General features: G+C 39.6%; 6 protein-coding genes and 1 pseudogene across 6 annotated transcripts in view; 6 read left to right on the top strand and 1 right to left on the bottom strand.

The window, feature by feature from the left end:
• Nucleotides 1-50,194: 50,194 nt before the first annotated feature.
• On the top strand, nt 50,195-128,832 carry LOC139736374 (uncharacterized; annotated as a pseudogene).
• Nucleotides 128,833-143,097: 14,265 nt separating this feature from the next.
• Nucleotides 143,098-189,643, bottom strand: LOC139736375 (uncharacterized). The gene is made up of 10 exons (XM_071647130.1): nt 189,234-189,643; nt 170,306-170,454; nt 167,447-167,536; nt 166,626-166,775; nt 164,275-164,487; nt 162,010-162,141; nt 158,227-158,322; nt 145,322-145,520; nt 144,624-144,797; nt 143,098-143,164 (listed from the first exon to the last, which is right to left on the bottom strand). Exons 1-10 carry the CDS (start codon nt 189,527-189,529, stop codon nt 143,098-143,100), a joined length of 1,566 nt encoding a protein of 521 aa, XP_071503231.1. The 5' UTR covers nt 189,530-189,643.
• A 31,833-nt stretch (nt 189,644-221,476) lies between these two features.
• LOC139736379 (lengsin-like) lies at nt 221,477-222,826 on the top strand. The gene has a single exon (XM_071647134.1). The coding sequence runs from the start codon at nt 221,477-221,479 to the stop codon at nt 222,824-222,826; it is 1,350 nt and encodes a 449-aa protein (XP_071503235.1).
• A 10,105-nt stretch (nt 222,827-232,931) lies between these two features.
• Nucleotides 232,932-244,851, top strand: LOC139736380 (uncharacterized). Its single transcript, XM_071647135.1, has 2 exons — nt 232,932-233,353; nt 243,397-244,851. The coding sequence occupies exons 1-2, from the start codon at nt 233,067-233,069 to the stop codon at nt 244,061-244,063; spliced, it is 954 nt and encodes a 317-aa protein (XP_071503236.1). The 5' UTR covers nt 232,932-233,066; the 3' UTR covers nt 244,064-244,851.
• A 2,597-nt stretch (nt 244,852-247,448) lies between these two features.
• LOC139736376 (uncharacterized) lies at nt 247,449-250,890 on the top strand. The gene is made up of 2 exons (XM_071647131.1): nt 247,449-247,735; nt 249,956-250,890. The coding sequence occupies exons 1-2, from the start codon at nt 247,449-247,451 to the stop codon at nt 250,620-250,622; spliced, it is 954 nt and encodes a 317-aa protein (XP_071503232.1). The 3' UTR covers nt 250,623-250,890.
• A 7,037-nt stretch (nt 250,891-257,927) lies between these two features.
• LOC139736377 (uncharacterized) lies at nt 257,928-260,287 on the top strand. The gene is made up of 2 exons (XM_071647132.1): nt 257,928-258,214; nt 259,621-260,287. The coding sequence occupies exons 1-2, from the start codon at nt 257,928-257,930 to the stop codon at nt 260,285-260,287; spliced, it is 954 nt and encodes a 317-aa protein (XP_071503233.1).
• Nucleotides 260,288-283,196: 22,909 nt separating this feature from the next.
• LOC139736382 (uncharacterized) overlaps nt 283,197-288,358 on the top strand; it is a 12,385-nt gene continuing 7,223 nt past the window's right edge. The window contains exon 1 of the mRNA XM_071647136.1: nt 283,197-283,274. Within this exon, the coding sequence (XP_071503237.1) occupies nt 283,197-283,274 (78 nt within the window). The remainder of the gene's footprint in view (nt 283,275-288,358) is intronic.

The following is a 288,358-nucleotide window of genomic DNA, read 5'->3' on the forward strand; positions in this document are numbered from 1 at the left end:
TTCTGCTCATGCAGTGACTCAAGTGACAGTCCGTGGCATTGCCAATTTGCAGACATGGTTTTTAGCCGCAGGCATGGATGTAGGAATTATCTCAATTGCTTTGTGCTATGACTCATCCAGTATTCAAACTGTGCACGGGTCTGGTCTACATTTCTTCTGCTTCCCCCCCCCCCCCCCCCCCCCCCCCCCTTAAAAAACAAACTTTTCTTTCATGCTTCATATTTTTTTTTTTTACCTGTACTGAATGTTTGTTTTCTTTCCTCTTTGCTTTAATAAGCTCCACTTTATAGAATCTTCATCATTACTTGCCCCCATCTTAATCACATTTCTACACTTTTAAGGGTCTTGTTTTGTTTTTTTTTTGGTGGTAATTCCAATTATCATTCCACATAACAACAAAAAGTATACTTCTATCTTTTCGTGATAGAAGACCAGTATTGCTCTGTGCTATTTCCATCTGTCATCGCAATTTTCACAATTTATTGTTAGTGTTTTGTAAAGCACAATAAACAATTCTCTTTTGTTTGAGTCTTTGTTGTTCATAAAGGTGTTTATTTCAGTTGTAGAATTTTCAAGAGCTCTACAAATTGCTTAATTCATGACTTTTTTTTTTCAAATTGGCAAATTTTCTCAAATTAGTCTGTGATGTTGTGCAGACGTAATGAATTCGTCTTTTTCCAACTAATTCTTCTTCAATGTACAGTCTGTAGGATACAAAGTCAGAACTGGTTATCGAATGAGGACAAGCTGATAATTTCTGCAGTGATGTTTCCTTATCTATTCCTCTTGCCTCCCCTTCAACTCTGCCCTATACCATCTTCTGTTTTTCTCAGCATCTGTCTCATTTTCCTTCAGGGTTGAGCCAAAATCCTCCCATGATGACACCTCTTATTTCGTATTCCACATTTGTTTCCACCTCTCATCTGAGAATGAGCATCTCTTCTGCATAAGTGTTCTGTCCTCTACATCCTCCACATGAACACTTTGTCTCTCTGATAACTCGGCTCCATGCTGTCTTCTTGGGCTCTGAATGATATTCTTTGAAAACCAGAAACTTCCTTTCTCCCGCTGAATTGACCTCGTTCATATCTCTACTTTGTGTATAATCATTCTTTTCCTCTTGATATTCTCGCATCAATCTCCTGAGCCTTCACTCACCAGCGGCCCTCATGGAGCGCATCCCTTAATCTCTGTCTCCCAATCCAGTGTCGCTATGGCGATGCTTGCATCTCATTCCAGCATCACATCATCCCTCCTCTTATCTCTCCCCTCTCTTCCCACATCCTACTCTCTCTTTTCTCCCCCTCTTCGCCCTCTTTAAACATCCAAAGTGTACCTCAAGAGGACAGACTCCCTGCAATGTGTACCAAGGATGACTGTATAGCCGTAGTCTATGCACACACACGTGCACACACACACACACATGCATACAGTAGTTCTAGTGATGTCAGCCTCACACGCATCCTCCATCCTGAGCTATCTTCTCTCCCTCACTCCTATGCACCTCATGCGATGTGGTTAGTGGGTGGGCCTGAAAAAAGAAAACCACTTGTTCAAAGTCTGTGTCACGAGATGCAGAGCTCGCCAGCATCGCCTCCCTAGATATGATGTGTTAATTGCTGCTAAGTACAGAATCCAGCTTGTCTCGTCGGTGGCACTAATTGCCAGACGGAGGAAAATATATCGGTCGGCATCATCGTCATCTTCATCATCATCATCATCATCATCATCACTCTCACTCTTTCTTCCTCCTGCTCCATGCTATGTGTCATCCGGTCGGCTTCACGGCTCTCCCCTTCATGTTCACGCCTCATCGAGTGTGTGCATCTCTTCATTAGTTTAAATCCACTCCAGCATGTGTGGAGCGTATGTGCCGCCAAGTGCTGCGCTCTAAATCAGAAAGCATCTGGTGGGCGTGAGCCGCTTAACAACAGGTAGGTAGATTTATTTGATGATATCCTCGCTATTTTCCGTTGGCTCTGCTCTCGTGCTCGGCAGGCCACTCACTGCCACTTGTCTATGGATAGATCCATTCACTTTTAATGTCTGTGGAAAGCGTGTCCACAGTTGGTAACAGGCCTGTCTCTGACAAGTGGTATAGGATTGCTCTAGAAATTCAACAGGTTTGTGCTGTCGTCAATTATCTTGCAGGTAGGTGTCCATTCATTATCCATGGCTTTCCCTGCCAAGCATGGTCCGTTCACCTGTTCTCTCTCTCTAACACACACACACATGTGGTGCCTGCTGCTACACAAGCTATATACAGTGCCGTGACTTGCACATGGTTAGCTTTTAATAAGGGCCTCACACAACATATGCTCAAGTTTCCAACCTAATATGGTATGTGCATCCTAACCAACTGTTCTTATTTAATAGGAATTTTCCTATTTTTTGTGATCATCCATTGATAATGAAGCATGGGGGATTGATGAAAATTCCTGTCATTTGCAAATTTTACTCCACTGTGTTGCTATTTGTTCATAGCATCATGATTGGCAAATGCAGTGTGACTCTGTGTTAGTGTGTTTTAATGTGTTGATGAATATTGAATTTGTCATGTGATGCAACTCTGCCTTTTAATGTACATCATTATCACCATTAGATTTGTTTATAATAAATCCTTGTCTCACAGTTTTGTGTGTGTTTTTTTCACATGTCCGGTTCCAAATCTTACATCTGTACATACATGTGTATTCACATCCAATTTTGTAGTTTGATCACATGAAATCTGTTTAAGTGGTGATGATAATGACAAAAAAAAATCAATCAAGAAATAATTCCGTTTTGAATAGCTAGATGTACATATTTTTGCACAAGACACATATATGGTGACTTCAAGATAGACAATATTTCCTCTAACATACAAACTGTAAAACTAATCTCACATGTTATGTGCTTGTCAGGGCAAACCAGGAGTTTTCTTTTATCAAGATCTCTGTACATGTGACTTAAGATAACCAAGCCACTTTCTCACTTTCTCACAACCCTAATTATCCACTGTGTACTCTACACTGTCTGTGTACTGTCTTACAGGAGACATATTGTATTCCCTGGGTGGTACCAGACAAGTCCCACTTTTCATTACCGCTAATGCATGCACGTGGTGGCAGGAATACAGAGACCATGCTCTTTATTGTGGAGCTTTTATCTACAGGAATGCATATTTCCGAACCAGAAAAGTGGAAAGCCTGAATAAAATGCACTCTGCTGCATACAGCGTGGCATGTGAAGCAGCCCATATTGTATCATACGACAAAGAGTGCAACAACATCTGTGGAAGAATTCGTCTGTGAAAGGAAAATTGTATCAGAGTGTGCCATTTTTGTTTTGTCTTGTTTTGTTTTTGTTTGTTTCTTTTTTTATTGGTGACAGAGTGCGCTGTTCAATGCTTTCATACAGGAGGGGGAAATCTGGAATGTTACATTAGGTAGCTGTGATGGATGAGTGTTATGCTGTGGTACGCAGTCGTATTACTTAAAATTTGTTTGGATTTACTCACAATGGCAAGAAACAATACCATATCAACAAGTCCTCTATCCATCTATCCATATACCCCTCTATATATTTATCTACACTGTATACACATACCTGTACACCTGTGTACATACTGTTTGTGTGCATACACATGTACTGGTACATATGTATGTGCATGCACAGACACACACATATGTACATGCATGTACGTATTATATGCAACTTATGTTCTATTTTGCCAAGTACAGTATTCATCGCATAATCGGGACAGGTTGGGAGTAGCAAACACGGCCCCTTTAAGCGAGGTGCCCGATTTCGCGATGAGTACTCACCATACACTAACGGCATACGACATGTACATGTAGTGCACATACACACACACACACACACACATGCATACTGACGTACTGTACATGTTCATGAATACACAACACGCTACCCCTCGGCGCGACCCTCCAGCTCTCCCTGCATTCTCCCAATGATGTAGAGTAATCGCAACCGGGTTCGATTCAAACACGCGTGTACACGTAATCAATGTCAACTCATAGTCTAGATTCATAAAACGTTACGTATTCGCACATACATTGAACCCTTCTCATCTTTCACGCTCTCCCTCCCACTCTCTCCCCCATTTCACTGAATACGTAACTGTTCATAGCCCATTTCAATCACGTAACTTTTGCCCAGTCACAACTGAGGAAGATTGTGACGTACACACAGATCACAGTGTACAGCTGTATTGAAAGTTGAAACCAAAGACAGTAGATAACAAGATACGAAGGCGCGCGATAACAATGGACTTTGCCCTCAGAGTGTATGACTGAGATTAAACAACGCACACAGCCTGGGCTGTATGAGCGAGGCATGTTTTTTATTGGATGTGAGTCGAGTAGGAATTGCAAGTGAGCACATGGCTTTGCTTATGTAGGGGAGAAGAATGTTCGCGAAGGCATGTGCTTTGCAATGGCATGGATACTTTAATACACGGCGCTTTCGTGGCTATGCATGTACATGTACTGGATGGACGGAGGTCAAAACACACCAATCCGAAGCTTGCTTTGTAAGTTTGTTGTAAACGACAACTGATACGGAATCTTTGAAATATTGTTGTGGTATTTTGGTAGATTTTTTGTGTAAAATATTAACAAAATCAAAGATCGCTTGAAGGAAAATTGTCCCGTTTATCAGAGGTCCCCGCCCGATTATCCAGTGAAAATAACGTGCGTTGGAAATGTTTCTGGGAAGCGTATATCATTTAAGCGAGGATCCCGATTATCAGATGCCCGATTATGCGATGAATACTGTACTAAGGGTGTTGGCTTGCATAATTATTTTCCCTTATCTGTTACTAATCAAATATGGTACATTTCTTTCTATATGCTCAAATGCTAAAGTCGATGCAAAATAGATAAAACTTTATTTTTACTTTGTCTGTATGGGTATAAACTTGTCTATGTCTCATTATGGTCATAATTTTGCACTTTGTTATTTATGTTGTTTTACAGCTGTATAGAAAAAAAATTAAATGCATATTCTGAGATCATCAGTATGCAATTTGCTCATTTCCAGAGTCTTTGTATTAGCTGGTACTAAGTCCCATGCAGTCATTATTTTGTTGTTGTAGGGAAGGAAGAAAAAAGGATTAGGATAATCTTGGCAAACCTTTAGGAAGCCTGATTGACTCAGACTTGGGTGTGAAATTTGCTTTTCCAACTTGCCGAATATATTTATTTGGGATTTGTGAGCAATGTCCATGGTGGTTTTTACAGATTATCCATTGTCTATAGAACTTTAGTTTAGGGAAAAAAAAGGTTAAAAAAAGACCTTTGTGGAGTCCTTGGAGTGATACCAGCTGTGGTTTTTCTTATTACCGTGTGGTGACGAAAGTGTTGTTCACAAAACTTTTGGGCATAGATTCAATTTCCTGCAGAGTTCCTGTGTCGTAAATATGTTTTCACAAGCATTATTTGTCTCTCGACCCATCCAAGCAATGAAAAATTACTTGTGCAAAAGTTGAGTAATTTATCATCTTCTTTCCACGGTATTGCTACTGAAAGAGGGCACATGATAAATTAATGAAGGTGTCTTATACCTTTCTCTAAAGACAACCAAACAAACACATTCTCTTGCTGTGAAATTTAGAAATATGCCCATTTGCAAAGAGCATTCAGGATGGACAGATGCGTAAGATTATTAAAAAAAGAAATCATGGGCAACTTCATTTTTTTCTTCTTTTGCTAATCTTGTCTTGAATATTATTATAGTCTTAGGATAGTAGAATAGTGATATGACGGAAGATGGGTATTAATCTATTAACACAAATTATCATCATTTAGATATTCAGATAGACAGTATAGTCTTATGCATATATGTGTAGTAAGACATGCGTCCATGTCTATCTTGATATGGATATGTTACATAAATAACAATATAAACTATGCACAGTTGAAGCTAGTCAAGTCTAAAGAGTAGGCAGGTATTATAATTTTCAACAGTGAATGCTTATATATTAACATTGTCATAGCTTATTCTGTTTAAAAAAAAATGCCATGAGATTTGATGCTGCACTCCAGTCTGAGGAGACTGGATTGTAGAAATCAACTTTGACATGAGAAAAAGCATCAAATCTTGGTCACAAACTTCATTTCACAGGGGAAAAAAAAAACCTCTCAGGAAGCAAAATGATGGGCCATTATATAACATCCAGGATTAAATTTGTAATGGAGCATATCATATTGTGACATTGTATCTCCTGGGGTAATATTGTGGACTGCACAGTACGGATGTAGCTGTTAAAGGGTAATTTGATAGTTTATTGAACGTGAACACTGTTCATTTCAGTATTTGTGCAAACTCAGAAGCAAGATGTCTGACAAGCAAAGGTGGGAGACACTTGGTTTCTTGCTCATTATATCATCATTATATGGGTTTTTACTCGCCCTCTCTTCTCTTCCTCCCTCTCTTTCTCTTCCAAGTTACCAGAGCCTTGTAATTAAATGTTCATTCGGGCTTCAATACGAGGCTAGGGCAAATATTTGAGCAGCTGTCCATTTTTTTTCTCTCTCTTTCTTTTTCCAATTGGGAGAGCTGTGCACTGACATAGCCCTGCTGTACAAGATCAAATTCTGGTAGTCTATAGAACATCAGTGTTACTATGTGTCCCTAAAAGTAATTGTACACTTGTACACTTTCCAATGCTGGTATGGGTTCTCATCATCTGAGGCACATTTTGAGCACTAGCTGGCTGTGTGGAGTGGATGCATAGCACCGCTGGGGTCAAGTTTCGAGCAGACGTCACTGGATTTCTCAGAATTAGTTTTTTTTTTTTTTTTTCTGAGGCTTCCAGTGATTTGGATGTAAACATACCATCTGGGCGTTGAACATAATTCATCTCGTAGGGGAAAGAGTTGCTCCCTGCATTACTCAAGTAAGAGAGAAAGAGAGAGAGATACTACATCACTCTCATAAATTCTAATTCATACTCTTCAGTTTTGTTTACTAGAAAGCTGTGTGGCAGGTAGATAGACATAAAGACGAGAGTAAAATGATTAGAGCAATACTTTGTAAGCACCAGAATGAATTAATCACATACGTATAGAAATATACATATCACTGTGTCATTTCATGCCGCTACCTGGCATAGATCTGTGCGCCTGATGGACTTCACTTTCAGCATTTTATCACACTTTAGCAGTATTTTTTAGTGTAATGTTATTAGGTCCAGATGGAAGGCTTGAGCCCCCTCTCCCATCCGAAATATCTTTCTTTCTTTTTCTTTTTCTTTTCTTTTATTTGGGGGGGGGGGTAGCATGGAGGTCTGGAGCAAAAATAAGTTTATGATGCATGACTTCTTTTTGACATGTACAACATGTACCACATTTGCTACATTAGTGCTTCTTAATCTGTAAAAGTGTCTTGAAACCCTGAGAGTTGTTTCATATCTTCAGAAGAAGAGCTTCAACAGTGTACAGCTCTCTTTGTCTCTTTACATCTTTTTAATGTATGTATCTAATATGTGTGCACACTTGAATATTATACTTGAATATGTGGGGTGTGCATATATATTTATAAATATATATTTAGAGAGGGGAGAGAGAGAGAGAGAAGAGGAAATAGAGTGAACAATTTTGAGTTATAGACAAATGGTGCAAGAAACATCTTTAAAGGTATCACTTCAATGTAATGTTTTTTTATGTCACTTCACTCTTGTGAATGATGGATCCCTGAATCTGACAGCAATGTGCAGATAATTAGTTCTTTATTGTCTTGTTTCTAATAATTCAACAACTGCCTATATTCTGTGAATATAGGCCTATATTCTGTGAATATCTTAAGCTTAATACCGGTAATGACCTGCAATTTTTAGCATCATGGAACATTATTATTCAGATCCTATCACTTCCAAAGGCAAGGGCGGCAACATACAAGGAGTCAATGTTTTCATCTAATAAGATGACCTGTTCACACTCGTGTTTACCCTCATGGAGCCAGACAGAGACCAGTGTCTGGGAGCCATGACATCCCCCGAGACACTGAAATGCGAGGAGCGATCAAATTTCACATGTCATCTTGATTAGCTCACTGAGAAGACCAAGTTTGTTTGTACCCATCCTCAGAGTATGAGAAGGGGGTTTCAGACTGCAAAAAAAGTCATGTAGTTTGTAATCACAAATCTGGAATGCATATGAAACCATGATATTTAGAGTGATATAAAGTGTTCAGACGCAGGATCTATGCTTCTTTCTGCAGACCACTCATTCCATGCAGCAACTGTGTTACAAATTTACTCCGCAATCGTGCATGTTTCACAATTGTGAATACCCTCGAGTGCACTATACGCCTTCACTAACGCACTCTATCCTGTGCATCATTTGTATAACATCTTGATAGAAGTTCATACAATGTCACGCTGAGGTCCTCCTCAATTGCGCGCCTTAGACATCAAACTGTGACTATTGCAAATGCACGCCCAGAATCAAGTGAAATCAATTGGAAAATTTGTGGACTGCAATTTGAATAATGTGATTTAGAGGAGGAACGTGATTTGAATTTGCCCTAAATCTGACTCTCTTTGCTTTTAAAATCTGGCTGAGGGAAATGGCTAAATAGGCAAGACATTTATAGCATAACGTGTGTACAAACGAGCTGGTGCGCAAGTTTGAAACCTCTCTATGACAAGAATGGGAGTGAAAGTCTAGCCTGTCAGGAGTGTGTTACAGCTGCCGGGTGGATATTAAAAATGGCTTCCTATACCTTTTGTTGTTGTTGTTGTTGCTCTCTTTTCTCTCACTCAAGATTTCGAACCCTAAGATTGGTGCAGAAGAGATCAGAATAACGCCGCGCTGACAACTTGACAAATTGGAATTCCTGGCACTCCGTATTTACTTTGGAGTCGTTGAACTGCCTGCTCTGTAAGGCTATGTCATCTCGTATGCCGGGGGAAGTGTGAAAGCAGAATAAATCGGGTTTTGTTTTTCACACAGCGCTTCCAGACATGCACAGGTTGACTCCTTGCTTTGATCTTCCTTTATCTACCTCTTCTGTCTTGTTATTTCTCTCTCTCAGTAGACTCTCTCCGCTCTTCTTTTTCTTGTTTGTTCTCTGTGCATACTTTTTTTCAGTATTTTTTTCAAGACTCTGTATTTTTTCTCCTCATATTTTCACTTTCTCTTCCTCCCTATATATCATGGCTTGCAGTAGGTTTTTCTTTCACATCACTTTAGCCAAGATCTCTTAAAAGAACCAGTAGCATGGGAAGATGAAGTTGGCCCGATTGAATCGATCTCCATTTGCTGCCCACAGTGATACTTTCAAATACCTTCAAAAACCACGACGAAGGAAGGCCTGCTAGAATTCCCCATTAGTGAATATGTGCACTGAAGTTTACACTTATCAGTAAACATTAGACTTCAGTCAAGATTTTTCGGTTGTAAGTTTACTTGCATAGAGATCATGGTAAAGCTGTGCACAATTCATCATGAGGATTCTACAATATATCCAAGTCGGGCCAGCCTTCCCATTGCATGGTATTCCCACGCTACCGGGTCTTTGACTAGTAATACTGTATAAGCTGTTATTTACGCGAATTTCGCGAATAACTGTTGGACCGCAAATTTAACAACATGTGAAAATGTCACCATGCGCTAGGCTAATAGTGCACTTACAATAGCCTCAGTGGCAATTCGCGAAAGCAGCATCTCACGAAAATGTCTGTGGCCTGCTCATTCACGAAAATATGTGTGCACAAAGATAACAGCTTATATACGGTATGATGTTGTTATAAATGCCCTTTATTAGTGTTGTTCTACTTCTGTGGGAGATGCTTTACACATTATTGACTCGCTGTCATACTTGTGTAAGAAAGAAGAAAATCTCAGTGATATTGTAGCAACATTAACCAAGCAATCTGTGTATAAGCTGTTTACAGGGGAAAGATTAGATATGAGGACTTTTAACCAGTGGAATTTGTGTCTATTTTGCCATGTTCAATGGACAATGGCATAGAGAGGGAGTGGTTGTGAATTTTTCTCTAATATTATGTAGGATGATGTGCTGCAGTATCTACTTTATTCCTTCATGTAGGCAAGCTTAGCTCAGCGTAGATGAGAAACGCTTCTTTTAAACAGCGGCAGATGTGTGTCGGTAATGAATCAATTTTGTGACTAATTTTTGTGGTGCATTTACTCACCTGCAGGCACCTGTGTTGTGGACAGTGTGCCAAACCTGTTTAATGCACCGAGCCTTATCACTTCTGACGTCTCTTCACCAAAGTTGGTCAGCGCTTGTTTTGAAAGGACTCTGCCTCATTTTTTTTTCTGTCGCCACAGTGAGAAACAGTTTGTTTTTTTGTGTGAGCAAGTCCCAAGGAGTTTATTCTTGCAGAAATGGATTTTCATGCCAGAATACAGACACTAATATTGAACCCGTTGAGGACGAGTCCCGAGTATGCTCGGGCAAGCGTCTATGGGAAATGCGCGTTGTAGCAAAATCAACCCATCCTCGATGGGTTAAGGACTTCTTGCTTGAACTATTAGCCCTCATGACATGTATATCTGAGTGTTTTCAACATATTATCTTAATAAAAAAATGTTTCATTTCCATATCTGAATAATGTTCATAAGCTCTTAACGAATAGTCATTGTCAGTATGCCTGTGGAACAATCAACCATGTGCCCAGTTTGCAAACACTTGTAATAATCACACTTTTCAAAGATAGCAATTGCTTGTAACAACAAGTAAATGGTAGCCGACTGATCGGCTGCTGTCAGATCACGACAACAGTGTCTGCAATGATTAGATGTTGCAATTACCAGTATTGCAGTATTGCAGACTGTGTTATGCATTTGGTCCCAGTACCTCGTTGTGGGTGAGCTGTGTAGTAATCTGTTGCATTGGCTGTTTCAGTATGCGAGCATGTTATTCATTAGTGCTTGTTGTGATTCATACACTCACTTTTGTGGCTATCATGCAATGAGTGTATGTAAGGTTTGCAGACCTATCGTAACAATTGCACCTTAGTGAAAAAATGAAATATCACCTGTGTACATCAAATTTGGAGACTTACAAAAAGATTGTAAATGAACCCATCTATTCCAGGGAATTCTGAATTCTATTCTGTTGTTTCTATGAAAATATTGAACTATATAAAGAAAAGTATATTTTCACTGGAGCAGCCTGCATGAGGTGCTGTGAAATTGTCATACACTGATGCTTCTTTCACTCTAGTAATGCACGAAGTGATTACGTCGATTTCTTTGTGACCACTGCATAACCTCATGTAATCAATACATTGGTTTAGTCCCAATTACAGTGGGCCTCACTAGTGATTTAGATATAATGCTTTAGGTGGGACACGTACGTGTGGATGGGATTAACACGAATGGAAGGACGACACAGGACACGGAGCAGTGGTCGCAGACAGTAATCTCTCATTCTCGTTCACATCGATCGTGTCGTTCTTAAAAGGATAAAGGAAATAGTAATGTGATCGAGCAGCAATATAGTTTTGAGCGATATATTACCACAGCATGTTCTGTGCCTGATGTGAACCTCAATGGATAAGCGTTACGTGAAGTGCATATATATGCAATCTATCTTGTCTGACACCGTTAGAATGATCCATTTCTGAAGGAGTGGATTTAAAGAGTGGTGATTGAGCTTATCCTGTGAGAGACTGTGGCACGCTGTGCAATAAATGATGAATATGGATGAGAAGGTCCTTGTGGGGAAAATATCATAAATTGTGTTACCCATCTATGCAAACTCTTTATCGAGTCAACCATCCCCTCTACATCATATCAATAGGATTGAGGGATTAAAGGGGCATAGTCCCGGTAGTGTAGAGGGCGCTGTTGATGATACTGCTGATCACCGTTAGCATTGATACGAAGATTACCGAAGTTGAGCTGTCATCAAGAGTAAAGTGCGCAGGTGTTGCTAAGTAACGTTGCCTTCGTTGTCTTCTCTGCATATATGCTTGTTATTATGACATCACAAAAGATGTTTGCTAAAGCTGTCATCCCCCTCAGCCGAATCATGAGCTGAACTGTGATCGGACCACTGACTCCAGTGAATCGGACTTCTTCGCACTCGGGGAAGTGGGCCAAAGCGTAAGCGCCAAAGAGGAGTCGATAGCGTAGGTCTCTATAGGAAACTTGCGCCGTGCGCCCGCGTACGCATTTGACTAAAACACCGGGACCATGCACCTTTAAGGAAGCAGTGAGTGAATGGAGACAAAGATGAACTCGATTTTCTCATGCTCAGGCATTTTTAGTGCAATTCCATACCATGTTTGAATTGACTTTTTTAGACGGAGTAAAATAAGAAGACCAGAATAGTTGAGAGTTCATCAAATTGGGACTTAAATTCAAAAAGTTTGTGTAATTCTAAAGTTTCACCCTTTTTTTTAAAGATAGTGATATCAGTCCATACTGTGACTGGGTCCTTCAAAACATTATTTTAGCAAAGAACCTGACAATGAGTTACCAATACAGGACATGATGTAATGTCAAGAAATATTACAGTTCAATGACTCGAGTGTCAACACACCCCCAGTGTCGTGATGATATTGTTCTTTAATACTGGCATCAAGTTGCCCATAATCCTCGCATCATCTGATCCCCAAGCCCTCAAAGCGCATGATGGTTCCCTCCAACGTATGTTATGACAAAACTACGCCCAAAGGGGAAGCTGCCAAAGTCTTCTGAACCTAATATATCAAAAATGTTATTTTTCTTCGACTGTTGCCCGGCGGTCTGGAACCGCATTGCTGCAAGCTTGTCGTTACCATATGGGTTCAAACATGGTCACTCATTCACTCAGTCAGTGGCAACAGTATCTGTATTTCATTCAGGACTTACTTTCCCCTATATCCACAAGAGGCACGACATCATCAGGCGCATGAGCTAGACTCATCTTTTTCTTTTTGTTTTGATAGCAGGTAATGACCAGTATGTGAGTTGTCTATGCAGAATCAGAAACCCTGTCTCTTTTTTCAAAAAAAAAAACAAACCCAACAACAGCAACAACAATGACCCATCGTTTTGTCTTATTTCAGTAAGGAAACTGAATGGCCCGAATTCACGAAGGTGGTACAAATGAAACCATGGTTTAAACCATGGACAAAAACCATGGAACGCCAAGTGACGCACAGAATATTTAATTACGAAATTGGTCATTTTGTCGACAAAATGACCCTTTTGTTAACAAACTTATCATTCCGTGGATGAAATGTTAATTTAGTTACAAAATTTTGTCATTTCGTTACAAAATAATCATTTCATCGATGAAATGACTGATTTCGTTACGAAATATTCCGTGCGACACTTGGCGCTCCATGCTTTTTGTCCATGGTTTAAACCATGGTTTCATTTGTACCACCTTCGTGAATTCGGACCAATGTATTAAAAGTTCGTGAAGAGTGTCACCTTGATTCTGTTGGAGGCTCCTTAGAAAAACAAAACAAAACAAGCAAACTAGAAATAAGATGTCTTTTTTGTAAGTCCAGATAAGTAAATTTAAAAGCATTCTTGATTTAGAAATTATTTCACTCTTTGAAATGCATGTAACTCATTAGTGTCAGTAATGTACATTATTCCTGATTGTACTGTGGAATCTTGCTGATTCAGGTAAACATGCCTGCTTGAGTGTGTGTCAGTGTGTGTGCATATGTGTCAGTGTGTGTTTGTGTGTGTCTGTTTCTGTGTTTGTGTGTGTTTAGACATCTAATTGGCATCCCACCTGTTAGTCTGGAATACTTTGGTAATAAGACTGCAAGTTTCACACCAACAACTGTTTTATGCTTGATATATGGCTGATACAGAGCTTGAGGCAAAAATCAGCATCTGAATCCCCACCATGTTGTAGGGGATGAAGCTATAAATATTCTTTGAAGGAAAAAAAAAGAACTTGAGTAAACTTCTTTTCCATTGTTGTGTTTTAGGGGAAGTTGCCTGGGTTGAACAAATGCAGATTTTTGTCATAGTATATTTACAGAAGGATCACAGTGGGAGAGTAAGACGGGAATAGAGATTTATTGTGGCATTGCAAAAGAGACATTCTTATGAAGAGGCAAAAACAATGATAACATGCAGCCATTCCTTCTATTGTGAAGTATAGAAATGTTTGGTAACTTTAAAAGCAAAAGTAATATAAAAAGAAATCAATCTCCCAAGGGAGCTGAATCCCAATGCGTGCCTCACACCCCCTCAAGTGCGACTGAAGAAACAATATGTGCAATGTCTTGCCTGCGTGGCTTTGTGTGGCTTTCCTGAACATTTTGGGCTCCACTCCAGGCACATAGTCGCTATTTGCTCCACGAATGCTTGGTTCAACGAACCAGCGAACAAATTTTTGCTGATTTAAGTTGCTCCGACCCACATCTTGGCATTCTCATCATGGATTATGTGGCGGAGTGAGCCGACAACCGATCGTGTAGTTTGTGAGAGGAAAGGAAAAGAAGAGAGGGTGGTGGGTGGGATGGGGTGGAGCCATATTACAGATTTCATTGCATCTCGGGGAGTGGTGTTTTTTTTTTTTTAGCCATAGCTGACTACAAAGCACAGACATCGCATGTCTCAGCCCCAATGGGAAATTAACTTAGAATAAATCTCAGCTCATGTGTGAAGGAGTGAGGAAACAGAAGCTTGATGCTCACCGTAATCTGATTTTGTTCTGTCTGTTCCTTTTGTCTTCTTTTGCTTTCTTACCGCATTTTCTGTTCTTACTGCTGAGAGAATTGATTAAGGTGGCTGAGAGTGGTCCTGAAAGCAAGCCCACACACAACACACAAAAAGTGATTCTCAAAATTGAATTGTTTTCAAGTCTCAAGGTGGTTTTATTATCAGCTACCAAACTTCAGCTGCTTGGTTTGCCATCAACCCCCCCCCCCCCTCCTTAAACTACTCCTTTCCTATCCTGAACAGCCCAGCTCCCTCTTTCTTAAACCTCCTCCCCTCCCCCATGCCCAAAAAAGAAAGTTTAATATAGACAATATTCACTCAGTCATGCACTACGCACCTCTCCCACATATCAACATTAAAGGGACTGTACAGTTCTGGTTGAGGTGAGGATTTAGCTTGTAACGTTTTGTGAGATATACAGAAACCACTCTATGATATGTCAAAGAGCATGTAATTCTAAGGGGTATCAAAAGTTTATTTGATGAAAATCGGTTTTGAAATGGCCGAGATATCCAAAAACAAGGTGAAACAAAGAGATCCTAATAAAAGGCGTGGTCTGTCACCTTTTATTATTATCACTTTTTTGGATATCTCAGCCATCTGAAAACCAATTTTCATCAAATAAACATTGAATCCTTCTTAAAATTACATGCTCTTTCATATTTCATAAAAGGTTTCTCATTATCTCACTGAGGAATGTTATGAACCTGAATCCCCACCTCACCCAGTACTGTACAGTCCCTTGAAGCTGTAATTTCTGTTCTGATAAGGCTCAACACTTGAGGTGCCAAGTTTCTCTAGAGGTGTGCAAAAATTGTCCAACAACTTTCAGACTCTGGGTGCGTTCGAGCGCTCTAAAGCGAACCAAAGCATACCATACCGAACTGTGCCAGATTTGGAGCGTTCGAGTGCCCTGTGGAGAAAGCGTACCTCACGAGTTATTTTTAGAAAAGGTCACGCTTGTTTGTAGCAAGAATGTCATCCACCTGGCGCTTGAACTACTTACAGCTGTCCCGAACAAAGAGAATGATGTCTTTGCATTGTGACGTATGCGCTTGATACGCGCGTGCTTTACAACAAACTTCTGGTACGCTTTTGGAGCACATCGGGAAGTGGTCCACTTTTGGCTCGTTACAGTACGGTACGGTACACTTTAGGAGCGTTCGGAGCGCTCCTCTGGCGCGGATATGGTACGGTACAGTTCGCTTTAGGAGAGCGCTCGAATGCACCCTTTGTTCTACCTGGGTGTGGTTGTCTTGGAGGATTGTAGATATGAAGTAGAGTAAACAAATCATAACGAGATATGAAAACTCGTCACACTGAGGACGAGTTAGGTGATACGCTTGGGGTCATCAGATGTCGGTCATCTGTGATCGACGAAGAAAAGAATGTGATATGATAGGCACCTTGAAGTTATATTGAACCTGCATGCGAAACCGTTTCTCTAACCACTCGGGCACGGGACATCCACGAAAATGTTAAGACAAAAAAAAAAACAATGTATAGATATAACAGGGGAAGAGTCAATTACCACTCAATAAACATGGCCGCGTGAACATGTATTGCATTGCTAGATGGAAATGCGGCCTTGTAACGGTTGATGTCGCTAGGCCATTTCTGGCAACTCGGGAAAAATACGTCCCGCAGACATACAGCCTATAATCGGCTGGTTTTGATAACTTGCCTTTAATCACAATTTTCAGTGTGATGACGTCATCAAAGTACAAAACAATGACATGGACTTGAAAGACAATTGTTCAAAGTACAACACCTTCGTCGTCGTCATTACATACTAGGATCGGTTTGAAAAACCCAGCCTGCAGAATTTTGCAGCAGTCTAAGCAATGTGGTCTCCAACACAAAACAGAGTGATTGTGTGTGCGGGTGTGTGGCTGTGTATAGGTGCGTTTATATACGAACGTGATTTCTACATGGACGAATGTGTAATACACCATTGAAGAAAAAAAGTAAAATAGGTAAGTATTTTGTTTCGTGCTCTTATGGGGTTCGAACCCGTGCGTGTGCAACCTTACGTCTCTGAGACGTCGCCTTTAACCTCTCAGTCATACGTCTCGACGAGAAAATATGAGGAACGTAAGCTTATAATATGTGAAAGATGACTCAGGAATCGTTTCGTCCACCTTCCATTCTCATTTTCAGTTTTATACTGCAAAATTCTCAACCTGGTGAGAAGATTAAAAAAAATAATAAAATGTATGATTACTGCAGCTTATTGTCTCAGCTACAACATACTTAAGAGTCTGAGGAAATGAAGCAAAATCAAGTGAGGTAAAGGTGCCCGAGCGTCATCGAGTCAATGCATGGTTAAAAAGCAAAAAACCCCTCCCATAGATATAACGTATAATCTTCGCTGATTTCGGTATCTTGCCTTTAATCACAACTTCTAGCATGATGATGTCATCACATTAGCAAACATCGATATGGACTTGAAAGACAGTTGTTAAATGTATAACATATTCATCATATATTGTCAGTTTGCCATTGACATGACAATCAATCAAACCAATATGAGGCAGTTATTAGTACCTGTATGAAATTATTATAGGCATGGTTATCAAATTCCCCTAAAATTTCCTTATAATTGCTTTATTTTTACACACAGTTAAGCTATCCCTTTAAACTCGTCACAGTTTAATTAGAATCATTAACATCATACATTAGTACCATATTCAGTTCCATAGCTGATCACGTTTGCTAATTAATTAAGATTAATTGTCTAGAATGTGTCATATGGCCAACCTGTATACACACGTACACACACACACACAATGCTAAATGTATGTATCAAACCTCTGTAACACAACTTTGAACTAACTGTAGGAATTATCGCTGTACTTATCATCTATACTTTTTATCACTATCTGAAACTCCACAAAAACCACTAATTGACAAATAATCATCAATACAGAAGACTGACTTAAAGGAACAATTCAAATACGTTTTTTACAATGTATAGCTTGTTACATGTATAAATCAGCACAAAGTAACCACGACTACATTGTATTACTGAATTGATATGAACAAATTTCATTACATTACAATATACAAGATCAGTTTGAAAAGCCCAGCATGCAAAATTTTGCAGCAGCCGAAGTAATGCAGTCTCCAACGCAAAACAAAGGAATACTATGTCAGTGTGGGCGCATAGGTGTGTTTACATGCGAACGTGATTTCTACATGGATGAAGGTGTAGTACTCCATTAAAGAAAAAAAGTTTTAAAAAAATAATTACTTTCTTTCGTGCTCTTGTGAGGTTCGAACCCGTACGTGTGCAACCTCACGTTTCTGAGACGACGCCTCTAACCACTCGGCCATACGTCTCGATGAGAAAATTAGAGGAACGTTGATTTATGTACGTGAAAGATGAATCAGGAATCGTTTCGTCCACATTCCATTCTCATTTTCAGTTTTAAATTGCAAAATTGTCAACCTGATGAGGAGATTTCAAAGAATAAAATGCATGATTACTGCAGCTTATTGTCACAGCTACAACATACTTAAGTTTCAGAGGAAATGAAGCAAGATCAGCTGAGATAAAGGTGCTTAAACGTTGTCAAGTCAATGCATGGTTTTAAAAAAAATCACCTCCCATAGACATAACACGTAAACTTGTCCGATTTTGCGTGTTTACCTTTCATCACAATTTAAAGTATGATGACGTCATCAAATTTCAAAACCATGACATGGACCTGAAAGGCAAATGTTCAAAGTACAACATATCTGAATTTGGGATAATATTGAGCTTAAACAACAGAGATACGAGCAAATGAATGTCAAAAACAGTACCTCAAAAAAATTAATTCCACTTTTTTGATTTCAGATGATGATATGATGATGTCATAATGTATTCATGGCAATATTAATACTTGAAACGTTATTTCCAATTCATATGTTTTTGTAATATGCAATAAAAACATAGGGTAACCAGACGTTTTAAAGAGCTATGGCGAAATAAACAAAGACATGTTTTTCGCTATATTTGCACATAGACGCGCACACGAAATTTCAACTTTGACGCCAACGCATTCCTTTTTTATAGGTCAAAATTGATCGGAAATCAATGGATATTGTTACTTAATGTATCAGGAATCCAAATCTGTCAAAAAATGTGCATTTTCATTTTGCTTACGCGCACTACGCGCGTAAATGTGCGGACGGACGTGAACGCGCGAAATGCTTAAAATTGTCTGAAACTTCGAGATTTCCCATTGGTAAGTTGTTTTGAGCCTTTTAAAAGTTTGACGCGCGCGTACGCGCGCGTAATAATGTCCTAGGTAATTAGCATTAAAATGTAAGATAGAGCGTGACCTGAACTTAATGTCCACCGAAAATGATACAGAAATGACCTTTAGTTATGAAGTTATGATCGATCATGTAACATGGTCCGAAAATCACAAAATGGCGCCTAGATGACGTCATAGATATGTTACTGTCATGAAAACCTTATTGTGGCTAGATATTGTCATGAGACATGTTCCCTGAAAATGTCATGTTATTCCGTAATGTCATTCTTGAGATATTGATGACACAAAATTGTCCAGAAAGAAAGAAGAATAAAAAGAAATAAAGAGAGATTTTGACAATCACAATAGGTGATACGCTATCGTAATTATATATATTTGTGTCCATACCATCCATTCTAAATATGATTGAAATTCACAAAATATCACAGAGTTATGCTGGACTGAATGAAACCTATACCTGCAAAAATCAAAGTTATATTCTGAGTTGAAAGTTTGTGAAGTTAAAAAAAAAATTGTTTCCCAACTGTAATAAGACTGAATGCATTTGTAGTTATTGGGCCTGTAGGAAATATACTTTTTCTTTTTCTTTTTTCATGCTTTTTCTACAACTTATATGTTGAGTAAATTTAACCACAAGACACCGTTCCTGAAGATGGATACAAGCAAACTGTATACTTACTGCTACTTCAGAATCCCATTACATTTTTAGTGTAACTAACCCCTACCAGCAAATTATTGCAACATAAAAATTGTTCTCTTGAGATGTCCTTCATTTGAGCAATCCCTAGCAGTCATTGTGTAAACTGAAGTCCTGGTTGATAGAAGCATATTTCTAATGTTTTATTTTTTACCCAATATTTGGCCCCATTCCACATCCATCAGTAGTGACACCTACGGTATTTCCGTTTCCCATATCACTGATTGTTTTGATCCACATGTGTCATGGCTGCACTGTGAATGTCGCTTACAACCTGTAAGTGCATTGTAAGCATAATGTGTCGGCCTTGTGCAGTGCATATGAAAAGATTGCTATCTGACATTGGGCAGACATATCGTGTGGCTTTCATGTTCGATGCGGATGTCATCATGGATGATGATTTCTCGAATGTTTGATGTACCAAGCCATCTACATTTAAACCATGGCTCTATAATTATCACGTAAAGGTTTGCTTATCAATGCTCTTTTCTTTTTCCCCCTTGTATTTCCCGTTCCTTTTCCTCGGACGCCATCTTGGAATCTCCATCTCGGCTCTCCGCGTCTTCATCTCTGCCCATCCGTGGCGGCCATTGGGGGACTGGATGCGCCTCTTCCGTCGTCATGTAGGTGAGTACACCATGAGTGGAGTGAGTTGCTGGGATGTGGGTCTGTTTACGTCAAAGGGGAAGAGAGTGGGAAAGATGCGAGAGAGGGGAAGAGAGAGCGAGAGAGAGATGCTAGCGTCCCAATCATTTTTAATTGCGGCATTAACTCCGGGGGCCATTGGTAAGGTGCAAAGCCTTCCAGCGCAATCTGAGTCAGAATGCATCTGTAATACCTTCTCGAAACATTCATGAAAATAGAGGTTTTCCGTTTGCATTTTTCATATCTATTCATTCTTTCTTCTCTATCTTTTTTTTATGGCATGGTGCAGGGGAATGATGGTAGAGAAGAGCACTGAACTTGCTATCAGTTTTTGAGCAAACAGAAAGAGCAGCCATCATTTGTGTTTTTAGAAATCATGTATTTGTGTATTGAAGGACAGCTGTGCTGATGGCATAGGGTTATGTGCTTTGATATTTTCAGTGTCCACCCACGCTGACAGTGTCTTGAAAGAGCTTGTTCTATTTCCTTGCATTTTCCACATTCCTCAAGGTGTAGGCTTTTAATGCCCAAGTATGGAAGCCTGACACTTTAGCTGCCTTACATATCAATTGTAGGGAGAAAAAGGATGCTTTTAATGCTTAAGACGTTCTATTGGCCTTCAGCCCATTTCTTTGTAGGTAAGTAGTATACGGGCGCTTACTTGAATGACTGCTATTTCTGTTTAAAGTGATGTCAGGTAACTATATCAAATGTCATCGTTTCAATCATTCCTGAATGCAGCCTTAAGAAGCCTTGCAGGAGCCCTCGTGTTTCACCAGGAGGAAAAGAACAAACATGACTTCCAGCCAAAGCTCATTCCTCTGAATACTTCGGCCGTAACAGGAAACTTAAATAACTCTTTCCCGTAGCTCCATTTCTTACTTCTGGTACATTTCACGAGGACGAATGCTAACTCGCTCGAGAGCTTGCCTCCCCACCTCCGTGGCTTTTAGACTTCGTCATTACCAGTAAGATGGTTGATGCATTTTGCTTGAGAAGCGTCATAGGGCATGGGGGCTTGTTCAGAGACGTACTGCAGAGAGAACTGCTGTAAGGTTTACTCACAGACTCGCACAACTCTCAGCGATGAAAATTCCTCATTTCGGATACAATCATTGATTGATTGTTTGCTCCTCGCCCCTTCGGAGGAGCCCACTTAGGCCCTCCATCATCCGATTTGTGCAATTCCGCCGCCGCCACACAGCCGCCCAGATAACGCCCGTGCCAAAGAGTATCAGAATTTGCGCCCCGCGAAGGTTCATGTTATGGAATGCTTTCATAGCACACTTCTAAGCTCTTTATGAGTGGGAATAACAGTCGGTGGCATTTCGGAATGTATATTTGCCAGGAGATCAGTAACCTGGGAGGGAGGGGGAGGGGGGGGGGCTAGAGATGTCTTCTTTGATTGATCATCTGAATGTCATGTTTTGAACTCTCTGCAATGAAATGTACGAATGAGATTTATCTGAATCTAGGACTCTAAAAATTATTACTGGTTTCTACTGTGCTCGACTTTTGCTTTGCGAGCAGGTGTTTGATCATTACATTAAAATGAAATCGCTTTTGGATGCTGATGTGTATGTTGCTTGTCTGCGTGCATATGTGCGTCCGTGTGTGTGCGTATTAGTGCATACTTGTCAAAAGCCTGCTGAAAGTGCTGGACAATGACTTTACGGTACCAGTACTCATACAATTTTACAAGTCTTCTAGACTCATAAATGTCCTATGATTACAACAGAAACAGTATGAATGATGGCCATCAGGTAGACACAGTTTTTTGTTGTTTTTTTATGGGAAATTCTGCTGCAGTCAAATGTTCCTGACATTTTGCATTTAAGCACCATAATGCCATTTAAATTTAATTTGTATCAAAAAAGAATGTAACTTCTCCTCTTTTCTTTGCTTCAGACATTACCTTGTCTAACTTTTTCCTGGATTTTATGGGCTTCAACTTTGTCCACTTTATTTGATGTCAGATTGCATTGTATAAAATGCATGTATGTATGCTATGTATTAGGTTGTATTATACACACACACCAAAATTGACGAAAGTGTTGGCTGGACAAGTCCCATCTCAGAAGTGCTCTAACCTGGTAGTGTGAGGAAACATGGATGGTCTGGTGTAATTGATCTTCATTCGCTACCAACCGGGGTATAATTAATAATTATGTGCATTGAAGAATACGCTCATTGGTAACAGTTGAATCTTGTAGAGATTGTTCGGCTGTGTGTGTACTTAAACACAGAGATCAGTTATAAAGCTCTACACATTTTGTTATGGGGATTCTTGAATATATGCGAGCCGAGCTAGCCTTTCCATTCCATGGTTTCTCCACCCTACGAAACACCCAGAAGCAACTTTGTGCTGAATTTAATGCCCCACCTCCTTCTTTTTCTCTTTTTCTTGCCTACATGAGCACATTTTGCCTTTCTGTAGGTGTGCTTCTGTCTTTGTTCGTGGTTTTTAGATGTCAGTGGTTGTGAAAGTTGTATCCTGCTTCAGGGACATTTCAATTTCTGAACCTGTTATCATTGGTTATCAAATACCTATCAAGTTTCTCTCTGCAGAATCAGACCATTAATGATCAGCAGTATTGGAGGAGTGAAAATGACTAGTAATGTCATCACCTTGATTCATTATTTCATCCAAACAGAAAGTGAAACCATGATACAAATCAAGAATTCTCTGTCACATTAGCAGACCAGACAGTCTTAAGTTATTTGTGAGGGGGTTATCATAAACATTGTGCATTTCAATGCCTGGAAACAATTTGAGCAAAATTGCTACTTCAGTGTCTTTTCATCTACAAATTTTATTGCAGATACATACACGGATAACACATGAGAGGTTGAGGTGATAAGAAAGTTTCTCCTCAGGGAAAGTGAGATACAATCATAACTTCTGTGGAAGTTTATTACATACAGATCTTTCTTTGATCTTTCTAGTGATTGCTTTTTTTTTTGTGCTCTTCAGAACGTTTGCAATTTTGCCTTGTTATTTATTTATTTTTTGGGTGTTTTTTGCCCGGTAAAGTCGATGCCCTCAAGGTTGTTTCATACAGGTAGGATGTGGTGTGGTGCTCATGTGGTTTTATGTTTACCGGAGGGAAATTTGCTACATATGTGCGATGGTTTCTGGCGAATCCTGGCCAATTGTTCAATCACTGATTAGCAGGTCGATGCCACTTCACATTGCTGACAACCTGTTAGAGTGCACCATCAGATTTGTATCAACATTAACAAATACAGGCTATATGATGAGGTGTGTCTTGTGCATCATTTTGCTTGTTTAGTTTAGATATTTTTCAAAGTAGCCTGTCTTCTCTTTGTCCATGTCTTCTTTTTTTTTTATTTCATTCAACTGTTCAAAGCAAACTGCTCATTGGATGAGAACACACAGTCTAGCTGGAACTTTTACATTCCAGATATCTTTGTCAGATATTAATTCATTTATTTCCATTTCAAGGCTTAAGAACAACATTTACAAATTTCATACATACATTCATCATTCTCCATCATGATATCATGAACATGTAATCATATTGTTTTGAGAAAATGCTCATAGCATTATAAATGTGGAAAAAGATACCAAACAAATATGCCAATTGATGTAAGTTTTAAATTTCTGTTTTCCCTCTTCTTTCATCTTAAACTCCACTCCATGTTGAAACTAATATACAATTAGACTAGAGGCAAAGTAACATCAAGCAAACAAATAGAAGTCACATTAAAATCAAACATTTACCAATTGCAATGAAATTGCGGAATTTCGAAGTCTTATGTAATTTGTACGATTTGCTTCAATCTTGACTGATATCACTGTTATAAATGTGATTGCATGTGAAACCTTGAAATTCCTTTACTGTCTTATTTCTATTTATACATTCAACTGTAATGAAATTGTTACTATTATGCTCTGTTTAAAGGGGAAGGCTAGTAACTGATCAGTGGGAATCAATGGAAATGCTGGGAAATGATTGTTCCAATCCTTATGGGATTCATTCAAGAGTTCATTGTATATCTATTGTTGTGTGAAAATGATTTGCTTCAGAACGGTCTCATATTCAAGTAATGTGCAGATTAATGCTCCGTCACTGACCAGGGACGCTAACCTGGAAGCATTAAACTGCACATTACTTGAATATGAGACCATTCTGAAGCAAATCATTTTCACATAACAATAGATATACAATGAACTCTTGAATGAATCCCATAAGGATTGGAACAATCATTTCCCAGCATTTCCATTGATTCCCACTGATCAGTTACTAGCCTTCCCCTTTAATTTAACCCGACTACAGTCAGTTTGAATTGGAATCATATAAATTCACATTAAATGAGCGCAGTGTATTCTTTACCACTTTACCAAGAGTGAAAGCTGTGTGCCCTCCAAACTGGACCCATGATTTGGGAAATTTGGAAGTGGAGAATTACATCTCTGCATGCAATGTAAATAAAAACAAAACATGAAGGAATAAAGGTGGAATAGGAGACTTTGAATGCATCTGATGAATATGGGGCACAGATTTAAAATGTATGCTAGATGTTGACTGCATCTGCATTTTTTAATGTCAGCTGTACATTTGTAGTAACCCTCTTACTACTGGTAGCAGCTTATTTATGTACAGTATTCATGATAGTTTGAGGTGATGAACCGAAGAAGGGTTAATGGACAATCTACATTGACTTGACATCCCAATTTCCTGTGCAGATATTAGATTTTCCTTTACTTTTCTTTTTTTTTTCTTGGGGGAGGGGGGAGAGGAGGGATTGGAAACGAAGATTGGACAGTCTGTTAATTAAATGGTTTAATATTGGAAGCACAGTTTTCATGTGTTTTCAATACAATTGTTATTCCAATGGAGAACTGGGTTAATCAAACTGCTTTTTAATAATGAGCTTAGTTTAGTATTCAGCACAGCCAGTTCAAAATTGCATGTATATACTGGAACATGTGAAAATTTGGGATAGAGAAATCAAGTCAACAGTGCTCTGAATATGAATGTATTTATAGTTACTACTTCTGTCTCTTTTTTTTTTGTCTTTTTTTTTGTGGAGTGTGATTTGAATTCTCTCTCTGCAGGGTTGTGATGTGGAGGAAAAAAAGGGGGTGAATGTATCGTTGAAGCAGGAAAAAGGAACTGCTTTGATATCAGTTGATGAATATATGAGAGCAAGTGATTCCCGTCCACTCCCGCAGATATGGTGTAGAGAAGCATGTCAGAGATCAAAGTTGGCACGGGAGATGTGAAAGACAGGATTCAGTGATTGCTTCGTCCTTAGCAACAATTTGTTGTGATAGAATGCGTCCTTGGCGATCAGATCCATGGCTTTTTTTTTTTGGGGGGGGGGGGGGGGGGGGAGAGGGGGGCATATTCCTGAAGCAGATGTATTTGTACATTGTAGGCGTACCACCCCCGGGATAGAAAATGTCCCCCAAACATTCTGGCAGAGATCAATATTGTGGAAATTAAAGTATAGTCCCACCCATATCATAACAAAGCCATTACTGGAAGTTTTGGTGACCTCCCCAAAATGGTACAAGTAATTGATGAAATCAATTACACCTCCCCCCCCCCCCCAAACTGATAAAATGAAAACATTGACAAAATAAAGTAAGTATCATTCAGTGGTGTTTGGACTGATACATCGTCATACAATTCATCCATGTGATGATTGATAGTGCATGTATCAAGTGCCAAGAATACTAATCGTTGGCGGGATACTCCATTAGAAAGCGGTGTCTATAAGTGCTTCTGACATGAGACAGTCATGTTTATTATGCTGTAAACATAGTTGAATGATTCTTTAGAGTTCACAATAAATTCATATTTGTTTTTAACAAATCTTGAGAATATTTGACAGAATCGTAGACATACCCTTTAGTTAAATCCAACCTTTATATCAACTAAAAACCAGAAGGGCACTATCTCTTCTAAGATTTGAGCATAAATAGAAATGAAACAACCAATTTTCATGAAATAAAATGTTTATTTAATCAGAAGTGGGTAGATTTTTAAGCATCATTCCAAGTATTGGGTAAAACAGCGCCCTCATGGAGTAATATTTTTCTAAAAATAAAAATAATTTAAAATTGACTCTATAACGTAGAGGAGATCAAGCTGTACATCATGATACCAATAACTTAAGGACGTTCCTCAGTTGAAATTGTGCGCATCCTAGCTGCGCAGGTGTCAGTGACGTAACAAAGAGCGTAGAAGCGCACGCACGAGTGATGAGCTGAGCTAGCTGAGCTGAGCAGCTGCTAGTAGATCGAGCTAGAGTGTGGTATGTGTACGTACGGATACCCGACAGCTCCCCACCGCGGCCGCGCCGGGCAGCCGCGCTGGGCGGCCTCGCTCGGCTCGCGTGCCGACTGTACGCGTTACAATCTGTACATACCACGCAAAGTTCAGCGGTCCGAGCCGCATATACATTGTCATTGTAGCACAACACTGATTGACAGAATCGCGAAGCTTGGAAGTGGAACAGAGCTGTTTCCATTTTCAATCCATAGATCTGTTTTGTGACATGAAGTTCATTATATCCGGTCATCAACATGGTAAAGTCGAGTGCTAAGGTACCAAGGGCCTATAGGCCCTATTCGGGGTCTAAGGCTCACTAGTCTATTGGACTAGGTGTTAAAACAACAACAACAACAACAACAACAACAACAATAACAACAACAACAACAAAACAAGCATATGACACACATTTCATCTTTAGGTCTAGCAGCTAAAACAATCTGAGTGTCTCTGTTAAAATCTAAATTAGATCTAAACTTGTCATTACTATAAATATTAATACAAAATATTGTTTTTTTTTTATTTTTGGTTACAAAATACAAGGTCACGAAAGTGTTATCAAACAAGACTATTCATCACTTTCACCATTCATATATTATTTTTTTATTACCAAATCTGGTGTAACAAAAGGAGAATCATTTTTTTTTTTTTTGGGGGGGGGGGGGGGGGGGGGGGGCAAGGTACATCTCCATAGCTTACAACACGCACTTTACCAACCACTGCAACAACCAACACATGCAATCTACAATCAACGTCATTGTATTATGATTTGTTTTTCATTTGGAGGACCGTCAGACTAATGCCAAAACTCCCATTTCCTTATGTTTATTCTTCTTCCTCCATTATCACTTTTTGTACATGGTTACAGCAAGTGGGTAAAACAAACAAACAAGCGTGCATATCAATAATATGGAGTTTTCCACGCTTGCATCCACATAATATCATTATGGCTGTGGAAGGGGAATGATAACAAAAATGCACGTGGACCTTTCTTTCTGAATATTTTTCACCATATCACTGCAATTGTGACATGTTTTGTTGTTTGTTTGTGTGGTTTTTTTTTTAAAAGAAAATGGGGTTTCGAGTGAACCGCATGAGATTCATGCATCCTAGCAGGGTATATCCCTGCATTGGTTCCTGACCAGATTTGGGGGTCTTACGATGATTTCTGTCGCAAGGAGGCTCTGCTAGCACTAAAACGAGCACAGAACCCCCCCCCCCCCCCCCCATTTTTACAATTCTTCTGCATTAAGTAACCCTTCTTCTACAATTTGATAAAGTTTCGTAAAAATGACATGGGTTTTGAATGTACAGCATGACATTCACGAACCCCACCTATACTCAGGACACCCACGAGAGGTTTATAACCAGATTTTGGGGTCCGGTGAGGTGATTTCTATCATCTGGGGATGCTGCCAGCACAAAAATTAGGACATGAACCCCCACTTTTTATTGTTTTTCTGGAATTAGTAAGCCTTCTTCTATAATTTGGCAAAGTTTCGTTAAAATGACATGGGTTTTGAATGAACAGCTAGCATAAGTTTTATGAACCCACTTGTCAGGGTATCCCTGCATAGGTTCTTGACCAGATTTTGGGGACTTAAGATGATATATGTCGCATGGGGGCGCTGCTAGCTCAAAAACGAGCACATGAACCCCAACTTTCAATTATTTTTCTGGAATTAGTAAGCCTTCGTCTACAATTTGGTCAAGTTTGGTGAAATTGACATGGGTTTTGAATGAACAGCATAAGCCTAATGAACTCATCTTGTCAGGGCATCCCTGCATAGGTTCCTGACCAGATTTTGGGGACTTACGATGTACATGTCGCATGAGGGCGCTGCTAGCACAAAAACGAGCACATGAACCCCCACTTTTAATTATTTTTCTGGAATAAGTAAGCCTTCTTCTATGATTTGGCCAAGTTTTGTGAAAATGACATGGGTTTGGAATGTACAGCATGAGATTTATGAACCCACCCTGTCAGGGCGTCCATGCGTAGGCTCCTGACCAGATTTTGGGGTCGTACTATAGTATATGTCGCATGGGGGCGCTGCTAGCATAAAAACGAGCACATGAACCCCCACTTTTGATTGTTTTTCTGGTATTAGTGAGCCTTTTTCTATAATTTGGTCAATTTTCATGAATTTGACATGGGTTTTGCATGTACAGCATATAAGTTTTATGAACCCACCCTGTCAGGGCATCCCTGCGTAGGTTCCTGACCAGATTTTGGGGACTTACGATGATATATGTCGCATGGGGGCGCTGCTAGCACAAAAACGAGCACATGAACCCCCACTTTCGATTGTTTTTCTGGAATAAGTAAGCCTCTGTCTACAATTTGGTAAAGTTTCGTGAAATTGACATGGGTTTTGAATGTACAGCATAAGTTTTATGAACGTTGTCCTTTTGCTCACCCCTAACAGAAAACGTCGATGAGAAGGATTTGAGAGATTTCGGTGTTTTCTGCTGCGTGAGGGCGCTGCTTGCTGAAGAATGAGAGTGTAAACCCTAACTTTAAAACCTTTTCCTCGTTTTGGGTACCCTTTTCTGCAATTCTTGCAAATTTGGAGAAAATAACGTGGATTTTGAAAGAATTATAGGGATTTACGTTTGTCATTGCAGATTTTGTTGCCAATCATGTTCTTGATCATAACGCTATCATTTTGGTACAGGACGGCAGATTAGTCATATTCTTCAAAGTCCCGTAGAAGAAAAACAAGCAAATGAACCTACGGTTTTATTTACATATTTGGGCTTCGGATGGGTCAAAGTTACGGTATGGAAAGTTTCAAGAAAATGACATGGATTTCACTTTAACTGAGGAACGTCCTTAAAGGGACTGTACAGTACTGGTTGAGGTGGGGATTCATGTTTTTTACATTCCTAAGTGAGATAATGAGAAACCTCTTATGAAATATGAAAGAGCATGCAATATTAAGAAGGATTCAACGTTTATTTGATGAAAATTGGTTTTCAAATGGCTGAGATATCAAAAAAAGTGATAACGATAAAAGACTGCAGGCCACGTCTTTTATTAGGATCTCGTTGTTCCACCATGTTTTTGGATATCTCAGCCATTTCAAAACCGATTTTCATCAAATAAACTTTTGATACCCCTTAGAATCGCATGATCTTTTAATTTGACATCTCATAGAGTGGTTTCTGAATATCTCACAAAACGTTAAAAGCTAAATCCTCACCTCGACCAGAACTGTACACACCCTTTAATAACATCCCCCCCCCCTCCGAAATTGTGATAAAGCCCTTCTGTTTCTCAGCTGACAATATGTATGGTTGGATTCAAAGAGAAAGAAGAGGTACATCCAGGAGGGACATGAAGAGGGGGACAAGCGTTCGATCAGATTGATTGCTTGATTGATTGATTGATTTATTTCAACACGGTAAAAAGCCTGCTATCAGCTTTGAAGCTGCTTTTCAGCAAGGCTGTGCATAAAAATTTACAAAACTGAATCAAAAACAGAGGAACAGGTACAAGAATAATAACAAAAAACTGACAAAAACACAACATAAATAGCATACAGTGAACAGAGCTAAAGATGGAACAAATATGAATACAGGTATAACATGACTTAGAGTACATTTCGATAACAACAAAATCAAACTGTGATGAAAAAGATATGCGTAATTTAAAACTAACAAAAATTAAACAAAGATTTGTTACAAATGAGTGACAAGAAAAAAATTGATGTAATATCTGGGCAATTTACTTTCTGTATTGCTTGTGTAAAAGAGCTTAAATTACCAATATTTCGAATGCCAGCACTTGGGAAATTTTATTGTATTCACTCTCCTCATTCTTTGAACATCTTATTATCTGTTGTCATGGGTATCATCAAGTGTCTTTAATACACTCATTTGTTGTTGGCACACTACTCGTCTGCAATGGCCTTGTTGCCTTATTCAAAGGGGTCACAACCTCCGTTGAACAAACTCAATTTCCATACAAAATTAACTAGTAGGTGTCATTGGGCATTAGTGTAGACTTTAGTGACATTAATGCTGTAAATGGCTGGCCTTCCAGTAAATAGACATGGAAGCCAATAGTGCTTGCTGTTTCAGGTTGCATAATGTCCTTCATCTCTATAGAGTGCCAACTACGATAATCATTTCCTTTATCTCCTAGAAGTGCTAATTATCATGAGGAATATACCCCAGAGATTTTATGTTTTTCTCCTCTTTGAATGCTGACATGGGGCTTTGTTATTAACTCCTGTCCCCACCAGATTCATCAATATTTGTAAGCTTTACTCTCTAAAAAAAAATTGAGTGAAAATATTCACTCTTAAAGGAGTGAATTAAAAAAAGAGTGAATTTAGAGTGAAATCGGAGTGAATTTTGAGTGAAAATGTTAATTTTCACTCATTTTGGAGTGACCTCAAGGATCACTCGAAGATTTTGAAGTGATCCCTGAGGTCACTCTAAAACGAGTGAAAATGAACATTTTCACTTTACATTCACTCCGATTTCACTCTAAATTCACTCTTTTTTGTATTCACTCCTTTAAGAGTGAATATTTTCACTTGATTTTTTTTTAGAGAGTACACAGTACCAACTAGGTTTCAGTAGGCAATGGGGTAGGTACTAGGTGTTTCAAAAAACATTTCCCACTTTTGATTCTTAATAATTCAAAAACTATATATCAAATAACACTGTCATTGATATGAGTGATAGCTGAATAGTGTACAATTTGGTTGAAGGTAGTTTAAATATGAAAGCATAAATAAGTTTCATGAAATCCATGATTAATTTCAAAGTTAGGTTCCAGATTTTGCTCTATTTTCAACCCTCTGTACAAAATTTCACTTTGCACAGGGGTCAATGGGTGTGTATGGGAGTGTGTGGTTAACACTCTGACAATGGTCCTGAACAATGGCCAGGGTTTGAATGCTTCATTATTCATTCATGAGAAATTCCACTATCACAGCTAGTCTTTATTCAGCCTCTGGCAGTATCTGTGTAAAGTCAAACGCCTGTCGATACTGTCGTTGAGTCGCGTCAGTGCTCTCCCTACTTCTGAAAAACAAAATTACGATGAATACCTTCTGTTCTATCGTAAACGTGGTGACAGGAAGTAAAGAAAATCAATTAGAGTATAATACACTTGTGTATATGGAGCCTTAAATAAATCTACTCTGAAACAAATCGCCCCAATGATAAATGCTGCTGAACTCTTTACCAAAAATGATCTCTTTTTATCGAAAAAGCGAAAAATTTGTCAGACTATTTAATTAGTAGACAGTTGTATTAAAATGAGGAACTTTAGATCATTCATGCTTATTTATATCCCAAATTTAGTGATATGTCAGAAGCAAAATTTGAAAATGATTGCCAGCTGGAATGAAATGTGGTGTTTGCAAGCACTTTACCGTGCATGAATTCAGACTAGCAGTGCCCAGGGCAATCCACATGAATTATTGATTAAGCATTCATGTGCCAGGGAGCGCCAGACTGACGCCTAGTCAACAGGTGGTTCAGGCATGTCCATTGTTCAGGGCCATTGTTAGCACACACTCACATACACATCATTGGTTCCTGTGTGAAGTTCAATTTTTGTACAGAGGGTTAAAATTTGACCAAAATCTGAAACCTTACTTCAAAATCAATCTTAGATTTAATGAAACTGATTTATGCTTTCACGTGCAAATTACCTGCAACCAAATTGTACACTATCCAGCTATTACTCATATTAATGACAGTTTTATCGAATGAATAGTTTTTGAAATATTTATGATCAAAAGTGGGAAATGTTTTTTGAAACACCTAGTAGATAGTTTTATACATTACATTCTTGCTTGACAGATTTTGGTGATGTAGGGACCAATAAAGCAATCAACTTTCTTACCTCCAGGATTTCTGTGCCCTGTAAAGTCTTTAATTTTTTTTTTTTTTACTCATGATGTATCTTAACCTTTTGAAGATGAGCTGATTCTGCTATAACACGCATTTCCCATAGACACCTGCCTGAGTGTACTTGGGACTCGTCTTCAACAGGTTAAAATGTATTCCTCTTGATGTATAAGATATGCTCCTCTTGATGTAAGAGATCTGATGCTCCTGTTTAAGAAAGAAGAGTTTTGGTTTTGTTGTTTTGATATTTGTTAGGCCAGCATAATAATGTTCAGTACCTCATAGATGAAGAAGTCTAGCTACTCCTCTTTGGTCTACAGATCCGTATTTAAAACGTGTGCATATGAGATGAATTTACAGCCTCCAACGACCCACCTGTGGATTTGCCGAGGACAGCTCACACGTAAAAGGGCAGCGAACAGATGCTGCGTGATAGAGGAATGAAGAAGACCGACCAATCACATGAACAGACCGAGATGAGGTATGAAGAGGATAGAGTGAAGAATTAATGAAGGACAATAAAGGGAAGGAGATTATGCCATTAGAACCAGAAGAGGGAGACAAGGCGCATCAAAGCTATGAGGCGGAGAATGCTAATGAACGACAGTGAAAACCTCGATCGGAAAGACAATGGAAATAAAGTGTCCGATTTTTCCAATTCAGGCTTCATTAGGCTGCGGGACTCCCCGACTACATTTTAATTGCTCTCGACCATCACATGCCTTGAAAATGTGACAGGCTTAATGTAGTGAAATCACATTGTGCATAGACTTTGCTCGATCACGTAAGAGGGCACTAGTGCAAGCTTTCATGGGAAAGGTGAGTATAGTAATTGGGTTATTAGTATGATTAGCTCCGCAGACAAGGCAACAAGTGCGATTAAGACGCGCCAGTAAATTTTCCCGTCAAGGACAATTAGAGGAACTTTTCCTCTCATCCTGGAAGACAAAGCAAGTCTGTGTGTTACTCTGCAATGCAGTGCATGCGACGCAGGAACTTGCGAAAAGCAATTATCTAATCGTTTTAAGATAAGATTCTGCGCATCTTAGTAGAAACTTGGTTCTTGTGCTGTAGTGCAAGTGTTGGAAGTGTGATTCACAATACTTTGTGTGACAGTTGTGCTATACAATGCCAACCCACTTCATGTTTGTTTGTTTGCTTTTGTCTTTATTGGGTGAAGACTCGGCTACAGGGTCCTCTGCAAATGTATATTGTAAGAAAATCAACAGGTTAGGGAATATTTGCATACATGTACATCAGTTTGCATCAAGAAGAAAAGAAACTGAAATGAAGGCATCATTACTCATCAGATCAGAGGAGAAGCTCTGCATGTTATGAGTATCCATCATACTCCAGTGAGATGAATGAATTAAATCTGTCTCAGTTCTTGATTGATATCTCTTCATGCTCTAGATGTTGCATCATGATGACTGATTTTTTTTTTTCAGTCATTAGAATTAAAAAGAGAATTGGTTGCCATCCAGAGGCAGATTTGAAAGAATGACCTGTGTAATCTAGAAAATCTGGGTCAAACCACGTAGATTTTAGATTTTAGAGCGATGGGAATGTGTGCACGGAGATCCCAAGAGACCGAAGGTAATATTGGATTTGACATCAATATACGGCCCGACAGATGAAAGGCCTACGGACATCTCAACACTGCCACCATTATAACATCTATAGATATTGATGTCAGGTCTGGTGTTGTCTGTGGGTGCTGGTGGCTATGATATCTAAACTGGAGCATGGTCGATAAAGAGACGTATCGAGATTGATGCGCGGATTGGCGTCGAGACTGAATGGCAAGCCCACATTTTTTCGCAGAGGTAGTTCATTGACTGAAGCGGAGAGATTCCCTTGCTTCACGATTCAATATTAGGATCGTAGACGATGGGATTTGGATTGGTCGTTGGGAATGGAATAGACGAGAGCTGATATATTGGCAATATATCACGTGGAGGTCAGGAAATACTGGTTGATAGTAAATGATTAGAGATAAATCTGATAATGGGAAAAGTTTTGAAATGTTGTGTAATAAATCAGCTTGAGATCAAAATGTGGTAGGAAGAAAACACTGAGAAATTTCTCAAAGGGGGATAACAGTGCTGTATCAAGGATGAATGTTCCTTTTATCATGAAGGAAGGAATTTGAAGCTAGCTGACTGACTGAGCATGGATCAGCCATTATACATACACGCAGACTGCCTTAGGAGCTATAAATATTAGGCCTAATACATAGCTTTTCAGTGAAAAATAGTGATATTGTGTAAATGCCATCGACCTATCCTGCAAATTTAGAGTTTGTTGCATGACTTTCAAGACAACGCACAACAACAATCCACCACAATCCACTCTCCTGTTTTAAGACAATCCCAACAATCCACTCTTCTGTTTTAAGACAATCTGAGGGATTTCACAAAAGTCTCCTCGTCTGAACGAGCAGACTTGGTGATATTTTAGGGCAGTACATTATGATGGTGACAAGAGGCAATCAAGACTAGGAGAGCCATCTCAGTTGTTTGATCCCCATCAAGTCACTCACAGTCTGCAGTCAAACCATTGGATACAAGCAATGCAACAACAGAAACAAAAAATATGAAAAACTTGGCTTTCTCAATAGTTGTATTCTTGCATTATTGGAAAGATGCAATAAGGGATTTGGCTTTTGCTTATGTAAGACTGGTTCATTCATAAACAAGAACAAAAAAAAAAGATTGGACAAAATCAATGAACTGCTTATGTCGAGAGGAAAGTTTATTTGAATGAAATATCAGCTGAGAAATGGCGGAAGTATATTAGTTTAATCAAAGTTAAAACTGTGCTATGGGACTAAAGTAGTATAACCTATTATTTTCATACATAGATCTGCCATTTTGACTACAGTAGAAAATGATCCCATTTTGTCTTTTTCAAAAAACAGTCGAAATATCAGTTCTGTTAGAGAGAAAAATCTCTGACTATTTTTGAATCTGGGAACCCAAGTAATCTAAATGTGCAGCAATAAATTGAAAAAAAGTCACTAAATGGCAAAATCTGGGATACCAAATAATTTCAAAACACACGCAGGTTAGATATTGTAAGGAATGCAAGCGGCAGCTGTGGATGTCGAAAGTGATTTCAGACCAAAAACCACTGCCGAATGCTGCGAGAGAAAAGAGAGAACAGTGAGAGCAGTAAAATGCTCCTCATAAATGTGCCATTACCTTGCACATCCTCTAGAGGGCGCTTTCCATAGAGTTGAAGCCCAGGTATCAATACTCTTGGGGGAAAGAGAACCAGGTCAAAAGCTAGCTCCCTAAGATTTGCGTAAGAGAATGACATCTCCCCCCCCCCCCCCCCCCCCCATTGCAAGGAGAAAAAATGAAACACACTTAGTGTGGTGTGCATGATAGCAGGCACCCATCCTGGTGCCAAAATCATAAATAATTCACTGGGAAAAATATCACAGATGTCACATTGATATGCAATGCCGGCAGAATTCATGACTTGCATGGCCCCTGTTGGTTACTGGATGCTTTTTACCTTACGGGAAATAGTGCGCACAGTATTGTCACCTACTGAGCTAATCCTGGTGATGTGAATTCTTTTTCACTTGACCTTTCAAATAATAACAATAAAAGGATATAACCTTGCATTACACAAACCAACACTCACACTTGATATTAAGCTCAATAACCATTCCCTGAGGAAAATCTATGGAAGGAATTCATCAAAGATGTCCCTGTGTGTTTAATACTGCTTCCCCCCCCCCCCCCCCATGTCAATAAATCAAAGCAAAATGGAGAAACTGAATTACACAAGGCCAGGGATGCATTGAATCAGTGTCGATTGGATGCCTTGGATTAAACTAGCGACCCACTAAAGAGAAGAGGATTCTGCTTTATCTTCTCATTTTGGCAGTATCATTCCATACCTCGACAGCTCAAGTAAGCAAGCAGCCTGTTATCGACCACAGCTTCTTTTTTTTTTCCTCTGTCTTTTTGTACAATACATCTAATTCACTTCAGGAAAGTGCCCATCTGCGCAGAGCTGCCGGGCATTCACCAGGCACTCTGGTTTGTTTGGTCAGACGGTGCTGACTGCCCCCTTGGAAATCAATGAAAGCACAAAGTCAGTGGTCTCCCACAAAGTGAAATTCTTTTTATGTCGCTCTCTCATATCTTTCAGTCTCCCCCCACCCCCCCCCCCTTCTCTCTTTGTGTGCCCCTGCCATATACAAATGACATTATCAGTGGGTGGTGAGTTTTTTTTTTATTTTGTGAGGAAAATCACCTGCACTCATATAATAAATTAAATCTTAAACTCGCGTGTATTAAATATCTATATCTTTGTCAATGCAGACACCATTGAGGAGCCGTTGATTGTCTCCTATCGATTTTGAGAAGGAGAGAATCTCTTATGTCAATCTTGCGCTCTCTCTCACAACAATTTAATTTGTGGGATGTAAAAGATCTCACATGGTTTGAAATGTGATAAGATGTTATTCTTCGGGGGATATTTTTCTGCACTTTGATGAAATTAGAAGTGGCATCATTAATTGGCTGGTGTTTTGAAATTTATTGTAGTATTGTGATGTCTATGAATTCAGCTTAATTTGTTATTGATATCTTCAGATTGTAATCATGTTTTTGAAAATATATGCACACACACACATATATATTTATATCTATATACTCTCTAAAAAAAAATAGAGTGAAAATATTCACTCTTGAAGGAGTGAATAACAGAAAAGAGTGAAATTGGAGTTAATTTTGAGTGAAAATGTTCATTTTCACTAATTTTGGAGTGACCTCAGGGATCACTCGAACATTTTGGAGTGATCCCTGAGGTCACTCCAAAATGAATGAAAATAAATATTTTCACGCAAAATTCACTCCAATTTCACTCTAAACTCACTCTTTTCTGTTATTCACTCCTTCAAGAGCGAATATTTTCACTCTATTTTTTAAGAGAGTATTATAGATAGATAGATAGATAGATAGATAGATAGATAGGTACAATGTAGATAGAAAGATAGGTAGAAAAATAGATAGATAGATAGTCAGACAGATAGATAGATAGATAGATTGATTGATAGATAGATAGATAGATAGATAGATTGATCGATGGATAGATAGATGGATAGATAGATAGAAAGATAGATAGATAGATAGATAGATAGATTGATTGATTGATAGATAGATAGATAGATAGATAGACAGACAGACAGACAGACAGATAGTTATCTCACTCTGATGTGAAAGTAGGATCAATTAATTTCCTCCTTTGTGTGATGTCCATTTGGTTAACATTTCCTGCAACTTAAATTGTGGAAGAATGATATATATTATCTAAATGAGACATTATACCTTCATCTCTGTTATCATTACATCAATGGTGTCGCCTGATGCCTTTGTTTGTCTGTTTGTTTGTTGTTGTTGTTCTTGTTGTTTTTGTAAAGGCAGAAGGACCAACCTCAAACTATGAGGAGAGGATTTGATCACCCTTTTCAATGCCAGTACTTTCTTGCTTCTTGTCTAATAATAGAGCACCTCTTGATAGTGTTTTGACTGTAGTTACAAAGAAATTTCTCCAGCACATCATCTCAACAGTTGGTTATTTTTAGTAAATATGTAACAGTGGGTACTATGACCCTGATAACGTATCTTTTTTTTAAAAGCCTGTCTGCTCACATCACAATATATCTTTGTCACCTGCCTGACAGAAGGGCCCTAGCATGAAATTTTATCCCACAGTCTAATTTTTGTTTGTGACATAATTCAACAGCACATTTAAAGCTCGTCCATCTGATGCAAAAATCAACTCTCTTTTTTTTTTCATTATAAGTTTGCGCCCGCAAGCCTTAGGGCCCTTCTGCCAGGAAGGCGATGTGATATGATGATCTGATGAAGCTTAAAGGTAGGGAATCCCATTTGCATGCCTTAAATGAAGAGTTGTATAAATACAGTGTTATGTTGAAGAGAGTATCATTTTAGAAACTCCCATAAAGTATTGAAAGTGGAAGGTAACATTTAGTACACTTTTTTGACCGTTAGATTTTGAATTGAATTTTTTTCGGGGCTCACCGTAAATTCCAGTACATTACTAGGCTATTTTTGCAGACCCATGCATTGCATGTGTGTCCATCATGTATATTTTGTGAAGAAAGTTCATCAAAACTTACAAACATTTCTATATACATTCTTGCCACACACTCTATATGTTATTACATCAGCTCTTATACTTTTAGATTTGTGTTTATAGATACAAAATACAGAAGACTGCAACAAAAAGGCTTAAGTGTGGCTGACACACAGAACTACTGAGTAGTTGAGTTTTGTGCATTATTCAAATTGTAGATAACTGTTGACTTCCAAATTTCTCAGCAGTGGCCTAAACAAGTCCCCTGAGGTTCATATTTAATGTTTTGCTGCATTTTGGGAGGTCTGTAAAAGGTATCCCCTACCTTTAACTGTGCGTAGGAGTCAAGACTGAGGGTAGTATTCATTATAAACACAAGTAGACGATGACAGGAAGATGGGGAGTAGGCTGGCTAATTTTGAATTCAAGGACACAGTGCTCAGTGGTGTTCTCAATGTGTGAGAATTTCTCAGTCATCTGAGATGGCCTTGAAAGTACACTCTGTCCTTGATCCGCCTGAAATCATATAGTCCCTGAACTGGGTGATAGCCCAACATTTCTCCCTGGCCCAACATTCCCTTCATTTGCCAAGCCTCAAATTTCTCTTCCCTGATCAGGAGAAAGTTGAGAATGAAGGGAGCGAAAGAGAGTGAGAGATGAGTTGGAGAAGGAAGAAAATGAGAGAGTGAGTGTGTGATTGTGTGTTATGTTCACATGTACATGCATGTAAAAAGAGCTGTAATACTGTAAAACGAGGAATGTTCGCATGCATTTTAATTTCGCGAATTTCGCGAGCACCGAGATTCGCGAAATTAAAATGCACGCGAAATTTCTTGTCTACACTATATGCATTGAACGCCAGTGGCAAATCGCGAAAATTTCATGCCACGAAAAAGGCCGTCAGCTCCAATTCGCGAAAATTTCGTGCCGCGAATATATCATGTTTTACAGTACGCTTAGAGCACATGAAAAGTGCAAATATACTTTGCAGGTGAGTTTCAAAAGACACTCGATACTTAATATTTGACTTATTTTAGATTAATTAGGCCTACTTTATCATGAAATGTAAATATGAACCACGAAGGAGAACATATTATGTGCAGCAAATTTATAGAAGATATATAGCTGTTCTCAAATGCTTCAAATTAGATTGTAATTTACTTTCATTTAGATTGTCTGTGATACCCCATAGCACAGTAATAAAAAATCTGTTTCTTGTGCTTGATAACGAGAGAGATTTAGGTGATTATCAATGGTCATTACAAGATTGAGATTTATTTTTGTTTCACCTGGGCCCTCTAATCCTGTTGAACTTTGAGCTGTTGAGTGACGGCAGGAGTTCACGAGGTCGAGTGATGATTTATCTCCCCGAGCTGCTGGCATGTCACCTTATATCTCTTCTCCCCCTCATTCTTTCGCTGAGCCTTTAGGCAGCTCACAGGTAGGTGTTATCACAGCACGTACCCTGAATGCGAGGGGGATCAGGTGACACTAGGACGACCTCCCGTTGCCGTCATAATTCGGTTGGGCCGAGCTGTGTGACGAGGTGAAACGATACGACATGGCCACGGTGTGTGCAAGGGCAAGAAATTGTGTGGGCGATAGGGAAGATTTTCCAGAGGATTCATTGGTGAAGTGGGAGGGTATGTTTGGTGGATGAAAGATTAGGAAAGCTATGCAGAAAAATTGCATGCATGGAGTAGAGTTGACCCTGCACATTTTTTTTTTATAGCCAATATGACACTAAATTTGTCAAAGTCTCAAACATGAAAATTCCAGGACTTTTCTTTTGGAATTGTCTCTGTTTCTATTAATATTTTTGACCGTGAATAACTTTATTTGGTGATATTTCTGGGAGAAGTGAAAAGGTTGATCAATTCATGTCACCCTACAAGATGATTCATCTCCTTTTTTTACAAAGAATTTGGGGCTGTTCCATGTAGAATGGTAAATTCAGTTTAAGCTCTTGAAGTGATGATTCAGGCACCAAATGTGCAGGTTTTTTTAAACATTGTCAATATACAACTTTACTACTCAACACTGCTGTGGAGTGATGGAGAGATCCACCAACTACCATGAAAGCAAGTTACCAGTACATCTCTCTCATACCTACAAGCTTAGTCGCAGTTTTACATTTAGATGTAGTGAATACTTTGTATTCTGCTGTTTGTAAAGGTGCAAGGATAAACTGTAGTAAGGCTTGCAAACTCAGGTTACCACCTTAGAGGCCTTCTGGCGCTAAAGTTTTGTCCAACCCCTCCTCCCCTACCCCCACCCTGTGCCTGTCGGATGTAAAATCTCTGGTTACACCTGATAGCGTACAATGGGCTTGGCATTACCAGGCCAGCAAGACCAGGGGCCTGATGTGATGATATGGGACACTGGTACAGGTCTGATGATGAGAGGAGAGAGAATTTGGGGGGGGGGGGGGGGAGGAGGGATGGAGAGGTCTTCACTCACGTTGGATTTATCACATGACTAAGAAACCATCCCATAATGATTGCATCTTTGCAATGTCTTCATGTTCTCAGAGCTTTCAGATGATACCATCTGTCCTCTATAGGCATCAAAACAAAGGGAGATAAATGCATCCCATAGGAAGAAATATGGAGATTTTTTATCAATAGATGAATAAAAAGGGGAATAGATAGATGGGTTGCTGAATGAGCATATGGGTGGATGAATGGGTAGATAGCTGGATGAATCGATGGACGGATGAATGTAGAAATGGATGAATGCCAGTAAATGGAAGTTCGGATAGATAGAGTTATGAATAAAAAGGGGTGGATGAATTTATGGAATGATGAATGGATGGATCAGTCAATAGAGGGTCCAGTTTCTCAATTAGCGGCTTCAGGAAGACTGGACGTATCACACATAATGTGTATTAACCCATTTTCCTCTGGATTCAATAATCTCCAAAGACACTACCAGGGATCCAACAGGTTCCCATTGTCGGTTGGCTTACACTGAATCATCCTTTCATCACTGGATACGGGAGAAGACTGTGTTCTCTTTGCATCATGATCAATCAGCTACTCTGCAAGATCACTTTTACACAGTTTCCAACACTTGCTACTGGTTACTAGGAAGATGATAATAAGTATGAGTTGTCTATCATTAGGGGTGTGTTTGATCTGAAGATATTGAGATCATCAGTCCAATTCTCAGATTATACTTTGTCTGATTTCTCTCACTTGTCACAAATTTGCTTATCGAAGTTGACATAACTGGATTGATCATTATCATTTCTACAATAGACAGTTAAGTGTGGTGTGTCTGATTAGACTTGACATCTTTTGTATGGCACTGCTAGCTGCCCTCTCTAGAGAGTACATAGGAACTTCAATGAAAGAGTCCTGTTTTGAAATGACTCATAACATATTAGATGGGAGTGAGAGTTTCTGGAGGATCAAATCATCTTCCTCTCACGTTGAGTTCCAAGAGGCAGTGTGATGATGGCCGCAAAAGAGAAAGGGGCGACCAAAGTTCCCTCCCCCTACCCTCAGCCAGCCCCCAGAGGGGGAATACCTGCACAATCATAACTCTTTCAGTCTACTATGACCTCACTTTATATAACTTAGAAGAAACAGAGTGGCAGTTGTCATCATTTGCATCCCTTCATATAAAACTCTATGCGCTGCTTCAGAACTGATGTATTGCTGTTGGTGGCATGACATTTGCTCCTGCGACAGTTGCTCCAGTCTTACATTTCTCCAAGGAGTTAGGGTTAGGGTTGTGATAGGGTTTTAGGTTTAGTTTGATGTGAGGATTAGGATTAGGGTTAGGGTTATGTTTGTGGGTAGAATTTATGTTCGGCTTAGCGTGCAGATATTTCATGGGAGCAATTGTCACAGGAGTAAATGTCATGGAACCATCACTGTTATTTAGCAAGTGAGAATAAGCACAGGTCTGACACTTATTGGTGTCACAACCTGTCTTAGAGACCACTGACAGCACACATACTGTACATCAAAACAAACTCTAAATCTAATCAATATTGAATCAAATCAAGTCAAGTTAATGAGGGAAAGAGGAGAGAGAGAGAGAGAGAGAGAGATAGAGAAGCAATTCATGTTTTAGGAGGGAGGAGGGGAATGAGTAAACAAGTAAATAGGTGCGTGAAAAATATTGGGGATATTGGTTTGGTGCGATGGATGGATGGATCAATGGAGGGAGGGATCGATGGATGGATCAATGGAGGGAGGGAGGGATGGATGGATGGATGGATCAATGGAGGGAGGGATGGATCAATGGAGGGAGGGAGGGATGGATGGATGGATGGATCAATGGAGGGATGGATGGATGGATGGATCAATGGAGGGAGGGAGGGATGGATGGATGGATGGATCAATGGAGGGAGGGAGGGATGGATGGATCAATGGAGGGAGGGAGAGATGGATGGATGGATGGATCCATGGAGGGAGGGAGGGATGGATGGATGGAGGGAGGGAGGGATGAATGGATAGATAGATGGATGATAGATGGATAGTTGGATGAGTGGATGGATAGATGGGCTTGGATACTCAGATGATGATATCCTTATAAACAAGCTGCTTGAATCTGGCTACTGGGTGTGATGATACATCACTTATCCGGAAATTCATCCAGGTGAGCAAGGGGTTAAGAAATGTCATGGCGGCTGAGAACCAGGAAATTGCCTCAGTGATATCACTACCGGGGAAACAAGATCATCAAGGTCTGTGAGTATTGGTCATCAGCTGGAGGTAACAAGACATTCTCTGCAGGGGCCAGTAACTCAGGGGTGTAAGTAACAGGCCTCCAGAGCTTCCCTCAAGACACCCACCCCCTCTCCCTCCCCTCCGTGTACACAGATCTTTATCAACACTATTCATCCCAAGACAGCAGCCTTATTACCTTGACTTTGCTTGAATTAGGGGGTTACCCCCTCCCCTCCGGATCCCCTCACCACCAGACACCCTCAGTGGATTGTGCTATTAGCAGTGACAATTCATTGGATGAACAGAGTATAAGGGTTAAAAGGAGGATGAGGTGACTGCACTAGGGTAGATGTGGTTACATCAGGGAAGTGGCAGGGAGACCCAGGCCAGCTCACAAATTCTTTTTCTGATGGAATTTTTCTGTCTGAACAATTTTGTGTCTGTGCCTGTGCGTGAGAGAGAAAGAGATTTCCTGTGTATTCAATTACCGGTATATGTTTTGTGTCATCTTTCCTCCTTCCTGACTCAGTCTCTTTACTATCTCACGGTGCTGGTTAATACCTTCAATTTCAGTTCAGTTTCATTCAAATCATATTTTATTTCCAATATCACATAGAGTCTCTTGAACACACAAATGAGACAGTACCTTGACTGGAGAAAATGTAGAGGGAGTCAATGTTTACTCCCAATCAGTGAAAAGCAATGGTACAATCAGGGAGAGGTGGTCCCACCTCCTTAGTACAATGTACAAAACACACATTTCTTCAGGGGACAATGTTGAGCTAAGGTTTGCCCCTCCCCCTACCCATATCATCAGGTGATTAGCTATGTCATATAATGCTATCTGAACATTTGCTGGGGTGGGTGGAATGGGGCAACAATCAGACTTTCATCACTAGAGGGAGACACACAGAAACTCTTGGATAAAGATGGGAGAGTGCAAGCTGTCTGTTCTTAGGCAACATAATTATTGCCGGCCTTCTCTGGCAGTTAGCATCCGCCACATATAGATATTAGATAAGACCTTCACATAGTTAGGTAACGGTGGTGGAAATCATCACATTTTGCTGCAGAAATGATTTTTCTGAGATATAAACATGATTGGTATAGGCCTATCTCTATGAATATCTGAAAAGTTCATGTTTATCCCTTTGAGTGTAGTAATAGGAAATGTCATTAAATGCATGTGGAATAACTCTATAATCTTTTTTCCTTGAATATTTTTGACCCATTGCTTCTGAAATGTTATATATATGCAAATTAAAATGGTTTTTGATTGACAACATTAAGGATTGCGCTGATACATCATGTGACGACGGTTTTGTGGTACCGATAGGTATGATCTTTGTTGCTACATGATAGGCAGTGGTGGTGCACCTGTTGGGACAACCTTCATGGAGGCAGGGCCTCAATCTCTTGCCTTGGTGAAGCTGTCATTTTGTTTCCTCTCTGGAATAGTCCTTTGAGGTACTCGCAACGAGAGACAAAAATCTCTGCGATCAAATGCTCTCGTCAATGTAGGGGGATTAACGGATCAATGTCCAAAGTGAACAAGTCCCTGAAAAGCTCTGTGGAATGATTCATATGAATATGTCACTGCAGGTAATGGAGTGACATGGACAAGACTGCACTCTTAGTCTCGTTGCAGAATCTTTTTCGCATAATTGAAAACATTTTATAGAAATGTGTGATATATGGGTGAAGACACTTTCCAGAATAGGAAATGTTTAAATTAGAAAGTTTCATTTTCAATATCAGAATAATGGATGTGAATACATGATGTAGATCAAATTTAAGACGTAGATTTTGCATTCAAATACTGTAAAACATGATATATTCGCGGCACGAAATTTTCACGAATTGGAGCCGACGGCCTTTTTCGTGGCAAGAAATTTTCGCAAATTGCCACCTGCATTCAATGCATATAGTGTAGATAAGAAATTTCGCATGCATTTTAATTTCGCAAATCTTGGCACTCGCAAAATTCGCGAAATTAAAATGCACGTGAACATTCCTCGTTTTACAGTATTGCTTCTTTCTGTTTTGTGCCCCCCCCCCCCAAAAAAAAGAGTCCTTTATCAAGTCCCATGTGCACTTATTCAGTGGGTAGTTTGCCTTTTCTTAGAAACTGGTGACTGCAATTTGTGCTAACTGTTAAATATCAAACTTCCCAAGTCCATGTCATCAAACTGTGTATCAGAAGGTCTTTTGATATAAAAATAGTTGATTATAGAGAGTAACAGAACGATATATAGCAGACAAGCTTAAAAAGCATCTTAATGTGATTCACAAATTGTAGGGCATCTGCTGAAATGCATTACCTGTCTCTTTGAGTTGCGTGCTTGTAGGGGATTAGGGTTGGAAAGTGTGACACTGACATTGTGGAAGGTCTTTCTAGCACTGAAGACTTGTTGCACTTGTGTTCCCTTCAAGGATGAGTTCAGAGGCTTGTGAATTTGCAGTGAGAACAGACGAGGTCCTTTTGGTTCGTCATCAGAGGCTGAGCCTTCACATCCAAATACATTTAAAGACGATACCCAAATTTCACATCATATCGGGATTCATTGTCTTGTATTTGATTGCTCGCAAGTGCTATAGATATCAATGTGTGAAGTGCAAACTCTTCACAAGTCATTAATATTCCTTCCTTTTCCCCCTTTTTTTTTTGGATGAATATATCTATCTCAACTGCTGCATTGTGCCAAGGCAGCATACTCAGAAGATATCAATGAAAAATTAAAGTAGGTCATGTAAGACTATGGTATTCATCTCAATCTAATAAGTCATTCATGCTTGAATATTAACGGAAATTGGAATTTTGTTATTAACTCTGCGTGAATGTATAGACACCGTAACTAAATCATGAAAGTATAGCTGTCAGCGAACGTTATCAATGTTCATCATGAGTCGGGCCATCATTTCCTTTAATTTAGTGGATCTCTCACAGTTGTCAGAGGTAGTTTTGTGGAGGAGGAAATGCATGGAAGAGTGTAAATGGCTTACATAACTAAGCAATTAATCATATCCCATTCATTTCTGTAGTGAAAGGCATCTTTTCAAGGCAAAAATGTCAATAACAATTCAAAGCAATTGGAAAACAGATTGATTCTGTCTCTCTCCCCATTTTCCGCCCTATCAGCCAGCTTTATATATTAGTGTGGGTACATTTTGGAGATGTGGATGTCGTACAGTTTCCCCTCGGTTGTATCCAGGAAACCTAAATTCCCTTCATCAGAGATTGCCTACTGGGCCGGTAATGCGGCACATATGGGTCTGGCGACAGACAGTCCCCTCCAGGGCGGTCAACTCGTAATTACGTGGTACTGCTAATCATCGGAGCCAATAAATTCCTGCTTTGATTAAAGCCCCTGTTGGTCCGTGCAGACATCCTGCAGTTGTATCATCTCAATCTGCATCTAAAAAGGAAGAAGACAGAGGGAGTATGTGATTGATAATAGTGATATTTCAATTTCCAGCTTTGTCAAGCAGTCTTGTTTGTGTGCTCAGGTATTGCAGCTTTGAATGTATTCTTCCTATCAGTTTTCGTATCTTGGGACGCACTGCAGATTAAATGTGTGATACAACTCCAGCTGTGAGCTGAGACCAAGTTCATGCCTTTTTATTACAAATAAACAGTGGCAATTCAAGATACTTGGTCAAAGCATGTCTGCGACAGGCTGTAAATCTACATCAAGCCACATGTGTGTTACGATACAGGCGACAGTAACCTCCTGCTGGCTGCAAGTCTTCTGTCCTGTATCCTCAAACCGCACCCCCTAGCAACCAACTACAGCTGCCTCCCCTTAGCAACCACTCTTCCACCAACTACCCATCATGTGGGGGGGGGGGGGGGGGCATCACTATACTGTGTTAGTCTGTGAATACAGACACATTGCTCTCATGGAAGAAGGTTTCTAAAGGCAAGGCTTGTGATAATTTGCTGAAATTGACAGTAAAAGTGGTATTTATGGGGAGAGCATTTCACTGAAGTTTTATTAGTATTCCCAACAACAAAGATAACAAGTCATCTCCATTGAGCAAGACTGCAAATTTTCTTACAATGTTAAGATTTCTACTTGAAACCTATCCTGCTGTGTGTATTCTGTGTGATTTAAAGACACATCCCAATTTATAGTCTCTTGCAGTCAGACCCTGCTCAAATTATGATGCTTCTTTTCATGGCATGCAGAAAAGTACATAAGGGTCTCGTGTACTTTCTGAAATTTCAATTTGCCATCAGCACTGCCTCCAAAGCTAGATAATAGCACTGCTCTGCAATATTTCAGAGGTGTTGCTTGGATAACTTCGATGACGGGCTTTCTGATACGAGCCTAAGTGGTTAAATGGTGTGCATTCCAAGACTTTGTAGTAGGACGACACATTAGGCATATTGGGAGTATCCAACTTGGGTCATGCCATTGCATTAATTTGTGCAGAGTGATAGAGGCTGGAAGCTCTGAAAAAAATAATGTATCAAGGGAAGATCTGTGGTACACATTTCAAATCCCAGACTTCCAGAGAGTTCATGAGATTGAAACAGAAAGTGTAAGCACTTTTCCGAGTGCCGACTGCACTGTGTAAACACCCTTGGTCCGTCTGGAAGTTGACATCGCAAATTTCTCTGTTGTCTGTGGGAATGCTGCATTTGCGAGGAAGAGATGGAAGGACCTCTTGATAGGATCTGAAAGTTCAGCAGACAGTTGTCATGGTGATGACACAGGGATGTTGAGGGGAGGAGGTGATGGCTCCATCACTGCATTCCAGAGGAGAGAAATCACCCTTTTTGTTTATTCTGTTTTTTAACAGACACTCTACCAGATTTTTATTCTATCTCCTCCCTGTTACATTTTGATCATCATCCTTGGCGGTGCTTTCATGATTGCTAGTCATCGGGATAGAAAGGGGCAAGAAGGGAAATTGACCCCGCAGCATCAACATGCCAACATGCTCTCCGTTGGCCAATGGTGGCTTAAACTCTTCGCCGCCAGCTAGCCAGGCTGAAGGGGGCCAGAGAAAACAGAGAGACTCCGGGATGGATCCCTGAGAGAAACTGTTCCAATAGCCGACTGGAATACCCCAGCACCACAGCCTTGGGAGGGATCGCGTCAAACAAGCCATCTTTAATAACAAGGAGGAAAAGAATGAAAATTAGTGGACAGAGATGCGATGCAGAGGAAGTTAAGAAATAATGGAGATGCATGGAAAGGGAAAGACCAATCTTTCAGGTCTGCAGATTTTTCAATTTATCTCTGAGATACGATCAGACAACTGTCACCGGGCATCCTCAGCTGAAGATAGCAGCTTTACGCTGTTGGGATAAAGGGCCAGCTTGGATGGGGACGTGGTCTGCAGCGGTGCAAGAAGCATCCGACGCATGCGGAGGACACATACCAACACTTCCAACCAGCCATTTGCTCTTCTTCAGTTGTTCTCCCGTAAATATCTCATTAGCAGGGAATTTGGATTTATCGTGTGGGACGATGGCTTCAGCTGTCTTGCCGCGTCTGTTTGGTTGGCAGAAACTTCTCCCGATGAAGTGGTGTTCATTCTAGGACCGGCATCAGCTCCGTGAAGGGCAGTTGTTTCAGTACGCCCCTGGCAGTGCAGTCGTTCATTCATGCTGCCGTGAACCCCCCGTGACCCCTGTACTGGGAAGTGCTGCGACACAGTGGTTATCGTTATGCATCGTGCCATTATTGCATCAGCATGTTAGTGCCATAAATGTGAAAGGAATACGGGTGTACAACTCTGCATGAAGTTTTCGGAAACTGACCAGAAAGTACATAAGTCATCTAGGTCATTGAACTTGAACCATGCCTGCTTGGCAACTGATTGATGCGATCACTGTCAGAGGAGGAGAAAATATAGCCAGCAGGGATGAAGTAACTGATGTTGAGGGAGGTTATAAGTTCTACTAGCTGAGCGGAAGGGAGCTCCAAGAAAATTCCAGGCCTGCAGTTTCGCTGCTACAGCGTGATGAAATGAAATCTCATTCTAACACCGCTTCCATCTCGCAGGTTATGTCATGTGCCAGAAGCATGCTGATAAATATGTGCCAGGAAATAAACATACACTCTTGTTTCCCCAGTGGGAGTAAACAAAGTTCATGAGCCTTGTTTTGTTGGTTTTTCCCCTTTTTCTACAACATGAGAGTGCCGACATTAAGGTGTGGAATGAGAACTTGGCAGATATTTTATTGGACAGAATGCGTAGCCAAGGCTTCATGCTCCCACAGAGAAAATAATCATTCTTACCTGTGGAATATTTTCCTCTTCAGGACATGATATCTTAATACTTCAAGCTTGACTGGTTCGCCGTGCATTATACAGCAGAAGTATAAAAACAGAAGAGCAGACAGTGTACAGGAGACAAGAGAAACCTAAAGGCCAGTCTGGACAAATATAATTTTTTTTTTCATTGCTTGTAGCAGAAATAATTTTGGCCATCATCAGCTACTGCGCCCCCTCTGGCCCCGAAGCAAAACTTGCAGGCAACCCGGTGCTACAAAATGCAGGTTGTTTAATCAGTCAAGGGCATTCAAGTTAACCCACCAGCCATGCACACACGTGATGAAATGAGAATATGGATTGATGCACTTTTAATGAGCGAGTGAAGCTACGGGTTGTTGTGTTTTCAGCGATTTCCATGCCAGTATTATTGTGTGGTCGTTGTTTTCGCCTGGGCATTAGCCGAGGAGACTCCGGGCTGTGGTATGAGCACATCGCTTTCTGCAGAACCTTTGTCATAATTGCATTTTGGATACATGGATCTTGAGGATAGTGTGAAATTAGAATGCATATTTCTTGTAATCTGCAGAGTGTGTGCATTTTTTTCTTCCTGCAAGGAGATGCCAACTGTTAATTTGATAGCCAAGATGAAATATTGAACGTGGAGTCGGATGTCAGCGAAAGTAAAGTAGTACAAAGGATGGCCAAATGTTTTCTTTTGGTTCGTTGGATTTTTCCTGCCTCTTCTCCATGCTTGGCGTCGCAATATGCGAGACACAAGGAAAATGAGCTGAAGTCTGGCACTTGTTTTGATTTCAGGAGCATCTTCAAGAGCTGACATCTCTTCATATTTTTTCACCAGGGCAATCATGCTGTGGGTACCTGGTATCTGGTAACTCGCTAGACTGGAGACGGTGTATAGAACAACTGTTTAGTGTCACAAACCGCAGTGGAGTAAAGTGATGTTGTTTGTGTGTGGAGCCCAATCTTTGGGTGCAATGACCTCTTGGATCATGTAAGGGGAATTTCACCATCTATCTTGCTTCCCCACTCGCCCTCGGTTGGACTTTGCCTCCACTGGCACAACTGGGATAGCTCCCTCCAGTCCCTTCTGTCGCCGTGCCAACGCTCATCCCTATAGGCTGAGATGTCTGACATACCTCTCACCGCTGTTGGTCTCATTGGACTCCGCAGCGAGGCTACCCCTGGCACGATGGAGGTAATCGATCCGCATTGCCCTTTTGTTTTTGTTTTCTCATCGTTGGCTACTAGGGCTTTACGAATTTAATGTCAAGAGGTAAAAGAGTTCGCGTGCTTGCATGGGGGGGGGGGGGGGGTACGAACCATAGCTAAGTCAAAGGTAGTTGCATGACAAGGTTATTGAATTAGTGCTTAAAGTCTGGTTAGCAGCATATATCACATTAGCATAATGTAGCACTGGTTTGCAAACCAAGTTATAGCAGCTTGACACAACTGCACTGTGCTTCCAAGTTCGACAAATAAGCAGGGTAAATGTTTGGAATACTTCTGCGTCAGAGGTGTACCTCACGATGACTTAACCCCCCATGCGCTATCCAGTATACATGGCACATATTTACGCAATAGGTAGCTTGGAGCTGTGCAGTGCTTTTAACCGCATAGTAAGCATTGCACAGGAGGCCCCCTTGGTTCTATTCCAACATTTAATATGCCTCCTAATGTTTGTCACGAAGCATGCACTTCGGAGCTACAAACATTTGCTGTCAGAGTCACTTCTCTGCTTTGGCAATATGGCCGCCCCTTCCTGGTTGTATGGCCTGTGTCTTGTTGCGTGTGGCTAGGAGTCTCTTCTCTATCTCTCGAGCATTATTTCACAGCAGTGGTAGGCCCACACCATAATCGGATATAAATCAGGGCAAAATGGATGAGTTAGGGTGACTGGGAGGTGATGAGGTTCTCTTTGAGGTACGTATCCGATTCCCTTTAACCCTGTGAAGACGATTTTATTTTATTGCCAAATTCATGATGTGCCTTGAACTTGAGGTGATGTTTGACTAGGATTGATGCTGAAGAGGTTAAACCTTGACTGAGTGCCCCTGTGGTGAGATGGTTTTGTTTGTACCGAGTGGATGGTGGTGTTTTATCCTTTCCCAACCTGGAACCAAAGGCTGTGAGAGTTTCTACAGCAAACCTGACATACCAAAATGAATGATTTTGAGTGGTTAAAGTGGACTAGTGCTTATAGTAGCAGAAATGAGAAAGGGAATTATAAACGGAGAAAGTGAACATGTTGCATGTGAGCATTATTTGACATTATTTCATACTGCTTTTCAGTGCCTTGGTCTTTCCTGCTCTGTATGTGTGTGTGTGTGTGTGTTTTATTATGTGTTTTTGTTATGTGAAACTAAAGAAATCAAATAAAGATTACTGAAAAACAAAAAGTGTGTGTTTGTGTGTGTACTGTTCAACAAGAAAAACGAAGGTTGGTCGAGTATCATATATGAACATTATGTCAGTCAAGAAGCTACTTGCATATGATCCAGTGTAACCACTCTCACTTGTGGTTTCCATCATGGTTGGCAGATTGTCACATGGATAGAGTGTTGTCATCGTTTTTGGCCTGTATCTGATTTTTTAGTCTGGAGTTTGGCTCCTTTCATGGAAAATGTAAAGATATTTGATACGACAGAACAACTAATGAGCATTCTTCAGCACTATCATGAATTGAATATCATCATGCAGCATCTATCCTTGCTCTATGTGTCCACACTAGATATGTGACAGAAATGTATTATGTATGTATGTATGTATGTATGTTGTATGTATAGGGAGGTGGAAGAAAGAACCTCCCTGGTGGTATGTATGTATACACTCTAGGAAAGGTGCTTAATTTCATCTTGACTTCACATAGTTTGTTTTAATTCAGGAAAAGGACACAGTTTATCGATTCACAAAAGAAAATATGTTTTATATAGAAAAGAAGATTATTATGATTGTCATTATCATATAATTTTTTAAAATCACATTCAAATTGACATAACTATAAATGTGTTAGCATGCACTTATCAATATCTGCTGATATATTTCGTTTCAATATCATTGATTTGATACAGAAAAGCTTCATCAGTACAGTACAATTCCACTTGAAGACACATCTGTGATAGCATTGACATTTCAAACAGAAAATAAAAGCTATATTAGCAACTTTTGCTGTTTGTTAAATCTAAATGACAACCCATGTGTGCATGCACAGTTCTCTTCTGTAGTAATAGCTTATGAAGACAGTATTCTCTTCATGCATTCATACACATACTGTTCCTATTGCAGAAATGACAAAAGGGGAGGGGGGACAGACTCCATGCCAACTGTTTGCAAATGACTGTCAGAGATACACACAAAAAAACTCCAGTGTGGGACTGCAATGTCCACATCTCTGTGAATCATCTCCCACACTTGTTGCTGTGTGCATGTGGCAGCAACAGTTGGTGTCCCCCTGACCTAGTTCGATGCGTAACAGGTTCCAGTTGGTCTTTGAGATCATGTGTCCCCACAGCACGGCAATCTGTCATCTGTCATAACCTCTCAGACGTGATTGTGTGGGAATAAACGCCAATTGATGAAAGCCTCAATTTTGTATCGATTTCCCTTTATACAAATAGAACAGTAGGAATGAGGGGGAAAAAAAGACAGCTGTACAATCTGTATGCTTCATAGCATGTACACACAATCATATAAGAAAATCACTGTGCAGATATGTTAAGAGGTACTCCGTATATCCACAATCCTGTTTGGGAGTAATGTTTTGTGTGATATGACATTTAATATGGATGGATGCAGCTTGTTATCCTGGCTGACACATTAGATTCAGATAGAAAGATGTTGAATGCCCGGATGTCATCATGACGAGAGAAATGTGTGACAGCAGCTCACATATGGCAGACAGGCCTCCTGGTGAGCCGATGTAAGTAATATTATTTCATTGCTTGTGGACAGCAATCATGATTTTTTTTCTTATCCAATTGTGCGTAGAACCGTGGAGAAATTGAAAGACCGAAAAAGAAAGCTGTGATAATGTGAACGTTTCATAATATAAAGCCTTGTTTGGAGGCTGGGGTAAAAAGAAGTCGCGTGGTCCATTGACCAAAACTAGCTCTTATGATCCCATAGGATGACAGTTTTGATGACAAACTGACATTCGTAATGATCCTAACTTTTTTTTTTACATGTCCAGTTTTGCCCTGATCTGATGGTTCACATGAAAAGGAACCTCCATAAGGTATATTTTGGTAGTTTCCTTTTTACTTTACTTTTTTTTTTTCATTTTGGTCTTGGTCTCCTCTGTGTTTTGACTATGTTAGATTCAACTCCTGAAGGTAAAATAGCAAGTGAAGGTATGACTTCAGTTGTATGAAGACTGATGTTTTTTCAGGTACCTCACAACAATCAGCATTCTGTCTGCTCTGGCAATGTTACAAAATTTGTTCCAATTTGATTTTTATCTTTTCTGAAATTTTGATGAGAGACACCTGTTTCATTGAATTGAATTGAATTATGATTTGCTTTATGCAGCTGCTCTTTGGAAGCAACCACAGGACTGGAGGCATGGCTGTAAGTCCCCTCCAAAGTGATATTTTGCTGGAGTGATTAAAAAAGCAGGTCAATTTTTCTCCAAAAGAAATAAATAAATGAGATGATACCAAGTGCCCCACATAATTTCCATGTCAGATAGTACCGTACATCGTCATCAATGTATGTATTATTCCTCCATCTCAGCTTGAGATGGGATCTCGTTTGCTGTCCAAGCAGGTCCAGCCTCAGTCCAGAAATAACAGCTGCAATTTCCTGCTACTGCTCAAAAAAAAGAAAAAAAAATAAATGGAAGAAAAAAAGATACGGCCGTCGTCAGCGTTCCATAAAGTAGTTGGCCTGTGGCAATACTGACAAGACTACCACACTTTGTAAAGTTCTAATCGAGATTGTAACAGGTGTGTTTTTAACACCATAATCACTCATTCGTCACTGAGCTGCCACATTATGTAATTTGCTGAAATATTGTATGAGAGGATTTTTTTTTTAAAATGGAGAAACAGTGCTGTATTGACCGATTCGGGTTCGTTGAGGGCAGCAGACATTTCATGGCACTGGGCGCAGCCATAGTGGGTGTCTGAGCCGACCTCCCTGCTCTCCCCCACCCCGGGCAACATGTTTATCACGCACTTGTAACAAAGGTTCGCGCACTAAGCAAGCATTCGCACACTCAGTACGAGACGCCCATTGGCTAAAGCAGTTTTTCATTCTGCGCGTGTGCTAATGTAGGGAGAGGGGTGGGGAATGGGAAGGGGGGGTCGGCTAAGACACCCACTATGGCTGCGCCCATGCCAAAAATACACATAGCACGTCACAGAATCGGTCAATAGTCTTTCATCAGGTAGCACTAATAATATTACATCTATAACATCTATAACCTATCTTTCCATCTATCAATCTATGTATCGTGTATGTACACCGTACTTACACTCATGGATACATACATACAAACAAACAAACATGCATACACATGTGTCCATTATTAGACGGCTTTGCCTCTGGCGTATGTTCCAACTCTTATGAAACAAACCATCACACCCTGTATGCCTGCCTCTATCAAGAATGGTAAGAATATAGATAATTGCCAAATTACTGATTCGTAATATGACAGCCAAATTAGTCAAAATAAACCCACAGCTGTCAATGCACCGAGTGAGTTATGCATCATGACATGTATTGCTATTGTGACGCCCTTAGCAAATAAAGTCTTCTTCGTAGAATTTGATGAACTCTAAATATAACTGGTAATGAAAGAATCACCATATCACATTTGTATCCTCTGGAGAACAGTGGCAAATTACTGTGGCATGTATGCTTTGGACTGATTTACCAGAATATCAGATTCACACACAGAGACTCCACCTTCTGGTCAGGAGATTCTCCCACCTGAAACCCCTAACAAACGGGAGACTCCAACCTGATGTGCTCGAAGAGCACACACAAGAGCGAAGTCCCTTGCGGTCTATGGTTCTAAATGCTCTCTCTTGCTATCTAAGGCTTATTTTTATGCCTCCGCCAACGAAGTGGCCGGAGGCATTATTCAACATACAATGAAATTAAGTAAGAAATCATTTCAAGCGGGAGAATGGGAGATTCTGCAAAAATGGGCTTTCGGCGGGAGATCTCCCGTCTAAAATGGGAGAGTTGGAGTCTCTGACACATCGATGGGATTGCATTTCTACTCAGTCTTTTACTTTCATGCCAAGTTACACACGTAGATCAATGCTAACATTTGTTACAAAGTGCAAGAGATCTGGGCCCAGTTTTATTAAAAGATATAATCGATTATAAATTTCCTTACCACACAGGCTGCCATAGACTTACAATCGAAATCAACTATGTAATTAATTATAACTCTTCATAAGACAGGGCCCAGATGGGTATACCTTTGATTCTTCTGTGCAGTTCCAGATACATATCACTGTGCAAGAAAACTACAACTGTAACTCTAGACTAGATCTAAACTGACATGGGGACACGGAAAGGTGACCAAGCGTATAATGTGGGAGTGTTTGCAACAATAGGGAAAATGACAAATATTTCTGTGGTTCTGTCTCGCCACATTCCTCGCATACAAAATTAATCCATTGTTGCAGGGTGAAGTTGTTTACAATGTTTGTTGAACAATGGATGTGGGATCTTTTTTTTTTTAACTTGGTGCAAGGTGAAGTTGTGTATGATATTTGTCAAACTGTGACTCTGAGATTTATTTGTATTTGTGTTCATAATTTTCAAGGATAACATTGAGATATTATATATTTTTTTCAAATCTAATGTGACAGCTGTTATTCAAGAGTATGTGCATAATGTACAAGATTATCTTTGCCCAGTTTTCGGTGTGATTAGTATTGCCAGGCAGTGAATTGATTTCTTAATGGGTTCATAACCTCCTTGTACCATAGAGCCGACTTTCATTGTAAAAAGATTGACACATGAGCGCACTACATTGCACACAGAAAAAAAGAAGAAGAGCATCTTCATATAAAGCAGAGATATTAGATCATGACATCTGAATAAATACTATACCAAACCCAGCTTGGACATTATGTGCTGTGTATAGTTAGTATTGCCTAGTTCTATTCATTTGTGTGGTACCATGGCAACGTGCATGTACATGCCAGCCCGCCTCCAACACAGTGTGTATAGCTGAATTAACTAATCTGAGGAGAAGGCAATTTAGGAATTCAATGGTCACCATGGTAATGGAATCGACAACGGACAAGTGATGCAAGGTCTACCAATTAACACTCCCCATTTTTCTGTGTCTCTGCCCAATATTCATTCAATGCTATGTTGGTCTCTACCTTTCTCTGCTAGTCTGTATGTCATTTTCTTTCTGAGCTTTATTTTGCACCCTGTTGAAAAATTGTTTAGATGTTATAATTGATGTTCCACCTTTTCTTTGATAGGGGAATTTAGTCTGTGGGATGAAAGTGTAGCAACTCATTGTGCAGTGGTATTAGACATCACATTCAGCATTCATTGTGTGTGCTCCACAAAATTTGACATCCATTCGTATGTTTTGTTTTTATTCCTCGATGGAAGGGGCTGATTAGTCATTCCATCGCTGGTCAAAGACTGAAGCTTTGTGAAGCGCACAAAAAGAAAATGATGGTCTGTGCTGTCATTTTATGCAGAGTGAGTTTTGATGAGTGAGGGCTGACATGGAGACTAGCTATAATGCAATCAATAATACATGAACCAAGTGACTACCATGCTCTTTCTGTAACTGACCTTTTCATAAAATCAATATACACCTGATATCAAGCCAGAGGCATTGTATACAGTTTTATATTCCTATATTGTGTGGTTTGTTGTTGAGTTGTGTGGGTTTTTTTTTTTTTTTATCGTTAAGCTGGCTTTGAATGTTTCATAATCGTATCCAATGCACATTTTCTGGGAACTCAAGTATCGTAGAGGATAAGATGACACACACAAAATAAAAGAATTAATCACGGATATCCTTATTCATTTATCAAGTTTTTGTGGCTTCTAGACTGCTGAAATGTAGATGTGTGGTTTTGTGGTGATTCTTTGAAATACTGAAAGGAAATGTTTCGTAGAAGAAATTCATCATCATATCATAGGTTGTATCTGTATGCTTTCAGCAAACATATTTGAACTTTGATCCCTATTGTGGAAGATATGGGATGCGTGATATATTTGTTTGTATACTTTCTGGTGCTCGAAACATAGCTACGAAGACAAGCCTAATGAAGGGGTTGATTGAAAGAGTCCATCATCATCCCAATTATGCAGGCATTATATGAAAATCTTCAGAGTTACACAGGCAAACCTTGTGGGCAGGAGGAATGTACACCCAGTGACCGTATTTGTCCAGTTCACATAAACATTTTTGTGGTAGGAATGTGAAATATGCAGGGTGCCTGTGGTTCGTGGAACCCCTCAGAACCCCTCAGCATCCGGCCTTAAAATCCTTTGGGTAGTGATAAATCCCTTGAGTATTCTTCCTTATCTATAAAGGGTTCAGAGAATAAAATGTCACTAAACTCAGGCCATTTTCCTCACAGTGCAAAGGGAAGGTTCACAGAGAGGCTGAGGGAATACCTATCACTGTTGGAAGAAGGCTGATTGTTGAGAATGAAGAGAATGAATGGGATTGGGATAGCAGTGATACCAAACAGACTTCGTCATCTTTGCCAGAATCTTATCAATACACCAGTCGCAAAGATTCTATTGGGGGTGGGAGTCAGGAAGCCAACTGGATTCCTTTCCTTTGTGCACCATTTTACTCTTTACAAAGACACTATTGTGTCATGCCTGAATGAACTACAATTCTCATATAGTGTCTGGAACAACAACAATAACAACAGCCCATTGGGAGGTTTTTACTAGTTGGGCATGCTTATTTTCGCTGTGTGCACGTGTGCATACAATATACACACACAGGCACAGACAATAGCTATTGCCGTCACACACACACACACAGATACACACACAGAGCACAGAGGAGTGAAGGTTGCAAGACCGACACTGCGGTGCAAAGTTTATCAAAAAGCTGAAATGCTTTACCCTCTACCAGTTCATGCAAGAGCCTGGCCCTGAAACCAGTCAGATTATATGGTCTCTCTCTGGGCTCTGTAAAGGAAATTTCTTGCCTGTGGAATTCTATAACGTGGATCTTGTCAGTGTGTGTGAGACAGGAATTTGTGAATTTGTAATATCTAGTTGTCCATGGAAAGCAAGGAATAAAGACTTGATATTGGACAGTCTTTTTAAAGGATTCCTCCGTGCTGATAAAGCTCCGCCTGCCTTCTTTGAGGATTTAACTTTTGAGGATTATCTGCCAAAGAGGTGCCGGCATTTTCAGAGGAGTTTGTGCCTGTTCTTTCTCAGCTGGAGTCACCCCCGCCCGCCTGGGGTGCGGAGTGTGGGCATGATGGTGAGTTTGCCTAGTTACGACACACACACACACACACACACCAATCCTATTTTGACACTGTTTGTACATATGTTTTAACTTCACTTCATTTTCAAAGGTGTGTCAAACTTTGGACAAGATTTGATATTGGTCTTTTTCATGTCTGCTACATACCTGTCCCCCTGAAGTTAGAAGGGAGTTATAATATCTTCTTGTTCAATGTTGATGATACGGTGCCTTATACCGAAAGGTCCTGCACTGTATTACATCCAGATCCAGATCCAGATACATACCAGTTTACAATCATCCATTCAGCCACCTACCCTGTGGTGGAACTTGTTTCATATTATGCTACATTTGAAAAAAATGAAAATATAGGAAAATTCTGAAGGTGCAATATGGGAATTTACCAAAAATATAGGCCTAAACATATGATAGTATACTTTTGTATTTAAAGGGATTGTACAGTTTTGGTTGAGACCTGATTTCAGGTTTCTAACATTTTTTGGTGAGACAATGAGAAACCTCTTATAAAATGTGAAAGAGCATGTAATTCTATGAGGAATTCAACGTTTATTTGATAAAAATTGGTTTTGAAATGACTGAGATATAAAAAAAAAGCGATTCTAATAAGGTGTGGGACCCACACTTTATTACGATCGCTTTGTTTTACTTTGTTTTTTGATGTTTCAGTCATTCCAAACCCGATCTTCGTCAAATAAACTTTGAATTCCTCTTAAAATGGTATGTTCTGTACTATATCATAAGTGTTTTCTTGGTATCTCGCAAAAAGGTAAAAACCCAATTCTCATCTCCACCAAAACTGTACTATCCCTTTAAATGACATGTGCATAATCTTGCACACAATCTCATTAAATACTTGATACAATGCTTCATGCCTTGCAACTTACTGGTTCTGTCAATCAAATCTATACAATGTATATCAATCAAACACAACACTGATTCTAAGCAAATTAAACAAGCTTACAATAACATATCTTCAAAGCATTAGGTTGCAGTGTTAAACTGTGCAACAAGACAACAGTTTATAAAACTATGACATCATATAACATGATATTGTCTTTTATTGTTGTACAAATCCATTTTGTGTGCGCAAACACTTTTGGTTCAACATGAGAGACAGCCCTGCTTATAGAAAAAAGAGAGAGAGAGAAGAAAAAAGCAGCTGTTATATATGCATAAATGGCTGGATAAATTTGTCCAGCCCAGACAGCTGTTGTTTAGTGGATTTAGCCTGTAAATGCCATGTCAACATACCGACCCTTAACTTAGTGATGCTTTGTCGCTGCGGACTAGTGTAAATGTACACACAAATGAAGGGTACGCCTGATTTTGTCACCTGTAGATCGACGCCCTATTGTGAGATACACTGAACAGTTGTTGGAGAATTTGACTGCTAAGTGTAACTTTGGCGAAAAAAAAAAAAAAGTCTGCCAATGCAAGAAGGCACTTTTAAAGGGAGTGTAATGTACAAATTGTATGTTTCTGTTATTTAGTCGTGCAAAGTACAACTAGATTTGTGGTGTACCAATATTTATATCAGCTACCATTTGTGTACACCCGCCAAAGACATACAGTCCTGTACATTGCAATGACATCATTTGATGATGACAGTTATACTTCACCCCCACATGAATGTATCGGTGGTAAATTCTGTGATGTGTTTTGTGGCCATTCTTTTTGTCATGCCTTGCACAAGTAACAGAAATAATGGTCGATACCAGAGGGCATGTTACTCCCTTCCTTTTTGCCTTGGGGGTTATTTTGTTTTGCTATGTTTCAATTTTTGTTTTGATTGATTTTATATCTTCTTCTTTTTGAGGGGGAAAAAAACAGGTGTACGTGAATGTTGCATTTGTTTTGAAACCACACAATCACCTCTCTGATCTCTCTGATGATGCATTTCTGTAAACTGCTCATCCCTGGTATCATCTGACGTGGGTTTCTGCATGATTGATAGCAAACTCTCAAGAGATGGCTGTAGCATATGTTCAGATTTGCTTTCTGGAAAGAGTAACATAGTTTTGTCATGCAGAGCATCCAATATTTCCTTAAATCAGAAAAAAAAAAATGTGATTCAAAACGTTTATCCTTCCTGGTATTCTACCTTCATCCTATATCCTGATCGAGGCGGATTTCCCATCTTGCTTTCCATGCAGTTTTTTTTTTTCATTTCCGCACAACATTCTGCATTGGATAGACAATCATGAAACTACATTGTAAGACCTTTTTTTTGACAGGAAATCACATCAGTCACGGTAGGGCACTTGTATTATCATTATGAAGTAATGGTGCTGGTAAAGGATGCTAACTTTTGTGTAATATTGCAACCAATTTGTTAATGTAGGTTTTGTCATAGATCTTGTTTGAACTCTTTAGGGAAAAACAGTTATGTATATCATATCAATAAAAAAGGCAAATTCTATTAAATGATAGAAGCTACATACTACAACAGTGCTATATACATGCACTTCTATGTAATGTATTCACAAGAATATGCGTGAAAAGAATTAGGAAGTAGGAAATGACTGTGATTGATACTACAGCTATGGAATTCTATGCTAATGTGTCACCTTGTGCCAATACATTGTGTGTCGGATAAGCCAAAAAAGTGCACAAGGTAATGGGACTTCCCGTAACTTACATGATGTAATATACATATGCCATACTTTTTGCCCCCTTTGGCGATTCCCTTCCCTCCCCCCCCCCCCCCCCACCCACCCCATGCATGACTGAGAACCAACACAATAGACGCCTTGTAGCCACGATTGTATGTTCAGTCAACATCATATGAGTCATTCACACACACGTGTACCAGTACAATGTGTTATGATGTTTTAGATCAATGCAGTGGCATTTCATATGGAAGTGGGAAGTCATGCGAAGAAGAATCTTCGAGGTTGTCGCCGGTCAGAAAAAAAAAATTATCAGCCAGAGCATTGAAATAGTATTAAAATCTTCAATGATAATACACACAGGTGTCTAAATCCAAGGGATAGACATTTGGTCTTTTGGAATACACATTCCGGGAGTGCTCATGCATGGTTCTGTGATTTAGATTCTTTTATGAATCCTTTGTGCATCAAAGGGTGCTTTGGCATTATTATTTCAAAGGGAAATCCTGCTAAGCATTTTTGCAGAATTCTGATGCACAGAAATCATTTGTACTTTTGTATAGTTTGTATTCCTTAGACCGTGGCCCATGCTTAGACTTTAATCTAATTAAAATGGCTTTGTTATAGCTTTATTCCTACCAGAGATTCTGATATGGCTTCAGCCCTTTGGTCAAATATTCAAGTTACATTTTGTATTCTGGTCAGCCACCCCAAAAAACAAGAACAAACAAACAACGAACAAAAAATTGACTCCCTTTTTCTTCCCTAGTCTTGAGCAGCCTTTGGAGTGTACAGTAAGTGTTTTTGAATGTTTTCAACTGTTTTGATTTGATCTGTCCACAGTAAGAGATACATGTATATGTGTGGTAACTTACTATTCATGTAGGTTCAAACTAAAATGAAGATACCAACACAATGTCAACAGGTGCAATGAATGTCCTTCTTCCAACAACAACATACACAGTGTACTCTGTCTCCTCATTATGTTTATATTCTTCTATACAATGTAGGTCCTTGTAAATTCCCTTATACAGGTGCGGTACATTGATTTTGAAAGGATAAAAACAAAGTTAAACACACAGCTTGCCACACATAAAGAATGATAGGGGAAAAAAATTGCATATTACGTAGGTCTACCTGTAGATACAGCAAAGTTTAGCACTAAATGCAGACATGCTATGCCTCTGTATTCAGTTCCAGAGTTTGTTCCTCTCTATGATAACTTCATCATATTCTGGTACAGGGGATTTATAATCAAGCTTAGCTGGCCCATTTTTCCAGCATTTGTCCAAGGTATATCAAAACTATTCATATTGATATGGAGGTTATACTGTTGTTTAGTTTTCTTCTTTTTTTCTTCTTTTTTTCTACAATAGATGTACAGTGTATTCGAGGAAACCATTGTGAACATTGTGCTTTCAGTAATGACCACAAACAAATGCACAGTACATGTGCCTGTTCAGTTTTCCCTTTAAATTGATTTTTTTTTTAAAATATATTTATATTTTTGCCTGGCATATTCATTTAGATTTGATGTTCAAATAAAGAGAGAACAGAATCAGGACTTGCCTTTTTACCTTCACACACATCAATCAGTGTTCCAGTCACATATTTTACACTCATTGTCAATGATAACACACCCTCAGGAAAATACTTTACCATCCAACAGGAATTGCAGGAACGGATACCGGACGGATGCCGAAATGCACCTCTTCATTTAACAAATTCATTAATCCATAATTACAAGTCAATTAAAGCATGTGAAATGCTTACCTCTATTGAATGCAGGAGATTCTAAGGATGTTGTATTTTGCATTTCTCACACAACCATGTGTGTAAAAGCTAAACAAAAAACATTCACTTTTTTATCGAGAGTGTGGCTTGTGTAATTATTTAAGGAAACTACTGTAGATATCATTAAACTAAAGTACCGTAGCGAAAATTATATTAAAGTACCATGTACAACTCAAAGTGGAAAAGTCAATAGAACTCTACTGTTTTATCAGTTTTATGAGTTTGTTTGTTTTGAATGTGACCTTTAAAATTGCTTTGTTTGTCAGGAAAGGAAATGATCGCTGTACACGTATACATGTGTATCTTTCCACTACCATATTGAGGGTGAGGTCATGAATAGACCAAGGATGGCCTATATATGACAGGCAACCATAGTGATATGTTGATGTTTGAAGGATGGGCATGACAACAAGCGAAAAATGATTGTCATGTCGTGTCAAACAGATTTGTGTGGTTTTGTGTGTGTGTGTGTGTGTGTTCTTTTTCTTGTTAGGTTTTAAAGTTTAGTGAATCATCCCTTGATATCAACTTTGGCATTGAATGTGCGTGTCTTCATGGATGTCATGACAGTCCGATGCATCAGTGCATGTTGTACTGGAGGGCCGGGACTCACATGACGTGTGTTGTGGTCAGCCAGCATGGCCTTGTCTGGGACGAGGGTTGTTTGTTTCCAGACAAAGTAAGCTATGTTGTTGTTTCTCCTGTTTCCGTGTGATGTTCAGAGTTTGACGGAGAGTCGTGCTACATGTTCATAGTAATCCCTTTATAGAGAGAGCAGACATTTAAGACCTAGTGGTGTTAGGAAACATGGGTGGTGGTTCGATTGAATCAATCGTCGGTCGCTGCCCACTGGGTAACATTCGAAAACCATGAATAGCAGGACCAACATTTGTGTGACCATTTGGAGTTGTGATATGAGTCCACACTCCAGGTATAGCTGTATGTAAGGTTGTGCTCTGATTATGCCACGTTTGTCTTGAGGTGCTAAAAAAAAAAAAATTGACCTTTATGACAAGTAGAGAAAGAGTGCAGGGTCATAGTGCATTACATTCTGCCATGAAGTAATGCATGCATAGCAAATACATGCCGTGAGTTCTTCCAAACAAAATTCAGGCATTTGCTCTCCAAATTCACATTTTCATCACCTAAACTGTCGCGGTGCCTTGAGCCATCTCATTCACTCCACGATGCCGCCTTCCTCGCCACCTGCCGAGCTGTCTTATTCGCGAGGGATGACGTGGAGAATGCCCCGCATCTGTCGCAAGGCTGATGAATGAGACGAGACCGAGACAGCAGTAGCTGCATGCGACTTGCCCACAGTTATTGCCCGGCTTTAATCGGTAGGAACCGTCACATTAATGGCTCGGCAGTTTCATACCTGGTGCTAATTGGCGCAGCAGTTATCATGGGTTCCTGCTTCCCCCTCTGGGGGAGAGACAATGTGTGCACCAGAGGATATTGGTGATGAGCATTCTTGCTCAAATGCTGTCGTGAGGCTCAGTAAATGTGGTTTTAGGGCTTGCTAGGAACATACTATTTGTAGTCATGTTTGCTCACCTTGAGTGCTGTGTTCAAGTTCAAGTTCGAATTTATTCGTTTTTCCACAATAAAATCATACAGACATAAATCTCACTTTCTTGAGTGACAGAAACAATGTATGTAAATTCGTACAAAGAAACCAACAATAATGAGAAAAACTAATAGTAATTAGTATCAATACATTGCAATTGTTGCAGAAGTAACGAAAATGAAAGAATTGTCAATATGCACTGTGTGAAAAAACGGAGGGACCCACTAAAAAGACAATGCTTGTAGAGTGTGGGCCCCTCTTGTGTTTCACGGCCTCTCCTCTTCTTTATTTTTCTGCTCAATCTTGGTTTTAGTCTAAAGCTACAGTAGTTGTACCTTATTATCTTGCAGAAATTGAGATGGGAATGTAAGATGGTATTGACTTTTCCTTCATAGTTTGGGGGTATTTTTCTCTGATACATTAAAAAAAAAAAACAATCAGTGCAGTGTTATCTTCTGTAGCTGGTTTGAGTAGAAATCCTGGTATGTAAATACCCCCCCCCCCACCTACCCCTGAGAAAATAAACAAAATGAAGTACATGGATAAAATACAAATATGACAGAAGCAACCTGGTGTTAACTGCATGATGAAGCATGAGATTTAAATGCACACATGTGCTGTAGTTATCGTTACCCTTCACTTTTGTAGATATTCCTGTCCAAACACCCTGAAGGACAAGTCATTTTACGTTTATTCACTACGAGGTTGTTTTTATAAAACACATAAGGCACATTTATGTTTCAGTTGGTTGCTGTACCGCCAGGTATTAGTTACATTTATATACCTCATTTCTAGAATCCTCTCATCTGATTGGTTAAAAGGGAAGTCATGAAAATAACTTTGCCCTATTTTTGAGTTACTGTGACCGGGGCCCGGGCACAGTTAGTAAATAGGTTTTAGAGACAGTCGCGACCCAGTACACGTAGATCGCTCATATGTACGCACCAATGATACGACCGCCGCGCATTCAATCAGCGTGCTGTAAAAGAGACTAGCGGACTGGTTTGGAGACAATCGCAACCCCGTAGTACACGTAACGTAGTGGTACACATCACTGTACGCACCAATGATACGACCGCCGCGCTGTCGATCAGCATTGATTACGAGTGCTGTAAAAGAGACTAGAATCTGTATTTTCGGTATCTATATTTCGGAATCTATATTTTCGGTATATAAAACAAATAATGACTGCTTGATATTCGGGGTACAGTTAAAATTATGTAGGCCCTCGGTGATGTGAAAACCGTAACCATGCCCTCAGCTTCGCTTCGGGCATAGTTACGGTTTTCACATCACCTTGGGCCCATAATTTTAACTGTGCCCCTCATAGCAGTCATTATTTGTATAATAGTTAAATATGAGAGGGCAGGTCACATTGAATACACGTGCACTGTGTAAATTGATAACTTAATGAGGGTGACACTCCCGGTGGGAAACTGGCCGTAGCCACTTGATAGATTCGGAAAGGATTCCTACCAGTGTACACTAGATACAGACATGCTGGTACAGGTACCTCTCTTTTACTTTTTATCTTTATCTATTTTTTTTTTTCAGTGACAATACTGACATATGTAGCAGGTTAACTGGACAGGTGACCAGGCACTTTTTCCTCAGTGGAAGATGAAACAAAATAAAAACTGATAATCTGAAAATCCATGGGCCACTGCCCCGCCCTGGCTTGATCAGAATTTTCTGTACATGAAGTGACGTACACTGTACAATGTAGTAGTAGTACAGCTGTATGGAACAAGCTGTAGTTATGATACTCATTATAATATAAGCCTACTACATGTACTTATTATGATGATAATATTGATAGTAATGATAATGATGAGGGAAAGTGATTATTATGATAGTAATTATACGAATAATGGAGATAATTGTAGTATCAATAGTGATGTTAGATGTTATAGTGATAATAATAATAATAATTATAGTAATGATAATGAAATAGAAATGAAATACATGAATATATCTGTTCAGATACACACTGCATAGTGTGTTTCCCAATCTACTGTAAGTGTCAAGAAAAAGTACACTGAATCGAAAGCCACTGCTATTAAAGGGAAGTAAGATTGTGTAGAAGCGAGATTGACTGTATACAGTACGTACTAGGCTGTAATATAACAAGAAGTGGGTGAAATAAAAGGGAAATGACTGGAGACTCTATGGAAATCACCTTCACCATCTTTTCCTGTCATAGAATTACATCATTGGTGTGGTGTATCCTGTCTTAGTTAAAGCCCACCACACCATCATTGGTGTGGTGTATCCTGTCCTAGTTAAAGGGTGTGTACTGTTCTGGTCGAGGTGAAGATTTAGCTTTTAACGTTTTGTGAGATGTTCAGAAACCACTCTATGAGATGTCAAAGAGCATGCAGTTCTAAGGGGTATCAAAAGTTTATTCGTTGAAAATCGGTTTTGAAATGGCTGAGATATCCAAAAACAAGGTGAAACAAAGAGATACTAATAAAGTTGGGGCATGTCGCCTTTTATTATTAGCACTTTTTTGGATATCTCAGCCATTTGAAAACCAATTTTCATCAAATAAACGTTGAATCCTTCTTAAAATTACATGCTCTTTCATATTTCATATGAGGCTATTCATTTTCTCACTTCGGAATGTTCAAAACATGAATCCCTACCTCAACCAGTACTGTACAGTCCCTTTAAAGCCCATTACAGTTTAGACAAGTGTCAGGTTTGCATTCTTCTCTGTTTTGAGTTGCTCTTGTTGTTGGGTTTTTTTGACGACAAATATGCACTTCTTTCATCACAACATAGTGAAAGGAGATGTCTAGTGATATGAACAAAATCAATGTTTAGACATGAAAATTGTTCTATTACCAGAAACTTGACGATTAAATCACTGATCGCTTTGATATTAATAAGTGATATTTTTTTTAAACTATTAAAACTAGAGCATAATTGTCCATCCCATACACTGTATACTAACCCCTCAAATGCCTGCATTACTGTGTACTGTTCAGGGTCTCCAGAAAGTAGCACTGAAATTTTACCAGTCAAAACAATGTATTTGCTTCGTGTATTCAGAAAAAAAAAGTAGCCATTTTCCCATAAAATTAATGTGCCATGCTGAAACCGTTTTCTTGCATTTGAACAGGGAAGTAGGCCTAACATATGTCTGTACTTATGTTATGTGAAATGGCTGTTACCGTTTGAATTGACATGCTTTGTTCTACAGAAAGACTAGATTGCAAACAGAAATCAAGCTTCAGCAATATGTTTACCACCAGTGTGAGCAAATGTTTACATCAATACTGTAAAACGAGAAATTTTTGTGTGCTTGAAGTTTCTGTGAATATTGCATGGAGCCTAAGATTTGCAAAAATAAAATGCACATAGATTATTTTTTCTGCACAATACATTGAATGCCAGGTGCAGTTCACGAAAGTTTCATGCTGCGAAAAAGGCTGCCGGCCCAAATTCATGAAAGTTTCGTGCTGCTTTGAAATATGTTTCTGGTTTCACAGTATGTCTATGGGAGGAGTTTCCTGTCTGTTTTAGTGATGGACAAGGCTTGCAAAATGTTCCCCTCAAAGTAACATTTAGTTTTCCACGCTGAATTTGACTTCTTATGAACTATACGATATCAAACAAGATGATAGTTGTAAGTCTTATTGTAATGATACCCAAAATAGGAAAGCCACCATAGCTTTTGATATTTGGAAAGAGAACATATAAAACTGTTTGATTTTTATTTATGTGCATGTATTTTTGGTTTTAGTGAACCATCTATCATTCTGTTTGTTTAATTTTTCTTTTATTTCTAAAACTTGAACATCGAGTGGAGTGTCGTTTTGATGTCAGACCCTTAGAATTCTCCCGTGCTTCAGGCTTCATCCATACGACGCCCCAAGGATATTTTATTGTGGAACACTTCAAAGTTCAGCGGACCTTGCACCGCAAATATGCTTGTCAAAACAAAGGAGCAACTTATCAAACAATACACATGGATTGATATATTGTCTCAGCACGCTCTCACACGCACCACTTGAGTTTGAGGCAAAGGAGACACCCCCACTTGCAGAATATTCCAGGGAAGCATATTTATGATATCATTTATGTTGCTATATGATTGCATTTAAATTGTGATGTGATAATTGGGGCCCTTATGTTTAAAATGCCTTTATCATTAAAAAATATCTGCCTCCACTTAACCCAGACACCCAAACCTGTAGATAAATTGATAACTGCTCACCTGTGTTTGGAGCCAGATACCGGTAGAGTAGCAGTGTGTACCAGCACAAATACATGTACATAGCTGGAGGGGGGTGGGGGCATGGTGAATTGTCAGAGTACACTAAGTAACCATGGCAACAGTGTGGTGACATTCATGGCTAGTTAAATTGGTGCCCTCAGTATCACAGTGTTTTACCATGCAGAGCACTTAGTTTGAGAAAGATAATCAGTTATTCATTCACTACCAATACTCCTTTACCTGCGCATCAGAAAAGAAGCCATGGAAGTTTGGGGGAGGGGGATGGAGCTTGGGGGCATAGGATGGGGGATGAGGGGGGGGGGGGGCTACAGGGAGGAGAATATGGAAATGTGGCTACATTGTGTACCCGCCCTTCGAGCACGAGTTCCGAGACCAAATTCGAGGGGCCTCGGGTCGCTCACACTTCAAGCGAAACGAGAGGACTAGACATACACTTTGTAAAGAGAACTCGCATGAGTCACAGGAAAGCTGAACGTCAGCTTTCCTTCACGATGTAAACACGGCAGCAGAAGAAGACTGAGAGATAACAGGAGTAAAACGATGTTGCTATTTCAAGCATCTTGGTCATAAAAGCTTCAGGTAGAGAATCTTATCATAATTCTCTCTCTCTCTCTCTTTCATTCTGTCTGAATGGATGTTTCAACAAAGTCACAGAGCTGAGAGTAGGGTTTTATGAAGAATAGCTTTATAAGATCCAAAAACTGAGGAATATACATTTAGTATTGTATTAAAACAGTCCAAAAAGGCTTTGCTTGCTGTGGTGATTGTATCCAAGAGGGTATCACTTACTTCAAACATTCGAAGTTAAAGGTTCAGGTAATTTGTCGGCAGCATTTGAACAAATGAAATAATTTAGAAAAGCTATGTATATCATAGTGGAAGAAAAAAAAATACATGAGCATTACAACTTTGTATTTATGTTGGCACTTTATATTAACGTTCTTACCTTTGCAAGAAAGAGTTTTCTTGTTCAATTCTGATCATGTGATCAGATATAATCATTGCGATAAAGTGTATTGGAATTTTAACCTTCAAATAAGAGCTTTGTATGTTTATGAGACAGTTTTCTGTCATAAAAATTTTGACATAAAAATTGTATTAAGGCTACAAAGAGTATTAGTGAAAAGGTTAGAATGTCAAAAGAAAAATGTTTACGTTTGAGGCAAGTGGTCACGGACCCTGTTCTGTCTGTATTCTTCAGATGTTAATTTAGAGAATAAAGAGGTAAAATGAGTTATATCAAAACATAGAAACAGTACCAAAGCAGTGAAAGAATTAATGTCATTTTATATCATGCATAGCAAGTTATGAAACACCACTTGTCAAATATTGGAAAAATGAAATCTGATCCTAAAATTTGGGTTAATGTCAGGAAGATGTTGCATCTGCTGTTCTAAATCATGAGATCCGAGATGGAAATGTAACCTCAATGACATTGTGACGTTAATGTGAGGAAATTATGCATAATGGAAGGCTAAGAGCCCCCACTGATGCCCAAGCTAATAGTAATGGCTGTGCGGCAAACCTAATTACCGCTTCTTTGCGACGTCGTCGCGTCAAGACCAGACTGTCATCGGGAGTGACGGAGGATGTCAGATGGTTTGCCTGACGTGTGCGTGTTTGCTTCCCCCGCCGCCAGCGACGTTTCATTGTGTCGCCGGTAATCAGGCGTAACGAAGGCCGCAAATTAGATCTGCTCCCGTTGCATGTTTTTGCACATGTTCGTTTCTCTGCCCGCGGCTATGTGCTGCCGTTCGGGGGGTAAACATTCATCACGAAAGCTGAGGGAAAAGAGTCAGCCTCAATGATGTCATATCAGCATCACCAAGAGTCTTTATTTTGCTATTTATTTTTTCTTCAATAATTGCGCATCAATTGTTATTTGGAAATAATTTGTGAGTTGAAGCTAAATCTAAGAATCTGAAGGGAATTACTATGTAAGATGTACAGTACGAGCTCCTTTTTTTCCCCCTGCATTTTCTCCTTATTTTCAAAAAAGTCAACATGAAATGCAATTTATATGAAGATGTAGCTATAGGATAATGAAATTTGCCAGATGTTAATTAGACATGATCCCTAAAAAAAAATAAATCATGCATACATGCATATGATTTGATAAATGTGCATTTTACAGGCAGATGAGTTGCGATTTCATGGCTGCTATGGTATATCATGTTCATTTGGTCACATATGAGGAGAACTAACTGTTAGCCTCTAGAATGTTGGAAATGAGTTGTACTTACTGTCAGTATTTGAGTCATTGACAGATAGATATAGAGTTAATCCTGATTTTTTTTTTGAGGGGGGGCGGGGATTTTGAGATGAAAATACAGTGCTTGCATTGTGCTGCTGAGGAATAGCTAAACTAGAAGTCATGGCAGGTCTTTGTCCGCACACGAGGACATTATTTCATTTGGTGCTAAATGTTGTCTGTGGATCCAGATGGGGCGGGCTTGACAGAGCCAGAGAATTTTGCCATGTCCAAAGTCATTAATGATACATGAAGGAGCCTTTGTGTTCTGTGCTGGAGGAAGGGGTGGGGGGGATGGGGAGATGGGAGTGCATCCAGTTTCATTTTCTACCCTCTCTTCTTCGTCCCTTGGTCTTTCCTCCAGTCCTCACTCTGTCTTTACAAGATGGTACTAACTCTAATCAATCCTAGTATGACTTTTATTCTCATCCTCTCTCATTCAAGATAAGTTTCAAGTTTGTGTGAATTTATCATGTCTGGCAACAAATTGTATTGCAGTGTAAATGTGTAATTGAAATTTTACTCCCCCCCCCCCCCCCCCCCCACCCCCGAGAAAAAAGACATAACAATGAATTTGGAGGATGGGAGACTAGTACTTGCTTCTTGTCTGGTACCAAAAATGGTTCATCCGATCCAATCCTGTCTCCCAGATGATATCTGAACCCTCTCCTTCCTTTGTTACCAGTCTCTTCCAGACTCACCCCATTCGGCTTCCTGTCTCAGTTTATTCAAAATCTCCATCTTATTTTCCTTCCTCCCTCTCCCCTCTCTGTTGTTTCCCCCATATCCATTTTCTCCCCTGTCTGTCTCGCCCTTCTCTGTATCAACTTCATCCCCTGTGCTCATTCTCCTGATTTCTGTCATTTTTTTTTGCAGGTATAGCTCCTCTTGTGGTAACAGTGGCTTAAATTGAACATCATCTTCATGTTTTAGCATTCTTCCCTCTCCCTAGCCTACACCTTTTTCTTTCTTACTTTCTTTTTTTCTTTCTTTCATTCGTTCTGTCAATTTTTTCTCTCAATCACAATCTCCTCCTCCTCTCAATTTCCCTTCTCCCTGTTCTGCTTTCTCTCTTCTGACTTATAGTGGAAGTCACTTCTCATGCCCATTTTTTTCCTCACCGTCTCTCTCAACAGTTTGTGTGGATACTGGTAGACCGTGTGGCTGACAGACTGAGTGAGATAATGGGAGAATGTTTAGTCACATTTCCTTATAAGTACATTTGTATCTGAGGATGAGTGAAGAATGTCAGGCATAACCAAAAACCTGAAATAAGAAATGGCAAGCCCTTTTCCATTCCAGTGAAGCCGAATGTCTCAATAATGTTTGCTACCTTATAGTATTCTTGAACTTGCACTACTTTTTCTTGTAAATGATGGAAAACTTCAGTCTCGTGTTGTGTCTCTTCAAACAGCACGATCTTGGGATGTTGAATGACATCATCTTGTGCCAAAACTAACAGCACATTTTCTTTTCCCTTATTGTTTTATGATAGTTGAAGAGATGAAAAGTGTGCATGATGTGTATGTTGCTGTAAAAAAAAACACAAACTTTTACGTATTTGGATGCCACACCCTCAAGTTATGCCAGATTGCTTTTTTATCGCAATGCTCTGAAATGCTCTGAAATGCTCTGAAAGTTTATCCTGCCTGTGATTTTCCTTTCAACACGTTTGATGTGATAGTGCTCTTTCTATGAATTGTGCTCACTACATTTGTATCAACAAATACAGCACATATAGCTATAGCAGCATGCTTCTCCCCCTCCTTCCTATAAGAGCTGTATCTGATACTCTTCTGATATACAACACATGCAGTGCATCTCCTAGTACAGTGTAAACCAAAATCTTACTCTCCGTATCATATTCTTCATTTTTGCCTTTGTGTCTTTTTTTTCGGGGGGGGGGGGGGGGGGCATAGTCTTTTTTCACCTAAAAGCCAGCTTCACAGAGGATGGCATATGCTGTGTTAGTGTTGTCAAGTACCTCCGCTTGCGGTATCATTAATGTGTATCCGCAAGGTTGACAGCCCCCAATTTAGCTACAAGTGAACTTAAAGCTCCTCTTGGGTGTTTATATAGTTTGCCTTCAATGTTCAAAGTAGCCATCCACCTCCCCCTTCCCCCCCCCCCCCCTTCCCATTTTCACCCCTTCTTTGAATCCCTGTCATGCCAAGACCAATCAACTTCAAAGAAAATTGTGGCCTCATCAAGTCGTAGTGAACCAAAACGTGATGGGAGACCGGCGCTGGCAGCCCAAACAAGTTTTGTTGCGCCGTGTAAGTAGAGGGCGACAGACAGTTGATTCCCCCAATTGTAGACTACTTGTGGAGAAAGTGATTTTATTTCCTGCTGTTTCTTGTTCCCCTGAAGAAGTAAGAGGGTCTTGTGTATCAGTATAGTTACACTTTATAGATGTTGAATAAGAGCATAAAATCTCCCCTACAACAACAAAGTTCTTTATTTTTGTAACCATGTTCAGTATACTCTTTAGTTGTAGTATGAAAAAATGTTGCCCCAAAATTTGATGTGTTTTCAATGTTAGCAAAAATTAGAATCGTGTTTCTATTTAGGATGAAAAATATGACACGATTTTTCCCATGACATTCATTATCATACCATACCATTTCAAATCTGTTATCTGCTTGTGCCGTACTGTTTGATGAATTGATAATCAGTTGTTAACCCATTCCATACTGAATTCTGAAATGCCCATAGACTTAATACGCAAGCTACCAGGTTCCAGTACGGAACGGGTTAATAGTACATATACACAAGTGTCTTCAAGTAATATCCATATTTCTCCCCCCCCCCCCCTTCTTACAGTATAGCCAGCTTTACCTCCCCCACCCCACCCACCGATCTAACCCCCAAAGAGCCGCAAGATATTACAGAAAGATACATTCCGGCCTTCACTCTGTAGGCGACCCATCAATTGTGATTACTTTCGATGCATGCTCACTCGTCTACCAGATCATCTTGATGGTGATCCAGCCCACATTCAATAGCTCACCGTTGCCATGGTGACCATTGACATCAGTTTGCTGCCCCCCTTGTTAAGTGCTCTAGGGAGCAATCCCTTTCAAACCAACCTCTCAACCACACACACACAGGTGCTCAAGCAATGCAATTACGTCCACTATATGGACAATGATACAGAGATAGCCTCGTAGAACACACAAGTTCAACCAGGCTTTCTCCACATACATCCATACACACTGGTCTATTGTACAGTGTGTATATGGAAGAGGGATTGTGAGAGACACACACATCAGTTTTCACACATCACTGCTGTATCTTCTCCCTCTCTCCGTGTCTTCATCCCGGTCTCGCATTTCCAGCCTCCATCCATATCTCATTTGCATACATACGAGGAAAAGAGGGGAGCAGGGAATGCATGGCGGAATATTGTTTCATCATTATCCGGAAAGCGTGTGTGTGTGTGCGTGCTCGGAGCATGCGCATGTGATGACCGCCGCGCGGCCTCACTGCGTAGTGGGAGAGAGAGAAGAGAGGAGAGTGAGCGAGCGAAGGAGGAAGTGGGGAAGAGCTCTGTGCATGCTACCACTGCGTACAAGTGCGTCGTAGCCCTAGCTCTGGAGTCTTCACGGATCTCGACAGTGATCTGTCGACAACATGTTTGCGCTGGAATGTTTGTGTCCATATGTGAGGACCGGTTCATGAGCCCTCGGCTGGGGTCAAACATACCCATCCACTCTCCTGGCTGTTCTCTCCCCCCTCGTGAAAGTGTGAATCGGCCATGGTAGATTTATTCTTTCATTCCGGGAGGTTTGGCGGAGTGGGATCGAAGGCACACGCCAGGGAACCCCGAATGCCACGACCATGACTTCGCCGTCGCCAAGCGAGGGATTAACCATTTTGGATTAAATCAAACGAGCACAGAGAGGCTTGGGCAAAAAATGGCTTTCTCATTTCTCATGTTTGCATACGACCCGTTCCTCCTGAGTCCAAAAGATGTGAGTATTTTACAAGATGCCTTTTTTTTAGCCTTGTAGTCATGTCCCCTTCAATCTCACGGGGGCCTCTTTTCTCTCTGCCCCTAAAAAGCTCATTTAAAGTGCACGTCGGAACGTGGAGGGCCATTAGCATGGATTATAGATGCAAGTCAAGCAGTAGTTATCATCCTGGCGACGATGAAGAACCGCGTTTGGGAGGGTATCGCTATTTCATCAGAGTCAACTTGCGTGCAACAGTGTCGTCTTAATGGCGTGTGTTTGAGGCGGATCCCCAATAGCAAAGAACTTGTGTGATTTATGGTTGTGTGTATGAGGCTCTTGGCCTGTGAATATGCTTTCTCTACTTGCCTGATATAAATCTTGGAAGTGGTGACATTTAGAGGAGCAGTATGACTGCTTGGGGCAGATTAACAGGTTTCATGAATAGCCCTTGTATTCTTTTATATACTATTTTTATATGTACCTACATACAAACCTTGTGCATGTGGGAAGTTTATTCAATAGGGAGAAACATAAAAGAGAGGCATGTGTTATGTGTATGACAGCACTAGAAAGGGTCTGTCTGTACATGTAGGCCTCTACTGTAACAAGTATTAATAACACACACTTTTGTTCATACAAATGTTTGACAGATGACAATGTTCCATTGTAGAAGTAATACTTCGTAGCTTGATGGAATGTTAAGAAAACAAAGGGTTTTGTACAGAGTACCATATTGCTGGTAGAATATCATTTGTGTTTGTGAGGAAATGTGGCAGTGTAAAAAATACACTGAAATTATAATACATTATGATCTACACTGTATGACCAATGCAGGACCTTGAAAGGAAAATTTGCCCTATTCAATGTGAAAGGAAATATTTATGTAAAACTACAGTCCTAGGGTAGAAAAAAAAAACACAGAAAAGAAAATTGTTGGCTTCTATAGAGTTAAGTTTGTTTCAGGTCTAATAAAATTCTCTGTTATAAAACAAACAAACAAAAAACAGCTGCACAAATGTACATACAGTATATTATGGCCATTGAAATAGAAGTTGCATATATTAGTTATGTAACACTGTGCTAAATTTAATTAAATGCATAATGCCCCAGCAACTAGCCAGGTTCGATGGCCAAAAGGGGAAAAATCAATATTTTAGTAGCTTGCAGTCTACAGCTAGAGGGTGCTAATTAGTCAGTTAACAGCAGGGCTAGTTTGTCACTGTACTGTGATTATGCAATGGTGGGAAGTGTGCTTCAGAACATTATTTTGTCATCGGAAGGACATTTCGTCATCGCTACACAGACATTATTAATATTGAATATAAGCATTTTACCGGTGATATCTCACAGCAGGTATGGATATGTTACTTGTAGAAATCAAAAGAAGAGAATGATTGTAGAGATGATGACTTTGCTGTAAACGAGAAATATTGGTGACATGAAACTTTGGTAAATTGCAGAACATGAAAAAATATAGTGTATAAAAGTGTAGTGGGCAAAGACGTAAATGTGCATTTTACTTTCGTGATTCTTTTTCTTCCTCGCAAAAGTTTCATGCCTGCAAAAATGTTTCTCTTTACAGTATTGTCAGATTAATCACTTTCAGGGATGTACTTCCAAATGATTTATGCAGTCCATGTGAAATGAAATACTATCCCATATTATGAGTATAAATCTAGACAGTGACAAATTGTGACCATATGTGTTGTAACGTAACACATATCCTCATTTAACACTTGTGTCAAACTCTTTCAAATTTAAATCCAAATTTGATCTTCAAAGTGGAATGCACACTCACTGTACCATAAGTGGTTTAGAGAGACCCTTTTCAAGCTTACCATGTTTCAGTACAAGTGTAGACTGTGACAGACTTGAAAGCAGAGAATCAAAAGTTCATTAAAAAAGGTTGTAATGTACATGTACCTATGATAACCACAAAAACAGAGTGGGAGATTCACAGAAGAGCGAAACCGTAGGTAGAATGACGGAAGATGTCTCCACCACAGCAGACCAGAAGTTTCACTTCTGCCTTCCTTGTTTGATGGAGGACTAGGATATATGTCGCCAATACTCAGTTTACATCCTGGTTCTGCAATCATGTGGATTTCATTGTTTGTATACATTGAAGCATACAATGACCCTACTTAACAAGATATACAATGTACACATATATTGTACTAAGTCATACTTGCATACATGTATATATATACCTTTAATGTGTATGTATATACATGCATATAATTATATGTTTATGCGTGTGGCCGGGGGCAATCCTCAATGAGGAAATAGTTGGTTTGATATTATCTTTCATCCTTTGTGTGGATACATGACAATTTCCTCAATAAGGCATCAGGATTGGATGCTGCAGGGCTCACAAGTGTAGTCCGCTCCGAGATCAATGTCAATGTCAGGATTTGAACTCTGGCCCTCAGTTTGAAAGAATCAAAAACGGTCTTATCGACAAAACCACAGTGCCCCAATAAATACAATGTACAGAAGAATAGCGATGAACTTTCTAGGTTTTGTCACTTTTTTTTGAATAAAAAAAGTTTATCATTCCTCGGGGGCAAAGCTGCTTGTGAAGTAAATAAGGAGCACAGGAAAAGATTTGCTACAAGCTGTCCATAGAATTCAATCATGAGCTCTACGAGACATCTCATTAGCTTACAAATTAAAATCTGGGGAGGGGGAGAATGTCGTACAAAGTTCTATGCTCGAGCTGTGTTCGTAGATGTACACGCGTAGTAGACATCGTATGTCCGCTGTCATCGTCGTCATTTTTTTTTTCACGCGCTATCCTGCCAGGCATGGTATGATGATGTGTGTAGGGGTGGGTTAGCGGGTATAGATATCCTTCCAGTGTTGGAATTTCGGCCCTCGAGATTCCAGAGGTGAAACGAACAGATGTCGTTCAGGAAGATCTCAAGAATCTCCTCCGCTGATGATTAGAGGGAAAGCCTTTGAAAGGTTCTGTTAGATTTAATATTCTTTCTCTTCTTTACTACAGGAGCAATAATGCTGGTGTTGGTTTCTTTGTTTCTGTTTTTTTTTTCTCTCTTTTCTGTGGGAGCAGTGCTGATATCAGCACAATGAAAATGGACATCTGTTACATGTTTTCTGTCAAATAAAGATATGATTTGGTGTAACACAGCACCTTCATTTTTTTAGTGTTCTTCAGCACAATCATCCTCACCATTATAGCCTGAAAATTTGTGCCTTATGAAGCAAACATAGAAATCAAATATGCTGGATTCTGTTGAATGGGAAGCTAGGGTATGCTCTGTCTTCAGCTGTAATTTGAACAGTATCTTTTGTGCCTCGGGGTGGATGTGAATTGCCAATACTGTAAAAGAATGATTTTTTGTGGCCTGGAAATTTATGTGCATTTCGCACAACCAGAAACTAGTGCGAAAATAAAAGCATGCAAATTTTTTGCTTGATATGTAATGCTCTTTAATGTTTTGGTTCTGCAGGAATTAGAAACAAAAAAATTCATCTCACCCCACCAAGCGTAAAAAAAAAGAAGAAAAATTACTCGTGCAAATATATCCAATTTCACAGTAGGCCTATTTATTAATTTTCTGTATTTACCAAATTGAGGAATTAATGGATCCTGGTATGTTTATCCTTTTTATCTATATTCTTGGGGATGATAGGAGATAACAGCAGGATTCAAGCATCATAATTTGTGTCGTGGCTTAACATGATCATGTTAGTTTTTATGACTTCATGGTGCTGTGCAATATTGTACCTTCACACTCGTCCTGGGAAGCATGAGGCCATAAGTTTCTGAAACCCATGATTGATTTGTGATACGTGTTAATGGTTTCTTATCTCATATTGTAGATTAGTGCAGGCAGGCACTTCAGAAAGCTAAACACACAAACTGCACATCAATACATCGCACAAACACACACTGGTCATGAGATAACTTCGCGTGGTATATTCAGTCATATATTCCCCATCAAGGCCATACTCTCATTCAGTACAGCAAAGTTCAATGTTTTATGACTCATTACACTACATAGATCGTACGATCAAAGCATTTCCAATCTGTAGAGGTTATCTTGAATTTGTGGTTTGTCCATTACAAGTATTTGCACATACTTTTACTCACTCAAGTACAGGGCATCACTTTACAAAAGGACATAAAACCCCCCACTGTACATCCTTATAGGCCTGTGTTGCTTGCGTTACCATGGCGAACAACCCGAAGATGGTCTGTACACATGTAGGAGTCTGTACTATACAAGTGGTTTGAACTCTCCTGTGTCTCATCTGCCAAAACACTTGTCTGTCTGCTATGGATAATTTGAAGTTCTGGTGCTTTGTTTTTTCCTCCCCCCCCCCCCCCCCTCCAAAAAAAGCTACTGTATACTGTATAACAACAAAAGTTTGGTCTGCCATAGATCGTTGCATATGTTGCATTTATGCAGAAACTGGAAAAATTATGAGAAGTTATCACTTGAATGAGCTAATAAGTTTAATTATATTAAGATAATTATGACGGCTTGCTGATTATCGTGAACTGGTATGTCCCTCTGTGCCCTTTACACTATAAGGAATAAGCCTTCCTCTTTATATGAGTATCCAAGACATTCTGTAATCTGGTATAATTTAAATGTTTGTTGTGAAGAACAAGTTTTAGACAGTCATGAAGAGATGAAGAAAACATCATTCATCTATGTGTAACCATGAAATAGTCATGTCATCTGAAGTTACTCTCCAAGTGTCTTTCTTTTAAAAGAGTTTCAGTCTGTCTAAAATTTCCATTTGTAAATTCAATCAATTATACACACTCACGCAAACACACACATATGTACACACACAGTGTACATATACTGTACATACATACATACATACATGCTTGACACAGAAGAGCAACAATTTACTTTGCAGAAGGAAATTCAGTATTTTCACTTTCTTTCACTGCCAGGGGGAGAAAGAAATTAGATTTATTGTGTGCAGAAACTATATTAATTCAGCGCATGAATGTAGAGTCAGCCGGAACATATTTCATTTCCTCCCCAACAGATGGGCAGCGACGCCGCACGGCAAATTGATAGAAAGTTGTTGACGAGCGAGCGCGTGTTCTCTCACTTCCCACACTCTTGTGGCCGATAATAATGCGTCACAGTACAACATCATGTATGTTAATTGTGCCATGGTCTCTCCTGTTTGCGCATCCTGACCAGACGTGTGAAGTGGGGCTGAATACTTAAACAGATTTAATGCAATTCGACACCTTTGTGATGATTAGAGATGAGGAGCGTGTGAAGACGGTGTAAAAGCTGCCGAGAAGCCGAGACTGGTGTGACAATGATGTTTGGAAAAGTTATTGCCCCCAATTTATCATGTATACATCACTGAGTGTTTTTGCTGTCTTCTCAATGTTGCTGTACCACTTGAGCCTCAAGTAGATTTTGCATAATTTAATGATTGATGGTACTATTGTTATAAGCCCATATTTCATTTAATTATAGTCTTCTGAGTCCTGAATGAGTGATGTGATAAATCCAGTGTGCTTTGTGGCCTATACACAATCAAGTGCAATATGATGTGTTCATACGAGACACCCGAGGATGAAAGCATTGGTTTCGGAGGTAGACACACCCAATCAGATGTAATTACTGTGAAAGACTCACATGAAAGTCCTCAACATACAATGGGGATTAATCAGAATGGATAATCCCTATCAATTAACAGTTGGACTCTGGACAATCAGCCAAGTAAAGTCCTTTTCTGTCCCCACATCTCTATACCTTGCCACTTGCTGTTTCTCCTCTTCCATCTCCCCCTCCCCCTCCTCCTCTTCCTCTTCCTCCTCTTCTTCCTTCTCCTCCCCCTCCTCCTTCTCCTCCTCCTCCTCCTCCTCCTCCTCCTCCTCCTCCTCCTCCTCCTCCTCCTTCTCTTCCTCTTCCTCCTCCTCTTCCTCTTCCTCCTCTACCTCTTCCTCTTCCTCTACCTCCTCCATGTCACCCCAGTTTTAGCCTCCGCCACTTTGGAGCTACATGTAGGATGTCGCTATGTACCCTTGTCCCAAAGGGTCACGAATATTGCATGGGGGATGGGGTTTTCCCATGCATGACGGCACTCGCGGACTACCGGTCATGCGTGCATGGAGAATGGGGAAGTGACATTTATTTGCTCCTATTTCCAGACTGTGGTGGAGAATTTCAGATGCTATGTATAATGTTAATGGCGAACCTGTATTAAACATTCTCTCACACCCCCCCCCCCCCACTGCATTTTAGTGACATAATTTAGTAGTTTTTCCATAGCTGAATATTGTAAAGCTTCATGGTTTGATACACAGAGCACTTTAAAATTGCCAAGAGTAGGATAATTATAATACAATGTAAAATGGCGATACAGAGTTGTGCAAGAACCATCCATCACTTAAATGACTTGAGTTTGATGAATTAGTAAATGGGCATTTCCAGAACAAGGGAATTGAACTATTGCTCATGACATAAGATATTGATTTTACTAGAACTACCAGTATTGAAAATCAGGAGTATTCTGTGCAAGTGACATCCACCTTTATCCCTGCCGAATGTTTTAACTTTGGGTTGCACCGCAAACGTATTGTACCTATGTCTGTTGTAGAGAACTTCACATGTTTTTGTTACTGGTAGATGGTTCTGCTGGGATGAGTGTGCACACGCTTACGCAACATATGTGCAGATAGATCATGCAAATTGCATTGTAGGTGTGATGCGAGAGTGAAGTGGGATGCCAAGCAACCAGCCTTGAAGCGAGGAGATGGTAACTTGTCAAGGGCAAACCATCGGAGCAAAGCTAATGCCTGAACCAGAATACCCGGCGAAGTTGACATTTTGTGTACTGCACCTTATCTTATACATGTACACAAGTACATTATAAATCATTTTAGTAATACAGTAGGATGTGACGAAAGCTGTTGTCTCATTTTCCGTTTTTCGTGTGTATTTTAAAAAAAAAAATTATGGATCAGAAAGTAGAAGATTTCACAAGCCATTTCAGTACAGAGTATATACCTGGAATGTAGCAATATGTTTTGGAATACACAAGGGGAAGGGGGGGAGAGGTAAGAAAACTGTTGCACTGGGGCTTCCCTTTTCCATTATGTCAATAATACTCTTTCACTCATCAACAGCTTTACCTAGAGCCAAATATTTAGATCCCAGCCAGCCAAGAAGACTGCCTAATGAATCAACCGCACGTGCCGAGCAGGCGAGAATGTAAGCCCCAAAGCCCCTGTATCAGAATAAGGGAATATGTAGGGAGAATACAAGGATTTGTACCGTCATTGAAGTCAGAACGAGTAGAAAAATTCAGTGCAGTGTTTAAACTAGTCAAGGGGCCCTCATGTTTCAGATTTTTCGCAAATAAGATGTACAATTTGTAAGATGGGTGTACTGTGCTGCAGCGAGGGATTTCCGCAAAAGTCAGAAGTATCTCTGCACGGTTTTAGCCGCTATTTCATGAGCAAATAGGTATGATGTACTTCCGTGAAAGGGTTGTCATGCGCTTGTTTTGCACGCATATTTATAACTGCATGATTATTAAATGTATTGGTGAAAAGCTTTTGTAATATTGCAGCTTGAGCAAGACTTACATATGCATTTTTTTTTTCAGTGAAGCAATATCTCTCACATTATCACTCAATTATGTCAAAAAAATTATCATTTATTTCCAGTGTCTGGCTATCAGTGCATCTGTAGTTGAAACTTACGTCGTTTTAATTCATTTCATTCTAAATAAAGAAAAAAAAGGTCTTTTATCAAAAACAGTGTTACACATCCTTTTCTGTAGGGAAAGCTACAATTGTATTTGAGAGGTAGAAAAAGTGAATTGTGTGTTTGTGCCTGCTGCATGTGTGTATATTTTCTTCTTCAGGAACGTCGCATTTGGAAGTAAAATTTCCAATTGCTTGAAGACGCTGAAATTTGTCACAATTTGTGCAAAAAAGGAAAATCTAATATTCCCCCAGAGCCCTTTCAGGTGTTGTCCACTTTTTTTTTTTTTGCCTCATGATTTTGGCAGATGTAATTAAGATGCTAAAATCCTATACGGCTTGTGCCACTTTTTTTGTGACATTTTCAATCATACAGAGCCTCGGTTTTCTCAGATTACTCTCCACTCAATTTTTTTGTTTCATTTGCCACCAAACAGATCCCAGTAGAGGACACGGTATACCCCGTAGAGGCATTGGAAAACACCTCTCCAAAAGCATTTCAATTTTCCTGTGGTATACACTGTATGTTTAGATATCTCAATCATCTAATATGGCCCTTGAGCGTATCAACTCCAAATCCCCTGAAAATAGATGAAAGAAAATTCAATTCTGCAGATGAGTGCAGTGTTGTGCTGCTCTTCTATTTTGTTTATACATTGTTAGATATAGATGTGTAGCAACAAAATGCCAAAATACACACAGTTGCAGATGTTATTCGTACTAATACCATTATTCCTTAAGTTTCGAACCAAATTGAAGAGAAAAAAAAGTGAATGAGAGATTTGACAAGATGCACAGTAGACTGCATGGTATCTACGACATTTTGCACCATGGCCCTGCGGTGCCAACCAATTTATTTATTATGTTCATTACATACTGTACACTGTAGTAATAATCAAACCTGAGTTCTAGTAATTGCATCCTGATGAGTTTTCACACATGTATGCTTCTTGTTTTTAAATTTGACTTTGGACAAAGTCACATTCAGTATTCATGCTAAACTCTTCATGTGACAAAGTTAAAGGCACAGATTGACCAAAATGTTTTTTTTAACTTTTTTTTTTGTTTTTGTTGTTTTTTTTTTTAATGTTGTGGTGTTGAGGGTAAATTGTAGATTTATATTGAACAAACATCTGGTAGAGTAACTATCCATAATCTCATTTAATGGTCTTGTGATATCAGTGAACAACAAATTTGAAGACTCTGCATGAAGAAGAAGACAAATATTGCATACTGCTACATGTAAGAGCTGTTTGTGTTATTCTCTTTTTGTTTGCTTGTTTCTTGCTTGCTTGGTGATCGGTGGCTTTTCACACAGATACTGATGATGGTCTCAAATAGGGCTCATGTTTTATAGCTCCATATAATCATAAGACACCCCCCCCCCCCATGATTTTTGTAAAGATGCTTTTGAGCCTGTCTAATGATGGTGAACCAGACAGTAATATCGTTCTTAGTCGTTTGAGGGAACCTCTCTTTTCCAGCTGAAACTAATCCTTGTTTCATGGATAAAACAAGTGTTGAGGCTTGTCTACTGTTATAACCACTCTGCCAACCCATCTCAATTATAGACCTATATATTAACTCTTTTTTTTTTCTTTCGTGTTAAGTGCACGGTAAATTGAATGCAGTTGGTTGTCTGTTTCATTTGAAAGATACATATTATGTGAGTCATTCTTTTCACATTCACTTGCAGCTGCCTTTACCTGATGTAACATGAAATTGGGGCTGTCTTGTTTGTCACGAGCCCACGGAGGCGTATTATAACCCCCTTACGACTGCTGCCTCTAGCTTCCATTTGCTATTGCAACATGATGCCTTGCCTTCAGGTGCGGCAGGGTTAATGGAGCCTTTGCTCTCAATGCGAGCTCGACACTGGCAGGCAAAGCAGTTAACCAAGAGAAAAAAAGAAAAGAAAAGAAAAAATGTGTTTGACTGGTCGTCTTCTGGCATTGGGAACAGCGACAATGGGTTGTTTTTGTGAGTTTCTGGGTCTCATCTCCTGCGATGTGTGATGCCATTCTTCCCTCTCTAGAGCTGTTCCAGTCAGTTACCAACTCATAACTGAGAATTGGACTGAAATGGAGGAGAAGAGAGAGAAATATATAAATATGTGTATATATGTGTAGAGAGAGAGAGAGAGAGAGAGAGATTTCAGTGGACAGATGGAGAAAGAGACAAAGCCAGATGTGAGAGATGCAGCGAAATTCAAAAGGACTCGATGGAGTCATTACACGATCAGGGCACAGGTTGATTAGACGTCGCATTCGAAGTCCAATTTGTGAGATGCCAGACGCCTCGCTGTGAATCAAAAGGTAGAGGGGATATTTGACGAGATGGCAAAATAGATAGGATTCTCTAAAAACGTTCAAATGATAACAGGCTTGTTATGAAAAGTGGGAAAAGAAGTTTATTTGAAAGTATAGATACAAAGAAATGGGAGAGCTACAGCATTGGCTGCTGGTGTGTATTCAAAGTGGAAGGAGATATAATTGGAAAGAATATTCCCACCCACCCAGTATTTGTGGAATGAATTTTAGTATTGCTGCTAGTAACGATTCTTGATGCTTTGTGTCATATTTCAAATTTCTTCTCCCCTCTCTTTCTCTCTCTCTTCCTCTTTCTTTCATCCTCTCTCTTTCTGCGATGAGATTCCAAAATGTCTTGCCTTTCATGTCTGTAGTGGGACATTTGTTGATATCCGGGCAGGATACTTCTCGCCAATATTTGTGTGTGTGTGTGTGTGTGTGTGTGTGTGTGAGAAGGAAATCCAAACGCTTTTGTCATCAAGCCGGGTCGGTCGCACTCATCTCCGGGAGACAGCTAAATATCCAGCTTGCATTTCCTGCGACTGACGGACAAGCTAGGCAAACACATTTGCGGGGATCTATTTCATCCCCGGCCAATCTAAACAAAAAGTATTTTCGTGCCTGCTCGGAGTAGAAGCGATAGCCAAATGCACAGAAGACACGTGCACGTTCCATTAGAAATTAAGTTGAGAAAAATAGAATCCACAAAATCAGAGAATTTTTTGTTTTTTGTTTTTTTGAAGAGAGAGAATGTGTGGAGACTGTTGCATGACAGAGGAGTCTTGTGGAAATTGTTGTTTATGAGATACCAGTAAATGAAAATTTTTGAAAGTGTATGTAGACTGTGTATTGGTATTTTGAGTATTCAAAATCTTTTGGTAAAATGGTATCTATGAGACTAGAGGAGTTTTTTAATCACACAAGTTGTGTATTATTAGTGCTTTCACATGTATATGAGGTGAAGAGAGTCTAAAAGAGGCCAATTTTTTTTTTTTTGAGCGTGCAGGCAACTTATACACACAAATGCACTTTGAAATGCATACACAGTATTGTAATTTTAGATAAATTTCTTTGTTTGTAGATTCTTTTACAAACAGGACATTATTTTGAAAGTAAAACGACTTGATGATGAGTTTCTTAGCGTAGATCAGCCTTTGAATTATGTGGGAGATAATGCATTCTTTGTGCCAATGCAATTGTCACTTCTGTTACGGAAGAGGAAGAATGCTTTTGAATCATTAAGTGAAGGTGTATTTTGTAAGGAATACAAGCAGGTATCCTTTACTACAGAACCAGTAAACATGTAAAACGACTATTGAATCCAATGCAGTTTCATCTAGAAATGAAAGGCCCGTACAGTGTGTAGCAGCTATTTGTTGATTTCTGTAGTGTGCTTCTCCCGGGGCAAGGACATGCTCTCATTTAATGCTATAAAAAGAAGAGAAATGTTACTCTCATGACATTTATCTCTTGATGATGTGATGTCCTTAACACTTCCCGTCACGTGCAGTTGGAGGAGCCTCCCGTTCTAGCTGTGAAATAGGTTGCCCAGGTAACCAGGCAACAGTCAGCATCAAATCTTGATATATACACTTATGCGATTGTTGAGTTTTGGGGGATTTTTTAAGATTAGCAATGACAAAAAGGAAGGGAAATGGGAACTTTTGCCCTCTCAAAGTATTTAATCTTCGTAGATTAAATCGGAGACTTCTGAATTTCGTCTTCAGTGAGATGATGAGGAGGATACGCAGTTTAGGCTTTCTCCTGCATAAATGTCAAGTTCTCGTCTTGCATCTATTTTTTGATGCTCTCATGTTATTCTTCTCAGGGATTTCCCCCCCCCCCCACTCCGTCCTCCACATGCTTGCTCCATTCCAGACCGAACGATAGACGGTTGAGGCAGCATCCAGCCATGCATGCCGACCAGTGAAGCCGATATCGCTGCCGTCCTCAAATAAAAGTTCACCGCTGTCTCCAATCCAGCTACCGCGCTGCCTGGCCATGCGATGCATCCTTGCGTGGGTGCGTGGGCGAGGCAGGCGGAGAATGAATTCTCCATGAGTTGACTCCTTTACCTTTGGGAGTGGGGGAGGGGGGGTGTAGATGATGCAGTTGCCATGGTAATCATGAGGGAGGACTACTTCCATTTGTATAGAAGTAAGAGCTACAGTGGAAGAGAAAAAGGAGGGTAGGAGGACGGAAGTTAATTTGAGCAATACAGTGTGGCAATGCAGGTAAATTGTACAATTTTTACAGCAGTTCGAAGGTGTAAAGCAGGGATTTGATCAATGAGCCGGATGAGCACATACTGTAAACACATTAATGATTAATGCCTAGTTACAATAGAGTATACCCCACTATGATGGTGCTGGCAAATCTTTTTCTTTTTTTTAAAAATAACCAATATATGAACCCTTGACCTTGTATTTCTTGAAATCTGGGGCACTCTTTGCTTCTCCATTTATACTGTGACTCAGCCAGAAAGTATCTTGCCAATGTTGGTATGTGCAGATTGCTGGACATGATCACATATCATGCCAGCTGTTTTCAGATCAGTTTCTATGGGGCGCATTCCAATCAGATACACTGTACTTGCACAAAACCATACACTCACACACACGCATACCAAGACACACACACACACACATACAATTTGTACATACATTTGTGCAGCATTACTTCAGAGGACAATCTCTACACCAGCTGTTTGCAAATCACTTTTAATGGAACACATTCCAATTAGATATTTGCATGAAACCATTTTCACATGCGCTCATGCACAGTGACACATACACACACACACTTTTTAAAAAAAAATAATATTCTTTTATTTGAGTTTCATTCAATGTGAAATCCATATTAACTATAAAATTAATATGTCCACCAACAAAAAAGAAAGCAGCTGTATTCTTCTTTCTTGTGCTGCTAAATCATTTTTCAAACATACAGTACGATATATTTGATTCTTTTTACCAAACCATACCCTGTTTTTATAAGAGAAATGACATAAAAATCTGCATAATTCTCAAAAAAAGCTATTTTGATCAGCCTAATCAAGCCAATCCGAATGTGCCTTATCACTCACACACCGACTAAGAAATGTGTGCTACTCAATCACTTTTTCACTTAACTTCCTTAACACACACACACACACACACACACACACACATACAGCAATACATACACATACAGCAATACACAGACACACACACACATGAAGCACACAAAATATACAATTGTACACATACTTTTTGGGCATTACTCCTGAGGGCAAATTTCTATACCTTCATGTTTGTTTGTTGTTGTTTTTTCCTTCAGCATGCAGCGATTATTACTTGACCAGTTGCCAAGTCATTTTAGCAATGATGCACTGCCCCTAGCATGAACTTTTTTTTTAATAGTTCAGGAGTTTTCTCTGTACTCTTTATGAATTTTCAGTTGGTACGAAGCTGTAAACACCTCATTACAAACACCCACCCACCCACACCCACATCCACACACTCTCACACACACACACATTCTTGCTTTAATACATTTACTTGTCATTTCTCTGTCTTATCAGATTGACAGATGTTTGTGTCTACGTATCTCTGAGCCCTGAGGTTGCCTTTTATCATGACTGACTGACTGCCTGTCATGTGTGACTGATATTATGTAGATAGCTTGTATATGATCAATCTATACCAAGGGGCACAATGCATGTTAAATATTAGCATTGCTTTCACTCTTTTCAAATATTCAGTTCATTGCTATTTCCTATCCTACTGGCACCAGCTTGAAGTGGAATGGTGCAATAGTGGGAATTGTATTATTTCATCCAGTTGAGAGCTGATCAATGGTTTAACAGAACTTTCAGAGTGATTGAATGCCAATGACTATTCATGTGACAATAACGTCTCGACTTTCGTAAAATCCTTGGTATGATGCATGACAGTTTTGGCAAAGGAGATACAAGATGCTCATAATATCTGAATTTGCTTACCTTGCTTTCTGTCATATATTACGATATCAATAAAGTGAACTAGTTGGTTTGTCATAAAATGGGATAAATGTCATAAATGTTCATTAGCCCTTCAGTACATCAACCCCCCCCCCAAAAAAAAAAAAAAAAATAATAATAATAATGATAATAATTATCCAATAATTTCCACTCGGGTAATGATACAGTGAACCAGCTGCGACTGTCCACTGTCAGTTGGGGATCAATCAAGTCCCCCTTTTCCGCCCTACCCCCAGTAAACCAGGATCCATCACATATCACAGAGCCTCTTAGGGGGAAAAAAAAAAATCAAAAACAAAATACATATCTCGGCTGATTTATTGGCATCCGGCTTGAGAAGATTTACACTCCAGTCAGTAATTTCCATAATTTTGATGGGACCTGCTCCAGTGATTCCCTCTACTGTGCCTCTGGCTTGGCTGACTGCTTGTTTGCTTGAGCTGGAGACAGACCAGATCTACAGATGTCTCAAGCTATTATTCAATAAATCTGCATTCATACTGCAAAGTAATACACTGTATGTTCCAGGCATTCAGATACAGCCCATACATCATATTTTTATGGAACTCCTGCAAATGTGGCCATCTCCATACAGCAATGTGAATATGAAGAATTTGGGTTGCATCCACATCTTTTATGACTCTCAAATATTGGTCATAAACGTGAATAATACATTTTAGAAAAGGTTGATGCAACCGATCATGTGAATTTCAATTTTCTAATGACTTTAAAGTTTCAGTCATAATACCATCTTTCCCTTATTCTTGAGAATAAATGCACTAACAGCCATTTGCATCACGAGGCAATGTTGATAAGCGTAATTGAATCTGACATGTGGGTGGGGGGGGGGGGACAGACATATAATACTGTTGAAATTCACAGATGATATTCCAAATTTGCCATCTGGAATCCCAAGCCACTCTATACTGATGATAGGCTGTGATCAGGGAGGTGGCCACCTCCCTGCTGTGTTAGCGAAAAGTAGCGAACTTGCATACGTACGTAAGAGTGTCATGTACTATAGGAAATTCGGTCACCCAATGTAATGTGAATCTTCGCAATTGCTCTGAATTCTGTTTCAACAAGAGGACATGTGGCTTTTCATGATGTAATACTCTCAAAAATTAGCAAAAATGCTGGCATCTACTTTTTGGTACACTCTCAGCCAAGTCATTTTCCTTTGATCCATCAAGTCACAGAAACCAAATTTATGAATATTTTTTTTCTTTCTTTCTTTCTTTCTCACAATGGCAAATTGTTGTTGATTTCTTTGTAATCATTTTCCAGCAAATTCCATCAGGACTTGACTGATTAAAGTTTAATCAGTGGTGTACATGTAACATGTGGACATTTTTAACCACATGCAGGCCTGGGGGTTTCTGACTAACTTATGAAAGGCCAATGTACATACATGTACATGTATATGCCCGTAAGTGATAACCCCATTTTAGTACATTGTTAGATGAGTGTATGTTTAAAGGTTAACTATTAAATCAACATGGAGTGCAAGCTACTTCTGTACATTTTTGTGCATGTTTACAAACATGACACTACAGCATCCCTGTGTACAGTTTGACAGTAATAGTCCATGGGCCAAGAGCCGAAAAATGGGTTGCTGGTATCACCCGAGGTGGCAAAACCTTTTTGGTGTCATTTTGTTTGTCGGACATAGATACGCTTATCAAGCTATGATAGCATTTCCAAATGAGTAGCTTAGTCATAATAAATGAATTTTTAACCAATTTGGTCTCGTTTTTATATCCCTGTACTTCTGAATCGAAACTAACCGCTATACAAAGACGAGCACTGCCTTCTGTATGTCCACAGGTGTTCTGTTGTAAAGGCGGTGCGCTTAGTCTTTATTCAGGGCAGCGAAGGGAATATCCAAAGGGTTATGATGTCCACAGCTGTCATGCGGTGCGCTTAGTCTTTATCTAGACCAATGTACCGTTATCATATCTAAAGTTCCTAATAAAAGGGATTATCTATACTGTTTTTATACCACCCTCTCAACAAATACATCAGTTTTAAACAAAAATCACGCTGTTCATTTCCAACATTATTAATTATAATGTATTGTAGTGTACCGGTACATTGTTTTTGCATAATCTTTCATTGTTGGATGTAAATAAAGCGACATTTGCGTGGTATTAGCGTTTTCACCGTAGCGTTTTCACCGGAAAATGATAAATAATTGAAAAATACGTTAAAATTCACGAGAAATTGCTTTTTTGTTGTTGTTGTTTTTAGATAAAAGGATATACACTGTATTATAAGCTTTGGATATTCCCTTCGCCGTCTTGAATATCAGACTAAGCGCTGTGGACATCATAACCCTTGGATATTCCCTTCGCTGCCTTGAATAAAGACTAAGCGCACCACGTTTACAACAGAACACCTGTGAACATACAGAAGACAGTGCTCTTCTTTGTATAGCGGTTGGTCTCGATTCAGAAGTACAGGGATATAACAACGAAACCAAATTGGTTTAAAATTCATTTACTATGACTAAGCTACTCATTTGGAAATGCTATCATAGCTTGATAAGCATATCTATGCCCGACAAACAAAATGACACCGAAAAGGTATTGCCACCTCAGATGGTACCAATACCTGGCCTGGCCCATGGACTATAAGTACAGATGACAAATCTCCCCCTCTTAGTGTCTGCGATATAAATTAAAGGCGTGTGATAGTCAAAAAGTTGTTGCTGGCACTAATGTACACTATGTGCACGTCAGTTGCATTTCAGGTTTGAAAAATGTGTGTAGTAGTGCATATCACTTTTTGACACTTTACCTATTGTGGGACTGCTGCACCTACTTCTTTGATAGTCATGTGCTAGGTTTTATCTAAATATGTTTAGGGGGGAAGAATTTCTCCTACTTTGCAGTCAAACATTGTATGATAATGACATTTGTAGTAGTTGGTCCAATACTGCACTTTGCAGGCATTTGGTTTATGCAAACCACAGTACACCACATGGGCCATGAAATGTGATACAACGAACTGAAATGCTCACCCAGAATTAACGAGAGATTCTAATTCATCATGGCAGTGGGTTGTGTCGTACTGAATTTCATACCCACCACTGCTCAGGAGCTCATCCCCCGTATCATGATTTAGTCTAATTAATCCTTCCTACGTTGGTTTTAATTGTAACTCCCAATATTTGGCTTAGCGATGCAAGTCAAACTGGGCACGCATTGTGCTCCCTGTGCCACGGTGTTTACCCTGCAGCAACTTCAGATCTGACTCGGTCAAACAAGAGAGGTGGGCTGGGGCGGAATTTTGATATGCCTATGATTAATCAGTTTGCTGGCTGATTTGATCAGTGCAGATTGTGGATGGTACTGTTGCCGACGATAATGAAATTGGAATACTCCATGTTTGCATCAAATTCTGATGACTAGTACTAGTTGCTTATGCTGGACAACCAATTTTCTGCCGTGCAAGGTAGAACTTTGTGAGGTGTGTTGTTGTTAGACGGCAGTTTCCTCTTGGCCTTGGTTTTTTTCCTTCTTTTTCTGTTTTTACTGACTGGGTTTTTTCCATGGCTGAGTGTAACACAATGTGGCAACATGTGTGTTGTTTTCTGCTGTGAACAGTCCATCGCATTGAATACTGGATATGAGGGCCACAGACGTATTAGAGATTCAACTGTAACAGGTGGTGAAAAATATTTCATTACCACTGTATGCTAAGTACTGCGTGTGGAAGTATTACTTTGCTACCTTATACTTTGTTTGCATACATATCTTGGTCTATATGATCACTTCGTTTCGCCCACTTTGCATGGATGTGCGTGTGGGGGGGGGGGGGGAATTGGAAACTGATAGCCATAAGTGCTGTACATAATTTTGAAAGATTTGTTGATTGTATTTGTGTGTGTGTATATGGGCTGATGTGTATCCGTATCTACATCAAAAGTATGAAATCATGAGTGTTACTTTGGTGATAACAGTTTTCATGTGTCCTAATGGTTGTCATATCATGCAGTCATATATCATACGAGTAGGTGTCTTTTTCTGTTAGGTAGGTTGCTTGTCATTTCAACAAAGCAGTGTATCGACTGATGATTATCTTTTTTAATTGACTTCACACCTACCCTTTAGATATTGAGGTAATACAAAACTTTATGAAAATACAAACTGCTTGCTGGAATTATATGAATTGATTAAGTTAATATCTTTTCTGATTTTGAACCCATTGTAAAGTGTCATTTTCTCTCTCTTCTTTTTACTTGCAGTCTACTCAGGTAGAGTCCAGGCTGCCTACTCTACAGCCCAGGAGGTCACTTTTACCAGCGCCCAAGGCGGTCCACCATCCGCTCCGCTCCACCGACGTCAAGCCACCTCACGTGTCGCCTTCCACTCCGAGTGTTCCCTTTCGGCATCTCATCGTTGGGCAGCGTGTGGAGACCACCGACGGTAGGACCGGCGTACTGCACTTCAAGGGCAAGACCCACTTTGCCCAAGGATGCATGTGTGGCATTGAGCTCGATGATCCCGTCGGAAAGCACAACGGGTCAGTCGACGGCATTCACTACTTTGACTGTCCGCAAAACTACGGTGTCTTTGTGCCAGCCCACAAGGTTCACACTCTACCTCCCCCGTCGCCTACCAGCCCCACATCAACTCTTTCACAAAATTCCAGTACTAGTATATGCAGTAGAGACAGTAGAGAGGTAAAGGTTGGCACTAGGATACCCACGTTAGGTCTGGGAGCAGGAAAAGTTCAGCGACCAAAGACGTTACCCGTGAGCAAGGATTCCACAGCAGCATCCAAACTGAAGCCGAATAAAAGAACTAGCAAGAACTTTGATTGCGGCAAGAGTGACACTTCTTCAGAAAAGTCCTCAGCATCAGGCAAGCTGTTTCAATCCAAGAAAATCAGCCCTGTTCACACTAACATTACCCATTCCGGTTGGACAGGGGACAACAAAACCAAAGGGACTAGCAAAAGAACTACAGAATCCCAGATAGACAAATTCAAACCCAATTCCAATACCACTTTTACTGTCTGTGAAAAGAAACGCCAATATGCGAGGGTGAACACAACTCAGGACAAACCCGGTCGGACAAACAGTGGGGAAGAAACTAGTAAGAGTCTTCTTCAGCGGAAACTTGCACGCAATAAAGATGTGAATGCCAAACTCAGCTCGCGCCCAAGTCTGAGTGACTTGACAAGAACGTTTGAGGAAGGGGGTGCAGATGATAGGCAGGGTAAACCTGATATTGTGGAAGGTTGTTACTCAAAATTGAATGAAACTTTTGAATTGGATAAGGAGGTGTCATCATTTTTCCAGCAGTCCTGTTCAGGAAGTCTCGGGTGGGACGATTCGCACTCTTTGAGTCCTCTTGAGGATAGTTCGTCGGGTCGCGAAAAGTCGGACTCCAGTTTAGCGTGGGACTTTGAGGTACCGCAGTCCTCCACACCAGTGCAAATACATTTACAAGTGAGCTCTGACATTAGGACTTCTATACCAGAAGAACCTCGAATCTATCCTCTTGGTATTGGTGCAACGGCTCCTGCTTTCCCAGTAGACAGTTTGTCGAGTTGTGACACCGAAAACACTGACGAGGAAGTGGAGTATAATGAATTCTTAGCAATTCCATCATTCCTGGACACGCCAACCGGTAGATGTAAGTTTGACCTGTTGACTCCGGAGGAACTAGAGCAAGCATTAAACGAGTACAACTTGTTGCCTGACGAGCTGCAGGACGCGGTAGACTTTGAGCCTCAGTTTTCTGACGTGAAACCGAGGATTTGGGAACCCATAACAACTGTGGAGGACGAGTTTTTGCGTGAATCAAGCAACACTCTGTTCACATTGACTGCTATGGATCAGGAGTTAAAAGAGAAATATGAGGGCATTGCAACTCCACCAGTGGGTAGCCAGGCAACAACTCCCATTGGAATAGCATCAAATGGAATGGAAATAGATGCCTATCCCATGGAAACATGTGGAACTGATGCCCAGGGCAACCCTCGTGAATATCCCAGTGTGCTTCAGACCCCAACATCTAATGGGTATGACAGTGTCAGCACTGGAAGTGGAACGGTTGTGGCGGAAGCAGATCAGAGTAAGTACGATGAGCGCGTCTTGTCACAAGGAGCCCTGAGCGATGCCAATGACACCACTCTTGTGGACAATCCCTCCAGCATGGATGATGGTGTGGATCTTTCAGAGGAGTTTGAAATGGAAGTTGACCCTCACAACACCACGTATGACATTGACATTGATCTGGTTGATCAGGAAGAGTCGGAACCACCCAATTCCACCTTTGTTATTGAGAAGTGCTCGGAGAAACGCCAGGAGGGTGATGGGCAGGAGGTCAAGGTTGATCTTCACTTTGAGAGCAACAATAACAGCCAGGTGCCTATGTCTCCTGTCGACCTCCTGGAAGGCACCCAGCACCTGAAAACCAGTGAAGTCATTCCTGAGACAGCTAAGTGTCATGGGGGTATTGTTGTCTCTCATGGGACTGATGTTGAGGTATCCCAGTCAAATGGGATGACCAGTGGAAGGATAGTCACTTCCACTTTAGCTCACACCCAAGATGGTTCTCATCTATGTTACTCAGTGACCAGCGAAGAAGCGGCTCCTGCAAAGCTCGAACGCATCATGATGGATACGGAGGAGGATCTGAAGTTTCAGCTGGATGAGATGTCGGTCACATCCACCATGGCATGCAGCATAGATGAGAATAAGAGCGTTGAGTCTGAGAGCAGCAGAACAGAGAGCGAGCGAGCCAATGACATTCCTGAAACTAGTTCCAGGACGCTGCAGGGGCACCCATCAGGAGAGCTGCAAGCCGTCATGGAGGTGGGAATGTGCCTGACATCTCAGAACGAGCACTCCCTGTCGAATGGCACCAAGAATGGCAACCGGGACAGAGGCCATCTATTGAAAGAAGATGAGAAGAAAGACGAGGAGAAGCCCAGTGGTCCCAACAAGCGGAAGTCGCTTCTACAGACACCGAAGAAGGTGTCCAAGAGCATCACGCACTCGAGTCACTTCCAGGTCACGCTTGCCAAGCCAAAAGCAGGAGCGTCTTCGACAACATCGAGCAACCGACAAGGGGCAGGACAGAACGCTGCCGAGAAGGACAACAAGAAGACCTACACACCCTCCTCCTGGCGGAATGACAAAAATGCCAGTGGATCCTCCAAGTCTAGTGTCATTCCCAGGAGGAGATCGGTGGAGAACAGGAACACAGGGAGGCTGGTGGACAAGAACCACCCAGGCCGCTACTCAGCAGACGCAGCACACATGGTCCAGAAGCTGCAACCCATACTGGATGTCAAGGTCAAAGCGGAGAGCACATCATCCATGGAGGTGGATCCAGGCAGTGTGTCCTCCTCCAATAGGAGCATGAGGTCAGAGGTCACAGCTAGCAGCAACGCATCCAAGGTTAGCTCCAGGAATGCTCAGAATGGTAAGTTTGTGATGTAATGAACTTCTCAGCTCAAGTATAGGCTCTTGGATGTCTTGTATCTTTATTTTTCACCTGAAGGTTTTGTAGTATTTGACATTTTGGCTCTTGTATGTCCTGTGTCTTTATTTTCCACTTAAAAGTTTGTAGTATTTGACATTTTGCACAAGGCAGATTTGCATAAGTCATGCATTATGATGTCATTAAAAGATGTTATCGTATACACTTACGAGTTTTTGTCAATGCAGTTTGATGGAACACCTTGGTATCGCTTTGGTCATATCATCTTTTGAAATCCGGCTTAAAGGAAGTTCAAAGTCCTTTCTGTGTGTTTTGATTAAAGGCCAGGGAAATGTGTACAGCAGCTGACTTCATTTTTAGAAAATTATGCATGTCTTTGCAAATGTTTGTATGCAATGTGATACATTTATGACCAATGTTGTGCTTGAGATATTCATGAACATACTGTCTTCCCAAACAAGTTGAAAATGTGAACAGTGACTGACAGAATCTCAATCCTTAAATGCTTATCAGGCAAGCCGCTGAACAAGGCTACCCTATCCTTGAGGCACTCATCTGACACAAGGAGGCACGAGCGTAAGCCGAGCTCCTCCAGTATGGCATCAGACCACTCCCAGCGGACTGACTCTAGGACGTCTGTGTCCTCTCGACCCTAGCTCCAGGAGCGAGGGATCCAGAGAAGGTGAGATGCTTGGGGATATCATCCCACCTGTTGCTGTCTCCTCCCTCATGTACAATAATTGTTTAACTTTCATCACTGTTTAATTGATAACCCCCTCCCCCCATGCCTTGTTCAAAGGATGCATTCCTGACAGCAGTTTGCCAATGATGGAGTGTTAACAACTTGCTGTTTGCATCAATGGTTGGAGTGGGGAAACGAGGATTGTAGGGAAAGTATCGATAAGACCTCCTTTTGATCTCAAAAAGATGCTTCCCTAGAGTCATTCACTCACAAGTACAAAGTGTTGGGTGAATATGGCGGTGCACAGATTCATGCTTGTTCTGCACTGGGGGGGGGGGGGGGGGGAGATTACAGACAAGCAGGGAAATGCTTAGTCAGAAACATGTAACAGAGACAGGGTGAAAATGATGATGCTATAAAGCTGTTTCTATCCCCTTTCCTGTTGAGTTTGTGAAGATTTGGGATTATTGTTGGATTTGTAACGGGCATCCTGACAGGGGCTATTTATAGCTAAAGTTGTTGTCACCGCTTGTTGCCTAGGATAGAGAGGAGCACTGCACAGATTTCTCTCTGATATAGCAGCTGGCTTGTCAGTACAGAAAGGAAGTATCAAAGCTATGATGTGAGAGGAGCACATCAAGTGAGAAAATTCTTATTCTTTTTCTTTCTTTAATGGAAAAAATAGTGTTCTATCTCATTCAGATGTGCATACTGGATTTCTGTTCAGGCAGACCATGGCAGTGATACTTTTTTTTGAATAAAGGATATATGCAGGGAATGCTAAGGGGTATGATATATAACATGGTTCTTTGTGAAGTTGTGTGATAACTAACTTTATGCAAAAAGGACTTATGATCTTTTTGAGGTTTGATTGGAAAGTGATTTTAGCAGAGTTGTTGATGCATTGTTTTCTGAATATTGAGCATTTTAAGAATGGGTTGTTATCAGCAATGCAAAATATTGATGTAGACAGTAGCATGGATACTGAGCATGTATTTTTTTATTTCAAAACCAAGAGTGACTTACAGTCTAATTGTTTTTTAATTACCTAAACAACTTATGTTTCAGTTGACAGCTTTTAGGTTCGATTTTAAAACTTTAGTAATGTGCTATTCAATGGCATAAAATACTGTGAATGCTACATAACAAGAAATATGATTTTATGCATTAACAGATTTCCATGTTTTCCAAATACTGCTTATTTTGCAAGATTGTCAAGCAAAGATTTCATGTGAAGTATTTGACAATGCCTACAGTAATATGTCTAATGAATATGAGATTTTTTTTTTCAATCATCTTATTTGCCTCACCGCATGGCAATGATGAATCATACAGAGCAGCGTCATGTATTGCATTACACAGGGTTGAACCAACCTGAATCCTGTACGTCAAGAATAGAAACAATTCCAATTCATTTTGGCAAGATAGATTGGTTGCTCACAGGGAGTACATCCAATCTAACTGGTAAAGGCTCAATTTGCTCAGTGGGAGAAAGAGGAGGAGAAAAGAGAACTGGCAGTCAACATGAACTTTAAAAAAGCAAAGGAAAGTAGGCCATATTTTCGTGAGATTGGCCAGGGTTTTGTGTACACAATGTAAATGTGTACACGGTGAAGGCAGAGATAGACCACGGCATCAGTGCAAATCATTTATTGGCTCTCGTCAGCGGCAGGTCGTTAATTGGTTGCTATTCTTGTCACCCCACTTTGCATATTGATGAGAGAAAGCCTGATGGGGGTGGGGGGCTGTGATCAAACCATTTTCTCATTTACCGCCACACTGTGTTGGCTACGCAGAGTCATTTAACGCCATACATTACTTCGTAGAAATTTGACTGCGCTTGAGATGGATTACAATTAGGCAAGCTTTGTGTGTATATATGTAATTATTTATAATGTTTCAATTTTGCAGTCCTGGAATTGGGTTATTTAATGACATATGTCATTACTCGTCTCCTCTAGAGATTTGATATGAAAATTTAATCTACCAAAGCATGTATTTTGTTCGCATTGTGATCAAAATGAGAGTAATTCGAATATCAGCATGACACAGGGCAGAAGAAACACAGGCCGTGATTGGAATGATGTGAACCGATTGCAGCTTGTCTGTCAGTCGGATCGACATTTCAGAAATATTCGGGTGTAATTTCATACGCCAAGCTGACAAGAAAAAAAAATAGAGTGATGGCAGGTTCATCATGACTACGTGAATAGAATACCCAGTGCAATGGAGCTATGGAGATTCGGTTACATTTCATAATGTGAAGTTTTGGAGGACTAACCAAAATGACTCCATTTTCTTTTTTCCCAAGCTTGTCAGACATTTTGTGGGAAATATCTTGGTCCCCTATCCCTCCCCTTCCTGACGTACACAGAGTGGAAGAAAAACATGGGATAGAATTTCATATGAGTAATCATTTTTGACGTAAGCTAGGAGTAGATATCAGAATAATGGTGGGGGGGGGGGGGAGGGTGAGTGTGCAACTGTCATTGTCATCATAACAAATAGTTATTGTCACAGATAAAGACACACAGCTGTAGCAAATTACATTCAGGGCGTAAGGGTGATCACAAGAATATATGACAACGTCGTCACTGAATGGCAGATAATGAGTTCCGGTGAAGCCTCGAGGGCAGAGGGTTTGACATTTATCATGCTTTTCTGGCATTCAGCGTTGGACACATGACTTCCCATTTCTGGACAACCCATGTGTGTGGTGCTGTTATTGATGGGCTTCACGATAGCAGACTATTGGGGGAAATTACAGAGAAGTGAAATGATGATGACAAAATACCGCTGTGGTAATTACAATCTCAGCGGCACAGCACTCTCTTTTAGCAGAGCTGGTGCCCTTGCACATTGTGAAAGCAGTGTAGCTGATGGCTAATTATTGATGAGGACTTTGCTGCAGTTTGTATGTGCAATGTATTTCACAGAAAATAAAATTAGATTTAAAAAAACAGCCCTGACCAACTAAGAACAGATTTTACCTTCTAGCCATTACTTCACCTTTCAGATTTAAACAAATTCTGCAGAAAAACTGTATTCCATTGTAGCTATAGATTAAAAATCATTTTTATTTTTGCATTACGGTGTATATCATTAAAATTAGCAAGTAAGTGGGTTGAATATTTGAGTTGGTGGCATGTATTTCTTTTTAAGCACATGTATACTCTTACACTAACAGCTAACAAAGTTTCCCATGGTTTTATTTGTTTCCTTTTTCATAATCATTGCATGACATCATCCATCATTTTCAACAACATTCCAACTGATGTTCAAACATCCAATTTTCCATCTTACTCCATTTCTTGATTTTTATCATTCTTACCCCCCCCCCCCCCATTGACACCTCCCCCATATTCCCCTATCATGAAATCTTTCTTGACTTCATTCTATTACATCCATTATTTATCACAAATTTTCTGTCATCCCAATGTCGTTATTACTCCTTAAATCCTTGAATCCTTAAATCTTTTACTCCTTGTTGCTAATGCTTATATCCTTCTTACTGTCCTTCCTTATTCTTTCCCTAACTTCATTCAATTCCTCTCAACTCATATTATATACACCCACCATAATCAACATCAACATCTTATTTGCATCTTTCTTTCCTTTCATTATTCATTCCTTTTTGTCACTGTCACCATCCACATCTATCTATCATTCCATCATTTTTTTTTTTTGTTTCCACTATTGGCATCACCCATGTAGTGAGAAATGCCAGGCGTAATCGGTCGGCAATCAAATCTACAACGTCGGGTAGAAGTGAGTATTTTGTTAGTGCACGAGTTGTACACCAACACTTGCCGTTGACTCATTAGCATGCTGTGTTAACTCTACCAGCCCCCTAACACCAGTCAACAATCACACATGTTTTTTTGGTCTGTGTTGGCCATGAGAGCATGGATGATAAAGACTTCATTCGTAGCAGGTGATTCACCCGTATTAGATACCTGTGGATTTGTGGTATTGCTTCTCTGGTTTTTGCGAATGAGCGTAACTAGCCTCATACATTCGATCATTAACTAAATGTTGCATAGCAAATCATTGTTACAACATGAATGAATTCAAATGAATGAATTCTTACATCATTTTTTTTTTTCAACTGATGGACATGGGAGTGAATAAGCACCATCTACATTCACAGGAATGAAATCTCACATATGCATTCATATAGCTTTAGTGCAGAGTTTGACAAAAAGCCAGCATGTGTTTACTGTAGTGGTAATGAACAGGGGGTCCAACTTGACTAGCTGATGTTTCCTTTTCTACTCAGCAAAACTGCTGTTATCTGCCTCAGTAGAATACTTTACACATATTGAAGATTGCACTTTCACTTTATACCTGCGAGAAAACTTCATTTTGTTTCTCTTTCACTCAAATCTGAGGGTTGTGTAGTGAGAATGAAAGTTTGTGCGTGGTACCATGACGCAAGATGTTTTCTTCCCTGGCAGAAAATTTAATACCCAAATCTCTGCTCCACCTTTCCATCCTTGGTATCTGGTACACTTCTCTCGCTCCTCCCTCTGGTATATTTCACACAAACTTTTTTCTTACCCCTCTTCCAGTATGGATATGAGCCTCCTTCCTTGACCCCTCTTTTCTCTTGGTCTTCTTGGCCTGCTGTCTTCCTGTCCATCCTCTCCCCCCCCCCCCTCCCCACCAAAAAAAAAAAGGACAAAACTAAATGAAACACCCCACAAGAACCTGGATAGCAGCTTTATGGTCTAAGTAAAAGAAACTTTCCTCCTACATGTAGCTTCATGAATCTTTCAAGTGTCTTGCAGAAGAACAGTTCCCTGACTGAAGTATGTGCCATGCTTAAGGAATGAAATAAAATCAGAACATCAAGCATGAAGATGAAGTCTTCCATTTTGTACATTTTATTTATTTTTTTTTATATCAAGAACTTCAATAGCTTACTGTAGCATCACAGCACTCTATATGTCATTGTTCAATGTTGTCACCCACGCATTAATGGTTTATTAATGGAACAGACCAGTGTGATGTCCCCTCATGTGCACACAGACTGTTAATGTATTTGGGTGCTTCAGACTTCCGTGTGAACCCCATCACACTTTCTGCCTCATCTACTACGTGCTGTGCTGTCCGTGTCTCTATCTTTAATCTCACCTTTCGTCAGTCGGGCATGACTCATTACATGGTGGTTGTGCTTAGCCTGACCTTCATTAATTCTGATAAAAGTGACCCTGAGTGTCATGATTATACCGGAATTTAAAGCATCATGAAGAGCCCCGGTGAGATATGAATATGGGGAAAGGTCTGGTACCGAAGAATGACCTAGATTCTTTTTCAACATTCTTGGGCATGTCTTTCTCACCTCCTTAAAAAAAAAAAACCAACAAACAAACAAAACATATTGCTCTATTGCCCTCCTCGAACTTAGAAAGATTTCTTTCATTCGTCTTAATTCGATCTTGTTTTCAGTCAACTGTCTGTGCTGTCTATCTGTGTATAACCCATACACTTTCCGTACTGTTAGTACCCACTCCTGACTGGGCTTGTAAACTCTGTGCACTTCTTCACTGAAGTGATATTCTGTGTCTTTTTCTACACTGGGGAAAGGCAGATGCGGAGCCTGCCCTCTTTGTTTAGTGTGAGATCATTTCATTTTCTGACTCAGAACTACTGGCGGTTGTCATTGTTCTCACTGTTGTTTTCCAAGTGTTGCACCAAGCATGTATTTTATGTGGTATACATCTTGTAGGAGACTTTTCATGCTGTATTTGGTCATCTACATGTATGTGTTGTGATGTGGTTTGGGGTTGTTGATGTGGTAACTGAACATTACCCATTTATGTTTTGAAAAAAGAAATGTACGTAATAAATCATGCAACATACATAAACAATGTAAAATATGATTTGAGTAACAAATGTGTTTGTACTAACCTTTTAATATTGAAATGTAACATTCAAATAATTAAAATATATACATTATCTAGCACTGCCAATTCAAGGCTACTTGGGAGTCTTTCAAACTATTCATTAAGGCATACAGTTGAAACACAGAAATCCATGTCATGCATATGATCAGTGGATTTGAATATAAATGGATGCTTTTGTTTTTTGCTTCACAGATGTTACGACCAGCAAGCCTCCATCATCAAACGGCACCTCCAAGAATCGGGTCACCGCCACATTGTCCACGGGCCGGGCAACACACTCAAAGTCTGGGGGCAAGACTAGCCCAGGGTCCAGCTCAACAAATGTGGATGCTGGTATGTGATACAATTATTGAGAGGGTATCATTGCTTTGTCATTGAAATTTATAGAATTATAGAATTTACAGCAATTTAATACAGGGTTTATACGCTACATGAATATCAGTTGTTGAAGAAGGGTTTTACTCTACTATAGTAAGGTATACTCTCTAAGATAAAGCTCATGAGTCTGATGATTTTGTGAACAAGTTCGTGCTTGTCTCTATGTTTAAAAGGGCAGATAAAATTAGTTGTTTTTTATAGCATATGAGGTAATTATCATTCTTTGGCATACTGTAAAGCAAGACATTATCACAGCATGGAATTTTCATGAATTTCCACTGGCAATCAATGCATGTAGCATAGACAGAACTTTTGTGTACATTTTAATTTTGTGAATCTTGGCTCTTGCAAAATTAAAATGTATGCCAACATTTCTTGTTTTACAGTATTCTTAGCCTATGAATTTGTTTTTGTTTTTGTTTCTTTTTGCTTTTCATGAAAAGTTGTAATAGACAAATAAACCCACCAGTATTTACTTTCCAGATATATATCTCCTTCTATAGAAAGATTGTTCTGATTTGTTAGTAGTGGCTTCATTGTTTCATAAGTTTGAAGCAGGTAGCCGGGGCTTGGACTGTGGTCTCAATTTTGTTATTTTATTTTATTTTTATGCCTCCGCCCGAAGGGTGCCGGAGGCATTATGTTTTCGGGTTGTCCGTCCATCCGTACTTCCATCCGCATTTTTTAACAAATATAATGATGATTGATGTACCGACTAACGTCATTGCCAGTATGAAGGGGGGCTTTATTGTGACAGTTTTAGAAGGTGATGAACAAACATCCGAATGAGCATGAGTCACTGAATTAAACTCGTATCATAGATCTATACTAATGTATACATTAAGTCATAATTTTCAGAATAGCATCTTGATCTAGATTAGACATGACATCAGCCTCAAAATGATAGGTATTCCTTGTTATCGAGGTACTCTGATCTCATCTTTGATGTTGTTATATCAATTTCTTCCTTCCTGTTGTCGCACCCTCATCACGTCAGCCCCGTCGAGGAAGATAGCCGTGCCCGCCTCCAAGAAATCGGCCGATCACCAGAACAAGAAGGGATCCTCTCAGAAAGGTACAGAACCCGAACCTTGATCCAACTCTGATCTTTGGTGACTCGTAACCCAAAATAGTGCATAATGTGTTGAAGAGTTGACTGGCCAATACTTCTCCGCGCCATAGCTCAAAGATCTCCTTTTCTAGATTTGGCAGGGATGTGACTGTTTGTAAGACTCTTCACATATATGGCAATCCTTGTAGGGAAATGATATCCATACAGATTTCTAATGTAGCAATATTAATGAGTACCAGTGCAGGGAGAAGATGGATGATCCTCATCTATGCAAATTAGGGGAGGATCAACCTTCTGTCGACTGAGATGGAATTTGAAAGCCAGTCTACAATCGGCAAAAATTACCCATGCATAGATGCAGTTATGATTTCCATTATTAGACTTGCGTACAGCTTGTATATGACCCCACCTGACGATGATGAAAAAAACAGGCAAGCAAACAAGCAACAAGTAAAGCGAAACAGAATGCAGGCTTGTTTGTCATAATTGTTGAGTGTAGCCAAACATTTCGCTTAGTCCTATTCTAGCCTGGCTTGACAGCCTAAGGCACTGTCTTTGTGCATTCTCATGTGCCATATTTGTGAAGTGCAAACTTGTGTCCTGGCTCAACCGATGACTTTCATCTGTGAATGACAAGCAGGAAGCACTTGTCAGGAGTGACCACTCAACGTTTCCACATTTTCCACGAGGAGTAAGGAGAAAAGAATCTTAGGGATATCGTTTGCATATATTTATATCACAGTGGTACACCTGTTTATCTGAGTCTTAGATTATCTTGCTTTTGGGGTCATACGGGACATTGGACTGAGCCAGTGACATGGTGCCTTTAGTCCCATCAATTACAGTCTGGGGGTGAGGCTGGTCCACTCATGCACCTGTACACCCCCCAAGAGTTTACCCCTCCCTCAACACCTACAAATTGTACACCTTTGGCTGTGCGGTAGAGCCTTCATGTCGCTTTCTGTACTCCCAGACTCTGAGACAACATCCCCCCTCTTCTTATCATCTTGAGAATATCAGGAGAATATACGGATGAAAAAAAAAAAGTAGCCAGTGAAGATGAGATTGGAAATATTATAGCATTTGAGAGAAAGTTCAATAGAAGTCAGGGGAATCACTGTAATTTGTGGGTAGGAGGGAAAGCTCCATCAGTGCGTAATGTTTGTCTTTATTTTTAATGAACTGGTATTATGTGTATGAGACGCAATGTTTCAGACTGGGGTTGATAAAAACAATGACAATGAGGACATCAACAGTAAATGTGGCTACTTTCTTTAGGCTTCTAGGTAATGTTAATCATGTGATGGCATTCTTTATTAGCGGTACTGTTAAATTTTTATCATCCCTTTATGTCGTTTCCAGATCCATAAGTCCTTTGTTGTCCATTTCCCTGCCTTTAAAAGAAGACATAACTTCTCATAGTAGATGGAGATCACCATCTGTAAACTAGGGGATCGGATGGCCCCATTTGGGGCCGTAAAAACTGTGATTTGTAAGGGCAATGGAGATGTTGGGGGTTAGCGCCCTCGTTGGGGACATTATGTACAGTTTACTGTAGAGGCATGGGCTCACAACATTCCATGTAATCACAGCTGTGATGGGAAAACGGGATCTCAACTCAGACGCAAATCATAACAAGAACACTAGAGGTTTAGCGAGTTTTATCTGAAGGCAAAAAGAGATGTGGATATGTTCAAGGAAAATAATACTTTACATTCCACTCTGATGTTCATAAACAGCCAAGCCTAGGAGTACTTTCGAGAGTGGTCATCTAATCTCCCACTTCTTATCAATTCCTTCCTCAAAAACGCTGGATGGATTTGCATAGTATGATAGGAAAGCGAAACTGCTGCCTTGTCATGAACAGGAAAAATGGCAAGTTGCCATGACACTGACAGCCTTCCTTTTCATATGCTGTACATAGACCTCTGTGCTGCACGAGTAATATTGGCAGTTACTTTTACAGAAATATAGTAATGAATTTTGAAAGTTTACAAAAGTGCACAGATCCATTTGCCATTATTAGATATGTGTTCAATGTAACCTCCCCCCCCCCCCCCCCATATTCCTCTGTTGGTAGATAGAGATATATTTTTTGTCTTCAGTGTAGAGTTCTTGGATACGTGTCAACGTGTCATCTGAATCATCAAAATAACAATGTCATCAAGTTGTGGTTGTTGGGCCCTGGGAAAAAAAAAATAATGGGTAAACATATCTCAGGTCCAGAAAAGAAAGCATTGTGAAAGTCACCCATTGTATGTAGGATTATGCTATTGTTAAAGTTATTTAGCATGGAAAAATAATGCTGGTACATGTAGGTAGATTTCCATGAAGTATCAGCTTGTGAAAATCTGGTACTGTATGTGCTTGAGCTTACATGTTTTACATAGAGTAATATGATTTTAAAAGTGAGCTGAACAGTTCAACCCAGATACATGGCAAATACTGTATAAATTCCCCTCCAACGTTAAAATAATATATCTTTCAGCTGCATGTAGCCCCCTTAAGAGTGGAAACACACTAATTGTCTTGCCGATGTGTCTAATAACCTCTCTCGTCAGTTACCATGGTTACAAGTCTATTGAGTCTTGCATCACCCTTGTTCATTGGTGTGTGAAGCATGATGAGGCCCTCCCGCTATCCAGACGTCATCGGTAGAGAGCGTCCTTGGAGCCTTGTCACTTCCCTTTTTTCAGCACAAGTTTGCAAGATTGCATGAGAAAAGGATTGTAGAGTGTGGATGCTGTTAGACAATACTCTCTGTAGAGTTGTTTGGGAGATATAACAGAGTGTGCATCTCTGAACAAAGAACGTGAGAAGCATTGCCTGACTTCATTAAATGATGTCATTAAACCGTTGAGGACGGACTTTAAATTTGCTATAACACGCATTTTCCATAGACACCTGCCTCAATATTCTTGGGACTCGTCCTAAATGAGCTAAACACATCGATGCAAAAACTGAATCTCTACAGCAACCTGCCTGAAGTGGACATCTGATCATGTAGCAGTAATTGGAATTTTCATTTATCAAAAGAAATGTTGAATAGTGGCAACCTTTCTGCAATGACCACCTACCAAATGTGGTCACTTTCATTCGTATTCTTTAGTAGCTCTTATTTTTTTTTTTTTTTTTACAAAGAGATCAGGCATGAGATGTGTTGTTTTTGATAGGCATCTTCAACAAATTTACTCATCCTCCAAATTGTATGCACTCTTTTTCCCCTGAAATTATGCAACCAAGGAGTAGATTTTTACTGCTGAAAGATGTTCAGCAATCATATTTAGAAACTTGCATGACTACTTTCATGAGAGTAAGTTGTCTATAGGAGTATTCCAGCCTTAATACAGTAGTTTTCCAGCATTTGGTTGTTAGTGGAGTGACAAAGATTAATTTTTCTATTGCTATCATTGTACTGTGCTGTGAAGCAAATGCGAAGTTCTTGGAAGAGTCTGAATTCATGAGGATGATATTCATACCATGTCACTGATTATAGTATTTTGATATGGGGGAGGGGGCAGCTCATCTGTAAGTACTTAAGTTCATCATTTTGCCTTGAGATCATACACCGTCTGGATTTTGAGTATTGCAGTTCATGTGAGATTGCAGACAGGGAGAGAGAATTTGAAATGTTGAGAGGAAATGGTAATGGGGATACTTGAGCAGGTGAGATTTTGCACACTCCTTGGAGCTAAACCCACTTCAGGAAGCTCGTGTCTGGGCGAACAGCGTCTCAGCGATCGGTGACTGATCGCAGGGCCCGTTCAAATGAGGACAGCAATATGTGGTGAATAAGCGAGAGTTGAAGGGTGGATGAAGGAAGGAAATGCAGATCTGCTGTCTGTCAGAAGTGTCTGACCTGCGCAGTTTTAGTGTGGGATCTCTGACACATTTTGTCTTATGTAGGAGGGGAAGGTGAATTCCTGCCTCTATGGACCAAGCCATCTCTTGACAAAAATCGGGAGAGGGGACAGTAAAAGATGGTCGTGGATGAGAGTGTTCAGCCTGCTGTGATTTTTAAACATTACCTGCCTAGTTTGTTAATGTTAGTCAATATCCTGTCAAATTGTAATCCCTGTACTGCCTCATTAGCTGGCTTGATTGTTAAGATATTGGTAAAAGGAGGGGGAGGGTGGGGAATAGAAGCAAGAAGGAGAGAGTTTGTTGATTTTCACCGTTGGAAGCGTGTTAGTGGCAGTGGCTTCATAATGACCCCTTCCTGGGACTCTATCCAGATATCTTTGCAGCTGCAGAGCACTAGTGACGTGATATCGTGCTGAGCTGCTCAGGCAGGAAGCCTCTCAAGGAAGGCATCACTAGAGAATATAGGGGGCCCTCGCACGAACAAGAGGGGGGAGGGAGAGATCGACGAGGGGGTAAACTTGCTTGACAGCTGACGCGCGCGTCACCCACTTTGCCGCGCGATTATCGGAGGTGCCACCCAGTGGCTGGGTTTAGGCATGGGCTTTTGTGCTCGGAAAAGAGACACCGTACGTTATCGGTTCGAATCGGGGTCTTGTTTTTCGTTTGTGAGAGTAGAGGAAAGATGAAGGCAGGGTGAGACAAGGGTAGTTCCAGTTCGTTACACCTCACACCATGTACGCAGGCAAGCACCTCACGCGCACCAATGGCGTTGAGGGGCGGCGATCAGCCTCTCCTATGAAGGTCATCTTGGGTCAACGTCTGGCCGTGCATGGCGTATTCACGAGGACGGACTGGTGTCAGAACCGGGCGCTGTTGAAGGGTAGCTATCGTGTTCGTATCTTCCTTTCACCATTTTGTCACAATGAACCTCAGACTGTTTAAGCCTGGGTGTCTTTTGCTCGTCCAGCTGAAGGCTAGGGCTCTGTTCAGCCTGGCATAGTCACATTTCATCTTCCAAATAGGTTTTCAATTCCATTCCCCAAATGACTTGGCTTGTTTGTAATTATGATGGCAGACAGTGTCCAGTGGCTCATTACCCTCATGGATATTTGGATGGCACATACCTGAAATGAGCTTTTGCAGAATGTTTTAATGTTTATAATCTTCTGAAGCTAACAATGTAATATTTTTCTCAAGCAATAGTCAAAAGTTGAAATGTGAAGCATTTTACAGCCACTGTAGTATTTTCAAGTAGATCTACAGCACATGTTTGTATCAACTTCTAACCATCTTTGTGTTTTAAAATCAGGCAATAGAGAGGTTTCTCTGCTGAGAGATAGAAACTATATAATGGATGATAAATGACAGAAACTGTACAAAGGGTGATTGGTGACTAATGCCTGTGCAACCAGCATGTAGAAGACATATTATCAAAGACAAGGCGTGATTTGAGAGCATTGTCCTTCATGAAGGGGAGGAAAGATGAGTCAGTTTCTTCTTTTGTCACATGTGACATGCACATGTATTCCAACATCTTGTTGAACTAGGGATACAGTGAGCCACCTTGCGTTCCTCACCAGCCTACTGTATGCTGGCAGTATAAGAAAGCAGCTTCCCAACACAGCAAAGAATTGGCCATATCAGTCAATGAATAAATTCATGCATAGATATAGAAAGTCATACAACTGGAAAAAAGGACAAAGAATAGATAGACAAATACAAAAATACAAATAGGTGACTTTGTGAATAAATAAATGAATACTTACATTGGTAAGTAAATCCACAGATTGATAAGAAATGATTGAATGAAATGTGAATTATTAGTCAATCAGTAGATTAATGAAAAGATAAAAAGTATCAATAAATAGTATTAAATTGATTAACTAATTAATAGATAAGGAAATAAGAGAATAGCAAATGGAGAAATCAATTGATTCAATAAGGCAACAACCAACCTTTCAAACTAAGGTTGATGTCCTGTTCTACAAGCTGTTCAATTTGAAGTCCCATGTCTTGGGAGAAGAGAATTGATGAAGAGGGGGGGGGGGGGGTAGAAGAAGTAGCCATGCACCTGTTACCCCTCAAATCGGAAGAGGAAGCCAAACCATTCTCGGTCCCTTTTCCCAATCCACAGCGATCTGATATTCTCATCTCAAACCGTAATTCCGCCAGATTTGGAGAGCCAAGCAATTATCGTTGCCATGGCAACTCTTCCTCCCCCTGCGAGAGAGTATATCCGTCCCCCATATCCCACGCAGTTGTGGGGAGCAGACTTGGAAATCTGCATGATTTTTATACGCACATGTGTGTGTGTGTGTATGCGTGTCTTCCATTTGAGGAAATTGAGATGGGCCTGCAGTTTGTATTTCAATTTTTCGTGTAACCACTTTCATAGATGGTTGTCTGTTAGCTGTGCGTTGTGTAAAAACTAAAAAATCCACGTTCAATCACGTTTTGTGCATCCTTGCATGAATTTTTTTTTTTACTTTTTCTTAACTTTAGCAATCTGAATCTTGTGCGTGCAACATATCAATAGTTACAGATGCTGCCCCCCCCCCCCCCAATCAACTTGGCCTGGGCCCTGTTTCATAAAGCTGTTCGCAAAGTTTTGAACAACTTTAAACGAGTGACTGGTGATCAGTTCTTGTGCTGAACTATTGAAATTCTGATAAGTACATTGTATAGCACATCAGAACTGATTATCAGTTACTCATCAGTGGTCCGTAACTTTACAAACAGCTTTATGAAACACCCCCAGGTAGTAGTATTCTCTATTCCTAAAGGAGCTTTGTGTGAGCTTTTAGCATGCAGATGAATGAAAATGTTTTCACTAAAAGTGTTTTTCTCATTCTGAAAAGAAATTTTTATGTAATGGGAGGGGGGGGGGAGACAGCTCTGGTATGATACATTCGAAATTCCAGCGTACAACTAGAAAGAACAAGTAAAACAGAAATGTATTCTATGCATTTAACTTTGACTAGGGCCATTAATATGTTATGTTTACTGCTTGCGGAGGCTGTCTTGTGTATCATGAAAGCCCTGTCATCATGCTGTGCCACTTCTAGGTTCATGCTAGAATTCACTGAGCAATCAGTACCAAGAAGCACAGTGGGAAATTTGTCTCTTCCCCCACAATCTGATCTTCAAAGGAGCTGCGTCTTTATTTAGCGTATGAAGCGGATGGAGCTTCCAGAAGCCGTGGGCTGCAGAATACTGGTTGAAAACACCCTCATCCACCCCCCTCCCACAAAAAAAAAAAAAGTGATAGATTGTTACACTGTAAAGACCTTTACCAGTGAACCAGGCTGGTTAGGCATTTACTTCATTGGGTGGCATTACCTAGAAATACACACTTTAAAGACTAAAAATAAAAAGCTGGTTGGAGCCTGTTGCTAAAATCACATGCTTTTTATTTTTGTATCAACGATCCTGACCTTCGAACAAAGTTCCTTATCGTTCAAACATAATGGAAGGATATACATGTCTTGTATGAAAGGCAACTGTTCACGATACATGGATTTGTAGATTATAGTGATATATTACAATCAGAAATGATGCGTTATTTTCTCCGTCAAGACGTCAGCCCAGCATCTGTCTCAATAAAATATACAAATCAAACAAATACTTTGTATTACTCTCTGTCAATGCAGCCAAACTATGCTTTCAGATTGCTGAAATGTAGACCTTCATGCTTGGTACTTATGAAGTATACACGATAAGGGAGCCGAATGCTACTTCGTCTGAATTGAATTATTTCCTTTGGGTGGTTGAGCTCATAAGAAATGTCAACAGCACGGCATGACCCGTGCTGACTGTGCAGGTGCATAGCAGGCAATGCATTGCTTTGAATAAGCTATTTAAGGTACACATCAAGCAATCATCACGGTCCATCAAGGTTTACATTTGTGTTTGTTGATATATCATTTGTAAAAGGTATTTTAATGGCCAATAAAGTGATGTTAAAGAGATTTTTGTTTTTGAAGTAGAGACTGATATTTCACAAAAAGTGTGTTGTTCAGACTTTTCTTTTAATCCTGCCGTTGACATACAAATAACTTTCTTTTTAAAGAAGCTCCTGATAAAAGGTAGACTGTAATTTACATGGATATTTATCAAATCTTTCTAGCAAATGATCATCCATGATATATATTGTAATACAGCAAACAAAAAGATTGTTACAACAGCAGCTCTGCAGTTTGTTGTTCTATGAATAAAAACTCTCTGTAAATGAATTTGGTAATGACTCACACATATTCATATTTTGCCTATATGACCCAATTAAACAGTGTATGATGATGAGAGCTTTTTTTGGAACAAGTATAGGCACACATACAATGTACGCTGGTTTATGATTCCTTCCCATAGGGATCAGGCATGTCAGAGAAGGGGGAAGTTTACACTCAACGATAAAAACTCTGTTGTGGTTACAAATTTGGCACGAGTAGCAGTGGTCGGAGATTTAGGCAACGCTTACTCAGCTCTGACGTGATTTAGATGGATCTAGATTTAGAATATGAGCCCCCCAAACATGTTCTATCCTTTCTGTCCCATGTGTCAGGAACTTCATCTTTTGTTTGTTATATATTTATTATATGCAAATTCTGTGTCATACTGTAAAACATGATACATTAGCGGCATGAAATTTTCGCGAATTGGAGCCGACGGCCTTTTTTGCGGCATTAAATTTTCGCGAACTGCCACTGGCATTCAATGCATATAGTGTAGACAAGAACTTTCACATGCATTTTAATTTTGCGAATCTTGGCGCTCGCGAAATTCGCGAAATTTAAATGCACGCGAACATTCCTCGTTTTACAGTATGTTTTGCCTTCCTCTTTGTATCTTGCCGTAGATCAATATCAAATGTTTGTTCACATGTCCTTTTTTGTTTCCAGTTTTGAGAAGTCAACCACCTGTTGGACGTATCTCATTTCTTTTATTTTGTTTATCAACCTCACTCCTAAATTGCTTAGAATGTTTTCCTTTCCCCGCATATATTGCAATTGCATACTAGCACAAATATACACACACAGACAAACACAGCCCTTTAGTAATTCACACAAATACAAGTACTCTGATTAACATCGAAAATCATTCATTGTACTTCAGTAAAACTATAAAATCGCGTTATTCTTGATACAGATTCGTTTTCATTCCCACCTTGCATTTTTCTCCTTCTTTCATAATCTTGCAATGTGCAATTTAGATCGGAACAAATGCGCTGTGTGCTTGATAAAAGCACATGTTCCTTGGTGTGTAGAAATAGAGAATGTAGAGATAAAGTGTCTTGGGCTGCATTCATCTTTTTTCCCTCATTTGATGCATTGTATTGTTCATTATAAAATGGGTTCAAGAATGTAGCCAATAGGAAGCGCTGAAATGAGTCACGTGTGCTTCCTTTATCTAGTCCCATTGCACTGCGTGTTAAATCCTATTGCCGATCGTCTGTGCGCGCGGCGGCTCCTTTGAATTGCATGCATACGCGCTGTCAATCCTGTAAACAACTTCTAGTTCGGGCTGCCAGCCGGCCGGCCTTTCTTCCCTTGTGCATAACATGTGTGGCGTACGTATACTCTACTATACGTACACTTTGTACAGTACAGTAGACCAAGTGTTGTGGGACCGGATGCGTACATGGAGTCACTTTGAAGGGCAAATCCAACGATTTAGCAGGTTAATTCTCACGTCGTTTTCAGAGTATGTTGTCTAGTAGGCCTGTATGAGGAGTCTATATCAAGTCTTTAAGGTAAAGGGTGCATATTCTAGGTAAAATAAGTAAGTTTTCATGCGGGAACTACGTGTCCGGAAACCCAACCCCCATTATACTTATACTGTATGTGCGGGATTTCCGAGTGCGACGTGCGTAAATGTTTGGGACGAACGTCTTCGGACGTCTTGACCCACAAAGGTACGTGAAAAACGCTGTTAGTTTTCGAATTTTCGACCCATTTTATAAAACAAATGATGCACAGGATTATTTCGTGGCGTTAGTGGAGGCGTAGCTCACTCTCGGGTATTTACAATGTACAAATGTAGTGCAACATGCACTTGGCTTCGCCTCGTGCGTGTTTCACAATTGTAAATACCCTCGAGTGCACTATACGCCTACACTAACGCACTCTATCCTGTGCATCATTTGTATAATATCCACTATCAAAATGTGTTTGCAAATGCCTTTCGGATCACATTTCTTGAGTTGTTGTGTTTATTAACTCTGTCGTGAGTCAGTTGGGAGGCCTTGTCACTGTGCAGCTCCATTGTGCAATATGACCCAAGGAGCAGAGATATGAAGTTGGCAGTGGAAGGCGTGGGCAAGTCCAAACTATAAACATGTTTCAAAACGACTTTGCGTTTATCAACTCTACAAAAACTCATTTCTGGCTCAAATGCATTTATTTGAAATCGCACATTTGGTTTTTTTTCAGCGTTGCAGAAATGCATTTCTATCCCCATAATCAAAGCAACTTTGCTTCTATCAACTGCCCAAAACTCCCTGAAAGTTGTTTGGAAACCTTGATTCTACACCAGAAGTGAGTTGATGAATGCACCCTTGGATTGGATGCATGTGTTTGTAGGGTCTGTATTTTTGTAGGTCAGGGGTATGTTCCTGATGCTTTGACCTTATTGGTCAGCTAGTGGTAGACAGTGAGTCATGATCGGGAATATGATCCTTGACTTCCTTTGACTGACTGCGACTAAGAGTGGACTCTTTGAAAAACGATCACGGTAAAGAGCGTGGGAGATTGCTAACTTGAAATGACATTTTGAGGTTTTGAGCAAAAGGTTAAGATAGCATTCTGCGGATGACTGTACTTTTATCTCCGAGGCCCTTTTTTTTAACATTTGTTTGTTTCATTGTAGGCCGGTGTTCTGTTGTCATGAAGATATTGAGGCCTTGTGCTTTGTTTTAGAGCAATGGATTTTCATTTGAAGGATTTGTGTGTGTGTGCACTTATGGGTTTTTTTTTTTCAATGGCCATATTTAGCATAGCTAAGTTGTACATTATGTGTATCCATAAATTTATGGCCATTGATTTTGAGGTTATGTCTTTGATGTAACCCAATCTATTACTTTTTATTTGTACTCTACAGTTAAATATCATTACATTTATATTATCCCTTTTTAATGCCCTCCGAATTGAGTTACTTGCAGTTGCGATTGTCCTTGATGTTGCACATTGCATTCAAGTTGACTTCAATAGAGAGCAAACATTCAAAACAAGCAAAATAGTGAAAGTTTTATGAAAATGAGGCAGAATTATAAATTGGTGAAATTTAGAGTTGACTTGTGGCTTCCCAGAGCAGTGACGTAGGTCCCACTTGCACATGATATGTGCAAATTACATTGTGTGATGTCATTGTTACACAATTTTTCCTTGCTCACAAATCTTCCTTAAGATTTCTCTGAATACAGCATTAAATTTATTGTGTGGGTTCATCTTACAATATGACAACAAGAGGGATGTGAACGTCTAATCTGCTGAGCAGTAGGCACCATTTTATATCCTCCCAAATGGCATTAAAGAGATTACAGTACAATGACTGATTTCACTATCAGATGAATAGTTCAATTGACTTGACATGAAATTGGAACACATCCTTTTCAAGTTCCATTAAAATCAGTGTACCAGGCTAGATCTAGTCAACTGGGAAAAATTTGTCATGAAATATTACCTTTTGGGTACAAAATAGTTTTCAATGAGGTAAGAGGTTTTTTGACCAAAAATTGGTTATCTAGATTGCAGATATTCAATCATTTGTACAAAAAGGAATCATTGAGATATAAAATGTAGTTCCAAATATGTGTGTGTCTAATCATACTAGTACTCTTCATTAAGCACAGGCATCACCAAGTTTATGTGAGAATTCCTCTTTTTCCCAAGTTTGCAAGTCTGCATCATAATTTTCATGTTGAATTGTTTTTAGCAAATGCCGGCCTGTTTCTTTAGGAAATGCACTATGTAGTGCTGAAACAAGTGTATGCCTTTAATGCCAAGGAATCCTTTTTTTTTTTTTTTTTTTTAGTACAGATGATAAACCAGGTTATTACCTGATCCCAAGGTGGAAGATATCCAAGTATTAAAGAGGATGTGCTTTGTAAATTCACAGCCTTGCATTTCCCATTCGCCATGTTTGAATCTGGTGGTATTGGATGGTGGACTTGACGCACCTATGAATCCCCCATAGGCAGGAAGTGGCCATGATTAATTGCCATCGAGCTCCTTGTATGTGGGAGCGTATCTCACTCTTTGCCATGAATAGTGCCGGCAGAGATAGGCAAGAGCAATCTATTGTTGTAACACAGCTCGGCAACTGTTCTTATCCCCACATCGTGAGTGAATTAGGCACTATAGGAACAATGATATAAAACATAATGTACAGTGTACATGTAGCTACTGGGCTGCACACTAACCCATTTTTTCTACTGGTCCGACCTACCTCTAGGACCAGTAGGTACCCAGTTTTTCTATTTTTTTACTGGTCCATTCCTGAAAAAGTTACTGGTCTGACAGTGATTTTCACTGATCAGGGACCGTTGGACCAGTGCCAGTGTGCAACGTTGTGTAGCAAAACATGCACTAGATATCACCATATGTATGAACTTTAACCATTTCACTTGGTTCCAAAGCATAGCTTGAATTTCTGGTCACCACTAAGAATGTGTGACGACTGCATTAAACGTTCATACTGTAGGTGTGATGATAATCTTGTGTGATGATAATCTCAAGAGATACAGATTTATTGTCACTTGTCAGCGGTGTTGTAAAGTTTTTTAATTTCCAATACAATTTTTTTTTTTTATAGAGAGAGGGTGAGAAAGACAGCTGTTGTCAAACCACAGGCAGTATGTGGGACTGAGTACTATTTTAGTCGTGAGTATGTGATACTCATCATCCGCAGAGTCGCCATAGATGTGTTCCTAGACCTGTGTGCTGTGTATCGTGAAAACTTGTTCAGTAATCGTTAAGGATATCTCAGATCCTTGTGGTTTTGCTTCAGTTGAGATTCCTAGTATTATAACCGTTCCTTTCCTCTCTGATACAAGTACTGGTAATCAACACAGCAGAGTCAAAATTTCATAGGCAGGAATCAACATGGAAGTGATTGCCTAGTGCTGTAGGAGTGGTATGGGCCAAAGCATAAAGGAAATGGACTTGTCAAGTGTTGACCTTTCTCAAATAAACAGGTTGTGACGTGTGCAAGAGTGGTTTTCCTGCATTAGCCATTTGTTCATTGATGTGATAACAATAAGCATGTATTTCTGTAACTTGTTTTCGTCGGTCCTAAGGGGTAAGTACGCTATCGCAATAACCGCTGCACACTGATTATAGTCATATGAAGTTTGTTTGTGTCGTATAATCCCTAGAGCCATGAAACGCTGCGCGTTCATTGATCAGTTACCTGCAGGCTTCTATGCTGTTGCTATGGTGATAACTATATTTACTTTGTTGTTGCATTGATTTTTTTCTGATGAAAAAGGGTCACATTTTTTTAGTGTTCTATGCATTTGTCTGTTTTTCCCCATAGTTTCACATCGTCCTCTATTGCTGCTACTTTAATATAGGGAACAGGTTTAGTCACTTACGTAAAAAGTTAAATCATCTTTCCTCATTGCCTGTAATGTCGGCAATATGTAATGCCTTTTCATATATGCAGTTTCTCCGTATACTTTTTTTTTCACTTAAGATATTTAGTGGATAGATCAGCATTTTTAATGATGTTATTTTGGCTATGGGGGGCAATCATAGGTCAAGATGTTTACAGGTATTGTATCAGTCAGTAAACTATAGTGAGTACACTTCGTGTTATTTTGAAAATATGACATTCAATGTATTGCCAGGCAAAATCAGCTTAAAAACATTTAAGTGTATCCTGTTTTGTTTAGCAAAATGGGAAACCATTTGACTTTGCACTCAACTCCACAGAGGAGAGATAGGCCTAATTGAGCAAAACGATGTCTGATCCATGCAGCTACTTTTCATCTTTCTCCCCACACCATACAGACCCGCACGCTGACGGTAAGCATGGGCAAAAAGGGAAGCCAGCGCCCCACCCGCTCCATGCCACGCCTCCCGACCTCGTGTACACGTCCCTGATGAACGGAGAGGCGTCGCTGGAGATCAAACGCCTAGAGTCTGTCTGCGAGACGAGGAACCGCGAACTCAGCCTAGCCAAAGATCAACTCCGCCAAGCCAGTGTAGGCTTCGACGCCATGTCCGTACTAGTGCAATATCTCACACATCAGGTGACTACATCTTTACATGTGTCGACACTGACTTGATTTCACGCTGCATGGGGATGCAGATCAATATTTTTCACTCAGTGCTTCATCTTGAAGTAGAGTGCATGTAGAAATGGTGTCTATATCAGAATGATTTTCTAAATCCTGTATTGAGCACAAATGCTCACTGGAAATCAAGTTAAACTCTGTGGTTTGGGTTTTGAATCTGCCAATGAGTACAGTACTGATTGCCAGATGGATTTGATTTGATTTGCAAAGACAAATCCACTGAGAAACCTGTTTACTATTGAAGAATGGCATGAAATCATCAGGATTTTTTTAGGGGGAGGGGGTGATGTTTTGCTTCAGAAAGAAGTTAATGATCACTTTGGTCCTACTTTAACAAGTGAACCCCAATGAAATTCTCTGGAGTGCATGACTACAATAAATTGCCAGCGATAAGCCTTCGGGGGAGGTTGCAGGTTTTTGCAACGTTCGTTGTTGTTTTCCATCAACAACCAAGCATCTGACAGTCATGCAATGTCTAGCTGTACAAAATCATTTATTTTACATTGTGCCTTGCAGTCATAATGAGTTACCCTCTTTGTGTGTTGTTTTATAAATTAGTCACTGTAGGAGGTGGTTCATATTGCTACATCACTCATTTGAAGATAGTGAGTCACTATGTTATTTGTGGTCATTCTCTGCAACTCATTGTAATCATTTGTGAAAACAAAAACACAGACTAGCCAACAGATAAACTCTGTTGAACTATTTTGTTGAACTCTTCATCGTCCGTGGATAAAGATGGCTCATATGTGAAATTGAACACTGCCCTCATGTTACCTTTCTTTTCTTGTTTTTGTTTTTGTTTTGTTTTTTGTGATCAAGGTGGAGGCTTTCTCTGTCCCGAGGTTAAAGGCCAGGTGCAGCGAGCTGGAGAAGCAGCTGGAAGCCACCACCACGAAACTGGGTGAGTCGGGATGGCATCCCAATGGTGAGGGGGGGGGGGGGGGAGGGAGGAGAGGGATGAGCAGAGCCATGGAAGCCACCACCTCGAAACTGGATGATTCGGGATCGCATCCCAATGGGGGGGCAGCCATGGAAGCTACCACTATAAAATTGGGTGAGTTTCGGGATGGCTTCCCCATGGTGGGGGGGGGGGGGGTGGGGGTGGGGTGGAGGAAGGATGAGCAGAGCTATGGAAGCCACCACCATGAAACTGGTTAAGTCGGGATCGCATCCCAATGGTGGGGTGGGGGGGGGGGGAGGTGGTGGAGGAGGAAGTAGCAGAGGTATGGAAGCCACCACCATGAAACTGGGTGAGTCGGGATCGCATCCCAATGGTGGGGGGGGGGGGGGGGGAGGTGGTGGAGGAGGAAGGAGCAGAGCTATGGAAGCCATCACTACGAAACTGGGTGAGTCTCAGGAATGCATCCTAATGGTTGGGGGGGGGGGAGGCATGAGGGATGAGCAGAGCCGTGGAAGCCACCACCATGAAACTGGGTGACATGGGATCGTATCCCAGTGGTGGGGGGGGGGGGGAGGAGGAGGGGGAGATGAGAGATGAGCGGAGTCATCTCTGTCTGGCTTGAGGAAGGAGATTGAGATGTAATCAGCTGTGAAATGGGCTGTTTGGGTGGAAGGAGGAGAAGAGGAAAAAGATAGCCACTAGAAGTAGGGCTTTGGATGCTGATTAACCTGGATTTCTGTCCAATCTCCCCCCGAGCGGAAATGGGAGTTTGTGACAGGAGAGCATGAGATGATGCCCAGAAAAGAATTGACACAGAATGGCAAACTGTATGCAGGGTTTGCAGGTGCAATAATAGAAGAGAGCAGGTATGGATGGGCATTGTAAATTTCTTCACAAGAACATGCTCGCCTCTGTTTAAAAAAAAAAGTGTTTGTAGAATATCTTCCCTGCAGTAATGATGTCGAATTGCAATCATTTACGTAATTAATTTCAGGGAAATGCTTAAAATGATGGAATGCAGTCTTGTATGAAGGAAGGTCCTTGAAAGGTCATTCATCAAGGTGATAATTTCGAGATAGTCTGATTCAATGTGGAACATGCTTCTCAGTGGAGAAAGGCATGTAATCCTTCAAGGGAGATTGCTCAAGGATATGTTACACTTTGGGAAATTGTTCTGTAATTGACAGTATACCTTGGGTATAATGTGCTGCCAGATGCAAAATTTATTAAGGAAGTGAAAATTTCCGCGGCTACCAACACTCTCACCCAACTCACCCGGAGGAACAAAGTGGTTGATGATTAACCAGAGCTAGGTCCTATTACAGTCAGGGGATTATGGTTGGAGACCTGTGTCGAGACAAAACTTGGATACAGGTGTGAAACTGATGGATAGCTTGCCACCTGCTGTATGACATTATGAAAGGTCAAGGTTGGGATTAAACCTCTCTTCTTTTCTTTCTCTTTCTTTCTATCTCTCTCTCTCACTTTGTTTCTTTCTGTATGAGTGGCTTCGAGGTTTACTGGGGCATGCAGGTGCTATGGAAGCATTCGAGAGATTCCCTGTAGTGGAATGAATAATGAAAGAGAAATATTTCAAGACTCCGAGTGGGAAAATTAAAGTCGAACTGCAGCAATTTGGGGGGGGGGGGTGGAGAGACTGAAATAACCGGATAGCTCTAGATATGTTGTGGTGATATTCTATCACATCCAACTCTTTGTGAGTGGGTGCCATTAAAAACAAAGTTGGAAATTTGCTATTTAAGGTGTTTCATCAAAACTGGAAGACACTTTGACATGCGTATTGGTATTTTACACTTTATAAAAGTCACCATCATCATATCATTTCCCCATGCATCATTATAGAAGGATTGATGGATGACAATGAAATGTTCAATGTACAATCAGTATTCACTCTCTGGCAAGCCTGAAGTATGGTGGATTTGCACACCAAGTGCAAAATAATGTATTGATGTAAATGATGATAAAGGAAGGGAGTGATATACTGCAAAACCAGAAATATTTGCATGATGAAACTTTTGCGAATTGGAGCAGACGGCCTTGTTTACGGCATGAAACTTTTGCAAATTGCCAACCATGAAGAAACTGTGAGTACTTGTATGGTAAGGTACAGCATTGTACTGGCAATTAATGCGTTGTGTGAACAAGAACTTTCATGAGCATTATACTTCCACATGCATCTTGGCGGCTCATGAAATTTGCAATAGTTTCATGCAGGCAAAAATTTCTGGATTTACAGTAGTGTGGCCTTGTGATGTCTTGCTTTAATACTGACCAAGTCATTCTTCTCTCCTGCCAGCGATCCAAGAGGCTGAGGTGTTTCGGTTGAAGGAGGAGCTAGACATGGAGACCCACTGTCACAAGGAGGAGACCAGGAGACTGGAGCTGCATCACCTAGATGAGATGGGTGCACTGGATGAGACTCTGAGGGCGAAACACTCCAAAGAGATCCAGACACGTAAGTTAATAGGTGGGACTGTGGCAGAGTGTCTGTCCATCCTTCCATCCATTCATTCAATAATTTACCTCTTTAGTACCCTTTTATAAAGTGGGTATACATTTTTGTTTGAGTGTTTAGAGCTGTGTAACCATGCTGTCATTAGAATATTCCAGCATTGCTTATTTTTTTTTAAAATCAAACTAAAGTGAGAAAGAGCTAGAGATGTCCAGCTGTAGCGTATTTGAATATTACACGACTTGCACATGCAATACATTGAAAGTCTTGAATTCATTGTGTCAGAAACTGTTCCTGCTGGCAACTACTCTCAAAATGACAGTGAATGAGAGCTTGATAATCATCCCCGAAATTACGAAAATGACTTCTGATATGACAGTGGTGAACTCAACATGCAAAGAGAGCCTTTTTTTTTGGTCTTGTTTTATTTGTGTGTGTGTTTTTGTTTTTTTTTTGGGGGGGGGGGGTTTGTTGGGGTTTTTTTGGGGGGGTTATGTTTTTAACGTAAGGCTGTAATGATTTTGTCATTGCTGTTTTATTTCAGTGGAGGCCAAGCACACGCAAGAGATCAGGAAACTCACAGACGATCACCAACAGGAGGTTAGTACCCAGAGGAAGACGTCTGCTGATGGGGGGATCTTTTTGTGATGTCATAGGAAGCTCATCCTGTGGCTGCTTGTGCCTGGGTGCAATCTGCGAAAAAAAAAGCAATAAAAAAAAAACATGATTGAGAAAAAGAATGGCACGAAATGAAATTCAGTGCAAACTTGACAGATGAAATCAAGCAGTGGCCTTTGATAATAAATGTTGTAGAATTCTCCCATTCCCAATAAGCAAATCAGACTTTAAAAATTGCCCATCAAATACAAGACATGTATCTGTGGTGGTGACGTCTTGAATGTGATAATGAAGTGGTGTTTTAATGATAAAGCATGGTTGCCTACCTAGTGGCACCTGTTATATGTAGCAATTCGTTTTAGGAAGAAAGTGAGAGTCCAGACATTTTAAACATTCATCAAACATCCCTTCAACCTTCAATGTGACGGCTGCAAAATATCCATTCATGCCTTACATCTATCCGCACACTAAAAGTATCTTTCTGTGAATCAGTGTTCATCCCTCCACATGTTTATCCATCTGTTTGGTCCTCTATCATTCACCAATCCTACCAACTACTCTTGATATTCTGACTTCTTTTCTTCTCTTGTTCTCTCTCTCAATATCTCTATCTATCTATGTATCTGTCTATCTATCTATCTCTATCTATCTATGTATCTGTCTATCTATCTATCTCTATCTATCTGGCTATCTATATCTCTATTTCTGTCTATCTATCCATCTGTCTGTCTATCTGTCTATCTATCTATCTGTCTATCTATCTGTCTATCTATCTCTCCATCCATCTATCTGTCTATATATCTGTCTATCTATCTATCTATCTCTCCATCCATCTATCTATCTATCTATCTATCTATCTATCCATCTATCTATCTATCCATCTATCTATCCATCTATCTATCCACCTATCTATCCTTCTGTTACCCTGAACTTTGTGCTCTCTCTCTCTCTCTTTCTCAATCTATCTCTCCATCCCTCCCTTTTCTAATCTCACTCCTCCTTTCTCACCATCTCACGTTCTCCATCTTCTCATCATTGTCTCTGTATCCCAGATGTGTGACATGACGGCGAGCCACCAGAGTCTGGTTCATGACATTGAGGAGCAGCATGCAGACCACGTGTCCCAGATCAACCAGTCCCACTTGGACCACCTGGAGGCCGTTATGGCTGAGAAGGATGAGGAGGTGAGGTCAGTCCAGGCGGACGCTGATCAGAGGACCAGGGAGCTGCAGGTGAGGGTGATGAATAGAGACAATGGAGATGGGGGAAGAATGTTATGTTTTTCCTTTACCTTTTTCTTTTTTTCTTCTTCTTTTGGTTCTTCTGCTTCTATCCTTCTTCTTCATCCCTTTCTTTCTTCATCTTCCTCTTCATCTCCATCTTTATCATCTGCTTCTCTTCTTCATCATGATTTTTTTTCTTCTTCATCTTTGTCATTGTCTTCTTCTTGTCCTCCTCCTCATTCTCTTTTTTTCCTCTTCATCTTCTTCCCCCCTTCCTCCTCCTTCTTCCTCTTCTTCTTTTTCTTCTTCTTCTTCATGTTCTTGTTTTAGTCTTGCTTTTGATGTTTGGTATATAATCCTCAGAATGCAAAGCCTTTTACCATTTTTAAAATAAGTTTTAGTATTTTATCTTGTTCTGTTTCTTTATTGAATGAAGACACTCAATTAATATTTTGCGGACAAGTGCCTCTAGAAAAGGAGATCAGTATAATATAGTTCTATTCTGATCTATTAATCCTGAATTTGACATTTCTGTAACGTTTTCTCTGTAGGATGAGGTGTTCAAGTGGAAGTATCAATGTGACAACCAGACTAAGAGGATCCAAGAGTTAGAGGAGGCCCTGAGGAAGGAGGATGATGCTAAAGTACAGGTCAGTCTATTTCACTGTGACACTTCATTATCGTCATTGCCATCATCACTATTATCATCAACATTATTTTCATCTCCACGTCCACATTGTTGAATGGGACACCAATTCTCTGGCTGCCTCTATCACCATTGGCAACCAAAGTACCATGTGATATGACCTTAATAATGGTCAATATCTTTTTGTAAGTAGTTATACATCTTAAGGTTTGTGATTAATTTAGAAACAAAGTGATGGCTCAGTGATGGTGGAGGGTAGGGGGAAGGGGGAAACCATAGGCTAATTATGGTTGTTCATATTTCTGGTCTTGTATCCATGATACAGACAGTTACACTTGAGCTGAAATCCATTTGTTTCCTCATGGAGTTTGTTTTCATTGAAATACAAGTATAGATTCGATGCTGTTTCAACGGCAGGAGTGTTCTTTTTTGGGTAACATATTTCCGTCCCAGACCTCACGTGATCTGGTGTCAAATAGAGTTACAGTCCCTCCACTTTTCCCCCCATTGTAAGCCCCTCCCTACAGCAAATTGGGTTGACTGCACTTCTAGGGAGAGAGCTAGGCAAAAGTGCGTGCATCTTTTTTTTTCTTTTTTTTTTTTTTGGTCATCCGAAGAGGAAAAGATAGGAATAGGGCCAAATCATGATGAGCTGCTGCCGCCATTCAAGGATAAAAAAAGGAAAAGGAAAGAAAGTACTCACACTGCTGTCGATGATAGGTGACCTTCGTACGAAGGAGTCCCATGATGCAGATTGCTGTTTATAGTCCATGCCATCATGGATGAGCTCAGACTGAGGATGAGTCCACAGTAGTGGTGGACTCACAGAAATAATATTTCATTACGCGTGTATTTGTAGTTCTCCTGGGCTCTGAAAAGGGCATATGTTGAACAAAGTTTGTAATGAAAAATATGCTGCTATCATTGGGAGAGGGGGAAAAAAAGACTGAAAAAAAAACCCTCAGTGGGAGGGTGAATTCAGTATTAAATGATTTATGATCTCTTTTTGTTGAAAAAATGAAATTAAAAAAAATGAAAATCTGAAATTGAACCTGTAGCTTTTGTCTTTTCATTCTTTAAAAAAGTGCATTCTCATTTTCCGATGGTTGGTGATTCAGGATGTAACAAGCTAGAAAATGAGCAAGTCATGAATGCAAACATATGGAACAATGAAAAGAGATTTCAGTGCGTTAATAGTATGTTGCTCATGTATCAGAGATTTGAAGAGAATAGCAAGAAAAAAAAATTTTTTTCAGATATCATTTGCTGATGCGGAGCGGCTGGCTGCTTCACTGTTTATTCCAATGGGCCCCAAGTCATTATTTTCTCTACGACGCCTCATTAATCCTTGTGATAGATTTGTGCACATCTCAGTAAACGATAACGATAGTACATTATTCACTGTCAGGTGGTAGAATCAACAACATCCCAAGGAATATCTCCCTTCGTAGAGGATATGAGGCTTAAAAAACATACAGGTTGCTATTCTCATCTATGTACTTCCTTGATAAGGTTTATTCTTTGTTTTCACTGCTATTTTTAGGTCACATTTGTCCTTATCCACTTCATCTCAATAAATATAGATCTTACATGTATGTCTATGTATACACTGTTTATCCAGAAGGCAGAGTCAGTGGTACTCTTAATACCAGCAACTTATTTATATTCCCTCTTTATGATCATATATTGTTGAATCATCTGCAAGTATGTATGTTTTTTTCTTCATTGTCTCCTTGGTTTTGGGAATTTTTTTACAACTACTACAGAAAATGAGAGTGCTCCTGATGATGATAGCAAATTTCATAGGGAAATTATTGTTAATGCTGCTGTAGGTGATGATAGTGATGATGATGATGATGATGATGATGTTGATGATGAAAACATGGAATATACTGTGGGAAGAAAAATTGAAATTTCATACATGATTCCACAATGAAACTATACATTTTACCCTATTGTCTTGTTAGCACAGGATTCCATATACATGTAACAAAGCTCCATTGATATGTCACAAATAGAGTCTGACCATTTCTTCTCATTTGTTTTTAACTTTTTTTTTTAAATTTAGTTAAGATTCACCACTGAAAAGTTTTGAAGAACTTTTATAACACTTTTGTCTTTAAACAATTCTCTTCATCCAGGAGGCCATAGCTAAGTACAAGCACCTACCAGATGAGGTGACCAGCATGAAAGCTGTCCTGGAAATCAAAAACCAAGAAATCCACGACCTCAGGGTCAGTAAGATGGCCCTGGAGAAGGAGGTAAGAGAGAGATTTAGAATCAGTTTAATTTGCCCAAGCAGGATGAACTTTGTGAATTTGTCCAAGGCTGTTATGTCAGTTGCAGTGTGATACTGTAAAGCAAGATATTTTTGTGGCATGAAATTTTCGTGAATTGTAGCCAACGGCCTTTTTCTTGGCAGTAGTTTCTTTTTTTCTATTTCTTTTGGCAGTAATTAGTTGTCTAGAGTGATGTGTGGCCCGAGTTTGAATATCAAAATTATTTTCACATGATTCAAGATTATACTAACAACCATCAAGTGAGCTGTGACTTTTTATCTGATGTTGATAACAACAGTGTCCTCTGTTAGGAAGTAAATACATTTTTGTGTTATATAAGGTCTCTTGATTTTCTTTGACCGTTCTTTAGATAATAAACTGTATGAGCTGTCATATTAGTGTACAGATATTTTTGTGAATGAGGAGGTCAAAGATATTTTCGCGAGATTTTATTTTCGCGAATTGACACCGACAGTATCATGAATGCACTGTTACCTTAGCGCAACGTGATATTTTTCACGTGTTGCTAAATTTGCGATCTGACTATGATTTGAGAAATTTGTGAAAATAACAGCTTATACAGTATTATCACTACCTCACTTTTCTTTCTTCACTGAGCAGCGTGAAGTGCGTACCTACGCTCCTCAAAGAAAGACATTATATCTCTTGTTCTTGTTGTTGTTTGCATCAGGTGGAAAGGATCCCTGACAAAGAGGAGAAGATAAACCTCCTGACAGCCAAAGTGGAGGACTTAAGTGCATTGATGGCCAAAAAGACTGAATATGAAAGGTTGGTGAAACATGTCGTCCATTAACCCTTGTCATACCAGAAGAAATAGAGAATTGGAAACAGAGAAAAATATGAGATACAGAAAAAAAAAATGCCCGCTGTGATGATAGCAAAAAGGATAATTCATGGTATCAGGATGCTACATGCCCAATATTCTGCGTGCCTTGGGCAACTAAATTAAGGCAAGTTGAATGAATGAGTGCTTGCTTCATTGTTCAAAAGTATGGGACCTTTGCTCAAATGTGGAAAAAGCGGGAAAAATATATTTTTGTGATGCACTTGTGATGGCAAATGAAATACTGCCCAAGAACATCCCACTGTGAATATATCTCTGTAAGCTTTGTTGTCTTAAAAAAGAAAGATGTAGAAATATTCTTGCATCCTAAAAATGTCAAGTCTTGATCATCGTGTGTTGGTGATGTTCCATTCCCTGCAGGCAATTGTCGACGGAACACGTCCACCTGCGAGAATCGTACCAGCGAGAGACAGACGTCAACAAGCGGCTCTCCATGGAGAACGAGGAGCTGATGTGGAAGCTGAACCAGGGAGGGGAGAGCCTGACGCCCCCGCCCCGCTTCAAACCCAGCCCATCCTTCTCCCCCTCCCCCTCCCCCTCCCCAACCAGCGCACGGATAGGCTTCTCGCGGTCCAGCTCCACGGAGAGTCACGAGAGTGGCGTCTTCTCGCCAAATCATCCTCACTAAGAGACGCAAACTGGGCAACCAGACACGGACGGTATTCACGAGGATGAAACTCCATCATGATGAACCACGCTTCAAACATGTCATCTTCTGATATCTGCTGTTGATTCGAGATGACTTGAACTGAGACAAAAGAATTTGAGATGAGAAGTATAAATCTTGGTATGACATCTGAGTGATGCGTCATGGACGACGACTCTTGATGCTTTCATCACTCAGAAAAGATACAACTCAACTCAATTTGCATATTGATTTGAGATAGACAGAGAGATACTGGAAGGATCCAACTGATTTGACACTTTTCTTATTGATACTAAACAAGCTTGATGTGACATAGATGTAAATTTACATCTTTGCCACATGTAGGCCATTTTAAAGATTGGTGGAAAAATTTTCTAGTTTTGCTTCAAATTTAAATGGCAATCCTATGGGAGTGCAGTACAGATCTTGCGACCATGTACAGTTTACATGCTCACATGGAATGAAAGCGGTGAGACTTTGAAATGTGAACGCAATAGAAACTACTATTTGTTATAAGCAGTCAGGATATGAATAAGATAATCATAGTGGTCACATTTTTTTCCAGTGGCTCATTTTGTGGAAAGAATGCATAGGAAAGAATTGCACATTGGTTGCTAAGGGAACAGTCACATGATCTTTTTCACAAGATTTGGGATGTGCTTTGATGTTCTTTTCAAAGACTAGTTTTAGATTAAACCACGTCAAGTGTGTGTGTGTGTTTGAGATCATTCATGAAAAAGAAGGAATCATGAAAACATCTTACCATTTTTCTTCTCTTTTACCCTGGAATTTTCTTATTCACGTTGCTTTCATGCCACATGCCTTCAACACTGAAAGAAAATAGGAGTAAAAGCTACTGTGACTACTCTTTATGAAAATATTGTGTGTATGCACATGTGTGTGTGCCTATGTGTGTGTGTCTGTGTCTGGGCATTGATGCTGAACATCTGACGACCACATCTCAAATATAAATTTCTTTCAATGCAAGAGACACGCTACGGTAAGTCCATGCATTTCTTGCTCAGCAATTAACTGCTCAATTGTTGGCTGCAGAAAATACCACTGAAATTTCAGGTAAACAAAAAATTTTGGTTGTGTGTTGTTATTTTAGTATCTTCTCAGAACCTGAATCTGTTTATACAGTGACTCCTTGCAAATACCCTGTGAAATGCCGTCAGAGAAATAACAGTCTTTTTGTTATTTACAATGCGACTACATTGAGAAACTGCATCACACGTAAAAACACATCAGTACCTCTTTCTCCACTCTTGATATGTTCTCATCGGAAACATAAATACTGGCTTGATTGCACACTAGAAAAATTCCAAGGTGCAGCTAGTGGCTTTTTCTGTAAATGTCAAAGGAAATTTTATAATCTGTGGTCATATGTATTCATTTTGTTACCACCTTCCTGACTATTAAAGTAGTGACATAAAGGCAGATGAATGTATAGAAACAGAGGTAGATACCAGATGTTATAATGTAGTGAATTCGTTTGACAAAGAGTTATGACTCTTTACTTTTGGTGTGGTACATATCTAGAAAAATGATTGCAGGGACTTAAAAGTCTTTGAATGCTGAAAACAAAACAAAAGAAAAAACTCCTGGCATAGCGTTGCATACATGTAGTTACTTTGCCATCCCCATCACGTATCGTTCTGTACTCAAGATTTTTATTTCTTCTGTGAGAACTTCACAGTGGGGATAGCTGCGAAGAAGAAACAAGAAAAGCATTGGAACTGAGATTGAATTAGTTTTTTGTGTCTTTGTGTGCATTATTCTTTTCACGTCTTGACTGTGCTAGTTTGAGTACATCTTGTCTTTGTAGAATTAGAGAAAAATGGGTATTTATGTCAAGTGCCAATCATTATTCGATTGCCAAAGCAACCTTCACAACTTAAGATGCTGGAAATATCTTCTCACTGATGAGGGATTGTAGACAGGGAACAAGAGATTAAAAAAAAAAAAAAGAAGTAAAAAAAATAGATAAATGTTGAGGAATTGTAAACGACATTGCTGAAATCACGATTTTCAGCCCACACAAAGAGGAATCGTGGTGGCACACAAAAACAGTTCACACGTGTCGATCTTTCTCCGTGGCAAGGTTTTTTTTTAGATTTCTCGGTCCGCAGCGTGATCACAGAGAGAGAAGATGGCAGACTTGATGCATAAAACAAGATGGCGGTATGCAGGCTGTTTGCTATCTAAATGTAGGTAATAATCGACATTCAAGGGTAGTCTCAATTTATAGTGATTGTGTGGTCTTTGGTTAACAAGTTTTAATGGGTTTTGTTCTTGTAGTTTGTCAATATTTCCAAGGTGTGTATCTGTAGGGGAAAAAATGGTGTATTTCTAAATGTAAATAACAATTTTAAAGTGTGTAATTTGTGTTCTGTTGATCGAGTTATTTTATTTTTCTTAATTTATATTTCAAAAGATATTGTAATTACCTCATGGAGAATTATGTATATGATGGTTAGAGTTATTAGTCATCCTTGTCTAAATTATTTGTGTAGATAATTTGATGTTACAAGACTGTGCACCCTAATTTCACTATTTCCTGTACCTTTCAAGTTATGAAGGTGGTCTTTGTGAAATAGGATTGTAAGGCTAGACATGTTTTTCACTGACTGAGACATATGTTCATGGCCAAATTTGCATTCAAACAAAAGAGAATCAAACAACAGTGGAGCCTGTTATATATCACAAATAAGGCTCAAAAGATTACATGATTCTGTATGATGCACCTGTTGCTCATATAGAGACACACACATAAAAATAAAGTCCAATGAGTTCTTCCTCTTAACTTTTCTTGAATGCCTGATTTACATTTCCCATTGTTTATTTGTCAAATTCCCTCAAACATGAATAATGTTTGAATAACATCAGGATACAATTTATTCATGATGACCCTCTATTTCTAGATTTGTCATTAATGTTGTAAGTACGCATGGAACATGCTTTTTAAAAATAGAAAAACGTTTTGCTTTGCGGCATATAATACTATCAAGGACTCGCAAAGTTCACTAATTTAGTCCATTCTCAGAATGAAATCTCAATTTTAATGAGAATTGCATTTCTCTCATAGTAGTTTCTGATCATGAAGGACTCTCTTTTTGAAAATCTGCTGCCCTTGTATGTCATTATTTGTTTTTTTCTAACATTCAGGACTTTGAAGAATGGTATCCCATCAGTCTGTTATGAATCCTGCGGGATGTTGGTGCTCTGTAGTCAAGGGATGTGTGAGATTAGGGTGCACAGTTGTGTAGATGGCAATGCTAGATTGCATTCTGTATTTCTCTTTCCGAGGGAGACTCGGGCGTGAAGTCAGGTCAGACGACAGACTGGTGCCCTATCCCATCTTACTGCTTTGAATGGTGCTACTCTATAGAGTGTTTGGGTAGTGGTGGATTAATTCCTTTCTTTCTCTATCTCGCTCCCTCTCTATCCATCTTTCTTTCTCTCTATGGTTGTTAACTATTTGTGATTGTGATTTTTGTGTCACCTCTCGTCTCCTATTAAAGCAAACACTGAGCACCACTTCAAAGATAGATCTAGAAATCTGTGTCAGAAATAGAGACTTAAATAGGAACATAGCTACAGTGAAGCTTAATCTTCCTCCATCGCGCATATCTAGTGTCAATTGATCATGACAGTATATTCAGATATCCAGAGTTTATCGTCGATATGAATTTATTTAGGCTTTTGTTTCTCCTTCTTCGTCTTCTCTCTATTGCAAATGCATGCCTCCACAGCACATATGGTACAAAGCAATGAGTGTTTGAATATGCTCCATTTTATTTTTGTAATGCTATAGATATATTGTATTGCCAACATATGCATATTTCTTTTTTTAGACAGTGAAACAGATTGGCATGTATCTGCGCATCTAGTTAGCAAGACGTAAAACTTTGATATTTATTATGGTCTTAGTCATTAGTATGTCAAGAGATATTGTCTCGTACACATATTTGTATCTGCCACCCTTTGTGCTGAATATAGATGGTTGGTACACCCACGCAGTTCATAAGACTCGACCTAAGGTATACATGTAATATGTGGCAGGTGAAATATGATACACATTTCATTTCATATGATTATGTCTGCAGGTGTTTAGAGTTAACTTTCCCTCGTGTAGAGAGCATAATAGTATATACTCATTGACATGTCAATTATAGGTCTGTACCTGAATTGGGCTGCATTTATCATCTTTGCCCTGTTTGAAACGGCTTTCAAAAGCCATTTCCAAAGCCCTTTTTAATAGAAACAGCTTCCAAAATTGTTTATCAACTCATCGCGAACACAAAGATTGGCCTTGTCATGTTTATCATCTCGTAAAAATTCCCTGAAAGCCGTTTGGAAAAGCTGTTTTTGCCGGGAAAAAGAGTTGATAAATGCACCGTTGGATTTTTTTGTTCTAATTTGCTACTTCTCCCCCTTTAACCTCTTATGTCAGAAATACATAAGGATACACCAACATGTATCAAATGAATAGCTTCTCTTGCAGAAGATGCAATGCATTAATCATTATCAATATCTCTGTATGTTTATGTCTAAAGAACCTTTATTCAGACTAAATCAAATCACACTTAAATTTGAATTATTCAGTAGGACACGTAAGTTTTGATCTCTCCTATAAACATGCATGAAAACTGACACAATAGCTGTAGATTCCAAATGCATAAAACTAATCTATTAGATTTGTATTTTTGTGTTTGATAAGCATGCCATATTTCTGCCCATTGGCATTTGCTGTATAGGATGTAGGATTTGGTGTTAACAAGGAGCTTTTTGATGTAAGTGTTGAAATGTGGGTTAGATGTAAAGGTGTGAAGTCAAAAAGTCAATGTGCTTTGTAAATGCCATAGAGGGCTTTCTTTACATTCCAAGAAAAAAGATATTGTAGGAATAGTGTGTGCATGAATACTGTAGAATTAGGTATGTTTTATTTGAAATGTAGCAGTGTAGCCAATTGCTAATTCAAAAACCAAAGGCTTGGCACTTCGTGCATTTGTGCTAATGATGAAGAGAGCATGGTAAATGTCTAGGTTAAGAACTAACTGTTTACTAAGGTATTATTGCAGATGTACAAGTTAGTGTATCACACATACTTTTCTGTTACTGAATATTGCCAATACAGCTTTGTTGTGATTTCTGTCTTCATTTCTCTTCGTTTAATCTCTCTCTCTCTCTCTCTCTTGGTTGGCATGTGATTGACATATTTCAGTTACTAGGTACACACTGTAATTCTCTCTTTTTTTTCAAGTTGTAGCAGCTATGCATGAATTTTAAATGTCAAAAGTTCTTTACTGATTTTTTTTTTTTTTGGTGAAGTACCACATAACCTGTACCAAATCCAGTTCTTGTACAAACACACACCCAAATAGAAAAAGTAAAATCTTAATTTAGAGATCCACAAAAGTGTTTGAGGCTTAGATTTATTGTTTATAACCAGGATTATGTGACTGTCACTTTCTGTGTACCGTATTGAAATAAGAACATTTTATAAAGGGAATGAAACTGTAACAATGTCAGTGTTTGTAAAACATGTCATTAAACTCCATGTGCAGAGAGTAACTATAGATACAACTGTACCTAATATTGCTGAGTATACTCACCAATATGGCAGAGCAGGGATGGGTGCAGGGGATATGATTTCATCCTCTCTGTGCTGTGGACTTTAAACAGTGAGTACAATACTATGGGATTTTCTGTGCCAGTCGGCACCCAGAGCATGCGAAGGGTAACATGATTCACATGGGGCTTCAGTTCTCCAAAGCTGGAATATGTTGTCAATTTGAGCGGAACTTTTAACTTCATTTCTATACAGAGATCTCTCTTCACATATACATTACATTTAGATTTTTGTCTATGAAAGAGACATTAAAGCAACTGAACAAACAACTTAACACCAAAGTACCGCTGGGGAGATGTGTATGATTATGTTTTCCCCCTGCTAATTTTCGCAATTGCCAAAGTTGATAACAGTTACCTTGTCTACACAAATAAGAAGCGAATCAGTAGATTTTCCAGCCATTGAATACTGACTACTTTCCCAGCAGTTTGTGTATCTTTCAAATGTATTCTGCATTATAGTGGGGAACAGTGCTAATCAGCAAAAATCATAGAGGAAAAAGGGAATCATCTCATCCCATCAAAGAAATCATACCCATATAAAGTATGAAGTTCTGTTACTATCCCCTTAGCCCTCGCTCTGCCATTTGAATGATTGGACTAAGATGTTGTGTGTTTTCATCAGCCGAATTTTCACAGTCTCTGCGCATAGTTTTGAAGTGTTTTGTTATGACCATTGTTCATTGTCTCTTTGTGTTTGTGGTGTGTGTGTGTTTAACATGGATGGGGTAGTTTCTGAAGGGTTATCTACAGGTCTGCACGGCAAAATTTCACAGCCGCCAGGAAGCAAGTTTCTGATCCTGTTCTGCTCATTAAGGATCATCAAAGTTCCGTGGTGACTTCTAAGTCGTAAAGGGTTTGTCTGTTAAAGATATCACATTATTTCTGATGGTTTGATTTAAGTGCAATATTTCCTTCACAAAAGCAAGAGGTTTGTTTTCTTTTTTGTTTCTGCAGTCAGGACCTACTTGGAAAAGGGAGAAAAAAAAGAATTTTAGGAAAATGAATTTGATAGTACATGATCTCAACGATTTTGATAATATGTTTGTAATGCTGCAGAACAAAAGTATGTAAACATAAATAAAGATAAATATACTCTCGACAGCGATATCACTTTCAAGCTGATGTCATTTGGTATGTTGGATAATATTGTCAATATTTCTGGTTTCCGGGAAGGGAAGGTAGTGGTTTAGGAAGTTGCTCCGTATTTGCTGATTATGAAAGTACTAGTACGAAATGTGCTTGTAAGAATGTGCCTCTCACAGAGTAAATCATGTCAAGTCTTGTAGTGTGGACAACATTTTTTTTTTTTTTTTTTTAATGAGGGTTGAGAAAGTTAAAGTAATGTAGGACACTCAGCACTGACTGGTGAACCAAGAGTTTGCTATGAAAGCTAAACAGCTTTTAATAGCACGGTTTGTGGTTTCCCAGTTAAATGGCAATTATGACAAAAGAAGGCCTTCATGCTAATAACTGTTTAATGTAATTAAGTAAAGCCTAGTGGATATCATGTCAGCATATCATGTTGATTGATTACTAATTTTATGGACTGGTATCATGTTTGTGGATTTACTACCTGTAGTTCATTGTAGCAGGTGTCATTGGAGCAGTCGTGGTAAATTTGGGATGCGCAGATTGCATCATAATCTTGAATCTACAAAAAAGCATCGTTTGTTGTGTGTGGTGTGTCTGTAAAAAATGTATGTAAATACAGTATCTGTGAGAACATATTTCAGTGTGAATGGTTTTAGCATTGTATACAAAGAAGAAAAAAGAGAAATCTTGTGTAATGATCAATTTGCAATATGTGTGCTCATCAAGTTCTAATGTTTAAATCGTGAGATTCGACAGTGTGAGCGATTGTTTGATTCTGTTCTAGTCAATTCATGATATAAAAGTAAAATGCACATTCTTTTATATGTACTGACGGAGAAGATATATTAATTTAGAGTTATTTTGCTTTCCATATTTACTCTGTAAACTATCTGTGTAGAAAGGGGAGGAAAAATTGTACAAATGCAGATCGAGCCACTATGTTATATAGATGTACAATAAAAGTGTTTTTCAGATTATTTATTGCCGCTTTGGAAGAAAAAGAGATTTGCTGGAAGTGATGATACAATAAGCTGTCCGTGAGATGTTCATCAAAAAAAAAAAAAAAAATGGTTGACGCGTTGTCTTCCTGGTTTTTGAAAAAAAAAAAATCAGGCCAAGTGGACGGAGTGAACAGAATGTGCTTGTTGAACAAACGTTGCAAATGCAATGTCCATTATTCGAATCTATGCGGAACACCAGTTATTCCTTGTGTATCTCTTCATGTACATCTTCAACATCTAAAAAAAAACTATTTGCATGATTTCTTTCAGGTGTATAATAAAAGTTGTTTTCTGTTTATATCAACATCTGTCTCGTGCTCTCAAACTATTAAGTGGTAATTATGTTATATAGTATAATGTAAATGTATGTATGTATGTATGTATGTATGTATGTATGTATGTATGTATGTATATTGAGTAGGTCGTCCACATGTTGGTGTTATAATATCATCAAAAATAAAACTGAAACCAAGTTCATGCTGTAATCACCAACAGTTTATTTTGGCACAAATTTTCGAGCGATTTGCTCTTTCTCAATTGTTATTGTTCTCTCAGAATCAAGAACACTTGAGAAAGAGCGAATCGCTCGAAAATTTGTGTGCCGAAATAAACTGTTAGTGATTACAGCATGAACTTGGGTTTCAGTTTTATTTTTGATGATGATATGTATGTATACACAAAATCTTAGCAATGTATCTCTGTATGCATGTGTGTATGTATTCATATATATAGTGTATATACATGATATATTTATATACACATATAAATATAAACACACACTTAACACACAGACATACTGCTACATTCATGCAAACATATAATGTACATACCTATACAATTGTATGTAGCCAATACACACAAACAACACAGATCAACTGACAACTTCATGTCAATGAAATCATTTTTATTTCATAATATACTGCTTTTCATATCTTCTGTATTGTCTCTCATACTTTCTCCCCTTTTTTTCAGACAAAAAATAAGAGAAAAAAATTGCAGTGGAAGTTGTCTTTTTCATTAAAGAGAACATTGACAAATACTTGAGAAACATGGCACAGTCAAGAAACGTTTCGATGCAAGAGACTAAATGCTCCTCAATAAGGAGAAGGTGTTAAAACAGATTTGATTGACACAGCAAGAATGCAGACAACACACAGAATGCTTTTCTTCACACATAGGTGGGATGGACTTGAGTGAAACTTTTAAGAACGTCTTTTCTTTAAGTTTTGTTTTCCTTCATTCCTGAATATTTTTAGACTGTCAAGGCCAGTTTGCAAGTCATTAGGATCTAAGTTTTCTATAGTGGACATGAATGGTGTTGCTTCTATAACCGGCAGGATTCAACCCCTTCAAGGAGAAAATTTTTCGAATAACACTGGAGTCAGTCCAATAGGAATAATCAATGCTCTGATCTGGCAGGGAACCTTTCGAATTCAGAAAGTCAGATTCCATACAAAGTCAAATTCATGTTGCCTGAAATGCTGGTATTGGTGTGGGGTGTTTTATTTTTTTTTTCTCCTGCTTTCTGTGCATTTATGTCTTCTGCATACATTGCTTAGTTCCTGTTTGTGAAAGAACAAAGTTTTCATGACAGATACTTACAGGATTTTGTCTTCCTTTGATAAAATTGAAATTAAAAGAAAAACAAACATTTAAGTCACACAGAATTTTAATGCTCTCATGGTCACCCAAATCACCACATTCTATTAATAAATACCATATATTCAGTTACAGGTAAGAGCTTAATACACATCACACGACTCCGGTGTTGACCATTTTTTGAATTAGTGACATATTTCATTTATACATGTACATTCAAACATACTTTATTTGACCATGCTGTTTGATCCCAAAGTTTCCATAGTTCATCACACACTCACTGAAAAGTAAAAAAGGAGAAAAAAAAGTTTTCTAAACTTTTGAAGAGAATAGCCAGTGACCTTAGTTACAAACATCTCATTGTCAATATCCATATCTTCATCAGAGAGAAATATGAAATGCCTTTTTCAGCACGAGACATGGTAGAGATTTGAGTTATGGTACTCGATGCGGAAAGGTATCACTCACACAGCCCAGTAAATGATCGTCATGACCTTCTTAACATACATCACATGATTGTTAGAAGGTTGAACATCTTCACAGATGAGCACCACAGTCAACTTTCATTTTACTCCCTCCTCTGTGTTCCCACGACCCACGTCCATTATTGTGACCTTAACATAAAATAGAATTTCCATATTTCTGTTTTCCTCATGAGAGAGTGATTTCCAAACAGAATCTTGAACACAGAACTAAGCTCATAGCAGCAGCAGTCTCGAGAAATACACTTTTTTGGTTTTGTTTTGTGTTTTTTTAACACAAAAATCTTTCTCTTATACACATTGAGCAAAAACAGCGAATATTTGAAGTGGAGAACATCAACAACATAACCAGCAGGCAGGTTTCAGACATAAAAAAAAAACAGACCTCAAAAGAAAAAGAAACACAAAAAACATAATGCTGGAATGTTTCTTGGCTTTTGCTTTTGCTTTTGCTTTTGCTTTTGCTTTTGCTTTGAGGAATCTGCTGCGGAACTATGCTAAGAATCATGCTCACTCTGAAAAATGACGCTAGACAGAGAACTGGCTCATGTTTATAACTAATCCCAACCACAGTGCAAATTGCATCCATCTGCTCACATGTCCATTGCATATATCCAATCCCATTCCTTGGGCATTGTTCCTATACTGCATCCTTTCACAGCAGTAGCTGAGACACGGTCTACTCTTTCCCGGTTCTCTGTTTACACCATTTCCAACAAGTGAGGGCAGCAGATAAGTAAACCACATTGTGACAGTTCTGCACCATGCGTTAATATTGTGGGGAATTTTTGTGGAAATACAGGACATCTGGCACTGGAGAGATGCCACTTGTCAATCCTAACTATCAAGACCGGCTAGAGGTACATGTATCAATCCTCAGGATTAGATGGAACATTTGTGCAGCGCTGCACACTGGCACTGGTCCAACAGTCCCTGGCCAGTAAACAATCACTGTCAGACCAGTAACTTTTTCAGGAATAGACCAGTCAAAAATATGGAAAAACTGGGTACCTACTGCTCCGACAGATGGGTCGGACCAGTAGAAAAAATGGGTTAGTGTGTAGCCCTGATTTGTGGATGGGTGTTCGTAAGATTCCCCCAACAATCAAAGACTCTTTCTTCATTGTGTGCTTGCAAGAAGGCTGTGCACACAATGTGATACTTGAATGACCCACGATCTCTGTTGAAACACACAGCTCAGAAAACTGACATCATACATAGACTTTTTCCTCCCTGTTCCACTGCAGTTTGAGCCGTAGACATGATTACATGAAGATGTTACTGATTTCAACCAGATAATAAATATCATCCCTGTAGGTATCTACTTCAATTGCACACATGATCCACACTTCTCTTCGCTCTCTTTCTTAATGATACACAGAAGCAGGAAAAGAAAAACTAGATTGAAACTCCCATAGTAACAAAAAACAATGCTACATGTACACACAGTATGTTATATTTTCTACTGGCAAATCTTAGAAGCTAGCTCTTCCAAACTAGACATCTCAACACGTAACAGCTTATTATCATTAATCTGGAGAGGTTGACATGTTTACGAACTCTACCGCAAAACACAAAATATGAGCAACACACAATTCGCTTACGTACTGTATATGCCGAATATTTCGCGACGCTTTTATTTTCGCGAATTTCGCGAGTCGGGTGCTATTCGCGAAATTAAAGACTCATGAAAATATTGACTCTGATCTCGATGTGAATGTGACGTACGCGTGTACACTTCTCTGTTCAGTATAGGACTCCACGATCGCGAATTTAACCACTCACGAAATTGGGAATTCCCGATTCGCGAAAATTTAGACTCGCGAAATATATGGCGTATACAGTATTTTATGTTCCATCAGCATCTCAAACATGTTATATAAGGCCATTAATACTTTTACTTACTCATATGTATAGTTACATAAACTGTCATTCTCTTAAATACAGTCAAACTACTATACTGCACTTTTAGAGGATATCTTAATTCCATCTTTATGAAGGTAGGTAATGGACAAATTGGGTGGGTTGATGGTAACAGGTTATTTCTATCACTCTAAAATTCTGTCATGTAGTACTTTCTCACCAAGATTTGAGGATTTGAAGTCTTCATGGGGTTCTTTACAATTTGTCTGTCAATTTGGAACAACAACAAAAAGTGTTTGTTACACAAACATATTGTCTAAGAGGCTTACTTCAGTTGACCTTTCGCACTTTCTAGACAAGGTACAATAAAGTTGCATTTCATGCACAAACCAAAGTGAATCGAAGAATTGGCGAAGTCACAGTGAAATGAAGTTTAACTGAAAGACACTATCTGTATCACATTAAAGAGATATTTCATAAAGATCCTGGAAAATGTGCATAAAATGCATCTTTTTAAAGCATTCTGTGTGTGAGAAATAAAAACAGTGCAGATTAAATAATATTGCTTTTGTAACTCCACAAGTGGAGAGTGATTTTTTTTTAAAGAATTTTTCAATCATATACTTTATGATTAACTTCACAGCAAATTTATTTGGTCAGAAGTTACAAAAAGAAGTCACACCCTGTTAACAAAACAAACTTTATTTTTTTCCAGGTTTATCAATAAAGTAGATACACCATTGCAAAGCTGAGCTATTATGAGGTACACAACAACACACAAATGAAACAAACTTGGATGCCCCTAAAACAAAGTCAGCAGCCAAAGTTACAAAATCCAACTCTTCAAATACACTGTAGTCTGATGAATTATGCAGTGCTTCAAACTAATGCGGAACATTTTCTTTTAAAGTCTCAATATTCTTTGTCAATTTCGGTATCTGACAACTTACTGCAATGAGTATGAGTGAGCATTAATCCATTCCAATGGTTTGAGATTGCAAACACATTATAGGCACATCAGAAATGTGCACAAGAAATTTCTTTGAGTATATACTTCAGCTGGATGAGTATCAAAGTCTTCCTAAACAAAGATTTTTCACCGAAATGAAATGACCATATTTCCTTCATACACACCTTTGTTTTTTGGATGTGTGCTTTCCTACGAATCATATACCAAAGTCTTTTTCACCTTACAGACGAACGAAAAAAAAAAATCATTCTGTAAGTAACATTAGTTTACTTTCATTTTATCTTATGCCCACAATGGAATGCTGATACGAATGTCTGCCTTATACACACCGTTTACACTATGGTATCATGTTATCACCTGGTAATCAAATAAACACACACTCACTCATTCTCTTGTCCAGCTGCCTCAAAACACTTTATAATGCTGACGGTTTAAAAAAAAATGCAATTCATAGCATAGCCAACCTTACATTCCTATAGCATGAAACGTGCGCAGAGCAATCATATGGACCCACAAAGTGGGAAAAAAAAAGAAATAAAATAAAAATGAAGACTGCATTGTATGTATGCCACCTATGCAAGCAATATCAATGCCTTGAGCAAAGTTGAATCACCGATCTCCTTACTGTTCTCCTTTGGTACTGTAAAACACTAGTTTATGTGTAAGATGTGTCAAATTAAAACCCACTGATTTGGCCATGAGTGTCCCTGCCTTTCAATACGCCTACTCCCACAAATAAAGAAGACCGACTACATGCGTTCGGTTCTTCTAGTTCAAGTCAGATATTCAAATCTGTATGTGATAAAATGTTCTTCATCTCTACATGTATATCTCAGCATATTCATTTCTTTAAGATCTCACACTACTGCATAAGCTGTTATTTTTGCGAGGGTTTAATTTTCGCAAATCATTTTTGGACTGCAAATTTAACAACACGCAAAAGTGTCACCATGCGCAAGGCTAATAGTACACTTACAATAGCCTCGGTGTCACTTCGCAAAAACAACATCTCGCGAAAATGTCCATGACCTGCTCATTTGCGAAAATATCTGTATGTAAAAATAACAGCTTATACAGTACTTTGAAATTCATTTATTTCAGTCTTACAGAACAAACTTTTTTTCTAATGACTTGGATGACCTTACACTACTAATGAATGCTTTTTTGGCCAATCAGAACTACTAGGACCAAACAGGCATGTCCATGCATTAGGAAATGCACTGCTGATCTGTCAAAGGCACCCCTTTGCAGCTAATGACACCTACATTTAATCCCGTAGTGTACTCACGCTGTTTTTCATACTGACGCTTCATGCTTAAACCAAATTATAATCGTTCAGATACATGTTGCGTTGCCTTGGCAACTAAGGTGTGACCAATGAGCACTGCACGATGAGATGATTTGTTTGTTTTTAAACCTAGTAATTTCTCCAAAGTATTCATCAAGAGCTTTTAGAACTGATGAACTCTTACAATCAGCCTACTGCATCTGTGGTGCTCCTCAGAATCAGCAGATATTCATCATCGAGACGAGTGCTCCACTGCTTGGAAGATCACTGCTGATGTCATGATCCATCTCAACCCAGAGCAAACAAATGAAGATCTCCTCTACATGTTTCATTTGCCTCATGTTGAAGGCGAGTTATTGACAACCTGCCTTCAAAGTCCTTGCATTATTGCAGCAAAGTTTAGACAACTTTCTTAAACGAGTAGTTCACCGACTTCCTTAATTTGGGGGAAAGTTTCATCTAGATCCTTGTCATGGCAATGATTCGACGCGCCTTGATGGAGTCAGCCGTGGTGGTCATACTGCCTCTAACCACCAGAGTGTAATGCAAGGACAAAGACATGATGCTGGCGGATCCTTACACGGGGACACTTTCCTCCAGGAGATGATGGTTGGTTGGTTGCTAAGAGAGGCCGTCGTCAATAGCAACCCTCCCTCCAACTATCATCTCTCATCTTGACGGAGCCGCGCGGGGATACTGCTGGCCTGAGAGGTGTGTGAAGAACAGAAAACCCCCCAAAAAGAAGTGAAGGAATAGACTTGCACGTATGATCATACATGTATGTGCAGAGTTGGTTCAAAGTATAAGGGATATATCAGAAACTCTTTGCCTCTTAACTACCAGTAATTTAATCCAAATAAAAGCGTCGTTCAGTGTCGTAATTTGTCACACCTACATTCATTTTGTGCCAAGGAAAAGAAAAATGAAATTGTGTACTCTAATCTGGAAGGATTCCTGTAAAAATAAAACACTAAAAATAAAAAGTATTGCAATCAACATCAGTAAAATATCTCAAATAGTAATCTGCAATGTAATGCTAGATGTTAAGACAGCTGTACTTGAACCTCATGATTGGTATCTACAATATATGTAGCATTCCTGTAAGATCATGACAACCTGCTAAAAATACCATTTAAAGTCACTTTCATGCACTCATCATTCAGAGCATTTGGTTACATCTTCTATTGTCTTCTTGTTCTTCTCTCTCTTCTCCTCCTTTTTTCCATCGTCTTCCTCCCCTACATCTTTGCCTTTTCCTTTGTCATCTTCCCATCTCTATCTTCATTTTCATCTTCTCTGCATTGTGCTCCCTCTTCCACCCCCTCCTCCTCCTCCCCCTCCTCCTCCCCCTCCCCCTCCCCCTCCCCCTCCCCCTCCCCCTCCCCCTCCTCCTCCTCCTCCTCCTCCTCCTCCTCCTCCCCCTCCTCCTCCCCCTCCTCCACCCCCTCCTCCTCCCTCTCCTCCATGCAAATTATTGGGCATTACTATAGGAACATTGTCAGTTTGATTGGAAGCTGCTCCAAAGTACAGTTGAACCTCTCGTATCCGGACAAGTAGGGACCGGGGCTCATCCGGATAAGGGATTTGGCCGGATACGGGAGACTCAGTGCTTTATACATGTACATATACATACACATGTACTGATGTAGCCCATTGTAGTACCACATGTAGTAATGTGTATACTGCAACCTTTTCATTATTACACTCAGTAACAGACCCAAAACTAGAGGTTCGTGTTTGCAAGAATGAAATCATTTTCTTTTATCAATTCTTGGGATGATTTACCTAAATAATTATTAAGAAATGTACCAAGTATATGTAATTCATGTGTGTTTGTGTAGGAGTTCTCAAGGAGTTGGGAATCCCCCTTTCCTCCCGTAATTATTAAAAAAAAAAAAAAATCACGGCGAGATTGCGTCCGTATAATAGAGAGATCCGGATAAAGGGAGGCCGGATAAGAGAGGTTCAACTGTACTCTAACTCACCCCTTGCTCGCCGGAGCTGGTATGCCACTCTTGGGGATGATGGCGGACCGAGGCCTTGGGATCTGGCTTCTCTCCACCTGGCTGGCTCGGACTGGAATGCCACTGCTCCGATGGGGCGACGCCCCTCTCAGCTTGGTGGGCGACGGCTGCTTCAACGTCCTGGGAGAGGGCGCTCTGTAAAATTGTCACACAATCCGCTAGCAATCATTTTTCGTCAGAGCAGTACAAGTGGAGTTGCAATCATTTTTTTGTGCACCAAAGTATCAGCACATACTCTACTAAAACTTACTCTCTCTTCTACCAAATAACATGCATAGATCATCAACCTCCTTTTAATACAATTAAATATAACTTGTCAAGAAATGATCAAGAATTACAAACATTTCCTCCACTTAAAGATAGAGCCACTTTAGAGGTTCCTTTGTGGTTTTACTGAAGTCTGCAGGTTATATTTAGGTTAGACATACATGTACCTCAACAATGGCTTGATTTTTCCTTGAATCTAAATCAGAATACAAAGTTGTCGAGGAAGACATAATTTGCATGTCTTGCAACTAAGCACTTGTAGTTTCATTGTAAATGCCAGATTCCACTCTCTGCAGCTAGCATTACTTCTGAAAGCCAAGTCTGAAAGTTAGAATTCTTTTGACGTCCAGGTGGTCACCTGTGTGTTTCAATAGGGGAGTGCCCCTCCTTACCTGTTGACCGGAATGCTGCTGGGCTGCTTGAGGCGGCTAGACTCCCCACCACTCTCCATGCCCTGATGCGGATGGTGGTTCTCGCTGCTGCTGGGGGTCTGGGGCGGGGTGCAGGGTGTAGGGGCCGGAGGTGGCGGCTGGACGACAAAGGTGCGATTCAGGTTGGGCATGCTGCCTCTGTGACCTGGCTGCTTCTCAGCTGGAAACCAAGTTTGGATGAAAGTTTAAAATGAATCTCAAAAAACTTTCACTTCTAAGGCAGTCTTCATAATCATAGTTCAATTCAACTGCTAGATTCCCCGGGTAAATATAATCTAATGATTACATATATGTAACTGTATGATTAAATATGTGAATCAACATTTCAAAGAAAGTTCTATATGAATTGCATTAATAGCACTATCTTGCACAAATTCACTATAATACGATTGCCCACAAAACACTTTTATCTCAAAATTGCAAAAGACTTGCGATTTACTAACTGATTTTAGTATAAGATCAGCCAGGAATAAGCTTTTGATACCAGTTTTAAATCAGTTTCAGCTCAGTACATCAATAAGGGGCCCTGATCCCATTTATGATATGCATGAATCAATATACATTGTATGTAAGCATCATTTGGCCTAATTACAGACTACATTCTGGCACAGATCCTTTGTTCTGTGCCCCGAGTAAGCCGTCACCGGCAGGTACGTGTACATTTCATTGTTATTGTCAGCCTTCTCAATTTGATCTGAAATATTTTCATACAGACACATTTCTTGACACAGGGAACAAAAGCACAAAAAAAAGAAAACCAATAACCATATGATTAGGAATAAAGAAGTAAAGCTTCTATATTTCTGGTATTTGCATGACAATTCTAGAGTGATTTAACCAGGATGTACTGTTATCAAAAATACCTAGTCCATATTTACCTTCCTCGAAAAATTCATTTCCCGGCAATACCTTTCAAATTTTAATATGTACTATTAGTTCCCCCCCCCCCAAAAAAAAAAAAAAAAAATCTTTAAAAAAAAAAACAAACAAACAAACAAACAAAACAAAATGCAGAAAGATTTCATGACCAAGTCTTACCTACTTCAATAAACACAATGAATACTAGCAGGATTATATCCATCACTTACGGGATTATTTGCAAATGACAATAAACATACATCGTACAATGCTTAATGCAAAATTTCATGTCTTGTAGAGAAAGTTGAACAGTGTCATGGGGGTTAGATCATATGCAATTCATGCTGAAGCTATGCTAATGGAGCAAAATGCAAACCGTGTGAGTAGTGGCAAATGGTGACAACATTAGTGTGAGACTATTAATTTTTCCGAGAAATTTCTGCACAAGTTCAAATGGCAAACATTAGCGGGAAAAGAATCATTTACATTTCATGAGCACATGACATTACTATATTCACTTCAAAGAGATTTATGAGGGAGAAGAAATGCATGTTATTATACCAGAACCATCTGTTGCACCAAAAGTAGGGGTACAAGGGGTAATGAATGAAGTTGAAAACCAATTAACCTGCATGTTAGGGTTAAATAAATATGGCAGGGCTAGTTAGAGCTTTCTTTTTTTTTATTTACAAATCTACTGCTTTGCAGTTGTGGGGTTATGTGAAAACGGCAATGTGTCATTCACCTCAACAACATAACGATTTGCAGTTAAGAGTTAGGCAAAAAACAAGTCGAGTTTGATTTACTGCACAAATTGCATAATTTGCATTCTTTTTTTTTAGGAAGAGAAAGAGCAGTGACCCGGTCCAAACCAGACGGGGTTAGACAGGGAAGGGGTACCGGAGTCATCAAAAGCACGGTGCTTGCCGTTCGTTGCCTTCCAACCGACTTACCCATGAAGTTAGTAGGCCTTTGTAGCTCCGACATGAAGTCAAGAGCCTCCTCCTCCTCATTCTCATCCTCCTCATTGCTAAGCATGCGATCGTAACCAAGTCTGGCACCCGGGCTATAACTATATCTACGCGGATCTCCTGCATTTCAAAGCATTTTTTCCCAATTTTTTTTTTTTTTTTCAAAAGGGGATTTTTTTTTTCAGTGAAGGAGTGGGTAGAATGGAGTGGAGGGTTAGATATAGAAGAAATAAGTGATGGAGAAGAGTCGTGAGGTGTGTCAGAGGTCATATGTCAAAGGTCATATATCAGATGTGACCAGAGGTGGTGGGGATGAGGTGAGAAAGGGGTGGCAAATGGACAATGGAACAATGGAGAACGTGAGATTAGTCAAATGAACATGTAAGCATGTGAGACATTTGATTAAGGGTCCTCTCTATAAAAAGGAATACATTGGGGGATCTATTCCTCTAGTACACTGAAATGCCAGCACTTGATGAGACATTGAAAATAGTACATTACTAGGGAGAATTTTTACACAGTACCCACACTCCATGCTGTGTTCAAACAATAATCAACTCTACTCCATAACCAACAGTTTGCTTGACAACTTATTTGAAATACAGGGCATACCACTCCCCCATATTCTCCCCTAATTTAGATAGAGCCTCTTTGGGGGGAACATTTATGAAATAATTTGTATCTGCTCACAGTGGAGAATGCTAAATAATATTCAAAATGAAAAAAACAACAACAGCCTGTCATCACTATTTTAGGAGTTTCCATTTCTCTTTCTATTCTTTCCAATGAACGTAAAATGTCATTGCTCCAACATTTTACATCTGCTGGCATAGATTTTCCCTGGACGCAAACTTCTCTTTACAGAGGTACAAATTGAGAGAGGGGAGAAAAAGAGAATGATGACTTTGATATTTTATTTTTTTGCATTGTCAGTTTTTTTTTCCATCATATCAAAAGCATGACGCATCTACATGTGTCCGAACTTTACAGGCTCCAAACTTCACGCCTGCATAAAACGGTTTGCCAAACGACAGAGAGTCTGTGTTTGGTGGAAACGTCTGATTAACCGACATAGGGAAGGCCCAGCACACTCTGTATGACTCTCCCTCCCTCTCTCCCTCTCTCTCTCCTCCCTACACCCCCCGGATGATAAAACTTTTATCATAACTACTATGATTGTGATTCATAAAAAAGACACTGGGCATGTTCGGAATCTTTCTCTGCGCTTGCAAGCCTCAGTATGTCGCCACACATCTCAGAGAAAGGGGAAAATCTCGCCCAATTTTTTGGTCATGCACAATTCACCGACATGTGCAAATTGCATTGACTTCACAGATGGCACTTCATTAACTCTTGTCTTTTCTGTTTGTTTACATTTCTTAACCTCTATCTGTTTCGTTCTTCTCTTCTTTTTTTTTTTTTGAGGATTTGTAACAATACATCCTCTTCCATCAATAGTATGTCTCCTAAACATATATCAGAAGAAATGATATGGATAATGGACCATTGAATTGAGTATGCATATAATACAAAATGACAAATTTCACAGATAAAAATTTTGTCTATGTGGCATATACAGTATATGACATGACTGCCTTCATGCGGTACATCAACACAGCCTGAAATCATGCACAGAACAAGCTAACGAGCACCTAGCGATTGGGCAATCAGGCAACTGGCATGCTGTACGGAGATGACAGGTAATTTATAGAGGGTGTGTGAGAAATGAGACAGGAAACACACAATGTTACATCAATAGATGTCTCAACAGAAGAACAGGACATCAAATCTGACACCTACAGTGTGAAGGAAAAATCATACTTGATAATTTGTTATTGTTTTATTTCATGTTAATAATTTTCTTTTCCTTTTCTTCCTATTATCTTTATTTTTAAATGTATGATTGCCAAAAGGATTTAATTAGAACTACCTGTATATCAATGTCATGTTTATCATTTGAACTGGAATGTCAGCGATCCAGAACCAGGCCAACTGAAGATTAGTTGAGTCACGCTTCACCATGCAAACTACAATGTAAGGCGTTTCTTTTGACTGGTTTCTCCAAAGAACTCAGAGGGTGTGGGTGGTGTGGGAGTGGGTGGCACAAACATGGAGCTGACGGCAGCGGAAGTCGTTCAAATGCTCAGACTTATCTTTTTATTTTTGCCGCTTGCTCTAATAAACTCCATTCAGTGGTTCTTTGTTTGAACAAGGAAAACATAAGAGGTGTATGAATGGTGATTAACATGTGTTCCCACGAAAGGTTTAATTTCATATCACCGGCGGTGAGTTCTTGAAGTCTGGTGATGAACTTTATAGCTTACACTGTGTGTAACCGCCTATGAGTAGTTCTGATAACCGCCAAAGTTCAGACATGCCAAACCCTTCTCGATCACACCAGTCCGCAAAAGTCTTTGTGTTTGACCTTGCACTAATTCATTGATAATAAGATCGCTGGTTTTTTACCCTCAGTGGTTTTTAACCTTCATCATACCACACTATCATCATGACACTGAAGTAGTCTTGTTCAAGTCGACGTGTGAGGGTCACACCTTTTACCTCAAAGGTCACTTGCAGCAGTAGGAGACGTATCAGGCAGTTGCATTAGACTGAATTAAGGTAGGGATTCCCACAACACATTCACATGATAGCCCTTCATCAGATAACACTTCACCCAACATTAATATCTATAGGTGGTACTATAAAAAAAAAATTAAAAAAATCAGCTTTCTACATACATAAATAAAGGTGCATTATAGTACGACTTCAAAGTGTTGTGCAGATCAGAAATACTGAGTCCTTCTAGTATTGTTTCAAATATTCTTTTGACACATTTCTGCCATATATGTTTTATATTCTATAATGAAGTATAATATGTATGCCGTTTTATTTCTGCGTCCATGGACTATACTTGGAATGTCAGCAATAAACTGACTCAAATATTATTGTGACCCAGTAATTTCTACCATCCGAATATCAAAATGCAACATACAGAGCTGCATCTCATAGGGCAGAATTCAGAAATAGATTTTTTTCTTTTTCAAATACTACCAGTATCAAAAACTTGGAAGTAATACAAGGATTGCACAATCCAATCTCCACATACAGTTGTACCTCTCCCATGTGGCAATTTTATCTAACCAGCACTACTCAACCCCATACCCAATCCAAACCCCTCCAAAACCCCAATCTCCTCCAAAATTAACAATATGACATTTAGAAACACATTAGTCATGTGAATAAGGAAATCATTCTTTGGGGGGAAAAAAAGAAAGAAAAAAAATGAGGTCATTGGTGTTGAGATTCTGCGGCTTCCTGCCCACCCATTACCAGCTAACCTCACAACCTGATCTGTCTGGAACTCTATGACTTTCAATTTGTCCTCCTGTGCTATACTTGCTCCCTTTGTTTCATAGCAGCATTACCTCAAGACAGCTGTGGGACAACCCTTTTACATCACATGCACAGTACTTCATTTGCAATGTTTCATGTCATTATTCATACTCGAGATTTATAATATTTCAAGGACTATACAGGAGAGCTTCTCTTTTTTTTTTTTTCTTCTCTTTCCTTCTTTTTTTTTTTGGGGGGGGGGGGAGGGGATAGGTAGGGAGGAAGTATATAATCATTTAATCAAACAGCATTCCTTTCTGTCATTTTATTAGGTTCTTTCAGTATCTACCAAAAGCACAAGCACAAGAAAAATACCAAAAAAAGATGTCACACCCCAAAAAATGCTACCATCTGTATACATAAAACACAATTTGGGTTCCCTCTTGTAGCGCATGACATTACTGTCTATGACAAATACATATGTTTCCATGTTTTACTGTTTCTCTACTGGCTTCCATAATATCAATTTTGCAATATTTGTCACTCAGTACAAGAGCCAGCTAGGGACCAATCACACACAAAAGCTCTTAAAAGCCTGAAGTTCTGTCAAAATGTATCTCTTAAATGTCTGCTTTTTGTTTACGTGCTGTTGTTGTTGGTTGTTTTTGTTTTTGTTTTGTTTTTGTTTTTTTTTGGGGGGGGGAGCTTTTCATCTTCTGCCACCTATTGTCCCTTCTTGACCACTGACAGCTGAGCATTTCCGGCTCACACACTGAGGGGGTGCTCACCTTGAACATAGGGTCGTCTTCTCCTGAATGAATAAGCATCCCAAACCACACAGGTGCAACACTTCCATATGCCCTAGTCTATCACTTCCAGACCAGATTAAGTTTGTTCATTGCAAAGTTCAGTTCTGCATGCAGCATTCATTTCAAAGCCAGATACGATTTTCAGAAGCCAAAATAAAAGGGCACTGGAGAGCTAAATTTCATTTTAAAACTGCCATGTATCAAAAGAAAATTCAGAGAAAAAATGATGTCCACGAGCTCTTGTTGTATGAGAAGAAACTCAGCTTGAATATTTGGTCTTACATTCATTATCATTTATATAATGTATTTTTCACATCAATCTTGTCACTGTCCTAAAAGTATCATAGTTCAATATGTATCATCATGTCCCCTACATCCAATTTTTCCTTCTGTACCCTCCAGCATGCCAAATACCGGTCTGCTTGTGATATGTATTCGTAGCCAATTACAGATGCCGGTTAATGAGCTGCACAATCTGCTTCCCTGTCATTGGATCTCTGAAATCCTCCCCACCCCCCCCCCCCCTCCCAGTTTAGCCATCTGAGTAAAGAGTTGCCAAGCAAAAGGCTAGAGTTTTCACACCCTACTGGGCAGCGGGGGGAAGCGGCAATCTGTCCGAGATAATGAATTACTTCTGGGATGTTCCTCCGTCCCGACCCAGTCGCCGTGGTTACCTTGCTAATGAACAGTGGCATGAGTGCGCCCACAGAGAATGGCCGGGTGCATCGCCGTGTCGGCGAGAGTGGGTGATCCCGCAACGGGCTGCGTGCGATGTTTAATCCCACCGATTCACGCAAAATCATTTCTTGACATTGCCACATCTGAAATCTTATATCCGCTCGCGGAGATAACAGCCCGCACTTGGCATGAGGAGTGAAAGAATAAACCTCTCATGCATCACACAGACATTAGAAAAGGTATTTAACTTTAGGTTGTTGGTTTTCCAATATACATCCCATGAGAAAATGTTCACATTTATTACTCTGCTTGAGTCGCTATTCCCTTGGAGGGCTCGTGTCAAAAATACAGATATCGCTTGTTAGATATTTTCTCTTCGAAGTCTTCCTTCCATAACATGTTGACAAATTTATATTTTATAGTATTTGTTCAAGGAATGAGTATGGAATTTCATTTCTATTTGTTATGACACTATAATCAGGATTCACGTATAAAAGTGAAGGCAACACTGTAGGAATACAAAATGGCTGACTTGGGGTCATGAGAATCAATTCAGTATCACCAAGGGAATCCCTGCATAAAGTTCCTATTATGTATAGACTGATTTCCACTCATATGATACGAAAATCGTTCAAAATAAAAACCCCGCCTCAGGGAGGTACATAATAATTCACTGAAAATTCCTTGAATAATACCCTAAATTTACAAATATGTTAACATTCATGATAAGTATCAAATGTATATTCAACCCCTTTGATGGCAAACAATTTTGATGACAAGAAGCACTAAATCAATATGCACATTGGGGAATCCAATGAGAAAGCTTGCATAAAAGCAGAGGGATTTGTGACAAATTTGCATGGACTCTAAAAATAAAATCAAGAAATATATCATTAATCCATTAGAGAAATAAAAATTTAAGTGAATAATTGCTCCTACCTACGGGCAAAATAACAAAAGCTTCCTCTTCGCATGACTAAGCTGAAAAGAAGGCATCTTTAGATATGAGTGGAAAAGGGGGAGGGGGAGGGGGAGGGGGAAATAGAGGGGGGGAAAATGGAAACATTCAAGGAGATGGATTTGAGAAAAGAGGCAATAGACCCCTGCATCCTCGGGACACTCAAGGGTGCCAAGGTGCTAATTAGGATGGCGAGATGGCGGTCATGTTTGCCGAGACGCTTGATAATCTCATTTCTCCTGGTGGAAGGAAGACCGTCGGGCTAATTATAGTCTCACAGAAAGCTGGATGTCCACTCGTGGGAGGAGGCATTTGTTAACTACCTCCATTTAATGCGATTCCCCCATTTTCTCTCGTGAAACATGTCTTAGCACAACTTTGCACCGTGAAACAATATTGCTGCCTCAAATGGGGGATGAAAAAAAAATCAAGGGCAAAAAAATGCACGATACAGTGAAATTCTACTTTACGGCAACAGCGAGGCAATTGGTTACCAGGCTTATAGTTTCATTTTCAGAGTATGAGCTAACAGGACGTTTTACAATGAAATGTCACTGATGCCAAAAGTGACTGATAAATAATGAAGGATGAATATAAATATGCATGATATGTTTTAGTTGTACTTTGTGGGAACAAATAAAAAGGTAAATATGTTGGCAATTTGAAGCTTGACATGGGGTATATGGCATGCAACTTGTTTAAAATATATGAGTGAAAATATGATGTGAAGAACATTTTCATTATGTGGCCTTATCTTCATAAATCTTCAAGAATATGAAAGACATATCCATGATTGCCATGAAATGACAAAATAATTGTATATAAAATCATTTAGTGGTAAAAAGTTGTGATTGCTCTTTATTTAAGAAATTGTCCAAACCGATACATTCTTGTCCTGGAGGGAATAAATGTTTCCATTCCCATATTACTTTACTTCTTTAGTTGCCTCCATAATACATGGCTTGCTAAATGTGAGTATTCATCTCCAACCCTGTTAGAGGGGAAGCATTCTTATCATCTATCAGTTCTTTGTTACGCTTGCAAAAAAAAAAAAAAATGTTTTAATGTCTCGGACGGGGGACAAGAGGTAAGCCTGCGTTACAAGATGGGTATGGATTGACGGTTCTGATGCGTGAAACTTAGGAAAAACTGGCAGATGAGGTGCTTGTTTTCGGGTGGGTTTTCTTCTTTTCTGTCTGACACCGCATGATGCATTGCAATAGCACATAACTTTAATTCCACGTTTGCAAAGAGCCAAGAAAGCCATTCTGCTTTTCGTTCTTGTTTTTTCACCATCTCAAAAATTCAAGTGATATGTAGCTTTTAAGATTTGTTTATAAGCCAAGTGATTTGGATGGTATTACTGCATGACTTGATTTTGATGAATTGGTGCATTATGGGTTCATTTCTTATGATTACATGGTTGCCTTTTTTTTTTTCTATTTTATTAGGGGTAAACTTGCGTGGTTTCTTGCATGGTTGACTTTTTTTTCTTTCTTTCTTTTTGTGAGTAAACTGGTAATAATTTACGGCATGGGTTTGTCAAGTTAGGATGAGTTTGCTTGGTATTGGGTATGAAGCAATTGAATAACTGACTGAAGAATACCTTGAACACGCTTCTTTGGACTACCACCATATCTTCCTAGCCGGCTAGGAGATCCTAAAATCACGAAAAAAATAACATGCAGTCCTCCTGTTTCACTTAGTTTTTATCATGTGACATACATAAAATTGACATATATTCTTCACCAGGTAGTACATTCATCATTTCTCCCCGACTTCTGATATTATAAAAGGATAAAACACAAACAACCATCATCATCACCTCTATAGAAGCAGGCAAATCAACAGTGTTAGCAATAGAAGTACATGTACTGTTAAAAACACAAATGGCGAGTCCCTTGCACAAATGAATATGCACCAGAGCGACCTATTCTTCTTATTCTCTGCATGCATGCACTTTACACAGCTTTATTTTTTTATTTATTCATTTATTTGTATCTTTTCTTTTTTTTCGGGGGGGGGGGTTCTTGAACATTACATCACCTTGCAAATCTTAGAGGATGGTTGAAGGTGACAAATGTGCAAGGACTTTAATAATACCTACATCCCACAAAGCAAGTTTGAATGAACAAACTGGACATGCAACTGGTATTTTCTCACCCCCTTATGTCACCTCACTCTTTGATGCAGAAACAACACCACCGACAGTACCTGAATGCATGCCCCACCCTCATTAGTAGATAATTACTCATTCAAAGAAAAGAGTGCTGTATGTCCTGTGCAGGAATTCCAGCCATTAGTGTCCCAATCACCAACCCCGAGGTTCCCATGATTGGGTATTACTAGAGAGCAGAGACAGTATTACGTGGGTGTTAGCATGTTAGGGGTTAAAGTGATACTTGTAATGTTAGTTCTGTGAGCTAGCTACCTGCGGACTGCGTTCTTTGAGGGGTGTCCAGAGAGGGACTGCGTCTGATCAGAGCCTTAGGGGGCGCTTTGTACTCCCCGTTTCGTGCCTCTGAATGTCTTCTATGCAGTCCATTAACTTTCAAGCCGTCTACTGTACATACACACACAAACACACGCGTACATATAGGTGCACACAACAGACAAACATATATACGCACATAATGGGAGAGGTTAGATGGAACAGCCATAAATACGAAATAAAATATCAAGCAAACACATAGATATTGTCGCATTCATACCAGTGCTTACGATTATTGCATGGGGTCATAACATTTTAAACACTGCAACATTACTGATTGGATTGGGATGAAGAATGGAAATAATATAGCATTGTTTTCTCGTGTGAGCACAACTAATGATGATAAAAGGTCAAACGTTGTTCTAAAACATAACTTTTTCAAACACTAATATTAGCAAAATAAATGTGACAGATAGTACTCAACCTGCAACAACATTAAATTTGATATTCATGTACATGCAGGATCAAAAACAAAAAAAAACAGCATCTAATACTATTAATAGCATATATGGCTATTATAATTGTATGTTATTGTTTCCATGGTTAGTAACAAAATGTGATACAGCAAAAGTGTATTTGATGAAAATATGAAATTATGATATCAAAACACTGCGATGTCACATAATTTCACATCAACGTTAATAGATTAGCTGCCAACCACAACATGTAAAAACTGTGAGTAGCATGTGCTCCCGGCTGTGTTCTGAAAACTGGGTTTTCATACTCCCAGTAAAATCATTAACATGTTTCAGACACTGCTGCCGAAGGAAATAAGGCAGACTCCATTCAGACAACACAGTCCCCATCATGTGTCATGGCGAGACCACACTTCATTTCACTGATTTCAAGGGGACACATAGTCTTCACTGATACAATATTGCCATCCAAAATAATGCCAAAAAGCGCTGTCAGTAACACCTGATTGCACAAAGCTCTGAATTTACATCTGATTTTTGTTGTTGCTTTTTTTTTTAAATAGTAATAACAAGTTATTATGAACTCACTATTTAAAGATTTATGCCTACAGTTGTATCACAATCTGTGGTTCTGCCAATCATGCCATCGGTCACCACATCTCACTTTAGTTGGCCATTATACAATGGGCATTAGAATCTCTGCAATTTGATTGGTCAATTCTCATACATTATCATTAATTTATTCTCCCAAACACATTTTATATTCTGAGGATATTCTACAGATGAAATAGTGGCAGAAGCTTGGGGCTTTTTGACTAACATTTGTTTAAAAAAAGAAAGAAAGGAAATTAGTGCAAAAATGTTGATAAATTGACCTTCTGAATCATCATCAACTGCCTATTCATTTCATAGAGGAAGTAGGCACTTTGCATTGTACATGAATTACAACGCTCACAACAACTTTGTCACTTTGTATTCAAGGGATAGGGTGGTGGTGGTGGTAGAAGGGGGGAATCAGTTGGGGGAAGAGACCACATATAGGGGGTGTGACAATTGTTTACCATGCTTTAAAATATGTGGAGTTTCATTTTTTTTTTTTTTGGTGGCAAGAATCAATTTTGCAATGGCGAGTTCGAGTGCACTTCCTGCGAAAGGTGGGACAATTTCCGGCAGAATAACTCATTCCCCTTCAATGGTGATGACACATCATTTGCTGGAGAACCTCAGATTGAGACATACTGTAAGGATACCAAACAGCAGTGGTGTACTACTTTATAGCCTGGCTTCCATGCTAAAGGCTGCATCATTATAACTTAAACGTACTCATTCAGTTGCACCAGAAATCAGTCTAGAGTCGAGACTACCCCTTCATGTAATTCACACAGGAGGGCACGTACACCACGAATCTTGGTAATGGTGAGATAGCCTTTCTCCAGGCTGGTTCATTTAATGCAAGCAGAAATGGTACAGATGTGAGAAAACAGCTCGAAGCCTGGAAGCCAGGCTAATTTGCAGGTTATTAAGGTGACTAAGAGCAACAAAACATTCTGATGGGTAGCTAATGTAAACCGCGTAGAAGGGGGGGGGGGGAGAAAACAGGGTGAAGTTGGCGAATTGGAAGTGACATGAAACAGGTAGAAAAGCATATACATAGGCATGGATGACCAACGAGGCACAATCAAGAGCACATTCACTGAAAACTAGACACACACATGGACACAAACACACAAAACATGAGAAAGCAGCATTAAAACTACCACCATCACTTATAGCAAGCATACTAGCTGTCAGGAGGCTTGCTGTTTGTTTTTTAGTGATTTTGCTATACTTTTCTTTCATTATTTCACTCAACCATATTCTGGAGATAACAGCCAGTATTCTCTCAAAATAGATATAATTTCTGTATCATGTCAAACACGTAGATTGCAAAAGATTCTTCATTGTGACAATTTGTTCCAGATAGAAATGAACACAGTCTTGGATCAATTATATGGAGCTTGTCAACAATAGTTCAACTTGAACAGTTGAATGCTCATCACACTCTGGTGTAACTTGCTGAAAGGTTCACATGGTACCAGGTACTGAAATCACAACTTGATTAAATGTGTATCTCCAATGTCCTGATACTCAATAATTACCTCAAGCCTTGAACAACAGCTAATATGCTTACTGTCATTTGATGCAGTCTACACTTCAAGACGAGAGAGAGAAAAAAAAAAATAGGTGTATTACACAGACACATATCACACAATCTACTACAGAGAGAAAACTGGACACGCATACTCTGTGATATGAGGAGCTCAAATGACATTATAGTGAGAAAAATGAACGAGTATGGGAGTTGTATTTCACCTTCGTAGCCTCTTATTCTTTGCATGCTGTTGGTTCTCGCGTCTCCGTTCCTACCATCTGCCGTGCCTCGCGGTGAAACATCTTTCCTCTCGTTTCCTGGAACAGCAGACGAGCCATTGCAAGTTGTCCCAAATCATGGAAGAAAGAAGAAAAGTAAAGAGTCAAATAACATTAAAATATATGCCACACTACTCTAAATGCCTTTTTTTTTTCATTCTACCTATGCATACTTCTGGAAAAGTTGCAAAGAGCAAAACATGCCAGCAATTTGTCTACATAATCAATTTTTCGAGAAAGAAAAAGATATTTCAAAGCTCAGTGATCATGCATTCTCAGGAAGAAATACGACTAGAAACACAACGACCAAATGAAAAGGCAAGTATGAAATAAACACAAGTATCTCTCCTGATATCTCACAAAGTATATGATTTAATTTCTGTTTCTTGATACAATGAGAAGTAGCATATTACCATACAAGTAATTTGGGGGAACAGAGAAAAAAAAATTGTGAGCAATTCTCTGTATGATACTGTAGGTGATAACAGAACAGCCCTAATTTAGATTTAGGAACATATTTCAATACACGCAAATTGCACATATTGCCTCTTTAAATGCTCATTACTTCCTCATGTGAAGTTGGAGGAGTGTAGCAACAAGTGACATTGTCTCCAGAGTCCCAACTTGAATACAGGTATGTGGGACTGAGGCAAGTACTGCATCCTACTGTACATGTAAGAAGGCAGTGTAGTTCAACTACAACACATTTTGTCCCGGTGGTTTTCAGTAGTCACTTGTCACTCTCTTCTCTGCACAGAATACGACCACTCTCATGTTAGACACAGGGAGGCTCCCTTTAACTCTTTTGATGTCGTGGACAATTATGATGAAATCAGGGCTGCCAACCTTGAGTAAGAGTTTGGCGTGAGACACTGCGAGGGAGCGGTAGTGACCCCCTGGCTATACTATAGCGCCTGGCAGCCTGCTGTGCGGCCGTACGTACGTACATACACAGTCAGTGTATGTAAAGCGATGTAAAGCACACGTCATAGCCATACATGTACTGTAATTTGCCAAAAGTACAAGCTACGCTCACGTGGTATAGGTAGAAACCAATCGTAATCCAATAGCTCGTCTTTGCGCGCAAACCGAAAACAATTATTATTGGTTAAGCTTTACACCCGCGTGGGAAAATCTCGAAATTTTTGGCTTGGGCATATCGATATTCGGAATATCAGAGAATTTAGAGATATATTTATTTTTGTAGTCATGTACATTCCATTTTGGGGGTTTAGCGTGAGATTTCGTTTATCAGAGTGAGACAGTCAAAATTGGTTGAATTGCGTGAGTCTCACGCTCAATGCATGAGAGTTGGCAGCCCTGTGATATACAGAGTCAATAGGGTGATACGGTTGTGGTCGTGCTGGGTATAAATCTTGGGAAGCTTGGTAAAAGGGCCACACACACTACTTTGTCCAAAACAAAATGTCTCCTCTGCCCTGGTTGCTAGGCTGAATATCAGGACAGGCAAACAAAATGTCTCCTCTACGCTGGTTGCTAGGCTAATTATCGGGACAGGAAAAGGTCTAAATGTATTAAAAGTACGCGGCTCACTTCACCTTCTGTTTGCACGCAAATTAGTCTTTAGATCTAGGCTTGATCTTTTACCGACACTTCCTTTCCTTGAATTGAATCAATCTCGAGGTAAATTGGTCTTGAATTTTCATGTATCAAGATCTCAGTACAATAAATGTGTACATGTACTCGCATGATATATTGTTGGACCACAAGAAATCTGACATAACTATAAGAAATTGGTGTAGGATATTGGAAAGATGGTGCTCCAACCACCGACTATTTTCAGGCAATTATGCGCCGATGACAATAACCGCCAAGGTTAAGCAGGATTCATAATCAAGTTATCCACTCATGAAAAACTCTCCGTGAATCACGCTCGTGAGCATGAATGTTTTTTTGGAACGAGAGAGTAAAAAAACGTGATCAGGATGTTTGCCCTGGCATGATTCAAGACTTTTCCTGTCAAGAAGTTTATAGAAAGAGAAAAGACACTGAGATAACAGGGCACCTGTACGAAGACCACAACGATGAAGATATATAGTTAAAAAGTCCACAGCAGCATGACACACAGAGCCACTGCTGGAAACAAAACCACCCCGTATGTACAGTAACAGAATGAGCTAGTTCCCAGTTATAACCTCAGAATGCATAAGATAAAGGTCATTGTAGATATTGTCTCGAAATTGACTCGTAACTTAGGTATTTTTTTTAAATGGATCGGTCTTCATCATAGATGTAAACTACGGTTTAAAATATTCATCAATGAACTGGGTTCATAACAGAATGTGTAGGTTAATGTGTATTCTTTTCAACCAAATCAACAAAAGTGCAGTCCTTCCATGTAAATTGCCACTTTCTGCTTGGCTGTTTTCAACTGCTCTTCTAAATGAAAGATCAATCCATATTTTGAAAAGTTTCTGGTTCAGAGGTACAATTTTTTTAATTGCAGACCACTGCTAATTGTGAACGGGCTTATCCTTTAAGAAACGTTTCATGTTCAGTGCTTGCCAAATTGTTGGGGTCTTTTTCCAGTTGTTCTTATTTTTCTTCTCCCACCCCCCCCCCCTTTCAAATACAGTATTGCACAATTACACATTAATATAGGGAATATAACTAGAGGGCATCTTCAGAGTGAAGAACACTCCTTACCTGTACTGAAAACAGTATAGTGCCTTTAAAAATCTTCAGTTGAATCCCACTTTACATTCAGTCTTAATGCTGAACATCAAAGACGAGTACACAAGTACTGCTAATAAGTGATAAGAGAAGACACTGCACAACACAACACATCACATCCTTACACAACATAAAATCGCTGCACTACACAATACTACACAACACTACACTACACTACACTAGACTGTACTACACTAGACTGCACTGCACTACACAACACTACACTGCACTACACTACACTACCTCAAAGTCGATACATATACATTGTATATCTAACATATCCGAGCCATAAATACAATTGTACCAGGAGGGCTCATGGCAACATTGCCACTTAGTACGATTACAAGATGCGAAACTCTAAACACAGACAAGATCAAACACAAGAGACGAGGACGTACATGTATCTCATGAAATAAAGGGCATAAACTCTACAAAGTCATGCTCACAAAACACAAGTGGTGCACACATTGCAGACATTTGCAAAACAGATCAGATAGGTACACAGTTTACCATTTCTTTTAGGGTGATAGAGAAAGAAAACACTGACGAACAATGCAGAACTACTCATATGAATTTCAGAATGGCAAAATATCACTGCAACTAGAAAACAGGCATACTATCATGCAACACAGCAGGCATATTAAGAAGCAAATACTGTAAAAGCTGTTATTTTCATGAGGGTTCAATTTTTGCCACTTTCGCAAATCACTGTTGGGCTCCGAATATCTCAACACACGAAGATATTGCGAACAGACAAGCATTTGTGCACCTGCAATAGTCTTGGTGTTGAATCGCTAAAATAACATCTCGCAAAAATGTCTGCGACCTCATTCACAAAAATATCTTTATGCAAAAAATAACAGCTTTTATAGTACAGAGTGCAGAGTCTATGAGTATTAATTCATCTCTGTCAGAGAAAATGGAGAGCAATTTCAATGCATGACTTTTAGAGAGACAAGGGTGCAGGGAAGGGCAGAAGGCGGAAGTCATGGGTCAAAACAGGAGGTGGAGTGTGTTCTCATTCCGTTCTACCTTCGCCGCTCGACCGTCGGATCTTCTCCTGCGAGAGCCGCCTCCCGATGACGGGCCTGGAGTAGTCCCACTCCTCGTACTCCTCGGGTCGGTAGTCCATGTTGTTGCGGTACATCCCGTCTCTCCTGCCTCCTGATGTCATGGAAACGGGAGTGCAGCGATTGTTTGGGGAGGGGGGAAGGGGGCCGTGTGTGGGGTGGTGATAGTCAGTAAAGGGTTGTGGGAAGGTTACATAACTCTTCTGTTTTTTACAACAGGCTAAGAATGCTTGCCGTTTAATCTGACCTAACAGCTGATTTGCTGCTTGCAATGAGTATCTGTAAGCGCATCTTCAAGAAAAGGATCAGGGTTAGACCAGGTTTGAAATGCAAACACTAAAAATTGGCAAAATTGCAGCTTGCATCAAAGTGATGATACTCTCAGGATTGAATCCATGCCCAGAGTTTCATGAACAAAAGAAACAAAACAGTTATAAAAACCCTGATCAGAGGAGAATGTGTGAGCTAAAGAAATCTGAAGAATGTGTTGGGATTTTTTTGTTTTCTTTTCAATTTGCTTTCAACTAATAGCTGAAGTGCTCACCTTCAAATTGGCTTCTGTGAAAAAGGAGGGCTAGTAAGAACAGAACTACACCCTTAAAATCTAGCACCAACAGCACTTTACAAGGTGTGATCACTGTCTTGTTACCGTAATGTTACCACTACCTTCAACTTCAAATACAATCATACGCAGATCAAAACTACACATTGATGTTCTCTTTATGCTAAACTCTGTATATAAAAGAAAATGTACAATTTTCAAGGTCAGTATTGCAGCAATTTCAACCCCATGTATGCAAGTCACATACGACCACGCTACATCTGCTAAGCAAGATGTCCTGAATTTAAATATTTAAAAGGATTGAGCATAAATGGGCTGGCCTAGAATATTTATCCTGTGTCGCTACATCTGTAATAAAAGAAGTATTGTCAGAAGCAAGCAAGTGCTGCTGAGAGCAAGGCGTATTAGATGCATGAGAGGCAGTGCAAAGGTTATGGCTTACAATGACGGTACAAAATGACTTGTTTCAAATCTACAATAAATATATAGCTGTGCAAAAGTTAGGCTCTTTTACAATTAAGATGTCATAAATGTGGACAATAACAAAACTACAGTTATATTTTAGACCCAGAATCACTATTCTGATATTACAAAATGCAGTCATGAAAATCACCATCATAAATTTTAAAGCTCTTGATCATAATTTGGGAATGATAACAAATGTTCATGCAGTTTAACACACACCACACCAACATCTTTGCTACAATGCAGGGGGTAAATTGTGCAAACTATGGGTACATTCGAGCGCTCTCCTAAAGCGTACCGTACCATATCATTCTTGCACTCAAACGCTCCAATAGTGTACCGTACAGTACCATACCAAGCCAAAAATGGATCACTTCCCAATGTGCTTCAAAAGTGTTCTGTACCATACCAGAAGTTGGCATGAGAAAACGGTGCATAACTTGCACTACATCAAATACAAAAACTTGATTCCTCTTTTTTGGAGACGCTTGTATAGCATCCCAGCACACCAGGTTCATGACTCTGTTGCTATAAAACATATGACCCCTCTTACTCAAGTCTAAAATAACTCATGAGGTACACTTTCTCCATGCGGAGCGCTCAAAACGCTCACAATCTGGCATGGTATGGTACGGTACGGTACGGTACGGTTTGGTCTGCTTCGCTAATGAGTGCTTGAACGCAGCCTATGGTTCATCAGACTGGATCAGAGATTTATGTATTTATTGCCAGAGTCACACTATTATGTCGACTGTTGGGGGAATCTTCTTGGGACCATTTCTTTGCTGACAAGTGAGCCACGCTTATCACTTTGACACATTTGAAAAAGCAAGCAATGTGAGTTCAGCCTTGTCAACTGCTCAGTAAGTGGGCATAAGACAGTCAAATAGGCAAATGACATATTGGCAACAATAGCCATTAAGACTAGGTATTACATAATAGTGTAACTGACCAAGACCGTTCAAAGTTAACACACTTTAACAAGGACATCAGCACTACAAGAGTGATGAGGTGCATCAAACACTTTTCTCTACATTAAAGCAGCTTCAAATAATGCATCAATGGCAAACTGCTTGCATTTTGTCATTTTCTTCTCTGTTTAATTCACGCTGACATGGTCAATACAACCCAACACCGTACAGTTATCGAAAGAGACCCATGCAACTGCCAGGAGAGAAAAAAAATGTTGCTCCGGTATACCTTCTCCCGCTTTGCGTATCCTCTCGAATGACGGTCTCCGCCTGACAACGTTCGACCTCCCGCCGTCATCCCCGTCCTCACTCTTGCCCTCCGTACTGCTAACGCTGGAGCTCCGCGATGCCGACCGGTGGAGTGCGTTCTCTGACGAGGCGGGCGACACCGATATCCTCCGTGGGGAGTTTGCCGGCGAAATCTGCGTTGCTTGTCGTAGACCTACCACAATGGAATTCAGAATCATAGAATATGGAATTTTAACTTTTGAACATTCAATTTTGCAATAATGGCCCTTAGTAGAAGAGAAAGAAATTGGTAGCCTTGACCTAAGTTAATCAAACACTAGTTTAACTTGACTATTAAATGCAACGTTTGTTCACTAACCATCTTTAAGGGTATATGTACCAGTTGTCGTATTCATATTTATTCCTCGGAAGACTTGCTTCCATCCTGAATCTGTGGGGTAATATCTCCTTTTCATCTGCAAACATCATCAAAGAATTCAAAACAGCAATTCCTTCACACAAATCATGATACACATTTACATTTGTCTCACTACAAAGTATGTGACTGATGGTGTGACGGTAATGTGAAAGAAACAAAATTTACAATACACGACAAAGAAAGCTAATACATTCACCACTCAACTATCGTGGTTTACATCTATGCTGATCTGTTGCTTTGATTCTACCTATTACATTAACCCATTTAAGAGTAGTCCCGGGTAAAATCAGGCAGGCGTATATGGGAAATGTGTGTTATTGCAAAATCGACTCATCCTCAACGTGTTGAATACCAACCTCTCTGCTGAGTTAGTTAGGATGGCTATGCATGAACATTACCCCTAAATTTCTTTATTCCCTCCCCCAATGTATTAATCATTGCAACATCATAATATGCCAAAGTGATGTTTACATTAGTCTTACAAGATAAGTGTGAATGAACTTACATCCCACTGAGAATCCCAGAAAGCCTATCAATGCACAACAGAACTTTGACCTTTACCGACTTCCTTTAATTTCCTCTTTCAAGAATGGAATATCTTGGCATCCTTTAAATGCCACTTTTATCACCACTTCCTTCCGTATTGTGGTATCATGACAATACACACACACACACACACACACACACACACACACACACACACACACACAACTGGTACACAATGCCAAGATTTTCCCCCAATCAAGCTGTTGTATTGTTCTACCCTTCACTTGCTCATGCTCGCAACATTTGGAACAAAGCAATGAGAGATTTTTATTGCGGCATATTCTTAACGAAAGTGGTCCAAGCAAATCAACATGAGAAGTCTGAGAGTTTAATTGTTTATTCTGGTATTTGGAAAACAGCTAGAAAAATTAAAAATGTTATGCCTCAAGTCCTTTCTATCAAAATGTTGTGCTCAGGACCTGAATAATGAAATTAAACACATATTTCTGTCCACACTTTATCTTTAAAAAGAATTTTGGCCATTTCTACCCATATTTGTAAGTATACTCAGTTACATACACACACAGACAGAGAAAGAAAGAAAGAAAGAGAGAGAGAGAGAGAGAGAGACACACACACACACACACACACACACACGACACACAAATAATATCACTCATTCCGTGTTCAGCTCACTTCTTTCAAGTACTAACTACAGTGTTCAAAGGCATTGTAAGTACACTGCTGTAAGTTAGACTCTCATTTCAGAATGGAACAATTACCCGACACCTGCCTGGTATTGACAAGCATTTTAAGCCCATCCTTACAGGGACTGCACATACCATGCAGTAATCATATGAGGAACCCCCACATCTGGGAAACAATGAATTAAACCATCTTCAATAATACCTCCATGTTGACCACAGGTGGCAACAGTGTGAGGTTGATTAGGACTACCAGGCTGTGGTACACTGACCCACTAACTGAGACTAAGGCCTGTTCTTACTCCAGAACTCACAGTGAGCTATTCACATCAGACACTTTTACAGAGGCAGGTAAACGTATACTCATGTCTTACAGGGCTTGGCTGCGGCTTTTAATGGTTTGAGACAGCATTGCATGTTTTCATCTACCACTCTGTTTCGACGGAAAATTAGATCACAAGGACTCAAATCTGTAACCTTTTATTTGCAGGGCAGTGGTATCTACCACACTAAACTTGAAGCAGGAAATGATCATATCACAATTTTTTTAAAAGAAAAAAAAATCAGAAAACAAAAATTCCTAGAACATGGATAATACGATATGGAAAATAGCATTTTGACAATTTTTACAATCTATTAATAAAAATAAAAAGAAAATAGAAAACTGATAATGCTGTCTCAGAACCCCATCCCCAACATGGGGGGACTGACACGCCCACTCACTTTCCTCCTGCATCCTAGCAAGGATCTGTACATCGGTGACATCCTCCAGCTTGGCCAGGCCCATCCTTTCCTCGTTGCTCTGCCGCCTCTCTCTCCTCGGGATCGGAGCTGGAGGGGGAGACTGGCTACGGGGAGATGTTTCTAATTTTTCTGAGGGGGATGGGGAGGGGTAGAGGGAGAATGATAAGCAAAGAGTTGTCAAAATCACCGTCATTCCTGCGCCCCACCACTGTTTTTCTGACGAAGTTACAAGAAAGCCCAAGAGCGAGAATGAACTGTTCACTTCACTTTCTGAAAACAGAATGATAAATTATTGGTACGGCATATCATTTTTACAACACAGCTAAATAATATCAAGGCAGTGTTGGCACGGCAACCAGGCACATCAAAATCACATATTCTCTGGTATATAAGGATTCTAAACCATTATTCATCCTGTCTAAGACAACATACAAGATGAAAAAAATATTTTTTCCTTTTCCTTCCAGGGTTCTGACTTTGGTATGCATTTAACTCTTGGTTGAGACAACATGGCATACTTTGAAAATCATGGCCCTATTCCATAAACACACAATTTCAATTTGTTAGTAGTTATAATCATACCAGGGACCATCACTAGTACCACAATGCTTACAAGCAATTGGTTGTTGCCCTGCTATTGTTATAGAAACAGAGATTATCCAAAGAAGCTGCATTAGTTCTAGGAATGCTCCCGACACAGGGCATTGGGCATATGTAATTTGATACAACACCACCTAATGGGCACATGTCACAGGTGAAAAGTGACAAATATGTACATCAGTGATCATAAATTATTTTACCTATTCCTCTGAGCGGATCTGCACTTGAATTGTTGGGAATTTGAGGCTGCTGTAGAGTCAGTACATTGGGCCCCATGCTATTTCTGTTGGCTATAAGGAGGCAAAGAGGAAAAAAAATATCAATCAAAATATGCATATAAGTAATATGTGCATTAACTACATGAAAAGAGACAATTTCTGGTCAATCAATCAACATTTCCACAGTACTCAGATAGAACTGATTGATTTTGCATAATCATCCGGAATGCATTTTGTAGTCATGCTTTTGGTATTGAAGTCAAGGGCAACATTAGGTATGTAAACAGTATTTTAAAATATGAGGTACAGGAAGGCTCACTCATAATGGAAACCCCACATATATCGCTCAGTTAAAGCATATAAAAAGGAAAGAGAAAAGATATGTGTGACACAGAAAGAAAGAGAGAGAGAGAGAGAGAGAGAGAGAGAGAGAGAAGAGAATATTCAGAAAGAACAGAGCAGATATAGAGGATAGTCTATGTAAACTTTCATCAATCTGTTGCCAATTTACAGTAAATGTAGAACTTATCTGCCTCCACAATCATTTCTAGTACTGTCCATACACAGGTTGTACACCACAATCTCAACAGGAATTACTATCCCACTGGCAATCAGGTGCAACAGTTGTGAGGTGCATATTGCAGCAAATCTCATTAACAGTAACACAAACAATTATTCAAAGCACTTTCCATGACTCTGGAAAAAGATTCACAGCCATGATAGTGTCCATCTGTACTACCCATCTTCTTTTACCATATACTGCTCTATCTTTCTGCACTTATCACTGCTCTCACTTTCTACATAGTAAACAGCCAAAGCATCGTGTCTGCGTGTCTGTACTGCTCATCATGATTATCACAGAGCAGAAAAACATTAAAGGGCAAATTCCACAATCAAGTTACACAAAACTGAATCACGATTTCTGACTAAAGTTCTTTAAAATTTAGAAGCATTTGATGTTATAACTTCTGTTATAACTTGACTACTCGAAGTGGTAGACATCCAGCTAAGCCCATACTTCACTCAATATTCATCAAGTGTTTCAGTTCCAATAGTAAATCGTGTCATTCTTTTTGACAGTTAGCCCTTTCCTGAACTTTAAAAAGAAAGCTACATCCATACGTATTGCAGCAAGAGAGTGGCAAACACTAGCTGCTGACAACCGGCAGGAAACACTGATAGTCTGGCCGGCTTTGGCTGCCATGATAACCATGAAATGAAAACATGGTGTGGCCAGTCACAGACTTGTTTGTGACTAGGAGCAGTTGAGAAACTTGCAACGTGTGGCTCGCTTGGGAAAGCGAAACCACGGTTGTACTTTATGAAAGTGAAGGACTTCTAGGGGCGTGCGCTCCTCAAAAATGGTGGGATGCTCATAGAAAAATACACATAAAAATGATCGAAACATGACCTTCTTGGCATTAAATCAAAGATAATAATGTGTGCTGAAAATGAAAAACAAGATGCACATCATTTGAAAATATTCAAGAGAAATTGTTTTGTTGTCACTTCTATTCAAGGGCAAGCTTTTTTGGGGTTTTTTGTTTTGTTTTGCTGTTTTTAAAGCAAAAAAAAAAAAAAATATCTATGAATACTCTCAATCATACCTGCATTTCTACCACAATTATACTGAGGCCTACAAACATATTTGAATATCATGTTTTATTAGTGTTTTACTCAATACAAGGTAATAAGCCAAGACATCAAATCTCGGTGAATGCTCAGAATATCCCACACTACTCTCCCCTCTTTTCTCAACAACTATTCCAATCCCTGACGACTGGTGAAGAGCTTGAGTCCAGGTTTGCACAGCCAACAATGACGCCTTTGTGTGTTGAGTGCCTCATATCGTCAGATTAAGCACTTGGGCAAACAGCGTCAATTCAAAACATGGCATAGTCTACGCAAGATTTAATATTCTCCTCATAGAGAAGATATGAATGTCCATGCCTCAAACTCTCAAGCATGAAATAACTGAATACCGTCTTGACCTCCACTTCATCCCCATTCGTCTCATTGAAAATTCACCTCACTGGTGAGCAATCCAAGTCCACAACATGGCTCAGGCAAAGAAAAAAACCAACGAGAGAAATGTTGTCAAAGATCTCAAAATAGCATGACTCTGACGAGCAGACAGCCATAAAGCGGGATGACCTTTCCCTGTGCAAGGCTATTGTTTTCTTTTACAACGTAGCACAGACTGAATTTGTTTTATACGTAGGAGGATATGGTATTTGGACAATTTGTAAAGCACTGCAGCAACAAGAAATTTAAGAAAAATCAGTATTATTAAATACATAATGGGTTACAGAAATGCTTTGTTCTGCAGAAGGACTATACATTCTTTCCAGCACTAGTTTCAAAAATAGTGGACATTATAGATATTTTGCAAAACTGCAAATTCCTATAAATTTAAGGCAGTTGAAGACAGGAATTTCACTGTTTCTAAAACTTGTTCATTCAGAGAAAAGACAGTTTGACTGCTATTGTGCAAATTTTCATGCATCAATCTATGGTCTGGTGTCATGCCGAGTCCTTGATATTACAGTCCTGCATGTACATATTCATGTTGGACATCAGGAAGGGCAAGCAAACACCTAGTTGCAAACTAGCGCGTGTCAGATTCCAGTCGCTCAAGTAGAAACCAACACAAAATTTGAAGAAGCTCATACCTCATTTTAAAACAAGAGCTGCCTTGAGATGTGATCAGTCTTAATGTCGCGCACCCCCCCCCCAAAAAAAAAAAAAAAAGACAACAAAAGTACTCCTCTGGCAGTGAATTCCAGGAAAAGTTGGCGCAAAAATGGCAAACTTCAGAAGTTTCCTGTGTGTTACACCTACCTCTTGACACCTCGTCTAGCTTTGCCAGAAGACTCTTCTTGGCCGACTCCTGGTCCCTGGTGGGATGCTCGAAATCCTGCCGGACCCAGTCGTACGGACTGACCGACTTCTGCTCAGGAGTGGCCACTTTGATGGGTGATGTATATAACCTGGACATGGTAAAGAAAAAAAAAAGATTGAACAATGACCTTTTTGTGTTGTTTTACTAAGAGGCAGAGATTAACCCTTTGAGGATGAGTCCCGAGTACACTCGGGCAAGCTTCTATGGGAAATACGTGTTGTAGCAAAATCAAACCGTCCTCAATGGGTTAACACTTAGGAGCAGGTTATACTCTCAAATAAACATCAGATAATTATGTGGCTCCCAATAAATGTCTCTGGTTTTTGTGATAAAAATAAAGATGAAAACAGGTATCCCAATGATCTTCACTATTTCTGCAATGAAGAAATTGGAAATTAAATAGAGGCATAGTGGTAATTAAGGTATGTATTAAGTTATCACTCTCCTGTGAAAAAAAAAAGAAAGAAGGAAAGACAACAATTCAAAACTTTGGTCCATCATCACTAATACTTTAATCACTATCCAAGATTCTCCAACATTAGCCATTATTCCAGGGAAAGTAATTTTTCACTCTGTACTAGCCACTGATATACAGAAGATACTTTGTATACACTTTATACATTGTTATAAAATACAAAACATATTATACTACAATCTTTTTTCCTTTTAAATTGTCTTTTTTGGGGGGGTCTTTTTTTTAACATAATGTCAGCATTACAGAAACTGTTGGGATATCACTAATTTCTCTCCACTGACTGTGCTGATTGCACAATTTGCCCAACCTGAAACTGGGTCATTGCCTACACTATACCACACCAAGAAGACTGAACGGGTACAAGTACATGTACAATGTATAAATCCCTTCTACACATGTGAAGCGCAACCTCTAACTGACGGCATGCCCCATACATGTGTTATGAATCAGCTTCACCTTATGGTTCCCTGGCAAGATTTTGTTGTCGTCTTTTTATTCTTTTCTTCCCCCACTAACATATGGCACTGTGTATAGTACTACACCCATTCTGCCTCTCCTTGTATACAGATACCTCAATCACATCTACCCCATCCCCCTCCCCTCCCCCCCCCCCCCATGTGCCAGCATGCTCAAGCATATTAAACACAGCTCTGTACAGAAAACTAGTTCCCCTCCCCCACCCCCACCTCCATCCCCAGACACACCCACATGCACACATGTATGAAAAAGTCATGGGAGATAAACAACGCTCAGAGTGGGCCATAGACATAACACGTAGTAAGTAATCGTGACACTACATCATACATCCATTCCAGGAAAGCATGTGCAAGGCTTATTGTACACGTGCAACAGCCGGGTCGCATGTTTAACCACATTTGCTATTCGAACGCCACAACTGTTGCCAGACATACTGTACATTGTAGGTACACTTCGCTTCACAGCATTCTCTCTGAAGCAGCAGGATTACCAATCATACTCTGAATACATCTCCAAGAGTATCTATTACACCCTGACTTTATGCATCCTGTATTGCATCCTTTTGCAGATCCTAGCCCCCAACTTTACACGTTGTAGATGCAGTGTGTGAATATTATCACTCAACTAGTTTCAGATTTTGTTCTGCTCTTATATTCTTACTCTCAGCTCACAAATGTTATAGATACAGTAAACTAGCAACCAACCGACTACATGAATTTCAGAATCTTGTTCAAGGAGTGCTTAGTTTGTGAGATATTTTGTTTTGAATAGGTTATTTAATGTAAAACGAGGAATGGTCGGGTGCATTTTAATTTCGTGAATTTCGCGAGCGCCAACATTCACAAAATCTAAATGCACACGAAAGTCCTTGTCTACACTATACATGTATGTATTGAACGCCGGTGGCAATTCGCGAAAATTTCATGCCGCGAATATATCGCGTTTTACAATAATTTACAACACAGATGGGATGTTGTATCTCATGGTTGAAATACAACTTTGGCATATATATACAAGAACATTTTAATCCATGTTCTGTAAATACCTGCAGGGCTTGATAGATACACCAGTCACATGAAATATGGGTATTCTGCCAGACCTTGTGATGTTCACAACTTCAAAATTATAGGAACCTTATAGGAACCGGATGTACAACATATTATATCGATGGGAAATTATCATATATGAGAGGAAGCGGTCTCATTTCATCACTGGCAGTCCGCCATTCACTCTACTTAACTCTACTGATCTCTAGACTACGAAGTGTACACCCCATCACATAATTCATCCAAGGCCTTCAACAACACAGATGTGTACTGGCAGGCGTGCATTCGAACCATGCTGCATTATTTATCGCACACACGTCTCCGAACATTAACGCCACACGCGGAATTACAAGCCAGCATTCCCACGGGCAGAACATTCCTACTGTGAACTCCGAGGCGACTACCATAAGCGTAATAATATTGCGTCGTGCTCGTAAAATCCTGCTGTTCTCCAAGGCTTGGATATTGAGTCCCTGACACCCAACAGGACTGAATGGATCAATACAATCAATTAGAAGACCAATATCAGGGGCCCCAGTGTTGAGAAGAGGGGTATTTTGTTTGGATCCCATATTTTTCTTTTGTATCCTTCCATTATTTGGAGTGTGGGAATATCAGCATCACAAAATTAATTCACGGGTGCCTCTCTCATTTCCACAGAGGTCGTCATTTATTTCACGTTTGTACTGGGGCGCACTTTCGGATGATGAGCTTATGTAGGGAAATGCTATCGCACTATCCACTCGTTATCATCTCTCTCTTTCTGATGTGATGGAATTTCAAGGGCAGCAGCTCATTAAAAAATGATAAACTGTATTTCATATTCAGACCATCAAAGTATGATTAGCATGGAAACAGATGCACTTGCAGACTCTCCCAATTGATAACACAGTTAAATTCTGATTTACTGAGGATGGATGTTGACAGATATTTGGTGTATAATAGAAGCAATTGTAGTAGCAGTAGAAGTAGTAGTAGCACTAGTAGTAGTAATGGTAGTAACAGTAGTAATAGTAGTAGTAGTAGTAGTAGTAGTAGTAGTAGTAGTAGTAGTAGTAGTAGTTAACACAGTAGCAGTAGTAATAGTAGTAGTAGTAGTTAACATGGTAGCAGTAGTAGTAGTAGTAGTAGTAGTAGTAATAGTAGTAGTAGTAGTAGTAGTAGTAGCAGTGGTGGCGGCAGTGGTAGTGGTGGTGGTGATAGTAGTACTTGTATTACATGTAGCAACTGCAACATCAATAATAATGTTTTGTTTTGCTTTGCTTTGGATTTAATTCATGTGGCCACCCAGGTAGCCCTAACAACCACAGGAACAGGTTACTAGTACCACAAACTGATGGCTCTTAATCATCTCTAAAGGACTAGGCAATGAGGATAAAGTACCTCATCTACGGGCACAACCCCTGCTGCCAGTGGACATGAACCAGAGACCTAAAAATTAAGATTCTGTGTTCAATATCCACTGGGCCACCACAGCTCCTTTGAATGATGACCTTAGCTACACTTCAAGACAATGCATTCAGGTCAGACCCATAACATAAATAATAGGCACTTACAAATGTATAGTACATTCATCCCGAAGCAAATGTATAGGCCCCCTAGATGTCACACAATATGGGAGCAACATGAATATAAGCATCCCTGGAGGCATTTCATCAAGCGTTTTGTCAGTATTTTTTTCCTGACAAATGTGCTCTCAGCCAATTAGATACAAAGATTTCATTAGCTCAAAACAGTTCGTGAGAAAAAATATCTTGATAAAACGCTTGATGACATGCACCCCGGATACATTGTACATGCCTTGGTATCAGTATCTGAGTCGGGACAAGGCATCTAGGTAAATAATTTCTCCACTTATTACACTGTCAACAGTACACTCCCAGCAATAATGGGGTACTGCTATAAGCAAGATTTCTTCTCTCTTTAATCCCCCCCCCCCCACCCCCACTCCCCAGGCAAGACTTATGTTGTCCTAATCTCCTTGTGAACCCAACGCAGTCAGCACAGCTATAGTATGTTATGTTTGATTTTCCCACAACCAATGGACAATGTGGGCTACCAGAGCAGGCCAAACGTATTGCGACAATACAATTGGTGACTTTGACAGAGTTGCTTTACAATGTATGATAAGTTTTGAAATGGCAGTATGAAATAGATATCAAGATCCTTCTCCACATGCCTAGGGCATATGTATGCATTAGTATCACATTTTGATCCTTTTTTTCTGCCATTTCACATGTGCTAGCCTGAAGATATACAATGCCCTTACAAATTCAGCCCCAAAAAGTCATCTCATTTTTCCTTTGGGATACACTGTGTCAGCCCAAACACAGTCACAAGGCCAAGGCCATACACTATTGTAAGCTTCTCAGAATAACGAGATCACATAATGTGATCCTTCGTTGAATCAGCGGCGTTCCACATACACAGTATCTCGACGTGAATGTAGCTGTACAATGTCACATTGTAGTTACACTTTATCTGTTACATTCTAATGGTACATGTACATCCTGCTTCAAACGGCATGTCTCTCCCTGTATTAAACTGTCAAGTTCCAAAGTATGTCTTTAAAAGTATTCTTAAAATACATATTCTGACACTGATATGAGTCATTGCATTTCTCTGCTCAAAGTGCAGTGAGATTTCCCTGTCTCAGTCAGTCTTGAAACAAAAGTGATGCACACAGAAGCAACTCCTAGCATTCATTCTTTGAATTCTCCAATAATCCATTCATTCTCTGTTTTATCCACAACAAAATTCTGCAGAGAGAAATCACAACATTCTCTTGAGATGATGGCTTGTGACGCACACACACACATGGGAGAAAAAGAAAGGAGGCAATATTTTCCTTGTGAATCACGTGGCTGAGAATAATTTTCACTGTGGTCAGGGACTGGGACTGTTGGAGGAGGAGGAGGAGGAGGAGAAGAAGCTGATGGATAGATGCACATTGCTATGGAAACATCTCCTCTGGAGATTATAACTACCAGTGAGGGGCCAATGGATAGGGCAGTGCACTTTGAATGTAGGTCTTACAGCCTCCTGAGTGTGAACTCTGGATAGGATATAATAATGTATACATGGAACAAATTTAGCTGAGTGTAACCATTGGCAGATGATTAATTCAGAGATACAATAGACAAGAGTGAGATTTAGTCTGCAGCTCCAGACTTTTATTTGATGTTATGCTATTTACATTGGGCTTTGGTTTGAAACTGTCAGTGATCACTACCTACAGTGTATGTTTTTTTTCTTTGTTTGTTTGTTTTTTTGCCCCAGAAAACCAGATTTTTTTTTTTTTAGCCTCAAACTACCATGTACTCTGTACAGCTACATAACATCCAGCTGTACTTCATCAAGCGATGCTGATGACAGAATGCTTTTAGCGCAATGGCAATACACACACACATACACATGCATACTCACTACAATTTATCACAAGTGATTCTATTTTTGGAAGTCCAAGCAAATTGCTGGACATCGCCATCTTGTGCAGTAGATGGCCCGCATTCCCACTCTACTGATGCTGATGGGCTACTGTTTATTTCATCCTGTCAAAAGATACAGATTGGCTGCTAACATGGGATAACGAAAGACTTCCATGCCCAGCCCACATATTCTTTAAAGGCACATGGTCCCAGTGGTTTAGTCAAATGCGTACGCGGGCGCACGGCACAAGTTTCCTATAGAGACCTATGCTATCGACTCCTCTTTAGCGCTTACGCAGTGACCCATTTCCCCGAGTCCGAAGAAGTCCGATCCACTGTAGTCAGTGGTCCGATCACAGTTCGGCTCATGATTCGGCTGAGGGGGATGACAGCTTTAGCAAACTTCTTTTGTGACGCCATACTAAGAAGCTTGCACATATGCACGCACCCTGGCATTACTACAGACTGCGTGATGCGCAGAGAAGACAACGAAGGCAACGTTACCTAGCAACACCTACGCACTTTACTCTTGATGACAGCTCAACTTCGGCAATCTTCGTATCAATGCTAACGGTGATCGGCACTATCATTCAACAGCGCCCTCTAAACTACTGGGACTATGCTCCTTTAAGCAATCACCTGGTCAGCCCACAGATATATATGCAGATTATCATAGCACTAGGACATTTTATGTATGCATCAGTAGTAGTAACCTACATTTGTAACATCTGCAGACAAGGTGACTTTTCAGATGAACAAAAGATGTCCTAACATTAAAGTCAAAATCAGCTGAATCTCACTCAGAGCCTTCATAAACTTGCAAGCTCAAAGGGAGAAGCAATTATACACCAATCAATGCCAAGTTTCACATGCAATCAGAATTAGCTCCCTAAATTGGATGGTGCTTAACGTTGCCAGTCATTCATATGCCATAATGTACTGTTGTATTTTCAGACACCATGCCTTACATGTCAGCCTGTGCCAAAAATCTTTGTAGCAATGCACAACATCAAGTTATTTTTACTTCCATTAAAACAAAAGCCACAAACTGGAACATAGATAAGAATTATTTTGTGATGAGGTATTCAAAATATATAATTATGTTGAGTCTGCTACAGAAATGCACAGAAATGGTGTCTTGGTAAATATCTTTATAATGAATTATACATTTTTATAATCACAGAAAGTGGGTATGCCAAATACCCAAATAGCTCTCAAGCTTTAAAGGGTGTGTACAGTTCTGGTCAAGGTGAGGATTTAGCTTTTAACATTTTGTGAGATATTCAGAAACCACTCTATGAGATGTCAAAGAGCATGCAATTCTAAAGGGTATCAAAAGTTTATTTGATGAAAATCGGTTTTGAAATGGCTGATATATCCAAAAACAAGGTGAAACAAAGAGATCCTAATAAAGTTGTGGCATGTCGCCTTTTATTATTATCAATTTTTTGGATATTTCAGCCATTTCAAAGCCAATTTTCATCAAATAAACGTTGAATCCTTCTTACAATTACATGCTCTTTCATATTTCATAAGAGGTTTCTCATTATCTCACTTAGAAATACCCCAACCAGTACTGTACAGTCCCTTTAACATTTTCATTTCAACACAATTTTTTTTTCAATTTCTTAATTTTTTTTTTTTTTTTTTTTTTTTTTTTTTTTTTTAAGACCATGTGATAGTCACATTACAGGATGCTAAAAATCCACTGGCCTGCTTGCCTGGGGCCAGTAAAACTCAAGCTGAAGGAAAAATGAAATGGATGACCACTGCCTGTAGAAAGTACATGTATGGGCTCTTGGCCAAATGGGCAAGGAGGCAAGTCACAGAAATACATTGTACAGCTGTATCTCATGTACACAATATGTAATACCCTGTATTTACTGAAAATATTACAAGTATTTTCTTGGTATCCATCTGTGTTGTATAATACTTCTGCACATCTCATTGTAATGCCAAAGGAAGCTACCCTTCCAAATCACATACATCACTGACTATGATAATCTGACTTGAACTCTGACACTATTGTATGTTTTTGCCTTACACAATGGGCTACAATTGTACTCCCACGAGTGGTGAGGTTTGTACATACAGAATTAAATGTGAACAGGATGATGCCCTGTATCATACTCGCAAATGTATGTAGAATATACTGTACACACTATTAAATGGATAAAATGATTCATTAACCAATGTCTTCTATGGTACATCACTTTGAGCAAGTGAGCATTTGTCATAAGATCATGTTCAATCAAATTATGCAGACACATACATGTAGCATGTGTATACAGTATCAAACAAAAACAACAAATCATATATTGAACAGAACTTCTTTACACTTTCATAACACCAGTTCAATATACACGTAATTTCTTTAACAATAGCCAAGCCCTTTTAATTTCCATTTACAAGAGCACGGTTAGGATAGGCCTACATGCATCTAATACAAATACTTATGTAGTCTGCTGTCAAAGAGTTGAAATGTTCTCAAAACCCATTTATTGGGATTTGTAACTTCCTACTGTATGATAATCTTTGTAACTTTCTACTGTATGATAATCTGATTACTATTAAAGAAGCTCTGTTCCATTCTTTACATTACATAACAGTTTTTGGTTGAGCAATACATGTTTTGTTTGAACTTTGCACCTGCCTTTTTGAAATGTACTGTCACTTGTTTTCTTCATCCATGTACAGAATACTCAGATACGTTGTATGCTACAATTGTACTATACTACACACAGCCCAGTCGCTGTATGTAGGTACGTCGCACGGCGTAATTACAGCGTCTGGTCAGGCTACAATTGTACATACAAATCGTACATGTACGTGTATAGTGTACATAGTACACATTTATATTTTCAAAAAAGACCTACAAATTTCAATTACTAATGCTACACTGTTAATGAATAATCTGTATTATATTAGGTGCTCAGTAACATTCTATTCATACCCTGTGCATAGAGGCCAATACACACACACATAGGATACAGTTGTATGTCAACAGACACAAGGATACTGCCATTTACATGTATGTGGTTCCCCTCATTCACATTTTCTGCTGCAGAAATGAGTCCTTACAGAGTAATTATAAACAGCTGCCCAGCAGATGTGAGACACTCACGCTGGCTACTTCTACAGGATCGAAAAAGGGATCGGGGTTTCCACACATTCCCAAATCCTGTAAGCTTTTATCACAAGGACTATTACAAAAGATCACCATGATAACAAAACAAGAGAAAAGTATCTTTATACAAAGCATTCTTCAAAAAACATGTGACTTAGACAACAAATGCAAGGGGCAAGCACAATTATGGCATCAATTTGTATAATTGGATTATTTCATATTTCTCAGAATATCAATCCATATTTTGAATCACACTGTAAAACAAAACCATTTATTTTTTATAACACTTCAAAGACAAGCATCTGAATTGTTGTTGTCTTTCATTCCATAGAGCTTAAAAGAAAAGTAATGCTTAACAATATCTTTTTGTGTCTTTAATTCTCAGATGATTACTCTACATACATGTACAATGTAGACCTGTCCTGTTTACTGTAGGACCTATACAGTGTTGCCAATCACGAGTGATTAAATTTGCGCTTGTAGAGCACAGTACTGAATGGAGAAATTAAGTGTGCATGTCACATTTACGTCGCAATCAGATTTAATATTTTTTGCATGTTTTTGCAAATGGCATCCAACTCGCAAAAATTTGTCACTTGAAATAAAAACCTCACAAAATATTCAGCATATATACAGTACCACACACAGCCTTGAACAAAGTATACTCTGGACACTACAAGAGTTCTTTCCCTTTTCATTATGCAAGTCTTTAATACAATTTCAAACATATTAACCAAAAAAAAAAACTGCCATTAGGCAAAATGTCTGAACAAATGCACAAATTGCGATCAACATACTATCAGGCAATGTAGGTCAGAGAGAGAAGAAACACACCCAAACTAAGCTGCCTGCTGGGTGCATTTTGTGTTTCTACTGCTTGATGCTTCCCATGCGATGAAATCTTCACATTCTTTGCGGACATGTGCTGGGGAATGCCCCAATGTGATTCTCCCAACTCTGTGTCCAAATATGGAAGGCAGCCCTCCCCCAGGAGTTCTGGGTGAGCTGGGCCATTTTAAAACGTAAACACGCTCTGTCTGGGGCTCTGCATGATGTAGGCTCCATGCCTCCACCATCTATCAAGTGAGACAAGTTCAGATGTTGTCTTGGGATTTGGGGTATGAGATGATCAGGCGTCGTGAAAAACAAGGTTTGGTCTGACAGAGTTATTCCAAGCTACAGGCATATCATGTTTAGAGACTTAAAACCTACATCAGAACTTTGCTAATGAAAACTTATCACTAGAGAGATTGCCTTACATGTTGCTAAAGAAGTATGTTATAATGACAACATGCATGTCAAATTCTGAGTTATGAAAGCCAAAACATGACAAAACAGTTATTTTCCACTCTAGTCAATCATTTTCAGTATTTTCATAATAAATAACTGATTTCTGACAGCCGTTTTGAAAACAACCCCACCTTGCATTTATAAACATGAAATTTGCACACATCATTGTATGCAATTTAAACCATTTTCACTGTTTGCGTCCATGGCACCACAGTGCTACATCATGGCTCTCCACATTGTACATTTCTCCCACCCCAGGTAACCCAGGATGAATTTTGAACACAATGCAAAAGACCAGAATGTGTCATCAGTCAACACGTCGGTCTCCTCTTCTGTCATCAGGCTGCAGAACTGGGTTAGGATGGTTCAAGGCCCAGCCAGGCTGCCAAGCGGACTCGCTCTAATCTTTCCCCTTCCCTGATACATGTAACTCCTTCAGTTGTACCTCCATCCTTCCCTACTACCCCCCCCCCCCCCCCCCACCTTCAGGAACAGCTAAGGTACACAGGCAGTATGTATGATACATCCTACCTCCTGAGCAGAAGGCAGTCTGTCAAACAATGCAAATGATATAGGTGACTCATCCTTGCGCAAGTGACTGTCCTCAAGTACACTCACATACAGTGTACACACAAGCACAACTATCGTGTGCATGTTGTGATGTAAGCCTCACCAAATACTAATAGGTACGGTGCAGCCAAGAATTCCACTTCATAAACAAATGTCTCAATCAGTGCAGTGATTTGCTTGTGGAGTCTGCTCTCTAGCACTGTGCACAACAAATTTACATTGTGGATCTGTGATGCACGGTTACTCCAATAAATTATGAAAGATGGAATTACTGTGACAGCAACTACATAATCTGGTTCTCTGTGTTTACAATGACCTTGGACAAGTTCAGTATGTCAAGGGGAAAAAAGGAATCTTTTGTTCATACTACAAGGCTATAGAATATCATTATAGCATGTACACAAAAGGAAAATACCACTGACTTGTATGTGTACTCCTATCCTTTACAGTATCTCTGCACTATTAGAGTTATATACAGGTAAATCTCAAGTTCAAAACCTGTACAATGTATTTTCTTTCACAAGAAATTTGAGTGAGGAAAAAAGAATGACTTAGAAAATCACTTTGATGCATGGAATTTCTGTGTAAAATTCAAGGTGTTTGGATATTTTCACGCAAGTCAATGTTTTCACTGCAGTATTAATGTTTTTATGAATGCCTTTTCTGTCTTATGCTGGCAATGGTAATCAGCAAAATAAGACACAACAGTTCTGTCCATGCTGTATAAATCATTATTATACTGTGAACACTTTGTCGAAACAAGAAGTAGCCTACTGACATAGTAACAGAAGCCATTTAAAACCACCAGATGGTGTACATTATGTAGATGGTCTCACTCTAATTAGCTAGAATGGCATATTAATTTACCAGAATACATGGTGCTCACAACTCTACAAATAACATAAGAGTGCAGTGGCTGATGGAATCACCAATAAAACTGTGCTGGACAAGATTCAAGAAGACAATGAAATCAAAAGTACTGTGTACAGAAGGAAGAAGAAAATGGCAGCACATGCTACGTGTTCCAGTTGGTGCTAGATAGAAGCTTGAAGGGAATTAGGCCTAGATTTTTAGAGGAAGGAAACTAGTTGTAAATGTAAATAACCCAGGAACAGATCAGAAATGACCCTTGTGGAGACTCAAGAGGCAGAATTACAGTTACAGTAGTTGCAACATCTCTTTAATGTCACTGTCCATATTTTAGCACATTTGGTACTTAGTATTTAGTGACAGGGCATGGAAAAGTCAGTGGATGCGTTTATCAACCCATATCTGGCGTAGAATTAAGATTTCCAAACAACTTTCAGGGAGATTTGGGCAGATGATAATTACATGTATGCAAACCTGTTTTGATTATAAGGTTATAAACACCTTTCCGATATGCCAAAAAAAAAAGGCGTGATCACAAACATATTTGAGCCAGAACTGTGCTTCTGTGAAGATGATAAACACAGAGTCATTATGAAATGCATTTATAGCTCAGACCTGCCCATGCCAACCACTGCCAACAACGACTTGTATCACTCCGCAGGTCAAACTGCACAATGGAGACTCTGAGTAGTGACAATGCCTTCTTCTCCACTCATGATAGAGATGATTTATAAGCGCAACAACTTGAGAAACACAATCCAAAAGGCCTTTGCAAACTATGCATTTTGATAGTGGACACTGGATCACGTTTCAAACATGAGAAAGATGATAAATGCAGCTCATGACACCTGCAGGTTAACAACCTAGGCCCATGTACAAGTTTGTATGATGAAAAATTGTATGCCTTGTTTGAAAATCACAATTCGTTCATTTATGGGCACTAAATACTCAAATGAGCTTTCATACACAGAAAAGTAATTTATTATGCAGCTTTTTCTTTAAGGACTTGACATCTATACAGATTTTCTGATTGACGAGGGAAACCTACAGTATTTGACTCCATATACTGTACCTCAATACGCTTGGTAAGAACCCCGATGTCAGACATTCCAGATAAATTCTCTCATTATTAACAGCAACTGTGAGAACAAAGTCTGCTTGAAGCCCAAAAACTATTTGTAAATTTAGAGCATTTCTTCATTCTGAAGTGAGTGATCACAACAACATGTACAAATAGCTGTACATGTGTACATGTACAGCATGTGCATTTTTACACATTCTATAGATACACAAATGATGAAAAAAAAAAAATGAAACAGAAATGTACTGTAGATCACATCTTTCAAGTAATTTTTACATAGTCTCCAGCCATAGCTCACTGATAATCATCACATCCTTCTCGAACTACATGTATTCCAAACACTTTAGCCTTTCACCAGTCAATGCTCACACAATACACTTGTATTTATAAATTGTAATTAACCCAATGAATCTTTACATGACTATCCCCATTACTTTTCCCATGAACAGAAATTACAAATACTGTAACTTGGTGAACATTTTTGAGGTGTTCAAATTTTCTTGCATTTCGTGCAACCAGAAACTAGCACGAAAACAAAAGCACACAAATATTTTTGCTTGCTACAACTACAATGTTCCAGTGGTTAATGTCTTGATTCCATGGAATTAAAAACACACAAAACTCATCTTACCCAAACCAAGCGCGAAAAATTACTCATGCAAAAACTATCCACTTTTACATTCTCAGCATTTACATTGTATCAGTATCCCCTGCACATTGCATTAAAGGTGCATAGTCCCGGTAGTGTAGAGGGCGCTGTTCATGATACTGCCAATCACCGTTAGCATTGATACGAAGATTATCGAAGTTGAGCTGTCATCAAGAGTAAAGTGCATACAAGTGTAGGTGTTGCTAAGTAACGTTGCCTTCGCTGTCTTCTCTGCGCATTGTGCAGTCTGTAGTAATGCCAGGGTGCGTGCATATGTGCTTCTTATTATGACATCACAAAAGAAGTTTGCTGAAACTGTCATCCCCCTCAGCAGAACATGAGCCGAAGTGTGATCGGACCACTGACTACAGTGAATCAGATTTCTTTGGATTCGGGGAAGTGGGCCACAGCGTAAGCGCTAAAGAGGAGTCGATAGCGTAGGTCTCTATAGGAAACTTGCGCCTTGCGCCCGCGTACGCATTTGACTATAAAACACCGGGACCATGCACCTTTCAATAAGCAATGTAACCAGCGATGAATAAAACTCCATTGAGCACAGTTGTCATGAATAATTTCTAGTTGTCTTAGTGATTGTGGCAGTAAGGCAGATCTATAGGCCTAATTAGTAGATTTTAAAACACCACAATTTACAGTATGATTTGCAGAGGTCAATACAACTGTTTGTCCATTCATGTCACTGCAACACCTTTCATTTTAATGTTCTTCTTTTATAATTGTCACTTGAGGGGAACATGTTCCACTTTCATAAACTTGTATAAACTAAACATACAGTAAGTAGTCAATGCAATGATATACTGGAACTGTACAAACAGTATGTCAGCATGGTGGACTGATGTAATAACAGACGAACAAAGCAAAACAAACAGGAGTTGAAAATGAAGAATAAAAATTACAATTTTCATTTTGTAATCTCCTATTCAAAAGGCATCTATAAAGTAGCTAGATACTGATGTGTTGAGCTAGTATTCATATAATTCTCCATATATTGCATTTCAATGATGAATGATTTGTTTCACCATACAAAACCCAGCAAAATCTTACACAGAAAAGAATATCATGCAAGCTTGCCATCAGATATAGTTTTGAAGCAAACAAGACTTTGAGATTTTGATGCAGTGTCAAGCATGCAGCCAGATGAAGTATTTGATACAATAGTTTCATTCATACATGTAACACAAGTAAAGCATTTTATGTTTATTTTTTTTTTTATGTCTTTTTACACAATCTTTGACTTACGTGTAAGAACTTCGGAGGGAGAAAGGTACAATGTAAATCATGTTAAACTTACACTTATGTTTACATTTTTCACATCTATGACATTTCATTGGCTTTATGGCTTCTGGCTTCATCAACATAGCATGGACACCACACACTGTCAAATTGTAATAAAGTCTGTGTTTTCAGTGTATACTACCAGTATCACACAGCATTACTCTCTGCCAAACTGCATGTCAGGATCAAATTTATGAGATGGTCTGAGATTTTATCCAACTGACCAGCAAAACCTATTCAGAGGTGAGCAATTCTTGTCCAGTCACAGGGAGTGTCTATCAAATTCTATCCAGTTACAATTTGTAACATGAGTACCCATTCACTGGTAAAAATATGTAAGTACCATACCATATTTTGGTTTAATGTCAGTGGCATGGTAGCAGTACTGTATTAGCAATGACATTGTCAGCATAGGCCCTTCACAAGAAATTCTCGATGCATGTACACAGTACAGTAATCATACTTCAGGAACCTACATGTACATGTACACACAGTGGTACATGTACCTCAGTCCGCGTATGCCTACATCAAAAGTGGTATCCCACGAATCACCATGTACTGATCCGGGAATGAGTAGCTGGAGAGCATTTTTTTTGAATGCCACTTGACCAGTAAAGGCACTAAAATCATTATAATATTTCCTAGTCACCACGAACACTAACAATTGGCTGAGAAGGTAATCGGCTAAGCTAAAGTTGTATGTATGGTAATATTTTTATGCCTCCTCATCTGCCCCCACCACCTTAAACCAAACAGGCCTGTGAGTGCATAGGGACAATTGTGTGTGTGCATGTGAACATGTATACATTTTTAATGTGTGTGTGTGTGTGTGTGTGTGTGTGTGTTTGTGCATCTGTGCACAAATTTGTATGTGTGTGTGTCTGTGTGTGTCTGTGTGAGTCTGTGTGTGTGTGTGTGTTTGTGGTTGCCTGTATGTGCATCATTGTAGTTACAATTGTATTAACAGACAGATAAGGATGAGTTTTTTTGAGCGTGTTCTATGATATTGCCAAGGACAGTGGAAATTTCCTACAATAATAAATGATTCCCTGACTCAAGAACATTCATTCATTTGAAATCATACCACTCTGTCCCTGCAGAGGTGGCAAATAGAAGTGCACACTTGTATTTAGGGCAAACTACGCACTGTAACTTCATTTCGCATTTTCCAGAAACACATGTATACACACACACACATCTCCCCACACGCAATCCCACACACATTCACCACTCACTGATCTATATCACCAGGGTCGAGATCAGCGACATTCACACAGTAGGCCTACACATGTTATCAAACCTGTGGTGCAAGATCACTACTAAAATTCACATGCTCTGTTTGATTTGAAAGCTATCGCAATACCATTACCAATGTCAATGATATTGGTCCCTAAACAAAGTAGAATTTTATATGATTGCCAACACACCAGTAGAAATAGAATATTCAAATAGACAATCAAAAGACGTACAGCAGGCCCTACATCTTTTTATCTTGGAATCTGATATTACAACAGCCCATGACAAACTACAAGGAGTAGACTTCTAACAGTTAGCATGAATCATAGACATACAATTGTGAAGTACAAATTACTGATAACGTTTGGAATTGGAGGAGTTTCATAACACTTTTTCACTCTGTGGCAAAAAAAAAAACTGCTGAAAACTGCTTATCCAATAAGGCGAGCCAATGGAGTAAAATGTAGTCAAAAGGGGCCTGAGCTTTCGATCCTAGCAGAATCTTCGTCAGAGGCAAAATGACAAACAAGCAGGGAAAGCACTCACATATAAGGACTATAGAATCTTCGTCAGAGGCAAAATGACAAACAAGCAGGGAAAGCACTCACATATAAGGACTATATAGTCCTTATATGTGAGTGCTTTCCCTGCTTGTTTGTCATTTTGCCTCTGACGAAGATTCTGCTAGGATCGAAAGCTCAGGCCCCTTTTGACTCCACTTTTTCACTCTGACGGTTCTCTTCCTAGCCACATATGTCTCAGTTTCTGCGGGATGAACATAATTTATATTGTATCCTCAACAATATAAATTGATAATGTTGATCTTTCGGTCAACATTTGTCATGAATCTCCATCATGCACCTTTCTGTTAGTGTTACTTTATCTAGTTATCCAACAACGTTAATCATGTTAATGGTAAATTCTCAGTGGGTGGGATGGGTAGAATTAAGAAGTCCATACAATTCTAAGTCAACAAATAACCAGAGTGTAGCGGTTTTCTACTATGTATCATATTGTCTGGCATTCTGGCTGTTGTAAATTACGCTGTCTGGCGACCCCAGTATTTTGTCAACATCCACGCGAACTTTCTTTGTGCGCCGACACATGACAGGTGCGCACTACATTCTCCGCCTTTGTCATCGTGCCGAGGTACGCGTATTTCACATTCCAACAGTAGTCGGATTTTCATAAACACACCCCTTGTTTTGCTGTCACGGAAACAACCCACCGTTTACGTGAGTACATGTCCACTCTACATCCAGCCCACTCACGCAAACAGAACACCACATCTCACATCCCTACACATCTCCACAACTCCACGCATGTTTTTGTCAGACGGGACGGTGTACATCGATCTCTACAGACGCCATACACTGGACCATACAAAGTGCTGCGTCGATCTCCCAAGCACTTTACACTAGAGATCAACGGTAAGAGGGAGACCGTCACTATCGACCGCCTAAAGGCCGCCTTCTTAGAAGCCGCACCGGTCCAGCAACCCCCACCCGTCCCCGCCAGAACTCCGGCGACCACACCGAGCGCCCCGCTCACTACACCACGGCAGCAGCAGCCTACGCCAACACAGCCAACGCAACCGCAGCAGCCGACACGGACGACTCGCACCGGTAGGCAAGTACGTTGGCCTGCACGTTACGTTCAATACATGTATTTTGATACCTGAGATTTTCAACCACTACTTTGTTTACCTTTCATTCATATCGATCGCCTGTTTTTAGTCTTCACTTCATTGACCTTCTACTAGCGATCTGGAAGGGGGCTAAATGTAGCGGTTTTCTACTATGTATCATATTGTCTGGCATTCTGGCTGTTGTAAATTACGCTGTCTGGCGACCCCAGTATTTTGTCAACATCCATGCGAACTTTCTTTGTGCGCCGACACATGACAGGTGCGCACTACATTCTCCGCCTTTGTCATCGTGCCGAGGTATGCGTATTTCACATTCCAACAGTAGTCGGATTTTCATAAACACACCCCTTGTTTTGCTGTCACGGAAACAACCTACCAATTAGTGGCGAGCTGTACACCTTCACCAGCCAATTACCACTCTCAAAGCTCCTGTCCGTGACACGTTTTCTCCGACCACGCTGTTTCATTTTCCACGCTTCCTCACTTCACGATTAGCTTTCATCCTGAGAGCACGTTCTAATCGTTGGAGTCACTCACGTCCGCATATCACGTCCGTATATTACTTCCCACGTCTTTTCTCGCGCACGATACCTCGCGCCGTGGACTGTCATTTCTTACGGATTATTACATTTCATACGGAATATTACACTTCCTCGGATTTCATACCTCGCGACATTCGCTCCTTTTTGTATCGCGACTCGCCCTTTCTTCATGCTCTACACTCCAACCTGGGGATTTTCTACGTAGCTGCATTCCACGCGATTCGCGTCGTTACATCGCTGCATCGGTCCTGCTAGCGTGCTGTCGGTGGTGTGCAGACTCTATCAGGGACCTCGCAGTTCTTCGACCCAGCGCTCCAGCGGTGGATTCTACCCTCGCTTGTGCTAGCCGCGGCACCCGGAGGCTACTCCACGCTGTCGCTGGATCATTTGTACATATTCATATGGGACACTGTCGTCTTCGGACACCCAAAGTGCATTCGGAGTTAGTCCATATTATTTAATATCATTTCGGGAAGTGCAATACCCATTTCAAGGACACTGTTCACCTCTACTGGTGCCCTGGTGCTTTCTACAGTCCATACCCTACTGTCATACGGTCGGCTACCATCCCTGCTGGTGGTGCCTTCAGTTTCAAGTCCCGTTAGCCACTCGGTGAGTAATTGTTAGGTATTACATCATAGGCCCGTACCAGAATACCTACATAATTTATATTGTATCCTCAACAATATAAATTGATAATGTTGATCTTTCGGTCAACATTTGTCATGAATCTCCATCATGCACCTTTCTGTTAGTGTTACTTTATCTAGTTATCCAACAACGTTAATCATGTTAATGGGAATAATGGTAAATTCTCAGTGGGTGGGATGGGTAGAATTAAGAAGTCCATACAATTCTAAGTCAACAAATAACCAGAGTATTAAACTCCATGACTGAGCAAGATTGGCAATACACACCTAGACCTGCACCTGCCTACACTATTCTTAGTTGTTGTAAGCCCATTACGTTAGATCTTATTATACGATGCATTCATCACTTTACAGAACGGTCTACCGGCACCGGTCCAGAAGTCCAAGCAAAGCCAGGCATGCAATAAATGTCCCAACTGGCAGACTGGCCAAGAAGTGAGTCAGATCAGAGTGGCCAACTACAGAACACCTAACTCATCACTCACCAAGTGTCATCATTGGCATCTTCTGCATGGATGTCTAAAACTTTGACGTTGTCTAAAAGTCCTTTCACTGAATTTTTTGTCCTTGTTTCTGCATTTTTCACTGATTTAATGTCACCATTAGACTGAAGATTAACGTTGGTGTTGGCTTCAGAGAGAGGCAAAGTCCCATTATTGGTTGGAGTGGGGCTGCCGATAGCATCCGCTTTACTACGTAGAAGTTCATTCTGTTTCTCAAGCTTTCGGACCAAATCTTGCAATTTTCGCACTTCGTCCTCAGGATCAATGCTGTTATCCATCGCTTCTGTAATGTACAAATACAATAATTCCAATAGGAGGAGGAGAAATCAGACGAAATAGGTAGCGTATCTCATTGCCTTCTCCGTACAGGTCTGTCTACTTCGCCATGTTGATATCACGGTTAATCGTAGCGAGCATGCGCAGCAGCAGCTGTGTCAGTCTCTCTCTGACACACAGTTATTGCATGCCACAGGCCCGTAGCCAGTACTGTACATTCTGGCTCCGATGACGGCACCATCAGCATCGGAACACACACTCACAGGAGTTGGGCTGTGGTTTCCTCTAGTCTATGTTGCAGACCCATTAATATCGCAAATTCTGAAGCAAAGAAAACGAGGTCAAAACAAACAAACAAGCAAACACCAGGGCCAAGGATGTCACTAAACTTTGTACCATTTAAGTCAACTGTGCGATAAAAGAATTAAGCATTTCCAGTGCCCAACCACATGGAGAGTTGAGTAAATGCCATCAGCTCAGTACATTACGTGGAATATGATGGGCAGTTTAAAAAAAAAGAGAAGCTGACAGGACCTACCATCTTCATTTTTTTAAAATAAAAAGCACTTGATTAGTCCCCGCTGTATTGTGGGTTGACAAACACAGAACATAATACACACAGCATTGCCAATAGTGAAACATGACATTGAAGAATGTTAGTAGGACGCATATAGGCCTATAACTAACCCTTTCCCGTTGCATATAAAAAGTGTTACTGTATTTCAGTGTAAATGGGTGGGGGTCAGCCAATGCAAAATACAGAAGGATTAGTAAAACACTCAGATTTTTCATTCAAAAGTTAAGAGTTGTAAAAGTATTGTTTGCTCCAGCTCTTATCCGAGTAGTATTAGTAAAGTAATTATCATAATTACTACCCTTATCATGGTTACAGATCATTAATTCTTTGTCAGCATAGATTGTCATTTTCATCTTTGTTTATGATCAAAACCCTTATACTTAGTATCAATTTCTTTCATGATAAATCATCTCTTCTGCATCAATCCATCGAGGCTGACCAGCTAGGAACAGTCAATGGGTTGACATGGCAGCGCCAGCTATTAGATGATGGCGCTGTCTCCGAATTTCGTAGGACGAATGGTTGCGCTGGAGAGTGCAATGTTTATACAAAGTCATGTGAACTTCCGCAAGGCTGAAAGCCTAAACTGATCGCGTGTTATACTTGAGAAGATAGAAATCCCTGATCAAAAATAGTTCGTGTTTAGCATAATTAATGCTTTCTTATTAAAGTTGAGCTTATTATGACTAAATGAAAACAAATCAAAATAATCGAAGTAAGGAATCATGAAGTGATTATCTTTCCAACATTGTGATATGAATGTTGACTTTGATAATAAACTCTTAGCATGGGGGAGGATAAGAATCACAGTATGATAATGATGATTCGATTCAAACCTCTTTTTCAACCACAACTACAATTAGAGACTTTTTTTTTCCCAGTAAAGACAGATAATAAGTCCCGGTAATTAGCTGCTATTGTAACCTGATTGATATTATTATAAGTGACATTTCGATAGAATCACTGTTTGGATCATGACTTGGATTTCATTCAATTTCTAAATCAAGGGCATTATCATGGGGCTTTCATCAACAGAAGAGGAACAATATTATGGCACAATAACATCACAGAAAATGCAAACCATAAAACAAAACCAATGGTATGTTTACATGTCATACATAAAGTTTCAGTGTTTCAAAATTGAGGTGATTTGTATCCAAAGTAGTGTTTGGGAACAGCCAGCCGCATGAAATGATATTGTTTATGACTTTATTCTGTCTTTCATTATCATTCATTACTCTCGGATTTCATTTCATTGTGTACCGGTCAAGACTACTTTCCGTCCTAAACTTACTGATGTTAACATTATATAGACTGGGAGCAGATCAAACGCAGAGTAATGATTATTGATACATATTTTAAGAATCTGCATCTGGGGGGGAAATATTGTTCAAGTATTAAAGTTCCAAGACGCTTTAAATGTGTTGGTTTTTATTGCATGTCAATTTCGTATGACGAATCTTGATTCCACTGTTTATAATCATTTGCTGATCAGGGACTTTCACAACCACTGTCGAGTTGACGAGAGAGAGGGGGGGGGGGGGGGGAGGGAGGGAGAGAGAGTCAGAAGTGAAAAAAGAAAGGGAGAGAAGGGGAGGGGAGATAGCAAGTAGGGAAACAGAGGTGAAGAAGAAAAGAGAAATGACCATCTTTCTTTTTTTTTCGTTCGGTCATCTTAAATTTAGTGAACAAGGAAAATTTTAAGTGAAGCTCTCTTTAGATGTTTTCATGCAGGAGAACAAGCAAGTGGACTTATCAGCTATTAGTCACCTTCCTATCTGCTGATATATCCAACGTGCTTGTCGTAGTTTTGTCAGGTTATCTGGCAAGAATGCTCTTGCCTTCTTGGAGCCCATGCTTGCTACAGTATACTACACCACCACAGACGAGAATAATAATTCACTTTCCGTCTAGTATCGCCGCACTCGTCGTGTCTGGAGTCGTATCCCGTCTATCAAGTGCGCCATCTCTCTACGGAATCGGCGCATTGTTTTGGTGCTGGTCGCGCAAGAAGAGTTCGTGTCTCCGAAGCGAAGTGCAGGCGGGCTCAATCAAATTCAGGCTCTCAGCACTTGGATGACAAGCCGCAAACAGATGTGGGTCGACAAGGACAAAACTCTCTCTCTCTCACTCACTGGATAGAAAACGTCTCGGCCGTGAAACACCACCGTGTCTACCTCTATCTCTCTCTTGGTATAGAACCCTTGGTAGTTCATACAGCATCCAGGAGAGTCTGGCATCTTTTCTCCTCCAACCGAAGAAACTCTCTTCCTCACTTCTCAGGTAGGTGTGTGCACGGTGTGGGATGAGTCTTTATGGGCCATGGTAGGCAGGGAGGTAGAGGAGAGAGATTTCTCTCTCCTGTCTCTCCCTTGGATAGAACGAATGTAGCGTGGGGTCCGACGTAACTACTGCTATTTGTAAACTGAGCAAAACCAAGGCTGCAACATTGCAGACATTTACTGTGCCAGCGAACATGACAAAGACAGCTAGGGTGAGCCTGTCATATTATGGGGGACTACATGCAACTACAAGGCTGCGGGGAAAGAGGCTATCGTATTCCCAGCTAATTTGCTAAAAGTAGGGCACGCCTTAACTAGGCCAGCTAGCCAGTTGACCTCCTCAACAGTGCACCACATTATGACGGCTCAAGTCTGTCCTGACACTATGGGAAAATGTGGAACATCGTCTGACATGCAACTGATATTATCTCTACGCCACCGTTCATACTGCTGTACTTTATTTTCAATTTCACCAGTGACAGCATCAGCATTGTAGATGAATATAATTATTAGCGTACACTGTACAAATAATACTTCTCCATTTATAGGCAGTTATATCGTGTCAACAAGTTCGGTTTCTTTTCTTTCTTTCTTTTCTTGTGCAGCTTATTGTGTAAAAATAATGTTATACCACCGTCGTTGTGCTACCAATGACACCATACCTAAAAGTTAGTAGTAAAGGCATCTCATTTCTATTTTGTGTTATCATACCGCCACCATTTGCTTTAGACAAAAAGCACTCCGCTCAGGCACGTGGACACCACGCCCCTGCATTGCTGCTTTACACTCTTGTATTCCTGTAAGTGTAGTGTAAAAAAAAAAAGAAGATAAAATAGCAAAGATCACGCGACTTCCAATAGGTGCTAATTAATTGATATGATGATTCGCTAAATTTCTTTACTGGTGAACTAGCACAAAATGTACCTTACAAACATAATTATGTCTTGTGAACGACGCCGGGGGTTCCAGTGTTTTGAACCAGCTAACGCCAAACAACAAGCTGAAAGTCGGAAGAAATCAAGTTCAAGTGATAACGCATAACAGCAGCTGCACGCTGACAGAAGGGGGGGGGGGGGGGGGTGGGAGGAGGATGAAAAACGAATCCAGCAGTGCAGCAGTGCAAGTTTTCCCCTCCTTAAATTCCTACGTGAACACATGTACTAAGTACACACGCCCTCCCTCCCTCTCTCGATCTCTTTAAAGTCTCTTTCGCTACCATCTGTCTATCTATCTATCTATCTGTCTATCTATCTATCTATCTATCTGTCTATCTGTCTATGTATCTATCTATCTATCTATCTATGTATATCTATCTATCTATCTATCTTATCTATCTGTCTATCTATCTATGTATCTCTCTATCTATCTATCTATCTATCTATCTATCTATCTATGTATCTATGTATCTGTCTATCTATCTAATCTATCTATCTATCTATCTATCTATCTACCTATCTATCTATGTATCTATCTATCTATGTATCTCATCTATCTGTCTATGTATGTATGTATGTATGTATGTATGTATCTATCTATGTATCTATCTATCTGTCTATCTATCTATCTATCTATCTATGTATCTATCTATGTATCTATCTATCCGTCTATCTATCTATCTATGTATCTATCTATCTGTCTATCTATCTATCTATCTATCTATCTATCTGTCTATCTATGTATCTATCTATCTACCTGTCTATCCATTCTATCTATCTATCTATCTGTCTATCTCTCTATCTATCTATCTATCTGTCTATCTATCTATCTATCTATGTATCTATCTATCTATGTATATGTATCTATGTATCTATCTATCTATGTGTATCTATCTGTCTATCTATCTATCTATCTATCTGTCTGTCATGTCTATCCAGCCATACTTTTTCTTTTTCTTTGACATTTCTCCTTCCTAACCCCTCTCGTCTTCCGTCTTCGTGTCTCTTGGAGTCTAATGCAGCGTATAGTGTTCTTCATGCCTCATTATGCCTGCCCCTGGCAGATCCAAGGGCTGTCAGAGAAACAACATTTCAACAGTATCCAGTCGCCAACTCAAGCCTCAACAATATTGAATACATTTATGCCCTGAGGGATGGGGGGGGGGGGGGTGAAGATAACCCTGAAGGGGAATAAAATCCAAACTATGTATTGAGTGAATGCGGAAATATTATCGGAAATAGGACAATCCATTCAAAAGTTAAGAATTTTTCACAGTTTAAATCGGTATCGTCATCGCTGGAAAACTGAGACTACAACAATTCGTGATGTCATAATAGGAAAATGCTGTAAAGAAAACATAAAAGAAAATCAAAATATTTCTTTATCCTATATGATAGTGAAAAAGCACTATATACTTACCGCTTTCGGAAAGCGGGGAAAATAATGTTATCCTGAAACAAGTGGAGGTATAAGTGTATAGGTCTATTTTTCATTTGTTAAAAAAAATGAAATTTTCTGGGTTTTTCTTTAAACTTGTGTTTTATTGGAATCTTCCAAGCTTCTAGTTTCAAAATATCAATGGAAGTATGATAGTATTGTCGAGTCATGAAATATTATAGGGTCTCGTTTGTTTGTGATCTTATATCATCTGCTCGGATTAATTGCAATAGTAACTTTCATCATCGTTATCTACTGTGCAAAATGGCGTTGCTGTTTTAAAGAATGCAAGTTCCGATCACAGTCGTATAGCAATATCTATTCCCTTGAATAAACAAAGTGTTTGACCACACTTTGTTCATAAAGGAAACATCACGAATGCGTAGATTATACATTAATAACTCCTCAGGGTAGTAGACCCTCCGCCATGAATTAATCCGGCGCGCCTCCGATTTTTATTTTAAAAAAATAGCAAAACAAAACAAAGCAAAACAAAAAACACAAACAAACAAAAAAAGTTGTCGTTCCAGTGATTCCCATAAATATTGCCATGATTCATTGTAATGAATGTCTTCGAACTGATTTAAAAAGACAAAGGAGATAGAAAAATGATCAACGATTTCGCTGCTACCTGGAAACGACACCTCTTTTGGTTTTTAATCAGTTCAAAGACTTTCATTATAATGGATCGTGGCAATAATTTTTCTTTTGTGTGTGTGTGTGTGTCACTATCGTGAATACGTCTCATTTTTCAACCATGTGGGTGCGTTGACATGACTTATGATGGATTAGTTGAGAGGCCGTTTTGTCGTCACCTCTGTTTTGACCGAGCAAAGGCAAGTAAACATTCAGGTGCAAGTCCACTGCCCGTTCAATTTGAAACACAAGGGTAAAATCAGCCGAACCGGATAATGAAAGAGCTTTTCACCAAAATCGGACCTTTTAAAGAGGAGAGTTATCACATTTTAAAGTTTCACATGCTTGCATGGAACGGTTCCTATTAACCACATTCGCATAGAGGTGACGATGTCATCGAACAATTAGTTTTTCATTCAGATATACATAAATATTCAGCTTTAATGTTCTTCTCCTTTTAGTGTACATGATCAATAATTGACTGAACAATGTCTTTCGCATCAATGGTTTGTAATTATAAGCTAACGGTGATATTTAGGGGCAAAGGGTTGTCCGGTGTAGTTGCCAATCATCAGCTTTAAAAAAATACATGCTTTTGTCAATATTTTCGTGTACAAATCTAATAGGAGAGATAATACGTGTTGACAGTACCATCGTTTCTAATTGAAAATAGTAGTGCAAGAATGATCAACAATAGACGCCGACTGCGAGCCACTTTCGAGCAGATCGTTATGTGTGTGTGTGTGTGTGTGTGTGTGTGTGTGTGTGTGTGTGTGTGTGTGTGTGTGTGTGTGTGTTTGACTTTATTGGTTGTTCTTTTTACGGAGTCCGCTTACTGCAATCCTTCCCGTATCAGGGCAATTACCCCCTTCCCGCTAAATACTGGTTAGTGATAAGGTTACATAGTAAAGATTAGGGGTAGGTTTAGGGTTAGAGTTTGGGTTAGGGTTGGGATTAGGATTAGGTTCAGGATTTGCATTAGAGTCACTAGGGTCAGGGGAAGGGTCTGGGGTAATTGTCCTAGAACTATCCTTCCTAATGAAAGGCGTGTAGACTGACTTGACCACAAGTGACGGGCAAGATCGATCAGAGATCTGTATACGCAGCGAATCGGATTGTTAGGGCTTCAACTTGACGCGGAAGATATGAGTTTTGTTTTGTTTAGTTTTGTTTAGTTTTGTTTAGTTTTGTTGTTGTTTTGTTTTGTTTTATTTTTGCTTTTTTGGGGGTTGCTTTTTTTGATAAACCACAGGCAGGAGACTTTGTACGAGTTGTCCCAGTTGATTCATCTCTGATTTATCTCCTTAAACTTGTCATTAATGTCATTGCCAACAGTTGAGAGCCACCAAACATATCAATTTCAGTTATGAAATTCACAGAGTTCTTTTAAAGTTCACGCCGTTGTCACCTCAAGGCGCAATTCATACTACTCGCACATACTTGGGGTGTCGGTTTGGAATACCTCTCGATACGGTTCGTAAAAACAGGGAGGTATCACATTCCCGGAGGGGTCATCGGGGGTTAATCAAGTGACCTTTGGCCTTTACGGGTCACATGTTAAATCCATCGTAGAAATCGACACCTGTAAAGTGAGCTGTATTTCTATCAAAGGTAGAGTAATTACGGTCAACTAGAATATCGTATTCCCTCTTCACGTCGATCGTATCAATCCTACACCTCTATGGGGAAATATAACTTGGAGAGGAGAGGCTTACACAAAGGAGGTATTTTGGTTCGGTTGTCAGCCGAATCGGTCGTCAAACGAACAAAGTTGGATGAGCTCTACGCCTTCTCATACTAAATATTTCTCAGTCGAAAGTGACAGTCATACCCAAAGATGTTAGACATTGTCTTTGACAAAAGAACAAGAAAGAACAGAAACAGCGAAAATGTCGAAACGGGGTGTATCTGCCATAGCGTTCACACAATGATGTCATCCTGAACTACATCTTTTCTACCGGAAACAGTCGCATCCGTGGACTGCTGTTGCGTTCTGACGTGAAAACGGTCAATGATGGCGACACTTCGGTCCTGATGCGGCAGGGATAAACGCCACTTCGTAGCATTTAGATTCATACTTGAGCCTTTTCGTTGAGTGTTTTGTTGATATGGATGTAAATCCAGAGAGAACGAGGGAGGAGAGATGTAATTATGCATGAGTATGTCTTTACTGGTGGTGATGTTGCCGATATCATCAAAATTGCGAAACCTTTCCTGCGATCCTCACATTCTCTAGCATCGTCAAACCATGGAGCTACAGTAGCTCAAGCATGGTCAAACGAAATAGTAGGACTTACGCTGTTTTGAAGATGTGACGGAGATCGAATGGATAATTTGGGTTCCCATGATTACACTTGTAAAAGGTCACGGTAAGTTGAAACGCAAGACGTAATGACGCGCATAGCGTCCTATATAGGGTTTCATTAGGGAAGATCAAGGAATATAGCTCAGCTCGATCTCTCGCGATGGAAATGTACCGCAGATATCATTCAAGAAACTTTTTGTCGTCAGTGATAAGTAAGAGATTGAACAACAATGACATGCACGTCTTGCATGAACGCTCCGTTCGGTTTCACATTTAAAGAAAAAAAAATCCACTGGGATTTGGAAGGAGCGTGGGTTTCAAGTTGTCAGTATGAAGTATGTTTGAAAAGTCGAAACTAGTCATAATGAAAATGAGATTGTGTCATTTCGTTCGGTATTCTCAGTGTTTGCGCGCTCGCGGATGCATAAAAACAACAACCAAAAACTATAGGGTACATGATGACTCGTTGGGAAGGGGACATTGCAGAGAATTCGAAAGGACTTAAATACAGGGGTGTAGTAAGTCCTTTTCAAACGCCTTTAGCAGAGTCAATGACTCACACCCACTCCTCGAAGAAGTTTCCTCTAAGTGTCATAGGGTTGAACAATTCTGTATTATTACTTTCGACAGCAATTGAAGTCATCACCTACTATATACAGTTATGTTTTATACGGATTAGTCAAAGCAGGGAGCCCTCCCTGATCAAAGTGCTATGGGGATAAATGCTTGCTATGTGAACTTGTATGATGAGCCCAATGTACAAGAGCTTTCTTAAGGTATTTCGAAGACTCTTAACAATGCATGTCTTCTTCTTTTTCTACCGGTATGCCTGTCATTGACTTTATAATCATTATGCACAGAAATATTCTATCATGCATGGAATAACAGGCAAACGCTGTTCGTCAATAAATAGTTGGTGCGCGCATAACGTAATGTTCTTTTACCAAAGAACGTATACCTGGTTTGATGCATTCAATGGAATAAACTTTCGAACTAAAGAGCAATGCGCAGACAAGGCACACCTCGCACAAGTTCGTCTCATACTGCCTTTAATACGGTCGCCTCATCTTAGAAATACCCCAATGCCACTGGCGGGGTGGCTCTCGGGTCGCATTTCCGTCCCTAGAATTCTTTCTCCACCATGTCTGGTCTCTCCTTGCACTTGGCAATGATTTCTCTCATCGCTGGAGTCACTTTAAAGCAAAGGTCAGCAATGAGAACAAGTTCTTGATCAAACTAGCCCGACCACAAGGAGGGTAGAATGCTATTATGTCCACCCTCGCGAGTTCGTAATTCTGTCAATGTTCATTGATTAATGGCAATTCAATGTAGACGCTTCCTTACAAAACCCCTTAAAGTAAGTGTTGTTCTTGCAGCTTTGACGTTTACTGTTGTGTAAATAGAGCGTAAATTATGTTTCCCGTCAAATAACGGAATGCTATTTTTATCGACGAGTCTGATATTTTGTTCTCTTCTCAATTTAAACATTGAAATGGGAACACACGCAGAATATTCTACCACCATATACCTCCACCGCAGGGTTAAAGAGGACTATACCCAAAAATAAATAAAGTTCAAAAGAAAGATAAGAATATCTTGGTATGAGAACCCATTTTACTTGTATTAGCTAAAATAACAATATTGTTCCAAATTTAATATATAACATACATGAAAAATTGTGAGGGTATGACATCATCAACTAGCTCGTTTGAATGTTCATGAACTGGTCAAGAAATGTTTTCCGAAAAATGCGAAATTTCAAAATGTCATATCTTCCTTATTTGTTATACAGTTTTTATTTTTTTGGGGGAGGGGGATATTTTTCTCTTTCTTTTGAAGTTTATTCATTTTGGAGTAGATTTCCTCTTTAAGGGGTTGAGCCAATATTGTTTGAATATTTCAAAATATAGACCTACAATCATGGCGATGAAAACACAATGTAACTTATTCAAGCTCCCCACAACGTTCATGACCATTATTCCCTTCTAATCAGCAAGAAACAGAGAAATACATGTATGTCCAAAAGAAAATCCAATTTCACTGGTGTACATTAACGTGCTGGTGATGATTTATAGTAATCACACGATTCGAGAATGTGCGTATACTGTGCGTTTGCAGTATAAATCGCAAACGACATGCACTCTTCTTTTTGTTCTGTTTTTTTTTTCCCCAGAGGTAAAATATTTTAGCCGTTCATGACGTGCATGTGGCCGCCGGGGGGGGGGGGGGGGGGGGGGGGCTTGGGAGCTGCAGTGAGCTGTGATATCAAACTGTGCGATGCTCCAGCAATAAACAAGTATACAAGACAAAGTGGCGCCCCATACTCAGAAACTGCATGTTTAGCGAATGGTCGACGAGAAGAATGTCTTATTCAGCATGTACTATTCAGGTTCGTGACCTGTGTTACACCCTTGATAGCATTATACTCGTTGATTGAGTCTCATAAAATGGATAATGTCCATATGCGGGACAAAAAAAAAAGAAAAAAAATCACAAAAATACATTAGTGTGGAAGATTGTCATTGTGATGGCCACCGCATTTTCAAACAGCCTCTCCGTTGGAGACGAGGTAATTCGAGCTCATTCAGTCTTTTATTAACATGAAATTGAAAAGAATCTGCACAAATCATGCATAGCTGACAATAATGACGCATGTTTTTTAATGGACTCAACAATGTTTGCTTCGCACACGCGCACGTGCATGCCACTGCATGCACAAATTACGATGTTGACATCTATCGTCTATACTTCGTACTTTGTGTAGTTTACAACCTAATTATCACATTGGATCAATATTCATCATAATAAATATTATTTTCTGTCTTATAGTTTATATGATAGTGATGATAATGATATCTAAAATAAAGATAATGATTATAATAATAATAGTAATAATACCATTATGATAATAATCATAATAGTGACGATGATCATGGTAATAATTCGATGATGATGATAATAATTATCATCATTGTCATCATCATCATCATGATATTTATGTGATTACAATAATAATAATGTCTTACTTATACAGGATGGCCTCTTCAGAGGTACCACTGATCTTCCAGGGGGTCCTCGATTACCAGGTACCAATTTTTACAACTGGGTCGATAGTCGAGCGTAAAAGCATTTTATCTATACGTATACGTACAGTAAAAACTCGAAACCTCCGTTTGAAAGTCAAGAGACACTACACCACAGTGCCCCCTTTGGAGTAGGTATTGTTATGATGTTGCTATGATAACGCAGCTTTGAACTCTACTTACAATGTTGTTTTGATTATGTGTGTATGCTTTTTTTTTTTGGGGGGGGGGGGGCTTGTGATATCAAGATTGTGGTGTCATTTAATGTATTCATACGAAGAAAAATGAAGTAGGCCTACGCACTTCGTACACTGGACCTCGCACACTTTGTGTCCGAGCCACGGAAGAGAAAGGAAGGGTCTTTTGCCAGGGTGCGGTCAGGCGTGGCGCCTCTAGCGCCGTGAAAGTGGGACGGCGGGGAGGCGCAGCAGCTATTGCATATAGAACAGTATCTTTACTCTCCATATACGCATTAAAGCGCCTTACAAGACAGACCAGACGATGTGCTGCTGACATCGTAACAACTCGATAAACGGCACCAGATACACAAGCTCTGAGCTCGCTTGGTTGGCTATGCTCCATGGCACGGTTTGTCATCATACCATCTTTAGCTAACTTGCTGGTGAGTTTTACATACATTATGTCTCGTTTAGCAGTAGTAGGTCTACTGTAGGATGATTTCGCGAATATAGCAGTATACAAAATATGCACCCACGTCCAGCGTTATGTCTCCTTAGACGTGCACGTATCCAAGCACACAATAATATGCGCCGGAAACATGCTTCCGCAATCTTCGGACGCCAGGCACCGAAAGAAAACACGGGTAAAGAGCTTCAAGCAGGCTTCCAAAACCATGTCAACTCTAATAATGAGGAGGCGTACACTTGAACGCATATATGCGATCAATATCTTATTCTGAACTTGAGGAATTATGCAATGACAAAGCAAAAGACGTCAGACATTATTTTATCGGAATCTCCCCCAGCTGTGACGTCACATTGCTTTTGTTTTTGTTATTTTATGGCTTCTCTTTCACGAACATTTCGGGAGGTGGGTGTATAATTGTGTCTTCCATTTTGAAAGTCCCATTTGCCGGTTTGTTGTTGTTGCTGCTGTTTTTAACCAAGGGGAAAGTGGTTTTGAATATCCTTGCCTGAATCGTTTTGCATGACGCAAACAAGACGTCAGCTCTTTACAAAGAAGCGTGCAAATTGAATAGTCACACGAGAAAATAGAGCGAGTCGAGGAGGGTAAATAGGGACGGGGGTTAAACATGTGATTTTTAAACTGTGCATCACTGTACACTTCTCTAGAATCCTATCTGTCTGTGTGTCACATTATACTCGCCGGTATAAAATATCGATATTAAAGGGTGTGTACAGTTCTGGTCGAGGTGAAGATTTAGCTTTTAACGTTTTTTTAACGAGATATTCAGAAACCACTCTTTGAGATGTCAAAGAGCATGCAGTTCTAAGGGGTATCAAAAGTTTATTCGATGAAAATCGGTTTTGAAATGACTGAGATATCCAAAAACAAGGTGAAACAAAGAGATCCTAATAAAGTTGTGGCATGTCGCCTTTTATTATTAGCACTTTTTTGGATATCTCAGCCATTTGAAAGCCAATTTTCATCAAATAAACGTTGAATCCTTCTTAAAATTACATGCTCTTTCATATTTCAGAAGAGACTTTTTATTATCTCACTTAGGAATGTTCAAAACCTGAATCCCTACCTCAACCAGTACTGTACAGTCCCTTTAACAGTATTTAATTCCATGATGAGTGCATGATACTCGTCGTTTGGGGAGGGGGATATGGGTGCGTGTGTGAAAGAAAATGAGGGGGATATGATGTGTGAGAGAAAACGTCATGTGTACATAAAAACACCGGCAAACGAATGGTCATTATTCCATGACTGAAACAGTAAAATGCAACGACAAGGAAGTGACGGAAGTTTAAGAAGTCTAAAACTTGTCACACAGGGAGTAGAAGTCTGTAGAGGAGCTGTTCCAACAAGGAGGATTGGGGTGGTTTCCTGGCTACGCGTATGTCCAGACAGAAATTAATGCTTTAGCAAACAAACAGCGAATAGAGTAAAACTTTTTTTTTCTGTGGTTAGATAATAGGACTTTTTTAATGCAGGCCTATGATGTATTAATGCATTTATCTATGACACACATACAAAAACGAGGTTAGAGACACTTTCATTAATGTGGTTCATAGAGACTTTGTAATGATACGTTGCGTTTTACAGGTGTTTACCACCCTCCACAACGTAGCAGTGTATTGAAATAGTCTCGTAAGAAAAATTTGCAATGTTGTGCGTCACAGTCAATGATTCCGACAGATGGTCATGTAACTTCTGTAACTTCTTTGTAGCATTTGTACAATCAATTTTGTTTGATTTTGAATGATTTCGTTGAGTACCATGATTTGTTTGATATGATTATGCTAAAACGTTATGGATATTTTACTAAAAAGCATCTATACCCAAATATCAATGTCACTCATAAGAACTTTTCTTGCGCATTTGCCGTGAGTTTTATCCTATCATGGTTATATTATTAGCTTCTTATAATCTATGGGTTATTGTACACAGTCGACGCGGCATATCCGGACATAAACGTTGTTTTTTGTTAACTCTGATGAGATCACGCTCGAATGTCTTGAGTACGATTATTATAATAAATCAGTGCCATGCATGAAATGGAATGGTCATATCGCGTGCAAAATGAGATGAGAAGAAAAGATAATACTAACAACTAACAACAGTTGTCAACAACGCGTAAAAAAAAAATAACAGGGAAATTGAAATTGATCTTCATGAATCGTCATCACAGTTATAATCACAGTTATACTTGTCTTTCGCTCACACTACAATGTATTTATGACGATATGTTAATTACTTTGTATTTATAAATAGGTAATCACGAATGAATTTTTGTGCCTCTTATACCGTGAGATCGCTGTTATATAGGCTTACAGAATCTTTTACTCATTATATTACAGTGACATATTGGCATTTGTCAAATCGGGGGATGAACGATCAGTCGTCGGCTTCGTACCCATAATGCATGATTGTAACTTGCATTAACATTCAAATTTTAACGACAGCAGACATTAATGCTTCGGTTCAGATACTTACTGAATAGAAGCATTGCCAGAAAGTATGTATTTTTGTGGAGAAAGGGAGTGATGAGAACCTTCACAGGGCTAGATTATCTGGGAAATAATAAGAAAGGAGGGTCATTAGCCTACACCAACACCGCGATAACGAATTCTGGTCACCTATTGTAGGCTACTTTCTTACTCTCGACGGACATGCGAAATCTAGCGCATGAGGTCAGCGATAACAAGTCATGAGCGATCTTGGTTGTGTTTTTAAACGGCTGATACAACCATGGCGTCGTATCCTAAACTTCAGTCATCGTAATATTTGCTCAGAGCTAATGCAGAGTATTAACCCCAAATGTGATTGGTTTTGCAAAAGGAGGTTTGTTCGTTGCTACGGTCATCAGAGGGACAATAAGGAAGTCGCTCCCAGCCCCAAAGACTGTATCGATCAAATTCAGTGCTGCACTGGCAAAATCTTTTCTGAATGCGTCAGTACCTCGTTGTATACTTTAAAGGTGCCAGCTCTTGCCCTATGCAGATAAAGAATCGTATTTTCTTTTATACAGGGGTAACATGTTATTCGTTGAAAGTGCGTGTGAAATTGTTTGCTTTCTCTGCTTTCCAAAATTTAGTTCTAGTATTTGTGTCGTAATCTCCTGAATATTGCTCTCTACCGTGACTTATTTCCACATGTTGATCACAATTTAGCAGTCGCATAAGCCGCTCTTGATCCACGCTTCCTTGTTGATGATTTAGATATAGGAGCAGTCACCACTGTGAACTTGCTTTCAAACAAAATGGCCGAAAAAAACCTGTTATTTTGAATATCTATTCGTCATATACAAACCAGCGCCTCATGAGTTGGGGCAACAGATAACAAGATTGCCGTCGTTACAATAGCTCCATGATGGGTTGGAACAATCATACTATGTATTGTCAGACGAAGTCTGGCGTTTCCAGTGTTCACAGATAGTACGCCAAAGCTGACATCTATATACAGTACACTCCCGTTATATCGAACACAGTTATAACGAAATTCTCGTTACAACGAAGTAAAAATCCAGGTCCCAAAATTTCCATCTATTACTTCTATATACTTTGCTGTTCGGCTATAATGAAATTTCAATATAATGAAAGAAAACCGCCGGTCCCGACGACTTTGTTATAACGAGAGTGCCCTGTATGCTGGTCGCAGAGCGTCACGAGGAAGGAAAGTGGTTTATTATACGCGTGACGCTCGGGTCACTCGCGTTCTCTGCTGAGAGTAGTTCATCTGCCATGCAATGGTCATTATTATTAATAATAATGTTAATAGAGAGACACTTATAAAGCGCTCATTCTACCCAAAAAGATGCTCATGGCGCTGTAAAACAGAGTACACATGTATCACTTTACAACAGAGTATCACAGAACATAATAAGGACAATAAACAATATACGTACATATTATTATATATACAGGTAAAAATTGTCAATTTAAATTGAAAATGTTATATAGTGTTTGTTTAATAAGATTGCACTCAATTATCGATCAAACCACATTATTCATTACACGATTAAAACACATTGAGAGCTTTCAATAAAATCGGTATCATGATTAACATTTCCTACATATAGGAAGGAAGACGATACCTCAGAACTGTTTCCGCAAACAAAATGTCGCTACATCCACGCAGTGATACTATGATTGTACTCTGAGTGTGTTAATACAGTGTATCCGATATCATGTCTTTTGAATTGTTTTTATGGCAGTTTCTTCTTTCTATTTCGACTTGGGTTCGAAGGGTTCTGAAATTGCAACTTCAGATTTTATTTCACGTTTCGAGACAATACTAATAAGGGCTGCGATGTATTGATACAATATTGTTTCTGTGATATCAAGGAGTTCACTTGTAACTCCTTGGTGACATTAGTGTGACTAACAAAAGACATGGCGAGGGAACATGCAAGTTATGCGGAGTCGAGGAGAAGGCGCATTCCAATGTCTTTTGATAAACATTTCAGTACTTTAGCAATGATTGACAGATGAGGTCATCTGAGGAATATTGGTTTGGAAGGATTTTTTTGTGGGCGTTCCCAAGTAATCTGAAGAAAAATAGAAGAAAAAATCGTTAAGAATATATGGAATGTTTCTAGATATTCGTTTCACCGCAAAAGTGATGTTGAGGGTATCATAAATCAACACAAATCAACATGCATTTGGATTTCAGGGGCCCTTTAAGCCCCCTCCTAATGACTAGTGTTCCGACATCTTGAATTTTCTGTGTACGGTATGTCCTCTAGGAGGTTGATACATTCCTAGATTCGTTTCGAGATTTTAGATTTAAAATTTGGAGATATGCTAAACATTACAAATGAGCGAGAATATTGCAATAGTCTTTCTCTCATGCATAGCAAACTGCGCAAGGCATTTGTCAAAATTTCTCAGGATTTCAGTTCTTAGCTACGAAAGATGAAACTCGACATCGTCGGACATCTCACAAATTAGGGGACGTCCTTTTGGTCGTGTAGTGAAATCTGTGCCTTTGACAGAAAAAAAAATCAAAGCATTCGCAGCAGATTCGTATACGAGTTTATCTAAATGGTTGTGAAAACTGCGTTTCGCATCAACGGGGCAAACGTTAGCAGTACAATATGAGACTCAATTTCAGCTAGGGGCAATTCAGCTCGCAATATGGGATGCAACAGTGGTTGACTATCCTGTCGGTATTATTGCATTTCCAGCCAGACTAATACTGTATAAAGCCAGTATGTGGTGAGATACAGATACCAAGGTTAAATCCAATCACCAATATTGAATTCCAGTAATCTGGGATATCGGTTACATCAAACCTTGATGCCCTTGAAAGTTCATCGGTAGCCACTTGTCCCACCCCACCCCACTCCCCCCCCCCCCCAAAAAAAAAAAAAACAGTCAAAGAGATGATAGATCGAGACAGAGTGCACCGCTCCCGACATGGAGAGAGCTATATGTAATTATCCAATATGACAGTGGCGGATCCAGAGGGGGGCGCAACCGGCGCACGCCCCCCCCCCCCTTTATTTTTCGTTAAAAACAAAAGAAATAAAAGAAAAAATGAAATGAAACCCGGAAGTGGCACCAGAAATATTAGTCACGCCTCCCCCCCCCCCCCCCCCCCCCCTTTACAGAATTCCTGGATCCGCCCCTGTATGACACAAGACACCGGAATGAAATGAATTATGTTTTTATTGTCCAGGACACAGAGAGTGCAGGGATGGCAATGCAGTTGAAACGGTGAATGCACATGTACAGAATATAGGTGTCTCAAAAATATCTCAACGTCTATAGTCCTCTTTGTTCAGCATTTTGCCCTGTGTAATTGATTGTCGTGTTAACATGGTGTCGAGTTGCTCTGAACAACCCCTCCGCCCCTTAGTGACAAACCAGGGAAATTGAGCTCCCCATGAAATGGCCCATGAAATTAAGAACAGTAATACGATTCGGGAACACCATTCGTATTCGGAGGTTTATTGTGGAGTTGTCGGAAGAACGCCAGAGATTATAGCGAATAGGGTATAGACTATAGGTGTGTGATGGGGGGGGGGGGGTTCAGGCCCGGTTATTATGTGAACGAGTCCCCTACACCACACCCCAAGTAGTCAGTAAATTGCCATAAAAGTACAAACTCGTCGTTCTTTCAACCTTAATTGCACGTGTATGCTACATACTATGGGGATATCGCAAAATGGAAGTCGCTTTCATGGAAGATGTATATTATGCTGCAGTATTTGCCCACCACCATCCGCTTTTTGATGAGGGCTATTAAATAACAGTGTCATTTATGGAGGTAAAAGAAGATATTCGCTGCAATTTTCGGTTTTGTGTGGTGAAACCAGAAAATAATAAGAACTCATGCTCATACACGCGTGCACGCACACACACACACACTCAAACATTTTGGAAAAATGCTTTGTGTGTGTGTGTGTGTGTGTGTGTGCATTGTGTTAAAAAAGAGTGAACTCTGGAATTTTATTTCGCATAGCCTCTTTTACTTGTGCTCACAGGCAACGAAGTATGTATCGCAATGCACCTTTCTGATGACTTTAAAGGCAGCTTTATGTGCTCCGTTTTCGGATATTCATGCTTAAATATATATGATACGACTATGCTATTATGGGAAGGATTTATGAGCGCGGTTTATCGAACGTTTCAGATTACGCTAGGTCTGCTCCCGCAAAATCTCGCTCAATGACATTTGCGCTGATATTCCCCATGCAATTGAAGTGACAGCTAATGCTCACAGCAAAATGACAGAATTATCCTATACGAGGCTTAATTGCGATTGCATTTGGCGGTTTTGCCCATGTTTTCCAAAGAAAGAGGACAAAGAAAAAGCAGTTTATTACTTTAGTATTATACTTTAAATAACGACCATCTTCTGCAACATGTCAGTTCCCCCAAAAGGGCCTGCTATATCAACTGTTTATACATGTACGGGAACGGCTCTCTACAGTCTGTATTTTTACATATTATTTTCCGAGACGCTCTTGCATCTGTAGCTCGAGCTATAGAAGACTGTATATAAAGAAAATATTTGAGAAAATATCTTACTCGAGAGTCGCTATGGGGAACCCATCCTCTTCCCAATTACTACCACACACACACACACACACGCACACACACACACACACACACATACACACACACACACACACACACACACACAAAACACGCATGCTAATTAGAAAAAGTACTTTAAAGGGTTGCAGCTCGTTATTCCGAAGGTTCGTTATTCCGAAGGCTCTTTATTCCTAAGATTCGTTATTCCGAAGGTTCATTGTTCCGAATTTCATTTTCGGATTAACCAATTTTCGGAATAACGAACCTTCGGAATAACGCCACAAATTTTCGGATTAACGAACCCTTTTTCATTTTCGGATTAACGAACCTGTCGATATAGGGAATTTGCGTGTTTCGGATCAACGACCCTTCGGAATAACGAACCTTCGGAATAGCGAACTTTCGAAACAACGAACAGCACCCCTTTAAAGGCCTGCATAAAAGAAAAACTATCACAGTTTTATTGTCCAGTATAATTTTCACTTCGTACAAAATGTCCTCGTCATTACAAAAGAAAAAAAATGCAGCACTAATCACTCGATGTTCAAAATTACAAATACTCTCCAAAAGGCACGAGTTGGCCTTTACAGGAAACACTGGTATATACGTCAACAGAACTGACCGGTCACCGTCTTGTGTTTTGTGTTACGGCGTTGATAAAGAAGCCGGTCAAGGCCTAGTTTTAATCTCTATACAGGAATGCATACACAATCATGTGAGCGTTTTGTCCCCGAAGCTATATGACTATCTTCACTTGATAATCCGAATGATAATTGGTCATATGGCAGCTCAACAGCATTGTGAATGTGCACATCTAGACACAAATGCTGAAACGGCAAGACAGCGTAGTTCTCACGTCCTTTGTACGGTTATACGAGATGAAACTCTAAAGAGATGACAAAAGACTGTTTCCTCCTCTCCTTCTTCTTCTTCTTCTTCTTGTTTTCTTTGATGATTAGAAGATGCTTCTGTTAACCGTAAGAAATGGATTATAGAACCACGTGGTACAACACAATCATGCATGTGCACATGATGGACAAAATCTGCTTTCTCGATCCTCAAGTTAAACGGTATATGAAGGGGTCATTGACAATCGTCATGAAAGTGATGATAGCCACGTATTGTGATATTAAACGGACGGTGTCACGCATCGATACAAGTCAACATGCATTTGCATTTTATAGCTCCTTTGAACTTGAGATTCAACACGTGATGTTGTGATGTTCTATATGCCATCTGCGAATAGATGGACTTTGTAGACATTATTGAAGGTATATTCTACATTGTACATGCAAGAGAGGACTCGTATACGTCGGTGGTTTTTTTTTCCCTCTGTTTCCGCTTACAGCCACAATGAGACATTATTTTTGTTCGTTAACCACCGAAGCCATGCCCTGCAAAACACCGAAAGCTTCAAACTTTGTCCCAGCTTTTGAAGACAATGGTCAAGCGACCTCCGTGCTGTATAACAGCAACGGTAGCACAACAAAGCGAAAGTAATGGCGATAATAATCGTGTCGCGAGACCAAGATCCTGTCCGGAAGTTATAGACCGACCTGTGGTTGTGAATAAGCCAGTTCGTAATTAGCTCATGTGCATACCCTTTTCCCAAATGACCTTACTCTTTTTGTTTCTCATTCACTAATATAGGTACTTCACTCGTCAAAGCGACAAAATGCGTATGCTTGCCTGACTATGAAATCTATGTTTGAACAATAGAACTTGTGTAGAGCATGGTGACCAGAATGGCACACCAATGTATTAGAGAACCCTTAGGGAAGCACCCATAATTCATAGTACATGTATTGTACTGAATGCAATACATCATGCACTAAAACTTTATATATAATCATTGTCAAAATGTATCGTCTTAATTCATCTTGTTGCTGTCAGGTGGACGGGTGGTGGGCAGCATTTATAAGATTTACATGAATATGATCATTACATCACATACTTATCTCAACGAATTTAAAGACCACCATGCCTTCTTGATCACAATATTGACCGTTTCTGCTCATAATGCGCAAAGTGTGTAGTAACTATTTTTTAAAACGAACTGACTTATTACAGTGGAGATCACAACAGTGAAGGAACTTCAAGTGTGTGGGCTTATATTGCCCAGAAAGTTTTGTTTTTAAGGATCGATTACACAATGTGCGATGAATCACCTGTGTTTTGCTTGGTTTCTTTTGGTTTGGTTTTGTGTGGGTTAGGACAAAGTGTTGTGCGTTAGTATTTCAATGCTTGCATAACAAGCATGGATTGTGCTGTAGTGGTTATCCGGGTTTCTCGAAGGAAACCATGCGAGAGTTCTTCAAATACTCCGAGACTTAACAAAAAACAAACAAAAAAAAACAAACAAACAACGACCTAGTGTCTGCCTTTGTATGATAATCATAAACAATATTGAATTTCAGCGAATGTCAGATCAACAAATCCTCTCAAATCAGAACATTTAATAGTGGCATATGATATGCATTTTTACTTGATTATTTCAACACAGTATAAACATTTTCAGTAATTCGATACATGGTTACAATGCAAAAATTGACCAGAGATATGCAATACTGCTAACATAGACAAACGAGTGACGTGGGTATAAATGGAATTCGATATCATTCAATTTTGACAACACACTAAATGCAGCTTGCACTTTTCTACTTTGTCACCAAAAAGGCGTTGATATTTTTTTACATTGGTTTATTTTTTCCGCTATCAGTTACAGAAAAAAACAAAGGAAATTCAAGTTATCACCACCTGCGAGAAAGAAAAACACTACGGAGCTACACGAATATCATATGGTAAAATGTCTGAGTAGACATGCGAATTCTTGCGTTGAACATAAATAATGATATGGCGTCATTGTGTGTTTGCTGCTACTGCTACTAATACTACAACTTCTACTGCTACTACTACTACTACTACTACTACTACTACTTCTACTACTACTACTACTACTACTACTACTACTACTACTACTACTACTACTACTTTAATACTTAGCGAAGCCCGATATAAGTCCGATATAGTATCGGACTTCGCAAAGTATCATATACTAGTAGTGGTAGTATAGCATTTATAGTAGAAGTAGTAGTAGCATAGTAGAAGTGGTAGTAATGATGGTAGTGGTGGGGATAACGTCAATAGTTGTGCATGTTTCAAGAAAAGCATTCAAAGTGTACAGGGTTTGTAGGCCCTTGGATGATAGTGAACGCCTGACTTGCTTATGAGAAGACAAAATGAACATCATAATTATCATCTTGATACAAGGCATCTTAACAGAATACAGTATGCATTGTCTGTCAAGGATTCAGGGGGCATTTCATGAAGCGTTTTGTCAGATATTTCGTCTGACAAAATGTTAAAAGCTACTGAAATCCTTTCATCTGATTGGCTGAGAGCAAATTTGTCCGACAAGTTGTCGGACAAAAATGCTTCATGAAATGCCCCCCACTGATTGTTCCTGGAAGGAAACCGTATGACAGCAGGCATTATTGTTGTTGCAGTGATATCAGTACCCTGAACTGATTATTTGTGCTTGCGTGGCATTCCCCTGCGTGACTGGTTCTGAAAACATTTTTCTTTTTCCGGGCAATCATGGTATAGTCCTTGTTGAAAATGCTCTACTTGATGGCATTTCTAAAACTATACAACTCGTGTTATTTTGTTATTTCTGTACTTCGTTTTGGAGGTTTTTGTGGCTAATTACACAAGTACGTTTAAGGAGCAAGTATGGTAATGGTCACGGTAATTATTGTGACGACGCCACTTTTCGATTTCAAATTGTATTATTGTAATTTTAGCATGGCGCTTGTGCATGCAGCCATGCAGTGGCGTATCTAGAGAAAACGGCGCCCGGGCGCCCGGGCGCCCGGGGCAAGCGCGAAAATTGCGCCCCTAATTTCTGAAAAAGAGTTCAACCTCAACCCCATCCCGGCAGGGACTTAAAAAAAGTCCACATGATATGCTTTTTCAAGCACTTAAAAGGGGTCTTTTGAGGGTGATTTAAATGTAATAAATTTTGATAAAGTTTGGCGAGCGAGCGCAGCGAGCGAGCCGAACATTTTTGTATTTCAGCTTAGCTGCTTACAAAACGTGGAATTCTTGTCATTTTTTTTTTGTTATTAAATCTTACAATTCTAATCAAGATATAGTGACGGCCTTATAGATAACGATTTATACCAACAAACTGAGGACTTGATAAAATACTCTAAATTAATACGAGCTAGTGAGCCGAAATTTGTATATTTCTGTGTAGGAAACATTGCACTTATCTCATAGTTCGTTGTATTGTAAATCATACAATGCTGGCAGACTGTTATATGGTGGCTTGCCCTGTAAAGAAAATAACAGATCATGCGACAATTAAATTCAAATCTTGCTAAAACTTACAAATAAGTGTGAGCATTTTCTTAACATGTTCGTATATAGGAAATAAATTTACGGGATTCTCCTCAATATATGGTTGATAATTCAAGTAATTATTAACATTTTTTTTTCGTTTTTGGCGCCCCCAAGGAGTGGCGCCCAGGGCACGTGCCCCCCTTGCCCCTCCCCCCCCCCCCCCCGATACACCACTACATGCAGCAACCTACGAGACGTGACAGCAATGCTTTGAACATCCTGCTTTTTTCTCAGAGATATTAAATATCAAATGCGAGGAGGGTTTAGAACAGCGTATTAGGGTTACCTGAGGGTCCCCCCCCCCCCCACACACACACTCCCACAACTGCTGTGACGCGAATGGAGTGTAGCATGGATGCATACCCACGTATGGAGCTAATGTAGCTCCATGGTATTACCCATAAAAACCAGTGAGGTATAGATCCCAAAATTGCATTAACATCTAATCACGACCGTCGTAATTACAAATCTCACCTTGATAATATCATGATTCATTTCTCCTCCAGTCATCCCAAGAGACCGGAGGAGCCCCGTTTAGTGGCACGCATGGGTGCCTCGTTCCCATGGCAACCGAATGGTAATGATTTGGTGTTTCTGTAAGTCGTTCCACTTTAAAGGCGGCCAGAGGACAAAGTAAATGCTCGCTTTCAGGCCCCAAGATATCTCGGCGAATTGCAATGGACTCCCGAAATGTGTGAAATTGGTCACTCTACTCCAATTGCGTACTTTAGTAATATGCTCTACTTCTCGAGGAATTTGCAGCCTCATACATTATACGATCGCTGATTTGACATCTTTGAAGAATTATCCTTTCAATTTCTATAAGGCACGGCCATGAAGTACTCTGAAACCATGGGATGGGAAGCTGACTCATAAAGATAAAAGTCGTGAGGCTGACATATCACATCTTAGAATATCTATACCGCGTATACACGCACATACACTGTCATGTATAGGCCTAATAATAATGATACAATTATGCATGATGCATAATATTGTAATATGTTTATGAATAATATTGTACGTGTGTACACATACGCACATACCCACACGTACGCACTCACAAGCGCACACATAGAGTGCATCAAATAACGGTTATGTTCTCTTTAATTTTTGGGAGGGGGAATATATCTTTTTGAGATCTCTCTCTTCTTCCCATGTTTAACCTTACAACACAGTTGAACGCAAGTCTGACGCAATAGTTATGGATATAGGTAAGTGATGGCATTTGTAGAATCGAACGATACGGAAGACCTAATTTCGTCCTGTCAGTTTTGTATACGAACAATCTCCGAGTATATGCGAAGAAAATATCGTTTCTCGGTTTAGCTAGATTAGGATGCCGCGAAAATGTATCCAAATCGTCCAGCTTGAGACTTGATAGAGTACTTTTAAATCATCTCATGACTGTGATCAGAGTTCTGGCAGTGATCGAAATTAAGCGCCACTCTGTAACAACGTGTACACTATAACAGATAAGACAAAGGAAAACTGTAGCGGAAAAAAAAATCCCCGAAAAATCCAACCCTGCAGTTTGAACAGGAATTCGAGATTAATATGTAAAGAAATAGACTTATTCCTATGCATATTATAATGCATATATTTGTATACATATGCATAGTAATCTACATTTTATATTCTTGTTTCAAGAGGCACACATTGATACTTTCGAAAATGATTAGATAAGTCCATGTGATATATCCTTCGTGTTTGATGCTTCTTTCATATCAAAAGTAGATAGTGTATAGACAATGGTTTTATGCCCTATTTCAACTCTTTTCAGCTGTTAAAATTCCACGCTCCCTTCCCCCCCCCCCCCATAATAGCATGCCGAACAACAGCAGTATGTGTGCACAGGTGACGTGTTTGTATCTAGCATCAATATTGGAACTAGCCTTCACCATCGAACGCCTTCCCGCCGCAGTATACTCGTAGATAGAATCCCTTCTCTTCAGTGGCGCCAAAAGAAATGCAGAGAAAACTACGTTATCTTATTTTGTTTCGTCCATGTGAACAGTACACATTCCTGCGTTATTCTACAAGAATGTCTGCTCGTTGTTCATGCCATGCACGTTTCAAACTAGCTTACTTTCCTCTTGGGAGAATTTAACGTTTGCCAAGACGGAAAGAACGCGGCTGTCGGACGTCACATCAGATTATAAGCATCTAAATTGCATTGAAAATTAGTGCCCGCCGTTGTGTGTATAGCTAGCTGTGTGCGCCGCACAGACAGCGATGTGGCGCTTTTTCGGCACCCTGCCGCATTCTCATTGGCTGGCCACGTACCGTTGGGTTGTGGCTTCTCTTATCGAGCGGCAATTGGATGGGAGGTCGAGCGCATCGAATTTTAGAGCATGCGAAACCGACACTCGAGCGGAGAACGTCGAGTTCAATACGTCTCGCAGAAGGCGGAGGAAATATTAACCATCGATTGCAGTGACTTGATCTCGAGGTGCAAATAAGAGAACTGAACAGACTCTCTTTACCCGCGCGCCGTGTACAGCGGTCGTCTGCTCTCGAATGGTTATGCAGAGGAGGAGCCGGAAGTTAGGAGAGGACTTGTAAATTATTGCAGTGTGAAGCAGTCCATGTGCTCTACGGCAAGTGTGAGGAGAGAGAAGGGGTGGGATTGAGAGAAAAAGAGAGAGAAAGAAAGGAAGAGAGAGGAAAAATACATAGCTTTCATTTAAAACCCCCCGATGTATCTGTTTAAGATTAACCGGGATATTAGATTATTGTTGGTGAAGGACATGAACATCGTTACTGCAGATAACGAAGCTGAGACGTAAGGTGCTTTGCTGTGTTGACGCGTATGCTAGGGCTTCATAACAGCGCGGAGCGTGTATGTGGAATGTCAATGAAGAGAGTGCTTGTATAGTTTCGTCTAATTGATGTTCTTCTTCGCAACGCAGTGATCATTGTTTTGCTTCCGCGTCGTGATGAGCTTTTAGAGTCTCGGTGTTTTCTTTATATTCCCCTTCTTCTTTTTCTGTTCAAATAACCTCGGCCATGCAAGGTGCGCGTTTCCTTCCTATGTGGTGGCGCCGTGATATGGATATGATAAGTACCAATTTGGAAGTTCTCGCTCGACCAGTTTAGAATCGTGCCTTTGCTGATGTATGACTCCCCGTTTCGTCGTCTTCCGCGATCGTTGCAAATGAAATTTTGATCCCTGGCTGGCCGCCCCTGGGCTTCGCAGAAACTGTGGCGAAATAGATAACAGCTCAGCGACGAAGGGCGAACTGTGTTTTGAATGAATCCCAAGTCTGCATGTAGCTCCGATTCGTCGTGAATACCAACTTATCATATTGCTCGCATTACGCCTGGCTCTTCACGGAGGGGAAATTGACTGTGATGATCAATCTAGGAGCGGCGTCTTACAGAGGGGCTGCTAACGCATGAACCAAGTTAAGGGAATAAATCTGATCTGACACAGACCTTGAGGGAATTCATCGAGGTATCAATATTTCCTACAATTTCTGTGGCGCGGTGCTGGCTTCGCAGTTCCATCTACCGCCTCTCCTCAATCACTCGAGTGAGTCTTCATCGGTTTACGGGTTGTGAGAAGTCGAAGGGATAACACCATCTTTGTAGCGCGTATATACCTAGTAAGGAAAATCAATCGCTGATGGGATTTTCTCTTGTTTGTTTTAAGTGGAAATGAACGGTTTACACTGTAAAGATGGGTTGGTATTTGCATCGGACATTGTGAATTTATCATAACTATTTAAATTATGTGTTTCGCCCTCAATGTTCATTCATAGTCAGTAGGCCTATGAATGTTAACAGCAAACTGCATTATTTAATGCAGATGAAAGAAAATTTTGGATACAGTTATGGAAATGGACTTGGAGGGATGACATGCTATTAACTTGCAGCTTTCGGGTCATGGAAGTAATTGTTTTCCGACGAAATGTGCAGGGCGGGAAGCAATGCGGAGGAATTCAATGGGAGTAGAGGAGGTTTACTACACTCCAAGAATCTCATGAGACATATTTTCTACACTGGCAATCAGAGCATTTATTTGGGGCGCCATGTTTTGTTAGAGGGGCTAACAGATGATTTCGTATACACGGGAGAACCACATAGAGAATTTCCATATTGGATTAGTGCATTCATCTCGCGTTAAATCCGACAGCACACACGATAAAGCACAGTGCCGCTGTTTAGCTTTTCTGGTTCGTTGTTGTTATTATTATTATTTTTTTTTTTTTGGGGGGGGGGAGGCTCACATTCATGCAATGCGTGCTCACGGCGAAGCCTTTTACGCTTGTTACATAAATGTGAACATGACCGTGCTAAACGCCATGAGCATAATTGTTTCAAACCCGTCTCGATGTTGCGTGGGCTGTACCACATTGTGCAACGCCGCTACATTCCAAATCAGAACTGCGGATTATTGTGTCACTTCGTATTGGTTTGACAAGGTACTTCTAGTCATTTTCTGACTTCATGCGATTAATAATAAGATCTAGTTGAAAGCTTCAGGCTCAATAGCTATCATGTATGCGGATAATGATTTCATACATTACAGTATTATGCAATTTTATAAAATCACGATGATGCGCAGTAAATTGCACAATAATTATTTATGATATTGAACGGACATGGAAATAGAGCATGTTCCTTTCCTTTCATCATGCATTCTGAATGTGCTGTGCTGTCCGCTTTGTTACCTACCTTATTATGTACTTCATTTCTTCCCGAGATATACCGAGCAAGAAAAAGGGTCAATGCGAATTTCCCAGGGGCTTCCCACCGAGTTCCGACACCTATTCTCTCTAGTGAAAAAAAAAAAAGATTGAGAACACAATTCAAAAGAGGAGCGCCTTTCAGAACTCGCCAGCAAGGTGCGAACGGCTGAACACCGACCGTCAGATCCCAACTATCAAAAGAGCTCACATTCTGAGGTATATGTTGTATGGTTCTTTTATCGTTTTGTGCACGTCATGTATGCAGGCTCGAGTCCCTTTCAAGCTGAATAGTACCTGGAGACGAGTGCTTTTGCTGTACATTCTGACCAAAACTTATTTAGGGCGTCACTGTGGGTCTCTTTCCTCACTCTCCTGTACATACATTGATTCCGGTTGATCTGCATCAAGGTAGTACATGTATGCTTTTGTTGCCATCAAATTTTTGTCATAATTATTATCACTCATAATGATATGACGTGATGAATTCTTTTGCCACAATTTTCTTTCCATCTTGTCTTTTTGTTTGTTTTGTTTTCTTATGTTTTGAAGGAAATGGAGCCAAATACTACGTTATCAAATTATTAGTTGTGTCAGTGTGCGTGTGTGTATGTGTGTTCGCTACAGGCAAGAAAGACATGTAAAACATGTTTTCTTACCCGATGCTCGACGAAGATACCTATAATGTATTCACGTTATTATTTGTTGCGTTTCAAATGGAGCTAACTGTGCATGGTCAAGATTAATTGGGATCTGTAATTACTCCTGAAACACGCAACTTTTTTCTATTTTTTTTTCTTTCTTAATTCCAGTCAGAGCGTTTTAACGGTCTGCTGGCTCTGTAGGCAGGTTTTCTGTGTAATGGGATACAACCTATCCACACCTCATGTATAATCGCCATATTCATGGATGGGTAGAACGGCAGGTGCATATTGTAAGCCCACAACGTACGAGAGTAGTTGGTCATTCTCTTGTGGCTTGGGTAGTGATAATACATGCGTACCCTTTCAACTCGTGTTTTGGGGTTTTTGTTTTGTTTTGTTCAACTGTTTTTTTTTTCTCCGTTCTTTCCGTATGGTTCTCATTCGATTAGGGGTTATGTCAGATGTGATGAGAGCGATTACGATCGAAATGTTTTGTGAAATAAAGAGAATTGATTTGTATCATGGAGTTACTGCGTACCCTTGATTTTAAAGTGAACATTGAAAGTGGTAATTTCTTTTTCATAGAAGTTTTTTTTTTTCGTACGTTACAAATTACTCGAATCATCTGCGCGATATGAGTGCTGGACTGAATATTTATCTAGCTTTGATTGCCGTCGGTGCTGTCTGTTCTGTAGGGCCTATACGGCTGCGAGATTTCCAAATTTCGTGGCATGAAACCGAGTCTGCTCAAAGCAGCGAAGTGTTGATTCGCTTATGAATGCACGGAACAAGACATGGATTGCCAAGCGCACCTTTTTTTGTCTGTTCCCGAGAGAGAAATCAACCAATTTAAAAAGAAGAAGAAGATAATCAAGAAACGCGAGACAAAATACAGAGATTGTCTGAGAAGAGTAAAGCTACAAACATCTAAACCTTGGGTGCGCTAGCCACTGTTACTGACGAGGCCAGTTAACAAAGTCCCTTACTAAGGCTTTAGGTCACAATGAATAACAATGGAACTTCATAGCGAAAGATGGAAAAATCATACAAACGAGAGGTCATTCCTCGGAACAGAACATAGGCTTGCCAAACACAATCGTTCCCTTTTCCCTTTAAGTTATAGGATCATTGAGGGCAAGCTCGAAGAATATTTTGTAATTATTATGGTGCTACAATTATCTGCACTGCATTTGTGCTGGTATATATAAACCCTTTGTCGAGCTCTGCCAGTAAAACCTTCGCTCTTTCTTTCTGGCGTTTGGAAGCCGTTTTATACAGTGACCTCCGTTGAAATCAATCACTGAATACCATGGGGTTTTAGCCACCTTAGTTTATAGTCTGGGTCGTCAAGTACGGATAGAGTGCTCATCTTAAAAGAAACCCTAACACTGCAGTAGGTCATCATCCTTGATATTTTGCTTAACCCTCGTCTGTGTACTTTGAATGTCGATTGGCCCAGAAAACAACATTTACAGCGTTGTACACACACCGTCAAAGGTCCCTGGTATGTAGAGGGTTAAAAAGCTATACAAATGATGTATGTAAGGCAATTGAACCCACTGGCAGTATCTTGATAAATCCCATGAATGATACAGTACACTTTATGAAGAGAATATTAAGGTGTACTCTGCATTGCAGATGGTATCATTGTCGCCCATATTATTCTTTATCGTATTTCTTTAGTAATATAAGAAAAAAAAACAGACCCAGGATGCATTATACATATGCATAGATGTCTGTGACGAAACATGCAGTATAGGCCTACTACAAATTTCCCATAAATAGCATGTTCCCAAATCATTGAATCGATCAAAAGCTTGACCATTAAGCCTTCATCTTATGTTTCATAGCCCCTTTGCACGTTCACTATACATCAAACAATGTGTTATTTTCGTACAAGTGTTTGATGAGGGTAAAGCTAAAAAAATGCCTTTTGTCAATGCACAGAATTTAACTCAAATAGGGCCTACGGATGGACTTCAAGTGTTGGTGAAAACGACCCTCTCGAAAGTCTCAAGATACTTTCACTCACAAGGTCATCATCAATTTGCAAATTTCTTGATAATTTCTGGATGGAAATTGCTTTCTACATTTTTTTTTTACTCCAACGCCCAAGATACTTGCTCGTCCAACATGACTGTATCGTTTCAGAGATCCCATCAAAGCGCAAATACCTCAGCGTCGTGGTAACTCACATAACAACCGTATAGGCCTAGCCGTCTACTTATGGTTGTGTGTGACGCAGATCAGAGCTGTGTTCCAAAGTACAACGGTAGATACACTGTATTAGGCATAACGAGCTTTGATGTTGTGTCTCTAGACCCGTGCTGACATTAGTTAGTTGCCATGGTATCAACACATTTCCCTCACATCGATCCTTCGTGTGTGGTGTGCACAGTGGTCAACAGAATCTAGATGGTATTAATAATGTGTGTGAGCAATTCGATTTCAGATCGACACTTTCAAGGTTATAGGATTATTCACTTGTGTCGGTTTAAGAAATGCATAGTGATCTTTTCATTGATTTCTTTGGACTGTTTTACATTAGAGTAAGGAATATACTTTAGCAGAAGATGACGGGAACAACCCTGTTTCATATTCATGTACCCCCACCTCTCATTTAAGAACGGCTTTCTAAGAATTTATCGACATGACAATCGTGCGGATAGCAAGAAGTGACGTACTAACACAGACTCTTGTTTTATACAGTATGCAGGTCTGCAATAATCGTATATCGATCAGGTTCTACTACAGCTAAAGACGACATTTTATGACTACTTAAAGTGACAAAAAAATGCCCAAAAAGTGGAAACAAAGTTAGAGGGAAACAGAACATCGGAACTTTTTTCAGTCGTATAACACTCTTTAAAGACGACAGAGAAACCCGTATCTACATAATTTGAGAATATGACACTAGTATGCTAACGGTGTAAAAATAATGTCTGAATATAATCGTAATGTGCATGTTACATGGACAGTAAAGAAAACAAAATATCTTAAATCTCTTTTTTTTTCCTTAAGTAGATTTCAATTACCCGCTATACCTCGTCTGTGTCACTGCGATTTTGAATATGAATTTGGTATGTGTTTTATCTCGGCACATGCTTGAATTCGTTTGTATAACTCATCTCAAAATATGGAAAATGTATTTTCTGAGATTCCATGTAGAAATTATGCCACGTCCTTAATCTTATATCATTATTGTTGTTTCGTTAATGTAGATTCTGTTCTGGCAGTCGTAAGCACAACCGAATTTCACCATGAGTCTGGCATCGGTGCTAGATGCTATCGATAAGCACAACATCGAGTTCGTCCGCATGGAGATCTCCGACGTGTACGGCATCGCTCGCTCGAGAACGATTCCCGCCCGCCACGTCGAGAGGACGGCGAGGTCGGGTCTGTTCATGCCAATGGCCACGTACGCCTTCGACCCGGCCGGTTCTTGCGCCGACGAGTACGGATGCGGACTGTGTCGCGAGGTCGGCTACGGTGACGTCCTCATGTTCCCAGACTTCACAACATTCCAGGTGTTGCCGTGGTGTGAGAACACAGCGCGCATATTGATGGAACCCGTCGTCGATGGCAAGCCATTCATGGTCGATCCTCGCCTCATTGCCCGGAATCAGCTGCAACAACTGGAGGAAATGGGGTACTCCCTCCTGTCAGCCCACGAATACGAGTTCTACGTCGTCGACACAGAAACGCGGAAACCCCTAACGAAGGACGCAAATTTGTTGTCGACGCTACGGACATACACGGACACGAAACTGCTTCACCAAATGATGCGGGATCTACCGAAGGTCGGGGTGGACATCGAGAGCGCGGAAGGTGAAGGAGGTGCCGGACAGCTTGAAATTACTTATCGGCCCTCCTTCGGCCTGCGTGCGGGAGATAACGCTCACACATATAAGTTATCCGTTAAGGAGATAGCTCGGCAGCACGGCTACATGGCGTCCTTTATGTCCAAACCTTGGCTCGACAGAAGCGGGTGCTCCTCCCACTTCTGTCACTCGCTCTGGGACTCGACGACAAAGGAACCCCTCCTCTACGACCCCGACAGTCCCACGAGACTCTCTGAAGTGGGGCAACACTGGCTTGCTGGACTTATCGAGCACGCTCCCGCGCTTACGATTTTGGCCTCTCCCACAGTCAACTGTCTCAGGCGAATTAAACCGAATACATTTGCTCCCATCAACGCGACGTGGGGCGTCGACAACCGTACGACGGCGATGCGGGTTAAGTTCAATGGGCCGAGAGGAACGTACGTTGAAAACCGCATCGGTGCCAGCGGCAGCAATCCCTACCTCCTTCTAGCCGGCACCGTCATAGCAGGAATGGACGGCATAAGGAAAGGGCTCTCGCTCCCTCCTGAGAACCCGGGAAGCGCTTATGACGCCGATACGCTTCCCGCGGGAACGAGAGAACTCCCGACAAATCTGGAGGCAGCAATGGAAGCACTGGTTTCGGACGAAGTAATGAGAGAAGCGCTTGGACCCGGGTTCATAAAGTGCTTCTTCGCCATGAAGCGAAAGGAGCTGGATGAATCGCTCCAGGCCACTGCCAATAAGGATGAAAACTGGGAGCGTAATATGTTCTTTGAGTATCTTTGAGTCAGAGACGATGGCAACTTTCGCCACGCAACTATGGTTTGACGGTCCACTTGCTCAGTGAACTCAGTGGAATTGAATGATTTATCATAATTGAAATGGTTGATATGAAACATTCCATTTTACATTAACAAAGTAAAGATGTGTATGCCCAAACTGTACTCTTAGCCCTTATGCTGCCTGAGTGTTGTTTCTTGATGTGTTGATGGCCGAACTAGTCGATAGGCAAACCTGAAATATGACTGGAATCGTCTAGTTTTTTCAATTAAACTGGGCATATAATGGCCAGATTTTTAAAGTCAGTGAATTGAAGAGATGCATACAAGGTAAGAGAAGAAAAAAGAAGAGGCACAGTGCATATTACGTAATATGCTCCAGCTCGCTAACAGGAAAGGGCGTTTTTTTTTATTTTGACATCTGTTGTCCAATTACTTCAAGTGTATCAGAGCCAGCTAAGCTCGGATTCATCGTCTATTCTCGACATAGCACAAATGTATATAATGAATGTAGAGATTATCATTGGATGGTCACGTGTTTAATTCTACTTATAAATGTCCAGAGTGACCAGTCACTCCTATCTCATGTTGTTTCCGTATCGTAGTCATGCTATGTATTTTTCTTTGTGTCCGATCATGACGCAGACAAATTGTTTTAAAGACACTCATTGGCATGGTGGGGATATATTCTACTTGGAGTTGAATATTTCTACTTTTTTTTTACTCTACACCATGCCGTCAAGTTTCGTACAATATCCACACTCAAGACAATAAGACAATTGTACTGAACTGAATTACGCTGTCTTTCCTCGCACAAACTTACGACGGTAGCACACTTATTATTTCTACCTCTATATAATGTTTGTGAATGCTCTCTCTCTCTCTCTCTCTCTCTCTCTTGTCGAATTGGTATATACTCGCTTTCCAAGCGTTATAAAACCAAGATAAAATCAAATGGATCCGTCCGAACTGGATGTTCTTTCAATGTCTTCTTTCTTATATATACATTGACACACACTCTGTAACTCTTGCAACATTCGACTAATGCAGTTACGTATTGCCGCAGCAGGGTCAACATCTGATCAACCGTGACTATTGAAGTCGTTGTAGTTGTTTAACTGTAAATCTGGTCACTTGCAATATTCGCAAAGTTCTTTGTGAAATGGCACCGCATTTGATCAGACGGGCACAGTCATTTTCTGCAATCGCCTCGTTTGGTGAGTTAGAGTTGTAACGCAAAGAAATCCTGCAGAGAACTTAGAGTACATCGATGGAAGGGCGCCCTCATGTGGAGCAAACTTCTCTGTTCCAGTCGAATTTGTATGACACCTTTCATGTTTATCTTTAAAGGAGACCTCCAGATGATTTTTAGATTTTTACATTTGAACAACTATAAATTAGTTATGAGGGCAGAGTTTCAGAATTTGTGATAATTGGGATGAAGAATAAGAATAATTTCAACATTTAGAACAAATTGCAATGAACAAGGATGATGACATGGCAGAGTCACCATAAGAATGCATGAGTTGGGTCTCAACGAAGCAGAACAAAAGAAGAAGGCATGCATAAATTATACACAGGTGAACTCGCAAGCAAGCGGTATTGTAATGGAATTACACTGCTACATTTCTGAAATATGTGAACCTCCTATGTCATCATCCTTGTTCAGTGTAATTTGTTTAAGGTTTTTCAAAGTATTGTTTTTCTGCTCAAGAACAACAATAAATTCCACAAATCTATACATGGAGTTGTTGATTTATGTACTACATGATGTGAAATTATGAAAATCGTCTGGAATGTCCCTTTAAGTCGACATTGTTTTTGTACCTACAGTGTCCATGACCAGCCAATCGAAATGACGCACAATTAGGTCGTGTGCAATATCCTCTTCAGATTCAGTGTTGTTTTCCAGTTTCTAAAACCGAACGAGCTAATCAAAATTATTTTTTGTGTAATTGAAACAAAAGCGTGAAATATGTATGCTTCTGTGTCAACTGCATAACGTAACCCTTAGAAGTGACTGAAATAAAAAAAAAACCAAGAGCCGATATGTACATTTCACCTGTTTGTATTGTTCATGCACCAGGTCATGCATTCCACTCTGTGAATAACCACAACCACCTGTTTATGATCGATATCAAAGACCTAAGAAATACATGTTGACTTGTCTTGATCTAGAATTACCTGATCATCATTTAGTTGACCAACTAAAACCCCGTTTTAACAGAGCCTTTCAAACCAGAGTTATCGCGACAACGTCCGGGCAATTTCTTTTTTTACCCTGCCTTCTAAAACGGTCTCTGCAAAATTTTACTTGGACGTTGTCGCTGTATTACATTTGCCAAATTCTACCCTAGCCAGCTAGGGTAATTACCCCGACATTTCCCCGACAACCCTTCTGTTGAAATAATGTTGCTCTCTTCTCTATTTTCTTCAGATTACTTGTAAACGCTCACAAAAACAAACACAAAAACCTCCAAAGCAAGATTCTTCCAATGACCTCACCCATTAATCACTACTAAAGTACTACGACTACGAAATACACGTGTACAATTATCAAAAGACATTGGAACGTGCATGCTTCTATTTTACTAATTGACATGATACACTCTATGGTATCATGCAAGTTATGCTCAGTCTAGGGGAAGATGCATTTAATGTCTTTTTTAGCCATATCAGTAGGCCTATCTTTACCAATGATTGACAGAAGATGTCACCAACAGAATCTTGGTCTGGAAGGTTTATTTAGGACGTATAGGGCCTACAAGTAATCTGAAGAAAAATAGTAGAAATTTGATCATATAATGTAGGCAACATAATTATTTAGATTGTTTTTTTGCCTCATAACTGATCAGGGTATTATGAGCTAATACGATTCAAAATTCATTTGCATTGCGTAGTCCCTTTAAATCGAGAAATATTCGTTTGTCAACTCGGCACTGCTCGTGTGGCTACAGTCTTGTCATGTGATGTGTTTTCGACCAGTGACAAGAGATATAGATTCAAAGGGCGCACAAATAGGTCGTGTGTAATACCCTCTAATAATTCATCAATGTTTTCCAACTTATGAAACCAAACCAGCTAACCAAATGTTTTTGGCAATACATGTATTTTGTAGTCGGAAACGAAAGCGTAAATTGTGCATGCTTCTTACAAGCAGGACGCACCTGTATCAACTGCATAACTTTACCTTTAGAAGTGACTGGGGAAAAAAGAGCATGCACATTTCACTTGGTTTGTACACATGCACCAGGTCATGCATTCCACTCGGTGAAGAAAAAAACCGCAACCACCTGTTCGTGATCGATATCAATGATATCTTGAGGTAAAATGCACATGGTTTTTAGATGTGTGGTACGCGTTTGTCCAGAACAAAACATGGTCGCCCCCACACTCTTGATTTTATTACCTTGGTTTCATTATGAATGTCGTAAAGCATCACCCATTATCGATTTTCGATACATGTATAATCCCTCTGTTCTATTGGTAAATATCAAGACTAAACTGTTCAAAATGAACCACTCGACAAAGCTTGATACTTGTTACTAACATTTGACACAACTGATGTGCGCATGTGCGGAGGACTAATATTTAAGTGTGGACTTATATTTTTAAAACACTGTTGACTATGATATGTTTACCTTTATCGGCTGGTAACAAATGAAATCAATGTATATGTAATGTATATTGCTCAATATTGTGCTGCATCTCAGTACAGATAGATAGACATGGGCTCTTGGAATGTGTATATTTAGGAGATAGCAAATTTGTACAAATATTTATTGCACAATGACTGTAAAAGTATAATTTGTAGCACTTGCTAAACTTCGTCTTGGAATGAATGTAAGATGCACTGCTATTGATTTAGCCGCATGTAAAATTTAAAAGGGAATGAATACCCTTCAAATTGTAGCATCGTGTTATGTATAGTTTGACTGGAAAACAGGTGCTGCATAATTCTGGGTGTGGACATCATTTTCTTTTTATCAAGAACTCCAACAACTTTCCTGACGAAGAGATCAATAAGCATAGGAATAAAGTAATAATCAAATAATTACCGACCTGCTTCCGTTTACCTTTACAGGACGGCAGAATGCATCGTCCGTAACAGTGGGACAACATACATGCCCGGTACTCTGTTAGGATCATGTTTCCAATTCCGAGACCTGAATGTAATGTATGTTACAATGGACAGATATGATAATTTCTGTTGTTCGAAGGTTTGCATGGTGAAGTAAATGTTGGAGAGAGGTTTGCGACATCACCATGTATATACGTAGTTTCTCTCTCCCACAGCAACCCCCCCCCCCTTAACTTTCTTAGCTTCCATTCCTCCTTTTCTTTCCTTTCTCTTACACTATAGTTTCATATATCCTCAACTTATCTCTTTCCTTCCTGATTTTGACCTCCTTCCGTTGTTTCGATTCGGCGTTCCATAATCCACATCGTTCACTTACTTCGCTTCACTCCCTTGGTTTTGTGATACATCGGTCGAAATTTTATTTCTACTTCACTTCTCTCTCTTATCTCCATGATTTTAGAACCTTCAACTTCTCCCTCTTTCACCTCCTTTCTGTTTCATATTCCTCCTCCTCCTATGTCGCTTAATTTCCCTCCTCAACTCTCCTCTTTCTAGCCTCTTCTTCTGCCAAGCAACGATCCCTACAAGGACTACGTACATTATGGTGTTTACCACAAACCTCTCTCCCTTGGATACTGCAATTTCTTTGTGTGGTTTAAATAACAACTCCGAAACGTTGCACATTCTGCAGACAAGACGCACTTGCATGTGGCAAGTCGTTAAACAGAAAGAAACAGACCAAATATGAGAATAAACTGTGAAATTGAATATTACTTGCCAGGATTCGTGTTCTAGCAATGTTTGTTTACTCCTTCTTGTAACAGACTTCTGAAAGTTGTTAAATATCTTGGACCATTGCATTTTGTTTTTGTACTCAGAGATGTTGAATTGGATTTTCGAAATACTAAGTCATGTGTAAATTGTGTGTTTTGTATCTTGTGATAATTTCAGAGTGTATCGATAAGCTAAATGTTTGCTTACTTTATACATTTTGTACGTTTATACCACACGGCATGATTACTTTGGTTAATAATAATAGATTTGCGCTATAATAACACGTGTTTATTGTGATTTATCTTCGTGTATGTACCAACAACTTTCGTATTGGACAAACACTTTGCGATAGGTAACTGCTCGTAGGTGCAAGTTACTTCCAGGGGGGTGTTTCATGAAACTTTTTGTCGGTGATTTACACCGACAACTGTTAAAAGCTACTGAAATTCTTGCGTCTGATTGGCTGATAGCAAATTTGTCGGTGAAAACCTCCGACGAACTCGTTGATGAAATGCCCCCCTGGTTGAACACTACATTATACCGCTAAACTGTGATAACTAATGGACACTATAGTAACCCTCATTTGAAAACCTATATGGTGGGATCTAATCATGAAACAGGTTGTTGATACCAAGACGCCCTCTGTAGTTTATATATATATGGCATCGGTATACACGAAGGCTGTCCAGAGCCTAGAAGTATTCGGATCCAGAGTGATCATTGTAGTACTCGGATGTTTCACAACTCACAACGTCCCAAAAGAAAGGCAAATTGGGAAAAGAGACTTGCCAAAGAGAGAAGCTGTTTGATAGAATATTGGAAGCACACGATTCAGACCTCTAGTTAATACAATGTATCTATAGGTGAAAAGAATACAGTACAAATGTACTACCCCCAAGCTCTTACATGACCAATAAAATGCCATCCGTACAGGAGATCACGTCGGTAAACGGAAAAGCTATCGCAAGAGCTCATATCATGCTGTTTGTTAGTGGTGATACTGGTAGTTTACTCTGATCTTTGTCGAAGTTTGATGATAGATTATACAGCGTAGATTGGAAGTTTACCGAGAGGAATGTGATATAATGGTTGTATGCATGAAAGATACATATTGTGAGTCGATGTGGAGGTGTAGTGTATAAGATGGGTGTCAGTGTCATAAACGTGACGCACTGATCTCTATAGACGTGATTACAGGGGTGTAAAGATTATGCAAGGGTCGGTGTTATGATATGTGGTTGTTAGCGCGTAAAGATTTTGTGATTATCGTCGGTTTTATGATGGTGAAGCTATTTGAGTGTAAATAATTATTATCATGTTGTATTAGTTGTCAGTGTTGTGATATCTTGGGGTGGTTGTAGAGGGTAGAGAGATTGGAGAGGTGATTCGATGTGTTGGTGCTGGTGTTAGTCTATAATGATGACAAGGCTGTGGCAAAGGTGTACAGATATCATGATTTTTGCGCCGCCAATTATTTCGAGTATTATAACATCAGCCGGCCGCGGTCCGAGGACCCTGGGGAGTACGTTGGTATATGCACATGATTGTGTTTTCCACATTCTTCAAAATCTGAAAACATATTATCATTGCATTTTCTTCTCTTCTGTTTATGTTAACTTCTTATTTTCCTTCCCCCATTCATCACCCCCCCAACACACACACACACACACACACACACACACACACACACACACACACACACACACACACACAAACGCACTGAAATCACAGAGAGGTGGTTATCTATAGTTCGCGTGAACTTCTCCCTCGACCCAATCAGAGGGAGCTGTCTCATGCAATACGGTGCAATCACCCGATCCAGACTCGATATCACATAAGGAACGTCGGGCCGTCGTCTGATTATTCTGTCAGGCCTTTTCAAAATCACCCCTATATATTCTTTTGAAAAGGACCAATTGTCGGGATTTATAAGAAACATTACACGTATTTTGAAATAACTTGAAAAACTGAGTTATTGGAACTCCTATGCGTTCTGAGGCGAAAATCCATTTTACGGAAATCAACTATAGGCCTATATTCAATAGCTATTTTCATAGGTTCCTACACCTCCTTGATTATAGTACAGACTTAGAAATCATAGGAATAGCTTGTTTTTAAAGTGTTTTTAGAAGTCGGCTTGTGTTAGGGTGTATAGGTGACTGATATAAATTTTGGCTTGTTATCAAGAGGGATCATCAGTAAGGTGTTGAAAAGCATTATGATCGTGATTCATTCTGATATCTTTTAAATTCATCGTGATTGACAGAAAAGCAGTGTCCAGCAAGATTTCTAACCAGAATTTCCCACGACTGTATACATTACCCTTAGGCCTATATTTCACGTTACCATTTAGTTGCTTCGTTAATCCTTTCCAAATTCTCCATTCATCACGACTATTAAAAGGGAATGTAAACCAAATGATATGCATGTACGTGAATGAGGAAATATTAGAACACACATCAGCAAATTCTGAGGAAACTCGAAACTACATTTTAAGACGTCACACATTGATGAGAAAAGTATAGGTTTCCCGGCCAATTTCGCACTTTTGTCAGTCCATTTGATAAAAGGTTCATTCAATTTAGCGAAAATCCTCGTCACTGCACATTCTGTCATTCAAAATTGCAACTTGTTCGTTCAATTTAGCACTTCGATCAATGAAATTCGCACATTTGCCTTTCGAATTCGTAAAACGGACATTCAAATTGGCACGTGCTCTTCAGTCATTCAAATTAGCCAGCACTGGCGGAAAATAGTATTTCAGTCATTCAATTTCGCGTATGGGCAGTCAAATTCCAAACATGTTCATTCAAATTGGCGTAATGTTATTTCTATTTTGAAAAGGTGAGAACCGTAATTTATGCGTATTTAAATGTGAATTTTTGTTTCATCCACACACTGTTAAGTATATAGTAAAGGTATCTTTTACCCTAAATAACTCAAGTTTGTTGTTCTGTAACGCCCTCTTCTTTCATACATGTTATCAGAACTATACATGCACCAGTACCATAGATCACTTCACTTTCTTATGTCCAGTCATGGCAGCACGAGTTAGATACAGGCGTATATCTCAAGAAGACATGGAAAGAATCATAGAAGCATTTGAGGGTAATAACCTTGACAAATTGATGGCTAGAGCTGATCCAAGAACTTTATTCCTAATGATGATTAACGCAATATAGCACCCACCAAATGAAAATAATGAAACATACAGATGAAAGAAATAATCACGATGTAAATTGAAACCTCCTTCTACTAACTAATGTCAAAACAAACTTAGAATTAATGTATCTGTGAATGAAATAATGCTATCGAGCATCATAAACACATACACATATTTTGAAAGTATAATGTTGCAAAGGTGATATCAGAATATATGAATACGAAAATATGAAATATTATGATGCTTGCAAACAATACCTATGATAAATGGAAATGAAAAAAAAAAGGAATAGCAGCATAAACGTTTCTGCTAAATTGACTGCAGTAAATGTGAAATTGGATGCCCAAGAATGAATTCGAATGAACGAGTGCAGCGTGTACGTGATCACGTGACTATATCATGCTAAATTGAATAAACGATTTGCGAAATGGTGCTTGTCTTACGAATTTGAACTGAAAAAGTGCTGATTCGAATGATGTTAAAGGTAATTTGAATGCTCCAAAATGAATTTGAATGAAAAGATTATAAAATTGAAATATCGATCATGCCATCTAGGCTAAATCGTGCTAAATTGAATGCAGCAATTTGAAATTGGACTAAGTGCGAAATTGGCCGGGAAAACCTATATTACATAGAGATGATTCCACAAAACTTTTTCAACGAAAATTACACATTCCCTCGACTTGTTCCGGTATGCTGTGGGTATCGTTATTCCCTCTACGTTCTGTGAGTTATGACCAGTGCTCTTTCATTATGCTAGAAAAATGAAACTATTACATTTTCTTTATATTTTCTTTCTATCGTTGTCCACGCGTGATGACACGAAATGTCTTTTCATTCAGAGATGGGGGCAAGCTAAACCTGAAAAAATGCATAGCGGCAACTTTTAAACGGATCGTCTGATTTTCTTCAGCCTTTGCTGTTGTGTTCAACTGATGGTGCTGTATTTCCCTCAATCCACAATATATATGAATTTCATGCTGCTTTACAAGTTGACGCATTGAATTGTGAATGAAGGCATGCTATCAGCAGGGAGGTGTGTCTTCCCACCTCCCTGCTATCAGAGAGCAAAGTTCAATTGAGTCTCTTCCGTCAGACCGACAGTCAATAATCACAAAACGTCTTCTACCAACCCCCTAGTCTCACGTAATATGGTGCAATGCGCACTGGAGTAAAACGCGACTTATACAAAACTATCTTTTCATTTCCAACTAGTCCATGAAGAAAAATCAACCTTTTTATTTCACTGTACTAGTACTTCATGTAGTGAACATAACTATATATCTTTCCTGTGCGTTTGATACATCGTGCTGTACAATAATTTCTTGTCAAGATAGAACGTAAAAGCAGCATATACTTTCTTCTCCTTCATGTCCTTGCGGTGTTCTGTGGTAAGAAGAGTGCTGCAAGAAATATGACTCCAATGACCTTTCGACTTCTTTGATTAATTCTTTTTTTATTTGTATGTTTTATCAAATCATATCACAAACATGATCAAATGATTTACAACTGATTTGTAATGATTATAAAAAAAAATGAATAAAACACAAAAAGGGAAAAAAGGTGACAAGACGTTGAAAATAACCTCCAATATCGAGTATTACACGTGTATGAATTAAGCCACCGATACAATTCTTTGATTAATTCTTTGTCTTGAAGTGCTAAAACGTAATGAAACAAAGAATGAACAGTTCGTACAGTAGCGGTGAGAAAAAGTTCTCCCCTAAGTATCACAGACAGGTGAATACGCCACTTCCTTTTGTTTACTCAACTCTTTGACCCTGATAATAGCAAATAATATGATATTCATGTTTTGTTTTCGGGGGGGGGGGGGGGAGGGGGGTCTCTTCGACCCATTTTCGCGCGCTCTCCTTTTGTTTTCTTTTCTTTTTTTCTTTCCTGCTATAGTGTCTGTCTCTTCTCCCCTCTCTCTCATTCTCTCTTGCTTGTTCAAGACCGAATATATGATACGTCGTGTCCACTCTTCTCTTGTAACGGCGGTGAGAAAAGTCATACCAACGTCAACAGAACGTAAGACGTCCACACACATTGCTATTTAGCTTTTCGCCACCCTGCATGATAGCATAATTAGGCCCTATATATATATAGGCCATATATAGGCCCTGGGTCTCCAGTGAATGTACACTGCACAGGTGACATCAAGTCCAATCTCGTGAAGACACCTGTATTTCACCTGCATTTCTGTAACAGCCTATATCTGCCACGATCATGTCGGCACCAGACGATAACAGCGACAAGCGGGCTCGCTTGTACTTCATCTGCATACCCCGCAGTGGTTCCACGTCCATGCTCAAATGTCTGAGCTTCTTCAACGAGAGCGAGGTCTGGTTCGAGCCCTTTGTCATCTGCCGCATCGTGAGGAAGGCGTACGGTTGGACCACGGGCAAGTCACTCCCGACCGACTGGGACGAGGCACTATCTGACGAATTCGACAGAGCTGCAGTCGCTATGCAAACCGTAAGCCAGCTTCCACTCACCGGCGGGAAGCATTTCGCGTGAGTAGTCTGACTTGGTGTGTTTCAGGCAGAGAAATATGGCCTCATGAAATTCCTCTTTATACATGTTGTCGTTATGAACACATTATATCCAAATCTATACAAACATTTACATCTTCACTGTGTATCAATTTTGTGTTCAAGCCATAATAGTCCTATTTGGGCCAAGACGGCCGGTTTGACAGCGCGATTTGCTATGCCGATGGCCGAATAAGCTAATATAAGTTGACACTTCACAGTTTTGTTTTTACCCGAGTTTTGCTAAATTTTCAGTGCCATGATCCCGAGACCATGATGGGGGGGGGGGGGGGGGGGTAGGTGATTGGGAGTGACTGTTACTTTTTCGACACATTCAAATACATATAGTAATATTTAAAGCACCGTCTGAAGATAGTGCCTAGATTCGGAACAGTGCGTCGGTCAAGTTTGATTTTTACTGTGTGTGCAAGTTGAAAGGTGAGAGCATGGAGCTTGGCATGGGGTCAATGGCGCTAGCATACTCGGTGGGTTTTGTTATGAATATGCATGTTGGTGAAAAGTGGGTGTGGCCTACGTTGGAAGCTAAAAGTTGCAAGCACTGTTTGGTCGCCCGTCCCGCTTCATCATGCATATTCATCAGGCAGTAAGATACTGTACTAGCACTAGCAGGGAGGTGGACCCTCCCTGGTACTGGTAAGTGCCCCGAACGCTGGATAGGTGCCATAGAATGTAAAAACGTATTGCCGGGAAATGTAAAAATCTCGAAAAATTGCATCAACTGGGGATGTAAAAACGTCTCGCCGGGAGATGGAAAATGTTAAGTTTTGCCGGGAAATGTGAAAACGCTGCAGGGAAATGTAAAAATCATGCATTTCCACGGTATTACGGATACATGTAGATGATGAATATTCATGACGAAGCGGGATGGGTGCCCCAATAGTGCTTACCGCTAAGATGTCTCGAGGCTGGGACCATGCCGTCTGAGGAGGCGAAGGAAGAATAAAGTTTCATTACTTACAGTTTGATTAGTGGTGGTGATTTGCTTCGGTGTCAGAATGTGTGACATGTTGTTAGGCCTCACGCTCCTTTTCCGGGCTCCCATATAAACCTGTGTTAAATGCAGCATATTCCATGAATCATGAAAAATCAATCGAATCATGGAATTTTTTTAAATTGAAGCAGATGAAGGGAAATTTTCTCTGCTTTCAAGCAAACAACATATTTGGGGATGTTGTCCAGCTCTAAAAAAAGTTAAGAGCCTCCATACGAGACTAGTCATCCAGTCACTCTCAAAAATGATAAAAATAGCAAATTACCTCATACATCAATAAAAAATTATTAAAAATACAAAAACCCTGATTCATTCAACTTCTTCATAACCTGCAGAAGCTCCTGTCCTCAAGCAATGTCAAACACTACCAAAAGTGGCAATTTTCCACTTGACTGATTTTTAATGATTTTTTTGGTAAAAAATAACATTACCTCATCTTTGTACTGCCTTCCCGGTAGGCAATGCGCGAGTTGAATTAGGAGCGTGAGGCCTATAGAGCAGTCAAGTGCTTCCAAACACCTTTTGAACGCTTTCATCTTGTAGAGATATTAATTCCGACTACAACGATATAAAACTTTCTACATTTCATGCTTGTTTTCAGCAGAGTGGACCCCATCAAGCTACAATGCACCATGTACTGAAATCCAATCAATGCACCCTTGCTGGCATTATACCTTGGGTTCGGTGAAATTGGATGTAGGGCCCAAATAGACAATAATTCAATGACATTCATTCAGTCCAATTTGAAGGTTTAAATGCTGGATACCCTGAAAACCTCCCAAAATATCAAAATAATTATTCATATTATATCAAGGTAAATATTTAAGTTCAATGAGCAAGAAAGGCAAGTTCAATTTCACTGTTCCATGGAGCATTTGAGCCCACCACCAGGCCATAAATATACTATGATGTACTTTTAAAATACATATCACTGTAAAACTCGATATAAGGGAGGGATTAGAGTTCACAGAGGTTAGAATATGAAGGATAGAATAAGATAGGATGGGAAATGCGGGGGGGGGGGGGGGGGGTTCCAGGACATGCCTACAGAATGGCCCTACATAAGGGCAACAACAGAGAGCATGAGTACAGGTTTATACATTTTATGTTTTGTGGGGTTAGTTAGATGCTTGACTGCTTGGATCTGGAGTCAGAATGCAAGTGTTCTTTATTCACTGTTCTCCAGTATTATTATTCCAACACACTTACATGGTCACAGCCTTATTGACTCGGCCTGTAAAAAGCCAGCATACCACTGGATCATCACCCGCACTCTTGTCCATCTTAATTTCTAACTGTTTGGAATAATGTTTGCTCCACTCTTCCGCATTCATATCCAAATCTTCTTGCTTGTCGCCATAAAACACCCCCCCCCCCTCAAAAAACAACAACAAAGAAAGAAAGAAAGAAAGAAAGAAAGAAAGAAACAGACAAACAAAGAAACAAACAAACAAACAAACACTGTTGTATAAAAACGTTCATGAACAAACCTGCTGGCTCCCTCAGCAGGACCAGAATATTGTGTATGACAGCCTGCAACACAGATATATTATTCATTAAATGTCAGTAAATGACTATGATACTTTGAAAACTGATAGTCCTGCTACATTTTTCTGAGAGAATCATGCTGAGTTCGTTGTTAGAATGAAATGCAATGGAGTGAATGTGTAGACCATGAGTGGTGAATAAATGGCACAAGGCTGGTGCGTGAACATGAATTCGTACAGCAAGGAAACTTCCAACACAAAAAAACCACGGTCTGCATGGGACCAAGCACGTCCATCACAGTTTTTACACAAATAGCTCTCCATTTTCACAGTAAAAGTGAAAATAATACAGTTACACTGTCACTGGGTGCTAGTTTTGAGGTGTACAAGTAAACTTAAGGATATAGGCCCACAGTTAGGATGAGGGGAAGCTAGGCAGGGTGAGGGCTAGGGCGTAAGTTACTCGGTCTAACTTTAGACTAGAGTTCTACACTAGCTTAGACTGGGTTAAATTTGAGCCTTGTTCATATTACTAGGCAGCTAGGGTTAAATTTGGGGTTAGAATCTGATTTTGGGCTGAAATCTTACTTTGGGTTGGCATTTAGGGCTATGGTTTGGATTATAGGGTTAGGGTTAGGGTTAGGTTAGGGTTAGGGTTTGGGTTAGGGCTAGTTAGGGCTAGTTAGGGCTAGTTAGGGCTAGTTAGGGTTAGTTAGGGTTAGGGTTAGGTAGGGTTAGGTTAGGGTTTTAGGGTTAGTACAGGGTTAGGGTTAATAGGGTTTTAGGGTTAGGGTTTTAACAGCTAGGGTTAAATTTGGGGTTAGAATCTGATTTGGGGCTGAAATCTAACTTTGGGTCGGCAATGGATTCAACTTTAGGGCTATGGTTAGAGTTGGGTTAGGGTTTGGGTTTGGGTTAGGGTTAGGGTAAGGGTTTTAAAAGCTAATGTTAGGGTTAAATTTGGGGTTAGAATCTGATTTGGGGCTGAAATCTAACTTTGGGTCGGCAATGTATTCAACTTTAGTTCTATGGTAAGAGTTGAGGGCAAGGGCTACCTTAGAAATAGGACTACACTTGTTTACTAGTGGCCTGACTTACCCCTTAAAGAATATTTCCGAAGTTAAGCTAGCAGGTACCATGGCAGTAACCCCGGGAACCTTCCCGTACACTCTGCATGCCGTTTGCTGGCGAGAACATCGCATTCTAGCAGACGACTCTCATGCCCACTGCCTACCAGTCTCACAGTATAGGCCTCACGCTCCTTTTCCGGGCTCCCATATAAACCTGTGTTAAATGCAGCATATTCCATGAATCATGAAAAATCAATCGAATCATGGAATTTTTTTAAATTGAAGCAGATGAAGGGAAATTTTCTCTGCTTTCAAGCAAACAACATATTTGGGGATGTTGTCCAGCTCTAAAAAAAGTTAAGAGCCTCCATACGAGACTAGTCATCCAGTCACTCTCAAAAATGATAAAAATAGCAAATTACCTCATACATCAATAAAAAATTATTAAAAATACAAAAACCCTGATTCATTCAACTTCTTCATAACCTGCAGAAGCTCCTGTCCTCAAGCAATGTCAAACACTACCAAAAGTGGCAATTTTCCACTTGACTGATTTTTAATGATTTTTTTGGTAAAAAATAACATTACCTCATCTTTGTACTGCCTTCCCGGTAGGCAATGCGCGAGTTGAATTAGGAGCGTGAGGCCTATAGAGCAGTCAAGTGCTTCCAAACACCTTTTGAACGCTTTCATCTTGTAGAGATATTAATTCCGACTACAACGATATAAAACTTTCTACATTTCATGCTTGTTTTCAGCAGAGTGGACCCCATCAAGCTACAATGCACCATGTACTGAAATCCAATCAATGCACCCTTGCTGGCATTATACCTTGGGTTCGGTGAAATTGGATGTAGGGCCCAAATAGACAATAATTCAATGACATTCATTCAGTCCAATTTGAAGGTTTAAATGCTGGATACCCTGAAAACCTCCCAAAATATCAAAATAATTATTCATATTATATCAAGGTAAATATTTAAGTTCAATGAGCAAGAAAGGCAAGTTCAATTTCACTGTTCCATGGAGCATTTGAGCCCACCACCAGGCCATAAATATACTATGATGTACTTTTAAAATACATATCACTGTAAAACTCGATATAAGGGAGGGATTAGAGTTCACAGAGGTTAGAATATGAAGGATAGAATAAGATAGGATGGGAAATGCGGGGGGGGGGGGGGGGGGGGGTTCCAGGACATGCCTACAGAATGGCCCTACATAAGGGCAACAACAGAGAGCATGAGTACAGGTTTATACATTTTATGTTTTGTGGGGTTAGTTAGATGCTTGACTGCTTGGATCTGGAGTCAGAATGCAAGTGTTCTTTATTCACTGTTCTCCAGTATTATTATTCCAACACACTTACATGGTCACAGCCTTATTGACTCGGCCTGTAAAAAGCCAGCATACCACTGGATCATCACCCGCACTCTTGTCCATCTTAATTTCTAACTGTTTGGAATAATGTTTGCTCCACTCTTCCGCATTCATATCCAAATCTTCTTGCTTGTCGCCATAAAACACCCCCCCCCCCCTCAAAAAACAACAACAAAGAAAGAAAGAAAGAAAGAAAGAAAGAAAGAAACAGACAAACAAAGAAACAAACAAACAAACAAACACTGTTGTATAAAAACGTTCATGAACAAACCTGCTGGCTCCCTCAGCAGGACCAGAATATTGTGTATGACAGCCTGCAACACAGATATATTATTCATTAAATGTCAGTAAATGACTATGATACTTTGAAAACTGATAGTCCTGCTACATTTTTCTGAGAGAATCATGCTGAGTTCGTTGTTAGAATGAAATGCAATGGAGTGAATGTGTAGACCATGAGTGGTGAATAAATGGCACAAGGCTGGTGCGTGAACATGAATTCGTACAGCAAGGAAACTTCCAACACAAAAAAACCACGGTCTGCATGGGACCAAGCACGTCCATCACAGTTTTTACACAAATAGCTCTCCATTTTCACAGTAAAAGTGAAAATAATACAGTTACACTGTCACTGGGTGCTAGTTTTGAGGTGTACAAGTAAACTTAAGGATATAGGCCCACAGTTAGGATGAGGGGAAGCTAGGCAGGGTGAGGGCTAGGGCGTAAGTTACTCGGTCTAACTTTAGACTAGAGTTCTACACTAGCTTAGACTGGGTTAAATTTGAGCCTTGTTCATATTACTAGGCAGCTAGGGTTAAATTTGGGGTTAGAATCTGATTTTGGGCTGAAATCTTACTTTGGGTTGGCATTTAGGGCTATGGTTTGGATTATAGGGTTAGGGTTAGGGTTAGGTTAGGGTTAGGGTTTGGGTTAGGGCTAGTTAGGGCTAGTTAGGGCTAGTTAGGGCTAGTTAGGGTTAGTTAGGGTTAGGGTTAGGTAGGGTTAGGTTAGGGTTTTAGGGTTAGTACAGGGTTAGGGTTAATAGGGTTTTAGGGTTAGGGTTTTAACAGCTAGGGTTAAATTTGGGGTTAGAATCTGATTTGGGGCTGAAATCTAACTTTGGGTCGGCAATGGATTCAACTTTAGGGCTATGGTTAGAGTTGGGTTAGGGTTTGGGTTTGGGTTAGGGTTAGGGTAAGGGTTTTAAAAGCTAATGTTAGGGTTAAATTTGGGGTTAGAATCTGATTTGGGGCTGAAATCTAACTTTGGGTCGGCAATGTATTCAACTTTAGTTCTATGGTAAGAGTTGAGGGCAAGGGCTACCTTAGAAATAGGACTACACTTGTTTACTAGTGGCCTGACTTACCCCTTAAAGAATATTTCCGAAGTTAAGCTAGCAGGTACCATGGCAGTAACCCCGGGAACCTTCCCGTACACTCTGCATGCCGTTTGCTGGCGAGAACATCGCATTCTAGCAGACGACTCTCATGCCCACTGCCTACCAGTCTCACAGTATAGGCCTCACGCTCCTTTTCCGGGCTCCCATATAAACCTGTGTTAAATGCAGCATATTCCATGAATCATGAAAAATCAATCGAATCATGGAATTTTTTTAAATTGAAGCAGATGAAGGGAAATTTTCTCTGCTTTCAAGCAAACAACATATTTGGGGATGTTGTCCAGCTCTAAAAAAAGTTAAGAGCCTCCATACGAGACTAGTCATCCAGTCACTCTCAAAAATGATAAAAATAGCAAATTACCTCATACATCAATAAAAAATTATTAAAAATACAAAAACCCTGATTCATTCAACTTCTTCATAACCTGCAGAAGCTCCTGTCCTCAAGCAATGTCAAACACTACCAAAAGTGGCAATTTTCCACTTGACTGATTTTTAATGATTTTTTTGGTAAAAAATAACATTACCTCATCTTTGTACTGCCTTCCCGGTAGGCAATGCGCGAGTTGAATTAGGAGCGTGAGGCCTATAGAGCAGTCAAGTGCTTCCAAACACCTTTTGAACGCTTTCATCTTGTAGAGATATTAATTCCGACTACAACGATATAAAACTTTCTACATTTCATGCTTGTTTTCAGCAGAGTGGACCCCATCAAGCTACAATGCACCATGTACTGAAATCCAATCAATGCACCCTTGCTGGCATTATACCTTGGGTTCGGTGAAATTGGATGTAGGGCCCAAATAGACAATAATTCAATGACATTCATTCAGTCCAATTTGAAGGTTTAAATGCTGGATACCCTGAAAACCTCCCAAAATATCAAAATAATTATTCATATTATATCAAGGTAAATATTTAAGTTCAATGAGCAAGAAAGGCAAGTTCAATTTCACTGTTCCATGGAGCATTTGAGCCCACCACCAGGCCATAAATATACTATGATGTACTTTTAAAATACATATCACTGTAAAACTCGATATAAGGGAGGGATTAGAGTTCACAGAGGTTAGAATATGAAGGATAGAATAAGATAGGATGGGAAATGCGGGGGGGGGGGGGGGGGGTTCCAGGACATGCCTACAGAATGGCCCTACATAAGGGCAACAACAGAGAGCATGAGTACAGGTTTATACATTTTATGTTTTGTGGGGTTAGTTAGATGCTTGACTGCTTGGATCTGGAGTCAGAATGCAAGTGTTCTTTATTCACTGTTCTCCAGTATTATTATTCCAACACACTTACATGGTCACAGCCTTATTGACTCGGCCTGTAAAAAGCCAGCATACCACTGGATCATCACCCGCACTCTTGTCCATCTTAATTTCTAACTGTTTGGAATAATGTTTGCTCCACTCTTCCGCATTCATATCCAAATCTTCTTGCTTGTCGCCATAAAACACCCCCCCCCCCCCTCAAAAAACAACAACAAAGAAAGAAAGAAAGAAAGAAAGAAAGAAAGAAACAGACAAACAAAGAAACAAACAAACAAACAAACACTGTTGTATAAAAACGTTCATGAACAAACCTGCTGGCTCCCTCAGCAGGACCAGAATATTGTGTATGACAGCCTGCAACACAGATATATTATTCATTAAATGTCAGTAAATGACTATGATACTTTGAAAACTGATAGTCCTGCTACATTTTTCTGAGAGAATCATGCTGAGTTCGTTGTTAGAATGAAATGCAATGGAGTGAATGTGTAGACCATGAGTGGTGAATAAATGGCACAAGGCTGGTGCGTGAACATGAATTCGTACAGCAAGGAAACTTCCAACACAAAAAAACCACGGTCTGCATGGGACCAAGCACGTCCATCACAGTTTTTACACAAATAGCTCTCCATTTTCACAGTAAAAGTGAAAATAATACAGTTACACTGTCACTGGGTGCTAGTTTTGAGGTGTACAAGTAAACTTAAGGATATAGGCCCACAGTTAGGATGAGGGGAAGCTAGGCAGGGTGAGGGCTAGGGCGTAAGTTACTCGGTCTAACTTTAGACTAGAGTTCTACACTAGCTTAGACTGGGTTAAATTTGAGCCTTGTTCATATTACTAGGCAGCTAGGGTTAAATTTGGGGTTAGAATCTGATTTTGGGCTGAAATCTTACTTTGGGTTGGCATTTAGGGCTATGGTTTGGATTATAGGGTTAGGGTTAGGGTTAGGTTAGGGTTAGGGTTTGGGTTAGGGCTAGTTAGGGCTAGTTAGGGCTAGTTAGGGCTAGTTAGGGTTAGTTAGGGTTAGGGTTAGGTAGGGTTAGGTTAGGGTTTTAGGGTTAGTACAGGGTTAGGGTTAATAGGGTTTTAGGGTTAGGGTTTTAACAGCTAGGGTTAAATTTGGGGTTAGAATCTGATTTGGGGCTGAAATCTAACTTTGGGTCGGCAATGGATTCAACTTTAGGGCTATGGTTAGAGTTGGGTTAGGGTTTGGGTTTGGGTTAGGGTTAGGGTAAGGGTTTTAAAAGCTAATGTTAGGGTTAAATTTGGGGTTAGAATCTGATTTGGGGCTGAAATCTAACTTTGGGTCGGCAATGTATTCAACTTTAGTTCTATGGTAAGAGTTGAGGGCAAGGGCTACCTTAGAAATAGGACTACACTTGTTTACTAGTGGCCTGACTTACCCCTTAAAGAATATTTCCGAAGTTAAGCTAGCAGGTACCATGGCAGTAACCCCGGGAACCTTCCCGTACACTCTGCATGCCGTTTGCTGGCGAGAACATCGCATTCTAGCAGACGACTCTCATGCCCACTGCCTACCAGTCTCACAGTATAGGCCTCACGCTCCTTTTCCGGGCTCCCATATAAACCTGTGTTAAATGCAGCATATTCCATGAATCATGAAAAATCAATCGAATCATGGAATTTTTTTAAATTGAAGCAGATGAAGGGAAATTTTCTCTGCTTTCAAGCAAACAACAAATTTGGGGATGTTGTCCAGCTCTAAAAAAAGTTAAGAGCCTCCATACGAGACTAGTCATCCAGTCACTCTCAAAAATGATAAAAATAGCAAATTACCTCATACATCAATAAAAAATTATTAAAAATACAAACACCCTGATTCATTCAACTTCTTCATAACCTGCAGAAGCTCCTGTCCTCAAGCAATGTCAAACACTACCAAAAGTGGCAATTTTCCACTTGACTGATTTTTAATGATTTTTTGGGTAAAAAATAACATTACCTCATCTTTGTACTGCCTTCCCGGTAGGCAATGCGCGAGTTGAATTAGGAGCGTGAGGCCTATAAGACCGGAGTGGCATTGCTTTCTGCTGTCAGTCTTGTTGGACCTCGTTAGGCCGAGACGTCACTTGAGAGCACTGATGAGTTCTGACATTGTCGCCTTGAGGCTCTTGACATTCTATCTCAGTCATAATTTTATTCTGTCATTATGAAATGATAGGCCTGAGCCCCGGGCCTGATCACTGGTAGGCGAACCCCTTCGACCCCTCTGCTATAGCCCCTTGGCTAAGGCAGAGTGTACCTTCTCTCAACTGACTTATACTTTCCGTCGAATTCTTCATGGAAGGTGTGGTTGCGATAAAGAATCTGGCGCTTTTCCTAAATTTAGTGACAGACGGAATAAATTGCCATGATTATATCTTTTTCACACCTCAGGTTTTCTCAAGTGAAGAAGGCCATCGACGATTCCTCCAAGAAAGTCGTGATAGTCAAGGACATGGCGACATCGTTTAACAAGCGCTTGCAGTATTTGCCGTCCAAAGCTTCGGGCTTCAAGTTCGTCTTCATCATCAGAGATCCGTATCGTGCCATCTCATCCTTCAGGAAGGCAACGATTGGTGCATGGAGGAAGCTGGACAAGTTCCACGGCGAGGACAAGGACTTCGATCTGCAGGTCGACGACCCTTACTACGCCAGTCAGCGCACCTGTTTCGAGAAGCTGCACACGGTATGGCAGCACGTGCGGAAAGAACTAGACCCCGACCCGCTGGTCATCGACACGGAGGACTTCTTAGCTAATCCTAAGCCGTTTCTGCAGAAGATCTGCGCAGAAGCCGGCCTGCCTTACCACGAGGGACTTCTCCGGTGGGACGCGTCCACGGATCCAATCATGAAATGGAAGAATCCCGGTGGCGTGACCCAGATGATGGACAACAGTCTGTCCGACTTCCACGGGACGGCGATCACCAGCTCGTGCTTCATTCCGAGAACGTCGAGCAGGCCTAGGCCTGAGAGATCCAGTCTGACTGAGGATGTACTCTCAGCCGTCGATCGGGGGATGAAATTCTACGAGGAAGTCTACCAAAGTAGATTCACTCCGTAAAGCAACTTAAAGATCAATCGTAAAGACTACTACGAAGATCATTATTGTTGCTTATATTCTCTCTCTCCCAGTTTGAATTTTCTCTCTTAAAAGAGCATGATTCATTGGTGGATATAGGGAACTGCAATATTTTGTTTGTTGTCGACTTACAATGATCTAGAGTATATGCTTGTTTCACAAAATGCGTATTTGGGCGTTACGATTTGTACATTTATCAATGTATCTTGTTTGTCAAGCCAAATGAGAACATCTCACACGTGCATAATGCAAGAGGGAATACAAATGATGGCAATTCACGTCGATCAACTCTTCCACTCAGAGTCAATCAACTCTTACAGTACTACATTTTGTATATCTCCAATCATAGCTTGCTATACGTGTTCAGTCTTTGACAGTGACATTCAAACAAAAAAGTCTCAAAATTGTCAACAGGGTGAGGTTTTCGTGATGGAATTACTCACAGTCGCTCGTTGATTCAAACAAAAATCAATAACCCCTCTAACGTGGAGGTTTACTGGAAATAACGTGTTCTTTACACGATATAGCGCTGTAACAAATCATGACTGTGACCTTGGAATGTCTGTATTTTGTTTGTTTGTTTGTTTGTTTGTTTGTTTCATAACTAACATTAATGTACTAGTTGCGGCTGAAAGTATAGTACAAGTCATATTTTAGAGTCTGCCAAAATTCTCGTGTCTTGTTGAATTGTTCTTAATTAGCTGACAGAACTGAGCCTTGACCTTTCTTCTGAAATAGTATGCCCGTTATGTAATGTTGATTTTTTTTTTTTTTTTTTTTGGGGGGGGGGGTTCTCATTCAAAGTCAGTCTACGTTTGCTTTTTCTACATTATGTATTGCAATTTTAAGAACAAAATTTATCATCATTATAGACACGTCATCATTATTCTGCAATGGTACTGACTTCTTCTATACGCTCACCTCTAAATACTCATATCGCAACTTGATGTAAAAATAGACAAGATTAAAATTTTAAAGGTTCATTGGCAATATGGCAATGTGAGTTTTTTTTAAATCACTCTAACAGGTATTGAAAGTACTTTATTTAAGAGATTGAAAAAAAATGATGAATTATTTGATATTCAAATTTTATTATGTAAGTGTTATTGTTTTAAAGATAAAGCTGCTATAATTCATGATGTCGAGGATTTACTGTGTGAAAATCCCCAAGTTGTGTTACTAAAGCAGTGTGTGAATCACCTATATTTCGTGTATGCGATCTGTTGAATGACGTAGTATGCGTTGTGAGAGAAGAGAGACAGACAGTCTTCCTCAAGATACCCGCCAGGCTCACAATAAACACACAACAGGAATGATGCATTCATTATCCATGTCGTGTAACCATGGCAACCCAGCAATGTAGTGATACTTTGCAGACGCACATTTCATCACAATATGACAAATTTTCTCGCTCTTTGTCTGACTCGCCTCATATTTTGGCGAGTTTTCGAAGTTGAGATATTTGTCATACCTCACGTAGCAATCGGGCATCATTGCATGCGTTCTGAAGCAAAAACCCATTTTGAGAAAATCAACTACATTTAATTGCTATTTTTTCAAAGGTTTCTACACCTCCTCAATCGATAGTACAGACTTGGAAATCATAATAAGAGCGTGTTTTAATGTGTTTGTAGAAATCGGCTTGTATAGGGTGGATAGGTAATTGATATGAATTTTGGTTTGTTATCAAGAGGGATCGTCAACCGAAAAGTATATGATCGTAATTCATTCTGATATTTTTTTTTTTGCAATTTATCGTGATTGAAAGAAATGCAGTGTCCAGCAGGATTTTTCCACAGAAATACCCACAATTACTATACATGACCCTTATTTCACGTTATCATTTTGTTGCTTTCCGAATTCTCCGTTTCATCACGACTATCAAAGGGGAATGTATACCAAATGAGTAGTAGAGCACACCAGCGAAGTTTCGAGGAAAATCGAGATTACGACATTTTTTGACGTCAAGCTTGGAAAATGATGCAAAGAAAATAGACAGATAATTCCACGAAATTAATTTTTCAATGAAATCACACATTTTTTAATTGCTGCTCACATACGTTAGGGTAATAATAATATTATTATTCCGCCTGCTTTCTGAAATGAGGTATATGACAAGTGCTCTTTCATTATGCTAGAACAGTGAAAATATATTACTTTTTTCTTTATATTTTCTTTGTATCGTTGTCCATGCGTGATGTCACGAAATGTTGAAGTCTTCTCATTCAGCGATTGGGGCACCGAAACTTGAAAAATGCATAACTTTTAAAGGGATTATCTGAATTTCTTCAAACTTCGCTGATGTGTTCTACTGATATACTGCTGAATTTCCCTCAATCCACTTGTATTTCGATTTTATTCTTCTTTAAAAGTCGACGTCTTGAATTGTGAATGAAGGCATGCTATCAGAGACCAAAGTTCAATTGAGTCTCTTCCATTGGACCTATACAGTAAATAATCACAAAAAGTCTACCGCCTCGTCTCACGTAATATGGTGCAATATGTGCACTGGATTTATATGTAGGGGCTAAGGAACTTCTACAAACAGGACTTTTCAGTTACTTCTCGTCCATGAAGAAAAATCAACCCTTTCATTTCACTGTACTAGTACTTTGTTGACAACAAAAGTAAAACACCGTGTAGTGCACATATTACATATTTCCTGTGCGTTTAGTGCATCGTGCTGTACAGTAATTTCTCGTCAAAATAGAACATAAAAGCAACGTATGTACTTTCTCCTTCTCAGCGGTGTTCCGTGTTGAGAAGAGTGCTGCATGAAATGTGACTCCAATGACCTTTCGGCTTCGTTAATCAATTCTTTGTCTTGAAGTAATAAAACGTAATGAAACAAAGAATAAACAGTTCGTGCAGTAGCCATGAGAATTTAAGTGTCACAGACAGGTATACGCCACTTCCGTTTGTTTACACAATATTATTGGACCCTGGTAATGGCAAATATGATATGTATGTTTTGTTTTCGGGGGGGGGGGGGAGGGTTCTCTTCAACCCATTTTCGCGCGCTCTCCTTTTGTTTTCTTCTGTCTTTTTCTTTCTTGGTAGTGTCTGTCTCTCCTCCCACCCCCCCCCCCCCTTCTCTCTTGCTTGCTCAAGACCGAATATATGATACGTCGTGTCCACGCTTCTCTTGCAACAGCGCTGAGAAAAGTCGTACCAACGTCAACAGATCGTAAGACGTCCACATAGCTTGCCATCGAACTTTTCGCCGCCCTGCATGAGAGCATACATAATATCCTGGGTATCCATCACAGTGCCTGCACACAGCACAGGTGACATCAAACCAAGAGTTCGTGAAGACACAGACTGCATTTCACCTGCATTCTTGTAACAGCCTATATCTGTCACGGTCATGTCGGCACCAGACGACACCAGCGACAAGCGGGCTCGCTTGTACTTCATCTGCATACCCCGCAGTGGTTCCACGTCCATACTCAAATGTCTAAGCTTCTTCGACGAGAGCGAAGTCTGGTTCGAGCCCTTTGTCGTCTGCCGTATCGTGATGAGGGAGTACGGTTGGACCACGGGCAAGTCACTCTCGACCGACTGGGACGAAGCACTGTCCGACGAATTCGACAGAGCTGCAGCCGCCATGCAAACCACCAACCAACTTCCACCCAGTAGCGGGAAACGTTTTGCGTGAGTATAAAGTATGACGGAGGAAGTGTTTTAGGTAGAGAAGTGGCCTCATCACATTTACATTATGTATATATAATCATATCATATACGTTTGCATCAATTCATTGTGTGCTTGTGGTCAAGGTTTACGAAGAAGCGCCACTGTATTTGGGCCAAGACGGCAGGTTTGAAAGCATAATGTAGTGTGCCCTGATACGATCGCTTGTGTTTCTTCTCACCTCTCGGTTTGCATTCACCTATAATAACAACTTTCACAGCTTTTTCCGATCGTCGCTAAACTTTCTGTACCATGATACGGGGATGGGGGGGGGGGGGGGTTAGTTGATGGCAGTGATTGCTGCTTTTTCGACATATTCAAATAGTAATATTCCTACTCAATGTCAATTTATAGCACCATCTGAAAATGGTGTCTGGATTCCTTACATATTGTGTCAGTCCAGTTTGATTCTCACTGTGTGTGTAGTTGAATGGAATATAGAGCGACACACTGTAGGTTTGTGCGATCGTGTAAATGTACGCCCCTTGGTAGGGTGCGCTAGTGCTCTTTGCATTGCTTTCTTTTGTCAGACTTGTTGGACCTCGTTAGCCTAGAGGTCATAGTGGAGAGGTGATGAGCTCTGACACTGACGCTTTCGGGCTCTGGATAGTCTACCTCAGTCTATAATTTTTCCTGTCATTTTGAAATGATGGGCCTGTGGGGATGGGCTCTGGTAGGCGAACACATCTTCACGACCGTTTTTTGTTTTGTTTGTCTGTTTGTTTGTTTGTTTGTTTGTTTTTGTGCAGACCCCTCGGCCACAATCCCTTGGCTGAGGCAGAATGTAACTTCTCTGACTTATACCATTGAGGTACTTCGATAGCTCCGTGCTTTATAATTTCGGTCGAATACCTCATGGACGTATGTTTGCGTAAAAATCTTGATTTATCTTATAAGAAAAAAAAAACAGACCCTAGAGTCAAAGCTAAACTGCCAGTGGCTCTAGATCAGAGGTTTGTAGACCTACCTGTATTTGCAACGTTTCTCATGGGAGCCCTAAAGTCAAGTAAACTTTTACAGAATGACAAGTGATAATGTGATAATATCCAAGCACACTCTCTCACATGCACGCACACACACACTCACAGACACACACACACATAATATCACATATATAAACTTTTCAAGTACATATTTCTCATAGAATTTTTGGCTAAATGTTAACGTATTATATACCATATGAAAGGTAATTTAATTGGTTATGAATTTGGTAAGTCAATAAAAAGGGAAATTTTAAGCATGAGTGAAGATCTTTGTTTTTCTCTTTCAAGATACAAAAGTAAAAAATGCAAAAAATGAACAAATTGCCATTCATGCGTAAATCCTTTTCCATGAAACAATAAGAACAAAAGACAAATTACAAAAATGAAAACCATGAATTCAGTTGCAAAAATATACTTATGATCTCTATAATATCTTTGAAGCCCGAAATATCAATAAAGGCTTAAAATAATGGAGAAAAAGAAAGAATTTTCTGTCAAATCCAAATTCAAATGAAATGAGAGAAGAAGCAATATTGACAAAAACGGTAGGCTTTTTAATTGATTTCTCAAATTAGGAAAATTGTGAATTATATTCGGTTCTTGAATGCGTCTCATGAAATCTTAAATAACTAAAGTGAATGAATGAAATAGAGAAATTCTGTTCATTTAATCATCTTTGTGCCCTTACTCCCTATGTCATTTTAAGTTTGAGTTGTCAGAAAATTATTATTTCCCCCTTAAGTTTCTCCCTTTAATTTTGTTTGAAATTATAAAGAGATAAAGGGAACGAAAAATTATTTTTGCTATTTCATTCATGTCTCTCATTGTGTTAAACTGGTCTTTTGTTAGCACTGTTATCTTATTTGCAAATAAAAGACAAAATGTCAACTTTTGCACTTTTTACTTTTGTGTCTTGGAGGACAAAAACCGAACGTGTTCACTCAAGCGTAAAGTTCCGCTAAATATTGACCCACTATAGGTTGATAGCCAATTAAATTACCGTTAATATGGTGTATGATACATTGGTTTGATAAAAATCTTCTATGAAAATTATGAACTCGAAAAAGTGTTTACTTTCTTCTTATTTTTTTACTGAGTGTATATGTTATAATGAATATGATTATGATATACGTGTGACAAAGTTACTCTTTCTAATCTGGATCTTTTTCTAAACTTGATATTTTGTTGTTTTCACCACAGGTTTTCTGAAGTGAAGCGAGCCATCGACGATTCCTCCAAGAAAGTCGTGATCGTTAAAGATATGTCGACATCGTTTTACAAGCGCTTGCAGTATTTGCCGTCCAAAGCTTCGGGCTTCAAGTTCGTCTTCATCATCAGAGATCCGTATCGTGCCATCTCATCCTTCAGAAAGGCGTCAATTGGTGCGTGGAGGAAGCTGGGCAAGTTCCATGGCGAGGACAAGGATTTCGATCTGCAGGTCGACGACCCTTACTACGCCAGTCAGCGCACCTGTTACGAGAAACTGCACACGGTATGGCAGCACGTGCGGAAAGAACTAGACCCCAACCCGCTGGTCATCGACACGGAGGACTTCTTAGCGAGTCCTGAGCCATTTCTGCAGAAGATCTGCGCAGAAGCCGGCCTGCCTTACCACGAGGGACTTCTCCGGTGGGACGCGTCCACGGATCCAATCATGAAATGGAAGAATCCCGGTGGCGTGACCCAGATGATGGACAACAGTCTGTCCGACTTCCACGGGACGGCGATCACCAGCTCGTGCTTCATTCCGAGATCGTCGAGCAGGCCTAGGCCTGAGAGATCCAGTCTGACTGAGGATGTACTCTCAGCCGTCGATCGGGGGATGAAATTCTACGAGGAAGTCTACCAAAGTAGATTTACTCCGTAAAGCAAGTTAAACATCAATCCTGATCGATCTCGAGCGATTACTACGAAGATCATTTTTTTTTAATATTCTCCCTCTTCCGGTCTCTCAATTAAAAATGCATAATTCATTGCTGGATATAAGGGACTGCAATATTTTGTTTGTTGTCGACTTACAATGATTTAGAGCGTATGCTTGTTTCACAAAATGCGTATTTGGGCGTTTCGATTTGTACAGTTACCAATGTATCTTGTTTGTCATGCCAAATGAGAACATCTTACATGTACATAATGTAAAAGGGATTAAAAATTATGTCAGTACTGGATTAGAGTCAATCAACTCTTACACCACTCCCCCTCCCCCCCCCCCCCCCCCCGCAAAAGGTTTGGGGAGAAGAAGGAGAAGAAGAAAAAGGCAAACTTGAGAGGTGCACAACACACAAACTGTATAAGTCATACATTAATTGGAAAACTCCAGCAAAGTCTGAGATCCGAGTTTCAACAGAAAATTCCGACAAACGATTCAGAAAACAAGAATTTAGGACGGCAGTTTTAAACAAAAGTTTGAAAAAAATTTGAAATTTGTATTACAATTTTTTTGTCGAGTACATCCGGCATTCTCGATTTATACACAACAACAACATCAAACATAATCCCATCTTAAAGGAGGCAAAAAAGAAAAGTTACTTTCTGGACTTTTTATTTCTTTCTTTTTTATGTAGACAGTACTATATTTTTGCATAATAAATCTCCAACCATAGCTTGCTATACGTGTTCAGTCTTTGACAGTGACATTTAAAGAAGAAGTCTCGAAATTGTCAACAGGGTGAGGTTTTCTTAATGAAATGACTCACGATCGCTCGTTAATTCAAACAAAACTCAATAACCCTCTGATGTGGAAGTGTATATAGGAATAACGTTTTCTTTTCCCATATATAGGGTACCTAGCCATGTAATGGATCATGACCGTGTGACCTATAGGAATGTTTGCATTTTGTAAGGATGTTTGTTGTTGTCGTTGTTGTTTTTAACTAACAGTAATGTGACTATGTTGCGGCTGAAAATGGAATACAAGACATATATTAGAGTCTGCCAAAACACTTGTGTCTTGTTAGATTATTCTCGATTAGCTGACAGAACTGAGCCTTGACTAATCTTCTGAAATAGCAGCGCCCATTATATTATTTAGACTTGCTCTTTTGTCCTATATTCTTGTTCAAAGTCAGTGTACGTTTGCGCCTGTTTGCTTTATTATTACAAATTTTACGAGGAAAGTTTACCATCATTATAGACACGTCATCAGTATTCTGCAATGGTACTAACATTTTCTATACGGTCACATCTAAAAACTCATGTCACGACTTGATGTAAAAATAGACAAGATTAAAACTTTAAAGGTTCATATTATGGCAATGTGAGATTTCTTAAAATTACTCTTCCAGGTATTGAAAGTACATGTACTACATTTAAGAGATTGAAAAATACATTAAGAATTATTTGATATTCAAATTTTATTATGAAAGTTTTATTGTTTTAAAGATAAAGGCGCTATAATTCATGATGTCGAGAATGATTGTGTGACAATCTCCAAGTTGTGTTATTAAAGCAGTATGTGAAACACCTATATGCTGTGTATGTTATCCATATCGTGTAACCATGGTAACCTAGCAGTGTAGTGATAAGAATATTACTAGATTCACTTCGAAGACTCAATTTCATCATAATATGACAAATTTTCACACTCTGTGTTTGACTCACGTCATGTTTGGCGAGTTTGAGAGTCTGCCAAAACTCTGCTTTCTTTTTTAATTCTCCTTAATTAGCTGACAGAACTGAGCCTTAACCTGTCTTCTCTAATAGTAATGCCCGCTACGTAATGCACATTTGTTCTTCTGTTCTATGTTCTTGTTCAAAATCAGTGTATACGTTTCTGTTTGTTTGCTTTATTCTACATTATGTATTGCAAACTTTAAGAACAAAGTTTACCATCATTATAGACACGTTATCATTATTCTGCAATGGTACTGACATCCTTCTATACGCTCACCTCTAAAAACCCATTATTAATTTACAATTTTAAAGGCTCGTGGTAATGTGGCAATGTGAGCTATTTGAAATTACTCTAAACAGAAATTGAAAGTACTTTATTTGAGAGATTGGAAAACAAATTAATGAAGAATTGTTTGATATTCAAATTTTATTATGAAAGTTTAATTGTTTAAAAGATAAAGGCGCTATAATTCATTGTGTCGAGAATAATTGTGTGACAATCTCCAAGTTGTGTTATTAAAGCGGTATGTGAATCACCTATATGCTGTGTATGTGATCTGTTGGATAACATAGTATGTGTTGTGTGAGAAGAGAGACAGACAGCTTTCCTCAAGATATCCACCAGGCTCACAATAAACACACAACAGGATGATGTATTGACAATCCATATCGTGTAACCATGGCAACCCGGCAGTATAGTGATCAATAAGAATATTGCTAGGTTTACTTCGAACACTCAATTTCATCACAATATGACAAATTTTCACACTCTGTGTTTGACTCGCGTCATGTTTGGCGAGTTTTGAGAGCCTGCCAAAACTCCCCTTTCTTGTTTAATTCTCATTAATTAGGTGACAGAACTGAGTCTTGGCCATTCTTCTGAAATAGTAATGCCAAGTATGCAAAGTGGATTTGTTCTTTTGTTCTATATTCTTGTTCAAAATGTGTGTATGTTTGTGCTAGTTTGCTTTATTACAAACTTTAAGAAGAAAGTTTACCATCATTATAGACACGTCATCATTATTCTGCAATGGTACTGACATTTTCTATACGGTCACATCTAAAAACTCATGTCACGACTTGATGTAAAAATAGACAAGATTAAAACTTTAAAGGTTCATATTATGGCAATGTGAGATTTCTTAAAATTACTCTCCCAGGTATTGAAAGTACATGTACTACATTTAAGAGATTGAAAAATACATGAAGAATTATTTGATATTCAAATTTTATTATGAAAGTTTTATTGTTTTAAAGATAAAGTTGCTATAATTCATGATGTCGAGAATAATTGTGTGACAATCTCCAAGTTGTGTTATTAAAGCGGTATGTGAATCACCTATATGCTGTGTATGTGATCTGTTGGATAACATAGTATGTGTTGTGTGAGAAGAGAGACAGACAGCTTTCCTCAAGATATCCACCAGGCTCACAATAAACACACAACAGGATGATGTATTGACAATCCATATCGTGTAACCATGGCAACCCGGCAGTGTAGTAATCAATAAGAATATTGCTAGGTTTACTTCGAACACTCAATTTCATCACAATATGACAAATTTTCACACTCTGTGTTTGACTCGCGTCATGTTTGGCGAGTTTTGAGAGCCTGCCAAAACTCCCCTTTCTTGTTTAATTCTCATTAATTAGGTGACAGAACTGAGTCTTGGCCATTCTTCTGAAATAGTAATGCCAAGTATGCAAAGTGGATTTGTTCTTTTGTTCTATATTCTTGTTCAAAATGTGTGTATGTTTGTGCTAGTTTGCTTTATTACAAACTTTAAGAAGAAAGTTTACCATCATTATAGACACGTCATCATTATTCTGCAATGGTACTGACATTTTCTATACGGTCACATCTAAAAACTCATGTCACGACTTGATGTAAAAATAGACAAGATTAAAACTTTAAAGGTTCATATTATGGCAATGTGAGATTTCTTAAAATTACTCTCCCAGGTATTGAAAGTACATGTACTACATTTAAGAGATTGAAAAATACATGAAGAATTATTTGATATTCAAATTTTATTATGAAAGTTTTATTGTTTTAAAGATAAAGTTGCTATAATTCATGATGTCGAGAATAATTGTGTGACAATCTCCAAGTTGTGTTATTAAAGCGGTATGTGAATCACCTATATGCTGTGTATGTGATCTGTTGGATAACATAGTATGTGTTGTGTGAGAAGAGAGACAGACAGCTTTCCTCAAGATATCCACCAGGCTCACAATAAACACACAACAGGATGATGTATTGACAATCCATATCGTGTAACCATGGCAACCCGGCAGTATAGTGATCAATAAGAATATTGCTAGGTTTACTTCGAACACTCAATTTCATCACAATATGACAAATTTTCACACTCTGTGTTTGACTTGCGTCATGTTTGGCGAGTTTTGAGAGCCTGCCAAAACTCCCCTTTCTTGTTTAATTCTCATTAATTAGGTGACAGAACTGAGTCTTGGCCATTCTTCTGAAATAGTAATGCCAAGTATGCAAAGTGGATTTGTTCTTTTGTTCTATATTCTTGTTCAAAATGTGTGTATGTTTGTGCTAGTTTGCTTTATTACAAACTTTAAGAAGAAAGTTTACCATCATTATAGACACGTCATCATTATTCTGCGATGGTATACTGACATTTTCTATACGGTCACATCTAAAAACTCATGTCACAACTTGATGTAAAAATAGACAAGATTAAAACTTTAAAGGTACATATTATGGCAATGCGAGATTTCTTAATACTCTTCCAGGTATAGTACTACATTTAAGAGATTTAAAAACAAATGAAGAATTATTTGATATTCAAATTTTATTATGAAAGTTTGATTGTTTTAAAGATAAAGTTGCTATAATTCATTATGTCGAGAATAATTGTGTGACAATCTCCAAGTTGTGTTATTAAAGCAGTATGCGAAACACCTATATGCTGTGTATGTTATCTGTTGTACAACATAGTATGTGTTGTGTGAGAATAGAAACCAACAGCTTTCCTTAAGATAACAGCCAGGCTCACAATATACACACAACAGGAATGGTGTATCGACTATCCGTATCTGGTAAACATGGCAAACCAGCAGTGTAGTGATACATTGAAGACGCACATTTTTTGATATTTCATCACAATATGACAAATTTTCACACTGTTAGTTTGACTCGCCTCATGTTTTTAGCAAGTTTTCCGAAGTTGAGATATTTGACGTACATCATGTAGCAATCGGGCATCATTGCATTCGTTCTGAAGCGAAAATCCGTTCTGATAAATTGAACTACAATATCTAATTGCTATTTTTCAAAGGTTTCCACACATCCTCAATATTGATAGTACAGAATTTGAACGATAAGAACAGCGTGTTTTAATATGCTTGCAGAAGTCCGCCTGTGTTAGGGTGTATAGGTGATTGATATAAATTTTATGAGTCCAATATGAGCTCCCTCGTGGAGACTTCCATGAGCTCCCTCGCGGAGACTTACAATATGAGCTCCCTCGTGGAGACATTATGAGCTCCCTTGCGGAGACTTCAAATATGAGCTCACTCGTGGAGACGTTATGAGCTCCCTCGTGAAGACTTCTATGAGATCCCTTGCGGAGACTTCATGAGCTCCCTCGTGGAGACGTTATGAGCTCCCTCGTGGAGACTTCTGTGAGCTCCCTTGCGGAAACTTCAAATATGAGCTCCCTCGTGGAGACGTTATGAGCTCCTTCGTGGAGACTTTATGAGCTCCTTCGCGGAGACATCATTATGGTATATTTGATATTCGTGTTTGATATCTTTAAGCTTTTCTGTCTGATTTATGTCAGTATGTCTGGGGCAAATTATTTGTTGTATAAGCCCGCTTTTCTCTCTCTCTTTTTCCAATAAAACACAACAAATAAATTTTAGTTTGTTATCAAGAGGGATCGTCAACAGAAAAGTACATGATTGTAATTTATTCTTCTTCTTTTTTTCAATTTGTATTGATCAAAAGAAAAGCAATGTCCACCAAGATTTACCACAAAGTAATTCCTACGATTGCTATACATGGCCCTTTCACGTTATCACGTTGCTTTCTTCATCATTTCCGACCTCTTCATTTTATCATGAAATTTACCACCAAATACGACGTGATGAGGCAATATTAGTATACACACATAAAACACACATCAGCGAGGTTAAGGTTGAGAAAAATCGAGACTACAACATTTTGTGACGTCATGCATGGGCAATGATGTCAAGAAAATAAAAAATTAATTCCACAAAACTTCATTTTTCAATGTTATTACACATCCCTTCGACTTGTTGTTGACAGACGTTAAAGGTAATATCATTCCCCCTGTTTTTGAAAAAAGGTAGAACAAGCGCTCTTCATTACGCTAGAAAAGTGAAAATATATTACATTTTCTTTATATTTTCTTTGTATCGTTGTCCGTGATGTCACAAAATGTTGTAGTCTCTTCATTCAGCGATGGGGGCACCAAATCTTGAAAAATGCATAACTTTTAAACGGATCGTCTGATTTTCTTCAACGTTTGCTGATGTATCCTACTGATACTGCTGTATTTCCCTCAATCCACAGTATATATTCGAATTTCATTCTCCTTTAGAAGTCGACGTCTTGAATTGTGAATGAAGGCATGTTATCAGAGAGCAAAGTTCAATTGAGTCTTTTCCGTCCAAACGACGTACAGTAAACAATCACAAAACGTCTTTGCAACCGCCTCGTCTCACGTAATATGGTGCAATGCGCACTATGGATGTGGGCAAGGTTAAGGGACTTGCGAGCATGTCTTTTCAGTTAATTCTAGTCCGTGAAGAACGATAACCATTCAAATTTATTTCATTGTACTAGTACTTTGGTGAAAATAGATAGATAAAACGCCGTGCAGTGAACTTCGGTATAATCTTTCCTGTACGTTTTATGCATTGTGCTGTAAAGTAATTTCTCTTCAAAAGAAAACGAAAAAGCAACGTATATTTCCTCCTCATTGGTGTTCTGTGGTGAGAAGCGTGAGTGCTATAAAAATGTGACTCCATATTGTTCGGCTTTGTTAATTGATGCTAACCACGAATTGTGATACAAAAAAGAACCCTTTGTCTTCAAGTTCATAACAATTCAAAATGTAATGAAACACAGAATGAGGAGTCGGCGTTCAGTAGCTACGAGAAAAGTTCGCCCCTAATGTCAAAGACAGATATATGCTACTTCCGTTTGTTTAGTGATTGGACTCTGAGAATAGCAAATATGATATTATTTTTTGCTTTCAACCGGGGGGGGGGGGGGTATCTTCAACCCATTTTCGAGCATTCTCCTTTTGTTTTCTTCTTTCTTTTTCGTTAACGTACGTCGTGTCCAAGCCACTCTTGCAACAGCGCTGAGAAAAGTCGTACCAACGTCAGCAGAACGTAAGACATCCACACACCTTGCGATCAAGCTTTTCGCCGCCCTCCATGAGAGCATATAACCTGGGTCTCCAGTGCCTGTACACTGCACAGGTAACATCAAGTCCGAGTTCGTGAAGACACCGGCATTTCACCTACATTTCTGTAATAGCCTATATCTGCCACGATCATGTCGGCACCAGACGACACCAGCAACAAGCGGGCTCGCTTGTACTTCATCTGCATACCCCGCAGTGGTTCCACGTCGATACTCAAATGTCTGAGCTTCTTCGACGAGAGCGAGGTCTGGTTCGAGCCCTTTGTCATCTGCCGCATCGTGATGAGGGAATACGGTTGGACCACGGGCAAGTCGCTCCCGACCGACTGGGACGAGACACTGTCCGACGAATTCGACAGAGCCGCAGCCGCCATGCAAGCCTCCAATCAGCTTCCACCCACAGGCGGGAAGCGTTTTGCGTGAGTAGGCCTAGAGTCTAACTGGAAGTGTTTCAGGCAAAGATATTACCTCATTAAATTCTCCTTTACATGATTGTTATCATGAACACATCATATACTTATTTATACAGACGTTTATATCTTCATTTTGTGTTTAATTGTATTTAAGACATTGTAAGAAACGCCATGTGCCAAGACGGCCGGTTGAAAGCACAATGCACAATGCCCTGACAAGATCGTTTGAATTTTATTGACATTTAAATGAGAACAACTTTCGCAGCTTATTCTGATTTTGCTGAACTTTCAGTACAGTAATTATGGGTAAACTCTAAACTCGGACACTTGTGATGCGCGCACTGGGGGCCGGGTTTACCCTGCCATAACTACGGTACCATAATAGGGGGAGGGGGTTAGAGATTGCTTACTAGTATTTTCGGCATATTCAAATAGTACTATTCCTCCTTAATGTCAATTTGAAGGATTGTCTGAAAATGGTGCCTAGATTCGGAGCAATGTGTGTCAGTCAAGTTTGATTCTCACTGTATAGTGTGAACTGTTCGAGCTATACACTGTGGGTTTTTGCGATCGTAAAAAAAAGGATGTGGTAGCGTGCTATGTCATTGCTTTCTTCTGTCAGTCTTGTTGGACCTCGTTAAGCTATAGGGGTCAGGGAAAAGGTGATGAGTTCTGACATTGTCGCCTTGAGGCTCCTGATATCCTATCTCATCAGGGAGGTGAGACTCGTCTCACCTCACGATCTCATCAGTCATGTCCTGTCGTAAGGAAATGATGGGCTTTAGCAATTGTAGGTGAACAAACCGTCTTTGTAATTTCTCATGCCAACCCCTGGCTATAACTCCTTGGCTGTAGCATGAGTGTAACCTCTCCGACTTTCCTTTGGGTCGAATACCACACGAAGGTGTGGTTGCATAAGGGATAGCGATTTACTTCAAAAAAAGGAGTCTGGTGTGAAATATAAACTGTCAAAGGCTCTGTTACAGATATACATGTATGTATTGAAAGCGTTTCTCGCGGAGTTGTTTTAAAATGGGTACATTAAATAAAATTTTTGCAGAAGGACAAGACTAGTGATAATGTGATTGTATCCAAGCAAACACTCTCACACAAATGCAAACACACGAACACACATACATACACAAACACACACACACACACACACACACACACACACACACACATACACACACACACACACACACACACATAATTATGTCTTACAATAGGTATGATTATGACATACTCCAGTATGTGTGGCGACGCCAGGGTCGCGTCAGCCTTCACTTGTGCCATACACAGACAATACAGAAATAGTTAGATGGCATCATGCCATACATTCCCATGCTGAGGATCAACGTACATCACTCTTTCAAATTTGCCATGATTATATTTCATTGTTCTCACCACAGGTTTTCTGAAGTGAAACGAGCCATCGACGATTCCTCCAAGAAAGTCGTGATCGTCAAGGACATGGCGACATCGTTTTACAAGCGCTTGCAGTATTTGCCGTCCAAAGCTTCGGGCTTCAAGTTCGTCTTCATCATCAGAGATCCATATCGAGCCATCTCATCCTTCAGGAAGGCGTCGATTGGCTCGTGGAGGAAGCTGGACAAGTTCCACGGCGAGGACAAGGACTTCGATCTGCAGGTCGACGACCCTTACTACGCCAGTCAGCGCACCTGTTACGAGAAACTGCACGCGGTATGGCAACACGTTAGGAAAGAACTAGACCCCGACCCGCTGGTCATCGACACGGAGGACTTCTTAGCTAATCCTAAGCCGTTTCTGCAGAAGATCTGTGCAGAAGCCGGCCTGCCTTACCACGAGGGACTTCTCCGGTGGGACGCGTCCACGGATCCAATCATGAAATGGAAGAATCCTGGTGGCGTGACCCAGATGATGGACAACAGTCTGTCCGACTTCCACGGGACGGCGATCACCAGCTCGTGCTTCATTCCGAGATCGTCGAGCAGGCCTAGGCCTGAGAGGTCCAGTCTGACCGAGGACGTACTCTCAGCCGTCGATCGGGGGATGAAATTCTACGAGGAAGTCTACCAAAGTAGATTTACTCCTTAAAGCAAGTTAATTATCAATCCTGCTCGATCACGATCGATTACTACAAAGATCATTTTTTAAATATTCTCTCTCTTCCAGTTTCAAATTTTCTGTCAATCAAAAAACTAATAATTCATTTGTGGATATAGGAAACTGTGGTAGTTTGTTTGCTGTCGACTTGCAATGATTTAGGGTCAATGCTTGTTTCACAAAATGCGTATTTGGGCGTTACGTTTTGTACAGTACGTTATCAATATACCTTTTGTTATGTCAAATGAGAACAAGTTACATGTACATAATGCAAGAGGGATTAAAAATTGCATCAACCCACGTCGATCATTGATCAGAGTCAATCAGCTATTTCTTTATCGAGTACAATCACCATTCTAGATATGTAAGCAGCAACAGGAAACACCAAACATAATCGATAAAAGGAGGCAAAAATGAGAGGTTGCTTTCTTGACTTTTTTCTTTCTTTCTTTGTTTAGGTAGACAGTACTACATCTTGCATATCTCCAACCATAGCTTGCTATGGCTGGAGCTTGTTCATTCTTTGATAGTGACATTTAAAAATGTCTCGAAATTGTCAACAGGGTGAGGTTTTAATAAAGAAATGACTCACAATCGCTCGTTGATTCAAACAAAAATCAATAAATCTCTAACGTGGAGGTTTACTGCGAATAACGTGTTCTTTTCCCATATAAGGCACCTACCGCTGTGACAAATTATGACTGTGTGACCTAGGAATGTATGTATTTTATTTGTTCGCTTTAATGTACAGGTTGCGGCTAAAAATATGATACAAGTCATATTTTATAGTCTGCCAAAATTTTATATTCTTGTTGAATTCTTCTTGATTAACTGACAGAACTGAGCCTTGACCAGTCTTCTGAAATAGTAACGCCTGTTATGTAGTGTAGATTTGTTCTTTGTTCTTGTTCAAAGTCAGTGTACGCTTTCGCTTGTTTGCTTTATTATTACAAACTTTAGGAAGAAAGTTTAGCATCATTAGAGACACGTCATCATTATTCTGCAATGGTGCTGCTTTAAATACGTGTGTTGTCTTGATGTAAAAATGGACAAGATTCAAATCTTGAAGGTCCATGAGCAATATGGCAGTGTGAGATTTTTTACTCGTAACAGGTACTAAAAGAACTTTATTTAAGAGGTTAAAAACAAATGAAGAATTATTTGATGCTTAATTCTTATTATCAAATGTAGTTGTTTTAAAGATAAAGCTGACATAATTCATGACGTCGAGAATTAATTGTGTGGACATCTTCAAGTTGTGTTATTAAAGCAGTAAGTGAAACACTTATATTCCGTGTAGGCCTATGCGATTTGTTGGATAACATAGTATGCGCTGTGTGAGAAGAGAGACAAACATCTTTCCTCAAGATACCAGCCAGGTTTACAATACACACACATTAGGAATGATGCACTGCCTATCCGTATCTTGTAACCATGGCAACCCAGCAGTGTAGTCATAAGAACATTACTAGATTTACCCTGAAGACGCACATTTCATCACAATAATGACAAAATTTCACTCTCTTTGTTTGACTGGCGTCATGTGTAGCGAGTTTTTCGAAGTTGAGATATTTGACATACATCATGTAGCAATCGGGCTTCGTTGCATCGACAGTATCGTTTGTGATCGATAAGGGCAAACGGCCTCTAGCAGAGTTGGTTCTGCGAAGGCGTAATCGCCCAGAGAAAGGGTCTTTCAGTTTCACGTCGAAGAAGAACAACCTTCATGTTTTCATATCAACCAAAGAGGTCCTTTCGGATTTCGCCCATAGGTTTCCAGAAATGAGAAAATCGAAGAGCCGGAAATGGAATCGTCTGCCTGGAGAAGTTTCGTTTGGTAATATTTATGCGCGCGGGAAGAGGTCCAGGGAAGCACAGGAAGAAAACAGCTGCTCTGCACGTTTCCCAGGATGCAACTTGACGTCCTTTCTTTTTGTCTCCTCATTCCTGTTTTGAAGCATATTATCTCATCATAAACACCCACGCTGCATACTGGGGGAAAGAAAACCGCCCACTCCCACAACAATTCGCAGAAAGGTGGATTTTGTCAACAGGTGTCATTTTCATATTCACTACAATTTCTACGAGAATTTACAGGAATTCTGAAAGAAGAGAGCAAATGCCAAACAAACACCGACAGTGTCCCAACGACTAGTTTCTCTGTTGATATTCATCTGATGTGAACCATTCTGTCAATTATCCAATGATTAACAGAAAACTTGACATACAACATGCAAGGGAACGTGTAAAAATACATAATTATGTGATCTGATCTCAGTGTATGATTATGCATGATGCATTTTTATGATGCATACATTGGATATCATCGACTGTAAGTGAGATTTGATGTTTGTGCTCGTACATTTTTTGTTGTTATTAGGTGATGTCAATATTTACACACTCATAGAAACATAGAGAGGTGAATAGAAAACTACAAAAATATTTTGATATAAATAGATACAGACATAATCATTATGACAAAATTATAGCATACATGTATCATCCGATATGTGTGTGTGTGTGTGTGTTGTGTGTACATATATATATATACATATATATATATATATATATATATATATATATATATATATATATATATATATATATATATATATATATGTGTGTGTGTGTGTGTGTGTGTGTGTGTTTATTCAAGTGTGAATAAAACCTGAATCCTGAGGGCTGAAGGCATAGGGGTGGGTTGGGGGTGCATGTTGGCGTTGTGAGGGTGTGTGTGTTTGTCGCAAATGGCCTCATTTTTTTCTTTTTTTTATGCCTCCTCCACGAAGTGGTGCCGGAGGCATTATGTTTTCGGGTTGTCCGTCCGTCCGTCCGTACGTCCGTCCGTTTTCGTTTACGCGATAACTTGAGTAATATTGACTTGAATTCTACCAAACTTGGTCCAAGTATAAAGTATGATGGGGCAATTAGTTGATAAGATTTTGGGTGAAATCTGCCAAAGGTCAAAGGTCAAGGTCAAATCATGAAATTGTATCCGTTTACGCGATAACTCAAGACTGGATCGAGCAAATTTAACCAAACTTGGTCCAAGGATGATATATGATGGGACAGTTAGTTGAGTAGATTTTAGGGACATTTGCAAGAGGTCAAAGGTCAAAAGGTCAAGGTCAAATGCTAAAAATGTTGCTATTTCCCCAATATCTGTGCAATGCCCCAAGGTATTTTCTTGAAACTTGGTGTAGACATGTACTACTGAAATGTACACGTACTAGTGAAATTGGAGTGAATTTTGAGTGAAGACGTTCATTTTCACTCATTTTGGAGTGACCTCAGGGATCACTCGAAGATTTTGGAGGGATCCCTGACGTCACTCTAAAACGAGTGAAAATGAACATTTTCACTCAAAATTCACTCAAAATTCACTCTAAATTCACTCTTTTTTGTATTCACTCCTTTAAGAGTGAATATTTTCACTCGATTTTTTTTAGAGAGTAAACTTATAAAAAGGTCCGTCAGAATTCAAGTAAAAATTCTCAATTCCCCAAATATGTGTACCTGCACTCTTCGACAATTATAGCAAACCCAGTTCAAGGAAAGTGAACATTCAAGTCATTTCTGACAAACCTGTCATATCAATATTTTGCAAGTTATGTGAAACTGTCATTGATCACACATTGTGAAGACATTACTATACGCCTATTGAGAGAATCATGCATTATGGCGGAGGCATCAGTCGCCATAGCGACATTTCTAGTTTTCTTTTTGGAAGCAATAAAATATGCTCCGTTTTGTTTTGAGCAAATTATCTATCATGTTCCCGTTTTGCGGGCTTTTTGCGAGAATATGTGTTAAAAAAAAACAAAAAGTGAATTTCGTTTCCTTGGTTAAAAGAATTACAATGTAAGTTTGACATTAGTTTGCACAATGTTGGTGTGACTGCATTTTGTCCTTATAGTGTAAGATTGACGTTATTTTGTACAATATTTGTGTATAATGCAGTTTGTCTTTGTATAATGTTTTGTTTTTGTTTCTGAGAACGTTTCTGTTTCTGTGATATGAAATTGAATGAAATTCGAATAAAGAATTATCAAAAAAGTGTGTGTGTGTGTGTTGGCGTTGTGTATGTGGTGTGTGTGTGTGCATACACTTGTGTGTTTTTCGCAAATGGAGTGTGATAATTGTGAACAGGGATGAGTAAACTGTTTTAGGTAGGTAGAGTGAGGGATGGGGAACTGGTGGTTAGGGTGGATTTAGGGACATGGGTTATTATTTTGATGTAATAATAAAAAAGGGATTTCGTTTTGATTAATTCAAGAATGCTTTGTGAGATTTTAGTTTGCTGAGGCTCTCTGCCATGCTATCCTTTCATTTGTCTATTTTGTACCATTAAGTAGGCTTGCATGTCATGCTGATTTTTCATTTGTATATCTTGTACGATGAAGCAGAAGCGTTTTTTTTTTTTTTTTCAGGTTGATTACGTTGATTTAGTTGAATATTTGTATTCGTTTCATTGTGAAAACTATGGTGACATCAAACGGGATTCCAATAAAAAAGAATCATTTTAAAAAGTGTTTCAGTTTGTTCAAAATTAACAAGAATTATGAGGGAGAGTTGATGATCTTCGTCTCAGTAGCCTCATTCATCTCATTCTCTCTTTTCTGACTCTCTCTCTCTCTCTCTCTCTCTCTCTCTTTCTCTCTTTCTGTTTACTTTTATTCCCTTTATTTTTCATTTTTTCATTTTTTCCGCTCGCACGCTAACGGCTCCCATCGTTCAAGCTCGGTCTTAGCAGCTTGTGAAAGGTGAACGTTGAGGACGCTATCAGGTAATACCTCAAATCCGATTTGACACTCCTGAAGAGTCTCAAAATGTCATACCACTTATCACAAAATATAGAATAAAATTCAAGTTCTTGTGTCGCGATGATGAATGATTAAAAATAATGATAATAATAAGGTCTTCATTGTATTCTGAACCCATCATGGATGGTTCTCCAAGGTGTGAAATGATAGAATGTAAGTCTTTTTCCATTAATTTCATGTGCGAACTTCGAAAATCCTAACTGTAATTACGATTTATGAAGACGTTTTTAAATGTGTCAAACTTGATCTCAAATTTCTCTTTTCGCAGGCCCAACTGCTTCTATTCTTCCACAGTTCTACTTCTGACATAATCGCTTGTTGTTTTCTTCTACAACTGTACTACCTTTGTTTGAAACAACGTTTTCTCTCTAATGGATTCTCTCTTCATACAAACATCACCATTATGTCATTATTTATATGGAAATATCATTACTTGTATGGAAATATGAATTAAAATCAAATTACTCGTTTGTTTGTTTGTTTGCTTGTTTATTTGTTTGTTTGCTTTAAAAAATCGTCACTGTAATGATAATAATCACTGTTATACAGCCGCGACAGACGTTTTTGAATGGTCCCCCCCCCCCCCACTCCCTCGGGTTCTACAGCCCTTGTTATAGATCAGGGGGGTTCATCAAGTTAGTCAGCGCTGACAAGTTGTCAGTCTCTGACAATAACCATAGTAACAGTCAGTGACCAGAGCATCTCAGCCAATCAAAACCAAGGATTTTGCTGAAATTGTCAGTGACTGACAACTTGTCAGCGCTGACTGACTAAATTGATGAAACATCCCCCTGAAGTGTGATTCAATATGATTACAAACCATGCCCAGCGATGTGGACTTGGCGGTAATGAGAATACAAAAAGATATAGTAGGCATGACCGTGGCTCGCACTGCTTGCCGCACAGCAACAACTATGTATGAACAGGTTGCAAAGTAAAGAGAGCGCCAGCACTCGGTAATCTCCTAACAATATGCGATCATCAGGATACAGCCGATTTATGGTACAACTACTAATATGCTGCATCATCTTCGAAAGAGTCATGTAGCAGAATACTAGGTTTTTCTCTCTTTTGGGGGGATGGGGTGGGGTGGGGTGGAGGATTTTCTGTTTCATTTCATGATGAGCAGCACCTATAAGCATGAATGAAACATTGGCGTCCCAAAGCGTTCAGAATGTGATCTAGCTATACTAATCAGCAGTCATTAGGGCCTGTATTAGAGCATCAATTCATAACACTGAAACTTTCATGAAAGTAGTGTACGTTATATCGAAATATAATGAACGTTAACTTATTACATGGAAGCATTATACATTGTATTCGTTACCAGAATTTGTCTTCTGTGCAAGTTTTATGATTGTGGGGTTTGTTAGATGCTTGTGTACTCAGGAGAAGAATGGAGGCATGACTGCTTGGCTCTGGATTCAGAATGCAAGTGTTCTTTATTCACTGTTCTCTAGTATATTATTCCAATGCATTACATTTGATACATCACTGTACATCATGTTTACAAAACATGTCCCGGTGACTTTCCGGCGTTGTTTACATTTACATCGTTGATATCGTGAGATGAGGTGAAGACAAATGACAGGGGGAGCGGAAAGGAAGTGGGAATAGAAAGTGGCTGTCAGCATATCAGAAAATCTTGATGAGAGGAAGAAACCAGAGAACGATAAGAGCTTGACTGTGGAAGGGTGTCGGTGAGATGGATGACTGGAATGAATGAGACATGCTCTTCACTGCCACACCATAGATAGACAGACATAATACTTCTTGTGCAGACACAATAGCAAACTTCCATGATACTCTGCAAGTTGCCACCTTTCCTGACATTGCAAGTTTCTTCAGCTGAGAAAAGCAACGAAGTACAGGAATTTGAAAATACGCCAACTTTACCAAGCAATATACTTTCAAGGTGCACGCGGTGGGAGTCTATGCGCGCTACAGATGAATAAAGATACATTGTCTACAAAGAGCACTCATTAGCGAGCTTAAGATCTGCGACGCGAACGCTAAGACGACGCAGCCTCTCGGGTTGGACAATACAGACAGCAGCTGCTTCGCGAATGTGCAGAACATCATTTTTGCCTAATTGGCGTCGTCTTAGCGTTCGCATCGCCGATCTAAAGGTCGCTGAAAGAACAGAGGAGGACGAAGGAACAGTCTGACACGTTACCGCGAAACCCCGAGGAAATGGCCAATCAAGGATATCCAACTTTTGATATTTTTAAATTCGCAGGGACTCGTCGAAGCCTTTCAGTGTGAGATGATTTATCTCCCAATATTCACGAGATTCTACTCTACAGACGCGGTGGCGAGAAAACGTGCCGCCAAAAATGAACAAAGATTTGAATGAATCGCCGGCTTTGTTTGAAGCTGAGGTGCCGTCAAACGAGCAGACGACGGGGCAATTTCAAACCACCATGTCTATTACACTCATGGTAATAACATTCTTCATAAAAATCAAAGTTTTTGATCGAAAAGCCAAAGACTTTTAAATTCGACGATCAGATTGGCAAGATACTAAATTTTCAAGTTTTAACGAGTATCAAGTTCATCATTCAGTCAATTGAAGTTATTTTTACAGCTCTATCGGCTTTGATGTCTGCAGCTTATCAGGATCACATGGTGATGAACATTGATGAATAACAAGTACAGGTCTCCAGGCGAATCTTAAAGGATTCAAGACATGAATACAAATGCTACAAAATTAAAGACTGATACCACATGTGACATAACCAAGTAGCCTTCTACCTGTATCACATAAAGAAAAGGAAAAGATTGTTCATTCGACCGCCAGTCTCTGCATGAATGCCGAAATATTATGGCTAGTCGATCGAATATATAAGGACACTTGTATATATAAGAGCGCTTTAATAGCGCCTGTCAGACACATTGTTTTGTTTTTGTTTGTGTTTTTTCATACTGATGTACCAGTCGTTTGTCTCACTTGGGTCGTGGTCCTTGCTTGGTGAGATATATCGCAGAATGACCTTTGCATGTGCTATCAGAACATCCTTGCCACGATTGATAGATAATAACATACAATGAACACACATATTTCTGTCTTGTATTACTAGAGTATGGCAATATTTCGTCTTGTAATAATACACACTTCGTTGTGTATAGCCATAGGATTAAATGAGGGGAATTTCTTAAAGACGTCGTTTTCACACATATATACATATACATGATTATGTTTACATACATACGCAAAACATACACATGATAATACACAAATTGTGGTATGTGTGGAATCCAGGCAAATCGTAGTAGTACTATAGTTTGTACAATGAGCAAGTTCTTCACAAAAAGGGAATATTTATACGTCTTTTCATTTGAAGACAAAATATGAAAAAGTACATGTAATTACCTATACGTAAACAAACTGTTTAAGGGAATGAATGTTTACACTGTGTATTTCCTATTCTGTGTATAGATTATACCCACCACTCTGTGTGTGTTTCTAACAGGCATTATGTGTTAAACTGAGCTCTTTTTTGGCGATGTAAATCCCTGCGATATTTTAAACCAAAATTTCCTCACCATCATCCGCTCATGTTTAATCCGAGCTTAATTGAGAAAAAAAAAGGAAAAGAAAAGGAAGAAAAAAAAAGTTGTATGAACTACTCACTTCCATGTGGCAGAGCGGCTTATAGGCATCACTACCAAAACCTCGTGTGGTGGTGGCGGTTATGGAGGGAGGCGGGGGGGGGGGGAGGGGTTTAAGGGGCATCGGAGAGTGAGGCCTTAGAACAGAAGCAGGCTCTTAAGGATAGCATAAAGGGGAAGTCCAGTCCAAATATAAGTTAGTCTGATAAGAAAGAGTAAAATATTACGAGTTCAACGGTATAATTTTGATTGAAATCGGATGAAAAATAAGGAAGTTATGACATTTTGAAGTTTTGCTATTTTGGAGGGAAACGGTTCTTGAACAGTCAATATGAATATGCAAATGGCAAAGTGAGCATGTCATTCCCTCACAACTTACAATATATATAGTTTGTACATAAAATGAAATTTCCAGTTTTTCATTCAAAAGCAATTATACCCCAGGCTCAAATCCTCGTATATCTAACTGATCACTATTCTGACGTTATTCAACCAGGAATGATTATGTTTCAGACTTCAATGACAGAAACATTGAATTTTCGTCATTTTTTTTTTTTTTGGTACACGATCAATTGAAAATTGTGAGGGTATGACATGGTTAGCTCACTCATTTTCATATTCATATCCACTGTACAAGAACTGTTTTGGAGAAATTATCAAAACTTCAAAATGTCATAACTTCCTTATTTTTCATCCGATTTCAGTCAAATTTTTACAGTTGAACTCGTAAGATTTTACTCTTTTTTATCAGAGTAATTAGGACTGGATTTCCTCTTTAAGATGAAAACTAGCTGTAACTTACGGATCTATCATGCAAATTTTGTTCTAAAATGTTAAGAGATTATGATATGCTCGATATGTGATATGATACAATGATGTGATATGATATGATATGATATGATATGATATGATATGATATGATATGATATGATATGATATGATATGATATGATAATAGATAATCCACATTAGCATAATCGATATGGTATGGTATTATGATATGAGTATTTTATAGTCTGTTCAATCATGATAACACACATATTGGTTATGCTAAAACAATTAAAAAAAAAGTAATATACTTCTTCTTATAGACATCTGAAACATGCAATTATATCTCCCGGAAATGAAGTCATACTAAGAGTTTTTGTTTTGTTTTTATTCCGTTTATTTACTGTTACCTTCCTGACCACTGGACGTCATCTACCACTTGTAACTCCGTGAAAATTTTGAAAGAGTGCGTGCAGCCTGGTCTACAGGCATTGGAACTTGATCATGAGACCGTAGTGTCCTGTCGTGTCTTTTTACTGGCTGCATAATCTTTTGGTGTTGATATATTCCATTTCTGTTGCTGCTGATGACGTCTCGATGCACTTAAAGGACTAAAAGGGAGAACAAGATCGAGAGCAACGTCCACCTCAAGTCTAATTTTTTTCACTATATATAATATAATTATATATATATATATATATATATATATATATATATATATATATATATATATGGATTGAGAAAATGCAGCAATATTAATAAAAACACATCAGTAAACATTTGATGAAAATCGGACAATCCGTTCAAAAGTTATGATTTTTTTTTTTTAAAGTTTGAGTGCCGCCATCGCTGGATGAGAAGACTACTACAGCTTATGATGTCACATGTGTACACAATAATGAAAAAATAAAGAAAATTCAACATATTTTCACTTTTCTTGCATAATAAAATAGAACTTGACTTGCCTCTATCAGAAGGCAGGGGAATAATGTTACCCTTAACATACGTCAGTTACACGTCGAGGGAATGTGTACTTTTTTTTCAAAAAATGAAATTTTGTATAATTCTCTTTATAATCATTTTCCTTTTAACGTTCTACGCATGTGACATCATAAACTGTAGTAGTCTTCTCATCTAGCAGTGACTGCGCAGAAACAATTTAAAAATTCATGTTTTGAACGGATTGTCTGATTTTCCTCAAACTTTCACTGATGTGTTCTATTATATAACATTGCTGCATTCTCTCAAATATAAATGTGCATGAAGGCAAACTTGTCCTTTAATTGGTAGTTATCATTCATTTTCATAGATTATTTTGTTTCCAGCCAGTTCGAGATATATTTGAATGTGTGTACTACATGTGGAAACACTGTTTAAAGCCCATGTGATCGAATCTCATAAAGATCAATGTGACAGGGGAACACACTGTGGTGATAAGCAGCAAATATTTTCGCATCATAAGAAGGCTACTATAACACACGTCTCTCACACTGTTTTGTAACCATTCACTGTTACAATTCATTGTCGCTATATTAGTGAATGTGTGTACCATTATGATGCCAGGTTGCCAATTAACTTATCCACATAGTTTCCCTCCACACTACATCAAACAAGCAGTGTGTACGCCTACTCGGATCCCGCCAAACCAGCTTTTAAGAATCGCTCCAGTGTGGATGTGTTCACTAATATTATACGTTACTAAGTAATTTATGGGATATTATGTGTGTGTGTGTGTGTATGTGCATGTGTGTGTGTGTGTGTATGTGTGTGTGTGTGTGTGTGTGTGTGTGTGTGCGTGTGTGTGTGTGTGTGTGTGTGTGTGTTGCTAGTATGTGTGTTGTGTGTGTATGTGGGTGACGATTGTGTTTCCCCCAAGGCTGCATTGGATAGCAATGACCTCTTAATGAAAAACCTTCGCCAATCTGGCACTCATTATCGTTTGGACAAAAGCCACAGTCAACAAGTAACCACAAACGTCAGTTACCAAGGTGTCACACACACGCAACCCCCCCCCCCCCCCCCCCAATACACACACATACATACATACACACACACACACACATCATATTGTACACATAAGCAGAGCAGTGCATATTGCTCTATGGCCACCAAGCATCTAACACACATAGACCTAATTACGCACTGGTTATGAGTTCAATCCCGTCACACATGTACACACACACACACACACACACACACACACACACACACACACACCTATGGTAATATATAAAGAGTGATAGAGGTAGCTAAACAGACATAGATGTGCGCTGTGTTATATTTTGTTTCCACCATTAAAGGTCCAGTTTACCTTTGGGAGCAGTGATTTGAAAAATTTTCAAGATATCACATTTTGATGCGTATATGTGTAGGTCAGATGCATCACAAAACATCCTACCATATAAGAATTTTGCAATAGAACCTAAAATATACGAAGATAATAATCACTATTTTTCTCAATAAACCGTAACTGTAGACGGTTTAGTCTGGAAACATTTTTATTATAACCATTGTTCACATTTTGTGTGATTATACTAATTCAAATTTTTAAATTGGTTGTTTCTATTCCTAACTCACATTTAAGACTTATTTTGAAGCATTAGTGCTGGGTTTTTATTTCATTTGCAAATGGTAAATTATGCCTTTAACCAGAAGGTGAAAGGAAAGAAAGAAAACGAGAAAGAGAGAGGGTTTGGGGTGGGCCGAGCATGGGAGAAAAGAAAGGGTAAGGTGAATGGGTAAGAGAGTGTAATACGTCAGATTAGTGAGAGAACACAATATGATACGCGGTGGTGGTGGAGTGTGTATTTGTGTGGGAGAGAATTTGGTGGTGTGTGTGAATAGACAATCAGGTATACTCATATAGGTATAAAAGGGGATACATAGATATCGTTCGTTATTAGGATTAAACAAAAAAAAAGACTTTCCTCCATTGACTGGTTTGGTACATTTTTAGAGCATTTTCTGTTTGTTTTACCTGCTTATCTAAATTTCAGCTTCCTTGACGTGATTGCGTCAAAACATAATTGTCCACCCACACCCGGCCAAAACATTCACACAATATTCGACGAGAGCAGTCCGCATCTGACATTAACAGTTATCCATTTTGTCGTTTGATTATTGCTCGTACTTATCTGAGGCAGGTAACAGCTGACTAGCTGACCAGGAGTTGCAGCATGGTCCATGGTTGCAGCGACTCGTGCCACTCGAAGACTAAAAAATGGCGTGCTCTCTCACCAAGAAGGCGACTACACGGCGACTTCATCGACGTCTCCAAATGAGTTGATTATTTCATTCGTCATGAAGGCACAGAGACGTCGCCGCGACGTCGCCGCGACGTCGCCACGACGTCGCCACGACGTCTCCGAGACGTCTCTGAGACGTCTTCTTAGTCGCTGAGACGTCTCCGCGACGTCTCCGGTAGATCGACAATGGGTCTCCGTAAAGTCGCGGAGACGTCTTTGAGACTTTAGTCTGCGTGACTTTGCGGTGACCAAGGATCGATCTCTGCGACCAGCTGATGACCGGGAAGAGTCTCCGAAAAGAAAAAAAAAATCGAATATTTTCGATTCTCTCACGACTCCCTGGAGACTCGGTTAGATTCCAGAAGGCGTCGTGAAGACATAGCGGAGACGTTACGGAGACGTCTACGCGACCAGGGAGGTGAGTCACCTCCCTGCCGCGACCAAGGAGACCCCAGTCTCGACCATCTGAATCTCCAGCCCAATGAGATATCTACTATAACTTTACGTAACATTATTACTTACAACTGACGATTTCATTGAAGCCAGACTCTAGGAATCCTCTTGGTTCAACGTACGCCCTTCATGCGCGAGACACTGCACTGATAATAAAATAAGGAAACAAACACTTCCTGACTTACAGAAGATACGTCCGAATGTAATATATTTGTATATGTTTCTATGTCTGACCTCAACACAAACCGCACTAGATAGGAAATGTTGGGGCATTGTAGGGGTTTTTAGTGGAACATTGCAAATTCAAAGGAATAGTCTTTGTGACTGGTGTCGATTGTCCAAGGTTGGAAGCTGACAACAGTCGTTTCGATGCGCTTACAGCCGTTATAACAGAAATCAAACACAGACCATATGACCAGAATCTTCGATTTCATGATTTCTCAAACTACACCTGGGTATTCATGTTATTCAAGGTGAAATGCTGATGAAACATTCCTACTTTGGTTTCAGAAATAAAATTGTTGAGATTTGTGAAACATAACTTAATTGATCCTTTTTCATTTTTAAGACCAAAAACCAAATGATAAGACTTGATGTATCTCAGTGAAACAAAGTTTTTGTAGAAAAATCAGCGAAGTGATACAAATAAAAACACCCCCAAAATGGAAAGAAAGCTAAGATTCTTTTCTTAAAGGGTATTCAAATTTTGCTCCCTTTTTTTTTTTTTGTTTTTTTTTTTTTAATTCCCCTTTTAATTTTAATCCACGAAAACACCATTACCATCTTGTTGTTTATCAAAAATCTGTACTGTCATGTTCCCTTAATATTTCTCTTTCCCGTCTGGTCTAGATTCGAAGAAACCATATCGACCAGGATCGAACGACGATGGGCTGAGTGTACAGAATTCGCGGATCGAAACCAGGAAAGGGACGGACCAGCTGCTGTTGGCGACGCATTACAAGTTAATCCCCCAAACCACAGACCTTTTTTAATGGTTTTTTTATCACTTTTCGATTTAATCAATGATATCATGTCGTTTGAGAGAACCCTTACAGCATGAAACAGATTTTTGAAAATTAATAATTATGCTTAATTAAGATGAAATCCGAAAATCAGGCAATACTAGTAAAACAGATACTTATATCAAAGGCTAGCTAATCACATAACAGGCAGGTAAGTGAATAGTGGTATAAAGACCATTGAGGACCAGCTTTTTAAAATGTAATTTGCTATTGCACCTAAACGGTCACTGATGGTGATGTCAGAGTTAATATGACTTCATCAGGGGCGGATCCAGGGAGGACCGCAACCCCCCTTTATTTTTTGTCGAAACAAAAGAAATAAAAAGAAAAAAATGGGGGAGGGGTGCGTGCGCCCCCCCCCCCCCCTTTAATTTTGTCAACGCGCCCCCTCTTTACGGGATTCCTGGATCCACCCCTGCTTCATGACAGTGCTAGTTGGCTGAAAAGGTGGGTGTAAGTTGATAGCTAGAACGTTAAGTCAAGTCACTACTACTCATATATCAGCTATTAAGGAAAAGTCTCACACTGGTTTAATGTATATTATTTTGACTCAATCGTAGCAGCTTGTCAGTGCGTGTTGGTTTTTTAAAGAACTTATAAGAGAAATCTGCTCAGAGAGAATGATAACAAGGAATCGATCTTTATCAATCGTAAAACTGAACTTTCAACCGTGTTTTTCTCCCGACAGAAAGGGAGCCCGCAGGTGCTGTTTCAACATTTAAAGAATGATATTAAAGCATGTTAGCATTTATCAGACGTATAAAGAGGGCATGTTGGAGAAATTTTGCTCTTAGCACTGATTTTTCAACGGTATGATTATATGTACACAAATGTTATGCAATGATAGTTGTCATGTACATGTACTGTGGTAAGATTATTATATTGTCTACTCATTTTATTTTTTTTTTTGTTTTGTTAATTCATCCAATCATGTTTGGTTGTTGAAAGAATGTTTAGTATTGCTTAAAGCCTAAAAATAGGAGTTTTGTTGCTAAGCAACATCCGTAGTCCTTAAGTTTGTAGTGTGTAAAGTCGAGACTGATTCCGCACAATTTAATGAGGGGGAGAAAATACAATGGCTGTGATGTCATCTCAGTAACACGTGTCTCCAATTCAACGCCCCAATGACACTAAAACAACACCACAGAGAGAAAATCAAAATATTCGTAACCATTGAATGCACCGTTCATAAAAGCGTCACGTCTTTGTGGAATAGGTTTGAGGTAAACGAAAAAAAGATTGTGACCTCTCGGCATTTCTTGTGGGATTTTTTGTTTAAAGTCACCTCGTCACTGGTTTACACAATGCTCAGGTAATATACTGATGACGCTATTACCTTCCATAATCGGAGTGCTTTCCTGCCAACAGCTGCCTAGAACTGGTTTTCCTTGTTGACAGCGCGCAGATCACATGTTTCAAAAGTACAGGAATTACCCCGTAGGTCCTCTTGAGTTACACGCCCTATCCTGCGGGGGTATCTATTATACATTTGTTAACATTTCGTTTTATTTTGTTCGTTGATATGGCAGCTTGGATTTCTGTGGTTTGTGCCCTCAAGATCTTAGCTAATCTACATGTATAAGGCGTATACAATGATTCATTAATAGCTTGTATACACACATGTCGAATTTAGTCACCATTGCGTAAAGTCATTTGTGTTTACGTATGATACAATACAATATTATACACATGTATATATATATGTATATATATGTGTGTGTGTGTGTGTGTGTGTGTGTGTAGGATCTATACAGTACACCGATTGTCAATTATGTTCAATGATAATGATAAGTAAACGCCAAAGTAGTGCAGACAATTATTATCATACTTAATATGCTATGTCTTTAAATAGCTGTGTATTCTCTTCGCTTGATATTCAATCATTGAAAGGATATACATGTAGTAACATTATTCGCCATGTACATTAGAGTGTATACTCCATGTACATTAGTGTGTGTACGCCAACTATACTGACAGGGTAAGAAAGAGACCGTGCAATTTACTAGTAATTACCAGTTGACTCGTATTCATATATTACCCTGATCATCTCCTATGGCCAAAAGCCTGTTTAGATTATGTGTCAAATGTTTATAATAATTTTTATACCATTTTTCTTCAGACTACTTGCATACTCACATACACATTAAAAAAACACCCCTTCAAAACTAAGATTCTGACAATGACATGATCTGCTAATCACTGGTAACGTATTACTGTAATATGATTCAATAAAAGACAAGAAATGCATCTTTCCCGAGACCGAGTATAACTTGCATGCTTCCCTGCAATGTCTAATCATTATAGTAGCATATAAAGATGCAAGTTATGTTCAGTCTTTGGAAAGGTGCATATACCAGGGTCTTTTGTTAATCATAGTACTTCAGAAACAGATACCAATTATCATTGACAGAATATATATTTGGAAAGGTTTTAGGGGTGCATCCAAGTAATATGAAAAATAAAATAGTAGAAAAATATTATGAAATATATGGCACGTATTCTCACATTCACTTAGCCTCATAACTGATTCTGAGAGTATCATGAATCAATACAAGTCAATATGAATTTGCATTGCATATTATGCTCTAACCATATAGGCCACTATAATTTTTTTTTTCACAACTATACTGAGAAATATTCAGACTAGTTCTCTCACTTGGGTATATTGTGGAGTTTTGTCTTTTTTTTTCTTTTCTTCTTCTTCTTTTTCTTGTAGATACAATAAACCTGATTTTGCAACATTGTATATTATATGCCTTAATATACTGCGCATGCTATATATGTATGCGTAAACGTATATTTACGTTATCGTTCCGATATTATGAACCTAAAACACAGACAATCATAACCTTTATATAAAGGCTCAATTTTACATGCTTTTGTATGGGTTTCGTTGTATCTATGCTGTACATATTTCACATACCATTGACAAAACATGGAGAATACAATAAAGTAGACGATATTGCGTCACCATCGAAAAAGACTCGTTTCTTCCAAGAGGAAGAGTGAAAGAAATAACAAACGAGACTAGAAATATCTAAGATTAACTGAAACTAAAATATGATTTTTTAGACAAAAACGATGTTCTCCCTATAAAGTATGGCGTCGAAATTTAGAGTAACACATCATTCGTCCAGCTGTACTTGTCTAACCCTACGGAACACAATACATCACCATCTTTATACATGTATAAAAATCACCCTTTGCTATTTCACGCAAATATAAACGTGACCGGAATACCAAGGGGAGAGGCGACAATAAATGCAACAGACCATTTCAATGTCAACTAATGATAAAAAGAAGCCATAAATACGGCAATTTGTAAGTAAGGAAAACAAAATGTCGAGGACGATGCTTGACGTAACGCAGGGTTCATCTGCACATGAAAGTTTGACAGGAATAAACAAGCCCATCACTAGCAGATCAATGGAAAGAAAATGCATTATCTGTTGCATATGACACTAACGGAGAGAGATATTGTACAAAATAATGAACACCATGCCCAACAGGGATAGCGATTTTTTTTTAAAACTGTAATATCTCGAAAATCTCGCATATCTAAAATACATGAAAATTTGCCTTAAATTCTTTATAATCAGCAATATATTCATCGCCTTTAACATTTCATCTTTTTTTTCTTTTAATTTGTTACCAATGTCCAGATCGAGGGTATAAGATGTATTTAGGTCTTTTCCGTCATCTATAGACAATCTAACGCCTCCACCTGTATCAAAATCTTCTTTTCCTCAAGTGACACTGTCATGTTTGTTGGGATTGTATTGTGCCTCTTCCTTTGTTAAAATGTCGAATAGAAAAGAGTTACAATAATTATAGTAATTATGATAATAATCACTTACTGTCACTTAATTATGATGTTTTGTTTCTATTTCTGTGAAATTAAGACATCGCTGAAAAACAATGACTTCAACAATAAAGTATTTGACAGTGCATCACAAAACCAACATAAAGTAGCAACCCTGATTTTATGTGAGGACCCAAAAAAGACTGGTGAAACTGATCAAAGTAGTCAGTCTTGAGGTTTTCATTTAAAGAGCAATAACAGCTGTTCTTCTACACTATTCTTAAGTTTGGGGTCATAAAATGAATGGAAAATTATATTTTTTAGCAGTTTTCCCCACATTTTCTTGGAGAATATTGTGATTAGATGTTTCTTGAAGTCCCGTTTTCATTACTAAAAACAAAAACAAAAAAGACCCTTATCACACTCTTCACATGCAACTCTGATAACTTTTGAATGCATGATGCTACTGCTTTGTAAGTTGGTGTTAGTCACGGATGGAATATGTTTATAAAGCATTGTCAATTTCAGCTTAATCTGATTTCTTCATTGTTTTTACTAAGAGTTATATATCATGTTTTTGTCCAATCCATTGCTCAGAAAACTGATTGATGGTAAGATTAAGTACTATACAATACCAGGTACTTGAATAGACCCTGCATTTCAAAGCATCTTTTCTCAGTTAGTGCACACACCATTGCCAGCGTATGAGCTTTCTTTCCAATATTTAGATAGGTAAAGAGAGTCCATTTGAATTGAGTTATACATCATTTTATAAAGCTTAAAGTCTACTCTTTCAGAATCTGCCCTTAACTAAAAATTCATGTCTGGCGACTTTTGTTGGTTTTGTAGGACAGGGTCGGGTGAACGTCAAGAGACCGACACCCACAAGTCATACAGCTCACAAGTCATACAGCCCATGATTTATACAGCTCACGAGTCATACAGCCCATTAGTTCGACACTAGGCGAAAAAGGCCCACGAGACCGACACATTCAGCGCCGTGTTGTATCTGTCGAACTCGTGGGCTGTTTTTACTTACAGTGTCGAACTCCTGGGCTTTATTTGCCTATTGTCGAACTCATGGGCTGTATGACTCGTGAGCTGTATGACTCATGGACCTGTTTTCAATGTCGAACTCGTGGGCTGTATGACTCGTGGGTGTCGGTCTAGTGGGATGACCCCACAGGGTCGCACATACTATAGTATTGTAGCGCTGTCGCAAAGAATTATGGAAATGGACAGTCCAGCAGTCATTGGAGGAATGTCATGACACATAAAATGATATAGATAAGTAGCTGAATGTTTTAATTGACAATGATTTCATGATGACTGGAAAAGGTAAATGATCTATTACAGCAATCAATCATAAACCAATGATACGTGAACAATCATCAATCGCATGCTATAAAATACATAATGTGCATATATATACAAAAAAACGAAGAGGCGATTTCACAACATGAAGTGCGATGCACTATCATACAATGACCTGATTGTAATGGCGGATTTGTCTGCGTCAGAGCTCATGATAATGTCCAATCTGTAACACATAATACACAAAACTTATCACTGATTGACTTTCGAACAACCTTCAATCACGATGAGCAGGTTAGATACACTGCAATGAAACACAATAAAAAGCCACGCTATACTTCCCTGTGAGTGCAATGACTGGATGTTATGAACTATACAACATCCGGGTTACCTGCTAACAGGCGGCAAATAGGCGAGATAAGTAATAAAAACACATAGGTATTCTTCTCCCATGGGTTGATTGAGATCTAGGGTCCGTGATCTTCTACTGATTGAGTCACGTTCGTTCCAGGTGGTTGCTGTATAGTTTGTGACTCAGCTCAGTTGTAGCAGGGAGGTGGGAAGAGAATCTCTTTCCACCTCCCTGGTTGTAGGTGCAACCATTGTTCAAGAACATGAACTCCTGCGCAGCCAGGACTATAAAGGAAAGTGCATGGGTGTCACTCCTATAAGACACTTATTTTGGTTAGATTTTTTTTTTTTCGCGAGAGCCACTTACTCCTCCCACCCCCCACCCCACTTCCATATCCAGTCCTGCTCAAGTTTCGATTTCATAGTGTATGGATCTATTTTCTGCTAAATAAGCCAACATCAATATTTGAATCATGTTTGTCATGATGCAATCTTCAGAACAGTTTAGGTTGGTTATATCTCGTGAAATACCGTATGTCCCCCCCCCCCCCAAAAAAAAAAAAAAAAAATACAACGGGACTCTCCGCAATGATATCTTTAAAAACAGTGAATCAATCTAAATACAAATTCAGGGTATGAAATAACTCATTGCCCACATCTTACAGAAAACCCCATTCTATTTGCTTCAGTGGTCAAAGAGAAATAAGGAATTTTGTATAGAGGATGTCAGGAATCTCTTCCCTCCAAGTTCTGTCCGATTGTATTCACACACAAGAGCATCGAAGTGCTCAAATTGGAAGAATCAGACTCAGGACATGCTTTACAACAATCTACATTTCTCTGAGACCGCTTAACCAAACTGAATGGGGTTTTCTGCAAAATAGAGCTAAGATGTTATATTTTAAGACCCTGAAGTAGCATTTAGACAGGTCAATCATATTGGGTGTTATCAATTCGAAATCTGATTGTAATTTCTTTTTGGGACATACTGTACAGTGCGTATCAAAAAAGGGTAATCCGATTTTGGAGGGCTACAATTTTATAATCTAGACCTCCAAAGTTAGATTACCTGTTTTCTTATACGCACTGTGAAGTGGTTTTTTTTTTCTTTCTTTTTGGTGGGGGTGGGGGAGGGTGAGTGTCGTTATCAGATGAAGTCTATGACAATGTTAGTTGTTTATGACACAATGTAACATGGTCACATATACAGCAAAAACACCACAACTTATGTTCATGGCTTATCCGTCATGTCCCTCTATCTACCATTCCCCTGACCCGAGATGCGAGTTAAATGAGTAAGTAAAGACTTTATGCTCTCATGGGCACAGCTTTTGAAGAGAAACAATATAAAAACAACAACAACAACTGCGTAAGATAATATTCTGCAAGGCATAACGGAGTTATTCATAACTTTTACCCGATAATACTCAATGATATAAACCTCCAAGATCTATGTAGTCCACCAACAAGAAGAATCCAAAAGACTTCTGGTACATGGTGAAAGATGGCAGACGATAAACGCAACCGTTCTGTGAAACCATCAAACCATCAGGGGGCGCCAGCTTGTAATTTAATACTGATAGAATGATGACGATGAATATGAAGGCCTTTGTTTTAATTAAGATGGTTGTTCGGTCGTTGTGCCAAGATCCAACCTGGTTCTCCCCCATGATATGCCAGTCTCCCACAAGAAGATCAAGGCAGAGCTACAAAGACGGCCCCATCGCAACCGAGATGAGATGGATGTTATACATTAGGAAAACCCTAGAAATTCACTACACATATCACGTGAAAATCGCTGAGATCCGCATGAGAGTCCACAAGGTAACCATGAAAGGACTCTAGAATGGCGTCTCCACGGCCGTCAAGAAACGAAGATTTAGGTGGTCACTTTATTCCTTGCCGCTAAACTTTAGCATGCAAGGGACTTAATGACAGTTAAAGGAAGCAGCAAACGAGTAAAAGACCGGCGGAGTTGGGAAGACAGCAACCGCCACGACCGCGACTGGACAAGAACTAATCAGTATTGAATCCCAGAGTCAGGTGGTTGATTCCGGGGGATCCCATTGCCGCGTCTTTACAGGTGCTCGGACGGCATTATCGAATTAACTCACCCAGTTCTGGAGTATTTTTGCTGCAGATTCATATTATCATCTTGTCTTCATTCAGTTAAGTTCAGTTTGATTTTTTTTCTGCCTTTGTTTTCATGAGAATCATACATAATCTTTGGTACAAGTGTATTTTGAACAAAAATTTAGATAATGCATGGATTCACAGTATAATAATCACTATGATTTTGGAAGTAGTTCAACAAATATAATGAAATCAAAGAAATTTGCAATACACTTACTTCCTGTTATAGAGAGATTAATATGCATTGCACATATAAGTGAGACTTCAATGTAATATATCCTATTTGTATAGAGAGAGGTTGTAGGAACTGCATGGTTCTCACAATAAATCTGCCCAAAACGAAGAAAAAAAAACCTCCAAATAGAATTGCCAATTTGAGAAAGAAATACCAACCTTAATCTTCATGAAAGCAGAGAAATGTCATTCTAGGACTTGAAGGGTGAAAGCGATAGGTGAAATTGAAGGTTACAGTAGTTCAAGTAGTGGTCTGTAATTATAGCAATAACGTCAGGCCACTCTACGCGGCTTGATTTATGTGACATCAACCTGTATAGGATTACTTCGTTCTGCATTTCATCACAACCATGACAACCTGTCCCAAGATCATGACGCCTCCATGCACAAAAAAATAAATAAATAAAATAAAAAATATAAAAGCTGAAAAAAAAATCGATGAATGTAGCTGCGTACATAAGGAAGCATTTCCCTCGCTTCGCGTCCACGAGATGCGATAGCAATTAGAACGCCGACGACCTGCTATTTCAACATAGGTGTCATACGGTTACACAAGACAATGGAAATGTGGTAGCTAAAAACACGTACCGTACTAACAAAAATTAGGCAGTCCCACTTATCGGAAAGTTTCCTATCGATGACGTCATAATCAGCGAACGGTCGATGCTCCAATCAGCAGATAGCGCAACCTTTCCGTCAAAACAAGTTCCAGCCAGGAATCACCACTCCTGCCATTATATGAATCAGTATAGACCCATTGATCGAGCCAGAAGCGGTGGGAACTTCAGCACTAAAATTTCAGGTGGTGTATTACAGCCTACAGAATGAGAGTGGACACATGCCAAATCGCGCCAAATGTACCTTATTTGTATTCAAACTTGGTGAGACTTAAATCTATGATTTAATTTCATTCATGTCCGCTGTTTGCGACGTCTACCTTGTATTCGCCTGGTCTGTGCCAAAGGGATGTCCCCATTGAGAGTTAAGAGTGCCAAAATAATATTGCAGTGTTCCCGCCATTTGACGCTGAAGTATAGTTCTGTCAGAAGACATCGTCTGCTCTGGAAGTGATCTGCCCTGAGCGTGTTACAAAAGCTGACATTTTTGTGCTTAGAGGATTTTACTCGCCTGTCCATCTCCCAAAATGGCAATCATAATGACAAGTTGTTGCTGCTTCGACACCGTCGAAAAGGGTACTATCGCCACCGCCATCTACGCCATGGTAAGACTCCGGTATTTGACGTAACTCTCTACCTCAACTGTGAGAACAATGCACCTATGAATGAAAATATCCTGATGCTGATGAATTAAACGGTTAAATGTTTCTATCAGGTTTATTGTTTTTGAGGCTTGATGGCGAACTAGACTTGGAATATATATCAAGCGCCCTCATCAGCTCATGTTTATACTTTGTTTCAGAAAATGATGTGTTTTTCTGTCTTTGTTACCACGACAATGAACAATGGAATGACTATCTCTTGCGTTTGCTGCAATGGAGTTTGCATGTGCATAATATGTGTACGTCCTCATGAGTTTCATTTGTGAGAGTATGTATGTGTGTATGTGTGTGTGTCGTGTTTGTATGTGTGTGATATAGAGAGGTGTACATGCTTCCAGGGTGAGGTAGGGGAATGGTCACTTCGATTATTGTTTCTATATCAATGACGGTCATTTTCAGTTGTGTTGGTGTATTTGTCAGAATGCATGAGTGGTGTCTCTCGTGATCGGAATTCTCGTAGCAAATTATTAGTTTGGCGATGAATTTCATTCACAGACTGATACTTTTTAATTGTTTCAGCATGCCTTTAGAGGAACACAATAGCAACGCAGATACGAGATACGTAGATACGTACGTTACTCCCCCGCTTTTCCCACGATGTGTCCTGCGATCGGTGATAGTATCATGGCAACCGGTTTTTGATGACATAGGAATTTATGACTCAAAATCAAAACTTCCAGCTAGCAAAAAAGGTATTATCCCTTAATAAGACTAGACATCTTTCAGCCTCATTATTGTGCATGTAAAGCCATCATTAGTAAATTACTTTAGCATCAATCAAAATTACTTTACAATTTGCTTTACAGTGTATGTGAAGCTGTGAGGTGCTACATGTATTAGTTCAAGTGGGAATATCTCGCCATTCTTCTTCTTCTTTCAGAGTCCCATGATGTATTTTTTTTTTTGGGGGGGGGGGGGGGTGAAGGGCGTTAACTTTCGAGTGGTTTAGGTTGATACTGTCAGGACCTTATGTTGATTAGTTCCACACTCAATCAGACATAAACTGAAGATATCTTCTTTTAGAGTTTAGAATACATGGAATATTAAAGATTTTTCTCACGTACTATACATGTTTTTTTTTACAAATGCCGAGAAATGGTTTTGAAGCTTTCATCGAAATACTTGTAGGTCGAAATTTAAACAATCAAGCTTTGAAATCAGAAAACTGTGTGGATGAACTTGTACGGACATGAATAACTACGTAGCAGTAAATATAGTTAGAAATTGTTTGACTGGCAGGGCTTGCGCAGACATGAACAACAAGACAAAGGGAGCCAAGGATCGTCTGATTTGTTCCCCAGGTCAGCCCTCAAAATGACTTGCGATGTCTCCTGTCCCGTCACGAGGTAACCTGTGTAGTCTGGGTGCCAAAGTCGGCTTTTGGGCCTATATTTTATCCCGTCCCCCCCCCCCCCATGTTTGTTTGTTTGTTTTTTATGGTATCACCTTATTTTGAAGGTGCTGATTCCGAATCTGGATGATGCAACTCTTGCATCCTTAAGGATTTTGATATATTCAAGATTTTTGGTGGCCATTTTGTCAGCCATCTTGAAGATCTCAAAACCCTCAAGGATGCAACCTTACCAGTAACCAGTATTTAGCCGGGGGGGGGGGGGGGGGGGGGTAATTGTCCTCTGGGGGTAATTGCCCGGATACGGGATTCGACACTCTCGAAACAGGGAAAGATCATCGATTTGTAAAGAAATACATAGGCCTATGTATGTATATATATGTATATATATATATATATATATATATATATATAATATCAGATTTAGCTGCCATTTTGGGGCCAACTTTATCATCTCAAACCCTAACGGATGCAAGAGTTGCATCGTTCAGATTCGGATTCAGCTCCTTCGAAATAGGCCACAGCCATCAGAAGACATTTTGACGGTGAAACAAAGTTCAGTCTCTATCCCGCACCTAGACTAGTGATTAAAAGGAAAATCACCAGGCATACTGTCAGGAGTATATTTGTTTCTGTGTGCGTGCGGTTTTGTTTTTCCACTTGAGCTTGAACGGATTTTGATTATGCAGCTGAAAATGACTCCGAGAAGGAAACAGAGACCAACATTACGGCGTTTTATTGGGACATATGGCTATATACTGATATATTTAGACTCAAGATGTCTGGAAATGAGTTATATCCGGTCACGTTGGTTGGCCCAGATATCTTTCCCAGCTAGAATGGCGTATGTTCAAATTTCGAAAAACATAGGGAATGCGGATGGGCGCATCAATTACAAGATTTGTAAAAGTAATTGGAAGCGTAAAGATAGTGCCGTGAATAGTATTCGGATTGGCATGTGCCAATACAACGTGTACACCATTTGCACTCAAAATGAGTTATGAATGATATAATGTGTTTCACCTATGGAAGAGCGTGTTTAGGATTGGTATGGTCTTGAGCTTTGTATATTGAGGTTTTTTTTTGTGATAAGAGAGAATGAAATTTCATGTCGATATTTTGACGATGGTGATGACAATGATAGCGATGATGACAATGGCGGTGATAGCGATGTGGATGATATATAGCAATGATGAAAACGTAATGATGATGGTGTTGAGGCTGATGATGCAAACGGTCGTCATGACGATGACGTCAATATGCTGGCAGTCTGTACCAACCCTACCTAAATATGTTACTATGCGTGTAATCATGAAGGACGTAATCAGGAATATGATTCGTGCTTTCTGACCCTTGGTCAGAATTCACAAACTGGTATCAGCTGAGAGGAGAGTGATCTTTGCTGCATCTCAGACCTGGGACGTATATAAACCATCATTACCATGACATCCGTTTCCGGGTCAGGTCATGCTCCAAGGACGCTGACCTGGGCCAGTGCCGTATATACGGCACTGACCTGGGAAAGCATCGGCGCTTTGGCTCTCATATAGACTTTTTCACGTCTATACGCCGTTGTTATTGTTGATGCTGATGTTGTTGGTGTTCTTGTTATTCTCTCTCAGTTCTTTTCTGCTATAGTTTCTCTGTTTTCCATGTTAATGTTATTGGCCTATATGACTGCGTTCTAAGAGTTGGTGCTTGCCCAGGTATCATAAAGTCAAGCCAAGGGGCAGATGGCATTGTATGGATTGCCGTCGCGAACATCCTTTCTTTTGTGCGGTGTCATTTTGCTCGCGGCTTCGGTGAGGAGATTTGATAATTTCCGCTCGCAGGAAACAAAACCGTTCTGTGGAGCTGCTGGTACAAGCTGACCCGCAAGGGCCAGGCATGAGAAACGTGACGGCGAGATGCTAAACCCCGGCCGGTTTGGGCACTGAGTAAAGCAGTGTCACGTTATACCGCAAATGTTCTGTCTCTATGACAACGAGATCTGTTTAATCCTGGATTTGTATTGACACGAGATATACTGTACTTACGATACGAGCCATCGTACAGTGCACAGAAAGCCAATTGGTTATCAAATACGACTGGTTACATGCTCATTCTCTTTGACAAAATTGTCAAGGCGTTAACTCTCGGATGTGTACAGAGATGTCTAAACACATTTCGTTGCCATGGAATTATGAAATGCTGGAGTAATCAGTCTGAAAAATAGACTTCCCGCAAAATATTGTTTGTAACAAACAGTAACGCAGTTTCTTATGCTTCAAGAAGAAGACATTGTTGTGTTTACAAAGCGCAGATGCTTTAAAGTCAACAGAAACAATACTCCTTGCTGCATTCGAGTCTCTCTCTCTCTTTCCCGTTCTCTCTCCCCTTACCGATGATTGGTATAGATAGTTCCAGGACAATCTACACAGATGTTTACCGATATTGCACATACCTTCTGGACAATCTACACAGATGTTTACCGATATTACACATACCTTCAGGACAATCTACACAGATGTTTACCGATATTACACATACCTTCAGGACAATCTACACAGATGTTTACCGATATTACACATACCTTCTGGACAATCTACACAGATGTTTACCGATATTACACATACCTTCTGGACAATCTACACAGATGTTTACCGATATTACACATACCTTCAGGACAATCTACACAGATGTTTACCGATATTACACATACCTTCAGGACAATCTACACAGATGTTTACCGATATTACACATACCTTCAGGACAATCTACACAGATGTTTACCGATATTGCACATACCTTCTGGACAATCTACACAGATGTTTACCGATATTACACATACCTTCAGGACAATCTACACAGATGTTTACCGATATTACACATACCTTCAGGACAATCTACACAGATGTTTACCGATATTACACATACCTTCTGGACAATCTACACAGATGTTTACCGATATTACACATACCTTCTGGACAATCTACACAGATGTTTACCGATATTACACATACCTTCAGGACAATCTACACAGATGTTTACCGATATTACACATACCTTCAGGACAATCTACACAGATGTTTACCGATATTACACATACCTTCAGGACAATCTACACAGATGTTTACCGATATTACACATACCTTCTGGACAATCTACACATATGTTTACTGATATCACACATACCTCCAGGACAATCTACACAGAATTATGTTTACCGATATTGCACAAAGAGCGTTACATGAATTTTGGAAGGATGTAGGAAAGTATAGTGCTCATTGACCTTGACATTGTCCGAAAGTGGATGTCAGGTCACGTGATTGAGAACCCATCACTCACAACCCTCTCCCCTGATTTTATATTCATAAAGCAAAAGCCACTGGTATTATGCAGCGCCTACATTAACCCAGTGTTAGCAATCCAGATACTGCATCGTGCAGCTCCAGACAAATTAGATTTGGGGGTGTAATGTGCACCGTCTCATCTCATCACGTGTGGCTCATGTTTAAATCAAATCAATATTATTTTAAAGTAAGGCCTATTTATACCCAAGGAAGACAAATTAAAATAATCCCGCTAATGATTAAACTTTACCAAGGCACGGGGAGATAAACTGTTAATAAACCTCGGATAGAAGAGTCATATTTTTAGAACCAAGATGTGACGTTAGCAACTACCACGCGGCCGA

Source organism: Diadema antillarum, unplaced genomic scaffold (assembly GCF_040938485.1).
Source record: "Diadema antillarum isolate AM-2024a unplaced genomic scaffold, OU_Dant_1.0 seq00000642_RagTag, whole genome shotgun sequence".
Lineage (NCBI taxonomy): Eukaryota > Metazoa > Echinodermata > Echinoidea > Diadematoida > Diadematidae > Diadema > Diadema antillarum.

What these genes read in the sequence shown, in the direction of transcription:
- LOC139736375 (XM_071647130.1), bottom strand. Translation starts at nt 189,529, where the DNA reads ATGGATAACAGCATTGATCCTGAGGACGAAGTGCGAAAATTGCAAGAT. An exon ending in TGCTAGGATGCAGGAGGAAA is followed by an intron (nt 164,488 to 166,625) that starts GTGAGTGGGCGT and finishes CCATTGTGGTAG; the next exon opens with GTCTACGACAAGCAACGCAG. An exon ending in AAGAATAAGAGGCTACGAAG is followed by an intron (nt 145,521 to 158,226) that starts GTGAAATACAAC and finishes CTTGGTTTCCAG; the next exon opens with CTGAGAAGCAGCCAGGTCAC.
- LOC139736379 (XM_071647134.1), top strand. Translation starts at nt 221,477, where the DNA reads ATGAGTCTGGCATCGGTGCTAGATGCTATCGATAAGCACAACATCGAG.
- LOC139736380 (XM_071647135.1), top strand. Translation starts at nt 233,067, where the DNA reads ATGTCGGCACCAGACGATAACAGCGACAAGCGGGCTCGCTTGTACTTC. An exon ending in ACCGGCGGGAAGCATTTCGC is followed by an intron (nt 233,354 to 243,396) that starts GTGAGTAGTCTG and finishes TTCACACCTCAG; the next exon opens with GTTTTCTCAAGTGAAGAAGG.
- LOC139736376 (XM_071647131.1), top strand. Translation starts at nt 247,449, where the DNA reads ATGTCGGCACCAGACGACACCAGCGACAAGCGGGCTCGCTTGTACTTC. An exon ending in AGTAGCGGGAAACGTTTTGC is followed by an intron (nt 247,736 to 249,955) that starts GTGAGTATAAAG and finishes TTTTCACCACAG; the next exon opens with GTTTTCTGAAGTGAAGCGAG.
- LOC139736377 (XM_071647132.1), top strand. Translation starts at nt 257,928, where the DNA reads ATGTCGGCACCAGACGACACCAGCAACAAGCGGGCTCGCTTGTACTTC. An exon ending in ACAGGCGGGAAGCGTTTTGC is followed by an intron (nt 258,215 to 259,620) that starts GTGAGTAGGCCT and finishes TTCTCACCACAG; the next exon opens with GTTTTCTGAAGTGAAACGAG.